Raw genomic sequence first — 288358 nt, 5'->3', positions numbered from 1 at the left:
ACACGAGCGAATTGTCCGGCGTACTTAGTCCGGCAAACAATCCGGTGGATAGTCCGGTGGACTTTCTACCGAACGGACTTGGCCACACATGGACACACAGAAAGTCTGGCGTTTGCTAGCGCGATGACGTACAGCACGTACGACGGGACTAGAAAAAGGAAGTTCAATAGCCAGTAGCCAATAGCTTCCTTTTCGTACTTGCTTCTGAGCATGCGTCATTCTTAGTCCGCCGGACTAGCATACCGACGAACGTATTGTCCGCTGAAACCCAAGTCCGGTGGAAAGATTGAACTGCAAAAATACTTTCTAAGTCCACTGGACTTTACGCTGGAAAAGGCCGCTGAAGCCCACACACGATCAAATTGTCCGGTGAAATGCGTTTTGGCGGACTAAGTACGCCGGACAATTTGATCGTGTTTATGTGGCATAAGGAAGACAAAGTAGAGTAGGAAGACAACATTTCGTCCAGGATTTTATTTCTGTCAGTGGCCCTACTGGGGAGATTTTCTCTAATTCTTTCTCCCTGTGACACCTTTGCATGACATGAGGCATACATTAACCACCAGGACAGGAAAGTACATGGAGCTATATAAAACACTGTCTGACGTTAAAAGCTGTCCAATTTCTAACCCTTCCTTGCTCCATTAAAAATTTGTTTTTTTATTTATGTCCCCATTGGAGAGATTTTCAATCACTTTTTCTCAGAACAACAGTGATCTTGAAATTGAATACAACTATGTTTACAATCTTTTCATGTAATTTTAATGTTGATTTTTTTTTTGTAATTATGGAAAAGCATTTAGGCATTAAACTGAGTCATTACTAGGGGGTCTATTTATACATTTTTTTGGATGTCTTAGCCCTTGTACATACGCTCGGAGATTCCATCGGAATGTTTCCTATCGGACCGTTTTGTCGGATATTCCGACTGTGTGTGGTCTGCATCGGACTGTTTCCGTCGGAATATCCGACGGACCAACTATTCCAACTTGCCGGTAAAATTTTCAGACAAAATGCTCCTATCGGACATACTCCGATCACGTGTAGCCTACTCCGATGGACAAAGTGCCACGCATGCTCAGATCAAATTCCTAGGCCAAAGCAATTGGCTACTAGCCTGAACGTAGTCCCGTCGTAACAAAATAACATCATCATGTTATGTACAATCGGATTTTCCGACAACTTAGTCTGACCGTGTGTATGCAACATCACTTCTGGACCTCTTCCGGAATTAATCCGTCCGAATAACTCAGACGGATTTGGTTGTTGGAATCTTCGACCGTGTGTAGAAGGGCTAAAGCATTTGCACAGGCACCAAGATTGTCTGTCATAATGTATACCTCTTATCTCCTGATATCGTAAGCTCCATCTAGTGGCCATAATGCAGTATTTATTTTATTGAGATATTTTAGATAATACTACATTATGGCCACTAGATGGAACTTATGATCATAGGAGATAATCATATTAATAATAATTTGTCAGACCTTTTGTGGTGCCCATGTGAATGCTTAAAATGGAAGTAAACCCTTCCAAACAACTTTGACCTACAGGTAAGCCTAGATTAAGGCTTACCTGTAGGTCCAAGTAATATCTCCTAAACCTATATGGTTTAGGAGATATTTGCCCGAAAATGGGCACCGCTGTCTACGGCGCATGCGCCGTAGACAGCGGCGCGCAGGCGCACTAAATGCGGCAAGTCCAAGAATGGATTTGCCTAATTTGTCGACTCCCGTGCGCATGCGCGGGAGTGACGTCATCGCAGCTCCGCCGAATGGCAGCGTCGGAGCTCCGAGACGCGACTCCCGTGCGCATGCGCGGGAGTGACGTCATCGCGGCTTCTCCGCTGTCATTCGTCGGAGCTGCGAGAGACGCCACAACCAAGATGGATGCGGCGGACTACAGGTGACAGCGGCGACTTCGCTGGCTCCTGTGTCAGGTAAGTGACACATAATGAGCTACTATGCGATGCATAGTAGTCCATTATGCTTTACCTTTGCAGGGAAAAAAAGAGGAAGTAAACCCATCAGGGTTTACTTCCTCTTTAAGACACCCATACAGTTTTATAAATGAACCCTTTAGAGTTAAAAAAAAATAGTGGCCTTGCATAATAAATTTTAATAAACCTTAGTTCTGCTACTTGTATAAAGCTTTATTGATAATACAAAGACATTGTTTTTTTTCGAAACTTTAATATATTTGTGACTATATTTATTTGAAAAAGGGAAGATTGGCAATGCTGCTTAAAGTGACTGTCACATAAAAAAATAAAACGCTTAAGGGGTATAAAGGAAGCCCCATAGGCTGAATGAGAAAAATCAGTCATAAACAGAAAAAACAACTTGGAAGAATTTAAGCTGCTAGCAATTATCATGAGACAGCTGCAACATTCGCGGCTACTCAAATAACAGAACAGTTACTACATTCGATTAGATGCAATCACTGGCTGATCATTTTCCACCTGTTCCACCAGGCTGCGCATGCGTCCACCGCTACCAGGTTGCCTAATCTGACAGAACACCCGCAGTGAAAAAAGGCGGCAGCTGACATCTTAGTACATCCAGCTATGTCTTTAATTTAAGAGTAATTTTAGCAATAAACTGGCTGTATATAAATAATTATAGTATCTTGACATCTGTGATGGTGATTTCATGTAAAAATTTGTAAAGAAACTGGCAGTAGGCAGATAGTGGAGGCCATGCTGCTACATCCCACACTGCTCAGCGCTAAACCTTTAGCCTTTACAAATTAAACATGCAATATATTATATTTATTTCTGTACGCTCACTTTATTGCCAAAATTACTGTTACATTAACCACTTTAGCCTCGGAAGATTTGGATGCTGAACAACCAGGCCATTTTTTGCCATTCCGCACTGCGTCGCTTTAACTGACAATTGCACGGTTGTGCAATGCTGCACCCGAATAAAATTGACGTCCTTTTTTCCCACCAATAGAGCTTTCTTTTGGTGGTATTTGATCATCTTTGTGGTTTTTATTTTTTGCGCTATAAACAAAAAAAGAATGTCAATTTTGAAAAAAAACACAATATTTTGTACTTTTTGCTATAATAAATAACCCCATTTTTTTTTTTTAAAAAGCAAAGTTTTTCTCAGTTTAGGCTGATATGTATTCTTCTACATATTTTTTTGCACAAAAGTTATAGCATCTACAAAATAAGGGATAGATTTATAGCATTGTTATTATTATTATTATTTGTTTTACAAGTAATGGCAGAGATCAATTTTTATCGGGACTGTGACATTATGGCGGACACATCGGACACTTTTGACACATTTTTGGGACCATTGGCATTAATACAGCGATCAGTGCTTTAAAAATGCACTGATTACTGTAAAAATGTCACTAGCAGGGAAGATGTTAACACTAGCAGGCAATCAAGGGGTTAACTGTGTTCACTGTGTGTGCTTCTAACTGTAGGGGGAGAGGACTGACCTACAGGAAATTACAGATTGTGATTCCTAGCTATTAGGAACTGAAGATCTGTCTCTCCTCACAAAACAGAACAGGGATTTGTGTGTTTACACACACACGTTGCTGTTCTGCCTCTCGTGCCCGAGATCGCTTGTGGCCATCGGTCATTGCGACCATCATTCCGCCAGGGGCGGACTGACAACTCATGGGACCCCCGGGCAATAGAAGATTAATTTCGATTAATTATAACGCACATACAGATCCAACTACTTTTAACTGATCTCCTTGCATTGCAACTCTGCATTAGTCAGTGGTAAATGTGGTATACACTATATACAATCACCCGACACTAGTTAGTTTCCACAATCCATGACTTAACTTCACAGTTCACACAAATACGTTTTAAATTCAAACTGTAGCACTGACGTTGAATTACATGAAGTAATTATTTTTATTAAACTTTAAGAAAAACGTAGAAAGTTAGTTTAACTTTAATTATAAAATGTATCTAGTATATTGACTGTCTGTCACGTTATAGTAGGCAAGTAGGCATCACTTTAGCCAATCACGCAGACATACCAAAGTGTTTACATTCTGTTGTTTTTTTTACAACAATGTTAAAAACAGAGGTTATCAAATTTGCCTACACTTAGCTCACTGAATGATCCCAGTTAACCACATCCATATTTACTATCACAGTCCAGGCTGTCCAGTGACGTCATGGACAACGACATCACCGGACTTCTCCCCCCTTTCCTTCGTTAGCAGACGGAAGCATTTGGGGAAAGGGGAGGAGTCTGGTGACGTTGATGTCCGTGACGTCACCGGATCTCCGACGGAACTCCCTGAAGACACGGAAGCCGGCGGAGAGGTGAGTAACGATCAAAATAATATTGATCGATCAAAAAAATGAATGATTAATCAAGGAATTAATCTTTAATTTTCCCAGCCCTATTGATCAGTAATGAAACTGTTTATGTAGGGGGAAACCAGTAATAAGGATATTCTTTGAACAAGTGTAGCGATACTCTTCCCGCATATACAGTACATTCTAAATGCTAAAATGTATGCATTGTAGTTCTTCCTAATAAGTCTATTCCCATCTCAATATATAAATGTGTGCCTCAAAATGGTTAAATCTATACAAGATAAAGGGGTACCATCATTTGTATAACCAGGGGTTACACCCACTAAAGCCCCAACAGAGGAAAAATTGACTAACACAAATTGTGTAATAAAGGTTTTTACATTTTATTTATATAAAAATTGGTTAAAAAAGGGGGATACAAATCCATACACATAAAAAAGAAACAACGCTTACAATAACATTTTTTGTTGCGTTGGTGTTGCTGGTAATATGGTTTCCTCAGGTGAATCCTAAGAACACAGGATGTAAATAATTCTTGATGTACAGCAAATCCTCTACATGTTTTGCAGTATCTACCGCTTATTCAGGAGGAATTAAAGTGTTTGTTAACCCCCAAAAAAGAACAGATCCTGGTCCCTTAAAGCAGATTAAACAGCACAGTACTTGTGCTGTGTAATCTGCCCCCTCTAAACTGTAAAAAAAACCTCCCTGAATCTGCCACTTCCTATATGCTCTCTCTATACTGACTACGAAAATCAGGGCTACTGAGCCCTGACCACAGTGGTCAGAGTATGTCCCTCCTTCATAAGCTGCTGTCCCCTCTGCTCTCCTCTCTCCCCATCACCCCCTCCTTCCTGCCTGTCCTCTCCCCCTCTTTGTCTGTCTCTGCCCCGCCCCCGCACCACCACTATTATTATAAAAAAAAAAAATTGCCCCTCTATTAGAGGCTGACATAGCACACTATGTAAGTCATTTTAAAAAACGAGCTTTGTAAATACCAACATTGAGCTGTCTTCAGGCCGGTCACGTGACTTGTGGCCGCTTTACAGCTCCAATGGATGGCTTCTGCGGGAGGAGCAGAGCGGCCACGTGATTTCCCCGCCTGACATCAGAGGGAGATCACGGCCCCTCCCACAGAAACTATCCATCGGAACTGTAAAGCGGCCACGAGTCATGTGACCGGCCTGAAGACAACTCAATATCGGTATTTACAACGCTTATTTTTAAAATGACTTACATAGTATGCTATGCCAGCCTCTAATAGAGGGGCTGGCATAGACTTATAAAAACACTTTAATTACTACCATCTGTGATGAAAACAATACAGCAAGGTAATAAGCTAATAAATACAATAAACAATGGTGGTACTGGTAGTGGAAGGGGAGGGCTTACTTTTGTTGCTTACCCACAGAGAACCAGCAGCCAAATGTAGCAGCAACAGTAGGGGAACACGAAAGTACCCCCCCCCCCCCCCCCCAGGCTGACACAGGGGACAATCACAAGCACATGTATCTATAGATCATTTAGAGTAAAAAGTTGTTATATTCCATGATCTATACATACCTGTTTAGAAAATCTATCTCTCTATTATGGGGCCAAAAAGGTAACACAGAATGTTTTTAAAAAATACAGGTCAAGTTTTTTTTTTTGGAGAATAATTTTAGTGCATAGAGGGACTCACAGAAGTCAATGGCAATGTATCAAAATGCATATTACAGGGAGGAAACGCCATTGCTGGCTATTTATTCAGACAGCCATGGTTGCCTGAATACAATGGCCCTGCTGAACAATGACTGATGTGATGCAGTCATTTTTCGGCTGACAATTTCCACCTGGCATTTGCAGGGCTACACATGGCTCGAATTTCAACCAGTTTTGCAGGAATCAGCCAAAATTCCAGCTATCTAGAGCTGGCCATATACTACTCATGTGAACATTTGTACGAATATTCACATCAGTACATTCAATGACATGACGAATGTCATCTAAAAAATGTTTGCTTTTAACATTTGATTTTGTAGTGAATGGACTTTCCTGAGCTAAAACCACGTTCACTTTTAAGCCTCGTGCACACGATCGGATTTTCGGAAGGGAAATGTGTGATGACCGTGTGTATGCTCCATCGGACAATTGTTGTCAGATTTTCCACGGACAAATGTTGGATAGCAGGTTTTAAAATTTTACGCAGACAAATGTCTGTTGTCAGATTTTCCGAGCGTGTGTACACAAGTCCGTCGGACAAAAGTCCAAAGTACAAACACACATGCTTGGAAGCAAGGATGAGCCAGAAGCGGTCGGTCTTGTAAACTAGCGTTCGTAATGCAGAATTAACATTTGTGACATGGCAAATTATGAAATCTCAAAATGCAGCGCACATTCTCTTCTTCTTTAATGGGATAATAATGACGCTGCTTTGCTGGTGATACTGATGGAGTTACTGCAAATTAATTTTCAAAGACTTTTTTTTTTCTAGTGATATCAAGAATAATATTACTATGCTTTTTTTTTTTTTTTTATTTGGGCAAGTTACCACAACACCATTATCTTGTAGTTTTTAAGATCAAATATACAACTATGTTGGTGTCCCTTGTCAATTTTACATTGTCTTTTTTTAAATGTAACTGCCTACTCCCAAACTGTCATTTGAAGTAAAACACATAGCCAAGTATTATTCTACACAATTTTTTTATTGTGCATTAGAAAAAGAAAACAAATAAAATTAGACATGCTATCTGCCAATACAACTTAACCAAAAAGTGCATTCTATGTTCTAATTATGTCCAAGCAATAACTCCAAGGCCAATAATAAATGACACATTATCTCCTCCAATTCTGCAACATGTCTGGTTGAGGAACGACCGTTCGAAAACGAACTGAAAATCACAAAATTAAAAGCGCGAACTGAAAAGCACGAATCAACACTCACCAAACTTCTACTAACACGAATTTAGAAGGAGCCCAAAGGGTGGCGCTAAAGAGCTGAAAAAATACGTAGTACTACACTACGTTTGTAATTGTTGACCAACAATTGTGTGCTGTGTGTATGCAAGACAAGTTTGGGCTAACGCTCTTCGGACAAAAGTCACGGTTTTGTTGGCCAACAATCCAATCCTGTGTACGAGGCTTATGAATTAGATTTGTTAAAATTTTCCATCCTGCTCCTACAAAATGTCTTGTCACTACGGTCAAAAACTTATTTGGAATTACTCCACTAATGATTAGAAAATCGAACAAACATTCTTAAAATGAAAAAATGAAAAACAAAAATACTAGTGTATACTCAGTTTAATGGCTTGCCGCCCGCCCACCGTCATGTGAGGAGTAGTGCAGCTCTTGTTCTGGGCCGCCATCATATGACGGCGGCCCAGAACAGCCACAGCCACCAGAACAGCAACAGAACAGAACAGCCACCGCCCGCAGGGGAGCACAGCGTGGCGATCGTCGTGCCGTGTTGTTAGGACACGGTGCGACCCTGATCTGTGGAAAGAACCGAGTCCTCGGCTCTTTAAACATGTGACCGGCTTTGTCCAATCACAGCCGGTCACATGTAAACAAGGAAGTGCCGTAATCGGCGCTCCTCGCCTCACACTGACAGAGTGTGTGGCAAGGAGAGCCGATCAGCGGCATCTCCTCACAGGGGAACTTTTAGGAATGTAATCAGGGCACTGATCATCAGTGCCCTGATTACAATAGTAAAAAAAAGTGTAAAAAACAGTGCCCACCAATTCCAACGATCAGTGCCCACCAGTGCCACCAATCAGTGCCCATTAGCGATGCCAGTCAATGCTGACAATCAATGCCACCTATCAGTGCTGCCCATCAGTGCCCATTACTGCAGTCAATCAATGCCTATCAGTGTTGCCCATCAGTGCTACCCATCAGTGCCTGTCAGTGTCCATAAGGACCACCTATCAGTGCTGTCTATCAGTGCTCATCAGTGCCACATATCAGTGCCAGTAAGTGCCGCCTCATCAGTGCCCATAAGTGCCACCTCATCAATGCCCACCAGTTCAGCCTATCAGTGCCCATCAGTGCCGCCTCATCAGCGTACATCAGTGAAGGCGAAAAATTACTTACAGTAATTACAATAATTTGTACAGTAATTTGTACATTTGTATTTACAGTAATTTGTAGTTACAAAATTTACTGACAGAAAAAAAGTGAAAAACATTTTTTTTCAACATTTGTGGTCTTTTTTTTGTAAAACATAAAAAACCCAACAGTTGTCCCCCACTGGTTCCAAGAACCGAGTGATCACACGACTGCTGATCACCCAGTTCTCTGTCTGCTTGGAGCAGAGAGCGGTGACTCTCATTCACTGCTCTCTGCTCTACCACTCCAGCACTCACTGGAGCGCCAGTCTGGTGAGCGACCGGTGCAGCTGGCATGGTCTGGAGGTGGAGCCAATGGTAAATTAGGCACCTGTGTGGAACCCAATAAATTTGCTAGGATCTTCCCAGAGCCAAGAGTGGCTCCTCCACATCTGCTTAAAGTGGACTATAGCGTGCTGTTGTCTGTTTATGAGTCATAGGATAGCAAAATTAAGTGCACGCCTGTAACCCATAGGAGATGTATAGGCAAATAAGCTTAGCCCATACTTCTCTCTTAAAATACGGACACATTCCAGTCAAGGAGTTCAGCACTGTCTTCACCAGAGCCAGTTCTTCACCAGCTTTTGGACCCCCAGCACCACCACCTTGGCTGTTGGGATCGGCTACGACTTCCTGCTGCTTCACAGCCAGCTCTCCACTGCACACATGCAAGATCCAGCTACAGAATTTCCCTGCAGCCTCCCGAGACGTGTAATATGTCTCAGGAGGTTGCGGGTGAAGGGCGGGCCAAACTTACATAACTCTTGCCTAGATGAGAAGGGTACCTGTCCAAAAAAGACACCCCTCCCAAAAAAAGACCCCAAAAAAACATTCAAATATGCTGGGAGGGGGGCAGATTAGCAGTACTTTAGTGAAGTCAGCAGGGGCTCTCAGGCCGCGTACACACGGGCGGACTGTTCGCCCAACTTTGTTCGTCAAACAGTACGACAAACAGTCCGTTCAAAATTAGCATGAACGGACTTGACCACACACGACGAACGAACAGTCCGCTGAAAACTTGTGCGATGACGTGAACGGCACGTACGACGGGACGAGAAATTCGACGTCCAATACACTGCAATGCAACCTTCGCCGTGTAAATTCTTTCTGAGCATGCGCGAGACTTAGTTTGTCGAACAAGCCTACACACGAGCGGACTGTCCGCTCAAACCAAGTTTCAGCGGACAGTCTTACGGAAATTCCGAAAAACTTTGTTCGTCAGACTGTCCGCTGAAACTGTCCGCTGAAGCCCACACACGAGCGGACTGTCCGCTGAAACACTGTTCAGCGGACAAAGTTGGACGAACAGTCCGCCCGTGTGTACGCGGCCTTAGATCAATGGAAATAAAACTACAGCAATTCCTTCATGAAGAATTGAAAGATTGAGCTGGTAGGCTGGGATCCTTGCATGCATTTCGGCATTTAATTTTCTGTTCAAACTGGAGTGTACTGTTAAAGCGAAACCCTAGTCAGGATGAAAAAACAGAACTTGCATAATAACCTAAGGGCCGCCAGTTTGAGAACCCTGCTTTAGAATATTTGGGGCACAAAACATACTTCAATGATTACACAAATGTGTAACTAAACCCAGATTATATTGACTGTGTGTTTTCATCCAGCAGCCCTGGGTGAAAGTCTTGGTATTTATGCTTATACTGTGTTGTTAGTGCTCCAATATTACATAGTTAATCAGGTTGAAAAAAGAAAAAAGTCAATTTCTTTCAACCAATAGAAAAAAACTCATAAATAGAATAAATAAATAAAAAAACTCCATATACAGAAGCCTGTAGTTGATCAAGAGGAAAGCAATAAAAAAAAAAAAAAAAAAGACCTCATGTAAAGAATTAACTAATTGCAGGGAAACAAAAAAATTCCTTCCTGATCTCTGAAGAAAATTGGATATACCCTGGATCAACAATGCCTGGTGTTATTAGCTAAAAATGTTAATATCCAGTTATATTTTGTGCATTTAGGAATGCATACAGCTCTATGAGTTGGCCAGAACTTTTTTCCTGAGGAAATCTATTGCACGTTTTCACAGCTTTTACTGTGAAGAAGCCTTTTTGTGTATGGAGGTTCTCTCCACCTCTAGACAAGGCTGGACTTACCATTGGGCTTGACTGGGCTCAAGCCAGTGTACTCCGCTCGGCTCCGCTCACAGTCATGCCCAGTCCCGCCCTATGATGGGCATAACACAGGGACTGGGCATGACTGTGAGCCGAGCCGACTACACTCGACTACTATAAATATTGATGATTGAACATTTCCAGAATAGACACTGTCCCCTGGTAATGCTAAAAGAGAGGGGGGAGAAAAGAGACAAGTCTCTTTAAAGAATAATGGGATTTTAATACACTCGGCTACTCTCGGCTCCACTTGGGACAGCGAGAGGACCTGAGAGCCCCCGAGAGGATATGAGAGCCCCCAAGAGGACCCAAGAGCCACTGAGATACACAGGACTCACAAGACTACACTGGACAAGGCTGCAAATGACACTGGAAAGGCTGCAGATGGATGAGCAAGGCTGCAGATGGACACTGATAAGGTTGCATTTAAATGTAAGTTTTTTCCTTAAACTTCCCTCCTAAAAGTTTTTTTCCTTAAAATTCCCTCCTAAACTTGGGGTGCGTGTTATGCGCCAATAAATACGGTAATGTATAGAAGGGAAGGTAGGGCCCGAAAGTGACTCAAGCCCAGGGGCCCCCACCACCCTAAGTCCTGACCTGCCTCCAGACATAATGAGTGCTCCCTCATCCTTTTAATATGAATAACTACATCAAGTTCATTATATGGACCACTTATGCATTTATATATGGAGAGCATATGCCTCAAGGCTTTCTCTAGCTAAACAGAGCGAGCTGTTTATTTTTATAGATCAGTTAAGTGATCAAAAGAGATTGATCACAGTGATCACATTTTTCTCATTTTGTCATGTAAGTCGGCCATAGATGGTTCGAATCTCGAGCAGTTCAGCAGGGACTGGCTGAGATTCAAACCCTCTATGGACATGCTGAATGAACCCAAGTCGATCCATCAATCGACTTGGGTACAACCAGCATGTTGGATTCTAAATAGCTAAACAGAGTGAGCTGTTTATTTTTAAAGATCAGTTAAGTAGTCAGAAGAGATTGATCACAGTAATCAAATTTTTCTCATTTTGTCATTCAAGCTGGCCATAGAGGGTTCGAATCTCTGGCAGTTCAGCAGGGACTGGCCGAGATTCAAACCATCTATAGGCTAAATGAACCCAAGTCGATCCATCAATCGAAGAGAGTAGAACCAGCATGTTGGATTCCAGATCATGGCAAAACGCGGAATGCGTTTGCAATGCCATTACTTCCTAAAGAAAATTGTAACACGTGAAGGTTGTTGCTTAAAAAGGAGCAGGAGCTTAATTTGGGCAACAGCATTGCGATTTAGCCGATGCCGTTGGTCGGATCCTTAACTGGCTCCCTGATGGGACGGGAGAGTCTGGGAAAGTCAACAGTGGTGGAGGGAGAGTGAGAGCCCCTTTGACCGCTTGTATAGCCACTCGGATCACTTTCACTCATAAGAGATTCGGCTGCTGGAAAAAAACAGTACCAGGATCATAGCTGTAGCTTCAACCATGATTCCACCTCAACCACCTCAATACGGGGCTGTATATATACGTAGTAATGAAGTGGTCAATAGAGATACCTCCAGATGAATGTTGCAACTAAGTTCACGACAATTCATCCAATATTATTCGACCGGACAAGCGCAAAAATTTGCCTTGTACAATTTCAGATTGTACAATTTTCATTTAGTCAGTACAGTTGTCACCCGAAAATTCAATACAAATACATTACAACTAGGGATGAGCCGAACACCCCCCGGTTCGGTTCGCACCAGAACTTTCGAACGGACCCCAAATTCGAACGAACTTTAGAACCCCATTGAAGTCTATGGGACTCGAACGTTCGAAATTAAAAGTGCTAATTTTAACGGCTAATATGCAAGATACTGTCCTAAAAAGGGTTTGGGGACCTGGCTCCTGCCCCAGGGGACATGGGTCAATGCCTAAAATGTTTTTAAAAATGGCCGTTTTGGCAGGAGCACTGATTTTAATGACGATTAAAGGGAAAAAAAAAAGTGAAATGTTCCTTTAAATATGGTGCCTGGGGGGTGTCTGTAGTATGCCTGTGAAGTGCCACATGTTTCCCGTGTTTAGAACAGTCCCTGCACAAAATGACATTAAACGGAAATAACACCATTTAAAACTGCTTGCGGTTTTAATGTTATATCTGGTTCCTGCAATATGGTTGAAAATCATTGAGAAAAATTGCATGGGTAGCCCTCCCTGCCCATTACTAGCCTATTTGGGTCTTGTACGCATATTAAGGGGAACCCTGTACCCATATTAAAAAAAGGAAATGCGTGTGGCCCCCAGGCCCTATATACTCAGAACAGCAGTATACAGGCGGTGCAAACAAGACAGAGACTGTGTAGGTTTGTTGTGTTAAGTTGAATCTTAAGTTTGTAATTTTCAACTGCCACATTTTTAAAGTGTAGCTCCAGTCAAAAAAACTATTTTTAAGCTTTTTGGAAAACATAGGGAAGGGTTATCACCCCTGTATAATTTGTTTTGTCGTCCATCTTTTTTCATCTCACTTGCTGTTGTCTCCTTCCGTTTGCAAGTAGGAGATGTTTGTAAATTGGATGTTTGAAAGTAGGGGCCTGCCCTATATGCTCTGCAGAAATGGCGGAACAAGGTGTTGGTTTTGCCACAACATTGTAAGCCCTCAAAGTGACTCTTGGTGGGCGCTGGAGCGCCCTGCTGTGAACGATTATATCAAAAATTGTAATTACATGCCATTGTTGAACAGTGGTAGAAAAATTGACCTTTGGTGGTTGTGGTGCTGGTGCCACAACACTATAAGTCCTCACCGTTACTCTGGGTGGGCACAGGAAGGGGCCCTCCTGTGAAATATTATATCAAGAATTGTAATTACATGTCCCTGTTAAACAGGGGCAGAAAAATTTGGCCTTAGGCACTGCTGCTGGTGCAACCACACTGCAACCTCTCCCATATACTCTAGTTTTATTGCAGGAATTAGCCCTGCTGCAAAGCATTGCATCAAAAATTGTACTTAAACGCCCCTGTTAAACAGGGGCAGAAAAATTGGGCCTTAGGCACTGGTGCTGGTGCCACCACACTGCAACCTCGTCCATATACTCTAGTTTTATTGCAGGAATTAGCCCTGCTGCAAAGCATTGCATCAAAAATTGTACTTAAACGCCCCTGTTAAACAGGGGCAGAAAAATTGGGCCTTAGGCACTGGTGCTGGTGCCACCACACTGCAACCTCTGCCATATACTCTAGTTTTATTGCAGGAATTAGCCCTGCTGCAAAGCATTGCATCAAAAATTGTAATTAAACGCCCCTGTTAAACAGGGGCATAAAAATTGGGCCTTAGGCACTGGTGCTGGTGCCACCACACTGCAACCTCTCCCATATACTCTTGTTTGATTGCAGGAATTAGCCCTGCTGCAAAGCATTGCATCAAAAATTGTACTTAAACGCCCCTGTTAAACAGGGGCAGAAAAATTGGGCTGATGGCATCAACCAGAACCAGAAATGTTCTTCCAACATATCAGCGGAGGAAGAAGAGGATAGACAATCAACATAACAGGACAGTCACTCAGCATCAGCATAGGCAGTCTTGAAGGGATGTGATATTTCAAAAAAAATTATTCTGTTACATCAGCTTCAGGTGCTTGGTAGCCCGGTGGACAGGCGCACCCTGTGATCGGTAACAAAGCCACCAGCAGCACTGAAGGTGCGTTCCGAAAGAACGCTGGATGCAGGACAGGCCAGTAGCTCAATTGCATACTGTGCAAGCTCTGGCCAGTGATCCATCCTCAAGACCCAGTAAGCCAGAGGATTTTCGGTGGGAAAGGTGTCCAAGTCTGACCTTGCCCCTAGGTATTCCTGCACCATGTAAATCAGACGCTGGCGATGGGTGCTGGAACCGATCATACCTTGGGGCTGCGGACTAAAAAATTGTCTGAAAGCATTAGTCAGACGGCCACCTTCTCCACCGCTCCTTCTGACCGATGCCTCAGCAACACGTTGTCCAGGACCAGGAGTTTGTAACCTCCCAGTCTCTGGGAACGCGTTGCACAGACCTTTCTGCAAGGCCTCCCGGAGATGTCTCATCCTCTGCTCCCTCTGCGATGGCAAGATAAGGTCGGCAACCTTACCCTTGTACCGTGGATCAAGGAGAGTGGCCAGCCAGTAATGGTCCCTCTCCTTGATCCGAAGAATACGAGGATCCTTCCGCAGGCTTTGCAGGATCAGGGAGGCCATGCAGCGTAGGTTAGCTGAGGCATTCGGTCCGGAGTCCTCTGGGTCACTAAGGACAACATGATCCGCAGCTACCTCCTCCCAGCCATGTACAAGTCCACGTGTTTCTTGGGACTGTAAATCATCCCTACAAGACTGCTGCTGCTGCTGCTGCTGCTGATGCTGAGTGCCAGCCTCCACCTCCATGCTGACACAATCATCCTCCTCCTCCTCTTCCTCATCCTCATCCTCTTCCTGTGTGATGGGTGGCACAGCAGGAACACTGTCTGGATAAAGGGGGCCTTGAGAGGCAAGGAAGTCCTCCTTTTCCTGCCTCTGTTCTGCCTCAAGTGCCCTGTCCATTATTCCACGCAGCGTATGCTCCAAGAGGTGGACAAGAGGTACAGTGTCACTGATGCATGCACTGTCACTGCTCACCATCCTTGTGGCCTCCTCAAACGGTGACAGGACAGTGCATGCATCCCTGATCATGCCCCACTGGCGTGGTGAGAAAAAACCGAGCTCCCCTGACCCTGTCCTGGTGCCGTAGTCGCACAGGTACTCATTGATGGCCCTCTGCTGCATGTGCAGCCTCTGCAGCATGGCTAACGTTGAGTTCCATCTGGTGGGCATGTCACATATAAGGCGGTTCTTGGGCAGGTTCAACTCCTTTTGGAGCTCAGCCAGCCGAGCACAGGCATTAAATGATCGGCGGAAATGCACACAGACTTTCCTGGCCTGCTTCAGGACATCCTGTAAGCCGGGGTACCTGCCCAAGAACCGCTGCACCACCAGGTTAAGGACGTGAGCTACACAGGGCACATGGGTCAATTGTCCCTGTCGGAGGGCGGAGAGGAGGTTGGTGCCATTGTCTCAAACCACCATTTCTGGCTTAAGCTGGCATGGCGTCAACCACCTCTCGGCCTGCCCCTGCAGAGCTGACAAAACATCCGCCCCAGTGTGGCTCCTGTCCCCCAAACAAACCAGCGCAAGCACGGCATGGCATCGTTTTGCCTGCGTACTTGCGTAGCCCCTGGAACGCCTACGAAGCACCGCTGGTTCTGAGGACAGAGCACTGGAAGAGGCCATTGAGGAAGAAGAAGAGGAGGGGGTGGAGGAGAGAGGTGTGTCACAACCAATAGTAGCATTTTGGAGGCGTGGTGGCGGAACAACCTTCAACACTACTGCACCTTGTCCTGCATCCTTCCCAGCTGCCAGAAGAGTGACCCAATGGGCCGTGAAAGACAGGTAACGACCCTGTCCATGCCTGCTGGACCATGAGTCAGCGGTAATATGCACCTTACCGCTGACCGCCCTGTCCAGCGAGGCAAGGACATTGCCTTCCACATGCCAGTAGAGAGCCGGAATCGCCTTCCGTGAGAAAAAGTGGCGTTTGGGGACCTGCCACTGAGGAACCGCACATTGTACAAACTCACGGAAGGGGGCCGAGTCTACCAACTGAAAAGGCAGCAGTTGAAGTGCTAGCAATTTAGCCAAGCTAGCATTCAACCGCTGGGCATGTGGATGGCTGGGAGTGAACTTCTTTCGCCGGTCCAGCAGCTGGGGCAGGGACATTTGCCTGCTATAATCGGACGTGGGTGTACCGCTAGCAGAGTTCCCGGAAGCACTTGGCTGTGACACACCTAATTCTACACCTTCATTCCTCTCAGAGCAGGTTTCAGAGAGGACTGAAGGTCTAGTGGGGTTGGAGATGCCAGCTGATGAGGAGCAAGGAGAGGTCTGCTTTGTTCTTTGGTGGGGGTCTTTGAGGTACGCTTGCCAACGAGCTGCATAGCAGGTCAACATATGTCGGGTCAAGCATGTGGTGCCCAAGCGGCTGATGTTTTGGCCACGCGAGATACGCTTGAGACATATGTTGCAAATAGCAGCGGTGCGATCTGATGCACTCGTCTCAAAAAAGGCCCACACCAAAGAACTTTTAGAATTACGCGCAGAGGCAGCGCCCTGCACAGGCGGAGCTCTGCGGTGTGATTCAGTCGGTGTGCTGCCCCTAAGCTGGCCCCCGTAGGGTATCCTGGCTCGTTGGACATGTGCCTCCTCCTCCTCCTCCTCCTCCTCTCTCCTTCCAGGCACCCACGTGGAGTCAGTGCCCTCATCATCCCCTCCCTCTTCATCGCTGTAGCAAACCTGGCAGTATGCTGCAGCTTGTGGAACATGACTGCCAGATTGCTGTCCTTCTTGAGCATCCCCTCTCTCTGCGCTCACGCTACTGCCTTCCTCTAGCTGAGTGTCATCATCAGAGCCCACAAAACACTGGTCATCCTCCTGGAGCATGTACCCAACACTGTGCTCAAAGAGTTCAGGAGACTCCTCAGGAGGACGTGGTGGGTCTAGGGAAGGAGTCACTGATGATGACATTGAGAGGAGGGAAGACGATGCGTTGGCAGCTGCTTTGCTAGTACCCTGAGACTGGGTGAGAGAGGATGAGGAGGATGAAGAGGGCTTGGTCATCCACTCTACCAAGTCATTGGCATGTTGCGGCTCAACATGTCCAGCTGCCGAAAAGAAGGACAAGCGTGTCCCATGGCCACGTGCTGATGACAATGCACCGCGTCCACGACCAGCACTGTTGTCTCTAGACACAGAGCCTGCTTGCCCTCTTTTATCGGCTCGCGTCTGTCTGCCTCTCCTTGCTGGCCTTCCAGACATGGTAATGGCCTGAAGGGAGTTGGGTAAAAAAGCAGTTGGGTAGTGTATATGGTGCTAGAGGCACACAACACCCACTAACTCCTGCAGATGCCTTTATTATAGAACACCAGAGATAAAGGGGTATATACAGATGTATACTGTGCTGTGCTGGAAGCACACACAACTTCCAATAACTCCTGCAGATGGCAAGTGGTCTCAAATAGAGAAGAGCTATGTAAGTGGATATAGCGGTATGTACTGGGTACAGAGCACACAGACACCACGCACAAGCTCCTAACACTACTGACTGCAAGCTCTATTATAAAAGATAGATCACTAGCTATATAGGTGAGGTGAATATAGCGGTGTATACTGCGGTCAGGGCACGCAGACAACAACCACTACACAACAGCAAGATCGAAAATCGTCCGAAAACGATCGGTGTGTACTGTGTTGAAGGTACACAGAACACCCACTAACTCCTGCAGATGCCTTTATTATAGAACACCAGAGATAAAGGGGTATATACAGATGTATACTGTGCTGTGCTGGAGGCACACACAACTTCCAATAACTCCTGCAGATGGCAAGTGGGCTCAAATAGAGAACAGCTATGTAGGTGGATATAGCGGTATGTACTGGGTACAGAGCACGCAGACAGCACGCACAAGCTCCTAACACTACTGACTGCAAGCTCTATTATAAAAGATAGATCACTAGCTATATAGGTGAGGTGAATATAGCGGTGTATACTGCGGTCAGGGCACGCAGACAACAACCACTACACAACAGCAAGATCGAAAATCGTCCGAAAACGATCGGTGTGTACTGTGTTGAAGGTACACAGAACACCCACTGCTTCAAACGCCAACACACTACACAAGGCCGCCGCGCTGGCGGCCTTATATAGTGTGGGGCGTGCACTACACAGCCTGAGCTATGATTGGCCACAGGCATCCTGCCTTTGGCCAATCATGGCTCTCCTCGCTGCTGGCGCTGTGATTGGCCAAGCATGCGGGGTCACAGTGCATGCTTGGCCAATCATGAGCCAGCAATGCACTGCGCCATCGCAGTGCATTGTGGGCCGTGAGCGCCACACGAATTTGGCGCGAACGGACCAAAATGTTCGGACTTCGCCGAACGGACGAACAGCCGATGTTCGAGTCGAACGTATGTTCGACTCGAACACGAAGCTCATCCCTAATTACAACACATGACATTACTTCCAATTTTTTTCTGTCGTAAGATCATTTTTTTTACTTTAGTAACCTATTCAATTTATACTTGTGACTATTAAGCGAAAAAAGTCATACGATATTCGGATCGTATTATTGAAGTGGTCAATAGAGATACCTCCAGATGCAGGGGCCCATGAGGATGATTGTGATGCAGTGTACATCTTTATGTCGCAGCCCTGAAGACAATATCAGTGCTAATGGGGAGATATAATCAGCCTGGAACGCAGCTGCTCACATGCAGAATCCATGGAATAGCACTGGAACTCCAATCTGACATGCATCCGGACCTCTACCTACCTCAAGTGGCCATCAGATGTCTAACCTGGCTCTAGCCTATGCTAATTATGGTGCGCTAAGCTAAAATCCCAGACCCAAAGGGACAGGGTTAACTAAAATAACAGGAGCTGCATATAACTCTATTGCAATAAACAGGTTCACCTACTATGATACGGCAAGCTGAACACTACACATGCACGCTGTATCACAGACCAAATTATTTGGTATAGTGCATGTGAGATAACAACTATGGGACAGATATATTTCTGTCCCCAGTCTTTAAATACATATAATACATATATACACCCAGAAGCTATGGGCAATAGTAAACTTTTAAACATAGAAACATTTGTCTAATAATCCCTGATTCTGGCCTGAGTTAGGAGCAGGTCCTCCATAGCAGGACGTGGTATTAGACTCTCTCTTTCTCCCTCTGGGGTTTCTAGCACAGACACACAGAGAAAGGAAGTGATGTTCATAAATAATTCTGTGACATTAAGCAGCACAGATACTTGCAAATGCAGACAGTAGAGGGCAGCAGTTACCCCTCCCTTAATCTCCATTCACAGCTGTGCATTCTGGGAATGTGAAAAGAATGAAAAAAGGGGACACATTATGGGTCCACTTTCTTGAGATTGTGAACTCCCCAAACCCCCCCCCCGTCAGCTATTATAGATTAGTGCAGCAAGCAGGACAGCAAAGATTAGATTATCTGGGTGAGGCCCCTTTAAGAAGGTGAAAGCAAGGGATTAGGGAAGGGCCAATCAGGTTTAACCACTTACAGACCGGACCATTTTGCTGGTCAAAGACCAGACCACTTTTTGCGATTCGGCACTGTGTTGCTTTAACTGACAATTGCGCGGTCGTGCGACGTGGCTCCCAAACAAAATTGACGTCCTTTTTTTCCCACAAATAGAGCTTTATTTTGGTGGTATTTGATCACCCCTGCGGTTTTTATTTTTTGCGCTATAAACAAAAATAGAGCGACAATTTTGAAAAAAAAACATTATTTTTTACTTTTTGTTATAATAAATATCCCCCAAAAATATATAAAAAAAACATTTTTTTCCCTCAGTTTAGGCCGATACGTATTCTTCTACATATTTTTGGTAAAAAAAAACGCAATAAGCGATTATTGATTGGTTTGCGCAAAAGTTATAGCATTTACAAAATAGGGATAGTTTTATAGCATTTTTATTAATAATTTTTTATTATTTTTTTTTTTACTAGTAATGGCGGCGATCAGCGATTTTTATTGTGACTGCGACATTGTGGGGGACCCACCGGACATTTTTGACACATTTTTGGGACCATTGTCATTTATACGGTAATCACTCCTATATGAATGCAGTGATTCCTGTGTAAATGACACTGGCAGTGAAGGGGTTAACCAGTGGGTGGCAGTGTAGGGGTTAAGTGTTCCTAGGGGTGTGTTACTAACTGTGGGGGGGTTGGGCTTTCATTTAGTGAACACTGATCTCTGCTCCAATCACATGGAGCAGAGATCAGCGTCACTAGTTGCTAGGCAGAATGGAGAAATGCTGTTTACACGGCATTTCCTCCATTCAGCCATCCCGTGAGACGATCGCGGGGATGCCCACGGCGATCGAGTCCGCGGGTCCCGCGACCGGACTCACGGGGGTCCCGCGGAAGAACGAGGAGAAGTGTTCCTCCCGAACGTTTTCAGCAGGCTGTGGAGGCAGACGAAGAGGAGAGCAGACCTCGTGAACGGTCGGAAGATTCGGTCAGTGTGTCAAGGGGCCGTCGTGGCTCGAAGAAACGGCGAACTTACTCCCAGTCACCAGCAGACAGAGGCGGTCGGCGGAGTCAAGTACAGCAGCCAGCAGCTGAACCAAAGGGGAGGAAGCCAGTGCAGCATATCTCAAGGCAGCCTGCAGCTGAAATGACACAGCAAGGCACTCGTGAGCTGAGGTGCCTAAGCAGTCCCAGGTTGGGTATTCCTTGCAACCCCCAGACCCAGCAGCGCTTCTGGAGGTGGAAAGTCAGCATTGTGCGGGACAACCTTCAGCAGCTGGTGAGTTAAATCAACTGCATATTCTGAATGGGCTAGTAGGATCTTTGTCTTCTCTGGTTCAATCTCTTTTTCAGGTGTCTGTGCCTCCCTCTTCTGCTGTGGCATCGCTGCCTGTTAACTCTTCTGTTGCTGTGCTCTCTCCTGCTCCTACTAATTTCACAGTTCACAATGGGAATGTTAATAAGGGATTACAGGATGACACTACAGGTTCTGAGTCATTACATACAGCTGCACCTGCTAATACACTGAATATACCTGAAACATGCATGAAAGGGGTTATGCCGTGTGAGATGTCACCATTAGGATGTCATTTAAACGTATCAGTAAAAGATAAAATATGGAGGGGGGAATTTATAGACATACTTTCGCTACTCCCTTCCTACAGGGAATTTATGATTAGATCAGATAAGAAAAGGGAGGAGAGAGGTGAGGAAGATAGGCGTAGGCCGGTCCCCAGGTCTTTTAACAATTGGCTACAGGCTTTCTGTATTTATGCGGGCATACTAGCGGAGAAGCACCCAGAGCTGTGTGGGGGTCTTTTCCAACATTTGGACCATATATTAGAGGCTTATAGGAGCTTTGGTGGCCTGGGATGGTTTTACTATGATGAGTCTTTTCGCCAGAAACTGTCCATACACCCAGCATTAAAATGGGGAATGAAGGACGTTGGCTTGTGGCTCAATTTGATACTCCCTCAGAAGTCGGTGTCACCCAGGGCAGCTACATTTACCGCTGCAAATCTGGCGTTTAGAAAAGGCTGTTGTTTTGCTTTCAATGAAAGTCAGTGTCGTTGGAATTTGGCTTGTAAATACAGACATGAATGTTCATTTTGCACCGGTACGCACCCAGCAGCGAAATGTTTTAAAAAGAATTTGAATGTCAGTCTTGGTCCAGCGCAGAGGGATATTTTTCTAAAAAGCCTGCACTCCAGTGAGGCTGGAAAAAATGCGCCCATGGCTGGACAGCTATCCAGACAGGGAAAAGGCACGTTTCCTCATTGAAGGTTTTTCTAAAGGCTTTCCTTTACCTTCTTTTTCTGGGGTTGGCTGTATATTAGTGGGGAATTTAAAGTCAGTAGATTTGTACCCTCAGATAGTTGGGGATAAGTTGTGTAAGGAATTGGCGGAAGGGCGTATAGAAGGGCTCTTTGAGCATCCGCCATTCCCTAATTTTCGGATATCCCCATTGGGAAGAGTTCCTAAGCGTGAGCCTAATGCTTTCCGCATTATCCATCATCTGTCGTTCCCGAAAGGAGATTCATTGAATGATGATATTGATGAAAACGTATGCGACATTTGAGGATGCAATCAATATAATTAAGAAGTGCGGCACTGGGGCTTTGTTGGCAAAGGCCGATATAAAATCGGCTTTTCGTCTCCTGCCTATTTCACCGGAGGCTTTCAATTCCCTAGGGTTTTTCTTTGAGAAGTAATATTTCTTTGACAAGTGTCTCCCTATGGGGTGTTCACTGTCATGCACCTATTTTGAGGTATTTTCCACATTTCTACATTGGGTGTTGGGTGTGAGATCTGGTTCGGATAGTGTAATACAATATTTGGATGATTTTTTGTTTTTAGGACCATCAGACTCTACGCGTTGTGCTGAATTGTTGGAGTTATTTAAAGCTGTTGCATGGGAATTCGGTGTTCCACTGGCTGAAGAAAAGACATGCTTGCCTGGTATGGTATTAGAGTTTTTAGGCATTGAAATTAATACATGCATGATGGAGTTTGGTTTACCCGAGGCGAAACTTAGCAAATTGAAAGGTTTGATTGCAAAAGCTCTGCAAAAGAAGAAAATCAAGTTGAAGGACATGCAATCTCTCCTTGGTATTTTGGCTTTTGCCTGCAGATGCCAGTGGGCAGAATTTTTTCACGTCGCCTTTACCTGGCTATTTCAGGTATGAAATCTCCTATGGCTCACATTCGCATGACTGTCCCTATTAAGGAGGATTTATTGGTGTGGTTTAGGTTTCTAGAGGGTTACAATGGCCGGTCTTTCTTTCAGTCTGAGTTTATTTTTGCCCCAGATTTCCGACTGTTCATGGATGCAGCGGGCGCAAAAGGATTCGGTGCTATCTGGCAGAATCATTGGTGCTGTGTGAACTGGCCTGAGTCATGGGTGCAGCGGGGCGTTACTAAGAACGTTACTAAGAATGTGGTTATGTTAGAATTATTTCCAATCTTGGTGGCTCTGGAACTGTGGGGTTCAAATTTTTCGAATAAGCATTTACTGGTGGAGACAGATAATAAAGGAGTACTGTATGCAGTGAACTGTTTGTCATCTAGTTCTGAATTAGTGATTAAAGTTCTTCGGCAGGTGGTTTTCAGGTGCCTTAAATTCAATATTTGGCTGGAGGCTAAGTATACCCCGGGGATTTTGAATAACATAGCCGATTCTTTATCTCGCTTTCAGATGGACCGTTTTCGGTTGTTGCTCCCAGAAGAGGACAGAGATGGCATACCATGCCCAGACTATCTGTGTGAAGTGGTATGAAGGAAGTATCTGAAGCCATTCAAAGGTCTTTAGCGCCCAAGACGTGGGCCGACTATTTAGCAGCCTGGAGAAGTTGGCTATCCTTTGCCAGTGTGGGAGGTTTTCCTTTTAACAAACCATCCGAAGACAGGCTTTTAGCCTTCGTGGATAGTTTAATGCAGCAAAGCTACTCGTATAGTTATATAACGAAAGTGTTGGCTGGTATTTCCTTTTTCTTTAAGCTGAGCTTTGAAACAGGCACTAAAGGGTTACAGGAGGTCAACAGTCTTGGCGGATTCTTGGCTATTAGACCACCTGGAATGGGGCATTTCCTGATTCACGCAAATTTGAGGCCTCTGACAAAATATCAATTTGATGGAGTACTTAAAAGATGTCTAGAACGGCTGGGTTTGAGTGACTTCAAGTTCTCATCATACTCATTTAGGATAGGTGCAGCTTCTGAAGCGGCCCGGTCAGGGTTCCCGGATGCTGACATTAAGGAAATGGGGAGGTGGAAGTCCCAATGTTTTCGGTTATATGTACGACCTAATCTCTTTGTTTAATTTCCAGGTGCACAACACACGGTGTGTATATTGGGACATTCGTTTATATACTGGGCGCAAAAAAGAGCGGCTCAGCGCAGTTATTCAACGAATCTGTCATTACAACCAGAATCTTTTCAGTTACTTTGGAAGGGCATTAGAGGACTTCAGTGGTATCAACTCTATTTTCAGTTAAATAGGTTATGTCAAATATGGCCCTCGCCCTCTATATTGGTAATTCATTTGGGCGGTAATGATTTGGGGAACATTAGAACTTTAGACTTGCTTTTTATGATCAAGCGGGACCTCCTTTGTTTTAGTACTATTTTCCCGGGCTCAATTTTAGTTTTCTCAGAGATAGTCCCTCATCTTTCCTGGCTCTCCTCTGATCAGAGGAGGGTTAAGGAAAAGATGAGGAAAAGAGTTAATAGGGCGATGGAGAAATTTATGCCCCAACTTGGGGGTATATCTTATCGACATGTGGACTTTATAAGGTGGCTATCCGGGACTGTATAGACTTGATGGGGTGCACTTATCAGAGGTGGGTTTAGATATATTCAATTTAGGCCTGCAATATAGTATAGAGGAGGCTGTGGCCGCGGCAGGTGGGGTGGGCCGTCCTTGAGGTCAAGGCCGGCTTGTGGGGACTGTTATTTATATTTAAAATTGTGCTACTGCTTGAGTTCTAAAAACTGAGCAGATAGAATTCTGTTTGGTTGAATTTATGGTTACGTGATTTAATAAATGGTGATGATAAATACACTGTTGAAAACCAATAAAGGTGCCGTGGTCTTATTTAGTTAAGGTATTATAGGTATGTTTGGGGAGAGGTGGGTCCTACAATCTCATGAAAAAAGGGGACACATTATGGGTCCACTTTCTTGAGATTGTGGACTCCCCAAACCCCCCCCCCCCTTGTCAGCTATTATAGATTAGTGCAGCTAGCAGGACAGCAAAGATTATATTATCTGGGTGAGGCCCCTTTAAGAAGGTGAAAGCAAGGGATTAGGGAAGGGCCAATCAGGTTTAAGGGAATTTGCTGGAAGCTTTCCCGAGGTTATATAAGGTTAACAGGTGAAGGGGTATTCCTCTTTGCCTGTGGACCACCAAGAAGATTGGAGCTCCCTCCCTCCCACCCCAGTCGCGAGCACCTATATGTGGTAGGGTCACCCCGGATTCTGGGGGGACTGTTATTTATATTTAAAATTGTACTACTGCTTGAGTTCTAAAAACTGGGCAGATAGAATTCTGTTTGGTTGAATTTATGGTTACGTGATTTAATAAATGGTGATGATAAATACACTGTTGAAAACCAATAAAGGTGCCGCAGCCAAGTTTTGCCAAAATTAAAAAATGGTCTCATGGACTTATTTAGTTAAGGTATTATAGGTAGGTTTGGGGAGAGGTGGGTCCTACAATCTCAAATGCATTTCCATGCAACACTCAAAAAATGCACGTCACACTTGTGGTGCCGTTAATTGTCAATGGTACCCCAAACACAGAAAACAAATGCGTGTTTTGCCACATGTAAAACTGTGCAACAAACACAGAAAAATGCATGGTGAAAAACAAAACCTTTTTTTGAGCTATTTTGCTGTGTTTGTCTCATGTAGGGCAGCCCATTGACAGCAATGGGCTTCTGTATGCGTGTTGCGCAGGAAATGCATGAAATAATGTACATTTCAAATTGCTAGGTGTAAATGGGGACTTATTCTATCAAAAATGGAAAAGAAAACTTTGGCTTTATATTTATTTTAATAGCATGAAATGCCAACAGTCTGTCTAGTTTAGCTCTGATAGGTGAGGTATACTATACAATAAAATAAATGCTCCTTGAAATGAAAGGAGAAAAAAAACTTGTTTTCCCCTCAATGAACATAAAAGGGCATCTGTCACCACAGATGGTTATTTTTCAGTTAGGCAATACAAAAAAATGTGTAATAACCATTTGTTTTAGAAATACTTTAGCTATTTATATTTTTCACTTGTCTCCCTTTTTCTGTAAGTAAAGCCCCTCCTTAATGCCAGAGGCAATAAGACATTCCAAGGATTTTACAGGAGACCCTGGGAAATGGAATGAAAAGGTAAAAACAAAACAAACTTGATTTCCATGAATAAGGGATTTCTTTTGGTAGCCCAGAAACATGGCACAGTCATGTCTATAGTTGGATTGGCCAGTAGCCATCCTCTACAGTTACTCCTGACCAATTGACCTAATGCCACATACACACAATCAGAAATTCGGCCAGCAAAAGACCGATGAGAGCTTTTGGACGGAAAATGCGATCGTGTGTATGCTCCATCGGACTTTTGCTGGCCGAACTTCAGCCAGCAAAAGATTGAGAGCATGTTCTCAATTTTTTGGTCGGAAAAAGTTCCTATCCGAAAATGTGACAGTGTATATGCAAGACAGCTTGAGCGAAATCCCGTTGGAAATTGCAAAAACCATCAGAGCTTTTTCTGACCAAAATTCCGATCGTGTGTACACGGAATTAGGGAATGGGTAGAGGCCACAATAGATTTTCTTTCTTTTTTTTTTTTAAAATAATGAACAATTTTTATTATTTTCTTACAAGTTAACAAAACAAAAGACATTTCGCAGGGCATTCAATTGTTCCAAAATTGCCATACAGAATACAGAATGCCCTACAGAATATTCCATAATATATTTTCACAGTCAGTTGACACTATCAGCTAGAGATGAGGCTTTTGCTGGGATATCCGCTCAGTACACAACTCGATATTCCAACTGCTATTTCACATCGCTTGCTGCTTAAAGTGACACTAAACTCCTCTTAAAAAAGTTTATTCAAGTATGTATTCTTAACCCGTACAGTACAGTACCTTCCCATCGCAAAGCTCTTTTGAGCTCAACCCTCTCTCACTCCATAGGCTTATGGAGGTTCCTTCCCTAGCCTCATATCCCGGTCACCCCTCTTTTTAACAACCCCTTGTTTCCACTGGGCCTTCAGTCCCGATGGTGGATGATAAGGGATAATATCGGATAGGCCAATTTTTTTTTGTATGCTCCTCATCATATTTTGTGCAGAAATGCCACCCTTTGAAAGTTTTTGTTTACAATAAATTCTACATTACTAATGGCCTGTACACACGATCCGAAAATCGGACAAAAAATACCGCTTTCGACTCGATCGTACGATAATCGGATCATTAGTACAGAGCTTTCAAGAGCTGATCACGACAATTCATCCGATTTTATCCGACCAGACACGAAAATTTTCCTTGTACGATACCAGATCGTATGATTTTCGTTTAGTCAGTACAGTTGTCGTCCGAAAATACAATATGTGACATAACTTCCTATTTTTTTTCTCTGTTGTACAAGAATTTTTCGTGACTGCAACCTATTCAATTTATATTTGCGATTATTAAGCGAAAAAAGTCATACGATCTGTCGTACGATAGTCGGATCGTGTGTACGGGCCATTAAGCTCTCTTCAAAACTGAGCGCTGATCTTGCCAAACAAATGGTAATTGAAAATAGATGTTTGCAAACTCCATTGCAACAGATGTATTTCAATGATGTACAGGGGCGGACTAACAACTCATGGGGCCCCGGGCAATCAGAGATTATGGGGCCACACAATATACACAAACACACACACACACACAGTATACAATCACACAGTATACACAGACATGTTTCTATTGGCTGAGAAGGTACTGGAGAGGTGGGGCAGCTATAATCTCGGGATTCTTAGACCAAAAGCATGTCGGTAAGGGACATTTCAGAGACAGATGTAAATAAAACACAGATTTTTACATACTGTCCCTGGTATTACTGAGGCTGGCAACCCTGATGGGGCCCCTAGTGGCCCGGGGTCCTCGGGCAGTGCCTGAGTGGCCGAATGGTCAGTCCGCCCCTGATAATGTATGAACTATTCCTTGCCCCATCTGTAAACTGCCCTATCAACTAGCATGGGAGCAGGACCCTTAAGTGGATGTACACCATCACATATACCCAGTGAATAGCCACCTCAGATGATACACAGAGCTGAAACAATTCTCCCTACATAAGTTTTACGTGTATATCTGCTGTCTTTCCCTTTCTACACTATTTAGAAAGTGCACATCATGTTAGAAATTGTTCTTCCTCTTTCAGCAGTACATAGGGGTGGGTGGGGAGTCTGGGCTTACACTGTGTGAGAGCTGATTGTGGAAAAGGCACACACCTCCACTTCACATAGGTAGAGGAACGAAGGAACATGCAGAGCTTTACTCTGAATAGGCCAGCTCTCTGCTTATCTACCTCTAAGCTCTCTCCCTGACACAAATTTTCAGCTGCTGTTATCTCCTGTGTGGGAGAGCTTGTCAGAAGTGACTCTGGTGATAACAGAGGAACAGAGCACCAGAAAAAACAGCATTTAGAGCTTTGGGGAGAGACAAGTAAACACTAAAGATATATGTGCTTAGGTCAAATTTCATGAATGGGGTTCACAACCACTTTAATTTAGACCCAGATGAGACAGACTAGCAACCCCGGAGCACTCATATTCATAAGGGTATTATGAATGTCGCACTGGTAGAGGTGAGCTTTAAGGTTTATTGTAGGTGGTATTTAGTACCAGAATGCCTCTCCAAAAGGTTGCCTGTTTTTTCTCTATTATGCTTTCAGGGTTGTGGACAGGTGGAGACACCCTTTCATATCTGGTGGACCCCAGGGGATGCCTTATTAGTACGAAATGTTGGGATGGGCTCTGCTGATGCCGCTGCGTTACTTGGTTTTACCCATATGCTTTTAATGTCTTCTCATGTGAGTGATCATTTTATCATTTTTTCAATAAATGTTTTACATTTAAAACAGAATCACACTATGTGGCTCCATTTTTCTCCATTTGCCATATGTCATATTGAGAGGAACCGCTTATGAATTTGGTTAATGTCACTACTTTAACAGATCCCTACCAGATTGGTCTATATTTGAAGTCAGGGTTGCTGTACCTTTCCTTGGGTGTGTTACACCAAAAGCTTGTTGACCCATCAGGCATATGCCTAGCTGGGTTCAACCTGTCTGGTAAGCCTCATTCCTTACGGTGGTGGATTATCTACAGACAACCATTTCACCCAGATTCACAGTCACATTATTCTTTCCCATATTATATGGACTATATGCACTTTATATGCACTAACACTGTTGGTTTGCTTACATTTTTCATTAATGTTGGGCAATCTTAATTTGTTGTGTATTTATCTGCACATTTATATATTGTATAAATTTTTTGGAAATAATCTCAATAATGTCATTGTTTATTTCATTTTTCATCATCGCTGCACTATCCTACTTTATTCATTCACGTATCTACAGATTATCTGATGTGCTGGCAGATATCACTATTTGTATAAGACAGATCGGTTTTTTCAACATATTTTTTATATACCGTATATACTCGAGTATAAGCCGAGATTTTCAGCCTCTTTTTTGAGGCTGAAAGTGCCCCCTCGGCTTATACTCGAGTCACCGCTGTCTGACTGCTCGATCAGCGTATCGAGCAGACAGACGGCGGACATTAAAATTCAAAAGCCGCGCCTCCTTCTCCGCCTCCGCCTGTGATAGGCGGAACACTGAATTTCCCAGCAGTCAGTGTTCCGCCTATCACGGACATCCGTTCATTCTCATACTACGGACGAGTATGAGAGGATGTCCGTGATAGGCGGAACACAGGCTGCTGGGAAATTGAGTGTTCCGCCTATCACAGGCGGAGGACGGAGGCGCGGCTTTTGAATTGTAGAATGGCCGCCGAGAAGAGCGGCGATCCATCGGCACGACACGGGACGGAGGAGGCACGGAACGGAGGAGGCACGGGACAGAGGAGGCACGGGACAGAGGAGGCACGGGACAGAGGAGGCACGGGACAGAGGAGGCTCGGGACGACGGCGGCTCGGGACGGAGGCTTGGGACACAGGTAGGCTGGACACACACACAAGGCTGCACGGACACACACACACACACACACACACACACACACACACACACACACACACACACACACACACACACACGGATGGATGGATACACACACACACACACACACACACACAGGGATGGATGGATGGATGGATACACACACACACACACACACACACAGGGATGGATGGATGGATGGATGGATACACACACACACACACACACACACACACACACACAGGGATGGATGGATGGATGAATACACACACACACACACACACACACACACACACACACACACAGGGATGGATGGATGGATGGATACACACACAGGGATGGATGGACGGACACACACACAGGGATGGATGGATGGATGGATGGATGGACACACACACAGGGATGGATGGACGGACACACACACAGGGATGGACGGACACACAGGGATGGACAGCCATGTCTCACCCTCGGCTTATACACGAGTCAATAAGTTTTCCAGTTTTTTGGGGGTAAATTGGGGGCCTCGGCTTATATTCGGGTCGGCCTATACTCGAGTATATACGGTACATATCTGGTGGACATGCCCTAAAGTTAGACGGTTCTGGAGATGTATCCACTCCTTGTGGTTCTGGACGGTTCTGGAGACGGTCACATCGGTTAATATTGTTAGGGATGCCAGTAGATGACATCCTGAGACAAATGCAAACCCTAATTTATATTATATTTTTAGCAGCCAAAATAGCTATTGCAATGGTTTGGAAGAGTCCTGTAGTACAGAGGTCCCCAATCACTGGGCCGTGTCCTCCCTGCAGCCGGGCCACGGGTGTTGCAGGTGGGCGAGCGAGCGGGCCAGCCAGCCTGTGGGCGAGTGAGAGCACACTTCCCGCCCTGCATCGCCGCAGTTCCGCCCTTACTCTGAAGCCACGGGTAGCAGAGAGATTACATCATCTTGCACTGCCCGCCCTCACTTGTACTGAAAAGCTGGGGCCTCTTTCTCTGCTGTCACTAGCAGAGATAGGACAATCCACATCTGGTGGCAAGTGACAGTCTGCATCTGGTGGCAAGTGACGTTGCAAGGGACATCTGGTGGCAGGCGACGTGACAAGTGACATCTGGTGGCAGGTGACGTGGCAAGAGACAATCTGCATCTGAGGCAGGTGATGTGGCAAGTGACAATCCACATCTGGTGGTATGTGATGTGGCCAGTGACTATCCGCATCTAGTGACAGGTGATGTGACAAGTGACATCTGGTGGCAGGTGATGTGGCAAGTGACTATCCGCATCTAGTGGCAGGTGACGTGACAAGTGACAATCTGCATCTGGTGGCAGGTGATGTGACAAGTGACAAGCTGCATCTGGTAGCAGGTGACGTGGCAAGTGACAATCTGCATCTGGTGATAGAAGACATGGCAAGTGACAATCTGCATCTGGTGACAGGTAACGTGGCAAGTGACAATGTGCATCTGGTGGCAGGTGACGTGGCAAGTGACAATCCGCATTTGGTGACAGGTGATGTGGCAAGTGAGAATCCCCATCTGGTGACAAATGATGTGGCAAGTGACAATCTGCATCTGGTGGCAGGTGACGTGGCAAGTGACAAGCTGCATCTGGTGGCAGGTGATGTGGCAAGTAACAAGCTGCATCTGGTGGCAGATGACGTGGCAAGTGACAAGCTCCATCTGGTTGTAGATGACGTGGCAAGTGACAAGCTGCATCTGGTGGCAGGTGATGTGGCAAGTGGCAAGCTGTATCTGGTGGCAGGCATTAAGGTGAGTTTAAATATTTCATTATGTATTTCAAAGTAATAATAGAAATAATGCGCTTCAATCATTCTGACACCATCTCAACCATGGTGCCATGATGATTGAAGCTCCAACACCAGCCATTGCCCCGACAAATTTTCAGCGAAAAAATGCATAACCCATCCCTACGCGGCCTTGGCATAATTTTCTATCGTGCAGCCGATCACCGGTGCCAAAAAGGTAGAGGACCGCTGCTGTAGTAGATTGGCCCTGCGGAAGTGCATGCTGACTTAAATTATGCTTGTCTTTTTAAGAGAAAAATTGTGAGTGTTTTACGGGATAAACAAACACTTTTTGATAAGGTATGGAATCCCTGGCTCACTTATTTACAAGTCCCGGATGCCTAATGGAAATAGAATATGCGATCAATGGGGAGATTGGACAGGATTCTTTATTTTTCTCTTTCGACTCTTTTTTCCTCTTCTTCTCCTTTTTTTTCCCCTCTTTTCTTTCCTCTCCTTTTCCCTTTTTTTTTTTTTTTTTTATATTTATATACAATGCTGCATATTGTGTGGTCCCACGTTCACACCCTTTTTGATGGATAATACCCCCACATAAATGATTTCTGTTCCAGTTCCTTAACATTATCCCAAAATGTGGTGGATGTGAACAGTGATGTTCTAGTTGTTTTTCTATTTTGTAATGCGCTATAACATTTCTTTCTCTCTGTTGAAAAGCCAATAAAAAAAATGATTGAGACAGAAAAAGTACCTTCTATTGCTCTCAGCCTCCTCAAAATCTTCAAATTCCTTTTTTATTTTTTGCTGCTGTGATTACGATTTCCTGTTAAAGGGTGACTACATTTGTTCTCCATGGTCCCACTTTATCCACTTACCGAATCACATGTGTGTGTATACATATATATATATATATATATATATATATATATATATATATATATATATATAAAATATATATATATATTGTGGCAGCAGGCAGGTAAAATCACCTGGTTGTATCCAGGATGGTAAATATGTGTGTCCTAGATTCAGGCTTTATGCAGACTTTTACAATTAGAGGGGAAGAGTTAATGAGCCCAGCTGAAGTAAGTGGGCTCATTAAGGCCTCTACAAAAAACCCCAGCATGCATAGGGAGATGCTCCATCCTGGAACCAGTTTTGTGTTGTATAGACTGGGGAGTGTGTCACCTGTACTGTGCGGTGAGTTAACGCCTGTGTGGCAAAACCTTTACAACAAAGGCAGGGACTGGTACAGCACAAGGCTGCACCCAGTTGTTAGACAGGGAGTCTACGTGTGTAGTTAGAGGTCAAGCTGACCAGGATTTATTTTCTTGTTTTATTTTGTTTGGCTGTTATATGTATCACTGCATGTAACCTAAATAAACCGGATCTTTTGTTTTTTTGCACCTACACCGCTGTCTGCTGTGCCTGACTTTGTGTTGTGAACCCATCCAGGGGGTCACACACACCCGCTACCGAGCTAACCCCCTCACAGTTGGTGGAGAATTTTGGCAGTTTTTTTTTTTGTTGTTAAGGCCAGCATGGAGGAGATACTGAGACAGCTGGCTCTGGCAAATGCAAACCAGCAGCAAACAAATGCAGGTTTACAAAAGAGCCTTGCAGCTCAACAACAGAGCCTTGCCGCCCAGCAGCAGGCAAATGCAAATCAGCAGCAGACAAATGCAACTTTGCAGCAGAGTTTGGAAGCTCAGCAACAAGCCCAGCAGCGATCTGAAGCCCGCTTCATAGACCTGTTGCAGAAGCAAGAGCAGAATTTTCAACAGCAAATAGAGACATTGATACAGCAACGTCCGCAGACCAATGAAGCAAGTGGGTACAATAATACCGCATCCTTTGGTGTGAGCCGTTTACTGACAAAAATGACTGGAGAGGATGATCCGGAGGTGTTTTTGACCACATTTGAAAGGACTGCTGAAAGGGAAAAGTGGCCTAAGGAGCAATGGGCTGGACTGGTGTCCCCTCTGTTAACTGGGGAATCGCATAAAGCTTATTATGACCTAGAGCCTGAACAAGCAAAAGACTATGTGGTGCTAAAAGCAGAAATATTGGCACGGCTGGGTGTCACCCTGGCAGTCCGGGCTCAGCGTGTGCATAACTGGACTTTCAGGTTGGAAAACCTCCCAGGTCTCAAATGTATGATCTCATTCACCTGAGCAGGAAGTGGCTGCAGCCAGAGATTTTGACCGCACCAAACATTGTGGAACGTGTGGTTATGGATCGTTTCCTGAGAGCTCTTCCTACTGCCATCCAAAAATGGGTAAGCCATGGAGACCCAGAAAATGCAGATAAACTTGTGGATCTGGTTGAGAGGTACTTGGCTACAGAGAACTTGACCACCTCTTCCAGGGACTCATGGACTTTCCCCCCTAAGACCAGATCATCCCCAGTGGTGGGTAAGATGACTCCAAGGGGTGAGGGTGGAGAGAGTGAGAGGGTGGGAGTTCTACCTAAGGTCTGGCGGGAGCAGCCCAGGAAGCCCATGCTGCAAGAGGCAGCGAAAAAGATTATTTGCTACCGCTGCCGCCAAGAGGGACATATTGCAGCCAATTGCCCAGTTGTGGATGAGCCTATGCAATGTGACTTTATAAGGGAGAGACGTCAGTCGCTGTTTGCGACAGTTGCATGCACTGCCATTCGGGGACCTGAGAAACATTTATGTAAAATGTGTATTAATGGTAGACATGTTGATGTGTTGCTAGATTCAGGTAGCCTGGTAACATTGATAAAAGCTGAATTAGTTACTACAGAGGTCTCTGGGAAGAACAGGGTGGCTGTTATTTGTGTGCATGGGGACACCCGAGAGTATCCTGTAACTTCAGTGTTTTTTGAGACCCCCAAAGGTAACCTCTCTCATCAGGTGGGGTTAGTGTCTCACTTACCACATGATGCTATTGTGGGAAGGGATTTTCCAAAATTCTGGGAACTCTGGGATTGTCCTGAGGCCCCCATTGGTGCCCCTATAAACCAGGAAGATGACCAGAATTCCTCTGGGAGTGGTGAGGACTCTCCTGAATTTCCCTTGTCGGTATTGGCGGGGGAAACTCGAGAAACTGGGGAGGAGCCAACATCCTCAGATGAAAACATGCCGTCTGTGGAGTTTTCGGATCTTGAGGTTCACAGGGAAAATTTTGCCACAGAACAGTTAAAAGACCCCACCCTAATAAAGGCACGGGAAAATGTGGTGAAAATAGATGGCGAGTTAGTGAACCCAGATAAGACTTGCCCTTATCCTTACTTCACTATGGAAAAGGACCTGCTATATCGAGTGGCTCAAAGGGCAGAAGAAACCATTGAGCAACTTGTAGTGCCCAAACCTTACAGGAAGTTGGTGTTAGAATTGGCTCATGGACACATTCTGGGAGGTCATCTGGGGACAGAGAAAACCAGAGAGAGGGTATTGCAGAGATTCTATTGGCCTGGGGTCATGAAGGAAATAGAAAAGTATTGTTCCTCCTGCCCTGTGTGTCAGAAGTCGGCACCTATGCCACATTTCCGTAACCCACTGGTACCTCTTCCTATCATTGAGGTCCCCTTTGAGAGGATCGCAATGGATTTGGTAGGTCCGATAATGAAGTCTGCTAGGGGGCATCAGTACATTTTGGTTATATTGGACTATGCCACCCGTTATCCGGAAGCAATTCCTCTCCGAAATACCTCGGCCAAAACCATAGCCAAAGAGCTATCCCTTGTTTTTAGCCGCGTGGGTATTTGTAAGGAACTGCTTACGGACCAAGGTACACCCTTTATGTCCCGGCTTATGAAAGAATTATGCAAGTTGTACAAAGTGAAGCAATTGCGTACATCTGTGTATCACCCCCAAACAGATGGGTTGGTTGAAAGATTCAACAAAACCCTAAAACAAATGTTAAAGAAGGTGGTGGATAGAGATGGAAAGAATTGGGATTGTCTAATACCCTATCTGATGTTTGCCATTAGGGAGGTACCCCAATCCTCTACGGGTTTCTCACCCTTCGAGTTGCTCTATGGGAGACACCCAAGAGGGCTGCTGGATATCGCCAAGGAAACTTGGGAAAATGAGAGTTCTCCTCACAGGAGTGTGATTGAGCATGTCGCCCTGATGCAAGATAGAATTGCACAGGTAATGCCAATTGTAAAGGAACATTTAACCCAAGCGCAGTTAGCACAGCAGAGAGTGTACAACCGTGGGGCCAAGACCCGTACTTTTTCCCCGGGGGATAGGGTCTTGGTACTAGTCCCTACGGTTGAAAGCAAATTTCTGGCCAAATGGCAAGGTCCATATGAAGTAATTGAAAAAATTAGTGAGGTGAACTACAGGGTTAGACAGCCAGGAAGGCGAAAGCCGGAGCAGATCTATCACGTCAATCTGCTGAAAGCCTGGAGGGATAGGGAATCCCTAGTCGCAGAGACTTTGTCACAAGTACAGCCTGATTGCTTAGTTCCTGAGGTTGGAATAGCAGACACCTTATCGAAACCCCAACAACAGGAGGTTAAAGAGTTTGTACTTCGTAACAAAGAGATTTTCTCTGAGCTTCCGGGACAAACATCTGGCGTAGAGCATGACATTATCACCCCGCCAGGAGAAAGGGTAAAACTAAAACCTTATAGAATACCAGAGGCCCGACGGGAGGCAATACGTTGGGAGGTTCAAAGGATGCTGGAATTGGGTGTGATAGAGGAGTCCCAGAGTGACTGGTCCAGTCCTATCGTACTAGTGCCCAAACCTGATGGGAGCTGGTGGTTTTGTAACGATTTTAGACAATTAAATAAAGTTACAAAATTTGACACCTACCCCATGCCACGTATAGATGAGTTGATTGACCGGCTGGGAACAGCCCGATATATGACAACTCTTGATCTCACCAAAGGGTATTGGCAAATTCCCCTGGCCGAGTCGGCCAAGGAGAAAACTGCGTTTGTAACCCCAGATGGGGCATTCCAATATAAGAGAATGCCGTTTGGGTTACAGAATGCACCGGCAACATTCCAGCGGAAAATGGATAAGATTCTGAGGCCCCATCAGAAATATGCTGCAGCTTACCTGGATGATGTGATTATCCATAGCACAGACTGGGTCTCACATTTGCCAAAAGTACAAGCAGTCCTAGACTCTATCCGGGAAGCTGGGTTTACGGCCAATCCAAAGAAGTGTACCATTGGACAGGAGGAGGCCAAATATCTTGGGTACACTATTGGGAGGGGGGTGATAAAACCCCAAGTCAATAAAGTCGAGGCCATACAGAGTTGGCCACGTCCCAACAGCAAGAAACAGGTACGAGCCTTTCTGGGAATCGCTGGCTATTATCGACGATTCATTCCCCATTTTGCTTCTCAGGCTGTGCCCCTCACCAACCTGACAAAAGGGAAAGAGTCGGTTATGGTTAAATGGTCCCCAGAGGCTGAGGAAGCATTTCAGTCCTTAAAAACAGCCTTATGTAGCCAGCCAGTGTTGTACTCACCAGACTTCTCTAAGGACTTTGTTGTACAAACTGATGCATCAGACGTTGGGTTAGGAGCAGTGTTATCCCAGGTCTGGAACGGGGAAGATCACCCAGTCATTTACCTCAGCAGGAAGTTAAAGTCCCATGAGGTAAATTACTCCACGATTGAGAAGGAATGTTTAGCAGTGAAGTGGGCTCTAGATTCCCTTCGGTACTATCTGCTAGGTAGGCACTTTGACCTGGTGACTGATCACGCTCCTTTAAAGTGGATGGCTCAGAACAAGGAGACCAATAGAAGGGTAAATAGGTGGTTCCTAGCCCTACAGGAATTTAACTTTACAGTTAAGCATCGCCCTGGTGTTAAAATGGGGAATGTGGATGCTTTGTCTCGGATACATGCGTGTCTGACTGCTGGTGTTACAACCCCAAGGTTGAAACAAGAGGGGGGGGTATGTGGCAGCAGGCAGGTAAAATCACCTGGTTGTATCCAGGATGGTAAATATGTGTGTCCTAGATTCAGGCTTTATGCAGACTTTTACAATTAGAGGGGAAGAGTTAATGAGCCCAGCTGAAGTAAGTGGGCTCATTAAGGCCTCTACAAAAAACCCCAGCATGCATAGGGAGATGCTCCATCCTGGAACCAGTTTTGTGTTGTATAGACTGGGGAGTGTGTCACCTGTACTGTGCGGTGAGTTAACGCCTGTGTGGCAAAACCTTTACAACAAAGGCAGGCATTGGTACAGCACAAGGCTGCATCCAGTTGTTAGACAGGGAGTCTACGTGTGTAGTTAGAGGTCAAGCTGACCAGGATTTATTTTCTTGTTTTATTTTGTTTGGCTGTTATATGTATCACTGCATGTAGCCTAAATAAACCGGATCTTTTGTTTTTTTGCACCTACACCGCTGTCTGCTGTGCCTGACTTTGTGTTGTGAACCCATCCAGGGGGTCACACACACCCGCTACCGAGCTAACCCCCTCACAATATGTGTGTGTGTGTGTGTGGGTGTGATCCTGCACTTTCGGGTATCGGGCACGAGTGTGCACCACAGCTGGCTGGCTACCCAATGTCCCCTGGCACCTGCTGATTCTTTGGTACAAAGGCAGAATGGTGATCTGCCTATGTAAACAAGGCAGATAGCTGTTTTGTCAGTAAACAAGACATGGATCCTGTGTTCCTGTAAAGTAATGCCACGGATTTATGCCTTTCTCTAGTAAAAGCACCTCCCTCGCTACAGCAAAACACCAGCTAGGTGATCAAAGAGTTAACTGTGTGTTAACTCTTTGATTGCCCCTGATGTTAATCCCTTCCCAGACAGTGTCATTAGTACAGTGACAGTGCACTGATCACTGTATTAGTGTCACTGGTTCCTAAAAAAAAAGGGTCAAAAGTGTCAGTTAGTGTCTGATTTGTCTGGCGCAATATTACAATCCTGTAAAAGTCGCTGATCGACACCATTACTAGTAAAAAAAAAAAATAATAATAATTAAAAATTCCAGTTTGTAGATGCTATAACTTTTGTGCAAACCAAACAATATACGAATGAGATTGGATGTAGCAAAATACATATTGGCCTCAATTGATTATTATTATTTTTTTTTTTTAATGGATATGTTTTATAATAGACAGTAAAAAGTGAAAACCGCAGAGATAATCAAATACCACCAAAGAAAGCTCTATTTGTTGGAAAAAAGGAAATTCAATTTGTTTTGGTACCGCATGGCATGACTGCGCTATTGCCAGTTAAAATAAGACAGTGCTGTATTTCACAAAATGGCATGGTCACGAAGCGGCGAAAATCTTCTGGAGGTGAAGTGGTTAAGTAGGAACATAGCCACCCTCTCTTGCTCCCAAGATGGACTAGGCACTATGGACTATGGGATGTGTGGTATACACAGAGTAGTACACATGACGGCAAGTAACATGCACTGCTTGTTCCAAACAAAGGAAATGAGGGGGAAAGAAGAGATATGGGAACTCACAGATGATGTTACAAGGACTCAGAAACATAGAGTAAGAACCAATTTCATGAAAAATAGATTACATGGTCATTAGGTAGTGGATGTGTAAAGATTATTTTTGGGGAATAAGGATATCGTTGAGTTTCACTTTACATATTATAATCTGACTGTACAATAAACTATAGATTTATTAACACGATGTAAAATGAGGATTGACCTGAACCCTTACACCACATTTACCAGTTGTTGGTATATCTAAAGGCAATTGTACAGCCAGATTGTAAAACTAAAACAATACACTTCTCTTAAATTTGTAAAATTGTGCAGCACTCCGGTGTGTTACATTAAGGCCGCGTACACACGGGCGGACTGTTCGCCCAACTTTGTCCGTCAAACAGTTTCGGCAAACAGTCCGCTCAAAATTAGCATGGACGGACATGGCCACACACGACGAACGAACAGTTTGCTGAAACCGTGCGCGATGACGTGAACGGCACGTACGACGGGACGAAAAATACGACGTCCTATACACTGCATTATAACTTTCGGCGTGTAAATCCTTTCTGAGCATGCGCGGAACTTAGTTTGACGAACAAGCCTACACACGGGCGGACTGTCCGCTCAAACAAAGTTTCAGCGGACAGTTTTTCGGAATTTCCGAAAAACCTTGTTCGTCAAACTGTCCGCTGAAACTGTCCGCTGAACGCCCACACACGAGCGGACTGTCCGCTGAAACACTGTTCAGCGGACAAAGTTGGGCGAACAGTCCCCGCGTGTGTACGGGGCCTAATACATAATCATCATATATGACCTGCACATTTAAAACGAAATTAATATTCAAAAAAAGAATAAAATGTGCATATAAATGTCCAGTGCATGAAAAATCCTCAGTGGTGCAAACAATTTGTTATCTTCCAAGTTTTCAATCTCCAGTGGTACACTCCACTGCAAATTCTTTGTGCATTCTATGGTCTAACTGCAAAGAACAGCGGACAGGACTGGCAGGGGACTATCAGGTATGAATAATACCTTTTTTATTTTAACCCCAAAAAAGTATCCTTTATTATCACTTGAAAGTGGTTTTAAAGCAGAAGTAAACCCATCCATAAAACAGTTTCATTTATGGCACGTGGTGGAAATGTAACACTCCCATTGGTTGTGCTCTCAACCAAACTGTCAAACCATCCAATGGCTGATGTCATAACTGATCACATATGCAGCATCATGCCAGATGTAGATTAAACAGAGGCAGAGATGGAAGCTTCCTTGGCTGAAAACCATAGGGGGGTTTACTTAACACTTTAATTTGTTTGCCAAAACCGTTACATTCAAGGCATGACGTAAATGCTAACGATCACAGTCACTTGTGCTTTCACCTGAACTGTCAAGCCTTCAAATGACTGCTGTCATAATTATTATTATTCAGGATTTATATAGCGCCAGCAATTTACGCAGTGCTTTACAATATAAAAAGGAGACAATACAGTTACATTACAATAAAATGCAAGAGGGTTAAGAGGGCCCTGCTCATAAGAGCTTACAATCTAATAATTTAATCACATGAACAGCACCATAGCAACTGCACTTCAACAGAGGCTAAAATTGCGGCTTCCTTGGCTGTACAGCAGTGGTCTTCAAACTGTGGCCCTTTGCTTGCCTTAATTTAGCCCTTGGTGTATAATTTCTCCCACTGATATGAGGTACATTTGCTCCCACTGACAACAAGGCTGGGGCATTACTCCTCCTAGTGACACCAATCATGAGGGACTACTCCTCCCACTGACACCAATCATGGGGCACTATTCCTCCCACTGACACCAATCATGAAGCACCATACCTCCCACTGACATCAATAATGGGGCACTATTCTTTCCACTGACACCAACCATGGGGCACTATTCCTTCCACTGACAACAATGATGGGGCCTATGAAGGAGGAAAAGAAGTCCCAAGATCCGCACATTACACAAAAGTCTCATGTAAAGAGTGGAAGCAATCTCAGCCTAGACTCTGTGCAGACCCCTCCTAGTCTGAACGGAGTCTAGGTTAAGTCTGTCTCCACTCTTTACATGAGGGTTTTGTGTGATGTGCGGCTCTTGGGACTTCTTTTCCTTCTTTGTTGACTTCATCTATGAAGCTGAGATGAGCTGTTGCCCTGCCTGCACTCTCAGCGGTTCTCAGCATAGAAGGACCTACTAGAGCCTGAAGCGGCACCCTCAATATCTTTGTATGGGGTAGCAGTGATGGCCACTATTCCTCCCACTGACACCATCAATGGGGCATCAATCCTCCCACTACTGGCAGCAAAGATGGGGGACTATTCCTCCCACTGACACCATCAATGGAGCACTATTCCCCCCACTGACAGCAATGATGGGGGACTATTTCTTCCACTGACACCAATCATGGGGCACCACTCCTCCGAATGATACTAACCATGGGTCACTATTCTTCCCACTGACCGCAATGATGGGGCACTATCCTTTCCACTAGCACCATCAATGGAGCATTATTCCTCCCACTGCCACCGTCAATGGGGTACTATTTCTCCCACTGACAGCAATGATGGGGGACAATTTCTTTCACTGACACAAACTATGAGGCACTACTCATAATATAACTGGATACTAACATTTATAGGTAAAGTTAATCTAGGGAATATCTGATTGCCTCTTGGTGGATCAGGAAGGATTTTTTTCCCCTGCTGTAACAAATTAGATCATGCTTTGCCGGGGTTTTTGCCTTCCTCTGGATCAACTGTGGGTATCTAACTATGTAACTAACTATGCATGTAACTATGTAACCAACTATGAGGCACTACTCCTGCCACTAACAGCAATGATGGGGCACCATTTCTTCCACAGACATCAACCAATGGACATTATTTTTCCCACTTATAACAATGACTTCTGACTGCAGGTGCTATGTAATTTTTTGTTCTACCACTGACCACCAAGACTGAGGCATTGTTTACTGTCACTGTCCAGCCCCACTAAAGTCTAAAGAACAGTAAATTGACCCCTTGTTTAGATAGTTTGGAGACCTTTGCTGTAATAGATTAAAGGGGATTATTTGTGCTTTAAGAGTGGAAAGAAATCTGGTGATCCGCTTTTGATGTGTTTAAATTAAAATGCAGGAAAATAAAGCCTATTAGCACATACCCTTAACCATAGGTGTGTACAGCCTATTACAATAGGGTGTGCACCTCAAAGATCAGACACACATTCGTGTGTTTATATATATAGGGCAGTAGAGTGGTGGACGATGTCAGTACAGCATAGGTTGGTGTCAGTAGAGCTGTTGATGGTGTCAGTAGTTCATTTTTATATTTTTTTTGTTATAACTTTTTTACAATTTTATTATTTTTTACAATTTTTTTTTTTTAATCTTTTTTTATTATTATTATTTTACAAGTTTTTAGGAGCCCCTTTGGGGGGCTTTGAGAAAATATCAGGGGTTTAAACAGACTCCTGATATCTCACTTTTGTGACAGAGAAAGGGACTGAGGACAGAGATTCCCCAGTCCCTTTCTCTGGAGCCAAGCAGCAGGGGGAATCTGCACAGCATGATTAGGGTGTGCCAAGGCACACAGGGCAAACCTTGTGCACACACCTATGCCCTTAACTTTAAACTTGTACTCCCCAATACTATTTGGCACCTGGGAAATACCTGGCAATAGGGCAAATACCTGGTATTTCTGGGTATGGGGAGCATGTGACTTATTCCCCCCCCCCCCCCATGTGACAGCACCGGCGATGGGTGATTGGCTACTCAGGTACCCACTGCCACATGAAGTTGAAAAGAGACTGTAGGCTCCTTATTAATACAAAAAGAACACAACATATTCATAGATCAAGTTTATATATGGATACCTAATTAAAGCAGCATGTCTGCTGTACACGATTACTAAAAACCTTTGATGCAGACTCCACCCTGGCAATTAGTTGTTTAAATAATAATATAGTGATGGCATGCAGAATACCTGTGTGCGGTTCAGAAGCACATCCTACAATTGGCTGTAAACATAGGGTGGTTTCATTGCCAGAGGGCTGCAGAAGTGATGCAATGGATAAGCAGCTGTGAGAAGGGCTGCATAGGGGGAATTCGAAATACATCCCATTCCATTGGCAGTCCTACGTGTATAAAAATACAATACACAGGACATAAAAGGGAGAGTGCATTCCACTTTTAATGTCACATATATAACATAAAGGTGGTATTATAGCTTTCTAGCAGATAGGGCTGTGTCCTAATTCTACCTAAGCCACCATGTGAGTGATTCAGACTTTGGGTGTGCCGGAGATTCTCCCTTTTCGGGTGGGAGTCATGTAAAACCCTTTTAACAGACTGAGTAAAAGTATTGTCTTGAATCAGCCTACCTGTTTAACCCATTCACTGCCAAAACGTGCAAAGTATAGAATAACCCTGATGTTCCCTATTTGTACCATTTAGGGCTACATTCACACAGGCAACGGGGGACAGAACATTTGCTGCATTTAGAGGCATCCAGTTTGTGTGTTCAGAGAAACTCTGCACAAATACCCTCCCTGGAGGCACACATGTCAGAATTCAAGGTCAGACGGAGGCTCCATTCACATGTAACCGCTCAAATGAGTACACGAAAATCTTCTGTTCTGTTTGAACACTGTGGGGTTGATTTACTAAAGGGAAAGAGGCTGTTCACTTTGCAATGGAAGTTGCGCTTTGCATGGACATTTTTCCTAGAGCTTAGTGAATGTGGTGAAGATTCACTTTGGAAAGAATACCCAATCACATTAAAAGAAAATTAACCACTTCCATACCAGGCCAATTCTGGCATCCCTCTCCTACATGTAAAAATCATATTTTTTTTGCTAGAAAATGTTTTCTTTGTTATTGTTTATGTACGGTAATTGTTTTATTTTTACACTTTCCCTTAAAATGTTTTTAAACACTTGTATTCCTATTACAAGGAATGTAAACTACCCTTGTAATAGGAATAGGGCATGACAGGTTCTCCTTACAGAGAGATTCTGGGTCTATAAGTTCCCAGATCTCTCCTGCTCCATGCTGGAAAGCCTGAGATTGCCAGCTTGTCAGCAAAAAAAATAAAAAAATGTCAGTGTTTACATCTGCTGGCATCGGAATGACATCGCTTCCAGCCTCCGAGGGTCATAGAGATGGCCAGGGATCATCTGGTCCACAGCTAGCTCTATGGTAAACCACCACAGACGATGTCCCCTCCTGCCACCAGTAAAATCAATCTAGTGGCTAAACAGCCACTATGATGGCTTTTATTTTGCAGGGAATCGCCAGCTGAAAAAATAGATATCTGAATGAAGCCTGCAGCTGCAGACATCATTCAGATATCTCCACTCAAAGTCCAGGACTTCATATGATGGCCTACAGGCAGCAAGTGGTTAAAAAAAATGTTTTTTTTTTTTACCATGATTGGATGATGGAAGACAGCAGAGCTTCACCTCATTCACTGAGCTCTGGGGTGACGTACCTTGAAAAGTGATCAGCCTATTTGCTTTTAGTAAATCAACCCCACTGTGTGCATGCAGTGTTTAGAATTGCTGGCAAGAATCTACTGATTCCCACCTATGGCTGCCCCTGGCCTCCCGTGTGAATGTAGAATTAGTGATCTTCATAACATTTGATTTACATGACATTATTTCCATTGCAAATAAAAAAAAAACAAGGGTTACATGAGCTAGTTGTCAGTAACCTCATCTGCAGCACACTTAACCACTTCCCGACTGCTCACTGTAGCTTTACTGCTACAGTGCGAACCCGTTGCACAGAATTACATATATATCACGATTCTGCTTTTCCAGGTAGGGGGAGCACTTGAACACCTCCTGTGCTACGGCTGTGTTGTGCTTCGTCATGCCATAGGCCGATCAGCGGGTGGCAACAAATGCATGACCGCTAGCACCCACTGATCAGCGAGGAGGAAGACAGGATAGACTCTGTCTATGTAAACAATGCAGAGCTCTGTCCTGTCAGCAGGGATGTGCCGGTTTTTGTTTCCCTGCAAAAACCATCACATCCCTTAAGGAAAGCACCTCAAAGTACACACATAAGCACTGGTTAGGCACACATTTAACTCTTTGATCAACCTAGATGTTTAACCCCTTCCCAGCCAGTGTTATTAGTACAGTGACAGTGCATATTTTTAGCTGAATTAGTGTCACTGGTTCCCAAAAAGTGTCAGTTAGTGTCAGATTGTCCGCTATACTATCGCAGTCCCACTATAATTCACTGATCACCGCCATTACTAGTATAAAAATAAATAAAAATTCCAGTATATATAACATAGTTAGTAGATGCTATAACTTTTGCGCAAACCAATCAATATACCCTCATGGGGATATTTTTTTTTTACCAAAAATATGTAGCAGAATACAGATTGGCCTAAATGTATGAAGAAATGTAATGTTTTTACATTTTTATTGGATATGTTTTATAGCAGAATGTAAAAAATATAGTTTTTGTTTTTCTAAATATTTGGTCTTTTTTTGTTTATAGTGCAAAAAATAAAAAACACAGCGATGATCAAATACCACCTAAAGAAAGCTCTAATTGTGGGGAAAAAAATTATATAAATTTAATTTGTGGTACAGCATTGCATGACCATGCAATTGTCAGTTAAAGTAACACAGTGCGATATAGCAAGAAATGGCCTGGTCATTAAAGGGAGTAAATCTTCTGGAGGTCAAGTGGATAAATCAATATGATGCTAATGAGATGATAGACAGCAATTAGTAAACATTTCTCAGTACAAACTATTGAAATTAGTTGAATGGTGCAAAGCCAGCAGAGCCACCCAGCGAGTGAATTTTAGCTGGTTCATCAGCTCTGGGCTAGCCATATATGAATAGATTAGATTCCTCTTGTTCAGCACTGTGGACTAAACGAGAGAAATAAGTAACTTTCCCCCATCCATGAATGGAGGAATCTCCCCTGATTACTATTGTATTCTGACAGGCAGCTGCTTCTCTTGCAGCTGTCAGAATACCCCAAAAATTGCTCTCTTATTTGCCAGTCATTTTTTTGTCTGAGAATTTTCTGCCCGGCTCCTATGATTTTCAAATAAAAGTTTGTTGAACCAGGTGGTGCAGACAGGGCCATCCATTGCTTGAAACTTAAGCCATGTATGGAAAGCATAAGCCTAAAAATTAGGGCTGTTACTGATTAAAATGTTTGTGTTCAATGAATCGATTTTTTAATCGATGAATCGACTAATTCGATTAATTATAATGCACATACAGATCTAACTACTGTATCTATCAGCGTATAACACGCACTTTTTCCCCCCTAAAATCAGGGGAAAATTGGGGGTGCGTGTTGTACGCCGATCCTCTGCCCTTCCTAACCTTTTCTGCCACTCTTGGCGGCTTTCAGGTATTTTTGGCAGTCCTCGGGTATATTCGGCCGTTCTCGGCTATTTTCGGGCACATTCGGCCGTTCTCAGCGGCTTTCAGCTTTTTGGCCGAAAATAGCCGAGAGCGGCCGAAAATACCCGAAAGCCGCCGGGAACGCCCGAGAACGAGCGCCACCGAGATACACAGGACATCCACTCTGTGTCTCGGTGGCGCCATTTTTAAAATGGCAAGGAGACAAGCCTGCAATGGAAGGCTGCAATGCAAGGCTGCAAATGACACTGACAAGGCTGCATTGATGTGCATTTAAATGTAAGTTTTTTTCCTTAAACTTCCCTCCTAAAAGTTTTTTTCTTTTAAATTCCCTCCTAAACTTGGAGTGTGTGTTATACGCCGGCGCGTGTTATACACCGATAAATACGGTACTTTTAGCTGATCTCCTTGCATTGAAACTCTGCATTAGTCAGTGGTAAATGTGGTATACACTATATACAATCACCCGACACTAGTTAGTTTCCACAATCCATGACTTAACTTCACTGTTCACACAAATACGTTTTTAAATTCAAACTGTAGCACTGACGTAAGTAATTTTTTTTTTTTTCACAGTAGCGTGACAATCCCTCCACCTCCGATCTAACTAAGCACTCTTACCTTATGTGCAAACAGGTGGTCATGCAAGCGGGTATCAAAAGGGTTAACACAGACCATAAACTTCTCTCACGTCTCCTTAGATCTCAGCAAGGATGCCAGGTCATGGATAGAAAGAAAAGATCTAAGTGCTCACCGCTTAAGTATAAGATTACATTTTTGTGTTCAAACACAAACTAATCACATAAAGATGATAAAAACAGAGCATGTAAAGCTGACAATCGTGTTAGTTCTGTAGGGTAGCAACGTGTGACGTCATGCGTAGCTCCTCCCCTGTACGTATTACGTTCAATCAGAATGTCAACATCACCGGACTCCTCCCCCCTTCCCTTCGTTAGCAGACGGAGGCACTCGGGAAGGGGGGAGGAGTCTGGTGACGTCGATGTCTGTGACGTCACCGGATCTCCGACGGAACTCCTTGAAGACCTGGAAGCCAGCGGAAAGGTGAGTATTTTGATTGATCAAAAAAAATGTAATCGATCAAAAAAATTAACGATTAATCAAGGAATGAATCTTTAATTTCTACAGCCCTACTAAAAATGGTTATAAACAATTTTCCAAGGTTTCCAAAGTTCTATAATACTTTAGGTACTACCTATGGAATCCAATCCGTTTGGCAGGATATCGCACCACCTAGTTGTGGGTGGATCTAAAGTAGGTATACATTCTGACTGGAATATCCCCATTGTACATTTAGAAGTGTTGGCGTATAGCACAGTAAAGCTGACTATAGATGGATAAAAAAATTTGGCTGGTTCAGCAGGAATTGGCCGAATTTTGATCCATCTATGGCTGTTAATGTTTGCGAGAAATCGATCTAGTTATCAACTCTTCTCGAACTGTTTGTTACACAGGCAAACTGGGTACAATAGCTCCTAACAATGTTGGTGGTATTTTAACACAGTGTCTTCACTTGATAGGACACTTTGATAGGCTTACGTTGCTGCCGCATCTGATGAAGGGGTAGCTGATAGGCAGAAGGAAGGTCCCAACTCCCTAGAGTTCAGAGATTTTTTATTTTTTTTCTATTGAAAAGCCTGTGGTGTGCAAAACACACCCAAAAACTTCCACCCGGTGCCAAAAAAAAGTGCACACACATAAAGAGAGTATCACAAAAACGTGCAACGGGTGTACCACTGTCCTCCACGAGGAAAGGACCCTACCCTGATCCCCCGGGGCGTTAGGCTCCAGACAGGGACTGAGGTATCATACTAGGTCCATCTGGCCGAAACCAGACAACCGCCTTTCTCTGGAACGTCTGCCGAAACAGACCCACCCAAGTACTTGGTTGGGGCTCCCCCGAAGGGAGACCCCCAGAGAGAGAGGGCAAACCAAGTCAGAAGGCCTATGTCCATCCCTTCCCAAGACTTTCAGGGTTGGCCCGAGGACCGACACCCTACTCATCACACAGTGACAAAACGTGACACACCAAACAAAAAAATACAAAAAAGTGACAAACGAGGGATAAATAAAAAGAAAGTGGGGAAAAGGAAGTGGGAGAGTGAGTGAAAGTGACCATTGTGAGATACAATGGCCGGCCCTCTGGCCAGGAATAAAAATTTCCCCTGGTCCTAGCCAAAAGGCCGGGCCCAAGAGGCAGGTGTGAAAAACGTGTGTTGTGGTGAAGTGACCTTGGTGCCAAACAGAGCCAAGTGTAGTATCCTTGCACTATACCTCCTCTAAACCTCTCCCTAGTGCTAGATACACTTGTAGCACCCTCTAATGTGCTACTAGTGTGAGTGCAGGAAAATGTATGTTTCGACTCATGCTTAAACCTGTGGGTCTTAATTGAGTCATGGGTTTATTTTGGGTCAGGGCTGGATGACTCATGCAGGCAGCTCTCTGGTGCCTTCCCCTGCTTCTAAAAAGAGGAAGAATGTCCTGGAAGCTGGAGGACAGAGGCTAGCAAGGGTTTTCTGCATATTCAGGGGAGTTTGGCCAATCCTCGCTGGTGGGCCTGACAGGGTGGTCAGGCCAGCCCTTAAGTATGGATAAGTCATGTTGGCAGGGGAGTCAGGTGTAAGATGGAGATGAAGTGCTGAGGGGACTGTCTGTGGGCCTTGAGGAAAATCCCCTAGTCTGGGGGGGGGGGGGGTGCTCTGCCTAGGGCTGGAGCTCAGGGCTGGCCTGGAAGGATCCTGACAACAGAAGCAGTTTGGAAGGAGTATTTCCTAAGAGGCAGCAGGAGCAAGGGGGCCAGTGTGAATACTACAGCGCGGACAGTAAATTACAATGGGAGAGACTACCACACATAGCAGGTTTCTCTGGGGGGTAACGCTGTGCTCAAGTCTTCCCTAACCTTGCCCTGGGAGATCTCTGGAGAGTCAGATAGATCAGTGAAGAGTCAGTCAGGTAGACTAGTGAAGAGGCAGCTGGGTAGACTGGTGAAGAAGCAGCCAGATGGGCTGGCATTCCCTACAGTTGGTAGCACTGGGACCAATGTCTACAAGAGAGTTAGAGATACTCCAGGATGCAGCTTTAAAACACTTGGTGCTACTAGTGCAACTAGTTCCTAGTCCTTAAGGGGCTGTTGCATCTTTTCACTTAGAGATTGTCAGGCAGTCAGGAGTGGAATCAATGAGTGCTACAAAGAGAAGAAGAATCAATAGGAGTTGTACATAGGGATGAAAGCTGAAAATGATACTTGCCTGGCTGTGTAGGAGCAGGGAACCCTGTCATCTGCAACCCTTACAGGGGTATTGCTACACACTGTTCCTAGCCAGCGGGAATCCTTTCCCTGCGCTATCCACTTCGCAAATGCGTGTCAACCACAGTGGGAGAGTGCTATTTATTAGCATTGCCCTCACTAATGATGGCTGCGGAGGTCAGCCTCTATCAACCTCCATTACCTCCTCCACCTACAGCAGAAAGGACAAACTGCACCTACCTACAAGCGCATGAAGCCAATCGGCTGCAGCAATGATCAGTGTATTCTGTCAGCAAAGGAGCCCGCTGTACCCAATAGCCTGAAAAGGTTAGTTTCATTTTATTATTGGTTTATGACTTTTCCTGACTTAAATCAACTACCATTCTACTGTCCAATGAGATTGGATTTACTGACCACTGAGGTAATTTTATTGGACAGTGGAATGGCTGTTGAATTGGAATTAAGGAGCATCCCTAGGTTAATTGCCACCTACCATACACAATCTTGTTTGGTAGATTGTGGGTGAGTTGCCATGATGTTGGGGACAATTGTCAGAGATCATCCTGGCTTTTGAATGTTTCTGATGATCTTGCTATACTGTTGTGGACATTTTTATTAATGTATTTTGTCAGGTGTCCCCCAGTGTCAGTATTGCTGCAATACGCTCATGGGAACGTATTCGCACATACAGACGTTAGTGGAAGACCATTGGCTGCGGAAACCTTCCCGTGGACATAGCAGATCTGTTTTCTCTTTTAGGGATGTTCGTTTATGCCTCATGAAGAGACTGGCCACCTCATAGCGACTGCATTAATGCTCCTAGCAACCAGATCTGCGTACATGGGAACCATAGCATAACCATACAAAAATGATGGCCCACTGAGCCATAATAGAGTATGGCTAGCGTCATTGGTAGCTGCAGGAATGTGCACACGAGCGTGTGCAGAGCCCTGTAAGTAGTGTTCAAATTGTGAGACACTTTGGGGTTGATTTACTAAAGGCAAATCCACTTTGCACTACAAATGCACTGAAAGTGCACTTGCTGTAGATTGCTGTAGATCTGAGGGGAAGCTCTGAGGTGAAGATTTGCTGATTTTACCATCCAATCATGTGCAAGCTAAAATAATGTTTTTTATTTTCCTTGCTTGTCCCCCTTGGATCTACAGTGACTTTACTTCCAAGTGCACTTTCAGAGCACTTGTAGTGCAAAGTGGATTTGCCTTTAGTAAATAACCCCCTTTATGTCTCAACAAGAAGCTGACCACATGGCTCTGCACACGACCATCTGCACACATCACTACTGGAATTTTATTTGAATATATACATGTTTGTGATTGGTTCTTTTGAAAGAATACAAGTGTCTGATTGGCTGATTCTGAAGCCACCACCTTCCTTTTTTATTCATGTTTACAGTATAAATAAAAGCAGCAGATCATGCTAGAGAGGATTTGGCTAAGCTCAACGTGATACCAGCATTTGTCTGTGTTACTTTGAAATATACAAGCGCACTTTCCCGGCATTATACAAGAGAGCTGTAAATTGTGCTTTTCAGCACAACTGATTTATTTGCTTATAAATAGAACTTTATAAAATTTCCATAACACTGTGTCCCATGGATACTCCAAATGCCACCCCATTTTTGCCACCCCATGCAGCTGCCTCCCCTCTTTAGTTGCTAGGACATATGACACTGTGTTGCTAGGATGCTGCCAACTGGGCCAGACAGCTTCCTTGGTTCTAGGACGCTGGCACTGTCTGCCCCAAAACAACTCAGCTGCCTGCATCATAGAACCGATGACGCTTGTGGCTTAGCTTCCAGCATCTTAGCAGCCCAGCATTTTAGGTTGTGAACAGCTCAGTAATGGCATCCTGTGTATACAAGCCAATGCTACTGTGCTGCAATGAGGATGGAGCACCCGGTATGGACACTCTGGCCTCAGTGACACCCCCCACTGAGTGCAGTCCCCTTGGGTTGCCTAATTGGCGGCAGATCCCTGTGAAGAATTGATATTTTAATATAATATTTTATGTGATTCATTTGTGTATTTATACTTCTCAGTAACATATATAGAAAAAAAAATCCACAAAATAAGAAAAAAAATACATAATAGCTTCTATATCTCTAAATAAACACAAAAATCAAATATTATGGCGAAATATCAATTTCACCTTGATATGTCTATTTAGTCAGGGTCTAATCTTTTCTGTATGGCTTGTGACTGATGTGTCTGTAGTTATCAGAAACACAAAACTGAAAAAAAAAATAAAACATTTCAAAGGTGAACAGGCTTAGGTGGGGCACTCTTTATGATGGTAAACTATGCAGACACTTTGACCACTGCGGAGCAATGAGCTAATCATTTTGTATTCCACAGGTTAAGATAACGGAAAACAAAAAAATTGTCTTAAAATATAAAGATAAATGTCAGTCGTTAGAATGTAAAATAATACAGGAGCCTGGGAGGGAAATGTAGGCCGTATGTGCACATGCAGTGTGTGAAAGAATGCAGGCATTGTACAAATGGCTTCACTATCACTAGGAAATCAGTTGTAGGGCCTAAGTAGAGAAAGGAGGATCCGTTAAGCACTCAGCCTCCAAAGGTCACTGTGGATGGGGAAAGCTATTGCTTTGCATGTTTTCTGGGCCTCTGGATGGTTTTGGCTGCTCACATTTCAGTAGCATGCAGGTGAGGTGTCAGGTTAGTGAGCGGTTACCACCCATTGCTGGAGGCATGTTCACATATAGGACAGAAGAGATAACTGTTAGAGGAAAACAACGTGGAGCCGGCTCCTTGGCTCTGCAGAATCCGCCAGCTGGAAATAGTAGTTCTACAAGAGCTATATATAGCAACATAGATTTACCTATTTCTAGTTATAGTAACAGATACTAAACTTCTTGAACAGAGACCAAGCACAGACACATTGGTAGGTAGTATATTTTTACATTTACTGGGGCTTAGTTATAATCATAAAATGGAAAGTGCTGCCCTTGCTGACCAATAAGAGTTCAATTTGTAATTTCCAATGCAGCTTAACTACTTCAATACAGGACACTTCTACCCCCTTCCTGCCCAGGCCAGTTTTCAGCGCTGTCGCATTTTAAATGACAATTCATGGAACACTGTACCCAAACAACATTTTTGTCATTTTTTTTCCTCACAAATAGAGCTTTCTTTTGGTAGTATTTGATCACCACTGTTTTTTTTTTTATTTCTTGCTAAACAAATCAAAAAAGACAGAACATTTTGAAAAAAAAAGTTTCTTTGTTTATGTTATAAATTTTTGTAAAAAAGTAAGTTTTCTCCTTCACTGATGGGCACTGATGGTGAGGCACTAATATGCAGTACTGATATGCAGCATTGATGGGCACTCATAGGTGCCATTGATAGGTGGCACTGATGGGCACTAATAGGCCACACTGATGGGCACTTAAAGGTGGCACTGATGGTAACTGATGGGTGTCACTGATTAGCATTAATATATGGCACTAGTTGGCAGCACTGAGGAGGCACTGATTGGCATCTCTAATGGACACTGATTTGCATCCCTGGTGGGAACAGGTGGGCATCCCTGTTGTGTCTGCACTGATAATCAATGCTCTAATTATCAGTGCAGACCCCCCCCTTGTTAGGAAAGCAGCCGATCGTCTCTCCTCTACTTGCGTCTTGTCAGTGCGAATAGAGGAGAAGCCAATAAATGGCACTTCCTGGTTATGATGTGACCAGCTGTGATTGGACACAGCTGTGATTGGACACAGCTGTGATTGGACACAGCTGATTGGACACAGCTGATTGGACACAGCTGATGCCTACGTCATAGGCTCTTTACCAAGATTGGACCTGCAGGGTGTCAGAGCGACACACCGCACTACCGATTGGCATGCAGAGCGTCCCTGCGCGTGATCGGCTTATCCTGCTGGACGTCATATGATGCCCAGTCAGGATAACTTAACTTAACTGTCTTAACTGATCCGACTTGTGTTGGTCCGACTTTGGAAAAGGTTCCTGCACTACTTTGGTACGATTTCATCCCATTGAATATCATTGGAGTTGTATCCAAGTCTGATCAGCATTTTAACTGATCTGACTGGGGGCATGCAACTTGTGCTCAGAGGGTTAGCAATGCAAAATGCATTTAAAAAAAAAAAAAAAAAAAACATATCAGACCCGAGTTGCACTCATCTGATCCTGTTCATTAAATCCTAACCGATGTCTGACCAACGTTGCAGGGCAAAATCGGATTGGAAGTTGTGGGACTTTAAAGCATTGTGAACCCTTCCAAAGTCTGCTGCTGGCATTTGTTTAAAGTGGGAGTAAAGCCTTTATTTTTTTAACTTGTACCTACAGGTAACCCTATAATAACACTTACCTGTAGGTACAGCGAATATCTCCTAAACCTGCACAGTTTAGGAGATATGCATACTGCATGCAGCCAGTGTGATGTCACCGAAGCATGCACTCTTATGCCGTGTACACACGAGCGGAATGTCCGACAGAAAAAGTCAGACGGAAGCTTTTCATTGTATATTTCAATCGTCTGTATGCCTCATCTGACTTTTTTTTAATGAAACTTCTGACGGACCTAGAAATAGAACATGTTTTAAATATTTACAACGGGAACAAATTCCTATCAGGAAAACCGCTCGTCTGTATGCTGTTCTGAAGGACCAAAAACAACAAATGCTCTGAAGCAAGTATGAGATGGAGGAGATTGGCTACTGGCTATTGAACTTTCTTTTTCTAGTACTGTACATGTTGTACGTCACCGCGTTCTTAATGATCAGACATTGGTGTGATCGTGTGTACGCAAGACAATTTTACCAGAACTCCGTTGGAAAAACCTTCAGAGTTTATCCCGCCGGGAAAACCGGTCACGTGTACATAGCATTAAGGGACGACATACCCGTGCCGACCCTTCAGAACTCCGTGCCGAGGTCCGTGACTCCCGTGTGCATGCGCAGGAATAACGTGATCACGGTCAATCAGATAGCCAGAGGACACAACCGGGAAGGAATACCAGGTGAAGATGAAAGCCATGTCAGCGGTGACAGCGCGCTGCTGCAAGGCTTCGTTCTAAGGTGAGTATTTCATAACATGCTAGTATGCAATGCATACTAGCACATTATGCAATTGTCTTGCAGGGTTTGAAAAAGAAAGTGTAGTTTACTACCGATTTATGGCCCTGTTAACCTATTGGAATTTGCTGGCAGAATTACGTGATTCTGCCCGCGATTCCAGAATTGCAGCAAAACGCGCGATGCATTTGCAGTGCCATTATTTCTAAATAGAACCCCGAGTGCGGTGTGATTTTGCTGCGATTGTCGTGGGACAAAGCACTCAAAAATTGCAGCAAAACACAAAATGCCAAATGGGCTTGGCCCAGTGCCAAGACGTAGTACATGAGCTTCTTTGGCACCTTTTTGGAGAGGAGAGAGGCCTGTTCAAAATGAATGGCGCTTCTCCAAAAACGCACCACAGAAATGCGAAAAAATCATGAAAAGGGCCTGTAAGGAATTGCAAGGAATTGTGCCCCATCATTGGTGTCATTAGGAGGAATTGTGCCCCATCATTGGGCCCCATTGTTAGTGTCATTGGAAGGAACTGTGCCCCATTGTTGATGTCATTGTTAGGAATTGTGCCCCTTTGTTGGTGTCAGTGAATGAATTAGGGCCTCAAGGGCATACAAACGTAAGCAAAGGGCCACATCTGGTGCAGTTTGAAGACCATGGATCTATGGGCTGATTTCATTTTCACATGTGGGTTGATCTCCATTGTGACTGTGCTGAGGTCCATGATTGAACTGTGAAAATTAAAATTCATTAACCTTTATAACCAGAAACAGGTGGTGACTATGGATAAGTGCTGGTGCATTGCCAAAAAAATTCAACACCTGCATTTTTACATATCCCGCTGCAACCCTCCCCAGGGCAGTGCTGAGTTGTTAACAGGCCACAATTTTTTTTTTTTTTGCTCCCTTGTGGTAACTGGCCTTGGCCAGATGCTGAAAAATACCAGTCGCTGAATAGAGTATGAACCAGGGACATATAGTGAGGGGAGGCAGGTGAGGTGAGTTTCGTAGCTTAGTGAGATCATAGAGACCACAAATTTTTTGGGGGGGGGGGTTTAGGTAGCCTAAGTCCTGTTTTTTTGAGCTCCTACGATCTATGGTTCCGGTGATACGGGGCTCCTTGCGCAGCCTGTCAGAAGCTACATACAGAGTGGCACTGATCTCAATGGACTGAGCTCAATGGGCAGCTTGGAGTCTTTGACCATTGGTAAAGTACCATTAGCCCCAGCTGTCCAATAAAAATACTGCAGTGGAGGCACGCCTCTCGCTGCTGTGTCAAAGAAGGGGCATGTGTCTAAAAGACAAATGCTCCCTTCCAGCCCAGCCCTCTTAATTACAAGAAAATGCATGGGTTTATGAGTATAAGATTTACCCACAATCCCATGTTTTTCTCACACAATTAAGAGGGCGAATGAGAATCTGCTGCTGTTGAAAAGGTACTGTTACAATCAAGTAAAATCATATGTTATTATGCTATATGTTATAACATAATTTATTATTTATCTATTTACTGTGAAATTACTGGTTTGAAGTTATAAACTTTGTAGCAGCCTGTAGTTTAGGCAGGGAGTTCCTCATCAATGTACTTGCCAGGAGTAGTTATCCTGGTTAATTACATAGTTACATAGTAGTTGAGGTTGAAAAAAAACACAAGTCCATCAAGTCCAACCTATGTGTGTGATTATATGTCAGTATTACATTGTATATCCCTGTATGTTGCGGTTGTTCAGGTGCTCATCTAATAGTTTCTTGAAACTATCGATGCTCCCTGCCAAGATCACCGCCTGTGGAAGGGAATTCCACATCCTTGTCGCTCTTACAGTAAAGAACCCTCTACGTAGTTTAAGGTTAAACCTCTTTTCTTCTAATTTTAATGAGTGGCCACAAATCTTGTTAAACTCCCTTTCCACGAAAAAGTTTTATCCCTATTGTGGGGTCACCAGCATGTATATTGAAATCATATCCCCTCTCAAGCGTCTCTTCTCCAGAATAAGTTCAGTGCTCGCAACCTTTCCTCATAACTAATATCCTCCAAGCCCTTTATTAGCTTTGTTGGCCTTCTCTGTACGCCCTCCATTTCCAGTACATCCTTCCTGAGGACTGGTGCCCAGAACTGGACAGCATACTTTAGGTGCAGCCGGACCAGAGTCTTGTAAAGCAGGACAATTATTTTTTATCCCCTTTTTAATGCATGCCAATATTCTGTTTGCTTTGTCCATTCTAGATTCCCCCAGAGGTTCTCAACCCCAGTGTGTAGATTGCATTCATATTTTTGCCACCTAAATGCATTATTTTTACAATTGATAGAGATCTATTGATTTCTCCCTAAGTTTGGCTTTGTTGCACTTTTCTCTTCTAACGCTAGGTGACCGGGTACTTGGTGATACTAGATATGAGAAGGGCAAACCAAGGTCAAGTTATGGGTATGTGGAGTGTCTCAGCCAATGGGCAGGGGTTTTCTTCAATCCCTTGGCCTGCTGGGAGAACCTATATATTCGGGTGAAGTCAGGTGATCTATGTTCTGTGCCACCTGGACAGCTGCTTGAGTGGAAGTGTGTCACGTGCCCTGGGCTGCTAGGCCAGAGAGTGAGCCTATCCCGGGGGCATCTGGCTGCTAGGCTGTGTGAGGGCCTATCCAGAAGTAAGAGAGGGCATGGTTGGGCTTGTGGCTTGCAGTCAAACCAAAAGTGACGGTTCTGTCAGCCCGAGAACCTGTCGTGGTCGGAGGTAGAAGGGAAGCTGTCGCCACAAAGGAACCAACCACCTTATTACCAGAGACCACAGTGAATAACTGAAGCAAGTACCAGTGCAGTATTCTCACCAAATGGGCACAGTGGAGAATCGGGAAACCTCAGGAGGTGATCAAGTCAGGGACCCAACCAGTGGAGGTGACGCTTGTAGAGCAGCCTTGTGTGTCAAGATAGGAACTGAGCTGGTCAGCAGGCATGAAGCTTGAGAAGTATCTGGAGTGTCAAGCTAGGGACTCAGCACGGAAGCATGGGTGACGCTTGAGGGAGATACCACTGCAAACATTGGAGGAGCTAAAAGGATTCAGAGTTAGTGAATCAGAGGGTCTAGTAAGAGACCAGGAGCTTAAGTGTTGAAGATCTACAAGAGACAGTTGTAGTGAAGCTGAAGGAACTGTTACATTTAAGTTAGGAAATGTTAAAGACTGTTGCTGAAGGAGACAGCATTCCTGCATGTCCAGATGTGGCTCCTTTCTAGGGCCTTTCCCTGCATGGCTGTCATCCTATTGAAGTCTCGGAGTCTGCCTATTCAATTTACAGCTGCTTAAGTTGGATATAAACCCACTTTCAACTACTGCAATATTGGTTATCTAGAAGGATATACATGCCTCCTACATGTATACTTATCTGTCAAATGTCTCCCCTCTGTCTGCTATGAGACCCGAAAAACTGCAGATTTTGTGGGTAAATCTGTTTTCCATGGCTCAGTGGGTGGAGTCGTGATGTCAGTAGACTCCTCGTCCACCTCTACACTCCCCTTATCAACATGCATTTTCTCCTGTGTATTTCTTACACTGAACTTCTTCTATGATCACTAACATCCAGTCAAAACCCAGAAAAGTCCCCACACGACTTCAGCATGCCAAATCATGCTGAGGTCTGGAACAGCCAATCCTTGCAGAGCAGCAGAAGAAAGGAGTGTCAGGGAATTAAAAAATAATGCATGTCTCTTAGGCTACTGCACGAGATATGTAAATCACCTGTCACTCACAGCAAGGGGGAGGATTTGACAACGTTTTTCTCTGTTTGTCAAGATTTATCTCACTGAACAATAAAAGAGGATTGCTCAGAGCTGGATTAACTCTTTGTGGCAAGATGGGGCTCAAATGATAAGAAATCTTATACTCTACATTATGACATTTAAAAAAAAAAAAAATTGGGGTTTACAGCAACTTTAAGAGTGTCTTGGCCCTAACCCTCTTTCCCCAAAAAATACAAAAGGGACTGTTAAAATTAATAAAACCTCTTTTACATCCAAGAAGTGTCTGGCGCCCAATAACTTTGTCCACCTTGCACCGACTATTCCTCACAACCCACCACATACAGAAGGATGTCAGCCATCTTTGGCCTGGAAAGTTCTCATTAGACTGGACATGGCCAGACCTTGCTACCACTTCAAACTTCAGTAATTTGTACGTTAAGCCACCTGCTTAAGTACAGTTTTTGAAAATATAGTAAATTACCTTAAAAACAATATATACGGTAATAATAATTTGTTTATTACTTATTGTAATTAACCCCTTGCCACCCAGGCCAATTCTGACACTTCTCTCCTACATGTAGTAATCGCCATTTTTTTTTTTGCTAGAAAATTACTCAGAACTCCCAAACTCCAAACATTATATATATTGTTTTAGCAGACACCCAAGGGAATAAAATTGAGATCATTGCAACTTTTTATGTTAAGCGGTATTTTCACTGCAATTTTTCAAATTGTTTTTTTTTTTTTTTAATGTTTCATAAATATGAAAAAAAAAAACATATAACCTGATTTTTTTGTATAATGTCAAAGATGATATTAAGCCAAGTAAATATCTACTTTACATGTCCGCTTTAAAATTGCGCACACTTGTGGAATGGCGCCAAACTTCAGTACTTAAAAATCTCCATAGGCAACGATTTACATTTTTTTTTTTGCAGATTACATATTTATAATTACAGAGGAGATCTAGTGATAGAATTATTGCTCTCACTCTAACGATCGTGGCGTATGCAACTTGTAGGTATCTGGCTCTGATACTAGCCAGTGCCTCACCAGCCATTGGCCTCACTGCACATCCTTGGTATGAACAAACCCTTAAATAGACCTGGGTTAGGGCCCATTTACATTTTGACCGTGCAATTGGCTGCAGATTAACATGTGTTGCGTAAGGCAGCCCATAGATGTGAATAGGCTGCCAATGCACCAATATGTCCCAAAAGTTGGACGTGCCACAAAAATCATAACACAATGCACTATGTGTTGAGGAAAACTGTAGAGTTTGTGCTTTGTCTTATGCCACGTACACATGATCGGAATTCCGGACAGAAAAAGACAGATGAGAGCTTTTCATCGGAAAATGCGACCATGTGTATGCTCCATCAGAATTTAGCTAATTTCCGCCAGCCAAAAATTTATAGCTTGTCTTCAATTTTCCTGACGGAAAAACTTTCTATCGGTAATTCCGATCATGTGTATGCAATTCAGACGCCAAAAATCACGCATGCTCAGATTCAACTACGAGACAGAAGCTATTGGCTACTGGCTATTGAACTTCCTTTTTTTAGTCCCGTCCTACGTGATGTACGTCACCGGGTTATAAACGATCGGAATTTGATGTGACCGTGTGTAGGCAAGACAGCTTGAGCCGAATTCCGTCGGAATACCGTTGGGAAAACCATCAGAGCTTTTTCCGACGAGAATTCCGATCGTGCATTAGAGTGCTGGAGTGCCATTCAAAATGAATGGTACCACAATTCATGTAACATGAGTTGCTGCTCATTGTGTTAATTTGTGCATTAATGGCGGTTATACACTGATAGAACATTCATACTGTACAAACTTTCTCTTCACTGTATTCCAAAAAATGACATTCAAAAGGTTTCCTTCAATTCCAGGAGAAAATGCACTTTCCTAAACAAAAAACACATTCACGTTCAGAAATGTGTTTGAAAAACAATTTCCATCCTTCTCCTTTAAATTTTATCATCGATGCGGTTTAAAACAGAACAACAATTTGACCCCACTAAGCATTAGTGTGCCCACTAGAGAGATTCCAATACATCCTGCCCAAACAGGAAGTTTGGCTAAATCTTCCCAATGGGGACATAGACATTAAAACAAAAACAACATTTCAGTCTTTAGATATTGTATACTCCAACGCCTTGCCCCTCCCAACTGTACGAACATGTTATGATGTATCATTTGTTGGCTGCCATTGTACAAGGTGTATCCACAGCTAGCTAACCTGTTTCTCTAACGCTAACATGGCATAAAGTAAATACATAGTACAACACTTGAAACACTCCAAGGAAAACAAGAAGAGCAATTATCCTTTCATAAAGTAGGTGTGAGATACAGAAGCAAATTAGCATATCAAATGAATCATTAGGAAAAAGATCAGAGGTCAGATCACCATGCGTATTTTTATTATCATTTCTCCTAATAAATATTCACTTCTTTCATTTTCTGTATTATATGGCTATTTAGGATTAAGTGTAAGCTAGCTATTAGGGAGTCATCCATTAAGGGAGTACAGGTGCCCACCCCCACCCCCCCATCCATAACCGCCTCCCCCTATCCATGCGGAAACATGTCGGTTTGGGTTTAGAGGCATGATTTATGGTACATATGATGACCATAAAATGTATATACAGATTCTGTATATGTAATGTTTTTTATATTTTTTTTTATGTTTTTTTTATCCTTTTAAATTATATTCACTTTGTTAATAAAACGTAGAAAAACATTTTTTTCAATGCTGCATTTAAATTCTTCCTTCCTACTCGCTGGTTTAGCAGCAACCACAACCAATTGCACAATCCCCGAGATGATCAAATTGTTTTAAACTCCGGTTTGCACAGCTCTGCAGATAACTGTTCAGCCCAGTCACTGTAATTTGCAGCGGCACACAAGACCTGTCTGCCCTACGGGGTCTTCTCTTCTACATGAAAGGCGTGGTATTTTTCAGAGCTCGCATTACTGCATTCTACTTATTTCCTCATGAGCCGCCTTGTAAGACTCTCTACATTCTGCCTTGTTACAAAATAGGTGATGGGAAGAGCTAAGGGGAGGATTTGCACCTTCTGTGGTGCATTACTACAGTGCACAAGCAACTTTTCCCTTGACCTTGAGATAAGGGCTCAGCTACTCTTCCCAACCAGCTGTTTGCCTGAATTATATTTAGTACAGTAGAAGCCTCCATTCACACTTATGCCCTGTACACACAATAGGATTTTACAACAACAAAATCCATGTTTTTTTTCCTGACAGATGTTGGCTCAAACTTGTCTTGCATACACGCGGTCACACAAATCTTGTCGGAAATTACAAAGGTCAAGATCACGGTGATGTACAACACATACGACGAGCCGAGAAAATTTAAGTTCAATAGCCAGTGCAGCTCTTCTGCTTGATTCCGAGCATGCGTGGAACTTTGTGTGTCGAAAGTGCGTACACACGATCGGAATTTCCGACAATGGATTTTGTTGTCAGAAAATTTGAGCTCCAGATCCCAAATTTTGTGTGTTGGAAATTCTGATGAAAAATGTCGGCTGGAGCCTACACACAGTCAGAATTTCCAGTTATAAGCTTCCATCGAACATTTTCCATCGGTACGGGGCATTAGAATGACCCTAGGCCAGTTATTCTCAACCAGGGTTCCGTGAAACCCTAGGGTTCCTCAAAAGGTTGCTAGGGGTTCCTTCAGCATTGAGCCATTTCTGCCTCTCATATAGGTTCCCACTGGCACCATTGATCTTTTTAGCTATCTGTAAGGAGGTAATTCTTCCCAATGACCACAAGTGTAAGGCCCATTCTTCCCACTGACCATTACACTAGTGTATCACGAGTTGTAGATTTCTCATTTTTAGCAGGCGTTCCCCCCGAGACCGGAGAACTATTTCAAGGGTTCCTCTGTGTTGAAAAGGTTGAGAAAGGCTGCCCTAGGCTGTGCCCAGGCCATTTAGAGACATTTATTTGCACATTTCTATGTGCAAGTTGTAGTACGGGAGAAGGATGGCACATTTTGGGCCCCATAAACTTTACATGGAAGCGTCTAAAAAAAGCACATGAATGTACATTTTTTTTAAGCCTATTTCAGGCTCTCCCATTAAAGTAAAACTGTGGACAAAATTTTTTTTTTTATTATTTTAGAGGGAACGGAGGGTTATAACCCCTGTCAAATTTTTTTCCGCCATCCATGTCCCATTGGAGAGATTTACCTTCACTTCCTGTCCCATAGCCAAACAGGAGGTGAGAGGAAATACCTGAAAATTAAAGGAATTCCTTGGGGCTACCAGAACTAGCATCCCCATTGGAAGATTTCCCCTATATTACTTTTCTGAAAACAACCTAAACTTTGGAGGTTTTTTTTTTTCTTTTCACTTTCAACATACCTCCCAACTTTTTGAGATGAGAACAAGGGACACCTATTAACAAAAGTATGTAGGCATAGGACACACCCCCTTCCCCGCCCCCTTAAAGGAGAATAATACCAAAAAAAAAAAATGATTAGTAAAACCCACAAGTGCTTTTTTTTACCACTACTATTCTTTTATATTGGCTTTTGAAATTTACAAATGTGGCAATTTAGAATTTGGATGAAAGGTTTAGCACTGGGAAACACTTTTTGAAAGATAAATAGTGCATTTTATATACAACTATATAGATCAGACCAAAATGAGGTACAAATAAGGAGGAAAGAGGGACAGAGGGACTTTGTTCCATATCAGGGACAGTCCCTTGAAATCAGGGACAGTTGGGAGCCATGCTTTCAATGATCATCCTACACAAGGCGAATGAGAGGATGAACCTCCTTAATGGTGGTACAGACAGCAATAAAAACTGACAGGTGTTCTAATCCCTCTCCATATCCAAAACTAAAAAAAAAGTTTTGCCTTTAGTTATGTTTTAATCATGGGTGGCAAAGTCTGCCTTAGATTACCACAGTAAGATTTATTACCAGTTACATAGTTACAATTGTTACCTGTTTGAACTTCTTATTTTATAAGAATGGAAAAATTGTTACATTTTATACAGTTTTATTAGAAGGTCTCATGCACACTGGACAAAGAACTCTCCTAGAAACCTTTCTCCTGGCAGCAGCGTTTTTGCAGAAAAAACACTTGATGCTTGTATAAAGTGTTTAATGCCGTGTACGCATGATCGGAATTTCGGCCAGCAAAAGACCGATGAGAGCTTTTCATCGGAAAATGCGACCGTGTGTAGGCTCCATCGGAATTTAGCTGGCCAAATTCCCGCCAGCAAAAATTTGAGAGCATGTTCTCAATTTTTCAGACGGAAAAAGTTTCTATCGGAAATTCCGATCGTCTGTAGCAATTTCGTCTTGCTAAATTCCTATGCATGCTCGGAAACAATTTGATGCATGCACGGAAGCATTGAACTTCATTTTTTCTCGGCTCATCGTAGTGATGTACGTCACCACGTTCTTGATGGTCGGAATTTGGTGTGACCGTGTGCAAGCAAGACAGCTTCAGCGGAATTCCTTCGGGAAAACCATCAGAGCTTTTTATGACCATAATTCTGATCGTGTGTAGGCTGCATAATACTCTTTTACGAGCATTTAGGAGCATTTACAGTCATCAAGTGCTTCGGCATTAATTCATTTCATTGGCCAGAATAATTATTTATTCTGGCCATTGAAATTAATTAACACTCAACCGCTAAACACGCCTAGCGGTAACGCGCGTTTACAAGCGTTTTTTCTGCCAAAACGCTGCTGCTCCTGGATGCACTGCCACTAAAAGCTTCTAAAAGCCTATGCTGTATGTGCATGGACACATAGAATAATATGGAGGCGTGTTCTGAAGCAGGAATTTAAAAAGTCTGATGTCTCTAAAAGTGGCAGCATAAATGTCCTGTGTGCATGGGGCCTTAAGAGAGGACAATGAAAGGAGGTTTGCAGGCATTCAGGAGGTGATACTGCCACATCCTGATGCCTTTTTTTCTTTACTGTCAAATAGCGATTTTACTTGTGGGACAGCGCTGAAATTGTTAGCCTAGCATTTGCCTTGTTGCAGTCCAGTCCTATTCACTTGCATGGCAGCGTTAGACAGGTGTTCCACCTGTCAAACTCACGATCTCACATTAACATTTCTGTACCGTGATGCCACAGCAATATGTACTCCCCCGAATGGCTCCATATCTGCTTGTAGGTGGGTGGTCACGGCAAATAAAATGTGGATCAACTACCTGTTTTTACCACCCCTTGGTTCCCTATGTGAAAGGAGCCTTGCTAACAACAATCCGGTCTATGCTCCTTTCATGAAATCTTAACCCATGCAGAATTTACATTCACATGTGCTTCTTGTTTTTTCTGTACAATTGAAATAGAGCTTTTAGTTCACTGAGAGCCTGTTAAGTCTATGATTGTGCGTAGAGGTGTGTTTGTAGCAGTGGGCCTCATGTATGAGGTCTTGCTTTGTGCACTGGTCCAAATCATTTGGCGAGGGGTTATTATAATATTGGGTTGTTTTTCAGTGGTTGGGCTTGGCCCCTTAGTTCCAGTGAAGGGAACTCTTAAGGCGTCAGCATGCCAAGAAATTTTGGACAATTTCATGCTCCCAACTTTGTGGGAACAGTTTGGGGATGGCCCCTTCCTGTTCCAACCAGTGCACAAAGCAAGGTCCATAAAGAGATGGATGTGCAAGTTTGGGGTGGAGGAACTTGACTGACCTGAACAGAGTCCTGACCTCAACCTGACAGAGCACCTTAGGAATGAATTAGAGTGTAGACTGCAAGCCAGGCCTTCTCGTCCACATCAGTGCTTAAGCTCACAAATGTGCTTCTGGAAGAATGATCAAACATTCCCATAAACACACTCCTAAACCTTGTGGACAGCCTTCCCAGAAGAGTCGAAGCTGTTATAGCTGCAAAGGATGGGCCAACTCAACATTGAAGCCTATGGACTAAGACTGGGATGGCATTAAAGCTCATGTGTGTGTAAAGGTAGGTAAACCAATACTTTTGACAATATAGTGTATAAAAGGATTACCTTAACATTATTCCATAATATATCAATAGTTTATCATAGTCATAGACAAAGATGAAGAGAGTCATTGCAGCATCATGGATGTGTTGTAAATAACAAGATCGAATGCATGTTCTACCTTAATTTAATTGTATGATATGTGCCTTTATAAATAATTGGAAAATTTGTATGTGATATAATGCAATCATGAGTAGAAATGTTTCTTCCTGAACTGTATCCTCTGCTTCTACAAATTAAGACGAGCCCTGGACGAAACGCGTTAGCATAGGTAGATCTAGGCAGGATTTGCCCCCTGTGACCATCTCAACTAATAGTCTCCTAAAGAGGCTGGTATTTTATGTGCGTTAGCAGTTCTTTGTTTCATCAGAACTGCACCCTGTATAAGCTCCCCAGTACAAGGCCAGGCTGGGGCTCCACTCTGATCCCTCGTCCTTTCCCTTCTCCTCCAGGTTGGTCACAGGTATAAAATGGCACCTCATATCTGAGCATTCATTTTGTCTTTGAAGAACACAAGCATGCAAGTTTACATACTGTACATACCTGTTTTTTTTTGTTTTGTTTTTGTAACTTATACATTTTTATTATTTTTGATCTTTTTAATTAACTGACAGTCCAATCATGTGTGTGTTTATTGAGTCAACACTCCAAGCACCAGTTTTATCTCAAGGAAACAATAGGGAAAGGCTGGGAAAACCCAGCTGAGGCTGACACATGGCTTTTCTTTTGAAGGCTCAAGGCTCAAATTTTGGCGGATTCCTGAATCGTCCCAAATACAAGTAGTGGGTGGCCCAGGCAGTTGGCAACACACAGCTCCACAAAAGTCAACTTTTAAATCATGTGACATGTGATTGCTGACAACGGCTACTAATAGAAAAACAAAATTCATGTTGGGTATGGTATAGCTAGAATATTATAATACCTATATATTCCAAAGTCAAATATAGTGAAATAAATTTATATAGTGAAATAAATGTAAACTAAATAAACTAGTGGTTGTGGAGCACAGAGGAACGCCAACCTGAGTTCTTAATCACTTCAGCCCCAGAAAAATGTACCCCCTTCCTGATCAGAGCACTTTTTACGATTCGGCACTGTGTCGCTTTAACTGACAATTGTGTGGTCGTGTGACGTTGCACCCAAATAAAATTCACGTCCTTTTTTCCCCACAAATAGAGCTTTCTTTTGGTGGTATTTGATCACCTCTGCTGTTTTTATTTTTTGCGCTATAAACAAAAAAAGAGTGCCAATTTTGAAAAAAAGCAATATTTTTTACTTTTTGCTATAATAAATATCCCCAAAAAATTAAAAGAAAGATCTTTTTCCTCAGTTTAGGCCGATATGTATTCTTCTACATATTTTGGTAAAAAAAAAAAAAAAACGCAAATAAGCGAATATTGATTGGTTAGTTATAGCGTCTACAAAATAGGGGATAGATTTATGTCATTTTTATTATTACATTTTTTTTAATTAATAATGGCGGCGATCTGTGATCTTTATTTTGATTGCGACATTATGGCGGACACATCAGACACTTTTGTCACTATTTTAGGACCATTGTCATTTATACAGCAATCAGTGCTATAAAAATGCACTGATTACTGTATAAATGACACTGGCAGGGAAGGGGTTAAAAACTAGGGGGGCTATCAAGGGGTTACGTGTGTCCTAGTGAGTGATTCTAACTGTGGAGGGGATGGGCTACCTAGGACATGACCACGATCACCGCTCCCGATGACAGGGAGCAGTAGATCTCTGTCTTGTCACTAGGCAGAAAGGGGAAATGCCTTGTTTACATAGGCCTCTCCCCGTTCTGCCGCTCTGTGACACAATCGTGGGCATGGTCACAAAGCACACGGAGGGCGTGCACACACCCAGAATGCCGCTTCTTAAAGGGGACTTACCTGTACGCCCATTTGTGCAGCTGTGCCATTGTGCCAACGTATATTGTCGTGCACTGGTCGGCAAGCGGTTAAAGTGACCGCACACTTGGTTACTGTAAAGCAGGTGTTTCCAAACACTGTAAACAAAGGGCCAGTTTAATGTCCTACAGGCTTTGAGGGGGCCGGACTGTGGCCAGCGGGAGTAGAAAATCTGGTGTCTATGGGAGTAAAGAATGCCCCATCATTGGTACTAGTGGGAGGAATATTGCCCCACTGTTGGTATTAGGGTAAAAAATAATACCCCATCACTGGTGTCATTGGGAGGAATAGGACCCTGCAGTTGGAGTCAGTGGAAGGAATAGTGTCCCATTGTTGCCGTCAGTGGGAAGAATAGTGCCTCATTGTTGGTGTCAGTGGTAGAAATAGTGCCCCATTGTTGGTGTCAATGGGAAGAATAGTGCCCTATTGTTGGTATCAGTGACAGGAATTATGCCCAATTGTTGGTGTAGAAAAATAGTACATTGTATCATTAGGAAGAATAGTGTACCATGGGCTTGATACAGGCAAGCAAAGGGCCACACCCGGCCCCAGGGCTGCAGTTTAGGGACCACTACTGTAAAGTGATCCATGATGAAGAGGCTCTGATTCTAGCAAGGGGAAGGCTGTGGATATTATCGAAGGCAATATTGGATTGATCCCCAGAGGATAAAAAACGCACTTGACCTAAATATCCTTTAGATCTATGGGCTGACATGAGTGCATATATAGAGTGGTGGTGGGAATCACTATAAAAAGAGTGAAAGCACAAGTAAAAAATATTGGATGGTGCAAGGAAGTCACTGAAGATTTATTTGCAGAAAATACCAACTATAGACTGCTATATATGTCACTGTCACAACACATAGATTTGGATTATATTGTGTATTTTATTTGATATTTGCACATGTATTTGCAGCATGTATATGTGCATTCATTTATTTATTTATGGTACTTTTATAGTGCCGTCAATTTACGCAGCGCTTTACATATACATTATACATTCATATCGGTCCCTACTCTCAAGGAGCTACAATCTAAGGTCCCTAACACACATTCATATACTAGGGCCAATTAACCTTCCTGCATGTGTTTGGAGTGTGGGAGGAAACCGGAGTACCCGGAGGAAAACCAACGCAGGCACAGGGAGAACATGCAAACTCCAGGCAGTTAGTGTTGTGGTTGGGATTCGAACCAGCGACCCTTTTTACTGCTAGGTGAGAGTGCTACCCACTACACTACTGTTACTGATTTTGATCTGTAACTGTGTTTCATTGTAGAATATTGTATAGCAATAATACCCTACAGAAAGGACTCTCTGAAACGCGTTGGTATCAATACTGAAGGAACTGCATTTACATATTCTGTTCTGCCTTTAAATCTTATGTACTCTATTCATGGTGATGTATGCACCACTTTTAATATTAATAAATATATTTCTATTTTCGGACATTTTGTTATTGTTTAGTTGCCCTTAAAGTCCCAAAATATTCTTTTGAGGGATACTCTCTTTATATGATACTACATATTGGGATATTGGCAACGCTCGGGTCTACTTGGGTGGATTTCTACAATTATTGCATTCAGAGATGGTATTCTACGTACCTTCGTTGTAACCTGTGGTTATTTAAGTTACTGGTACATTTCTATCATCTCTGCCTATTCTCCTCTGACATCAACAAGGCATTTTCGCCCACACAACTTACACTCAGTGGATATTTCCTCTATTTTGGACCATTCTCTGTAAACCCTAGAGATGGTTGTGCGTGAAGCAACCATGCTATGTTCAAAGTCATGTAAATCCCCTTTCTTCCCCATTCTTATGCTCGTTTTGAACTTCAAAAGTCATCTTCACCATGTCTAGATGCTGAAATGCATTGAGTTGCTGCCATGTCATTGGCTGCTTAGCAATTTGTGTTACCAAGCAGTTGAACATTTGTACCTAATAAAGTGAAAGGAAAGAAAATCAAATCATCTATGGGCTGATTTAGAATACAATAGTAGGCAGGGAGATTCCTCCATCCATGTTGTTTGTATATGAAGTATTGTTATTATACAGGATTTATATAGCGCCAACAGTTTACACAGCGCTTTACAATAATAAAGGGAGACAATACGGTTATAATACAATAAAATACTAGAGGATTAGGAGGGCCCTGCTCAGAAGAGCTTACAATCTAAATGTAAATCTGTATGTATATGGCTGTATCTGTTAACATTTCTAAACACATTCTGAATGAAAGAAATCCCAGCGTGGATGGAGGAATCTCCCCTGACGGCTGTTGTATTCAGACAACTGTAGCGCAGAGGGCTGTTAGAATATCCAAACAGTGACATCGGATTAGATGCAGCCACAGTTCAACTGACAATTTTACACCTGGCTTCTTTGATTTTTTAGTTCAGGTTTGTCTAGCTGGGTGATGCCAAAAGAGCCACCCACAACGTAAACTTCAGCAGGAATCAACTGAATTCCAAGCCGTGTGTGGTCAGCATTAAACTAGCCATTAACACCTTAATTTTGTCTCATTCATTTAAAGTGGTTGTTTGACATTTACCTATAGGTAGTGGAAATAGCTCCTAAACGTGCGCCATTTAGAAGATATTTCACTTGTAGTGCAACGGTGCGCATGCTCTGTGAAGAAACGGACCACTGTGCCGTTTCTTCCGCCAGTGTATGCCGTGTCTGATGGCTCCCACGCGGGAGCAACGTCACGCAGCCCCAGACAGTCACAGAGCGGGAGTCGGCGACCCCAGAAGGAAGAGGGGCGAAGATGGACGCGGCCTGCACAGGGGACAGTGCGGGCTTCGTTTGCAAGTAAGTGTCATATAATGCCCATTATGTTTTTAATTTGCAGGCCTTGCTGGAAGCAAAACCCATCAGGGTTTACTTCCTCTTTAATGGGCTGAATAGGGCAAAAATAAATGGATTCCCCCAATCCATGCTAAACAATGTGGATGGAGGATTCTCCACTGCCGGCTATTATATTCAGGTAGCTACAGCATCTGCGGCTGTCTGAATACCTGAACTGTAACTGCATCTGAAAGGACAGTCATTGTTCAGAGGATAATTTTCCACTAGTTCACTCTGTGGCCTAAAAAATACCTCCCTATGTTATGGAGATGATGAGAAGGAGAAGGGGGCTGTGGTCCTCCTGTCCTATAGTCACAGTGCCGCTCCATTATACATACATTAAAGTGAGTGCTGTCATCCTATGGAAGGAAGTGTATTACTGGCAGGATCACCAGGTAAAATAAAAGGAAAAACCTGAAAAATTAAGATTATTGCAGCTGCAAGTTCCAAGGACTGTTAAGTTGCAGTATGTTACATTTTTAGTAGATCCAGACACCGTGTAAGGCTTATGCACATGGACATTTATAGCTGTATAGAGTACATTCTGGAATTTTTCCCTACCACAGAGAGCCCACAGGTGCTGCATATAGTCACCCACTGATGTCAATGGCTGTATGTGGCTATATGTGTATATTCGTAAGTTCTTGTGTAACACACTTATGCATAGGTGTGTATAATTCTATAAACGCATATTTCTGCACCCAGAATTATACACACATATGCATATTTCTGCACCCAGAATTGTACACACATGCGCATATTTCTGCACCCAGAATTGTACACACATACGCATATTTCTGCACCCAGAATTGTACACACATACGCATATTTCTGCACCCAGAATTGTACACACATACGCATATTTCTGCACCCAGAATTGTACACACATGCGCATATTTCTGCACCCAGAATTGTACACACATACGCATATTTCTGCACCCAGAATTGTACACACATGCGCATATTTCTGCACCCATAATTGTACACACATGTGCATATTTCTGCACCCAGAATTGTACACACATGCGCATATTTCTGCACCCAGAATTGTACACACATGCGCATATTTCTGCACCCAGAATTGTACACACATACGCATATTTCTGCACCCAGAATTGTACACACATACGCATATTTCTGCACCCAGAATTGTACACACATGCGCATATTTCTGCACCCAGAATTGTACACACATACGCATATTTCTGCACCCAGAATTGTACACACATACGCATATTTCTGCACCCAGAATTGTACACACATACATATGTGGGTTTATGCCGATACTTGTGTACAGTGCCTGTACTGACCTTGCTGAAGGTCATTTGAGTAATATGGAGTTTGCCAATGCTGGCCTCCATGTGAAAAAAATAGTTTCCTATCTGTACTTGGCTTCAATACTTTCTAAACACTGAGCCAGTCTAAGCATTCAGTAAGTAAAAGTGGTAGTATAGTTAGAATTCCTTATATCTATACTTGTTCCAGATTACTGACCTGAACTAAAGTCAAAGCTTCAGCAAGATAACTGGGCAGTAGAGGTCAGCAATGGCAGCCTACATTCTTCATGATGAGTTTCGGCGAAGCTTGTAAAATGTCAGCAACAGTTATAGATAAACTTCAGAAGTTTGTGTTTCTGTCCATCCAGTCTTGAGGTTTACACATCTCTGCAACACAGCGCAGCCCTGTCTGGCAAGGCAGATTACATGAACTTACACTGCTGTAGTTAAAGCAGAGCTTCAGGCTCCTTCAGAATTTTTTTTTATATTTTTTAATATTTAATATTAAAGTGGAGTTTTGCTAAAAAAAAAAACTAAAGTTAGCAGCTACATATACTGCAGCTGCTGACTTTTAATAATCAGACACTTAGCTGTCCCAGGGTCCAGCAATGCAGGGGAGTGAAGCCCCGCTCCTCTCCCCCTCCTCTCTGCGGCCCCGGCATTGTAAGCACCCAGCTTTGACTTCACAGCCGCGCCGTGCACCATGATTGGCCGGGCAATCATCTGGGACCTGTGATGTGTCCCAGATGATTGCCAAGGGGGAGGGGAGAGAGGTGATCTCCTTTCTGGTGCCACGGTGCACCAGAAGTGGGAGCTGGGGCCCTCTGAAAAGAGGCTCCCCCCCAAAAAAAAAAATGACATGCCAAATGTAGCATGTCAGGGGGTCACCTCCCTTAAAGCGGAAGTTACATTTTTGGGTGGAACTCCACTTTAAGACACTTACCTGTCCATGAATCCAGTGGTGTCCTTGTCCAAGTCAATTTTTCAATTGTGCCTGGGTGCTGCTGCCACATTGTGAATGGCTGATAGGGAAATAAATAAGGAAGGAGGAGGGGGCCGAGCTTTCGGCTGAATTAGCTCACCTGGAAGTGGGAGTGGGTACCTGTCAAAACCAGGTACTCGCTCACCCCCACCCCCCAAAAGGTGCCAAATGTGGCAGTGGGAGGGGGAGGAGGCAGACAAGTGGAGCTTCCCCTTTTGGGTGGAGCTCCACTTTAGGTTACATTTACAGGTCCTATTCCTCCCCCAATCTGTGATTGGACAGTGAAAGGACTGGTCTAAGCATTGGCAGGCTGACCCCACCTCTTCAACCACCACAGCAGACTGATAAGTTCATCTCCCTGTCACTCTGCTCCTTGTTAGCATAGGAGTACTGCAGTATAATTGATTGGCTTCTTGTGCTGCTTCTCCCTCCCCCAGTCAAAACTATGCTGTACACAGCAATAGTGGATACCAAGTCAAATTTAGGTACTTAGACTGTTTGCATTTAAATAAAATGCATATATTGATGTAATAATGAATACAGAGCTTCAATATTTGTGTATTTTATATCTACCTGGAGTTCAGCTTTAAAGTGTTCCTCTATGCAAACATATGTTTTAGTTTGGGATTGTATGACTAATGTAAAGTATAGAGCCATAAGATATGAATATATCTAAATCTGAGCTCTGATCTGTTTTTTTGTCCCTGAGACCCTGACATACAAACAAGAACAAGCTGCAATTCGTTTTTTTAATTGTGTCTAAAGATTACAAGGTATCTGCATCTATACTCTATAATACCTTTTAAATTTAAAACATCATTCCAGCTGGGACAAAGTAGGCACCGAGGTTGTTATTATAGTAGGGGCAGACCTTTGTGTCTCTTGTGCCTGATAGCCAGCGAAAGAATTAAAGGTCCTGTCTACAGTTATGTCCCTTTGTCCCTAGATGCTTGGGGGTGGGTGGAGTAATAGAGTTATCTTACCCCAAACACTGAGCTGTCCTTAGACAATGGATCTCACTGTGAGCCCCCAGCATGGGGTCAGGAGAAGAGTACAGGTACAAGACAGGTGATCACATTATTACCAGCCCACTCCTCTACATGTGATTGCATTATCAGCAACAACATTGCACATACAAATACAAATTGTTTTTTTTTTTTTTTTGTGTTTTTTTATGTTTTTATTCCAGTGGATCTGTTCTGTCATCACTCAATGCACAGATTGAAGATAACCATTCATAAATATAACGATCCTGTCTATTCATACCTAACTAGACAGTGCAGTGTTAGAGATCATTGTGTAAGAGTATACCTATCTATTATATACCTGGAATATAAATAAATAAATAAATTATATATATATATATATATATATATATATATATATATATATATATACACATACATTAGATTTATACAGTTATATACAATAAGGATAACGGCCCTCTCTATTGATCTTAATTAACAGAGGACAGTGTCAGAGATCAGGGTGTAAGAATATATATATATATATATATATATATATATATATATATATATATATATATATATATATATATATATATATATAAAAGTCCACTATATTCATAATGAAACAGTGCATAGTGTCAAGAGTGTATCTGTCTATATACCTTAAATATACATATATACACATACTTTTATGTATACAGTTATATGTATAACGGTTCTGTCTCTATTGGTCCTAAAAACAGTGCACAGTGTCAGAAATTAGGGTGTAATATATATGTCTACAAACAGTGTGTCAGAAATCAGTGTATTTAAATCTTTTTATATTTCAAATATATGCTTGCCTAAAAAAAAAATTATATATATATATATTCTTTTTATACAGGTTTTTAGGCAGCACTTTACAATATGATAGATAGATAGATAGATAGATAGATAGATAGATAGATAGATAGATAGATAGATAGATAGATAGATAGATAGATAGATAGATAGAAGAGAGAAGAGGAAAAGAAAAATCAGTATTTACAAATGTCTAACTTTTTTAATAAATGTATGTATGTATATATATATTAGAATGTAAAGTGCTGCACAGCCTGTTCATGCTATATGATTCTTGTATTATTATAATAATAATAAGAAATCTCTCTCTCTCTCTCTCTCTCTCTCTCTCTCTCTCTCTCTCTCTATATATATATATATTTATTATTATTATACAGGATTTATATAGTGCCAACAGTTTGCGTAGCACTTTACAATATGAATACATTTTATATATAATTTTTATTTCTTTCAATCTAATAAAATGATGTATAATTACAGTGCACACCATGTTAAAAAAAAAAAAAATCTGTATTTACAAATGTCTAATTTATTTAATAAAATATATTTATCTGCAGTATAGAAACTAACATACATTAATGTATATTGTTTGTCAATATTTCTAAGTATATTTTGTGAAATGATACAATACAAACGCAGGAAATAGAAATCTGGGCTGACCATTTACTTTTTCTTTTAGAAATGTGTAGAACCGTGGGCAGAACTTTCCTCCTCTTTGCTATCTAAGTCTATTTTCTGTTTTTGTAGATGATTACAAAGAGGAAGTTGTAACACATAAAAATAAAACAGTTCAGAGGTGCCAGTGGCAGTTTCATAGTCTAAGCCCCTGCATGGTGCAGGTGAGGAGTAGTTCTGGGACCCCCACCCCCCCATCATCTGGGACTTGTCTTGGGGTGTCTGCTAGAGTCAGCCTTGCCCCAGGCCAGTGAATGGGCCATTGCTGGTGGCTCCTTTGTCTCAGCATTCTTCAGCAAACACTCAGATGAGGCAGGGCAGGACTGAGCTGCTCGAACCGGTCGGACAGGTAAGGAGGGCTTGTTGACACCGTTATATTTGCAGCACGCATGCTCCTAGCGCCAGTTCCTGCTCATGTCCACCTTTTCTCGGAAGGTTTAGCTGAGTCTCCCGGGTGGATCGGATTAGCGGAGGGGACATCGGATCGCCTCCTGTGTGCCCAGCTGTCCGTTAGAGACATTCCAGGACCGGGAAGGGAAGGGAAGAGCGCCAGCGGGGGTCTGCCAGGTGAGAAGTTCCAGGCAGCCAAGCGATCGTCATGCCCAGAGCTTTCCTGGTGAAGAGAAGGACCCCACCGCCTGTAGTCCGCAGCTGGGATGAGCTCCCGGACGAGGAGAGAGCGGACACCTACATACCAGGTAGGTACAAACCTCTGCAGGACTACAGATCGCAGCATGTCACCACGAGGCTTGTAGTGCCACCCAAAGCCAACATAGAATTCCTTATCCCAAATGTAGATCTGTGTGTCCCTATCCATGATCGGTATGTTGTGTGTTGGCATTTTCTGGATCTTCTACCTTAAATATAATGGCGGTATTCCTATAGATCAGGGTGTCTCCCTTGTATTACAGCACATGCCCCCCTGTACCCCCCTCCTGGGATTGCTCCCCTTCTTCCCAATGTATTTATTAACGGATCTCTGCATTTCTGTAGACCTGAGGCTCATTTCACAGCTAGAACACTCCAGAATAAAGACAGTTATTTAGAATAAAGTTACAGTTATTTTCAGCTGTGTCAAGATTTGAATATTACAGTTACATGGCCTTAATACTATTTGTACTAAAGTTTTGTGAATCAAGCCTGTGGTGTCCCTTGTTTTATAAAATAATGATTTATAATTACCTTTTAGTAAATAGAGGAATAATTAATCAGAAGCCCTTCTGGGGTACACCTGGCCCTGGTTGAACTATAGAGGAAGAATCAATCAGAAGCCCCTCTGGGGTACACCTGGCCCTGGTTGTACTATAGAAAACCATATAGGAAGAATCCATCAGAAGCCCCTCTGGGGTACACCTGGCCTTGGATTCTTCCTCTATGGTTCTCTATAGTACAGCCATCAGAAGCCCCTCTGGGGTACACCTGGCACTGGCTGTACTATAGAGAACCATAGAGGAAGAATCCATCAGAAGCCCCTCTTGAGTACAACTGGTCCTTGCTGTACTATAGAGAACTATTGTGGATGTCTACATCCCCTTACTGTTCTCTACTGACCATCAATCCGATTGTAGATCGACCAACAACTAGTAAATGAGCTTTACTAGTTGGATCCCGATTGAAGGAATGGTCTACAGGGCTGCAGGCCCTACTTTACATGGTTTTGGTCAACAGGATTTTACAGAGATTGTACAATCAGGTTGTAAGGTGTATGCTATGCTGAAGGTAGTGTGCAGAGGATACTGGTGGTTTGCCCTGGATTTCTTCAGTATAATCTGTAGAAAGTTGTACTATGGGGCAGGAAGAGTTATTGAGGAAAGGTTCGGATTGACTGGAAGGTCTAGTTCAGCTTTTCTAACATGGAAGAACCTTTGGAAAACCTATTTGGTCTCAGGGAACCCCTGCTAATAATGACTATATCTACTGCTCATGGTACATTAGTGTGATAAACTTAAGAAAGAATGCTCCTTGCATTTAGGGTCAGTAGGGGAAAAAAAACAAAGATCATGGGTGTCAGTAACTACTCATATGAAAGGCAGAAGTTTCTCATTGCTCAAATAACCCCTAGCAACCTCTGGAGGAACCTTGGTCGAAAGGCTGGTCTAAGTTCTTGCTTAGAGGATTTAAAGGTTGTATGAACTTTTGAAGGTAGCACATGCGGAAGATAATAGGCTGCCCTTGACTTCCTTAATATTCCTTAACGTTGTTTGCCTTCCTCTGGATCAACTGTGGGTTTAAACCTGACTAAGTAACTATGTAATATAAGACACGCTAGGGGTGGAATTTACCAAAACTGGTGAACAGAGTCTGGTGCAGCCATGCATATTTATTATTATTATTATTATTATGTAACCAATCAGCTTCTGACTTTAGCTTATTAAATAAAGCTTTAAAAATAAAACCTGGGAGCTGATTGGGTTCTAGTTTTAGTAAATCCTCAGAAGCTTTAGAAAATGTACCTTTTTATAATTGTATTTATTTCTGGGCAGAGGTTGAGTAGATGACAAATAAACTTTCTGGCACTTTTAGAAGTGTCCCAGGTGCCATGTTGGGTGCTCCTGTCCTGTGTTAGTCCTGGGAACTATGAGTCCCATTTAGCCCACAACCCTTGTATTGTGCCTTGACCTGAGTGCCTGCAGTGAGCCTGGGCAGGTGTGAGCGTCGCTCCGGCCCCAGGCAGCGCTATACTGGCACTGTGTGCTCACCAAGCTGCCTTCCCTCTTAATCTAACGGAAAACTCCACGCCATCACTTCCAAAGCACGTCCTATGTGTTTGCTTTATGCCATTGACTTGTTAATGAGAGCCTTGTACGGTGAGGTTACACCCTCAGTTCAAACACTGCAATGGGAGGAAAAGAGACTCACCTGCCTCCACCTCCCCCTCTCCCTCCACCTCTCCCTCCTTCTCTCTGCTGATTGTTGCTCTTGGGGGAAAAGGGATCAGCTTTACATATTTGCCTTTCATTTGAGAAGAAGGAAAAAAAAAAAAAAAAGGCTTTGAGTAACTGTTCCCTGCAGGTGATGCTAACCCCTTTTGTGTGTTATCTGCAGACAGTATAGACTGCATCTTCAAGTATGTGACTGAGGACAGCTTGAGTAACAGCAGCAGTGGAGGGGACCCAGGAGCTGACAGTCCAGAGAGGGCCAGCAGTGACTCCAGCCTCTGCAATGGGAGTCTCACCACCCCCAGTAGCCTTGACCAGTGTGGAGATGCCTTGTCCCCTGAAGCAGAAGGAAGCAGCCAAGAGAATGCTGAAGAACAGGCTTTGGACCTTAAGAGATCACCTGTCAGACCCAAAATAAAGGTATTTCTAAATAGGTTTTTATGTGTTTAGACAAATTTCCAAACTCTTCACTGCAATTCTAAAGAGACAAGAATCTCTGGAGCCTATCAGAAGCAAGACATGTTGTCATTGTCAATCCATAGATCTAATGGTGGCCATACACACCATAAATGATCACTGTGAATTTTGATCAATAGATGGAAAATATGATTATACATTATCAATTGCATTTCTGTTTTCACCATGCAGCCTCATAATCTAATCCAGGGGTCTCCAAACTTTTTTTTTATTTTTATCAAAAGGCCAATTTACTGTCCTTCCGACTTTAGGAGGGCTGGATGTTGGTGATAGTGAGAGGAATAATACCCAACCATTGGTGTCTGTATGAAGAACAGTGCCCCATTATTTGTGTGGGCGGGAAGAGCAGTGCCCCATTATTTGTGTGGGCGGGAAGAGCAGTGCCCCATTATTTGTGTGGGCGGGAAGAGCAGTGCCCCATTATTTGTGTGGGCGGGAAGAGCAGTGCCCCATTATTTGTGTGGGCGGGAAGAATAGTGCCCCATTATTGGTGTCGGTGGGAAGAACAGCGCCCCATCATTGGCGTCCATAGAAGAATAGTGCCCCATCATTGGCTTCCTTAGGAAGAATAGTGCTCCATAGTTGGTGTCTGTTGTAGGAATAGTGGCATGTATCAGGTAAAGGAAGAGTGCCCCAAGCGCAGAAAAAGGCAAGCAAAGGGCCACATCTGGCCCCGCACAATGGGTTGGAGACCACTGATCTAATTGATCAAAACACTGTTGAAGCATCTCAGTTCTGCTCATCAATACAATGTGATTGATTAATTGTTCGCCCTTGTTGATTGACTCCTTTTGATCGACCATCAATCTAAATTGAGTCTAAATCAATTGGAAGGCAAGTTATCCATACTTTATGGTTTGCAAATTAAAATTGATTTGAACGAATCACACAATAATCGGGCAATAAAATCAAAGTGTGTATGCCACATAAGACAACTATTCCCACCTACAGTTACAATGTGCCTTTTATTACAGTGATTTTATTTTCATTATTTTTAATGTTCCCATATTACTATTATTTGAATGCTATATTTCCTATTAGGGTAACATTATTTTCATGTTCCTTGTTTTATTTGTATTTAGATATGTCTGTTTCACACACAGGAATAGTTAGACTTTGAGATCATACTATAGTGTTTATGTTAATACATCATACTTTTCCTATAGGTTTAGCTTTGCAATTCTCTTTTCCTTTTTTTTTTTTTTTTTAATATGAGTTTATGTTGTATTGACCTTAAGCCCAGGTGAAGGATTTGTGAGCCTCGAAATGCATTGGCAATAGCCTTAGGCTGGCCATAAACTCGTAGATTTTCGTACCGATATTCGTATCGTCAATCTTGTTAGTACATTGGATAATGCCATCAAAGACTTGGTGAATGTGGTTTTGAAAGTGCTTTAAAATACCATTTGCATTTAACATTCGATTTTTGGAATGAATGGAATTTTTCAAACAAAAACCACATACACGCTTAGGCAGGCCAAACATTATGCAGTTTTCTTTTCTTCAGCCATGGGTTGAAGAGATAAAAACTGCTTGATTACCTCCATCAACACCGTCAGTGTTGTACGTTGTACGTGTTGTTGTACGTCACCGCGTTCTTGACGGTCGGAATTTGGTGTGACCATGTGTATGCAAGACAGCTTGAGCGAAATCCCCTCTGGAAAACCATCAGAGTTTTTTTTCTGACCAAAATTCCGATCGTGTGTACACTGCATAAGAGCTTCAATTTAAAAGCAATCAGGCAGGCCCTTGCACTGCATGGTTTTGGTAAATCGGAAGACAAAAATCTGCAGAAAATCTAATAGTGTGTATGGTGTCTTAGGCTGATTTCACACAGGCGATCTGATCAGGTCCACCTGTTAGTTTTCCAGGCGGACCATCGACTGTTCTCTATGGAGCAGTGAATGTCAACTTACATCCAATCGGATCCGATCCTGTCTGCCAAAAAACGGATGAATGGGGAATCCGTTCCCCATTCATTTGGAGGATCAGATTGGATGACAGTTGGATGGGAATGGACCGGCAGTCTGTTTCCATCTCACAGTCCCATAGAGAACAGTGGGACCATGTCCGTGTCCACTCTGCATAACGGAGCGGACACGGACCTCTCCTCCTCCTGCTTGGTGGGGATCAGGGGAGAGATCCCCCCCCCGCTGAGCAGGTACATGCGCTTTCTGGAGTCCGCACCTTGTGAAAGGGGCATTATGCTGATGATACAAACTGTTGGCTCTGTCATCCTTTTTATATACTATTTTGATGACCCAACCAACCTCTCACCTATCAGGGGGTCCAGCATTCCACCAATACAGTTTTTGATTTGCTATTACTGAAAAACATCTACAGCATACACTAAGGGGTGATTTATTAGAGTGAATTGAAGCTTGTTCCTAACATCCACTCATGTGAAGAAATTCCTGTTTTTCAAATTCTCCTGCATACAATTAGTAGTTTTGAGGCTAATGCAGGTTTACTTTCATGAATAACAACCTAAACCCTCTTGCACTTTTTAACTAAGGGAGTCAAATATCTGTTATGTCTAGTATGTAAAGGAATATAATTCTGCATAAAGTAGGGACTGGGAACAATGAAACAAATTGAATAAAGAAAAAAATGTTTTTAGATCTCAGGTAAAAAATATTGAATTAAAAATATTTATTGGCAATCAAATCATTGTTGCAAATTTATACCTAATTACAATTATATTGGAAACTGCGCTCATAAGAGCCTGAAAGGTTGTGTTGTACTGTATTTGAACAGTGAAAATTTTATTTTTTGCTGGAATTTGTCAATGGAATAGCCTGCCATGGCGTGACTGCTGACTTTTAAATAGATTATTATGATTATTATTATCATATATATATATATATATATATATATATATATATATATATATATATATATATATATATATTTTGTGCAGTTGTAAATAAAATTATTGAGGCTTTCTGATACTTGAAGGGTTATTAATAATTCCATTTTGAGTCAATTTTGTGTTTTTTGTTTTTATAGAAATTCTCTTTTTCGCCTTAAGATTCTATGATGTGGTCAAACAATTATTGACTGTCTTATTTGTAATGGTATCTATAACACATTGATAAAAAAATATATATATATATATATATACGGTATATATATATATATATATACACACACACACTTGGTGTCTTGTTTAGCAGCTGCTACGTGGAGTGATTTTTATTAATAGTTGCTTTTGTAGTTTTTACAGTGTCAGGAAATTGTTATTGCTTAGATGTTAGGGCCACCAAAAGTGTTATTTTATATAGTTAAAACAGTTTTGTAGAAGAGGTAAAAAATGGATAGCTTCTAGTTAATTATTCATCTATTTGTGATCAGGAGAATCCCTGTGAAACTGCTACATGTATAATTATATTCTGGTTGTTTTTGAAAAGTTGAGTGTCATTTAGATACATAGTTTGTAAAATGTTATGTATACAGAAACCTTTTCTTTTCCATTTATTACAAAGTATCCAGCACTTCCCTGCAGGGGATTGGTGTTGGTGGAGGAACACTAGAGCCTTTGATCACTGTGACAGATTTGTTTTCCTTTTACAATTCAATGATCAGTTAAAAAGGAACTGGTTTGCAAGTAGTTTTCAGAAGGCCCCATACAATTTCAAAACAGTCTGCTTGTACAAATACAATAAAGAAATAAATAAAAAGTACAAACGAAATACAACGTGCATGTTGTTTAGTTTACAAATGAAAGACATTACTATTTATTTAGCCTTTTATCAATAAAATATATACAACTGTAGGAGAACATGGCTGTGTATTGAAAAAATAGTCAAATTAAATAAAATTATTTTTAGGTAGTCGATACATTGATATATCATTGCCTCTTCCTTATTTTTTATTTTTTGCCAAGTGCTTTCCAAAATACTTAATGTAGAACTATAGGCAAAACCTTTTTTTTTTTCTTTTTTTTTTTTTTTTCCTTCATTTTGTATAGAGTGAGAGAGTGTTATAACCCCTGTCAGATTTTTTTTTTCCGCCATCTGATTCCCATTGCAGAGATTTCCCTTCACTTCCTGTTCAATAACCAAACTGGAAGTGAGTGGAAATCCCTGCAAATTGAATTCCTTGGGGACCCCCAGCTCACCCTAGTGTCTCCATTGGAATATTTCCCCTCTATTAGTTTTTTAGAGACAACCCAAAATTTGGGACTTTCTTTCACTTTGAATAATAATGGTAAACAGGACAAATGAAGAGGGTGAATCTCCTTTAAAGGAGAAGTCCAGCCTGAACTTGTTTGGCTATACTTCGTTTTGCACTCCTGCAAACCCATTTTCAGCAGAGAGTTGACTGAAGTCCGCTCTCTGTTGACGTCACAGAAATCAGCCCAGGCACCATGTCATCCCGACAATGGAAGTCTGGATCTGCCAGGTGGACTGATGCCCGTCTCAGCGAGCCCCTGAGAGCCTGAGATGGCCGTTCCCCCACCCCTCCACAGCTCAGCACTCCAGTGAGCATGGAGGAGCAGAGCGGAGAGCTGCTGATTGACAGAGAGCAGCTCTCTGCTCGGGAGAACCGAGCCATCTGCGATGTCTGATCGCTCGGTTCTCAGTGTAGAGTAGGGATGAGCTTCATGTTCGAGTCGAATATACGTTCGACTCGAACATCGGCTGTTTGCCCGTTCCGCGAATTCCGAACGTTATGGACCGTTCGCGCCAAATTCGTGTGGCACTCACGGCCCACAATGCACTGCGATGGCGCAGTGCATTGCTGGCTCATGATTGGCCAAGCATGCACTGTGACCCCGCATGCTTGGCCAATCACAGCGCCGGCAGGATGCCTGTGGCCAATCATAGCTCAGGCTGTGTAGTACACGCCCCACACTATATAAGGCCGCCAGCGTGGCGGCCTTGTGTAGTGTGTTGGCATCTGTAGCAGTTAGTGGGTGTTCTGTGTACCTTCAACACAGTATACACCGATCGTTATCGGCCGATTTTTTTTTTTTGTTCTTGTTCTTCTGTAGTGGTTGTTGTCTGCGTGCCCTGACTGCAGTATACACCGCTATATTCACCTCTATATCTAGCGATATATCTATCTTTTATAATAGAGCTGTCAGTCAGTGTTAGGAGATTGTGCGTGCTCTGAATGCAGTATACACCGATATATCCACCTATATAGCTAAATATCTTGCTCGTTTTAAATAGAGCTTGCAGTCAGCGGTAGGAGATTGTGCGTGCTCTGAAAAAGATGGACGGCAAAATAAATTATACAGGGGTGATAACCCTTCCCTATGTTTTCCAAAAAGCTTAAAAATAGTTTTTTTGACTGGAGCTACACTTTAAAAATGTACCAGTTGAAAATTACAAACAGATTCAACTTAACAGAACAAACCTACACAGTCCCTATCTTGTTTGCACCACCTGTATACTGCTGTTCTGAGTATATAGGGCCTGGGGGCCACACGCATTTCCTTTTTTTAATTTGGGTACAGGGTTTCCCTTAATATGCGTACAAGACCCAAAGGGGCTGGTAATGGGCAGGGAGGGCTACCCATGCCATGTTTCTCAATGATTTTCAACCATATTGCAGGAACCAGATATAACATTAAAACCGCAAGCAGTTTTAAATGACGTTATTTCCGTTTAATGTCATTTTGTGCAGGGACTGTTCTAAACACGGGAAACACGTGGCACTTCACAGGCATACTACAGACACCCCCCCAGGCACGATATTTAAAGGAATATTTCCCTTTTTTTTTTCACTTTAATCGTCATTAAAATCAGTGCTCCCGAAAAAACGGCAGTTTTTAAAAGTTTTTTTTGCATTGACCCATGTCCCCTGGGGCAGGAGCCAGGTCCACAAACCCTTTTTAGGACAGTATCTTGCATATTAGCCGTTAAAATTAGCACTTTTAATTTCGAACGTTCGAGTCCCATAGACTTCAATGGGGTTCTAAAGTTCGTACGAATTTGGGGTCCGTTCGAAAGTTCTGGTGCGAACCGAACCGGGGGGTGTTCGGCTCATCCCTAGTGTAGAGGTATCGGAATGATGCTGCATCCATCTAGGTAAGGATGATGGGGGAGAGGAGGGACACCCATACTTCTCTTTTAATGGGGGCACAGACAGCAAAACAAAAAAAAAACTGACAAGCGTCCTAATCCCTCTATCCAAAACAAAAAGAAAATACAGCAAGGTGCTAAAACATTTTTTACTTTAATGCATTAAGCTAAAAATTATTTAACTTTAAAATCACTTTAAGATAGAACTATGGCCTCCTATTCAGGAAAAATCTGTGCTGCAATACTTGAAGGGTTGTAAACCCTTCAGGTTTTTCACCTTAATGCACTGAGGTGAAAAACCTTCTGTAGTGCAGCAGTCCCCCTTTTACTTGCCTGAACACGATCGTTCCATCGATGGGGATGAGCACAGCAGCTCCAGCCGCTGTGTCGGGTCCTCATTGGATAGATTCATACCAGCGGGAGCCATTGGCTCCAGCTGCTGTCAATGAAATCCAGTGCCACGGGGGGTGGGGCTGAGTCCTGCTGTCTTTGTCAATGGACGCAGCGTCCGCACGAGTTCCCCCATTGAATGCGGCTCTCCATGGGGGCACTCGAGAACAGGAGGAGCCAGGAGCGCTGCTGGTAGACCCCAGAAGAGGAGGATTGGGGCTGATCTGTGCAAAACCCTTGCACAGAGCAGGTAAGTATGACATTTGTTATTTTAAAAAAATTAGCATTTTTACACAGTGGATAAATGCCAGTCACCGCTAGAGCACATAGAAAACCATTGATTTTGATGTGCCCTGTTCACACTACAGCCCTGGTATGATGTGTGGCGTAAAACGCAGCATGTCTGCATTTTTCTGCACTGCATTGGATGTCACTGCATGTAGTTTTAACCCGCTAGCGGCTGGTTTTTAACCCTTTCTCAGCCACTAGTGGGGGTAAAAGCGCCCCACTAGCGGCCGACTAGCACCGCAAAATTGGCGGTAAAGCGCCGCTAAAAACGTCACTTTACCACTGATGCAACCACTGCCCCAGTGTGAAAGGGGTCTTAATGTAGGGTGGCGGAGTGGATTCCCAATCATGTGACTGCTGTGCTTGGATCTCGCAGTGGTCACATAATCAGGAGGTTGTCTCACTGGCTGCGACTGAGAGCTGTTGGCGTCAGCTCGGTCGAGGTGCTGTGAACGCGTTCTCAGCACACAACCAGTGCCGGACTTGTAAGAGGGCAAAAGGGACAATTACCCCAGGGCCCCTGCCAGAGGGGACCACAGACTTCCCTTTTTTTATATAAAAATAAAAATATAAAAAATAAGATTCTTTTCCCTTGAGGCTACAGTAGTGTGTGCATAGCAAATTGTACAGCTTTAACCAAGCTTAGGTCATGTCTCTCTCCATCTCAACAGACAGTTTTACATGATGAAGTGCTTCATTACATTCCAGTTGTTAATGTAGCTCCTTTTTTAGAGTATATTTTAGCATGATGGTCACTTTTTGTTTTGGAAAAAGACTGTTCGGCACATTAACAAATTATCTTTGCTTTGTGCACTGGTCCAGATCATTTGGTGGAGGGGGGATTATGGTCTGTGGTTGTTTTAAAGGGGTTGGACAGCGTACCAAGACAATTTCATGCTCCCAACTTTGTGGGAACAGTTTTGGGATGGCCCCTTCCTGTTCCAACATGACTGCACACCAGTGCACAAAGCAAGGTCCATAAAGACATGGATGAGCGAGTTTGGTGTGGAAGAACTTGGCTGGCCTGCACAAAGTCCTGACCTCAACCCAATAGAACACCTTTGCGATGAATTGGAGTGGAGAATGTGAGCCAGGCCTTCTCGTCTAACGTCGGTGCCACTGGAAGAATGGCCAAACATTCCCATAGACACACTCTTAAACCTTGTGGACAGCTTTCCCAGAAGAGTTGAAGCTGTTATAGCTGCAAAACGTGGGCCAACTCAATATTGATTACTATGGACTAAGACTGGGATGCCATTAAAGGTTGTGTGTGTAAAGACAGGAGTCCCAGTACTTTTAGTAATATAGTGTATCACTTCCTTGTTGTTTGTCAAAGACCTTTTGAAAAGTGATCCACCACAAATCATTATTCAGGGAGGCAGCAAGGGCTGCCACACATAACAAACCCTAACTGACACATGGTCTATGCGTCAATGTCTTATGGTCAGGAAGGGGTTACGGTAAATATTTGTCAAAAGGGGTACATATATATTTAAAAAAAAAAATCAATCAAACATCCAACAGGACTGTGTTTATAATAATGGAAATCAAGGAATAACTCAGATCTGTAATCTATGCTGCCTTGTACAGGACGCCATTGTGTTTTTCAACCCAGTACTATTTACTTGTCCATTGTTTTAGGTCACCAGCGGAACACTCAGCGAGGATATTTATAGCTGTGACATCTGTGGTAAAGGTTTCCGCTTGCAGCGCATGCTTAACCGTCATCTCAAGTGCCATAACCAGGTTAAAAGACACCTCTGCACCTTCTGTGGCAAAGGGTTCAATGACACCTTCGATCTCAAGAGACATGTAAGGACTCACACAGGTAAGCAGCACTTTCTAGCACTGGACTTTTCTTTCTGCTGCCCTCTGCAGGTCACACAGGAAATAACACACGCTGTTCTCCATTAACCCTCTGCACGCTCCTAGAGCAGGTGTACACTATGCTGCATTCTTTAATTTATACAGATCTGAATGTAACAGTATTGTATGTTATGGGCTCATTAACATATCACTATTTCAGTGTTTAGCTGCGTAAACCAAAACAGTAAAATTCAGCCCCCCCCCCCCAATCTGATTCTGACCATATTTTACCCACACACCTGGGTGGGCTTGTAGCACAAAGCTCTGCGCCCCGAGCCCACCCTATTTTTAAGCCTATTAGAGCCTCTGACTCTAATCAGGTGCTTCAAAAAAACACCCAGCATGGAAAGGGGGGAGGGGTGCCCCAAATGGAGGGGCCACCCCAGCTTTAGATGTTTTTATTTCTGCAGCCAATAAACTCCCAGCATGTTATCCTATGTATCCATGCACACATGATCTGTTATTAGAAGTTTTTGGCAGGGGTGTTTTCTAGCTGGAAAAACCCCCCAGAACTAGTGTGTTTTGAGAGGAGTTTTTCAGTTGTAAAAACGCTCTAACTCTGAAAAAAAGCTGAAATCAGCTTAAAAATGCTGAAAAACCTGGCTATTCAATGTTCATCAGTGTTTTTGAGCCATAAGCTTTTATGGGAGTATAGTTTTGCTAAAAAAAAGTTAATGTTACAGCTACAAAAAATGCCAACAAAAACGATGTACAGCTTTCTACAGCTAACGTTACTGGCTTTTTTATAATGTCCAGTGTGCATGAGGCCTAAGTTACAATTTTATTTATATTTTAAATAAAGTTGGGGAAGTCTAGAACCCCTGTCAGATTTTATTACAGAGATACTTTAGAGCAGTAAGATTGTGTTTTTATATCCCTCTACAGTCTATAGCTGTTCCTGCCTAAAAGGAATACCCAGATTTGTTTTCAAATTAAAGCGTTTTTTCCACTTTGTCAGTTAAATTTGAGAAATCTCCCATAGCTGTGTTCCCATTCACACAAAATACCTATAAAATTATGTTTAACCCTTATTATTTCTTCAAAATGGCTTGAAATGTGCAATTAGGAGACAGATGATATTAACATACAATGTACCACCCAAGCCTTAAAGCGTTTGTTACCCTAACGTTTTTGTCCCTGATATGTGCCTGCTGTACCATGTACTTCTATGAGAAAGTATCAGGTTCTCTTTGCTCACTTTGTGTGCAATCTCTGGAATTCCTGCCAGTCCCATTGCTTTCTTGTTAAAACTGACCACTCTAAGCAGGAGAGCACAACCTGGTTAGTTCTCTAGCTATGCTGCGCTCTCTTCCAATGATCAGACTTGTCCTGGCACGGCACCGCTGCACAGCCATTCACTGGAAAGCTCAGTGTGCCTCTGCTTCTCCTCCCCCAGCTCTTATGCAGCTGAGAACAGAGGGAAGGTACTCGCTTATTAAAAAGAGAAAAAAAAAAGTATTTATAATGTTTTTTTATATTTATACAAAACGTTTTGCCTTTTCATTTCTATTTTAAACTTGGTTGTTTTACAAGGTGATCGTTTACAATCACTTTCAAGATCTTTAACCATTTGTTAGGACAGTGCCAGTGATCAGTTTACAACTGATAGAGATCTGTCAGGTACTAATGGTAAACAAAACTCCTCAGCCCCCTCCTTAAAGCGGTTCTGCACCAAAAAAAAAAAAAATTAAAAGCCAGCAGCTTCTAATATTGCAGCTGCTGACTTTTAATAAATGGACACTTACCTGTCCCAGGGTCCAGCGATGTCGGCGGCAGATGACGAGCGACCGCTCGTCTCTCTGCTGCCCCCGCCGCCATCCTCTGTCAGGGAATCGGGAAGTGAAGCGTTGCGGCTTCACTGCCCGGTTCCTTACTGCGCATGCGCGAGTCACGCTGCTCATCTCTTCTGGTCCCCGCTGTGTCCTGGGAACTGTGTGTTTCCCAGAACACAACGGGGGGGGGGGGGGGGGGGGCAGGTAACTGCACCCCCCCCCTCCCCCCTGAAAGGTGCCGATTGTGGCACCGGAGGGGGGAGGGATCAGATTAGCGGAACTTCCTCTTTAGGTTGGAGAACCGCTTTAAAGGATAAAGCCTATTACACACCTAGTTTAAAAAAAATAAATAATAATAAAAAATAAAAACAACAACCTACCAGCTCTGGACAGAGCCGCTTTACTAACTATCTGATGTTAGTACAGTGGTATCTCCTGCTGTTCTATTGTGCTCTGACAGGGGGATGGCCACCCTGCCAGAACACTCCGGTCAGCGCTTTCGGGAGTTGGCAGAGAGTCGGGAGTGTGTCGGCTGCTGGTTTTCCTTGATGGCCAGCTTCTGTAGGACTGGCTGTCAAACACACAGACTGGAAAGCATTGTACCCAAGATGGTGCCATACAGGACTCCTACAGACTGTCGGTGTAAGCTGTCTGTCCATACATTGTATGAACTGACAGTTTTGCAAAGACATGAAGAATCAGTGAACTACCTAGAGAGCTCGACAGTGCCCTGGTAGTTCACTGAGAACTACAAGCTCAAGTTTGGAGGGTCATAGTTGAGTTCCTGCCCCTATTTACTGAGAAAAAAAGCCCTGGGTTTCTTCTATATTGGACTGCAAAAGTGGAAATACGGTTGCTATAAAGCCGTATTAAACACAAAACCACAAATGTGTATAATGCACTGCTCAAAAAAAATTCAAGGAACCCTTTTTAATCAGAGTATAGCATCAAGTCAATTAAACTCCTAGGATTTTGATCTGGTCAGTTAAGTAGCAGAGGGGGTTGTTAATCAGTTTCAGCTGCTTTGGTGTTATTGAAAATAACAGGTGCACTAGATGGGCAACAATAAGATGACCTCCAAAACAGGAATGGTTTTGCAGGTGGAGGCCACTGACATTTTTTCCCTACTCCTTTTTTGACTGCTTTTCACTAGTTTTGCATATGGCTAGGGTCATTGTCACTACTGTTAGCATGAGGCGATGTCTGGACCCTATAGAGGTTGCACAGGCAGTCCAACTCCTCCAGGATGGCACATCAACGTGTGCCATTGCCAGAAGGTTTGCTCTCTCCCAGCACAGTCTCAAGAACATGGAGGAGAATCCAGGAATGGCATCCAGGATGCCGTTACTCTAGGAGAGCTGGACAGGGCCGTAGAAGGTCCTTAACCTATCAGCAGGACCGGCATCTGCTGCTTTGTGCAAGGAGGAACAGGATGAGCACTGCCAGTCCTACAAAATGACATCCAGCAGGCCACTGGTATGAATGTCTCTGACCAAACAATCAGAAACAGATTTCATAAGTTCTCTAGTGGGCCCTGTGCTCACTGCCTGGCACCGTGGAACTTGTTTGGCATTTGCCATCGAATACCAGAATTAACAGGTCTGCCACTGGCACCCAGTGCTTTTCACAGATGAGAGCAGGTTCACCCTGAGCACATGTAACAGACGTGAAAGGGTCTGGAGAATCCACGGAGAACATTATGCTGCCTGTAACATCGTTCAGCATGACCAGTTTGGTGGTGGGTCAGTGATGGTCCGGGGAGGCATATCCATGGAGGGACATATAGACCCCTACAGGCTAGACAATGGCTTCCATTAGGTATCGGGATGAAATCCTTGGACCCATTGTCAGACCCTACGCTGGTGCAGTGGGTTCCTCCTGATGCACGATAATGCCCGGTCTCATATGGTGAGAGTATGCAGCCAGTTCTGGAGGAAGGAATTGATAGCATTGGCTGGCCGCCACACTCGCCTGTCTCCAATAGAACACATCTGGAACATTGTTTCAGTCCATCTGATGCCGTCTGTACCTCTGTCTGTTCAGGAGCTCAGTGATGCCCTGGTCCAGATCTGGGAGGAAATACCCCAGCACACCATCCATTGTCTCATTAGGAGCATGCCCCGACGTTGTCATCAGGCATGCACACAAGCACGTGGGGGCCATACAAAGTACAATTTTGAGTTGCTGCAATTACATTTCAGCAAAATAGACTAGCCTGCTGCATCATTTTTTCACTTTGCTTTTCAGGGTGTCTTTGGATTCAGCCCTCTACAGGTTGATCATTTTTATTTCCATCAAAAGATGTGGCATCCTTTCATTCCTAACACATTACCCAGTCCATATCAGTATAGATATCCAACATGAGATTTTTCCCCATTGAGATCTTTTATGTTTTCAAAATGTTCCTTTAAATTTTTAATTTAAATTTTTTTTTTTTTTTTTTTTTTTTTTTTTTTTTTAGCAGTGTACTTTTAGCTTTCCAATCATTACATGTGGTGGCTGCATTAATTTTTCTTTTAGGCTTTTTTCCCTTTTTTGTTTTCCCCTGGTGGTCTGGCCAGTAACACACCTCCAGTATTTCAGTGGTTCTACTCTAAATTAAGGAGCACAGGGGCACCCTTTGGTCAGCAGCACTGTCAGTCTGGAGGGCAGTGGAACGTTAGATCTAGCAGATTTAGATTCGCCAACGAATTTAACCAAACTCCAGCCAATGCTTTATAATCAGTTACAGAAAACCGTTTTTGCCTTTTGGGATAAATGTTTGACATAAATTTAAAAAAAAGCTGATCGTTTTAGGCATCCTTGCTCGTGTTAAATGATTTCCCTCGTCCCCCTACCTGCAAGAGAGGTTTTCTGTTGAAAAACAGACTTGCTGGCTGGATTACCAGATGAAAATATAAGAAAGAAAGCCACCACATCTAAGTATTGGTAGGCTGCAATATATTAAATGTTTGCTCTTGGGTTTCATACCGCTTTAAGACGGGAATATATCCGTCTTCTTTGTTCTATTGTTTGTAAATCACTCCCACTGTGACATTCCTTGCATGTGACAGATTTGTTTTAGAGATTTACACACAGACACTGGCAGTAAAAAAAAAAGAAAAGAAACATAAAGCCAGCCAATTAGATGAACTTCCTTGAAAACTGAGGAAAGGCAACCCTTGCTCTCTTTTTATCTTGTAGCTCAAGGTGTATTAAATGCTAAATGCCTGCACTCAAGTAAACTATGCCATCCTGGTCATAATACTGATAGCACAGTGTATTGCCAGGCACAGCATTGCAAAGGTTACTTCTGGTACATTTCCCAATAAATTCCAATGTGGTCCTAAAGTATATGTAACCCCTCACCTTGTGACCCAATCAGTTTAAAATGGAAATGAAAGGCAAAACATTTGTGTATAGATATAAGAAACATCATAAATACGCCCCCCCCCCCCTTTTTTTTTATTAGAAGTTATCAAATACCCTCTGTTTTCAGCTGCAAAAGGCGCTCAGGGAGCTGGAGAATGAGAAACAGCAGTACACTGCTCTTCCCAGTGGATGGCTATGCAGGAGAAGGGGGAGGGGCATGTCAGCACAAGTCTGATGATTGGAGGAGAGCAGGCTGAGTTTCTAGCATGGGATAGATTTAAGCAGTAGGTGTGGCTGTTCTTAAAAAAAAAAAACAATCCAAGTGCTCCACTAGCGCACTCCAACCAGTGACTTGTATGTGACCAAATAAAATAATCCTTAGTGCAAATAAATTATAAACCGGCTGGTGCTTTAAATACAGCTAGTGTTCTAGCAGAGGAATATCCAAACTATGGCTCTCCAATTGTTCAGGAACTACAATTACCATCATGCCTGGTCATGTCTCCGGCTGTTAGTTCTACAATGCCCCATGGGATGTGTAGTTCCACAACAGCTTGAGGGCTGTAGTTTGGAAATCCCTGTTCTAGCAGATTGATTAATATGCATACATATACATATTGTGACATAAGTGCAACTATAAAAAGGTGACTAGTGCTTAAGTGAACAAATTGATATACACAGTCCTTTTTTATATGAACTTTTTTTTTTTTTGTAAAAAGTGACAGGTGCTCTTCAATTGTGTATGCTGGTACTTCTTGCAGTGCTCCCCTATAGGTGTTGCACTCACCAAAATATTCACCCCTCGAAGGGGTCTTTCACATTCACAGTGTTTGCATCTGTGTGGCAGTTTTCAGATCCACGCCTATTAGAGACCTCTCCTTGCCTTGCTCTTTTAAATAATCCTCCGTTTAATCTACATGCAGAGAAAAAATTTACCCATAACTTAATACTGTTTTCCAAAAGTTTGCATATGTGAACATATTTTCTAAACTAAAAAACAAAAAAGTCCCAAACTGCAAAAGTCAAAGGAAAAAAATAAAAAACTTTAATATCTTCAAATGTGTGTGTGCCACCAAACAAAATCCAAATTTCAATTTTCATGGAAATAAACCGTGATACAAAAATTCAGGTGTTCAAATATCTAATGTGCTCCTTCATTAATAAAGACCTAAAATGACTCACCAGAGACTGTGGCTGGTCAGATTATAACGCGGTGTCTGTATAATTAGGAAGATCCACTTTCCACTCTGCCTATATCCACCATATCCACCCGTCAGTTTCTCTCCCGTGTTGAACAGCAGATAATTGTGGGGAAGAAAAAGCGCAATCCTTGTTTTATTGTTTAAAACTCCGTTAAAATACATTCACATTCCTTGAGTGTCGGCCCAACACTAGGGAACAATCATGTGTTGTTACAATATATCTCTCTGCTCCTGGCTGTAATCCAAAGCTACGAGCCTTATCTTTACAAGAGCTTGATGGTGTCAGCATCCTTAGCCCCACAAGGCCCAAAAAGACATGGATGAGTGAGTTTGGGGTGGAGGAACTTGACTGACCTGCACAGAATCCTGATCTCAACCTGATTAGAACACCTTTTGGTATGAATTACATAGTTACATAGAAGGTGAGGTTGAAAAGTCCATCAAGTGTGGAGATTGCGAGGTAGGACTTCTCATTCAATATCAGTGCTCACAATTGCGCTTCTGAAATGGTCAAACATTCCCATAGACACACTCCTTAAACCTTATGGGCAGCCTTCCCAGAAGAGTTGAAGCTGTTATAGCTGCAAAGTGTGGGCCAAATCAATACTGAACCCTACGGACTAAGACTGGGATGCCATTAAAGTTTGTGTGTGTGTGTGTGTGTGTGTGTGTGTGTGTGTATGTGTATGTGTGTATGTGTGTATGTATATATATATATATATATATAAAAAGGCATGTGTCCCAATACTTTTGGTCATATAGTGTATATGACCATAAGATCTTGTAATCTTTTTTTTTTCCCCCACTAAAAAGTATTGTATTTGGGTTTATGTACAGCTGCAAAGTTGTGATAAATGTTAACAAATAGTACTTTGGAGCCAAATACAAGAAGGTGATTTATCATTAGACTGGTCATAGGGTTTTTTGATTTGTATGGGTTTTTTTTTTTTTGGTCACCAAGACAGAAAGTGATGAGAAAACCACATTTATTATGATCCATAGAGCAAGAAGTGGGGGGTAAATATTTCCAATTTTCCATTTTAGAGATTTTCTCTCGCTTCTGTTGCATCTGGTGAAGTGAAGGAAGATTTCACCCATGGCGCACCAACCAAAAATAAAAACAGTATAGTAGTTTTGATCCCATACAAATGTCTCAAAATCATATTTCTATTTTTTTATAAGTCCTTCAAAATGTCTTTGAATAACATTACACATATTTTACCGTGGTTGTATTTTTATTTTTTACAGGAATTCGTCCTTACAAATGTGAGATCTGTAACAAAGCCTTTACACAGCGTTGTTCTCTGGAATCTCATCTTAAAAAAATTCACGGGGTGCAGCAAGGCTTTGCGTACAAGCAGAGGAGGGACAAGTTATTTGTTTGTGAGGAGTGCGGCTACACCGGACCCTCCCAGGAGGATTTATACCTCCACGTTTATAACGGCCACCCTGGCAGCGCCTTTCTTAAGAAAACCACCAAAAAACTGGCAGCCCTTTTGCAACACAAAATTACAACGGTGCTGCAGGTCAGTCCCACAAATGAAGAAGAGGAGGAAGAAGAAGAAGAAAATCAGTGAAAACGAAATAGACCTTGTGTACATAAATGTTTACATGGCGTGTGAACTTTTCTAAATTTGTATATTGCTTATTTTATTACTTTGACAAAGGCAGAGGGATTTCTATTGTACAATATAATGGATTACTGGACACATTAAACTACTGATTGTTATACCAATGAGGGCTACAGAATTCCTGAGAAGATGAATCCAGAGACTCTATACTGTACACACATGAGATAAAAAAAAATCTATGCTGTAAGACTAAGTGCCTCTGTAACTGCTGTTGTAAAAATGAGATTTATATTTACTTTGTAAACTACTAAGGTTTTTTTTATTGCATTCTTTTATATATAGAACAGGTGCTGGTGCCTTTTAATAAATGAAAAGTTTAAATTTTTTTTTGTCTTTTTTTTTTTTTTTTCTCTCGATCATCAGAAAAAAAAAAATAGACTTCCTTATCCACAAAAGTGAAGTGGATGGAGAAATCCTCCCGGCTGTGCTATTGTAGTCAGACAGTAGGGACTCTTCCACTGTCAGAATAAACTGATCAGCGCTGCAGATGCTAATCAAATGAATATTTTCCAACATTCCCATTTAACGTATTGATAGATCAACTTCTGTTGCGTGGGAACGGCCATAGATGATTTGAAATTTGTTCGGGCCCTGCTGAACTTGCTTAATCGTATCCAAAATAGGGGGGGGGTGGGGTGGTTTACTATCCCTTTCTGGTCTTGTGATAGAAGTAGGAAATTAGGGGAATGAGTGTGACTGGGACAGGGAAACAAGGACCACAAAAACAACCTAAACAAGAAAAAAAAAATAAAAAAAAATTCCAGCACTTCAACTGAACTTCCAAGATGACTGTTTTACTGAAGTCCCATATTAGCAAAAACCCTTCCAATATAGGACTTTAGTAACTATCTACTCTGAAGTTCTGTTGAGTGTTTTTGTTCTCTGTATATGCACAGGGTCACCTTTCAGCCAACCACTTAACCCCATAGATGGGCTATATAATGTTTGTGCAGGATGGATTGATGTAGTCCAAGTAATGAAAGCATGGCAAGGTTCTAAAATAGTACCACTCCACTTTTTTCTGGAAGCCCATTAAAATGAATGGAACAAACTGGTGGAAAACTGGCGCAAAGTAAGAGCCAAAGTCTCACAGGAATGCGGTAGGTATAATAAACGAATCCAAATGACTTAATAGCCAATTTAAAAAAAAAAAAATGAATTGTCAAAAAAATCTGTTGGCTGATCACTCTGTAGCAGCTCAGTGAGCAAGAAATAAGCAACTTGAAGTGGACTAAGGAGAGAACACAAGTGCCAATCTGAGTAGCGTTTTCATAATTTAATGAAACCATAACAAAATGTTACTCACAAAGGTGAAGTATTAAACAGCGTGTAGCACTGAAAGGTTCCCCATCAGTGGAGTGGCGTGTCCAGAGAGTCCTAAGCGGCTGTGGGCTCAGAGGGACACAGCCAGTGGATTCCAGCGCTTCCTGGGGCCATGAAATGCAAGGGCAATTGATCCTCATGTCACTTCCCGGATGTGAGTTGATTACCAAGGCCTTAGTAATCCCCCCTCACATCCAGGAAGTAATGTCAGGACCAGTTGCCCTTGCGTTCCACAGCCCCAGGAAGCTCTGGCCACAAGGCCTTGGTAATCCCCTCACATCCGGGAAGTGACATCAGGACCAGTTGTCCTTGAGTTCCATGGCCCCAGAAAGTGCTGGCATCCTCTGGCTGCATCCTTCAGAGCCCACAGCCGCTAACGACTCTCTGGACACGCCGCTCCATGGATGGGGAACCTTTCAGTGAATGGGCCCCTAAAGGTTTTGTTGTGGTCTCTGTCCCTGTTGCCTTTCTCAACTAGAGTTCCTCCAGAGCTTGCTATGGTAGATTAGTAACCACTGAAACCAATGATTTATTTTAGCTATCTGTACAGAGCACTATTCCCAATGACCACCACAGTAATATACTGTGAGCTGTGGATATAGTAATTATTAGCAGGAGTTCTCTGAGAACCAAAAGGTATTTCACATGTTTCTCCATGTTAAAAAGGTTGAGAAGTTTGTTCTACATAATGGTCCTCATACATTCATCTTTGATCTCTGTCTGTCAAGAAGCTGCACTCCCAGCCCGACCACAATGTGGATATGGAACAGCCTTAGGCAGCACTCCTTGGTAAGCCACGCCTACTGATGTGTTTCGCCCCAACCACAGGGGCTTAGTCATACAAGACCTCTATCACTTAGCCCCGGTGGATGAGGGTAAAACATGTCAGGGGTGTGGCCTTCCAAGGAATGCTAAGGCCTGCCATATCCACACTGTGGTCAGACTGGGTGTGCGGCTTCTTAAGACAATACTTTTTATTGATGCTAAATAATCAGATACTGTCATTAAGCCCCGGCTCACACATGCAATTTGGCAGTTTAAAATTATGACAAGTCGCACCCTATTTGCGTCTATGGAACTGTTCAGATCAGTGTGACTCCAACTTTCACCGATTTGGAAAAGGTTCTGGCATTATTTTTGGCGATTTCATGCGCAACGGTGCATGCATGATGTTGCCAAGCCGCACATAAAATCGCACTGACGGGCAGCTTTGAAGGACTGTGATTTCAAAGCTGCAATCGATTTCAACCGGAGCTTAAGTATATCTTATTAGAGTATGGAATGGTTAGAACCTCTGCCAGTTTTTAATGCTCTTTGTGGCCCAATGTGGAGATTCCCCCACACTTCTCCTGTTGACCTGTTCACAGTGTTTCAGGAACAGGGAGGACATGAAATGAAGTAAAATCACCAAGAGGAGCAAAGACCATAAAATACTTTTTTTGTTTTTGTACAGTAGGGGAACACTAAAAGCTTTTTAATTTTTTCTTGCAAAAACAGCTGAGTCTCGGGGTTTCCAGAGGCACTCCTTCATCAAGCTGATGAGACATTATCCCAAGGGCCATGTAAGGGCTCATCGCGTGCTTGGTAGCTGCCTCAAGAGGTCTTATATCAGACTGGAGTACTGCCCCCACCAGGTGTCCGGTGCTCTGCTATTTCACTTCTTCAGCAATAAAAACCTAACAGGGGTTATAACCCTTCCTTACTCTATATGAAAACAAAAAAAAAAACAGTCCTTAACACTCATGTACAGGTTCAGTTTTCTTCACAGAATTATAGTTAGTTATCATTGCGTGCCATATAATATAATTCTAATATTAATGAACTGAGCTAATCAGATTCCTAGGAGTATAGAACATGACTTAGAAGCAGAGGTGGAAAGCACTGTGCATCATATCAGATAACATAAAGGCAAATTATATGTAAATGTTTATGTCCTGCTGTCAGCATGTTTCTTCTAGAATCCGAGACGAGATTTATGATCCGCATTGACATGAAATAAGCCAAAATGGAAATGACCATGTGTTTTGCTTTTAATGAGTAGGAAGTACCAATGTAGAGGAAATTGGGGTTAACTACAGTCCCCGACATTCAGGTTTACCAAGACAATGTATTTACTTCACACGATCAATTAACCAAGAAGAGGCTGCGCTGTAATCAATCCTTTACTGCCTTCCCTTGATCAAGACCCAGGAGGAAATTACCAGATATAGTTCATTGGTTTGCAGCTACATTTACTCTTGCCTTAACCTAAAAGCCCACTTATAATAGAGATCCCTTTCTGGATGAATAATGTTAAAGAAAAATTTAGTATAAAATAATTACCTTTATGTTTCCACTTCAATCAAAGCTTATATTTTTGGGTCATGGATTTTTCATTAATTTGTTTTCAATAATCATTAATTTGGTTGCTAGAGATGTTACATTGCAATAAGTAATAGGTCTGCTCGGAACATCATTTCCATTCCTGGACTTTTTGTATAATCTGATTTTATTGACTTGTACAAGGTAGATTTAAGTGTTTTGCACAGATTAGTGTTGCTGTCATTTGTGGAGAACAGCATGTGAATCATCCATAAACTGATTGATATCTTTTCGATTGGAAAAAAACACAGTAAATAACATATTATAAAACTGTTGAAAGGAAATGAAAGGGTATGTGTCTTTGCAATCAAGGGGGGGATTGAGCATGTATGGTCTAAGTTGAAGTTCACATCTATGCGTTTGATGCGTTTTTCAGGCACATTTTGTGATGCACTTTTAAACCCGTGTTTTTGCATAAAGTTTTCATGCATTTTGTGTTTTTTTTCCCCTTTTAAAAACACTGCATATAACTGGTTGCTAAGGAGCGGGCCGGGAAGCCGACCGCCACATTCTTAACAACTTATGTAAAAAAAAAAGCAAGAAATTTGGTAAAAAAAAATCAGAATCTGGAAGCCCTTTTAACAAGGGGGTCCCCAGATCTTGCCCCTCCCATATGAATGAGTAGGGGTACATTGTACCCCTACTTATTCATCAAAAAAAGTGTCACAAAGAAAGAAAAACAAACAATTTTTGACAATTTCTTTATTAAAAACCAAAAAAAAAGCTCTGCACTCGTTGAAGACTTACCATCGACTGCCTGCTCCTCCATCTGACAGTTCTTAAATAGGTAAGGGGCAGGGTCACCTGGGTAACATCACCTGGTAACCCCGCCCCCTTGACACATCACTACCCTTTTACCTATTTAACTGTTAGATGGAGGAGTGGGCAGTCGGTAGTTAGCCTTCAACGAGTGTGGAGCTTTTTTTTGGGGGGGGTCTGGCGGATGGCGTGATTCAGGGGGGGGGGTGCATGCTCGTCCCCTCACTTTCCTGACCTGCAGGGCTTGGTGTGGATCTGGGGGGAGACCCCACTCCGTTTTCATCTGATGACTCATTGGTTGTTAAGGATGTGGTAGGCGGCTTCCTGGCAGCTCCTTATCAACCAGCTATATGCAGTGTTTTTAAATGGGGAAAAAAAAACACAAAATGCATAAAAAACGCAACACTTGCATTTCTGTTGCGACTCCATTTAAGTCAATTACACGCAAAACACAATCTGCTGCAGGAAAAAAATTCCCCCAACCCTTTCCAGAAACGGCTGAAAAATGCAAAAATGTTAATAGGTACCATAGGAAACCATGTTAAATGGCGATAGGTAAAAGTTTTTTTTAGGTAGAGAAGGAAAAAAATGGGGGAAAGCTCTGGATAGGGGAAGAACACTAAGGCCATATATCACAGGTAGCCTGTGGTTTATACAGAGAGAAGATTGCAAAATTCCTGAGAGGTTCTGAAGACTGTCCAAGCTGCCCAAGTAATTCATTCCATCATTTTTTTTTATGGCATCCTTAATCAGACATCAAATCACAGCAACAGTATATTATTGTTTAGAACACCATTTTGTAGTTCTGGATTTTTCACACCGTCTTTCTTGATGGGTAGAGACATTAAACCGCAGCAGTAAACAATATATCTGCTTAGAACACATCCAGGCTGATGTTTTTTGGTTTGGTGAGTTTATCCAGCATGCCTTGTCCCAGTTTGGAGGCAAAGAGTGAGGAGATCTGTTCATTTCCACTCTTTAAAGCTAAATCATATGCAGTCATCCCTTTATTGTTTTTCTTTTTTATGCTTGCATTGCATCTAAAACAAGAAAAGCAGATTTAACACAATTAGATGTTGAATTATGAGTACATAGTAAGTTTCACAGTATTTTTCCCTGATGCCAAGACAGCATACATTTGGTTGGTCCAACCCACAGGACCAGTGGTCCTATAAATCTGCCTTTTTTGCTTTTTTTTCCCTTTTTTTTCCCCTTTCTGTTATGCTTTCTTTTTATTAGGCTTGTTTCTCCCAACTATGCTAACATTTACATACTATTGAATGTCTCACTACTCACTTGTCATTAGTAAAACATTTATAACCCAATTTACTTGTGCAAGAACACTGCTTGCCAGTCAGGGGCATTGCTAGGGGGTGTCTCTCTGAGACGGTCGTGGCCTCTCTGCAGCCAGGCCGCGAGTGCGGCGGGCAGCACCAGACAGCAAGCAGGCAGCACAGGAGAGCACCCGCCCTGCATCACCGATGTTCGGCTCTCACTGTGCAGCCGCGGGCAGCAGAGAAATTACATAATCTCTCACTGCCTGCCCTGTCTCTGGTAAGCCTGATGTAAGGAGTGGCTCTCTGTGGACTCTGAGATAAGGAGGGGCTCTCTGGGAACCCTGATGTAAGGAAGGGGTTCTCTAGGGACCCTGATGTAAAAGGGGGGATCTCTGGGGACCCTGATGTCAAAGGGAGGCTCTCTGGGGACCCTGATGTCAAAGGGAGGCTCTCTGGGGACCGTGATGTAAGGAGGAGGCTCTCTGGGGACCATGATCTAAGGAGGAGGCTCTCTGGGGACCATGATCTAAGGAGGAGGCTCTCTGGGGACCCTGATGTAAGGATAATATGTAATATACAGTATATATATATATATATATATATATATATATATATATATATATATATATATATATATATATATATATATATATATATATATATATATATATATATATATATATATATATATATATATATATATATATATACACACGCACACACGCACACATATTATATACATGTGTATGCCCGCCCATGCGTATGACTTTCTTTACTTCGCTGCTGTGGGCTCTAGCCCCAGATCTTTTGTAGACCTAGCAGCGCCCCTGTTGCCAGGTCATTACATCAATCTCACTAGGAAATCCCTGCACCAACTGTAGTGTAATAACATTTTTACAGTTCAGTGATTGGCTTATATCTCCGGGCATCGTCAGTGTTTTTTTCATACTATACTAGCCTTGATTTAACAGAGACTATTGTTTCATTTATCTACTGATCCCCTACAGCAGCAGTGTCCAACCCAAGGCCCCTGTGATGGATGCAGCCCATTGCTTGCCTTTATCTGGCCCTTTGTGCTCTATTCCTCCCACTGACACCAGTCAGAGAGGCATAATCCCTCCGAATGATATAAACAATGGAACATAATTCTTTCCATTGACAGCAACAATGGGGCATAAATCCTTCCACTGATGGAACATTGTTTCTCCCACTGACACCAATAATGAAGCATTATTTCATCATTCCTCCACTGACATTAAAGCGGAAGTTAACAAAAAAAATAGAAAATCTTCTCCCTGAAAGATAAAGTCATAATGTGCAAGTATGCATTGCATACTAGCACATTATGAAAGATTTACCTTAAAACAAAACTCTCCAGCAACGTGCTGTCACCGCTGACAGGGCTTCCATCTTCACCCAGTCTTCCTTCTGGGGTTCACAGGCTCAGGCCACTTGAATGGACCAGTTGCAATGACGTCACTCCCACAGATGCACACGGGAGTCTCGGCCACGGCACAGAGCTCTGAAGGAATGGCACAAGTATGCCCATGTACAAGTGTCCAATGGGACTTTACTACCATTTTATTTATGGGGCACTATTCCTCCCAGGGACACGAGTCAGTGGGGCATAATCTCTCCCATGAACATGGTTTCTCCCATTTTCACCAACAATGGGGCATTATTCCTCCAACTAACATCAATGATGGAGCACCATTTCTCCACTGACACTACAGCGGAAATAAAGTTAACTTAAAAAAAAGCTCCCTGCAAGATAAAGTCATAATGTGCTAGTATGCATCGCATACTAAGACATTATGAAAGATTTACCTTGAAACAAAGCTCTCCAGCGGCGCGATGTCACCGCTGACAGGGCCCTTTCATCTTCACCTGGTCTTCCTTCTGGGTTCACAGGCTCTGGCCACTTGAATGGCCAAATTGCAATGACGTCAGTCCTGCAGATGCAGGCGGGAGTTTTGGCCATGGCACAGAGCTTTGAAGGAACGGCATGAGTGTGTCCATGTACAAGTATTCAATAGGACTTTACTACCATTTTAACGATAGGGCACTATTCCTCCCACTGACACCAACGACGAGGCACTATTACTCCCACGAATTCCTTTGAATGATTTCAAAGATGAGGCACCATTCCATCCGTTGACAGCAGCAGTGGGCATAATTCCTTCAACTGACAACAATAGAGCACTATTCTTCCCACTGACACCAAGGATGAAGTATTATACCTCCCACTGACACTAAAGATGGGGCACTGTTCTTCCACTGACACCAACAAAACTGACACCAACATCATTTTTCACTAATATAACCAATGGAACGCTACACATTCCACCGACACTAATGGTGGGGCACTATTTCTTCCACTGACACCAATGATGAGGCAACGTTCTTCCACTAACCCCAATAATGGGGCATTATTTCTGCCACTAATAATAACAATGCGGCTTTATTCCTCCCACTAATACCAACGGTGGGGCATAATTCCTCCAACTGATATAAATGATGAAACACTGGGGAACTATTTCTTCCACTGACACCAACGATGGGGCAATATTTCTCCCACTAACACAAATAATGGAAAAAATTATTCTGCCACTAATACTAACAATGAGGCAAAATTCCTGCCACTAATACCACTACACTACACTACACTACTCCTCCCGCTGACACCAACGGTGGGGCATTATTCCTCCCACTAACACCAATGATGGGGTGATTATTCCTCGCACTAACATCCATCATGGGGCGCTATTCCTCCTCCTACTGCCCACAGGTGCTATGCAATTTTTTTGCTCCCGTTGACCACCAAGCCTGAGGCATTTTCTACTTCGATTGGCCACAGCCCCCATGAAGTCTGAAGCACAGTAAACTGGCCCTATGTTTAGAAAGTTTGGAGACCTCTGCCCTACAGAATCTCCTATTTAATGAACTCTAGACCTCTATTACAGATATTATAAGTACACATTTTAAATATTCCAATGCTTGTATTCCAGATTATCTTTTGATTTGCCAAAATAAAAAAAAATTCTTACCCTAGCAAGACTTCAATACTCATCTTCCCTTCCATGCCAAGCTGGACGGCCTCATGGAGAGCAGTGTTATTCTGCCTGTGGGACAAAACCAGGGAAGACCACTTTGACATACAGCTGATAAGGAGCTAAACAGAGCAACTGACTTCAAAAGCAACATTTGAATCAAAAACTTAATGAGTTAAAGTGTCTGTGTGCTTTTAGCAAGCAATCCAACTCCCTTTTAGGTTTAGAGCAGGTGGGACAATTAAAGGGAGAAACTAACTGTCTGCTATGAGTATATATATATATATATATATATATATATATATATATATATATTCAGATGAGGCAAGTATGGAATCACTGTTTCAGTGAACAGAACTAAGAATGTACTAAATTAGTTTAATATTAATATTATCCTGTTACAGATAATGTATTAACTTATAGGTACATACGGTCCAGACTGCTGGTCAATATCAGCTCCTTTCTGTACTAGGACAGGTATGACTTTGTAATGTCCATTGAGAACTGCCAGTGTCAGCGCTGGACGATCTTCATTGCTGCTACAGTTAGGATCTGCTCCCTATAGGGTTAAAAAACAGTATACAAAGAATATTTTAATATTATCTACACTTTTGCTAAGTACAGCCACAGAAAAATTAGACAGTTTTAATCTCTGCCAAAACAAAATAGGCATTTAAATCATTATTACTGAAACAAAATATATGTAACATATACTCAGTAACAGCAACTCCATCTACATTCTCCATTTTCGGAAGCACTATGTCAGATATTGATTATCTGTTAAGCCTTAACTGCCGCCTTGTGCCCTCTAATGTATTCTCTATAAGGTAAAACACAAGCCTGTGACAACAGTAGCCTGGCTTCCAGCTTTCATTAATAAGCTATAACTCCTTGATGTTCCCCTAGGCAGCATAAAGACCCAGTGAGGCATGAACCACTTGACTTCCGAAAGATTTACCCCCCCCCCCCCCCTCGTGACCATGCCATTTTTTGCGATACGGCACTGCGTTACTTTAACTGACAATTGCCCAATCATGCAACGCTGTACCCAAATTAAATTTATTTATTTATTGCCCACAAATGGAGATTACTTTTGGTGGTATTTGATCACCACTGGGTTTTTATTGTTTGCGCTAAACCAAAAAAAAAAGACATTTGAAAAAAATATATATTTTACTTTCTGCTATAAAACATATCCAATAAAAAAATTGAAAAGATCAAATTTCTTCAAAAGTTTAGGGAAATATGTATTCTGCTACATATTTTTGGTAAAAAAATCCCAATAAGTGTATATTGATTGGTATGCGCAAAAATTATAGCATCTACAAACTATGGGATATATACTGAAATTTTATATTATTAGTAATTAGTAATATTAGCGGCGATCAGTGATTTATAGTGGGACTGCAATATTAATGCCACTGAAACTATGCGGGAACCAGTGACACTAATACTGTGATCAGTGCTAAAAATATGAACTGTCCCTGTACTAGCAACATTGGCTGGGAGGGGGTTAAGCATCCAGGGCAGGGGTCTCAAACTGGCAGCCCTCCAGCTGTTTCAAAACTACAAGTCTCATGAGGCCTTGAAAGGCTGACAGTTACAAGCATGTCTCCATCAGGCAGAGGCACGATGGGATTTGTAGTTCCGCAACAGCTGGAGGGCCGCCAGTTTGAGACCCCTGATCTAGGGCGATCAAAGGGTTAAATGTGTGCCTAACCAGTGTTTATGTGTGTACCGTGAGGTGCTTTCAATAAGGGATGTGACGGTTTTTACTCTTTGTTCTGCAGGGGGATTTGTGCTGTCCTGTCATGACCCCACTTACAAGACAGAGCTCTGCATTGTTTACATAGACATAGCTATGTCCTTTCCTCCTCGTCACCAATCAGTGGGTGCCGGTTGTCATCCATTGGCTGGCACCCACTGATCAGCTTGTGGTCTTACTAATCACAACACAGCCAGCGTGCACGCCCCCTACATGGAGAAGCAGAATCACGTACATATATACGTGATTCTGCGCAGCCGGCCCCTACTGTAGTAGTAAAGCTACAGTACGAAGCCGGCAAGTGGTTAAGCGTTCCTCTTTCCACCCAAGACAAAATAAATACATTTTGACAAGGGGGACACGTTGGAAGAGGGGGGGAGTATAAAACATTTTTATTACAATGATCCTATGCTTATCCATTTCAGTGTGTATCTTTGTAATTGGTTCATTATGGAAGGTACACATTTATACTTCTCTTCTTTCAAAATACCTCATCCAAGAGTTCCTCAACAGTAGCAATCTTGCCTTCACCTTTGGGTCCAACTTCCTTGAGAAGCTTCCGATCTTCAGGCTGCAAATCAAGAAAAGATTGTTTTAGAACAGATTCAGTAAAACCGATTTCCCATGCAGCATATTTAAACACTAGCTACAGTCATAAAGAGGATATCTGTTTTGTCTACAGAGAATGGATATCCCTTTAAAAGGGCTGACTGAAATTAGATTTTTGCTAAAGAGCTCACTGCATAGGCTTACAATTTGATTTGGTACTAAAAGTTTCTATGTGTAAGTTAAAAAAAGACTTTCATTCTCAGCAGATAAAATCAGAGCTCTGAGATATACAGTATACTGTAAAGTAGTGTCAAACTACCAGAACACACCTGCAGATGGCGCTGAAAGCTAAACTTTAAATTATGCCTGCTAAATTATATGATGCAGGATTTGTACATACATACTGTACCATCTGCACCCTGCCTTATTTGAAGATCATTGGGAGTGATTTACACCTTTGCAGAAGAATTCCCTTTAATCTAATTCTACAGCCCTAAACCTTAGGCTGGATTCACACCTATGCAGTTTTAGTGCTTTTTGCATTTTGCAGATTTGCACTACAGTCCATTTAACATTGTTTCCTATGGAAAACATTCTGTAGTGCAAATCTGCAAAATGAAAAAAGCATTAAAAAGGCGTAGGTGTGAATCCAGCCTTAAATGTCGACTCCTAGGTAAATTTACAAGCAGTGTTTATTTTGACATCAAAGTTCAATTTAGTTTTAGTCTTTTGACTAAAATGCCATTTTAGTTTTAGTTGTATTTTAGTCATCTGAATCGTTTTAGTTTTAGTTGTATATTAATCTCCAGTACATTTTAGATGACTAAAATCAAATGGGTTTAGTTAAATTGTAATGCATTATTTAAGCATTTTTCTAGAATTTCCAAACTCATTATATACTCCTGTACAGTGGTAGCCGCTCATTAAGGAAGCAGGGGCAACGCCCCCCTAATCAATGCGCACGGCCCCTAATCCTAATCTACATGCAGGATACTGGACTCATGGATTCCAATGAGGTTTCTATTTCTTTTTTTTAAGCACATGATTAGAGCCAGAGGCTCTAACTGGCTTTAAAAAAGGGTGGAGTCGGGGGGCAGAGCACCACGCCCTGAGCCCACCCTGTTGTGTGGCATTATCAAATTAATATTCGCCAATCAGGAAGTGGGTCCTGGGACCCATTGGCCGAGAGTCATAAAACCCCATTGGCCGGGATTCCAAAGTCCCCATTGGCCAGGATTCCAAAGACTCCGTTGGCCGGGAGTCCAAAGACCCCCTTGGCCGGGAGTCAGAAGACCCCGTTGGCCAGGAGTCAGAAGACCCCGTTGGCCAGGAGTCAGAAGACCCCGTTGGCCAGGAGTCAGAAGACCCCGTTGGCCAGGAGTCAGAAGACCCCGTTGGCCAGGAGTCAGAAGACCCCGTTGGCCAGGAGTCAGAAGACCCCGTTGGCCAGGAGTCAGAAGACCCCGTTGGCCAGGAGTCAGAAGACCCCATTGGTCGGGAGTCTGAAGACCTCATTGGCTGGGAGAAGAAGTGACGGCCGGTACACGGAGGAGAAGGAGGGTGGAAGCTGCTGCCAGGGGTAGCCTCCGCCACAGCCGTGACCTACATGGGTAAATGGTGGGGGGGGTAGTGTGGGCTGGAGCAATGGGGGGGGTGCCTGTGATCAGGTCTGCCTGCCGCCCCCCCAACCACCAATGGAGCACCAGCCACCACTGCGCCACTGCTCCTGGAGTAAAAAAATCGAATAATATGTTCATATTTAGGCTAGGTTCACACCTGTACAGACTGTAGCTTGCACAGGCAGGAGAGCCCATTCATTTGAATGGTCTGCCATGCCCGTTACACGCAGGAAAGAAGTCCCTGCACTATTTTTTAAATTGCAGCCTGCATGGGTACAGAGGTTCCAAGTACGGGTGCAGTTTCCATAAGGATTAATGGCGACCCGCCCGCAGGTCCCACATTTCTCTGTGTGGGTGGTTACGACTGCCAGTATTTGTGCGGGTCCCACAGCGGCACCACCTGCACAGATGTTAACCTAGCCCTATGGTATTAAGGTTTGAACATGCACTACAGACACAGATGTAGCCGTTGTGATATAGAACGTCTTTATAAATAACACCAAGTTTTATAAACAAACAAAAATATTTCTTTTTTGACGTGCAACTTTAAAATAAAAAAAACACCAAAAAACTGTAAATTCTATTGGCTGTAATGCCATTGCACATATTACTTGAATATATTACCAACATTAAAGTGAGATTAAATGCAATTTCTTTTCTTTAACCACTTGCTTACTGGGCACTTAAACCCACCTACCGTCCAGACCAATTTTCAGCTTTCAGCGCTGTCGCACTTTGATTGCAATTACGCGGTCATGCTACACTGTACCCAAATTACATTTTTACTATTTTTTTCCCACAAATAGAGTTTTCTTTTGGTGGTATTTGATCACCTCTGCCATTTTTATTTTTTGTTAAAAAAATTTAAAAAGACAGAATAAAAAAAAAAAATTATATATTTTTATATTTTGATATAAAAATTTGCAAACAGGCAGTTTTTCTCCTTAATTGATGTACGCTGATGAGGCGGCACTGATAGGCACTGATAGGTGGCAGTGATGGGCACTGATGGGTGGCAGTGATGGGCACTGATGGGTTACACTGATAGGCAGCACTGCTAGGTGGCACTGATTGGCACCACTGGTGGGCATTGATAGGTGGCACTCATGTGCATTAATAGGTGGCACTGGTGGGCACTGGCAGGTGGTAATGGCAGGAAACAATGGCAGGGGGTACTGGTGGGCACAGATGAGGCAGAATTGCCTCTTCCTCTTTGCGACTGATGTAGCTTGAACATAAGCAGGGGATCAACAATTACCAAGCTTTTGTTTGCATCATGTGATCAGCTGTCATTGGCTGACAGCTGATCCTGTGATAAGGGTCCGGGATCGTCCCCTTACTCGGATCTGTGATCACCCGAGTCTCAGTGACCCTGTGATCACAGCGTGCGCAGGGAGCGTGCAAAGGGGAAGCCATCATATGACGGCCTCCTGGGAATCGACATCTGCTCTGTGGCTGTCATTCGGCTATAGCGTGGACGGCAAGTGGTTAAATAACAAACATGCCATGCTTACCTGCTCTGTGCAATGGTTTTGCACAGAGCAGCCCCGTTCCTCCTCTTCTTGGGTCCCCCACCCTCCCCAATTGCTCCCGCTGCTGTCAATGAGGAGGGAGAGCTCCCAGAGAGCCGATGATCTCATGCATATCGCTGATTCAAGGGGGAGCTAAGGGAAGTATTGGGGGGGGGGGGGGCTACTGCACACAGAAGGTTTTTTTACCTTCATGCACAGAAGGTAAAAAAAAACTTCAGCCTTTAGAACCACTTTAAAGGTGAAGTACAGCCAAACCAAATCCTCTCCCCCAAATCCCCCCTCCCAGGTTAAATCATCTCCCTCCAAATCCCCCACCTAGTACAAATCTTCCCTCTCCAAATCCTCCCTCCTAGCACAAGTCCCCTCAAATCTGTTCTCTCAGCACAACCTCTTCCAAATTACCCATCTCAGCACAAATCCCTGCCTCCGCTCCCAATTCTCCCCTCCTAGCACAAATCTTTACCAATTCCGCCCCCTTATGCCGCGTACACACGACCAGACTTTCCGGCAGACTAGGTCCGATGGTCTTCCCGAGGGACTTTTCAGCAGAGTTCCGACGGACTTCCGAACGATCGGACTTGGCCACACTAAGTCCATTCGAAAGTCTGTTTGTTTTGAACGTGATGACGTAAGATGGGACTAAAAAAGGAAGTTCAATAGCCAGTAGCCAATAGCTGCCCTTTCGTCGTATTTGGTCTGTTGGACCAGCATACAGACGAACGTTTTTTCTGATAGGAATTGAGTCTGTCGGACAGATTTGAAACATGTTCTATTTCTAGGTCCGTCTGATTTTTATAACGAAAAACTATCGGATTAGCTCACACACGATCGGATTGTCTGACAGATCCCGTCGGACTTAGTCTGCCGGAAAGTCTGGTCGTGTGTACGCGGCATAACACATACGCGCCCCCCCCCCCCCAATTCCTCCTCCTAGCACAAATCTCCTTCCTGCATTACCCTTCCCTTACAAGCACAAAAAGCCACCCCCCTCCAATCTTACAGGTGTAGTGGAGTAGGTGCGGGGTCTATGTGCCCACCCAGGCTGGTCTTCCCATGAACATTATATCCACACCCGTTGCAACCCCGGACAGGAGAACTTTCAGTGAGGAGATCCATATGGCAGATAACACAGGATCTTCTTAGATCGGACGACACATGGCTTGATTACCCATTCCCTACCTCTTCCAAGGACTGTCTATCGCCCAGAAATGTGGGTATGGGGCGGGTAATTAAGTCCGATCTAAGAGGATCCAGTGTAATCCGCTGTATGGAGGAGCGCTCCACTGACAGGAGTGGGACGAGCACAGAAAGCCCACACCTGCTCCCAGCTCTCTAACTGCTGACTATTCTCTTGTCTTTCTCTTGCAGTGGGCGTGGGTACAATGTTCATGGGGGGGCCAAGCCTGGGGGGGGCACATCTAAAATCTGACAAGGCGCAGCCAACCCCAGCACCCCCCTCGATCCAACCATGTACAGACAGGTGCCCCACTAGGAAGGGCACCTGTAGGCAAATGCCTACAGTGCCTAATGGGAAATCCGGCCCTGCTGGGGGGGGGCTATACCACCTCTGGCCCAGCATCTCAGGCCAGAAAATAGATGCGGTCCCTGCATGAATCCTGAACAATGAAGGATCTATCCTTGTGGAGAGAAATGCACATGAAGGCATTATCAGGGAGGGCTGTGATCAGTACTTTTAAACGGTATACAACATACCTGCACTTAACATGCAAAAGTATACCGGATATGTTCTTCTTCATCTAACACTTATTAGGGCATAAAAGCAAATTGTACTACCACCCCATGCTGAGATCAGGGGCCTAAGCCTCTGAAAATAATGTGTAATGCACTACAGATCAGCTGTGATATTAAATACATACAGGAAGTCGGTCTTCTTTCTGTATCGGCTTCCTATTTTTCTTCTTGGATCGTTTGTTTTTTGAGTTGTTGCTTCTGGCGCTCAGCCCATCTTCACTTGCTGCGGGGGTAAATAAGAGTTATGTAAAGAGGAATACTAATACAGTGCAGTAAGTTTTACAAGGTCATCCAAATACTATTTGTTAATAGGAATGTTCTGGATTATACATTCACGGTATTATCTAATGTGTGGTATTTTTCCATTGAACTTACTGCTGTACACCAATAAACACCAAACACTGTACATTTGCACTCTGTACTCAATAGTATTCAAATAATAAAACTAGTACACAAGTGAGTATTTCGATTTTTCTGGATTACTTTTGAGATGCTTTATTTGGCCTGATGCATTCATGCTCAACTCAGTTTCTTACATTAAAAAAAATGTATCATACTCCCGCTCATGCACACAGCCTATTAATATAGGCTTTAGAAAAAAATTACAAAATTCTGTGCCTGTTGTGAATGTTGAGAATAATTTTCTCCACGAAGCTTATAGCTACAGAAGTGAAAACATAGCTAGTTTTAACTTCTTTTAAAGAATAAGTCCACTTTAGGACAACCTGTACTTATCCTTTTTGCGTCTTTGCCATTATCTAACCCATCTCATCTTACGGTGTCTATTTACATCCACATCTGACCACACCTGCATGCCCACACCACATCCAGCAATGCAATGCGGCACCTCTAATAAATAGTCGGCATTACATTGTGGGATATAGAGGGATCACCTTTGCTGAAAATGAACAAACTGCATGAAAGTGTCTGAATCATATTGAGCGCAATGAGGGACGTCTTCTAGGCATTTTTTATCATGGATATTCTGTGTATGAGATTAAGCTCCACCATTACAGGCAGGTTAATTCCAGGATCACCAGATTACAGATAAGGGGGAGTGCGGAGAACAGGTACAGAGCAGCAATGTCTCTATGAAACACTGAACTACTCAGCATGTAGCCTATGCTCTCTGTATGCATTTCAAGATTTATTTTCAATTTTGACCGGGGTGTACCTTTAAAGGTACCATGTGGTTTCTGCTATTAGATCATCGGGTTAATTTTTGCAAGATTTTCGAAAAGCGGTGCACCAATACACTGATAAGCATTTTCAAAAGTACTCATGCAAATGCTCCAATACTAAAGCCGATACCTTCAAGTCTGCAGACTGTAAGACCTGGTTCACATATATGTGAATTGGATGCATCCGATTGGCATGACACCTTAACCTGCAGCCTTTTCAATGGAGTCAGTTCACATATGTGCAGGCTGGCCGCAGCACGTTTAAAAAAAGACTTTGGTGCGATTTCCATTGACGTACACTTTGACATTTCGCACCTGAATCGCACTTGAACCGCTGAAATCCTGCTGTCAAAACCGGATCGCACATATGTGAACTTAGCGAAAGACACAAGAAGATGTCATGTGAAGGTGCTGCAGTGTGAGATGTGACATTTGGACAGCAGAAACGCTGGCAAGTGCTCTACTGCTACACCACCAGGGCAGAGGCAGGTGAGCTGGGTGTTATGTGTAAAAAATAAATGCATCCAAGGGCAAAATAGGTATTGGTAATTGGTATCGGTAAGTACTTGAGAAAAAGTATTATTACACGTACACAGTCTTAAAAAACTGGTATCAGTGCATGCCTAATTTAAAGTCTAATGCCCCGTACACACGATCGGACTTTCTGCCAACAAAACCATGGATTTTTGTTCAAAGGTTGTTGGCTCAAACTTGTATACACACGGTCACACAAAAGTTGGCCAACAATTCCGAACGCGGGAACGCGATGCGGCTCCTTCTGCTTCATTCCGAGCATATGTGAACTTTTGTGCGACGGACTTGTGTACACACGATCGGACTTTACGACAACAAAGTTTTGTTGACGGAAAATTTGAGAACCTGCTAAGAAACATTTGTTGGTGGAAAGTCTGATAGCAAATGTTCGATGGAGCATACATACAGTCGGACTTTCCGACAACAAGCTCAACATTTCCCGTCGGAAAATCCCACCGCGTGTACATGGCATAACAGGAGGATCAGAGCGGAGAGCCAGTGACTGAAAGTGACCGCACTCCAGTCCGAGGAGACTAAGAACTGAGTGTGGTATATCTGTGGTCATGTGATCTCTCAGTTCTCAGTCTTGGAGCCCATGTGGAACAGCTGTAACATCACACCAATGCTGCAGCATGGAGGTGAGTGTGTTGATTTATTTTCTTTCATAAGCCCATACTTCTCCTTTAGAGCCGGTTCACACAGCGGGCGATGCGAGGCGACACGACTCGCCTCGCCTCGCTCTCGCAAGTCGCCCCCGTTCTGTACAATGGAACCGTTCTGAGAGGAGCGACTCGAGTCGCTCCGACTCAGAAAAAAGGTTCCTGTACTACTTTTGGGCGACCTCGGGGCGACTTGCATTGACTTCTATACAGAAGTCATCTGCAAGTCGCCGCTGAGGTCGCGGCGAGGCAAGTCGGAGTCGCCTCGCCTCGCCTGCAGTGTGAACCGGCCCTTAGCCTCAATGACTACATTATTATTATAATACAAGATTTATATAGCACCAACAATTTGTACAGCGCTTTACAAACTGGAGCGAGGCAGTACAGTTATAATACAATTCAATACAAAAAGGATCACGTAAGGATGCGCGGATTGTTGTTTGGACTGAATTCCTAAGTCTACAAATCACAGCAACATTAAAACACCCATTAAAGAGTGTTCTTATTTCACTCTAACATTTACTCCTAATCATATACTGAACCTCTGTTCCTAGGAAAACAACCCAATTATTTCATGGATCCGTTACTATAGAAGGAAAAAGAAGAAGGCTTTATGCTTTCAATGTGTAGGACATACAAGCTCGAATATAGGTATAGATGTAAAACTTACCCACACTGGATTGTGTCTCATCCATATCATCTCTGCCTTCTGTCACATTGCTCAGGAAGTTATTGCTGGACAGATTCATTGGCTTTCCAGTCACAACATTCTAGAAAATGATCATAGCTAATGTTTAAGGTTTACACACTGTATAGTAATACAATAAAAATAAATAATACATAGGTACATTTTTTATCATTGCTATTGGCAATACTGAATAATCCATACGAAAAAAAATGTATAATAATATCATGCATAAATTTATACTCTGTTTTTTTTATATTGTATGTTTTCATATATGTTCTTTTTCCCTTTTTTATGTTTCCTTACATACAAAAACCGCTGCATGCATATAGTGGGATTCTTCATATGCAAAGAGTCCATGAACAATTATGCCACGTACACACGATCGGACATTCTGACAACAAAATCCTGGATTTTTTTCCGATGGACGTTGGCTCAAACTTGTCTTGCATACACACGGTCACACAAATGTTGTCGGAAATTCCAAACTTCAAGAACGCAGTGATGTACGACGAGCCAAGAAAATTGAAGTTCAATTAGCCAGTGCGGTTCTTGTGCTTGATTCCAAGCATGCGTGGAATTTTGTGCGTCAGAATTGTCTACACACACTCGGAATTTACGACAACGGATTTTGTTGTCGGAAAATTTGAGATCCAGCTCTCAAATTTTTGTTACTGACGAAAGTAGACTCTGGACTACCGCACATCAATACCCATAAAACACAGCAGACAAAAAAACTGATGTTTCGCACGAGCAGTAGTGCTTAATCATAGCATCTTTTTTTTACATTCAGCTGTCAGTGGGAAAGTTTGCTGACAGCTGATAACGTATACATTTCTAAAGACACGGCAGCGGGCTTTCAGACCCACTCCTTAGCAACCAGCTAGACACAGTGAATGTAAAAAAAAGACACAAATCACAAAAAAAATCACGGTAAAAACACAGTACTTGCATTTTGGATGCGGGTCCATTGAAGTCTATTACAGTAAAATGCTGCATTTTACGGGGAAAAAAGTCCCCGACCCTTTCCAAAAACACAGAATTACAAAAATGCATTGATGTGAACGTGTTTCATGGGAACCCATGTTAAAAAAATTCCCTGCATTTCTGCAAAATGCAGAACACATCAATAAACGCATTAGCATGAATCAAGCTTTAAGTGTAATTCCACTTTTGCAGATAAATTAGGATAATATAATGTATATTATACTTCATACATGTTCCCATTCACATAGGATTACAGTACATACAAAATATTTAAAATAGCTGCTTACCTTGTTGTTTGTCCTTTTCTGAAAACTACACAACTGAAGTTTTACTCTGCCATACAGTATAATTTAAATGAGGGGGGGGGGTGAGAAATTAATGTTTACCATAATTAAACTTGTCTATAAATGATTTTTAAGTTTTTTGTGTGAATGTGAACACATAATTAACATATACAGTAGTAAGGTTTTCTCGATTCTGACATAAGAGGAACTATACTTTAAGCTTGACTTGGGAAGAAGTAAAGAATTCTTAAAAGAGAAGTATAGGTTTTGCATTTTATGAATCATACTTACCAAGCCGGGTGCAGCATCGGTCTGACGCTGCATCTGTTCCCCGCCAATTGCTCAGTTACGACTCTCTGCTCTGCCCCCCGCCCCCCACACACTCACTGGAGCGCTGGGCTGTGGAGAAGGCACTCATTGGCTCCCTGAGAGCCTGAGCCAGGTACCGATCCAGGCATGTGGGTGGATCCTGACCATATAGTCGTGATCCTTCCCCAGCCTGGACCGGCTCCGTGACATCAGCCGACAGCGGGCTTCAAAACAAACTGCACTCCTGTGATCCACAGAAGAAGTAGAGCCAAACGAGCTTTGGCTATACTTTTTTTTAAAGCTACCCATAGATAGATCAAAATTCGGCCGGTTCAGAGACCGGCCTAATTTGAAAGATGTAAGGGTATTGTAGTTGTATAGAAGTCGATCAACTGATCGACTTCTGTACAACTGCTCTGTTGCAGGTCACAGCCTGCAGCACTGATCAGTGTATATTGATGCCTGGGAAGATTCCCCACTGTTAGTCCCTGTACACACGGTCGGAGATTCTGCCAACCAAATCTGTCGGATTTTGTCCGTCGGATTTAGTCCGACGGATTGTGTCCGAAACTGTTGCATACACACGGTCGGACTAAGTTGTCGAAAAATCCGATCTTTCAGAACGTGATGACGTAATTTCGTTACGATGGGACTACATTCAGGCTAGTAGCCAATAGCTTTGATGTAGGAATTTGATCTGAGCATGCGTGGCACTTGGTCCGATCAAAATTCGCTACACATGATCGGAGTATGTCCGATCAAACCAGTTGGTCGGGAAATATTTCCAACATGTTGGAAAATTGGGTCCGACGGATATTCGGACGGAATCAGTCCGATGCATACCACACACAGATTATCCGACGACACGGTCCGATAGGACACATTCCGACGGATTCTCCGACCGTGTGTACAAGGGCTTAGAATACCATAAGTCAGTGGGAGGCTTCCCTCATCCACGCTAAATGCCAGTTTTTTTGCTCAATCTTAAGCCTAGCTTAAAGCCCCATACATACTATCAGATTTACCAAAACCATATAATATGATGTCAAACCTTAGGGGTTTTAATTTGTATGCAAATCAGGAAGGCCCTTGCACTACATGGTTTTGGTAAATCTGAAGACAAAAATCATCAGAAAATCTGATAGGGTGTATGGGGCTAAAGCCTAGGATACCAAAGGCTCATTAGAGACAACTGGATTCATTTTGAGACAGGTACTTTCAGGTGCTACAAGGTCCTCTCATTGCAGCAATGATAAAATGTTGTAGGCTGGAATGATTCCCTCTAATAAAGTAAAAAATAAAGAATGATGAGTTCAAATTCAAGGTGGTCTGGTCACTAAAGTTTTTTTCTAGCCAAGGTCTGAAGCTCATATGTGTGCTATGACTCAGATAGGATGTAGTCATTGTATGTCTTTTAAAAAATGAGAAATGCACAATTTCCATAGCATTTCAGCAATATTTATTGTCACTTTTCAGTTACTACTTTAAACATGTAGAGAGTTTGAACATGGATGGCTTCAAATTTCTTCTTCTATTTGTATGTAATGCAAACAACTATCTTTAACAGAAAAATGTAAGACAAATAAAAACATAAAAGTAGACCATTCCCATCCACAGTACATCAGGTGTCTGAATCATGGTAGCCTTTACATAAGGTGTTGTTAAAGTAGCTCCTAAATTTAGGTGTCAACATCAGAATACTATCTTACATAAAGGTGTTCCTGTCAAAGTAGCCCCCTATGCTTGGTTCACACTAGTGCATGCAGCGGCTCACAGCAAGAGATGTGTCAACCGGCTCTATAGTGGGCCAGTCATAATATACTGCTATGCGAATTGGATGCAGACAAATCCACATCCAATTCGCAATAGTGTGAACCCAGCCTTACTTTAGGTGTCCTCATCAAAGTGCCCCCTTACATCAGGTGTCCCCATCAGCATTCCACCTTACACAGGTGTCCAAATCAGAGTACCCCCTTACATGAGGTGTTCCCATCAGAGTGCCCCCCTTTATCAGATGCCCTCATCAGTGCCCCCTACAGAAGGTGTTCCCATTAGAGCTCCCTCAAGTTCCCTCATCAGAGTACCCCCTTACATTAGCTTCCCCAATCAGAGTCCTCCTTACTGATATACCCTCAGGTATATCAGTAACCAGCATCAGAGTATCCCCATAGATCAGTTGCCCCCATCAGAGGACTCCCATAGATCAGATGCCCGGTCAGAGTCTCTATATATATCAGTAGAGCCCAGTGCACCTTACTGATATGTCCATGGAGGCGGGCAAGCAGGTGACAGGAGCAGGGAGCAGAAGCATACTGCATGGGATGGGGCACACATGTTATATCAGCACTGGAGACTGGCAAGCTGATGGTCTGGGTTGGGCTGTCGGTTGGTCTGGATCCAGACCGCAGTCCGCCATTTAGTGAAGGCAGTACTATATGAATGATACTGACCTTATCTGTCACTAGGACATAGTTTAACCTCAGACTGACTTCATATCCATCTTCATGCATTGTGGCTGATATGATCTGAAACAGAAAATAAGGCAGAATAAATGTAACAATGGTGGCACTTGGTGATTGGCCCTGTGCTTCAAGGAAAGGTAGATATAGGCTACTGAATGACAATAAAATGATCCTGTTGCTTTCCCCCATGAAAAGTATAGGCTTAAACTGGCCATAGGTGGATCGAAATTCGGCCAATTCAGCAGGGGCCACCCAAGTTTTGATCTACTTGTGGCTGCTCCACTGAAGTCAATCGGGCTTGTTGGAAAAATTATTTTGATCTCCACTATCAGAATACAGTGGGGGATGATTTACTAAGACTGGAGAGTGCCAAATCTGGTGTAGTTCTGCACAGAATCCAATCAGCTTCCTTTTTGGTCAAAGCTTAATTAAACAAACTGACCTTAGAGGCTGATTGGTTACCATGAACAGCGGCACCAGAGTTTGCACTTTCCAGTTTTAGTAAATCAACCCCTATGTCTCAAGCAAGGAGGATTCCTCCATCCATCTTGATTGTGTTGTTGGATGACGTTCGTTTTTTTGTTCAGCCCACTTTGGCTGGCCAGCCTCACTTTAAAGAAACCTACTAAGTCCTTTTCCATCTAAACTGGCCAAACCACAAATCTCCAATGCAATTTCAGAAAAATAACCCCCCTTCTGTGAAGAAAACAAGTGTTAATGAGATTTTAAAATCAAAGAGGTAAATAATATCAATTTTATTCCGGTCAAATAAAACAACAAATACCTCTTCTTACAATAAAAATAAATATAAAAAAAGAATATTTACTCAGCTGACCATCACCAAATATCAAAAAGCTACAAATATACACAAATATGCACAATTGCTAGAAAATAACAGTAGTGATTAGAGTGTTAAAAGAAACACCGTCACCAAGTACATAAATAAAGCTAGATGTAAAAGAAAAAATATATCATGAAAATGTATAATTAAAATTATATTTGAAGAAAAAACTGAACTTTGATATGTGAAGGAAACCAGAAAGGGTAACAGTGATGAAACCAATCAAGAAAGACAACTAAAGTAATTGCCTAATGCATAGCACAGATCTGAGATCTGCAAGCATCATCCCGGTAACAATTTATACAGTCGGAGGTTGGCTCTCTTATAAAAGCAATCCTAGCAGCTAACTAGCAGCAGGAGGGGACATCCCCCTCCCGCTGCTTTCTTGGGCTATCTTGTGCCTCCGGGAGACCCAAGTAAACAGCCAGTGCGTCTGCCTATGGATAGTAAAATTTCCGTCATTTGTCGCTGTTGCGCTTTTTCTAGCAAAAATACTGATTGTTACATGTAAACAAAAGGTGTCAGAAAAGGGCTGGTCTGGAAGTGGTACAATATAATGCAATTATTAAAACATTGTTATCATTTTTGTGCCATATCTAATTTTCTAACCACCGAGCATCATTCCATCTACCCATCATACTTACTCTTCCCATCCGAGGTTTTCCAATCAGTGCCTTAAATTCAGAGTCATTCTGTGTGTAGCAGCGCAAATGTGCACAAATATGATCCAACTGCTGCCTCCAATAGCCTACAGAAATAAATTCACATTTGTAAACAATCAGAAATCTAACACACTATCAGACAAGTATTCACAGGCTACATGTATCAATTCTACTTCATACATATTGCTGAAGCAGAGGCTAACTGTCTTAAACAGTAAAGCTTCAAAGCCATTTACACGAGTCACGGATTTGGCAATAACTGTGTAATTACTTGGGACAGAAGAGATACTGTACATATATGTTTTTTTTAACAATCAATTATTTCTTTTGTGGCATTGTCATCCAAAAAGTACACTATATTACCAAAAGTAGTGGGATGCCTGCCTTTACACACACATGAACTTTAATGGCATCCCAGTCTTATGCCCCGTACACACGCTCGGACATTGATCGGACATTCCGACAACAAAATCCATGGGATTTTTTCTGACGGATGTTGGCTCAAACTTGTCTTGTCTACACAAGGTCACACTATGTTGTCGGAAATTCCGAAATGTCAAGAACATGGTGACGTACGACGAGCTGAAAAATTGAAGGTCAATAGCCAGTGCGGCTCTTCTGCTTGATTCCGAGCATGCGTAAAATTTTGTGCTTCGGAATTGTGTACACATGATCGAAAATCCGTTGTTGGAAAATTTGAGAACCAGAGCTCAAATTTTGTGCGATGGAAATTCCAATGGAAACTGTCCGATGGAGCCTACACATGGTCGGAATTTCCGACAAAAAGCTCCCATGAAAATCCGACCGTGTGTATGAGGCATAAATCAGTAGGATTCAATATTGAGCTGGCCCACCCTTTGCCACTATAACAGCTTCAACTCTTCTGTCCACAAGGTTTAGGAGTGTATCTATGGGAATGTTTAACAATTCTTCCAGAAGTACCTTGGTGAGGTCAGGGACTGGTGGACAAAAAGAGAAAACTGCGCTATCCTATGTATAAAAATGAAGCTGCAACTCCCAAATGTTATACAACATTAACAAAATAGAAACCAAAAAGAAAGGGCTGCGCTAAAGATTGACTGATGAATAATTCTTTTTGGTTTCACTGATGTGGACAAGAAAGTCTGGCTCACAGTCTCTGCTTTAGTTCATCCCAAAAGTGTTCTGTCAGGTTGAGGTCAGGACTGTTTTAGACCTTTTATGGAGCTTGCTTTGTGCACTGGTCCAAATCATTTGATGGAGGGGGGATTATAGTGTTTTTCAGGGGTTGGGCTTGTCCCCATAGTTCCAGTGAACGGAACTCTTAAGGCGTCAGCATACCAAGATATTTTGGACAATTTCATGCTCCCAAGTTTGTGGGAACAGTTTGGGGATGGTCCCTCCCTGTTCCAACATTACTGGGCACCAGTGCACAAAGCAAGGTCCATAAAGTCATGGACACCAAACTCGCTGGTCAATCAAGGACAAAAGAACTATGGTCACTGGTTCTGCTACACAGAATGCAACCTTGAATGGTCCTGCCCCAGCAAGATTGTAGCAGCTACAAAGTACATCCTAAAGCTTTCAGTGGGTAAAATCTGAATGTCAAATGATGTCAAATGATTTGTGCAACTGAAACTGTTTCGGGTCATGTGACAAATTTTCTTCTCCTGCTGGGTAAACTTTTTTTACCCATCCATTCCCATTTATAAAATGAAATAAGCTTCTCTTGCTTTGGGATTCTGAAGTATTCAAACACCTGGTTATTCTTGATAGTGGGACAATAAATATGCCGTGTAAACCACACTTACAAAGCACACAACCGTGCTTCATAATGTGCTAAAGGATGCTTTTTTTTTTCTTTTAGCAGTGTAGTTAGGTCATACCACTGCTTTATAAATGGACTCCGTTTTTGAAATAGTATAATAGCTCACAATTTTGGTGCTTCTGAGCTCAATTTTAAAGACAGCACCATCAGTATAAATGTACTTAGCCGTCATCCCGTGTTACATAAGATATCTAACCTCGGCCTGGACTGACTGCCGTGATAAGCGGTTTGCGGTCACTCATCTTTTCCTTCTTCTCTTTATCTGATAACAGCTCCAGCTCCTTCTTCTCCATTAGTTTGCTGGATGGGTAAAACAATCCTACAGTCTGGGTCCCCATGTCCACCTTCTCAGTACCTAGTCTAGGGTCCGGCAATGAGACCGATAATGGTTGCCAGGAAGCACGACCATCTAAATCCTAAAACAGAAGGTTAGATAACGTATTTTATATACTTCAATCATATTTTACGTCAGCAGGAAAAGGTGTCATAATATAGAAGCAGATGTTTAGTTTACACATTCTAACATTTAATGGAGCAAGGTTCTTATTATGTAACAATACTATTAAAATAGGTTAGATTTACTAAGGGTGAAGTGCCCCTAAACCTGGTGATCCTAAACCTCTGAAAGGGTATTTTTTGCTATTCGGCACTGTGCTACTTTAACTGGCAATTGCTCGGTCATGCAACACTATACGCAAATGAAATTTAAAAAAAATGAATTCACACACATAGAGCTTTCTTTTGGTGGTATTTGATCACCACTGGGTCTTTTATTTTTTATTATATAAAAGAAATTAGACCAACATTTTAAAAAATAAAATAACAATATTTTCCTCTGGTTATAAAACATATCCAATAAAATTAAAAAAAACAAACATATTCATAAATTTAGGCCAAATGTGTTCTGCTACATGTCTTTGGTTAAAAAAAATCCCAATAAATGTATATTAATTGTTTTTTGCGAAAATTATACAATCTACAAACTATGGGAAATTTACTGCAATTTAGGCAGCTTTAGTTGCTATGCTATAATGGTGGTGATCAGTGACTTATAGTGGGACTTTGGTGGGGTGGTGGGTAATTTATTTTCAATAGTGACAGGCCCCACCCACATTTCCATTAGTGACAGGCCCCATCAACATTTCCAATAGTGACAGGCCCCAACCACATTTCCAATAGTGGCAAGCCCCGCCCACATTTCCATTAGTGACAAGCCCCATCAACATTTCCAATAGCGACAGGCCCCAACCACATATCCAATATTGGCAAGCCCCGCCCACATTCCCATTAGTGACAAGCCTCATCAACATTTCCAATAGTGACAGACCCCACCCACATTTACATTAATGACAAGCCTGATCAAAATTTCCAATAGTGACAGGCCCCACCCACATTTCCATTAGTGACAGACCCCACCAACACTTCCAATAGTGGCAAGCCCCACCCACATTCTCAATATTGGCAAGCCCCACCCACATTTTAATAGGGACAAGCCTCTACCACATTTGCAATAGTGACAAGCCCCACCAAAATTTTCAATAGCGACATACCCCACCCACTTTTCACTTTTTTATGTTCCTTGTGTGTAGAGTCTAAAATCAAAGATTAAAAATTTGTATTGTAAGCATACATAATTCATATAACAGAAAGTAAAGTGATGTTAACCAATGTGCTTTAAATATCTAATTATGTGTAAATGAATTAGAAAAAAAGCAGATGAATCTCTTGTTTGAAATTCATATGATCCTATTTCCTTCAATGGCACATCACACTTTAACAAAGCAGACCCTTTGTGGCATCAGAAAGAGTGATAGCTTACAGAATGATATATTTAAGTCAAGACTGCCTGATCACTCAACCTGCACTTTGTATATTTGGGGCAAAGGGACCATTAATAGCCAAGCCCCTTCACTGCTAATACTTACAGTCCTGCCCTCCCCACTGCCCTGGTCACCTGATGGAACCCCTTGGAATATATAGTTCTTCTAGGTGTTGGGAACGTGTGAATCTCCCTCTTCCCCCCACTATGCAGCACTTGCTGACTGTGCAGCCAATCACCAAGTCGGATCCCTGTCACAAGGGGGTGCCCAGTGCGAGTTCAAACCCAGACTGAATTGTGCTTACATGTGGCATTTTCTCCGGGCTTCATCTGGTGAACCTCAGAGAGGCATGGTTGGTAACTGCCATGGAAGAACTCATCTATCTAGTGGACCTGTACCTTTGCTATGAATAAGCCAAGTGCAGTCTTGGGTACAGTGCCCATTCTTTACCTCTGGAAAACTCCTTTATCAGATTTGCAGGGTGATTACAATGGCACTGCATTGGCAATTATCTGTCCCAGCATTGCTTTAAAATGGCACCCTGTCCCAGTAGCATTGGCCAGTACAGATGGGGTTCATTGCTGAAACCACTGGCTTCCAATTCAGCTTCTAGCTTTTCAATCCTGCTATGGAGAGTTTAATAATAAGAGCATGCTGTATCAACACAGTGCAATACAAGGCTTTAGCATTGTGTTACGGGGATGTAATTGGCACTTCATGGCTGCCAGGCACCCATATTTAAAGTGTTACGAAACCCAGGACCGTGCATTCTCTATATCTGGCCTCCCACAGTACATAGAACATGGAAATGTAATTATTTTAGTAATTATAAACTGCTAAATATTTTTTTCTCATCAGCAGTATATACCAGTCTTGTGACTTCTATGAGTGTCTGGTTAAAGTTTGTAGGAGGAGTTTTCATTCAACCTGATTGTCCTATGAGGATGCAGGACTCATGACCCTCTATCTGGACAGTGCTTATTGGCCCTGTGATGATCACATGCACCCTCCCTCCAACCTCTCTAACAATACACACCAAGCTGAGCATGTGCAGCTTGTCCCCTGGCATCTGTTCTATAGGGAGAAATACTGGGTATGGTGGAAGGGGAGGATCCGAAAAGACAGGATCAAACAGCCTTTTTACACAATGCAAAGGAGTAACCCCTTAGGTTCCACATGGAGTATAACAAGCATACTTTACTTCATATACAGACTGATTTTACTGTTGTGGGTTTAGTAACACTTTAACCAGAGTAGATCCAGCTCTGGGATTCTGGTGGTTAGGAAGCAATTAAATACAAAAGGCATGCAAATCATCCTCAACTAACAGTAATTCTACACACAAAAATGTTGTTTCTGCTTTGTATAGCCAGCAAAATGATTATAGATAAGAATAGATAAAAAGGATGAAAATTGTAAATATACAGGTTAGCTTACTGCAGATCGGGTCATGCGGTCTGTACTGGTTACCGTCCTGCTCTGCTGGGCTGAGAATCGTCCTGGAGGCTCCAGGTAAACTCCACAAGTTGCACAGAAGTGGGCATAAGGATGGTTGCTGGCCGCGCACTTAGAGCAAGTCAGATAACTCACAGAGAGGCCTGGCTACAAAAGAAAAAAATTGCTGGAATTTTCACTTGAAGTTTATAAAACAAAATAAAAATGGGCATTGGTTATTATGAAAGTGTGGTATTACCTTTGCCCCGCACCAGTCACAGAAACGAGCATCAGCCAAGTTCACACGGCCACACTTGGAACAAGCCTGCATTTTTCCCATCTGGTTAGGTAAAGGAGGTGCAGAATCTCCGCTGTATATTGGCTGCCATAAAAAAATAAAACATAGTGGCCATAGTTGTACTGATAGCTCATCACAAAAGCCACAGCTAGACAGAGCAAAATATAAGATTTTAAAATTAACAGAGAATGTAATAGACAAATAAACTATTGTACTTTAAGCTAATTTTTCTATAAACATTCTACCACCTCAAAAGGGACCCAATACCCATGAACTGGTGCCAATTATTCTAACACGCTTCAATGACAGTGTATAAGGTACAAAAGGCATCCCTGGTGTCAAAAGGAAGCAACGTTGGCTAGAGATATCTTAATATTTTCCATTTCTGATACTGTCAGTGAAGGCAACAAATGTGCCATGAGTGACAGTACACTTGTAATGTTTGCCTTGCTTTATAATAAATGTTCTCGATACACCAACACTGGCAAGACTACTGTGGGTGCAATGGGCGCAATCTACTATGACCATCATGATAGTAGAACAAGAGGCCTCTCCATTGAACATAGCAGCAACCAATACATGCCTCATTGAGCAGAATAATGTGTCTAGAGTTGTGCATTTCCAGGCTCAGAAATGTATCAGGAGTTTTCAGTGCTGGGATAGTGGAATCAACGTATTTTGGCTTTGTATATTGGCTGGTTTACTGACAGTTTTGTATCATATGAACAATGGATCATCAGTATAGACCCTGATTGTGTGATCACTATGCCCCCTATACTGTGGATCACATGCAAATTAAGGCTTTATTCATTAATTCATTTATTAGTCATTCATAGATGTCAGCTTGCAGAGGCCCCTACATCTTGCACACTGAAACATTCATCTGATTAATATTGTAATTGTCTGATACAAATACAGTATTAATAATAAATAAATCTATTTTAACGTCACATATGTATTTATTAATGTATTACATTTTCTTTCACTTGTCATCCTATAATAATATCAGGAACAGTTTTAATTAGAAATATACTAAATTAAATCTTTGAAACACTGAAACTTAAAAAGTGTAAAAATTATTCACAGGTATAGTCAAGTTAATTGACGCATATTGAAGCTGCGAATATTGAAGCAGTGAGTATAACAAGCATGCTTTACTGCATATACAGACTGATACAGACAGATTTGGCAGTTGTGGTGTTTAGTAACACTTTAAGGTAAAAAACCTTTTGTGTTGCAGGATCAAGCCCAGGGTTGGCACCCCCCCCAATACTTATCTGTGTCAGATTTCGATCCGGCACTGTGCATGAGAGCAGCGTCTCTTTCCGCTCTCTCCCACCTCACAGGGCAGACTGATAGCAGTGGGAACCATTGGCTCTTGCTGCTGTCAGTCATATTCTGTGAGAAGAGAAGATGGGACGAGCTGCGCTGTCTGTGTGCCACCTCACTAAATATTTACTTTAGAATCATCATACCAGCCATCATAGCATTCTGATTGCATGCACATACAGAAAACACAGAACAATTTGTACCGTTTGGGTTTCCGGTAGTTTGGCTTCACAAGTCACACAGTGTTTTAGATTTATGGGATTTCCAGTTCCACAGAAGCGACACAAGGTTTTATCCTACGAATCAATATTGTTATTTATTATTCTTTTTACCATAGAAAATGATTGATGATACTTTAAACAATGAAGAAATAAAGCTGCGTGGTTTAGTTAAAGGGTTATTGTAAAAAGTTCTTTAACCTGATAACTGTATGTTAAAGAGGAACTGCAGTCTGCTCACATAATCTGTAATAAAAACATCTTTGCCATTCTGAAGCTTCCCGCCAACCACTTTGCATTTTATTTTTATATGCTGCGATTCTGTACTTGCCAAATATACTGCACAAATCTCCATCCACTAAGTCTGGCTGCAGCCATTTTTACTGTGGGCAGCTGAAGCCTGTTACCTTCCTGGATTTTCACAGACACACAGAGGCACACCTCCAGCTCTGTGGCTCTTATTGGCCCTCTTATGACTCATCCCAACTCCCTTCCTGGCACACTCTCACATGAGTGAGATAGAGCGAGGGCTGTGCATGATGTCATAAGTCTAGGCTTTTTACCAGACAAGAATCAGGAGGTGGGCTGTATAAGGTATTTACAAGGATGGCTGCAAATGCTCCAGTAGCCCTAGCAGTGTATAATTTGTCCAAATGTGACTTTTTCTGGACAGCTTGGTTTGCATGAAAAAGTGGAGAAAAACACTGTATAAATAAAGATGTGAAAAAAAAAGAACTGATATACTGGATATTATATTACACAACCATATATCAGATTACAATACTATACAATACTAACGCAGCAAACATTGTTTAATTCTTATGCCGCGTACACACGATCGGACTTTCCGGCAGACTTGGTCCGGCGGACCAGAGTCCGTTGGACAATTCGATCGTGTGTGGGCTCCAGTGGACTTTTTCTTCCCCAAATTCTGGTGGACGTAGAAATAAAACATGTTTTAAATCTTCCCGCCGAAAGTCTGCCGGACCCAGTTCCAGTCGGGAAGCCCGCTCGTGTGTATGCTGGTCCGACGGACCAACTACGACGCAACAGCAACTATAGCACCTGCCCGTGAGAATGTTTCCAGCGTGATCATATCGCGCTGGTTCTCGGCTACAGGCTACTGTACACCAGACCCTTAGGTCTGGTAAACATTTTAAGTGTAACCCCCTACGCCGAAAAAACGGCATGGGGTCCCCCCAAAATCCATTCCAGACCCTTATCCGAGCATGCAGCCGGCCGGTCAGGAAAGGGGGTGGGGACAAGCGAGTGCCCCCCCCCCTCCTGAACCATACCAGGCTGCATGACCTCAACATGGGGGCCCCCAGATCCCGGCCCACCACCCTATGTGTATGAGTTTTGGGTCCATCGTACCCCTACTCATTCACCTGGGGGTAAAAGTGTCAATAAAAAAAAACAGACACACTACACAGGTTTTTAAAAGTAGTTTATTAGGCAGCTCCAGGGTCTTCTTCCAGTTCTTCTTGCCGAGCTCCTCCGCTATCTTCTGCTCTTTTGCCGCTCTTTTGCTAGTGGTGGCCTGGCTTCCGAAGTCAGAAGAAGACCTCCGGAGCTGCCTAATAAACTACTTTAAAAACCTGTGTAGTATGTTTTTTTACTGACACTTTTTCCCAGAAGAAGGTGGGGGGCCGGGATCCGGGATCTGACAACCAACGGCCAGGGTTGTCGGGAAAAGGCCCTTGTCCTCATCAACATGGGGACAAGGTGCTTTGGGGTGGGGGGGGCCACAGGGCGCCTCCCTTTCCCAAAGCACCCATCCCCCATGTTGAGGGTATGCGGCCTGGTACCTTTCCTGACCAGCCGGGCTGCGTGCTCGGATAAGGGTCTGGTATGAATTTTGGGGGGACCCCATGCTGTTTTTTCGGGGTAGGGGGCTACCCTTAAAATCCATACTAGGTGACGGGGCTCATAAGGTGTCAATCTCGCTGATGAAAGCTGCGAGATTGACTTCTCTAGTCCTGTCGTACCTGGAGTCACGTTCAAAATTAACAGACTTTAGTCCGTGTGTGGGCAAATGCGTTAATTAAGTCCGTCGGACCTCCGCCAAATGTCCATCGGGAAGTCCGTTGGACCTAGTCCGCCGGAAAGTCCGTTCGTGTGTGAGCGCAAGTCTGCTCGTTCAAAAAGTCAGGCGGATTGTCCGCCAGACCAAGTCTGCCGGAAGGTCCGATCGTGTGTACTCGGCATTAGTAATGTGGTTTCCAAGTTTTAACAAGCAGTTGACTTGATTCACTCCCTTTGTACACCTTTTATCTGCTACAAAATTATAATAGAAAGAAGAGGGTTGTACACAGAAATAGATCATTCTCCAAAAAGTTTAAAGCTGAAGTTTGATCTGCTTTTATTTTTAATTCCCCACCATCCACATGCTAATGATTTTCTTCCATTTCATTTCATATCTGTTTTAGACCCAGCAGGATGCTTTATATAGCTTCTGGAAAACATCCCATCACCCTACCTCAGCACTCCTCTTATGTGCCTTCAGCCCTGATTCAGCCAGTGGGCTGGCTCTTGTGGGGATCTATGCAATATCAATATGCTTGTATGTGTTTGGGGATCGGTTTGTAAGAGTATTGCCCCGTAAACATAATCGGACTTTCCGACAACAAAACCGTATATTTTTGTTCGAAGGTTGTTGGCTCCAACTTGTCTTGCATACACACGGTCAGACGAATGATGGCCAATTATGAACGTGAGAACGTGGTGACGTACAAGATGTATGACGAACCGATAAAAAAGAAGAAGTTCAATAGCCAGTGCGGCTCCTTCTGCTTGATTCCGAGCATGCGTTAAGTTTTGATCGGAAATTCCAACAACAAAGTTTTGTTGGCGGAAAATTTGAGAACCTGCTAGCCAACATTTGTTGGCGGAAAGTCCGACAACAAATGTTCGATGGAGCATACACACGGTCGGACTTTCAGCCAACAATCTCACATCCAACATTTGTTGTCGGAAAATCCTATCGTGTGTACGGGGCATTAGGCTCCTTCCACATAGGGTGGAGTCTGTTGGAGTCCACCTGCCCAGTGGGGAACCTGTCCGCTGATCCCCGTTGAGCAGACAGATGGCTGGTCCGTGTCCTCACCTCTTATGCAGAGTAGACACAAACACAGCCCGTTCTCCTCTATGAGCGGTAGGATGTAAGCAGACTGCCTGTCCGTTTACACCTGACTGCAATCCCAACCGCTCTGCCAGACGGAAGGGCGACAGAACCGTTAACTCCATAGAGAACAATGGGTGGTCTGATCGGGTCCACCTAAAAAACTGACAGGTGGGCCCGATCAATCCTCTAGTGTGAAAGGGGCCCAAACATTCCTAGGCAAACTGCATTTATATAGGCTGCTCCAGATAAAGCTCACATGTGATGCTAAGCCTCCACATTTGAAAGAACCAAAATCCTTGAAAGGGGCAGGTCAGGGGCAGTAGGGTTGAAAAGGGGATGGCTAAATGATGATGGATGTCCTCCAGCCAGGCTCTGTCTGGCTTGCTGCATCTTCTAATGCACACTGTGTAAAGCAGGGAAATCAGAATAAGCAATTTCAGTACAGATGGGGAGCTTGTACAACTGTGTAGTCTGTACGATTCCCCTGCTCATATACGAATGTCTGTATTCAGATAACATACTGCTCTAACTTTGTGTCATGTACAGTACATGACTACAATTTTATACACAGTGTGTGTGTTTATATATGTATATATATATATATATATATATATATATATATATATATATATATAAAATGTTATTTAATGTTCTTATGGAATTAATATGAAATCTGTTTTATTTTCAGAATTACTTTCCCCCTACCCTACAGTCCTGCTGCAGAAGAAGGAGACAAAATGAGAAAATAAAAGCACTTTTTGAGGTTCGGTGCTGCCCCTATCCTCCTTCCCTAGGCACTGGCCAATGAGTGTCTTCTACTAAATGCAGCCCTGTATAGGTGTACGCAAGGGGTGTGCCAGGTGTACCTGGGCACACCCTAATCACTATGTGCGGTGCCGTATCCCCATACTGTCTGGGCTTCCCCCATGCTGGCCCCCCTGCCCTGCAGTTTTGCTGGCTTCCCTTCTGTCCCTGAGAGTGGATGGAAATTAGGTGAAGGGGCAAGTAAATATGTCATTTACCAGCACCTTCCTCTTCTAAAGTGAACACACTCATTGTGTTCATTCATAACTGTAGCATACTAAAAACTGTGTTTACTATGCTTCAGTTTGTGAATGAACAGCAAGCTGGTCAACACAGAGGAGCTCCCATTAATGAGGTGGAGCAACACTGAGATTGCAGAGAAAGGCACGAGTGTTTTTGAGCTTTGGGGTGCACACTGTAATACAATAGGCTGTGCACACCTATGATGCAACCCTGCATATATAGTATACAATATATAAAAGAGGAAATATTAGCTATAAACTAGAAACGATTCACACTGACATTTGAATAAATATAGACAAGCCTACATAAACACAGTAAAGAAAAAAAATCAGTGTAAAGGGTAACTGGAGTTTCCAATAGCAACCAATCAGAACCGTATTTAATGACATAGTCTATAAGTGGTTGATATGGACATACATCAAAAATTCATATTTACATCAGCTGTATGAGAGAAATACACATGGCATTTGAGGTTCACTGACCTTCAGATGGATACTAGCTTGTGGCTGCATCTGTGCAAACAAAGGAGCTTCACACACAATACAGGAGGGAGTGTTCATAGGGACCATCGTTCTGCACTCTACACACAACCCCATCTGTGGAATGACAGATACCCCCGAAAAAAAGAGAATTAACATAGTCCCTGGAATTCATAAAGACAGGTGCAGACAGATTTTACATAAGTGTCTCTAAAAGTGGTGCCAAATTCATGGACCTGTCTAGAACTTGTACTTGAATTTGACGCACACTAGAGTCTCTCTCTGTACGCCAAAAAGAGAGTTGGTCTTAATTAGAGTGAGATATGAACAGTCAGTATTTTAATTGGCACATTTAAGAACTACCCGAATTTGGTGCACGACTCGCTGTAAGAACCAAAAATGTCGCAGATGCTATATTAATTTGGCGCAATGCATTAACAAAAGAGATTAACGACAAAAAAAAGTGGCACAGCAGCTCTATTGAATTGACCCCAATATGTCTTATAAAGCAATGGTCCAAGTGCAGAAAAGTAAATAGTGCACAGAAAATTGCTGCAACAGGTCAATAACGTGTTTTACTAAAACAACAGTCACCAGTTATCAAACAGCAGAACACAGACAAGTAAAAAATGGCGGTGATCATAAGCCTTTTGTTTTGCTGTGTTTGAAGAAAGAAAAGTACTTGTTACCAACAATAAAAACTGTTCTTACTTTTCTGATGAATTTGACTTACATATATATACTCAACATAACGCACCTTTTTCAGATGGTCTGATCACGATTTATAATCAGGGCCGGAGCTACCACTAGGCAAACTAGGCAGCCACCTAGGGCACCCGGCCACTGGTGTTATTACTCTCTTCTCTCTGAAGCAAGCAACTAAGTCTCAGCATTAGCCGGCCTGCCACTCCATTCACAAATATTGTCAGAGGCGCAGCGGCGGCGGAGGACTGTGTCTGTGTCCCGACTCCTGAATGAATGTGAACAAGGAAACATTCATTGATGGGCGCTGGTGAGGCTGCATTTGATGGGCGCTAGTGAGGCTGCATTTGATGGGCGCTGGTGAGGCTGCATTTGATGGGCGCTGGTGAGGCTGCATTTGATGGGCGCTGGTGAGGCTGCATTTGATGGGCGCTGGTGAGGCTGCATTTGATGGGTGCTAGTGAAGCTGCATTTGATGGGTGCTAGTGAAGCTGCATTTGATGAGATGGGTAGGGAAAAGAGGGTGGAGCCAGGGCGGCAAAATTAGGTTTCGCTAGGGTGTTAAAAATCCATGCACCTGCCCTGTTTATAATAATCATCTGTTAGCATGTTGGTACTATTTATATGCCCAGCCTTGATCAGTGTAGAGGTCTTCCAGCATTAGTGTTATGAGGGCCAACTTGACTGGCCTGCACAAAGTCCTGACCTCATGTGTACTGTATACATTTACTTGGGTTTAAGATAATGCTAGCCATACAGGGGAAAAATAAATCAATCAATTTTCCCATCGACACTAACAGCAGGGAGCAGACTCAACAGGGAGGGCAGGACCTATACACAGAGACCACTGATTTGACACAGAGAGCAAGGGTCTTATTCTACAGCAGTGGGGTGCCAAGGCAAATCTTGGCACCCCAGATGTTTTGGAACTACATTTCCCATGATGCTCATGCATTCTGCAGTGTAGTTGGGCATCATGGGAAATGTAGTTCCAAAACATCTGGGGGTGCCAAGGTTTGCCATCACTGTTCTACAGCATGCTAGTGAGGACAGGGTTTTCTACTAGGACTATGGCTGCTTTAGAGAGAAAGACATTTGTAAGACATTTAATGCCTTTTTTTATGCGCCAAGAAAGTTTTTAGCGGAATTGATGTTTGAATTGGTCTTTCAACTAATGCTAATAAGCACCTTTCACATTATGTATTTTAAAATGCAATGAATAAATTAGCAGAACACTAGTGCCCTGTGGGCCTTATTTCTTGCAACAATAAAAGTATGTAAATTCTAACCTGAGCGCCCTCTGGTGGTGGCAAGCGACGTCCAGGCACTGGTGGAACAGGGCGGCCACATTCCTGGCAGAAGCGTGCAAATGGATCAGATGGTCGAGGGGCTAAGCAGTGGGCACACCTGTCATTTAAAAGCAAAGTCATAATATAATATGAGGGCAATTCAGAGCTTAAAAGGTGCAGGAAGCTAACAAGGTAATATACAAACCAATAGTGTAAATCATAAAGGTGCTGCACCGTTTGTTTCATAAAGTCATAATATAGTATACAAGGCTGAATAAAGTTAAAAATTATCATATTATGTGATCAGTTTTTTTATTTGATTTATGTAGACTTATAATGAAAGCAACTTCTATACATTCAGATTATTTGCAGGAAAGGGTGACTTTAGATCTTTTCTGTTAATAACGATCTTGTGAGCTGTCATCATTTATCAAAACGACCCACTCACATACACTATATTGCCAAAAGTATTGTGACACCCGCCTTTATACGCACATGAACTTTAATGGCATCCCAGTATTAGTCCATAGGGTTCAATATTGAGTTGGCCCACCCTTTGCAGATATAACAGCTTCAACTCTTCTAGGAAGGCTGTTCACAAGGTTTAGGAGTGTGTCTATGGGAATGTTGGACCATTCTTCCAGAAGTGCATTTGTGAGGTCAGGCACTGATGTTGGATGAGAAGGCCTGGCTTGCAGTCTCCACTCTAATTCATCCGATAGGTGTTCTATTGGATTAAGGTCAGGACTCTGTGCAGGCCAGTCAAGTCTTTGTGGACCTTGCTTTGTGCACAGTCATGTTGGAACAGGAAGGGGACATCCCCAAACTGTTCCCACAAAGTTGGGGGCATGAAATTGTCCAAAATGTCTTGGTATGCTGAAGCCTTAAGAGTCCCCATCACTGGAACTAAAGAGCTGAGCCCAACCCCTGAAAAACAATCCCACACTATAATCCCCCCTCCACCTGATTTAGACCAGTGCACAAGGCAAGGTCCATAAAGACATGCATGAGCGAGTTTGGGGTGGAGGAACTTGACTGGCCTGCACAGAGTCCTGACCTCAACTTGATAGAACACCTGTGGGATGAATTAGAGCAGATACTGCAAGGCAGGCTTTCTCTTCCAACATCAGTGTCCAATCTCACAAATGCGCTTCTGATGATGATCAAACATTCCCATAGACACACTCCTAAACCTTGTGGACAGCCTTCCCAGAAGAGTTGAAGCTGCTATAGCTGCAAAGTGTGGGCTAACTCAATATTGAATCCTACGGACTAAGACCATTGCCCATTAAAGTTCATGTGCGTGTAAAGGCAGGCGTCCCAATACTTTTGTTAATATAGTGTATAAAATGGTTTGAAGGTTTGAACACTGATAGCTGTATATATACACAGGTCTTGTACTTTTGTTTCTGCCCTTTTAAAACCCTTCTACTGTCAAGTGTGTCAACATCTTCTGTTCTCCATGCTTCTGGTTTCAGAATCCAGAGGTTCCCCGGGCCATTCTCAATCTGAGCAACACCTCCGATGGTAGCAATACATGTCAGATTTATACTGTTTGTTGCAGTATCAAGAGGCACAATTCGCACTCGTATGAGCAGATTAAAGGGTTCATCCACAGATTTTATAGTTATAGGGAGAGATCTCCCTGTTCTAATTCCAGGCTATGTTCCAGAGTTTTGGATGTTCTTATCCACCTCTGTGTGTTCCAGCACCTCTTGCTGCATTCTCCATAACATAAAATACATCAAGATCTTGTAGAAAGAGAGGGAGTCAAATGGGCACAACACATATACAGACTCAGGAACTCAAATGGAAAAATCTCTGCCAATACCTTAGCTCTCCAAATATTAGTTGCATCAAAGAGGGTGGGTTTTAATGCCCACAGGCTGCACATGGATGGGCAAGATTTCTGTGCCAAGAGCATGTTCACACTAACCCAAGCTGTCTTAGACCTTGATCATGTTCTAAATGACCACTGTGACACCCAAGCAGAGTGGTAGGTCCATCCTGCCCCCCCGCCGGGCATATAGACCCACCTAAAGGGATGCCAGGGCTTGGCAAGAAGGGACCATAGGCTTGTTACATTAATTAATTTTTTTTCAGGCATACATATAAGCTTACAACAAACATGTAGAAGCCATGAAATCCATTATACATCTGAATGCATTCCCACAGGCATGTATTTTATATAGCCGTTCAAAACCCTCATGACATTCAATGCGTATTCCTAAAATGTATTCACCAATAAGGTTCATCTGCATATTCGCCCTACTTACAGCATGGTCAATGTGACATTCCCCGCACCTTAAGGCTCGATTCACATCTATGCATGTTGCTTTTGAGCGTTTCTGCAGTGCTTTTTGCGGTGCTTGCCGCATTTTTGGACATGCGTGTTTACTGCGTTTTTGCCGCGCTTTGCGTTTTTATATTTTACAGTGTGGTTGCTTAGCAACCAGCTATATACAGTGTAAAGAAATGGAAAAAAAAAATGAAAAAAAAATAAAAACACAAAAACGCAAATTGCGGCAGAAACGCGGTACTTGCGTTTTGGATGCGGGTCCATTGACTTCCATTACATGCAAAAACGCTGCATTTTGCATGAAAAAAAGTCCCCGACCTTTCCAAAAACGTAGAGGCACAAAAATGCATTGATGTGAACATGTTCCATAGGAACCCATGTTGAAAAATTTCCCTGTATTTCTGTAAAATGCATCAAAAAATGCATAAGTGTGAATCAAGCCTTACAGAAAATAGATATTAAATGGTGCTAAAGATACGCTGCTCTGATGTGCCAAATCCATGTTTTCAAAACTGTTTTAAAGGTCTGGAAATGCACAAAGTGTGAAAAACTGCTCATTTGGACCCCTATGGTATTGTCCTTTTAGTAACCCATACCTTCTTCATGAAATGCAATAAGCCGAATTTAATTGATACATAGTTCTAATTTAGAGCACTTTTACACTGCTCTGTAGCAAAATATCTCTGTTTTAGATGCATTTCCTGTATGTTTCTAGGTTGACTGCACCTGTGAAAAATATATTTGACTCAAAAACGCCCCAAAAATGCAAATCACAGTGCTTTATTACTGCGATTTTCATTCATTTCAGTGGGAACTGCATTTTTCATGCAGCTTTCAAAACTGCACCAAAGATGCAGCATGCAGGACTTTTCAAAATGCACTGCACCCACAGCGCAGAGGTGTGAACAGTCCCATAGGATTTACAGGGAAACATTTTCCTTGCAAGGTAAAAATGCAGGAAAAATATACCAGTGTGAAAGGAGCCTTATATCCTAAAATATTTTTATAATAAAAAAATAAAATAAAATAAAATTAAATTAATATATAATATATACATAATTATTATTATTAATAATAATAATAATAATAATAATAATAATAATAATAATAATAATAATAATAATAGATAAATTGAATAAATGTAAATAACAGTTGAAAAAATATAAAAACATAAAAAAGATGGTATGCAAAATAGGAAAAGAAAACTGCTCTGCAGCTCAGTGTATATTCTTGGAATGCCAAGATATAACTATATCTATGCAATTGCAATTACAAGAAGATATGAATACTGACGCAATTGGATTGCCACTAAAATGAATTAGAGTTCTGTATACACAATACTTCAATATTAGGGGTAAATGCACATATAGGGAAATTATTATTGTGGGATATGCATTCCCTTATAGTAATGCAGTAAAAAAAAAAATCAACTGTCAGAAAAATGAAACGCTATCAGGCCAGTTACTAAAGAACAGACATAATGAGTTGCTTCCATACCTTCTATTAATGAGCCGATTACTCACTATGGGCTACACAAACATGGAGGTGTCACAGTGGACTTACTTGAGGAAATCTGTCTCCCTCTGGATCCTCATGCTCTGTGTACTTGTTAGACTCTTCTTTACTATTGGTTCAACTGTGTCATTCACCTACATAGCAGAAAAGCTGTTGTCATAACAGTCAGTTTTTTTCATACACGTAAAGCAATACATTGTTCAGAGAAAATGGATTGCTTTGGAAAACACATATAGAATTAAAGCCCAGACCTATGGAATGTTGTAACCCATATTATTCATTTTAAGATCTTTTTTTGTTTGCATATAAACTTGCGGCATATACAGTAGGTGCTATAGGTCACAGTAAATCATTGCTGTATGCACTATAATGTTAAATAATTCCCTTTTTGTTTATGGATTTATTTAAAGGTGGTGATATATATGTAGCACCCTGGTGTTTAGGCAGGATTGCTAATAAATGTAGTTTGCCAGGTGGTAATTTTCCTGGCTAATTGTTAGATCAATTGATTCCCCTCCAATTATGGAATTGCTGCACCTTTTCTCTTCTGTCACTAGGTGGCACTGTGGCTGGTGACATTAGAATGACAGGGGGCTTCGTAAGGTCAGAATATGAATGGATGGGGTGTCTCAGCCAATTGGCAGGGGTTTCTTTAGTCCCTTGTCCTGCTGGGAGAGCCTATTTGTGTGAAGTCAGGTGACCAGGGTTTCATGCCACCTGGACGGCTGTCTAGGTGGACGTGTGTTATGTCGCCCCAGGCTGCTAGGCCATAAGCCCGAGGCCTGTCCCGGGAAAACCTGGCTGCTAGGCTGCTTGAGGCCTATCTAGGAGCAGGAGAAGCAGCGTAGGGTTGGGACTGCAGGATTGAAGTCCAACCAAGTTGAGAAAGTTCAGCCAGACGGGAAACCAGTTGTGGTTGGAGGTAGCAGGGAAGCTGTCGCCCCTAAGGGACCATCTTTTTTCCTACCGGAGACTACAGCGAGTAAGCTTCAGCTAGTGCTAGAGCAGTCTTCTCCCCAGCCGGGGATGGTGAAGAAGTGGGAAAGTTTCAGCAAGTGCCAAGCCAGGGACCCAGCAGGATAACGGGGGTGACGCTTGAGTAGTATATCGGGATAGCATTGGAAGAGCTCAGGGGGATCCAGTGATGACTGGGATCTGGAAGTCTAGTGAGAGACTGGGAGCTCAGTGAGTGAGATACTGTGAGATAAGAAACGGACTGTTCTGTGTTACCACGTGTTACATACAACTACCTTTCATTGACTGTTGCAAGATTAGTTTCCATGGGAGACAGCGGTCCTACCTATACAGAAGTGTTATCCGGCTGGAGGTCTTCCGTTGTATAGCTGTCTACCTATAGAAGTCTCAGAGTCTGCCAATTTGCATTGCATCCACTCAAGGATGTCCTGGCCCTAACCTTCTCTCCCACAGTTCTGTTAAAAGACATTAAATCTCTTGTTTGCATTCATAAAATGACTGGCGCCCAGCATTTCTTCTTGCACTTCACCCACCATGCCTGGTAACCCACTCTATAAAGAAGGATGTCAGCTCTCCCTGACTCTGGAGGTCACCATTAGGTCTCTAGGGGTCGGGACCCTTGCTACATACATAATAAAAGTGACAACTAGTGAAAACTAGTCAACCAACTAGTTGTATCAGATTCAGCATATTTCCTTTCTCTCTCTTGAAATAAATGCTCTATTATACATTGATTCTGCCAGGGAGCTACAGAACACCTCTGCATAATAAAAGAGGGATGAGAAATTATATCTTAGGGCCTGTTCACATGCAGTGCTTGCCATTCCTCCGTGTTGGATCACTTTTCAGAGGCATCTGACAGGAAGCAGGAAAGCAATATGTCGCCTCCTTACCGATAGGGCTCAAAGTGCCAACCCACCACACATTATACGCTGTTGCAGGACAGTTGCAGCACGACCCCATTAATTGGTGAATGCAACATGCTGTTTAATTTTTACCCAGAAATGGCTACAGCCCTGTGTGTCTGCATTGTTATGCTTAGGGGCAGCCTGGGGGGAGCAATACAACTGTGACTCAACCGCTTGCTTTACCCCCTCCCACCCCGCGGCTATTCATATGAATGAATCCAAAACATCTGGGGTGCCAAGGTTCGCCATCACTGCCCTAAACCTTTAAATCATTTAATCTATTCCTGCCACTGCTCTGACATCAGTTACGGTAGAATTCCAGTCAAATACTAAACTAGGACTTTTTGACCGCAGATCTCATATTTAAAAGGGATTGTAAAGTAAAAATTTTAATTTTTTTAAAATAACAAACATGTTATACTTACCTCCACTGTGCAGCTCGTTTTGCAGAGTGGCCCCAAACCTGCTCTTCTGGGGTCCCTCGGCGGCTGTCTCTGCTTCCTCCTGCAGGTACTTCTCACGTTCATGCGAGCTCCCTCGCATGGTGAGAAGCACCTGCGGGCACGCTCCCGTGATACAGCTGATGGCTATAGCCACTCGCTATATCACACGGCCCCGCCCCCCGAGGCGCTGCATCATTGGATATGATTGACAGCAGCGTGAGCCAATGGCTGCGCTGCTTTCAATCCATCCACTCCAGCCAATCAGTGGCCAGGCTGAGCGGCGAAGAGGACGGCGGGGCGAGCGCGGGATTTTCGAGGGGTCAGGTAAGTAAAACGGGGGGACTGGGGGCGCCGGCAGTGTGAGATATTTTTTCATCTTAATGCATAGAATGTATTAAGGTGAAAAAACATTTACCATTACAACCCCTTTAAGGGGACCTGTCATGCTTTTTTTATATTACAAGGGATGTTTACATTCCTTGTAATAGGAATAAAAGGGAGCCTTTTTAAAAAAAAAAAAAGCAGTGTAAAAATAAATAAAATCAAGTAAAATAAATAAGATTTTTTTTTTTTTAAAGCGCCCTGTCCCGACGAGCTCTGCGCGCAGAAGCGAATGCATACGTGAGTAGCACTTGCATATGAAAACGGTGGTCAAACCACACGCGAGGTATCGCCGCAATAATTCTAGCCCTAGGTCTCCTCTGCAACTCAAAACATGCAACCTGAAGAATTTTTTAAATATTGCCCATGGAGATTTTTAAGGGTAAAAGTTTGACGCCATTCCACGAGCGGGTGCAATTTTGAAGCGTGACATGTTTGGTATCAATTTACTCGGCATAACATTATCTTTCACAATTTAAAAAAAAATGGGCTACTTTTACTTTTGTCTTATTTTTTTATTTAAAAAAGTGAATTTTTTCCAAAAAAAGTGCACTTGTAAGACCGCTGCACAAATACGGTGTGACAAAAAGTATTGCAATGACCACCATTTTATTCTCTAGGGTGTTAGAAAAAAAAATGTATAATGTTTGGGGGTTCTAAGTAATTTTCTAACAAAAAACCAAACTTGTTTTTAACTTGTAAACACTGAGTGTGAAAAAGAGGCCCGGTTTTTAAGTGGTTAAACAATATGCTTGATACATCTGTATGACATGAAGATGCATATACAAGACAACAGAGCACTTGCTGCACTTTACCTGTGACCTCTGGGTCTGCAGTACCGACAACGCCTCCTCTGCTTGGCTGCTCTTTCCTAGACGGCTATTCAGAAATCTTGGACCAGTCAAAGACCTGTGGCTGATTCTCCCATCTGGATCAAGATCTAAAAAAACACAACCAAGGAAAACAAATGAAACTTTCTGCAAAAGCTGACAAGGTGCATCTGTGTATAAGCTGCCATGCTGCTTGCTTGTGTTTGTTAAAAATGCTGTGACCGTGAACGTATCATCCATAGCCACGCTTTATATAAATTAGAAAGACAATTTGAGCTCCATTTGTGTAATTTCCAACTTTTACATAAATGACATAGACTAGCTATAAAGTACATTATGGATGTTTAACAGTTTAGCGACTGCAGAGTCTATTTTTTTTTTATTGGAAAGACCTTATTGATGGGAGAAGAGGATAAAAAAACAAAGCCTGGTTTTGTAATAAGAAAAAAGGACACAAAAAACTAGTCGTATATCTAAAAAACCTAAAAAATAAAAACAAAAGTCAACAGATCTCTCCTGGGTGGAGTTTGCATGTTCTCCCTGGGCCGGTTTCCTCTGGGTACTCCAGTTTCCTCCCACACTCAAAAGACATGCTGGAAAATTAATTGGTTAAACTGGGTGCTCCAAGATGGCCGCTTTTCACTTTGAGTCCCTAGAAAATAAAGTGCTATGGAAATACAAATTTAAAAAAAGATAATTCTACGTTTTTGCTATGAAAAAAAAAAAAACTGATGACATTTTTTGCCTTCGTTCTCTCTCTGAAGTCTACTCTTAAGCTGGCCATACACAGTTTTGTTTGAACAAAGCGGTCGGATTTCTAAAGATCTGACAAATGTCCATCGTTGGATCAATATACTGTATGTCACCTAACTATCATCATATTATCGAGCGTCATCATAAATAGTACATTTTTCGCTGACCCGGGCATACATTTTAACACACAAATGAGCTGTAGATTTTTTGGAACCGTTTTGGATCAATTCCACTACTAATGTTTAGAGAATAAATAGTTTAGGCTCTAAAAATCCGACAAGACAGTTTGTTTTTTCGCCATAAAACTTTTGCATTTTGATAATCGAAATAAGCCTGATTCTCTTTTTCATATTCTCAGCACAAGCTGGAAAATGGAGAAGCCATCAAAGGGATTCAAAAAAAAATATGTATATATTGCAGCTCACATTCCTTAAAGTGATTGTAAAGCCATTATTTTTTTTATTTTTTTAAATAACAAACATATTTACCTGCACTGTGCAATGATTTTGCGCAGATCAGCTCAGATCCTCCTCTTCTTAGGTCCCTCGCCAAGTGCCAACCATAACAAGCCACTTGTTATAGTGGCACTGGTACAGGTTCGCTCCTGAGCCAGCTCTATTTGTTCATAGCCACACAGAATGCGGCTCGGACCCGCTGCTGTCTCTGAAACTCAAGAGCCAGAGAGCAGAGAATGGAATTGCTCTTGTGCACAGCACTGGATCGAGATCAGGCTCAGTTAAGTATGGGGGGGGGGGGGGCTGGGGGTTGAACAAAGAAGGATTTTTACCTTACTGCAGAGAAAGCACTAAGCTTCAGCCTTTAGAACCACTTTAAACCAGAATAGAAGTCCACAATACTTACCCCTCCTTCAAGGATTCGAGGTCCCTCGCCAGCATCTACTACCCAGTTTCTTCTGGGTGCCGGGATGCTGCTGTCCTTATTGGCCAAAGTGGGATAAAATCACTCCTGTGCATGTACAGGAGTTCAGTGATTTTGGCACACAGACTCTGTGCCGGTGTGCTATTGATTTGTGTCCTCCTTCGAAAAGTGCCCACACATGCGCAGAATGGGAGGGCACTCCAGCTGATGTGACTTCACCTTAGCGCACATCGTAGGAGCCTTTTTTAGATGGGAGATACCATTTGACGGGCACAATTGAATGCTATGCAAACAGCAGAGGGACACTGTATTTGTCATATTGCGTCTAGCTGTTGCGCCTCGGGTTTACAAACTCCTCAAGGTCCGGTTTTGTTTGTTTTGCAGGGCGGGTTTGGTGTGTTGAATGGCGGGTTTTGCCTGTGTCTAAGGGTGGGTTGCAACACAGACAAACCTGCCCTTCAACACGCCCACAACCTGCCCTGCAACAGCAAGGCTCAATCTGACACCTTCGGTGTCCCTCCGCTCTTTACATAGCTTTCAATTGTGCCCTGTGAAATGTTATCTCCAGTCAAAAATCCTACGATGTGTGCATGCGCTATGGTGACGTCACTCCAGCTGATCAGAAAATCAGCTGGAGTCCCCTTCCTTTCTGGCCATGCGTGGGCACTTTTCGACGCAGGGCACAAATCGATAGAACACCGGAAAGGAAAATAAGATGCACATTCCAAAGAAGACTAAGTAGGCAGGTAGATTCTTTTATTGCAGAAGAGAAATTTAATGCGTATAGTCTAAATCGAATCTAATCGAAATCTGCTATCACATCAAATATTATCATCACACCCGCCACCCAGATTGCCAATTCTGCTGCCCAAGGGTGACTCTGTTACTGCTCTATAGAGTGAAGACAGCAGTTCTTTCACACACTAATGCCGAGTGCACACGATCGGAAATCCCACCAGCAAACGTCCGATGTGAGGTTTCGGTCAGAAAAGGTGACCGTGTGTATGCTCCATCGGACTTTTGCTGGTGGAATTCCCGCCAGCAAAATATTGAGAGCAGGTTCTCAATTTTTTGGTCGGAAAAAGTTCAGATTGGAAATTCCGATCGTCTGTATCAATTCCGACGCATAAAATTCCTACGCATGCTCGGAAACAATTAGACTCATTCGGAAGCATTGAACGTCATTTTCTCAGCTCGTCGTAGTGTCGTACGTCACCGCGTTCTTGACGATCAAAAGTTCAGAGAACATTTGTGTGACCGTGTGTATGCAAGCCAAGCTTGAGTGGAATTCCATCGGAAAAACTATCCAAGATTACATCTACATTATGATCAATGTATTTTAAAGCCAGCAGTGAACAAGCGAATGCAGAAATCTTTTACCTTTATAACTGTGTGCTGTGTCATCCCAGGCTGAAGTTCTTTGTGACATACCATCTTTCTTTTTAGTCTTCAAAGGAGACAAAGTATTGGTAGTGTTCTAAACAGAGAAATGTTTGCATTAGAGGTCATTATATGGTACAGGATAAGAACAGTCATGTACATTTGGAGTTTAATTTAGGAGTCAAAAAGCTTCTAAAAAATCAATGCAGCAACAAATTAGTATACAGTGATGGTTACAGCGTGGGTGTCATTCCATCTCCAGGAGTGGGTATGCTCTCTACACCCATTGTTGCTCTATCACTGGCATAGGATGGGAATCTTTTTTTCTTTTCTTTTTTATATTATATCATATTTATTAATTTTTCAACAATTCCATACATCAAAACAAGACACTGTATAAAACAGATGGCATCTTCCATCATTAACAATTGTTGGTTAACAACCCTGCTCTCCCCCACCCTGACCTCCATCAACATACCCTTTTACTTTTTAACCTCTTCGTTCTTACTTGTTCAATCTAGACCTCATCCTCCCCCAGCCAGCATCTCTGTATACTTCTTCTTTTTAAACTGTATACAGCGTCCCCATAATTCCCCAATTAATCCACTCTTATCCCAGTCACTTATTCGCAGCACTTCCATTTTGCATCCAACTTTGACTTCCATCAACCATTCTGCTATTCTTGGACTTTCAAGATCCTGCCAGTGGAGTGGAATTAAGCTTTTAGCAGGACTTCAGATGTGGTATTAGGGAATTTTTATAATGTTTTATTGATGTCTCCATCAGGGATTTCTATCTTTGTAATCTCCTTAATCAGGGCAAGGTCCTCCTTCCAAATATTTTTTTATTTTGGGACAATCCCACCATATATGCTCCCAATTGAATAACAACCCCGCCAACAGTTAGGAGATTTTTCTATTTGAAACTTATGGACTATGTCTGGGGTTATATACCATCTAGATATACATTTATAGTTCATTTCTATAGTATTTGTAGCTACCACTTAACAGACGACTAATTTTATATTTATTTTCATTTGCACATCACTCACCCGTGTTCCTAATTCCCTTTAGCATTTTTCGATGAATGGCGGTCTAGCCTCTCCGGTTATCTCCAGTAGTATTTTGTATACTTGGGATATCCCACTTTTATCATTCCCCATTAAACACAATTGTTCTAACGGTACCAGGTTTTCTCTAGATCTTATTGGTTGCGATAGTGATGATAGAAAGTGCCTCAAATGAAGATACTGCCATTCATCGAGGATGGGAATCTCATCTTAAATAGGATTATAACAGTAATGGAAGAGAGTTAGTTGTCTTATTCAGTTTCCAGGATACTGTGTTCCCTGGTCTTTTTTGATAAATGTCTAGGTGTTTTTAAAAAGCCTTGCTGGAGGTAAATGTTAGTTTTGCATGTGTGCGCTGTAATATTTTTGTTCTGTTGCATGGTCTTATGGCAGCACCATCTTTATGCATTTTTTTAGGGTGTGCCCCCCAAATATCTTGTTTGTCTATTGTATGGATTCTGACCAAATCCTTTTGGGTGGAGCACCCCACTCCCTCAGTAAGTACCTCTCATTAGTGACCACCTGTGTCATAGTAGAGACCTCATGTTCTCCCATATAGAGGAGTATAGCTCCCATGGTTCAGAGAAGCAGGATCTCCCAATCTATGGATAATGTAGGACCCACTAATCATGGGGTACTTTGTCGCAGTAAGTGGGCTTAAGCACCATATAGCAATATGGTGTGACCAAATCCCCATATTTTTTGATAATGTTTTTTGAAAATGTCTAGGTGTTTTTAAAAAGCCTTGCTGGAGGTAAATGTTAGTTTGCATGTGTGTGCTGTAATATTTTTGTTCTGTTTCTCCAATGGGAACCCCAGCTTTATAAAGCCAAGGAAGTTGCCATCTGTTGGATCTGCAGTTGCAATGGTGCTGCACATGTAATCAGTTACGACACGAGTCATTTGATTGCTTGACAGTTTTGTCGAGAGTAGAAGCTGCTGTTATAGTTATTAATAGTGGCATTGCTTGAAGGTAACAGTTTTAGGAAACAGTCAAATCAATTAGTTTAGAACTGCTTTAAAGGGGATTATCAATTATCACAGTGTTGGAAGAGGTGAGGCTTTTTCATTCAGTCTCCAGTAGTGGTTGTGTTTCTTGCACCCATTAATGCTCTATCACTGCCATGCATCTCCAATGGGAATCTCATCTTAAAGGGGATTAAAGATGAAAGTGGTGGAAAAGATGAGGTTGTCATGCACCTAACACCTACCTCCTCGGAATTCTTTATGCTTCCTGATAAATAGCACTAACTCTAACTGGTGGACAATGTGCTATACTTGTAAATGAGGGTAAAGACCTTCTCCACTGTTGTACACCAGCAACTGCTGAGCCGACTATGTGGCAGGACCACAAGGTTTGCCACATGTAAAGATAGTCTGGCCAGGGATGGCAGTAAAAGTCACTAAATCCTGAATGCATGATATGAGAACAAGCACAATTTTCCATTAGAATTATATAAAAATGTACTTGTTCTTCTTTATGTGAGAAAGCCACCCATACCAGAGTGCTAGAGGGGTGCCACTGCATGGTCCATTAGTGATCTTTTAAGTTCCATATTGAGACTGATTTAAGACTTTGATTTCTTCCATATTGATGTGGCAATTTGAAATATTACAGTTCGTTCTCAGCAGATCTAACAATTATGGAGTCTCACTGGGATGTCTTGTATAGACAAATTTGGACAATTACTGTGCATGGCAATTCTGCTCAATTGGACAACTGCACTACAAAAAAAAAAAAAAAACATATGAATGTGACAATTACCAATAAAGTCACCACATCAAATTAGGGCCATCCAGTCATTGTTCAATCCTGGCAGGCTTTGGACCTCTCCTTTTTTAATCACCTTTTGTATTATTAGGCTTGGATGCTTTACTTGTCTGACATACAGTCCAGAGAATGTACACACTTTCCACAGTTCCTGATGAAGCATACTGGTAGATCAGAGAAATGCGTTGAGCACCACCCTGGCCCCATCACTGTAACCATCTTGAGATAATTGAATCATTTATCTATTTATACTGAAACATAAAGTGCTGAAGGATAAGTTATGGAGGGTACTACGTGTAAAAAATTAATTACAACTTGTTAGTGCTAAGCTATCAGTAGCAATTGTGAGTGACATGTTAAGCGCTTTTCCCCCTTTTTAAAATGTTTTGGATATGCATGTATGCAGTAATAAAAAGCCATTTCTTTACAAAGTAATATGTGTACTGTATGTTTGTTTTCACCTGAAAAGTCCCAGTAAATACCATGCAAATACCCCATAGTCACTGGTCGGCATCACTTCATTTTGCACACCCAACATGAAGCAAGCAGCATATCTTCTGTTACCTGTTTGGAGAGTTCTTTCAGGAAGTTTTCATCGTTATCTTCATCTGATGACTCTATCTCTGGAGGAACATACTCCACAATGAATACTTTGGTCACAATGCCACTTTCTCTGTTGTCTCTGCAGATTAAATAAATCACAAATAGCACATTGGTACAAATAACAGCTGCAAAGTATACCAATAAATACACTAAATCCAGCCATAGATGAAGTGCAGGATGCAGGAAAGAAAGTTGTGGGTTCCCCCATCAACAGTCAGTGTTGATGGGGGAAACCCTCCCACGAACGTATTGCATTCTCCTTGTCTCCTGGGGGGGGGGGGGGGGGGGACATAATTTGTACCTGTTTATCTGCAGCATTTCTTCTCTACAGACGTTCAAAGTTCAGAAATTAAACAGCTTGTCTGAGCTTTCAGAAAGCAGGGGGCTGAATATGTACTTTTCAGAGCTCAGTGAAGAGAGTTTTAATGCTGCGTACACATGATCGGACTTTCCGGCAGACTTGGTCCGGCGGACCGGAATCCGTGGGACAATTAGATCGTGTGTGGGCTCCAGCGGACTTTTTTTCCCCAAAAGTCAGACGGACCTAGAAATAAAACATGTTTCAATTCTATCCGACAGACTCAAGTCCGACGGACTAAAAATCTGGAAAATCGCTTGTCTGTGTGCTAGTCCGACAGACCAAATATGACGCAAGGGCAGCTATTGGCTACTGGCTATTGAACTTCCTTATTTAGTCCCGTTTACATCATCACATTCAAAATGAACAGACTTTCAAACTGACTTAGTCTGGTTGTGTGTGGCAAAGTCCGTTTCGTTCAGAAAGTCCGTCGGACCTCTGCCGAAAATCCGTCGGGAAGACCGTTGGACCTAGTCTGTCGAAAAGTCTGGTCCTGTGTACGTGGCATAAGAGCTTATTCACATAGCACACAGGAACAGCGTTGCATCAATCACAGGCTGTATGCTGGAAGGCCTTCCCCAGTCACCTTTATTCTCTTGAGTGTCAGAAAAACTTGTCAGAAGTGATTTATGCAGATAGCAGAGGAAATTGCATTTTATGATAATATAATATACAGTAAACAGAAGTTTTTTTTTAAATCATTAAAACATATTGGTAAGATTATTTTCATTAAAGTGTATCTAAACACAAAACCAGTATTTTTTTTAAATTATCAAACATACAGTATAAAATGAAATGCTTTCAATGGTATATTTAACATTAAATTTAATATTAAAGTTTTGGTTATGGCATGGCCAAGATGTAAACAAACATCGGAGGCTGCAGCCTTCATATCAATGTAAGTATGCATCTGTGGTGGGTTAAGATAGGTCAAGTCGAATGAATAGGTTGCATTCAACAGGCAGGACTGACCACCGAACAATACAACCACATGTTTTTACCCCCCCCCCCCCCCCCCCCAGCTGCAAGTGTAAACTAGGCCTTTCTCTCTCTCAATGGATGTCTATTAGATATTGAAAACAGTACAATTTTGTGGTTTTATTATTGGTTGGTTTTTTTTTTTTTTTTTCAAAAACATTTTATTGAAGATGCAAATCACAATACAGAAAGTACAAACAGTGTACAATCAAAAAAAAAAAAATGAATCAATGGCATTTGTTACAACTTATAGGCGAACACAGGCGCCTTGAATGAAAGACAAGATATAATAGTAGACAACAATATGCTATGCGTGACTATAAAGGGGTGCACTAGCAAATGAAAATATATCGTGTGACATTTATAAGGTATCTAACTTGCTACCTGTGGATCATAGGTGTTTAATCGAGTCTCTGAAGATGTTTTGTTTGATTTGGGCATCCCTTTCAAGGCACATTAATCGTTAAGAGTATAGACAGAGGAATAAAGCGATTTTTGTGAATAACTATTGGAAAGTGTGTGTATAATCTATCAACATGAGAATTTAGCAAAATATATAAGGGGTTTTGTAGACTTCTGAATCCTGGGAGTCTAAGAGGTTATATGCTGTGATACAATAAATGAGTTCATTTCAAGGGGTTAAATTCCTATGAAAGAGGTCCATGCCTCATCCCTGGCTCTCAGGTCTGCATAAGACTTTTGTACTTATCAGAGGTCTGAAAATGAATCCAACAGGCCCATGTAGTTGTGAACTTTGCAGGGGTATCATTGGCCTGGTGTATTAGGTCCTCCATAGTCATTACATTGTTAATGCATTGAAGCCAATCCTTGAGTAGGGGGGTGTCATGGGAGCGCCACTTCCGTGGAATGCAAGCTCTGGCAGCATTGACCATGTGCATGGCTAGAGACTTAAGGTAGGAACCATGTGAGTGGTCTGAGTGATGTAGCAAGAATTGGGCCGGAGTGTACTCTAAATGGTAAGTCGTGACTTCTTCTATTGTTTTATGTATTTCCGACCAATATGTTTGTATGGCCGGGCATGACCACCAAATATGCAAAAAAGTTCCAGTATCCGTGTTGCATCTCCAACACTTCTGGGAGATGGAGGGGTTGATTATGTGAAGTTTGTGTGGCGTAAGGTACCACCTGGAAGCTATTTTAAAGGCAGTCTCTTGCGTGTTGGCATTAACCGAACCCTTATGGACACATCTATATATACGGTCCCAATCACTTTCAGAAACTTCCATTTGAAGGTCAGTAGACCATTTTTGCTGTATATGGAGATTGTGCTTAGCGCTGTCCTGAAACAGCAGTGAATATGTGTGCGAGATTAAGTGGCGTTGGGGTTCTTCCTTATTGCATAATTCTTCAAAAGTAGTCAAAGCTCTGGACCATTGTGGTCTGATTGTATGATTAAATAGAAAGTGGTGGATCTGTAGGTATGTCCATAATGGAAAGGTTTCTTGTTCTACGAGAGATGCCAAATCCTCCCTTGAGAGGATAACATTATCGCGGAAGAAATGTGTTGCTCTGACCGTCTTATATGGCCACCTTAGTGTAGGGAAGGATGGGAGGTTACCAGGTGGGAAATCTGGATTGCCGCGAAGGGGGGTCATTGGACCTTTTGTGGAAGAGATGTGGTGGTGAGTGTTCGCCCAATGGAAAGAGTGTAGTGTTGGAGCTATCAGAGGGTGGGACTTATATGTTCGCTTTTGATAGGTATGATCTAGCCACGGGAGAGAGGTTAATGGGTTAGGGGACATATCCTGTTCGAGACGAACCCAATCCTTGAACGGGGCATGTATATGCCAATCGATAATCCTGGTAAGGTGGCAAGCTACCTGGTATTTGTAGATATCTGGGAGGCCTGTACCCCCCTTCAATTTAGGTAAAGTAAGTTTGGAGAAATTTAGGCGTGAACGACGTTTGTTCCAGACAAATTGTGTACATATTTTGCGATATGTGGAGAAGAATGTAGGAGGAAGTTTTATAGGGATAGTCTGCAGTAGGTATAAAATTCGTGGGAGAATGTTCATTTTGATTATTGCTATTCTACCGAACCAAGAAAATTTTTCCGGGGACCACTTCTGAAGATCGGCCCCAATCTTTTGTATCAACGGGGCATAATTTAAGGAGTATAAGTTTGATAGAGAGGCTGGGAGTTGGATTCCCAAGTAAGTAATTGCAGTTTCTTTCCATTTGAATGAAAAGTTAGTACGGCATACCGAACACAACGAGTCAGGCAATGATATATTCAAGGCGCTAGATTTGTCAAAGTTGATCTGTAAGTTAGAAAGCATCTTAAAGTCCGAGAAGTCTTGTAACAAGTTGGGGATGGACGTCAGTGGGGCGGAGAGGAAGAGGAGAATATCGTCCGCAAACGCTGCGATCTTGTATGTGTGATTTTTAATGTCGATTCCTCTAATGTCTGGGTTAGCCCTGAGCCGTCTTAATAGGGGTTCTAGCGTTAAAACAAACATCAAGGGGGATAGAGGGCATCCCTGACGTGTACCATTCGATATGGAGAAGGCGTCCGACAGATGGCCATTTACCCTAACCTTTGCTGTGGGGACAGAGTAAAGAGCTAGAATTGAATTCAACAAGCGAGGCGGGATATGTATGGCTTTCAGTACCTCAGACATATAGTCCCAGGCCACTCTGTCGAACGCCTTCTCCGCATCTAGTGATAGCATGAACCCAGGTGTCTTTGAAATTGATAGCCAGTGGCCTACATTTATGGCTTTAAGGGTGTTATCCCTAGCTTCTCTTCCTGGAATAAATCCGACTTGATCTGGACTAATGATTTGGGGTAGAAGTGGTAAAAGTCTATTAGCTAAGGCTTTGGCGTACCATTTAAGGTCTACATTCAGTAGAGAGATTGGTCTATAGTTCGTTACTGTCAGGGGATCCTTTCCCGGTTTCGGTATAACCGCTATATGTGCTTGTAAAAATTCAGCAGGGGGATGGGTAGGCTCAGCAAGTGAGCGGAAAGCCTTCAGAAAATGAGGTAAAAGGATGTCTGTAAACGTTTTATAATAGGCTACTGTTAGCCCGTCAGGGCCTGGGCTCTTCCCTGGTTTAAGCTGCTTGAGAGCTACAATGATTTCTTCTGACGTTAATGGGGAGTCTAAATCTCTAGCTGTGTCATCTGAGACGGGATCGGGACTGTAGCGAAGCAAAAATTCTTTAATTTTTTCTTGTCGTATTGCCGATTGCTCTACCGTCTGTGTCGAGGGGGTTAGATTATAAAGTTTTGTATAGTACTTAACGAACTGATTAGCTATTTCTTCAGATTTGTTTATTTTTCTGCCAGTGACATCGGTCAGAGAGTGAATGGTAGTGGCGGCTCTTCTAATTTGAAGTGCTCTGGCCAATAACTTGCTAGTTTTGTTACCATATTCGTAAAAAGATTTCTTGTAAAGAATATATTTGCGTTTGGTTTGTGTATCTAATAATTCTAGGAGTTTTGCTCGAGCTTCCGTAAGTTCCGTAAGTGTAGCTACTGCTTGGGAATGTTTGTGGGCCGCTTCTAGTCACTTAATTTGAGTGGTAAGATCTAAATATAGCTTCTTTCTTTCGCGGTTGCGTTTGGCCTTAAGAGCAATCATTATTCCCCTAATTACACTCTTGTGTGCCGCCCAATTATTTAAAGGGGAAGTGTCTTCAGCTTTATTTTCAGTAAAGAAATGTTTCAAATGGGTATTGAGTTCTGCCTGAATGGAAGTGTCGGTGAGTAGGGATGAGTCAAGTCTCCAAATTGGAGTCAGCGATTTGGCTATCGGGAATTGTAGGGTGATCGAAATTGGGTGGTGGTCAGATATGATCATTGGGTCTATGGAAGCTTTTCGTAATAGCGGTAAGTCTTTTTGTGTTAGGAATAGAAAGTCAATACGTGAGTATCTGTCGTGGGGGGCTGAATAATAGGTATAGTCTCTACAGTCGGGGTTTAAAGTACGCCAAGTATCATGGAGCAACATCGTAGTTAGGGATGAGTTAATAGCCTTCAAGGCTCTATATGGAAGAGAGGACGTGCCGGTGGATGTGTCAAGGATGGGTACGAGGGGGGCGTTAAAGTCTCCTCCCAGGATCACAATTCCTTCCTGGAAGGAGATTAGTAAGTTCGTTATCTGTTTGAAAAAAGCCACCTGTTGAGTGTTTGGGGCATATATGTTGACAAGGGTAACTGTTGTGCCAGCATATTGACCTTTAAGGAAGATAAACCTGCCGTTTTCATCTATCAATTGATCAGTGAGTTGAAAGGGGCTATTTTTGTGAAAAAATATTGAGACTCCTTTCGACTTTGTGAGAGGGGAAGTAGCATGAAAGGCTGTAGGGTATCTATCATCCCGAAGTTTTGGGGTTGCGTTCGTCTTGAAATGTGTTTCTTGCAGAAAAATGATGTCTGCTTTATCCCTGTGCATCGTGAGGAGGAGTTTGGACCTTTTCTCCGGGATGTTCAGACCTTTAACATTAAGTGAAATTATTTTAGCTGTGAGGGGGACTGTTGGATTCAGGGTAGAAGACATTTTGAGATATTCCTCTGTCTATGTCGAGAGAGAGGGTGCAGTTAGATTCGAGTCGACTCGAGGTGAGGGAAGAAGTTGAGTAACTGGAGTCTACCCAACTAATGTATAACTGGCGTGGTAAAGTCCCTGGAAATCCTCAAAGGGACACCCGGACTGTGTATGTATAGTCGCCAGATAGGGTCAGTGGTGTTGTAGGGTAAGTGTTATTGTATACCTGAAAGGTACCACTGTAGTGGGGTTGACTCGACCTAGGACGAAGATGGAGTGTCTATAGAGTTGAAATTCTATCAAAGTTGGTATTGTGACAAAAGGTCAACTTTCTCCGTTGTCCTGTACCAAAGAACTGAGATTTATACCTAAATCGGTACGGTATCCAAATCAATTGTAATCCGTCCAGCCTGCGGCTGGGATCACAACTGATAAAAGAAATTACCATCAACAAGTGTGGGGGATGTCATGTAAACCTCTGTTAGCCTTGCTATTTATGTCTAAGATCGTTATAGGATATAATCCTATACTTGAAACAGTAATGGGCTATCAGTGAAATAGATTACCTCCGCTCATTTTGTTTGATTCTTGTGCATGTCGCTATGAGCGATTTTAGTGACATAGGTTATCTAGGCCATAGATCACAGCAATGTGTGGAAGACCTGGCCCATGGGCTTGTTATCAGTTACCTAGTGAAGCAAAAGCTTGAAAATTGGGGTGTAAAACAGAAACCAGAACCAATGTCTAACTAAAATATTAACAAACAATACCAAAATCCCAAAAGGACTGTTTCACTCTCGTGCGTTAATATCATCGTATAATCTTTCTCGCCTTTGAAGTAATAACTCGGTTTAAAGAAAGACATAAATATGAAAACATGGAAGAGCAGACGTCAAGTATCACAGTGAAAAGGACAGCTCTATCGTTATGATAAATATTGTCGCCTCAGGGAAGGCCCTCTTGTAGCTGCATGGAGGAGCCCGGAGATGTCATTGGGTGGCATTGAGCCTTTCACCCTTGTTGCTCCTGTGCAACTACTAAGCTCAGGCTTACGTGAGGTCTGTTGTGTCCAACCCCCTGGGATAGAATAAAAATATCATTACCTCGTACTTTTCTAGCGTGGCTAATAGAGGATGGACACAGCAGAGCCCGCAGGCAGCATTACATATGCTGTCCGAGTTATTAGTCTCAATAAAGCAGGATGAAGCCCCATTTAAAAAGCGTTACCGTAATTCTGGAAATGAGCCCTTCAGTGCGAGGACATGAGTGTATTCTTATCCCTTGCGGTAGATCTTCTAGCTTAGATGCAGTCTACGTTGCCGGATATGGATCCTGCTATTTCCACGGATACTGAAGTCGGTCGCGCTGAAAGGGTGCGGACGTCCGTGTAAGGTATGGAGAGCAAAAGTTCGGATTAATGTTCAGGTCGTAACGACATCCTTCGATCGGAGGTGTAAAGTTCCGTGCATACATCCGTACGTGAGTACGTTCGCAGGTTAAGGTTCCTAAAATGTACCCTTTCGATCAAGTCGGTGAAAAGCTGTCCGAATGCAGCACCGACGGTGTATGACTTTCGTAGCGTCCGATCGAGTTTTCAAAATGAGAGGGACGTGCTCGAGCTTGATCCGAGGGAACTCAGTCTACAGTTGAGAAACGAGGTTCAAGGCGACTTGCTTGCGTCTTTCAGTGGGAGTATCGTGGCGGAATAAACTGGTTGGTAACATTGAGATAGGATCAAAGACAGCCATGTACATAGAAATTAGCGTATAACTGAGGGTATATACGAGAGTTTTAAATTGGAACTTTCGTGGTTTAATGACAGTCCGTAACTGGGGAATCAACAATGTTAGACATGGGTTGCTCCAGAGTATGACATGTAGACCAACTTAACGATCTCTTCGTGCCCTTCTCGGTAGCGGTGCTGCGGAGGGGCTCGTTGGTGGGTGTCTGAAACTGGAACCTCCTCCTGCCCTGCTTAGAGAAGGGGATCTGCGCCTCCGTGGATTCGGGGTTTGAAAGTCCATGCGTTCATGGTCTGGGTAGCTACGTACCGGGATTTGGAAATCCGCATACCAATTCGGGAGGTCTATGTATGGGATGTCCAGCACACGGCAGAACGAGTCCAGCTCCTCCGGGACCCTCAGGGTGGCGGTGCGGCCAAGGTATGTGGCTTGTAGAGCGAACGGGAACCGCCAACGGTATCGTATGTCCCTGTTCTTCAAGACATCTAACAACGGGCGTAAATCTCGTCTGTGCCTCAATGTAATCGCCGATAAGTCTTGAAAGATATGAATAGGGTTGTCCTCATATGTTAATCCTGGTCGGTCTCGGGCCTTTTTGAGGATCTCTTCTTTGATTGCAAACTCATCGATGTGACAGATTACATCCCTTGGTGGGTCTGCTTCTTTGCCTTTGGGCCTCAGTGCCCTGTGTATACGCTCCATAGCGATAGCAGTCTGTTGCGGCCTGTCCAAGAGTTGATTAAAGACAGAAGTCACAGCCGGAATCAACTGCTCTTGGTCGATGGATTCAGGTAGGCCGCGCACCCTGAGGTTATGCCTGCGGCCTCTATTATCAATGTCCTCGACGTGGCGTTGAAGGTCACGGAGCTACATGGTATGGGTATCAACGCGACGGTCGGTTCTGTGTATGGCCTGTTGGTGTTGTGAGGCCTGAGTTTCCACCGCATGTACGCGGCCTGATATATCATGGAGTTCTCGGCGGAGGTCGGAAATCGCTGCTGTAAGTGTGTCTTTTATGTCTGCCGCTACCGCTCTCAGGTCTTGTAGGCTGGGGTGTTGATGGAGCGGAGGGTGAGCGGGTCCTGGCGCTGGCGGTGCGTCCATTGGAGTAAGTGTGATGCCGACATGGCCACTGGCGGGTGAGTTCAGCGCCATGTTTGTTCCTTGGGTCCGGAAAAGTTCCGGGATAGTAGGAGCTGAGCGAGTGCTAAGGTCTCTCGGAGAGCGGGAGCGGGATGTCGAACGGCTCCGGGAAGAGGTGCCCATGTTTTGAGCGGAGTGCGCTGGTTCAATCCCCCGTTAGTCAAATTACAGGCCGCAGGCTAGACGGAGCTAAGGAGTCAAGCAGCCATCTTCATCCCAAGGCAAGCCACGCCCCCCGGTTTTTATCTCAACAGTCACTCAGCAAGAGTGAAAGCTGACATAGAAAGCTGCTGACGTTATACTATAAAGCAGGGGTCTTAAAACTCTCTAAAGAAAGGGCCAATTTACTTTCTTTCAGACTTTAGGGGGACTGGACCGTGTACAGCGGGAGTAGATAAAGCCTTAGGCTTGGTGGTCATTGGGAAAAAAATGACTTACTACCCTTGTGGTCAGTAAAGAAGGAATATTTCCCCATCACTGGTAATAGTGGAAGGAATACTGAGCCAATCATTGGTGTCAGTGGGAAGAACACTGCTCCAGTGATGGTGTCAGTGGGAGAATGTTGTTCCATTGTTGGTGTCAGTGGAAAGAATACTGCCACATTGTTGGTGTCAGTGGGAGGAATAGTTCCCCATTGTTGGTGTCAATGGGAGGAATAGTGCCCCATCCTTGGCATCAGTGGAATAAATAGTGCTCTGTTGTTGGTGTCAGTAGGAGGAATAGTTCCCCATCATTGGTGTCCGTGGGGGAAATAGTTCCCCATCATTGGTGTCAGTGGAGGGAATAGTTCCCCATCATTGGTGTCAGTGGAGGGAATAGTTCCCCATCATTGGTGTCAGTGGAGGGAATAGTTCCCCATCATTGGTGTCCATGGGGGGAATAGTTCCCCATCATTGGTGTCAGTGGGGGGAATAGATCCCCATCATTGGTATCAGTGGGGGGAATAGTTCCCCATCATTGGTGTCAGTAGGGGGAATAGTTCCCCATCATTGGTGTCAATGGGGGGGAATAGTCCCCCATCATTGGTGTCAATGGGGGGGAATAGTTCCCCATATTGGTGTCAATGGGGGGGAATAGTTCCTCATCACTGGTGTCCATGGGGGGGAATAGTTCCCCATCATTGGTGTCCGTGGGGGGGAATAGTTCCCCATCATTGGTGTCTGTGGGGGGGAATAGCGCTGCATCGCGGTGTCAGAGGAAGAAGTTATGCCTCATCATTGGTGTCAGTGGGAGAAATAATACCCCATTGTTGAGGCTCAAAGGAGGAATTATGTCCCATTGTTGGTGTCAATGAGAGGGATAGTGTCCCAAGGGCCACCTGAAGGTAAGTAAAGGGCCACTGCAATAAATCTTGTGCCTGTACTTATGCAGGAATTTTAATTACATTTCCTGGCTCAGATTACCACTAGAAAAAGCATTAATAAATCTGTGTAAGTACTACAGTAATAAAATATGGAACATGAAGCACGCAAAAATATTGTATTTTGTCACACCAAAATGCTACTTTCTCTAGCAGACACAACCAATACTTGCTACTATGACACATCACGTGGCTATTTTCTAGAAATACATTCTTACCAATAAAGCTCATATTCAAGTTTAGACCTTTTGAACTCCTCCTGGCTGCCTTGAAAACATAAGACAGTAACTGATGTGTGAAAAATGGGGGAAGTAAAACCGGAGTTGCATAAAGAAATCAGTTGGATGTTTTGGCTGGAGTTCTATTAATGTGCCCAATGAACATGTATGTACAAAGTGTATTTTCCATCGGCTCCAATGAGAATCCTAGACTTAGATAAATGGCAGCTACAGACTAACCCTACAAAAGCATTATGGGGAACAAGAGCTAGTCATCCTTATTATAACAAGAATCATACACACGGCTCCCTTACCTACTCACAGCCACGGCCTTAACAGTGATTTTACCATCCGGCAATGTAAACGGACCTCGATATCTTAAAGTTGTGTTTTCTATGTGGCCAACCTTTTTAAGCAAATCTGGCTTGCTTCCGTCCAGTGTATAGAATATGGAGACATCTGGGGAATCTGCAAATGGAAAAGTCATATATCATCATGGTGATATGCCATTTTATTAACCATTAACATAAATCAACCACAATTCATTTCAAATTATGGATATCTATAGTGCAGGCTCTTTGTACATCCAATGGGGCTCTAGTTTGAAGAATACAGGGGCCAGATTTGTAGACTAATGGATACTGTTCTTGTTTTAAAGCAGAACTAGACTAATATAAAAGACGCATGTTAATGCAGCTGTGTAATCATTAATATGAGGTACCAGGGCTCAGATGAATTGCATTTCGTTAATTCGGAGGATACGTTTACATTTGTTATTACTGTGACCCAGAATTTGAATACATCTACATTTCCGAATTTCGTTTCAGAACTAAACAAATCGCATATGTCTACCTGTGAATACATGGATTAAAAATTGAACACAGTGTGATTGATTTACTAAAACTGGAAAAAATGCTAAATCTGGTGCAGCTCTACATAGAAACCAATCAGCTTCCAGGATTTTCTGTTAAAGCTTAATTGAATAAGCTGAAAATAAAATCTGATTGGCTGCCATGCACAGCTTCACCAGGTTTTGCACTCTCCAGTTTATGGCTAGGTTCACACTATGTGCAGCTGTGGGGCTTAAACTACGTAGAGGGTTCTTTACTGTTAGAACGGTAAGGATGTGGAATTCACTTCCGCAGCCGGTGGTCTCAGCGGGGGGCATTGATAGTTTCAAAAAACTATTAGATAAGCACCTGAACGACCACAACATACAGGGATATACAATGTAATGCTGACATATAGGTTGGACTTGATGGACTTGTGTCTTTCTTCAACCTCACCTACTATGTAACTATGTAACAAGGCAGACCGCCGTTCTGTGAGAGGGATGGAGATCTTGTGTTTCTGCTAAGCAGGAACACAGATCTCTGTCTTCCTCCAGTCAAAGCATCCCCACACAGTTAGAAAGCACTCAGGGACACATTTAACGCTTTGATCGGCCCCCGGTGTTAACCCCTTCCCTGCCAGTGTCATTAGTACAATGACAGTGCTTTTTTAGTACTAATCAATGTATTAGTGTCACTGGTCCCCAAAAAGTGTCACTTAGTGTCAGGTTTGTGCACCGTAATGTCGCAGTCCCGCTAATAAACACTGATTGCCACCATTACTAGTAAAAACAATAATTTAAAAAAAATTCCATAAATATATGCCATACATTGTAGACGCTATAACTTTTGCACAAACTAATCAACATAACCTTTTTGTGATTTTTTTTACCAAAAACATGCAGCACAATACATATTGGCCTAAATGAATGAATACATTTGATTTTTTTTTATTTATTGGGAATGTTTTATAACATAAAGTAAAAAATATTGTTGTTTTTTTTTCAAAATTGTTGCTATTTTTTTTATAGCGCACAAAAAAACAAAAAAACGCAGAGGTGATCAAATACCACCAAAAGAAAGCTCTATTTGTGGGGGAAATGTTTTTTTTCTTAAAATTTGGGTACAGCGTCGCATGACCACGCAATTTTTAGTTAAAATAAGGCAGTGCCCTATTGGAAAAAATGGCCTGGCCATGAAGGGGGGTAAAGAGGTTAAGCACTTTTCAGGTGAGGTTCGAACATTTTACAAAGCTAAATGTGACACAATTTTTTTAAGATTTAAAGTAGGTAGGCTTATAACCCCCGTTGGTTTATTTTTTGCCATCTGTGCCCCATTGGGGAGATCTAACTTTACTTTCTGTCCTGTAGCCAAAACAGGAAGTGACAGGAAATCCCTGCAAACTAAGGGAATCCTTTGGGGGCCACCAGAACTAGGGTCACCTTTGGAAGATTTCCCCTCTATTACTTTTCCTGGGAACAACCCAAAGTTTAGGATTTTCTTTAACCAGTTGCCGACCGCCGCACGACGATGTACGTCGATAGCATGGCACGGGCAGGCATATTGGCGTACATGTACGTCCCTTGCCTCCCGCGGGTCGGGGGCCCGATCGGGCCCCCGCCCGGTGCCTGCGGCGGTCGGTATTCGTGCGGGAGCGATCCCGGACGAGGGGACGGCCATTCGTTCATGGCCACCCCCTCGCGATCGCTCCCGACGAATAGGAATCCCCCGTGACATCACTTCCTCTCCTGTAATGTAAACACAGGAGAGGAAGTGATGTATTCTCTCCTCCGTGTCGGTATTTTCCGTTCCGACACGGAGGAGAGCGGATCGGTGAGTTGCACCAACACTCTACACACACAGTAGAACATGCCAGGCACACTCACACCCCCCCTTTACCCCCCGATCACCCCCCCAATTACCCCTGCCCCCCAGTCACAGTGACACCAATGTCATTTTTTTTTTTTTTTTTTTTTTTTTTGCATTGGTGTCATTTGTGACTGTAATAACTGTTAGGGCAGTTAGAGTTAGCCCCCTTTAGTTCTAATGTACCCCCCTAACCCCCCCAATAAAGGTTTAACCCCGTGATCACCCCCCGTCGCCAGTGTCACTAAGGCTGGGTTCACATTGCAGCGGTTTATGAGAACGAATGTGATTCGCACCGCACTGCAGTGCAAATCACATCCGATCTCTGTGCGATTCGAGTTCAGCCATTCGCCGCACCCGCCGCACCCGCCACACCCGCCGCACCCACCGCAAATTCGCACGGGACCCTTTTTTTGGCCCGCAGCAGAATCGGATCGCATGGGTGTTCACACCATGCGATCCGAGTTTGCAGATCGCACTGCGATATGCGAACTGATCTGGGGGTGTCAGTAACATTTCACTGACACTCCCAGCAGTTCGCATAGGGCAGTGTGAACTGCCGCCGGGAGGCATGCGATGCGGGAACCCGCCGCGGATTTGCGGCGTTTCCGCATCGCTCCAGTGTGAACCCAGCCTAATAAGCGATCATTTTTCTGATCGCCGTATTAGTGTCACAGGTGACGCTAGTTAGGCAGGTAGGTATTTAGGTTCGCCGCAGCTTTTTATAGCGCCAGGGACCCCCATATACTACCGCATAAAGCCCCCTGATTGCCCCCTAGTTAACCCTTTCACCAGTGATCACCATATAACTGTTACAGGTGACGCTGGTTGGTTAGTTATTTTTTATAGTTTCAGGGCACCCGCCATTTATTACCTAATAAAGGTTTAACCCCCTGATCACCCGGCGGGTGTCATTTGTGACTAATAACTGTTAGGGCAGTTAGGGTTAGCCCCCTTTAGTTCTAAGGTACCCCCCTAACCCCCCCAATAAAGGTTTAACCCCGTGATCACCCCCCGTCGCCAGTGTCACTAAGGCTGGGTTCACATTGCAGCGGTTTATGAGAACGGATGTGATTCGCACCGCACTGCAGTGCAAATCACATCCGATCTCTGTGCGATTCGAGTTCAGCCATTCGCCGCACCCGCCGCACCCGCCGCAAATTCGCACGGGACCCTTTTTTTGGCCCGCAGCAGAATCGGATCGCATGGGTGTTCACACCATGCGATCCGAGTTTGCAGATCGCACTGCGATATGCGAACTGATCTGGGGGTGTCAGTAACATTTCACTGACACTCCCAGCAGTTCGCATAGGGCAGTGTGAACTGCCGCCGGGAGGCATGCGATGCGGGAACCCGCCGCGCATTCGTGGCGTTCCCGCATCGCTCCAGTGTGAACCCAGCCTAATAAGCGATCGTTTTTCTGATCGCTGTATTAGTGTCACAGGTGACGCTAGTTAGGCAGGTAGGTATTTAGGTTCGCCGCAGCTTTTTATAGCGCCAGGGACCCCCATATACTACCGCATAAAGCCCCCTGATTGCCCCCTAGTTAACCCTTTCACCAGTGATCACCATATAACTGTTACAGGTGACGCTGGTTGGTTAGTTATTTTTTTATAGTTTCAGGGCACCCGCCATTTATTACCTAGTCTCACTAGTGTACCCCTAAATTTAGGGGTGTCTACTTTCCAAAATGGGGTCATTTGGGGGGGGTTTGTGCCATCTTGGCATTTTATGGCCTTCAAAACTGTAACGCCCTTAGAAAGCCTGAAGGCGGTGCTTGGTTTTCGGGGCCCCGTACGCGGCTAGGCTCCCAAAAAGTCCCACATATGTGGTATCCCCGTACTCAGGAGAAGCAGCAGAATTTATTTTGGGGTGTCATTTCACATATGCCCATGGCATGCGTGAGCAATATATCATTTAGTGACAACTTTGTGAAAAAAAAAAAAAAAAAAAAAAAAGTTTGTAATTTTCCCGCAACTTGTGGCAAAATATAAAATATTCCATGGACTCAACATGCCTCTCAGCAAATAGCTTGGGGTGTCTACTTTCTAAAATGGGGTCATTTGTGGGGGTTTTGTGCCATCTTGGCATTTTATGGCCTTCAAAACTGTAATAGGTAGTGAGAAGTGAACTCAAAAATTTACGCCCTTAGAAAGCCTGAAGGCGGTGCTTGGTTTTCGGGGCCCCGTACGCGGCTAGGCTCCCAAAAAGTCCCACATATGTGGTATCCCCGTACTCAGGAGAAGCAGCAGAATTTATTTTGGGGTGTCATTTCACATATGCCCATGGCATGTGTGAGCAATATATCATTTAGTGACAACTTTGTGAAAAAAAAAAAAAAAAAAAAAAAGTTTGTAATTTTCCCGCAACTTGTGGCAAAATATAAAATATTCCATGAACTCAACATGCCTCTCAGCAAATAGCTTGGGGTGTCTACTTTCTAAAATGGGGTCATTTGTGGGGGTTTTGTGCCATCTTGGCATTTTATGGCCTTCAAAACTGTAATAGGTAGTGAGAAGTGAACTCAAAAATGTACGCCCTTAGAAAGCCTGAAGGCGGTGCTTGGTTTTCGGGGCCCCGTACGCGGCTAGGCTCCCAAAAAGTCCCACATATGTGGTATCCCCGTACTCAGGAGAAGCAGCAGAATTTATTTTGGGGTGTTATTTCACATACGCCCATAGCATGTGTGAGCAATATATCATTTAGTGACAACTTTGTGTAAAAAAAAAAAAAAATTTTTTTTTTTGTCATTATTCAATCGCTTGAGGCAAAAAAATAAAATATTCAATGGGCTCAACATGCCTCTTATCAATTTCCTTAGGGGGTCTACTTTCCAAAATGGGGTCATTTGGGGGGGTTTTGTACTGCCCTGCCATTTTAGCACCTCAAGAAATGAGATAGGCAGTCGTAAACTAAAAGCTGCGTAAATTGCAGAAAACGTACCTTAGTTTGTAGATGTGACAACTTTTGCGCAAACCAATAAATATACAATTATTGACTTTTTTTTTACCAAAGACATGTGGCTGAATACATTTTGGCCTAAATGTATGACTAAAATTGAGTTTATTGGATTTTTCTAATAACAAAAAGTAGAAAATATCATTTTTTTTCAAAATTTGCGGTCTTTTTACGTTTATATCGCAAAAAATAAAAATCGCAGAGGCAATCAAATACCATCAAAAGAAAGCTCTATTTGTGGGAAGAAAAGGACGCAAATTTTGTTTGGGTACAACATTGCATGACCGCGCAATTACCAGTTAAAGCAGCGCAGTGCCAAAGTGTAAAAAGACCTCTGGTCATTTACCAGCAAAATGGTCCGGTCTGAAAGTGGTTAACTTTCACTTTTAATGATAATGGTAAACAGGACAAATAGAGAGGGCCAATCTCCCTAATGGGGACACAGACAGCAATAAAAACTGACAGGGGTTCTAATCCATCTCCACTCTATCCGAAACTAAAGAAAAGGTTTTGCCTTTAGTTATACTTTAAGACCAATGATCATTTTTCATATGAAATTAAGGTATTAAGGTCTTTTCTTTGCCATACCTGACTTGATATCAATTGGTGTGTTGGTGTCTACTTCATATTTTCCTTTACCAGGAATAGGAACACGAAGTGGTATAATCTGCGGTACGCAGATGGAGCCGGCGGTCATCCTTTCTATGTCAGGAGAGAACAACTTTAGTATGCCATGTGTAACAAACCAACAGAAATAATACAAAAAGGGCAATGGCTGCAGGCTGTAAATATATTACTTCTTTCAATTCAGACGAGGAATTCTTAAAGAATGTCATCATTTCTCTGTAGACATCTGTCTCTCGGGAATGTGCACCAGATTTGTATACGTCATCCTAAAGACTGCAAGGAAAGGATTTGGTCGGCCGCATGACTAAAGTCCATTCACACTTGTGCGATTTGTCATGCGACTTTGGACATCAAAGTCGCATGACAAATCACACACCATTCTTTTCAATGGCACCCGTTCAAATTTAAGTCGCAGTGACTTTGAAAACGTGCCCACACTACTTTGGCGAGACTTTTGATGTGATTTTGATCCATAGAATGTTAAGTCGAATCAAAATCACACCAAAAGTTGCATCAAAGTCACACTCCAAAGTTGCACTGGAAGTTGTGCAGCTTTGGAGACACGCTAATGTGAAAGGAGGCCTAGGGCCCATTTATACCACATACAGTGCAGTGCATGGGAAGTAGGTTATATGGGTTCTAATGGCATAGATCACACCAATGCAGTGCGTTCCAGTGCTTTTCAGTTCCAGAAAAAAAAAATGCTGTTTTTTTTCCTGCACAGATCTGTACTGAAACACAATAAAATGCATCAAAAAAAAAAACTGGACCCAGTACAGAAAAAAAAAGCCACTTATTACAGATCTTCAATAAAACCACAATATCAAATACACAGCAGAGGGACACAGAGAACAACAGCTTTTCAACAACGCGTTTCACTCTTGAATTAATGCTGGATAAGTGCTGAGCAAGAGCAAAACGAGTTAGTAGTTCTCTGTTTCCCTGTTTCCTGACCAAATCCTTTCCAGTGAAGACAGCTACAAGCTGGGCCAGCACCTAATTAGTGTGGTAGCAACTGTGTAATTAGCGGACCTGCCTGGAGCAATGCTATCTCTTCTGGTTTGCTCATCATAAAGCTATTCCCATTACACAAAAGATTGGTATACACCAAGGTGCATGGTGCTGAAACAGCTGGTGGACGGTGCCACAGCAATCAGAGAAGAAAATAGTTTGCAAGTACATCTTAAAGTGGTTGTAAACCTCAGACATGAAATATGAACAAATAATATCCCTATATAGTATGTACTTGTCTCAATCCAGGGCACTAAGTGTCATTTCTATCTCCTGCCTCCTTCCTCTGCTATCAGCATGAATCACTTCTGACAGGTTTTCTTGACACCAAGAGAAAAATGGTGACAGGGGAGGGACATCCAGCAGATTGACAGCCTCAGCTCTGTTCCTGTGTGCGGTTTGAAAGGGGTGTGTCCCTGCCCTCCAATCAGCTCTCAGAGCTTTTGTCATTGATGTAACTTCAACTCTCCGCCCCCTACTTTTCATAGCTGAGAGATCCTGTGTATATTCTGCACTTTGAAATGATATGGAGAAAGACGGCAACTTATGTAGGAGGATTTTTTTTAAATCTCTGTGTATCATCTGAGGCTAGTCACTTCACTGGGTATATGGAAGGGTTTACAACCCCTTTAAAGTGGTAGTAAACTCTGTTTTACAACTTGTAACTACAGGCAAGCCTATAATAAGGCTTACCTGTAGTTACAGTAAATATCTCCTAAGCTTGCACAGCGTAGGAGTTAGTCACACTGCATGCAGCCAGTGATGTCCCGGTGCATGCGCTCTGAAGGTCTGGCACAGTGCCTGTGCCATAGCCAAGGGCTTCCCACTTGCATGTGCTGGAATGATGTCATCTCATGTAGCCAGAGGGAGCGAACCCAGAAGGAAGACCGATGGGAAGATGGAAGCCCTGTCAGCTGTGACAGCGCACTGCTGTAGGGCTTCGTTTTCAGGTAGGTCTCTCATAATGTGCTAATATGTGATGCGTACTAGCACATTATCTTGCAGGGGAAGTTTGTTTTTGTTTTTCAAGTGTGGTTTACTACTGCATTAATAAAGGTGGTTCTTACCTTTCAATCTGCCTCTTAGACAATTCCCCCCTTAGCCCCTGTACACACAGTCGGAGATTTCGACAACCAAATCCGTCGGATTTTGTCAGTCGGATCTTGTCCGAAACTGTTGCATACACACGGTCGGACTAAGTTGTTGAAAAATCCGATCATTCAGAACGTGATGACATAATTTTGTTACGATGGGACTACGTTCAGGCTAGTAGCCAATAGCTTTGATGTAGGAATTTGATCTGAGCATGCGTGGCACTTGGTCCGATCAAAATTCTCTACACATGATCGGAGTATGTCTGATCAAACCAGTTGGTCGGAAAATATTTCCAACAAATTGGAAAATTGGGTCCGACTGATATTCCGACGGAATCAGTCCGATGCATACCACACACAGTCAGATTATCCGACAACTCGGTCCGACAGGACACATTCCGATGGATTCTCCGACCGTGTGTACAAGGGCTTAGACATTTCCAACCAGAACAGTTCCCATTGGAATATTCCGCCTCATATTCTGTTGATAACTGTAAAATTTGGGATTTGCCATCAGTCCCATCACGACATTAAACAAGTATTTATTTTCTAAGATCATTGGCTCTACCTAGTGGCCATTATGCAGTATTTTCCTGATCCACTCTATTCTCTAAGAACATTCAACCTGGAGAAAAAATAGCTTGGTAATTGATTTTTTTTACATTTGCATAGATCAAATGTACATGCAGTTTCGCAGGATGAATAGCTTTGTGAAATCTTTCAAAAGTTTACTAGTGCCTTGAAACTTGGAAAGAGAATGTGGGTGAGGTCAAAGATGGCAGCATGTTGGAGAGATTTACCCCCCATCCTATTGTGTCTATAGGACAGGAAGGGAAATCTCTCCAGTGGGACATCTGCTGGGGATTTTTGACTATGAATCTCAAAGCTGAAGAGTAAATTTAAATAAAAGGCACAAACTAATACAAAGCATATAGAATTATAATAATTGGGGGGGGGGGGGGGGGGTCACTGACGCATAACACGATCGTTCCTATTTTTGCAAAACATTTTTTTAAGCAATTTTGATTTTGTTAAAATATGGTGGATATGAAAACTGTATCAACGCATCAGAACAGGATTTAAAGTGTCCATATGTTACTATTAACAATGAGAGGGAAGCATCAATCATACTGAAAAGTCATTTTGTGCCAGTTTTTCCTCTGCCGTACGTTTATTTTAATCATCTTGTCTCCTCTGGATAAATTAATAAAAATGGGTACACAAAGTATTAAGTGCAGAGAATGGATGACATTTAGAGCTTAATGAGAATGCACTGTGTAAATGTTTGCACACCACCGCGCCCATAGAAATAGCTGTAGACTTATGCAGTAGTTATGGAAGTATTGGAGCATTATCCATTGTGTAAAGTATTCGCTCGCTGTCAAGGGGTTAGCTTAATGCAGCCAAGCAACCAGCATCATGCTCTTCAAAAGGAAAAATAAACAAGAAATGTATTCTGATTGATCTGATTAACATGTAAAAATGTAGGAAGGGTTAAGGCCTCTGTCAGGTTTTTATTGCAGCCTGTGTCTCAATGTGGGAGATTTGCTCTCATTCCATGTAATGCTTACTTCAGTAAGTGCATAGACGGCAATGGAAATGTCACAGCAGTTCTAACCATTCCCTACTGTGCTAACTAACATTTTTTTTAATGCTGTCTGCTATCAAATGCTGTGTCCTTACCGGGGAGCTTATGATCACTTCCTGTTCTAGTGGTCACACAGGAAGAGAGAAGAAATCTCCTCTGCAGAGACATACAGTATTGAGAAATAAAAAGCAGACAAAGATCCAACCTTTACATGCTCTGTGCCAAACTAAAGGATGCTTTGGGCTCAAGGACAGGTTTGGGGGTCATTTACACTTGCAGTTGGGGGGGTGGCAAAGTACATGCTGAACCCTCCCAAACATCCCCCCTTAAGCTGCAAAGGCAGGGGATGGGTGTACACATGCCCTGGCTGTGATGTTTTGCAGCAGGAATCACACCCCCTTGTCGCATTCATTGGGCACTAGCAGCAGCCAAGTGTACAAGGCAATGCTGCAACCCCCCCACAACTGCGTGCACTGCAATAATGCTACATTTAGAGGGTTAAAACAGGTAGTGAGGAGGTGACATATTGCCTCCTCACTGCCTATCAAACAAAAAAGCAATCCAAGTGTGGGTCACTTTTCAGAGGAGCAGCAGTCTTTGCTGCGAGTGTAAACAAGTCCTTAAAAGAGAAGCATGGACTTTTTTTTATTTTACAATCATACTTACCTAGGTGGATGCAGCATTGGTCTGATGCTGCATCTGTCCCCTGCCGGCTCCAACACTAAGAACTGAGCGATCTAACACCATTGATCACTCATTCCTTAGGACTCTGTAAGCAGAGAGCTGGTGACTGTCAGTCACTGCTGTCTGCCCCCCCCCCCCACTCACTGGAGCACTGGGCTGTGAAGGGGGTGGGAGCGACCGGCTCAGGTTCTCAGTGGCTTGCTTAGAGGCTGAACCGGGTGCTGATCCAGGCATGTGAGTGGATCCTGAGTTCATTGTCAGGATCTTACTCGAGCCTGCACGGGTTCTGTGATGTCAGCCCGATGTCAGCTGAAAGCGGCTCACAGGAGTACAGAACGAACTGCATGCTTGTGATCCATAGAAGTACATCCAAACAAGCTTTGGCTGTCCTTCTCTTTAAATTGATAATAAAGGAAGTTTAAAAAAATAACAAACATTTCTATACTTACCTGCTATGTGCAATGGAATTGCACAGAGCAGCCCCAAATCTCCTCTTCTTGGGTCCCCCACCGGCACTCCTGGTTCCTCCTGTCTGTCCAGTGCCCCCACAGGAAATCGCTTCCCATGGGGCATTCATGCGTGTTCACTCCTGAGCCCCGCTGCTGTGTCCATTGACACCCCCTGCTCTCTCGTCATTGGAGTTGATTGACAGGAGTAGGAGCCAATGGCTACAGCTGCTATCAATCTTCCCAATAAAGTGGGAGACAGTGGCGAGAGCAGCTGCTCTTGTGCATGTCACTGGATCAGATCGGGCTCAGGTAACAATAAGGGGGGGCTGGGGGGATCCTGCAGCAGAGAAGATTTTTTTACCTTAATGCATAGAACACATCAAGGTAAAAAACTTTGAGGCTTTAGAACCACTTTAAGCCAGCCATAGATGTATCGAATCTTGGCTGGTTCAGCAAGGACCAGCAGAGATTTGATACATCTATGGGCAGGCTGGTTGATTCATCGATTAACATGGGTAAAACCAGCCTGTTGGATTTTTTTTACATGCGATTACTGCCAGCAGCTATAGCCGGGAAAACACAATAGCGCTGTGGGAAGGATTTCCCCATCAACACTGAATGTGTTGGTGGTGGAAGGAAAGAAAATGTAATCATCTATGGCTTGCCTTACAAGCCCAGACCCTCTAGTTCTAGGCCAAATGTCTTGTGCTGCCCCCCTCTGACACCAGATGGTTGGCTAGCTTAAGGCCAGGTTTACACTGGTGCAGTGTGATAACACACACACCTTAAGTCACACATTGAATGAATGAATAACTTATATAGCGCTACATATGCAAACTAAATTGCTTCAAGGGGCTTTTGCCACCAGTGTCCTACTGGGCTTTCAGAAGAGATGGGGCTTGAGCTTCTTCCTGAAGGCCAAATGGTTTTCTTCCGAGCGGATGACTGCAGATAGAGCGTTCCATAGTCGTTCTCCTTTTATTTTATAACGGGTCTTGGGGATGTGGAGGAGGATCTGGTTAGCTGACCGGAGGGGGCGACCTGGGGTGTAGTGCTTTGTTTTGTCATATTAACCACTTGAGGACCGCCGTATTGCCAATGTACGTCAACACAATGGCACAGGCAGGCACAATCACGTAAATGTACGTGAATGCCTTCTAGCGGGTGGGGGGTCCGATCGGACCCCCTCCCGCTAGATACGGCGGTCCCTTTCGGTGCCGGAGCGATCGGCGATGAGGGGATGGCCGTTGGTTTCCGCCCATCCCCTCTCGATCGCTCCTGGCCAGTGACAAACTTCCTCCCCTGTGAAAATGTAAACACAGGAGGAGGAAGTGATGTCACACTCCTCGTGGCGGTCTTTTTGAACCGGACAGCGAGGAGTGAAGACACAAGTAAGTGCACCAACAGTCCACTGACACATAGGTACACACAGGCACACATTTCACCCCAGTCACCCCCCCGATCGGCCCCCCGCCCCCCCCCAGTCACAGTGTCACTAATGCAGTGTTCATTTATTTATTGATCACTACATTTAGTGTCAGTTGTGACTGTAAAAAGTGTCAGGGCAGCTAGTGTTAGGCCCCTTTAGGTCCAGGGTAGCCCCCTACCCCCCCCTAATAAAGGTTTAACCCCTTGATTGCCCTCCCAGTTAACCCTTTCACCCTCTTTTACCAGTGTCACTAAGCGATCGTTTTTCTGATCGCTGCAATAGTGTCACTGGTCCCGCTAGGAAGCTAGTTTTTTTTTTTAGGTTCAACGCCAGGTTTTTATACCGTTAGGTACCCCGATATATAACCTAATAAAGGTTTTAACCCTTTGATTGCCCCTAGAGTTAACCCTTTCACCAGCGATCGCTGCATAAGTGTCACTGGTGACGCTGGTTAGCCAGTTAGTTATTTAGTTATTTAGGTTCCCCGTCAGCTTTTTATAAAGCTTCAGGTACCCCCATATAAATACCCAATAAAGGTTTTAACCCCTGATTGCCCTTAGTTAACCCTTTCACCAGTGATCACCGTATAAGTGTTACGGGTGACGCTGGTTAGGTAGTTCGCTTTTTATAGCATCAGGGCACCCGCCATTTATTACCTAATAAAGGTTTAACCCCCTGATCACCCGGCGGGTGATATAAATTTGGTTTTAGGGTCAGAAAGGGTCTGCGTCGCCCCAGGCAGTGCTAGGTTAGTGCCAGCACCGCTAACACACACGCGCAAAGCATACACCTCCCTTAGTGGTATAGTATCCGAACAGATCAATATCTGATCTGATCAGATCTATACTAGCGTGCCCAGCAATTTAGGGTTCTAAAAAAACGCATTGTTAGCGGGATCAGCCCAGATACCTGCTAGCACCTGCGTTTTGCCCCTCTGCCCAGCCCAGCCCAGCCCACCCAAGTGCAGTATCGATCGATCACTGTCACTTACAAAACACAACACACATAACTGCAGCGTTCGCAGAGTCAGGCCTGATCCCTGCGATCGCTAACAGTTTTTTTTGATAGCGTTTTATACAGTCGCTGACAGGCTAGGTGCTTTTTTACCTGTGAGTCTCACTACTGTACCCCTAAATTTAGAGCCCAAAATGGCAAAGCGAAGGTACACTAGTGAAGAGGCCTACACGTTTCTGAGCATGACAGATAGTGAAGAGGAAGACACTGATCTGTCAGATTCAGGCTCAGAATACGAACCTGTAGAGGACAGCGCCTCCATGTCAGATAGCTCTGACGACGAAGAAGAGGTCCCTGCTATTGTCAGGCGTACCCGACCCCGATTTTCTGATGTTGTTGAGGTGCAGGAACCGCAAGTCCCTCGTATGGAGTATAGAGCCAGTACTAGCGCCGCTCATTCTTTTGGTGAACTGGCAAGCACCAGCGGCCTAGTACACCCTGGACGTACATCCAGCACTGCAGTATCACGTGGTGACATGGCGAGTCCCATAAGTGCAGTTCAAGCTGGCGAGGTGGCAAGCACAAGTAGTGTCCCGCTGCCACCAAGAAGAAGACAAAGACAGGCCCGTCGTACCCATAGTGCCCTTCCTGCAGAATTCGCCAATCCTGATTGGGTGCCCACCACTTCTGCAGAACCCGTACTTCCCCCATTCACTGCCCAACCCGGTATTCAGGTGGATACAGATGATTTTACGCCACTCGATTTTTATTCTCTGTATCTCACGGAAGATCTCTATAGATCTATTGTGGACCAAACCAATTTATATGCTGGTCAACGCATCGCCGCTAATCCCCAGTTGCCGTCTCTTGCCAGAGATTGGAAACCAGTTACGGTTTCCGAATTTAAGACGTTTTTGGGCCTTTCCCTCAACATGGGCACACATAAATTTATGCGGATGCGGGCTTATTGGTCCACGCATCCGGCTGACCACATGCCCGTGTTCTCTAACTCCATGTCCAGGAAACGATACGAGCAGATCTTGCGGTTCTTGCACTTCAGTGACAATGAACTTTGTCGTCCACGTGGAGACCCTGAATACGATCGGCTCTACAAAATTCAGCCCCTCATAAACCACTTCAACCAATGTTTTGCAGACTTGTTTACTCCCCAAAAAGTTGTCTGCGTTGATGAGTCCCTGGTTAAGTTTACTGGTCGCTTGTCATTCAAACAGTACATTCCCAACAAGCGTACCAGATACGGGGTCAAGCTCTATAAGTGCTGTGACAGGGCCACAGGCTATGCATGGAGCTTTATGGTTTATGAGGGTAAAGATAGTGACGTAGAGCCGGAGAACTGCCCTGATTACATAGGAAGCGCTGGCAAGATAGTGTGGAAATTGGTGTCACCCTTATTCGGAAAGGGGTACCACTTGTACGTGGACAACTATTACACCAGCGTGCCACTGTTTAGTCATTTATTTGATAATCAGATTGGAGCATGTGGCACCGTGCGACCTAATCGCCGGGGCTTTCCCCAGCGGCTTGTAGATTCCCGTCTTAGGCTGGGGGAGAGAGCCTGCTATCGGTGTAATAATTTGCTCGCTATGAAGTGGAGGGATAATAAGAATGTTTTCGTTCTTACCTCCCTTCATGCAGACACGACGGTCCAAATTTCTACGGCGACTGGTATTGTGGAGAAACCCCTCTGTGTCCACGAATATAACAAAAATATGGGAGGGGTGGACCTCAATGACCAGATGTTGGCGCCGTATCTAACTTCCCGTAAGACCAGACGCTGGTACAAAAAAGTGTCTGCTTACTTATTTCAATTGGCTTTGCTGAATGCTTTTGTGCTATACAAAACTTCAGGCGGAACATTAACCTTTCTTTTCTTCCAAAGAGAGGTTGTCACAGAGCTTCTGTTTCCAGACGGTTCTGTACCTCACCATTCCCAACCAAATGCAGTAAGCCGGCTGCATGAGAGGCATTATTCTTATGTCCTCCCGAGTACCCCTACCCAACGAGCCCCCCAAAAAAGATGTCGTGTCTGTAGCAAGCGCGGATATAGGCGTGACACCCGTTCTTATTGTCCACGCTGTCCTGGCAATCCTGGTCTTTGTCAGGGTGAGTGTTTTGAACGCTACCACACACTAGTGAAGTATTAGCGTAGGGTACAGCATTTCACAGGCTAGGCACACTTACACAGGGTCTCCCAAGATGCCATCGCATTTTGAGAGACCCGAACCGTTACAGTTACAGTTTACAGTTAAAAAAAAAGTGTATAAAAAAAAAAAAGTAAAATAAAAAAACCAAAAAAATATAAAATATAAAAACCAAAAATAGTTGTCGTTTTATTGTTCTCTCTCTCTCTCTCTCTTCTCTCAAATACATAAAGCCGCGACTCCAGTGCTGTAGGAGGTGATTTCACCACCACAGTTAAAAAAGAGCATATATGCCGAAGCATGGGGGCATAAGGGGTGGAGGAGCGATTTTGCTCCTAATGCCGCGTACATACGGTCAAAATTCCGACGGAGGGCTTGCCCGTGGAAAAGTTTGAACGTATGTACGCAGCATAACTTTTTTGCGGGAGGATGCCCCCATGCTTCGGCATATATATATTTTAGGCACAGGTTGTGTTAAAAAATGTTTTATTTTTTACTGTTTTTTTTGGCAATTGCTTTGCAGGTATGGTATGGTAAGGTTTTACTGGGATGTTACTTTGTTTTAACGTTAACCATAATTTGCTTAGCAGGTACGCCATTCAGCTGCAGCGCGGATTTATTTATCTTGACAGCAACAGCGTTTTCTCCCACGATACATAAAGCCGTGACTCCAGTGCTGTAGGCGGTGATTTCACCACCACAGTTAAAAAAGAGCATATATGCCGAAGCATGGGGGCATAAGGGGTGGAGGAGTGATTTTGCTCCTAATGCCGCGTACATACGGTCAAAATTCCGACGGAGGGCTTGCCCGTGGAAAAGTTTGAACGTATGTACGCAGCATAACTTTTTTGCGGGAGGATGCCCCCATGCTTCGGCATATATAAATGGTGCATGTATGTCCATCATTAGAAGTGGGTGGATGAAGGGAGGTATCTAATGGTGGGCATACCCACCGATCAATCTCTTTTTTTTCGTTCAGACAACATGACTCTCAGTAAATAGCTTGGGGTGTCTACTTTCCAAAATGGGGTAATTTGGGGGGGGTTTTGTGCTATTTTGGCATTTTATGGCCTTTGCACCCTTAGAAATCCTGAAGGTGGTGATTGGTTTTCGGGGTGCCGTACGCGACTAGACTCCCAAAAAGTCCCACACATGTGGTATCCCCATACTCGGGAGAAGTAGCTGAATATATTTTGGGGTGCAATTCCACATATAACCATGGCATGTGTGAGCAATATATCATTTAGTGACAACTTTTTGTACATTTTTTTTTGTTTTTTTTTTTTAGTCATTATTCAATCCCTTAGGACAAAAAAAATAAATATTCAATGGGCTCAACATACCCATCAGCAGTTTCCTTGGGGTGTCTACTTTCCAAAATGGGGTCATTTGGGGGGGTTTTGTGCCATCTTGGCATTTTATGGCCGTCAAAACTGTGATAGGTAGTGAGGAGTAAAATAAAAAAATTATGCCCTTAGAAATCCTGAAGGCGGTGCTTGGATTTCGGGGTCCCGTACGCGGCTAGGCTCCCAAAAAGTCCCACACATGTGGTATCCCCATACTCAGGAGAAGCAGCAGAATGTATTTTGGGGTGTCATTTCACATATGCCCATAGCATGTGTGAGCAATATATCATTTAGTGACAACTTTGTGCAAAAAAAAAAAGTTTGTAATATTCCCGCAACTTGTGGCAAAATATAAAATATTCCATGGACTCAACATGCCTCTCAGTAAATAGCTTGGGGTGTCTACTTTCCAAAATGGGGTCATTTTGGGGGGTTTTGTGCTATTTTGGCTTTTTATGGCCTTCGAAACTGTGATAGGTAGTGAGGGGTGAAATCAAAAATTTGCACCCTTAGAAATCCTGAAGGTGGTGATTGGTTTTCGGGATGCCGTGCGCGACTAGACTCCCAAAAAGTCCCACACATGTGGTATCCCCGTACTCGGGAGAAGTAGCGGAATATATTTTGGGGTGCAATTCCACATATAACCATGGCATGTGTGAGCAATATATCATTTAGTGACAACTTTTTGTACATTTTTTTTTGTTTTTTTTTTTTAGTCATTATTCAATCCCTTAGGACAAAAAAATAAATATTCAATGGGCTCAACATAGCCATCAGCAGTTTCCTTGGGGTGTCTACTTTCCAAAATGGGGTCATTTGGGGGGGTTTTGTGCCATCTTGGCATTTTATGGCCGTCAAAACTGTGATAGGTAGTGAGGAGTAAAATAAAAAAATTATGCCCTTAGAAATCCTGAAGGCGGTGCTTGGATTTCGGGGTCCCGTACGCGGCTAGGCTCCCAAAAAGTCCCACACATGTGGTATCCCTGTACTCAGGAGAAGCAGCAGAATGTATTTTGGGGTGTCATTTCACATATGCCCATAGCATGTGTGAGCAATATATCATTTAGTGACAACTTTGTGCAAAAAAAAAAAAAGTTTGTAATATTCCCGCAACTTGTGGCAAAATATAAAATATTCCATGGACTCAACATGCCTCTCAGTAAATAGCTTGGGGTGTCTACTTTCCAAAATGGGGTCATTTTGGGAGGTTTTGTGCTATTTTGGCTTTTTATGGCCTTCGAAACTGTGATAGGTAGTGAGGGGTGAAATCAAAAATTTGCACCCTTAGAAATCCTGAAGGTGGTGATTGGTTTTCGGGATGCCGTGCGCGACTAGACTCCCAAAAAGTCCCACACATGTGGTATCCCCGTACTCGGGAGAAGTAGCGGAATATATTTTGGGGTGCAATTCCACATATAACCATGGCATGTGTGAGCAATATATCATTTAGTGACAACTTTTTGTACTTTTTTTTTTTTTGTCATTATTCAATCCCTTAGGACAAAAAAAATAAATATTCAATGGGCTCAACATACCCATCAGCAGTTTCCTTGGGGTGTCTACTTTCCAAAATGGGGTCATTTGGGGGGGGTTTGTACTGCCCTGCCATTTTAGCACCTCAAGAAATGAGATAGCAGTCATAAATTAAAAGCTGTGTAAATTCCAGAAAATGTACTCTAGTTTGTAGACGCTATAACTTTTGCGCAAACCAAAAAATATACGCTTATTGACATTTTTTTTACTAAAGACATGTGGCTGAATAAATTTTGCCCTCAATGTATGACTAAAATTTAGTTTATTCGATTTTTCTTATAACAAAAAGAAGAAAAAGTACCAGTTACTTACCGGTAACTGTCTTTCTGGGAAATCTTCCAGGACGGCACACCTGAGAGATGAGAGGCTCCTCCCTACAGGAAACACAATCAATCGACAGCTGTTTTAAGTCCCCACCCTTCCCCTTGATCCTCAGTTTGTAGAGAAGTAACTCCTGAACCAGGTTCACAAGGGAAATCATTCCTCATAGGTACTCACCTTCTAGTGTTCTAGAATTTTCCCTCCTCCAACGGGCGGGAAGTAGGCCTGCCGTCCTGGAAGATTTCCCAGAAAGACAGTTACCGGTAAGTAACTGGTACTTTTCTCAAGTCATCTTCCAGGACGGCACACCTGAGAGGATAAACAAGTACCTCAGGCCTACCTTAGGGTGGGGCCACTGCAAAACCCTCTTGGCGAACCTTGGCTCTGCAGTGAGCTTTACCTCCACTCCATACGCTCATATGCTTGAAGAAGGCATGTTAGCTGGATCATGCGGCTGATCTGCAGGTCTGCTCCACAGATGTTCCTGCCTTTTCCGCTTCAGATGCAGTATCTAGGTGAAATGGGCTCTTAAAAATGGAATCAGAAAACATGTTAAACTTGTAGGTTAGCAATGTTGCCTATCTCACACATCTAACAACCATGGCCTATTATGCCTGTAGGTGCTACTTAGAACCACTAAAAAGATAAAATAAGAGACCTGTGTAAGACAAGGACACTACATTAATCAATAAGAGGGCCTGTCTTAACACTATCCTGTTGAGGGAAATAAAACTGCTTCCCTTTTATCTTTATGTCAGCAAAAGACCAAAGGGAAGCCTACTTAAGGGAAATAGATTAACAGAAGCTTGAACCCTGGGTTTAAGGCATGCCCAATCTATGTCCTTACTTACGCCTGAGAGCCTTCTTCAGGAGATTAAAGTCCCTAGCAGGAGTAGACTACCCATATTGCTATGTCTAGTTTTGCTAAAAGGGCAAAATGAAGGCCATGCACCGAGCCGAAACCTATTCGATCGGGTATACATCTTTATACTTCATCCTCAGGCCCTAATACTCCTCTGAACAGAACTCTCCAAGTTCTTACTAAACAGGGCGATTCATTATCCCCTTCCTCCAGTGTCCCATAACCCTACAGGGCTTCAACCCTAGGAAATGGTTCTGGCATCCCTGAATGCAAGTGGTCAAGGTTTTCTGACATGTGGCAGCTGCAGCCCGAACTCCTGGCCCCTCCATGGAAAAGAAGGCTGAAATACAAAAGGTGATACATGCATTATTAATATCACAAATAAAATGATCATAGATTGTGGGCACGGCACAATAGATTTAGACAGAAAGGACACAAGCATAGACAACAATGTTGTGTGCCTGAGTGTGACTAGCTAAACCAATATATCAAATATGGGAAGAGACCCAAATCTGAACCTCAACGTAGACAAACAGTCCTCATAGTCTGGTTTTCTGATGTGCTGCCAAGACGTAAAAACATTAAGACTCAAGCAAACCCTAAATGCTGCGTATTTCTTTAGTGCAGCTAGCTAGGTCATAACTGATATATAAATACGGAAAGGACAGGAACCCCCTTTACTGTTGTGCTTTACCTATGTACAGCAAAACAAGGCTATAAAGACAGAAAGACCCAAACTTCTATGTTGTGTATTTCTGACAAACCACCAAATACAGTTATAAGATTAATATGAACACCAACTCCCGTGTTGTGCATTTCTGCTATGCCACAGGGAAAAATATGGAACACAAGACAATCCTTTCTGTCATGCACTTCTGTAGTGTAGTTCAGATAGAACCAACACTGAGAAAGGACACGAGCAACCTGCAGCATTGTGTTTTTCTGAAACAGAAAGCACCAACAAGCTTCAATCTTGAGTATTTCTGCTGTGCAACAACATAAAAGCAGACACTGAGGAAAAAGACAGACAGCCTTTACAGCTGCAATCTTTCTGGTCCGCTGCAAAATAAAACAATAACGCCATGATGAGTATTCCTGCTGTGTAGCAAAACCTCAATCAGAAGGGACAGATAAGTTTAGGGTTCCCACACCCGTGCGACCCAACCTGCGACTTGGGACTGCAAGACGCATGAGAAGTCATATACTATGGCTTCCAATGGGTACCATTTGTGTCTGTGCGACACCAGCAGTCCCTGATTCCTGGATCCACAGACCTCAAGATTACACAGGTCGCAGGGAAAAAAAAAACAAATAGCAATTTTCAGGTCGAACAAGTAAGGGGTCCCCAATGCTGTGACTCCCTGGAAGATTGCAGCCAACAAACCCCTGCTGTGTATCCCTAAGATGCAGAAAGGTAGATCCATGAGAAACACTGCTTAGCCTGATATACAAACGATAAGGCAGTAAATATAGGACATACAGGACACAAACATTCAATCTTTGTGTATGTCTGATGTGTAGTAATATACCAATACTGAGCAGAGAGGCCACCATCCTCAATGTGTCTCTCAGCTGAGCAGCAAAAACAAAATCAGAAAAAGACAAGCAACCTTCACTGCTGTGTCCTTTCTGATATGCAGCCAATAAGGCAGTATATGCAAGACATAAAAGGACAGACAACCTTCAATCTTGTATATGTCTGATGTGCAACAATATAACAATTCTGAATAGAGATAGCACATCCATATTGAAGCGATTTGGCCTTGCGACTCAACATGTCAAATCGCATGGCTAAAATCAGCACAACACCACTTTGTGGTGCTACACGGATTACCAAAGGCAGTATATGTACTACACCTGGCAGGGGTTCAATTTGTATTTCTGCTATGTAGCCCAACAAATTTGAACCATCAATTTTCACTGCTGCCTTTCTGATAAGGCAGTAATACAGGACACAAAAACCTCACAGACCTTAATGCTGTATAAATCTGATGTGCAACAATAAAACACTATGAATAGAGATAGCACATCCATCTTGAAATGATTTGTCATGCGACTCAACATGTCAAATCGCATGTTTAAACTCGGCAGCCATTGCTGTTAATAGCACTGTCTGAATCAACACAGCGCCACGCAAATCAGGACCATCAGACTTCACTGCTGCCTTTCTGATAAGTAACCAACAAGGCAGTAAAACAGGACACAAAGCCCCACAGACAGACCTCAATCTTGTGTATGTCTGATGTGCAACAATATAACCATTATGAGCAGAGATGTCACCAGACACAATGATGTGCATTTCTGCTGTGCAACACAAAACCAGAAAGTACAGACCACCTTCACTGTTGTATTTTTCTGATCTGTAGCCAAACAAAGCAGTACCTTTAGTATATAAAGGACAGCAAACAAGCTTCAGTGCAGTGCATTTCTGATGTACAGCAATATAGTCCTTATTAAGCAGAGATGTCACAAATCTCAATGTGTATTTCTGCTGTGCCACAAAAACATCCCAGCAAGCACAAACCTTCACTACTGAGGTCTACTGGTGTGCAGCCAATGAGGAGTCATGGTCTATCCCTTTATGAAATAACCAACAGGCAATTTATTTCATAGGCATAGCCTGGGCTGTAGATACTAAACCTTCACCACCAGAGAAGGAACAGATCCTAAAATGGTTGGACACCCTACTATTAGTAGTAGTTGTTGTCCTACCTTACCTCCATAGACTGAGCAATCGTTAGCCAGCACATATCCAGGTGGTGCTGATTAGCAACTAAAGTCTCAATGAGCCCAGCCCTAGAGACCAATTTAAGACCTCTCTAGAAGAAGTGGTTACCAGTTTAGCCTGGGAGGTAAATAGCTATCTGCAGGCTTCAAACAATCAATTATGTAGCTCTTGCATAGGTTTGCACAGAAAATCCTCAATTAAAAGGATGTAGGGAGCGATCTATGGTGAATCGCCTTTAGATCTGCCACTGAGTGGATTGTAGCCCAAACCAATAAAAAAAAAAGTTTCTTCTTACCTCCTACACTATAATATAAACACAGTGTAAAGGTGGAGTGGGAGGTTGGAGCTTATGAAAGTTAACTATAGCAGGCAACCCCCAAAAGGAGGATCTGTGACAAGGGAACCCCTACTGTGCCACACAGTAGCTTGGTCTCTGCCCCTCCTTGAATGTTAGGTCAGCTTTTAAACATTGTGAAGCAACTTCAGATTCCTAGCAGCTGGGCTAATAGGGCCGGTAACCTAGTGCACCTGCTGACCAGGGGAGCTTCTGAATCCACCAACCACTGCCCAATTAATAACCTGTTCAGTGGTATACCTGGCCTGTAAGTAACTTTGTATCTACCAGGTCCCCTCTGTACGCTATATTCATCCCTACTAAATGTACCACAACTGGGCATGTAGGGAGAGGCTGGCAACCTACTGCTGCGATAACCACAGTGTCTCTGCTGTAAGAGGGAGCTGTGGCTGGTGGTTTTAGCAGTGGCGTCTGCGCTATTTGTATCCCGACCCCAAGTTCTGCACTGCACCAGTCAGTATATACACGGGGAAGGGGGAGCAATGGCCTACCTACCTCTTTCTCATCTGAAGTGGTTTAGGCACACTCGTTCCTCTGCACCACCTGTCCACCATACAGCTTCTCTGATGTAAGAGGGGCTGCAGCTGGTGTTTTTAGCAGAAGCTTAAGGGCTATTTGAATCCAGACCCCAGGTGAGATCTCAAATGCCCAGGAACCCTCTGGCTGGAATTGGGGATTTTGCAGCTAAATTCCCACGGCAAAAGGAAAGTAAAGCACTCACCGTTGTCGTCTTCCTCTTTTTGCCACAGCCAGCGGGCTTGCTTTTCCATCCTTATGGTCCACACGCAAGGAGGATAGCCGCCAAAGTGCTTCCCCCCCCCAACTGCTGTCCCCATAGGGAGGTGCCAGGTTAGGCTGTGTCCTGCACTGTACCAGTCAGTCTATATACATGGGGGGGGGGGGGGGGGGGTGGGCAATGCCTTCCATTCCTCATTCCCATCTTCATATCTGAGGTGGTTAAGGCAGACATCCACCGTAGTAAACTGGTGCCTCCTCGCTCTAGAGAAAGGAGGATGTGGGCGCCTGCTCCTACTGACTCACAGCCTTCCCTCCTGGGTAAGAACGCCGCTGCCATTTTCCCGAAGTTTGAAAATGACGCGGTGCTTGTTGCCACGCCCTCTCCGGCAGCCCACGCGAGCTACCGGGGACCCAGGAGTCGGGGACAAGATCCCCCTGGAAAGAACCGATGGCCAGCACCCCCGTCTGAACAGCCACCTGTACAGGTAAGGAGGGGGAGACAGGATAATGGCCCCTGAAGTTCTGGGTACACCACTGTACCCAGGGTCCTTCAGCTCTCAGGGGGGCTCTTCCAATTTCTGCTGCCCGACCTGAGGAAAAGATAGGGGAACCCCCCAGGAAGGACAAGAATATCCTACCAGACCCAGAGGCTTCCCAGGCTTGTGGTCCGGCTCCCAGGGGGAGACCACCAGCCCCAGGCTTCGGGTCATTTGGAAAAAAACAAACAGTTTCGCTGTGTAGGGAGAAACACAATCAAAAACTGAGGATCAAGGGGAAGGGTGGGGACTTAAAACAGCTGTCGATTGATTGTGTTTCCTGTAGGGAGGAGCCTCTCATCTCTCAGGTGTGCCGTCCTGGAAGATGACTTGAGAAATATCATTTTTTTTCAAAATTTTCGCTCTTTTTCCATTTATATCGCAAAAAATAAAAATCGCAGAGGCAATCAAATACCATCAAAAGAAAGCTCTATTTGTGGGAAGAAAAGGACGCAAATTTCGTTTGGGTGCAATATTGCATGACCGCGCAATTACCAGTTAAAGCAGCGCAGTGTGAAATTGGAAAAAGACCTCTGGTCCTTAAGGTATTTATTGGTCCGGGGCTGAAGTGGTTAACATGTATTGGGTTAAGGGAGCCCATTCATTTTCAGTGGGCTGCCATTGCTGCATAAACTGCACCTAACCCTCCTTTGGAAACACAGCGCATGGCAGTGCCATGTAGCAGATGCATTGTCTTAGTGTGTAGGGGTGCTATTCATAATAACATGTGCCATGCAACATGAATGGCACCACAGCAGAATAACGCATGCAATATGCAATGTCTGCTACCGCGTGTTACCGCAATGCAACAGTATGAACCTGGGCTTAATATCACACTAACAAGGTTAGGCTCTATAACCACACAAGGCGCACTGAGGTTGGGGATGGATGAAGAGACAAGGTAGCATTGCAGGGAGACAAGAAGTGGTATGAGCCACCCGACAATAATTCAGCCAAAAATTTGAGCTGAAACCGGACCTGACACGGTGAACGGGACACACCGGACCCCTGCTGTGAGCTGCATGCGACGATAGCGTGAACCCAGCCTCAAAGGAGAAGGTGGGTACTGATTAGACATGTGCACTGACAAAAAATGTGTTCATTTTCGTTTCATTTGTTTTTTTGCTTTTTTTTGAAAATTCAAAAATTTGGAATTTGGAAAATGCGGAAATCTGAAAAAATTAGAATTTTCACATTTCCGAATTTTGAATTTGCGAATTTTCAAATTCTGAATTTTCTAATTTCCAAATTTCTGAATTTTGAATTTTGAATTTCCCAATTTCGAATTTCCAAATTTCCGAAAATTTGGAAATGTGAAAATATAAAAATGTGGAAATTCGGAAATTCTAAATTTCGGAAATTAACAAATTTGTAAAAATTTCTTAAAAAACTAATTCGGAACTAAACGAATTGCACATGTCTAGTACTGATACCACAAAACAAGAGGAAAGAAAAAAATAAGGACTGCTGCCTTCTAATCAGGACACACTACAAAGACCAAATAAGGGAGAAAAAAAAACAGAATAAAAGATGCAAAGGCCGCAGAACTGCACTGGTGCTTGGATCATTTTCTGCTCAGGCACCCAGCGCTGTCACATGGGGGAGGGGAGACAATCTTCATCCCTAAGGGCTCATTCACACAGGTTGAGCCACCTAAAGAGGGACATGCAGACGCTTGGGGCCGTGGCAACAATTAAACCACATATCGCATTTGGCGCCAAACATGGCCAAGTATATAGGGTTGCGATGCAACTGCGCTCAGTGTATGTGGTTGCTGCACAGTGGTTAAGGCTTTTTAGGGTTAAAACAGGTGGTGGGGAGGTGACAAATTGCCTCCTCACTACCCGTCAAATACCAGGGCTGCCACGTGTCAGAGCAAGTCCTCAGAAAGCTCCAAGTCAAAGCTTGCTTACACAAGGCTTCTTCTCCTTACCTGGAAAAGAGCGCCGGGAGAGTAAAAGGAAGATGAGAATGTGCTGCTGGTGGTGACGCCGCCGTTTAAAGCTGAACTCCAGGAAACCTAAAAATCATCCCTTAGTGTGAGGCTGGGCCTGCAATGTAAGGGTTAAAGGTAATTCACCTTAACCACTTAAGGAATAAAATTACTTAGAACCCCCAAACATTATACATTTTTTTTCTAACTAGAGAATAAAATGGCGGTCATTGCAATACTTTCTGTCACACCGTATTTGCGCAGCGGTCTTACTTTATTTGGAAAAAATACACTTTTTTTAATTAAAAAATAAAACAGTAAAGTTAGCACATTTTTTTCTATATTGTGAAAGATAATGTATTATACAGGTTTCTGCACCCCCTCCCCCCTGAAAGGTGCCAATTGTGGCACCGAAGGGGGGGGAGGGTTCCAATGAGCGGAACTTCCACTTGAGGGTGGAACTCCACTTTAAATGCTCATTCCTCTACTCCTGCAGACTTTCCTGCATTGTTAGACCTGTTCCCGTTTTGCTATAGCCACAGTTTTGCTTTGAAGTGCTTGTAAACTCTTACTTTTACCCAGTGACGTGATGGGCCTAAGTACCTGCTTTTCTGCAGTTTTTCTTCACCTGCTTTTCTGCTTTTCTTCACTTCTCTACAGCTGTTTTTATAAAGCTTGTCTGAGCTGTCAGAAAAAAAGGGGTGGAGATCTGACGTTACACTTTGCAGACCTCAGTGAGGAGAGCTCTGAATGGTGATTGGAGGGAATGGACACAGCCCCTTCCACATGGGATGTTAATCTGCTGAAGGTTCCTCCCCGTCACCTTTTTTCTCTTGGTGTCAGGAAAACTTGTCAGAAGTGATCCATGCTGATAGGAACTAAGCAACAGACAGAAATGACACTTAGTGCTTTAAATTGAGACAAATACACACTATAGAGGGCTTTGTTCATATTTCATGTCTGAGGTTTAAAATCACTTTAATTATCCTACTTGTACAGGCGGCATAGAGTTCTTCTCCCAATTCTCTGAATCCCTTCTGACTCCCCTCTGTCAGCCTGGCTGCCTTGGTAGAGGAGGGAGCGCCAACAAGGGATGGGCCATGGGAACCTTTGAGTGATGTCACCAATCAGGCATTACCAGCCATTGTCAGAGTGCTTTCTGCGATGCATACTAGCCCATTATGCTTTTACTTTGCAGGGGAAAAAAGAGAAAGTAAAATCCATCAGGGTTTACTTCTTCTTAAAGAGTAATTTGATTTTGCTGGAATTCTACTTAAAGCTCACCATACACAATACAGTCTGATTGTACAACCTCCTTTAGATCTACCATTAATCATGCAGCCTAATTGGAGCCAGACTGACCTGATGGATTAGGTGTGTCCAGCTTTTGTATAGTTTTGATAAATCTAAAAGAGATTGTACCATTAGATTATATAGTGTATGGCCACCATTACAATAAAGGTTTAACATCCACATCAGAAATGACCCAACAAAATCATATCATCTGATCTTCAATCAATTTACTTTGTTGTAGGAGAAAACTAGAGAAGGAGTCTGCTCTACACACAGATATGCCCTCTGTGTTGAGCAGTTTCCTGTTCATTCACAAATGGAAGCATAGTAAACATGGTTTACTATGCTTCGGTTATGAATGAACGCAGTGAGTGAGTGTGTTCATTGCAGGGGCGGACTGACCATTGGGCTACTCGGGCACTGCCCGAGGGCCCCGTGCCACTAGCGGGCCCCATCAAAGTTGCCAGCCTCAGTAAAACCATGGAAAGTATGTAAAAATCTGTGTTTTTTTTTACATCTGTCTCTGAAATGTCCCTTACCGACATCCCTTTGGTCTAAAAATCCCGAGATTATAGCTGCCCCACCTCTCCAGTACCTTCTCAGCCAATAGAAACATGTCTGTGTATACTGTGTGATTGTATACTGTGTGTGTGTGTGTTTGTGTATACTGTGTGGCCCCATAATGTCTGATTGCCTGGGGGCCCCATAATCTCCTATTGCCTGGGGCCCCATGAGTTGTCAGTCCGCCCCTGGTTCATTGTGTTCATTTAGAAAAGGAAGGGGCTGGTAAATGACATGTTTACTAGACCCTTCCCCCACTCTCCATCCCTAAACATCCCTGCAGCAGCTGGGGGAAGAGAAGTGGAGGGAAGCCAGCAGCGCTGCAAGGCAGGGATCCAACACAGGAAGCCCGGGCACAAGGGGGAATCGGCACCGCACACAGTAATTAGAGTGTGCCCAGGCACAGCTGGCACACCTGGCACAGCCCCTACGCACACGTATGGTGCCCGCTGGGATCTGAAGATGCAGAGGGGACAATAGAACACAACCTCTGACCTGTGCTCTATGACAGCCCATGTTCTGTGCACTGTGTGCTCACTGCAGCCATACACACTGTGTGACTAATACACAGGAGACCCCCTCCCTACATATACCTTGATGTAATGTCACACAGCCTCCACAGGACCCTCAGTGCTCAGCAGATCCCCTGTCACTCCCGGATCCCGTTACTACAGACGCTTCTCCCGGTGGAATCTTCGAAGCAACCAGAACCGTAATTGGCAACCTCCCATCGCCTAGCAACCAAAGATGCGAGCTCATATCTCCACCCACATCCCTCCCTACCAATCAGCTTGCAACATTCCACCCGGAAGTACCTTTCACGGGACAGCCTGAACTCAGGGGCCATGTTTGCTAAGGGCAAATGAACTCAACTTGTAATGAAAATCAAATTATGTCAGGTTTAAACCATAACCGCTTCACTTTGTGCAAAAAATAATGATAATAATCATACAACATAAGTGCTTTATTAGTCTTTCATATGTTAGACCATGTGCTTTTAATGAAGGGTATACTTTTGCCCTAACACAAGATGGCTGCCAGAGAATCCTGAGCACCGATGCACAGGCGCAGTTGATCCTGCTCGGTGGAGTGTATGGAGTGTGTGTAGAGGAGTGATCGGCGTGCACCAGGCAGAGTGGGAGAGAAGAGCTGGGAGATGGCGGATGGGAAGGTGAAGCAGGAGAGCGGAGACGCTACTGACACAGAGAACAGGTGAGGCGTTGTCACCCATGTCACTGTCCTGCTTCTCTTCCTTCCAAGCTGGCTTTCTGATGGACATGACTGTGTGACTCCCGGCCTACTATACTGGAGTGTGCAGGACCCTCACACTGTGCTTGTATGGGTCAGGAGGGATCGTTCTGCTGTGACCCCCCCCCCCCCCCCCATGTGATTAGTCCTGCATTCTTGTGACCCATATATATCACTTCCAGGTTCTGAAGGGATCCTGACTTAAATGTCAGGATCCACCCAGATGTCAGAACCTGCAGGCCCTCCACAGACCAGCACTCCAGTGAGCGATGGAAGGGCAGAGCAGAGAGCCGGTGTAATGTCCAAAAATGTCCCCCCATCAGATAGTGTCCGCTGTGTGCTGCACAGGCGCAGCACGGAGCAGAAGGAGATTTGGAAAATCTCCGAAGATAAACAGCGCCTGCGCCGTGAGTCCAGGTGCAAGCGTCACCATCCAAGTGGACATAGGGCTGCACATATTAGAGGGCCCCTTGTGGGCTTGCTTCGCTCGCCACGCTTCGAGCACGGCCTCGCCTTCGGCTCTTTTTATTCTAACTCTATGTCCACTTAGATGGTGGGGCTAGAACCTGGACTCACGGCACAGGCGCTGTTCATCTTCAGATATTTTCGGAACCTGCTTGTCCTGTGTACTGCGCATGCGCAATACACAATGGAAACTATCTGACGGGGGACACTATTTGACAAGACACCGGTGATCACTAGGACCAGTTCACACTCATCCTAACCACGACACTACCTGCCTGGAGTTTGCCTGTTCTCCCTGTGCCTGCGAGGGATTTCTCCGGGTACTCCGGTTTCCTCCCACACTCCAAATGCTGGTAGGTTAATTGGATTCGGTCTAAATTGGCCCTAGTCTGTGTATGTATGAATGTGAGTTAGGGACCTTAGATTGTAGCTCCATGAGGGCTCAGGGCAGAGACTGATGTGAATGTAAAGCGCTGTGTAAATTGACAATTGTAATCTGATGCGGGAAACGCACAGGCATCACTGCATTTCCTGCACCACATAGCAATCACACTGTGTTAATGCAATCTGCTGCCGGCGTCAATTAAAAGTTAATGATTGTAAACGATCACCTTGTAAAACCCATTCAGTTTATAATAGAAATTAAATGCACAAATTTTTGTGTGTGTATATATGTGTGTGTGTGTGTGTGTGTGTGTGTGTGTGTGTGTGTGTATATATATATATATATATATATATATACATACATACATACATACATACATACATACACACACAGTGCCTTGCGAAAGTATTCGGCCCCCTTGAACTTTTCAACCTTTTGCCACATTTCAGGCTTCAAACATAAAGATATAAAATTTTAATATTTTGTTTAGAATCACCAACAAGTGGGACACAATTGTGAAGTGGAACGAAATCTATTGGATTTTTGAAACTTTTTTAACTAATAAAAAAATGAAAAGTGGGGCGTGCAAAATTATTCGGCCCCCCTTGCGTTAATACTTTGTAGAGCCACCTTTTGCTGTGATTACAGCTGCAAGTCGCTTGGGGTATGTCTCTATCAGTTTTGCACATCGAGAGACTGAAATTCTTGCCCATTCTTCCTTGCAAAACAGCTGGAGCTCAGTGAGGTTGGATGGAGAGCGTTTGTGAACAGCAGTTTTCAGCTCTTTCCACAGATTCTCGATTGGATTCAGGTCTGGACTTTGACTTGGCCATTCTAACACCTGGATACGTTTATTTGTGAACCATTCCTTTGTAGATTTTGCTGTATGTTTGGGATCATTGTCTTGTTGGAAGATAAATCTCCGTCCCAGTTTCAGGTCTTTTGCAGACTCCAACAGGTTTTCATCCAGAATGGTCCTGTATTTGGCTGCATCCATCTTCCCCTCAATTTTAACCATCTTCCCTGTCCCTGCTGAAGAAAAGCAGGCCCAAACCATGATGCTGCCACCACCATGTTTGACAGTGGGGATGGTGTGTTGAGGGTGATGAGCTGTGTTGCTTTTACGCCAAACATATCGTTTTGCATTGTGGGCAAAAAGTTTGATTTTGGTTTCATCTGACCAGAGCACCTTCTTCCACATGTTTGGTGTGTCTCCCAGGTGGCTTGTGGCAAACTTTAGACGAGACTTTTTATGGATATCTTTGAGAAATGGCTTTCTTCTTGCCACTCTTCCATAAAGGCCAGATTTGTGCAGTGTACGACTGATTGTTGTCCTATGGACAGACTCTCCCACCTCAGCTGTAGTTCTCTGCAGTTCATCCAGAGTGATCATGGGCCTCTTGGCTGCATCTCTGATCAGTCTTCTCCTTGTCTGAGCTGAAAGTTTAGAGGGACGGCCAGGTCTTGGTAGATTTGCAGTGGTGTGATACTCCTTCCATTTCAAAATGATCGCTTGCACAGTGCTCCTTGGGATGTTTAAAGCTTGGGAAATCATTTTGTATCCAAATCCAGCTTTAAACTTCTCCACAACAGTATTATGGACCTGCCTGGTGTGTTCCTTGGTCTTCATGATGCTCTCTGCGCTTTCAACAGAACCCTGAGACTATCACAGAGCAGATGCATTTATACAGAGACTTGATTACACACAGGTGGATTCTATTTATCACCATCAGTCATTTAGGAGAACATTGGATCATTCAGAGATCCTCGCTGAACTTCTGGAGTGAGTTTGCTGCACTGAAAGTAAAGGGGCCGAATAATTTTGCACGCACCACTTTTCAGTTTTTTATTTGCTAAAAAAGTTTAAAATATCCAATAGATTTCGTTCCACTTCACAATTGTGTCCCACTTGTTGGTGATTCTTTACAAAAAATTCAAATTTTATATCTTTATGTTTGAAGCCTGAAATGTGGCAAAAGGTTGAAAAGTTCATGGGGGCCGAATACTTTCGCAAGGCACTATATATATATATATATATATATATATATATATATATATATATATATATATATATATATATATATATATATATATATATATATATATATATATATATAATATACACTTTTTTATTTATGTTTTACTTTTTTTTATAAGTGATCACATTCCCTCTGTTCTCAGCTGCATAATAGCTGGCGGGAGGAGAAGCAACAGCACACTGAGCTTCCCAGTGAATGGCTTTGCAGGGTAGTGTCAGCCTGCTCTTGGAGGAGAGCATGCTGAGTTCCCATCATAGTGTGGTCACATTTTTTTCGGAAAAGTTTTATTTATTGCTTTTAAACATAAAAAGTATACACAAGATCCAATGGGCCACACACAGAACTATTTACATTTCTAAAGCATTGACTCTCCTCCTCCTTCCCGACCCTCACTCAGTGAAAGGATCTAAATAATGATAATAAGGCCCCCTTTTCCTAATGACAGTCAATAGTACATTTCAATATGTCAAATAGTTACATGCATGTTAAATCTCACAAGAGGTGCATTCCAATAGGTGCCCATCAATCCATCACCCTTTAGTGTGGTCACTTTTTAATAGGGAAGCAGGGGGACTGGCATAGCTGAGGGTTTTCACACAAAGGAAGCAATACAAAGAGAACAGGAGACTTTCTCATACAAGTACATGGTACACAAGGCACATATCAGGAATATGAAGTGTTTGGGTAACAAACGCATTAACGACACCCCAAAAGCAGGGCACAGAACGCAGTGTGTTTGCCTAAATTGGATCTCATTCAGTATGAACACCTATGTGATCTGATTCCAGTGCGGCAAAAAAAAAGTGCCTGCACCTTTTTGTTGTGTTTGAGGTGCTTTTGGAGCCACACAAAATGATGAGCTCAAATTACACTGCACAGAATCGCATGTGTTTCGCACAGGAATGCAGTGTTATTCCTGTGCAAATCAAATGCGATATGACGCATCACATCACTGTGAACCCAGCCATCGGCACTGACTCTCTTCTCACTGAAGATTGAGAACTGAGCGGTCAGCAGTCTTTGGTCGCTCTGTTCTTGGCCTTGGAGACAACGGTGGACAGATGCAGCATCAGCCTTGGTGAGTAGGATTGTGTTTTTTTTTTTTTTTTTTTTTTTATATTCCCAAGCTTCTTTTAGGCTGGGTTCACGCTACTTTGAATTGGATGCGGGTTGTCTCTATGCAGCTGGTTCACACATCTCCGGAGCAGCTCCGATGCGAATAGTATAGGAGCCCTGTGCATCTTCTGGTCTGTTTCAGCTCCAAATTCAGGCAAAAACTGAGACTGAAATCATATCTGAAATGGTAAACAAGGACCCACTGGACCCCTGCTGTGAGCCGCTCCGCGCTCTAGTGTGAACTCAGCCTTAAAGAGGAAGTAAACCCATCATTTTAACCGTTTTAAAAAAACAGTTACATTGTTTGTGCTCTCATCCAAACTGTCACACCATTCAATGGCCGATGTCATAACTGATCAAATGTGCAGCACTATGGCAGTTGAAGATTAAACAGAGGCCAAGATAATGGCTTCCTTGGCTAAAACTGATAGGAGGGTTTACTTCCACTTTATCCACTTACGACCGCCGCACGACGATGTATGTCCCTTTTTTGAAGAGGGATATCTCGTTAACGGCAGCAGCTGGTGCCACAACCGGGTTATCCATCTCTTCAGGAAGCGGTTCGGTAAACGATAATGGTGGTCTCTGCGACAGTTACGCTGTGAGATCACCGTCATCAGCGGCGGGAGAGGTGCTATCCCCCCCTTCCGTGTCCTCCGCCGCTTACCGGAGCTGAGGCGATTGGGTCCTGGCACTTCCTTGGTATGGAGATGAGTGAGAGGAAGATGGCCCCCACCCATCTCCATACCATGACAGGGCGGAAGCGTAGTCAAAACATCACTTCCGCCCATACCTCTTAAAGGCACATTTTTTTTAAAATGACACTTTTTTTTTATATTGCATTTAAGTCCAAATATGAGATCTGAGGTCTTTTTGACCCCAGATCTCATATTTAAGAGTATCTGTCATGCTTTATTCTATTACAAGGGATGTTTACATTCCTTGTAATAGGAATAAAAGTGACCCAAATTCTTTTTTTTTTTTTTTTTTTAAACAGTGTAAAAATAAATAAAATAAGAAAAAAAAAAAAGCGCCGTCCCGATGAGCTTGCGCGCAGAAGCAAACGCATACATGAGCAGCGCCCACATATGAAAACAGTGGTCAAACCACACATGTGAGGTATCACCTCGATCGTTAGAGTGAGAGAAAAAAATTCTAGCCCTAGACCTCTTCTGTAACTCAAAACATGCAACCTGTAGAATTTTTTTAAATGTCGCCCATGGATATTTTTAAGTGTAAAGGTTTGACGCCATTCCACGAGCGGGCGCAGTTTGAAGCGTGACATGTTGGGTATCAATTTACTCGGCGTAATATCATCTTTCACAATATAAAAAAAAAATGGGGCTACCTTTACTGTTGTCTTATTTTTTTTATTCAAAAAAAAGTGAATTTTTTCCAAAAAAAAGTGCGCAGCAGTAGCTGTTTCTCACCAGCAGCCCACTGACATTTTTACTTGGTGCCCAACTCCAGGAAACTTGAAAATTCTCCTCTGCAGTGTATTTTATTTTTTATTTTTCGTTTTTTTTGCAAGCACTGCAAGGGTTAACTGTATGGGGGCATGGAAAAGTAGATTTACTTACCCAATCCTCCACTCTCCAGGTCCTGCACCTGCTCCGCTACACACTGACCACAGGGGGGCGCTTGCAGTTCAGTGTTGCCATTTACACTATACTTTGCAATTTTGTAAATGGATGCAAGGTGTTCTCTGATTGGGCCAGGTGGAGAGGAGGGGTGGTGATGTCACAATGCCTTATATTCATTTAAAAAAAATACAAAGCATTCTGTGCATGGAGACAGTACCAAGTAAGCAACCCCTGGTGGTCAGTGTGCAGAATGAAAGGTGCTCAGAACAGGGCCTAGATGGTTGTAGCTATTACTGTAGTAGCAAAGACTACTACAGTGACTGTTGGCGGCCCATAAGGTATGAGATATTCATATTTTTATTGTGCCAATCTAAATATGATGTAAAAATCATAGCTGGCTAGCTGTGGGCTCAGCTTTAACTGGCCGCACACACTGTTGTATTATTCATACTTTCTGGAAAAGATCAAATGTATAACATCTAGGAATGCACCGAAATTTCAGCCGCCGAAACATATCGGCCGAAAATACCCTTTTCGACAATTTTCCGAAAGAGAAAAACGGCCGATAATGGAGCCGAAAATGGGGCGTGGCCTGGGTGGGGGGGTGCGGGGCTCCGCCCCCCGCCTCTGGTGACGCCCATCATGGGGGTATACTATAGCGCAGGAGAGCCACCGCCTGTTTGATCACAGCGCCGGGAACATCACAGCTTTCATTTCAATAGCTGTGTGTTCCCGGCCGTGCCGTCACACACAGTCCCTCCCCCTTGTCCGGGCACTTTGATAGACAGATCACCCGCAGGATTGGATGGATGATCTGTCTATCAAAGTGCCCGGACAAGGGGGAGGGTCTGTGTGTGACGGCGCGGCCAGGAACACACAGCTATTGAAATGAAAGCTGTGATGTTCCCAACGCTGTGATTAAACAGGCGGCGGAGGCGGCTCTCTTCCCTGCACAGGCTGGCTGCAAAATGGGGCATGCTGGCTGCAAAATGGGGCACGCTGGCTGCAAAATGGGGCACGCTGGCTGCAATGGGGGACGCTGGCCTGCAATGGGGGACACTGGCTACAGGACATGTCCTGTACCACATCCTCTGTCTCTGACCATCTCCTGTACCACGTCCTCTGTCTCTGACCATCTCCTGTACCACGTCCCCGGTCTCTGACCATCTCCTGTGCCGTGTCCCCGGTCTCTGACCATCTCCTGTGCCGTGTCCCCGGTCTCTGACCATCTCCTGTGCCGTGTCCACAGTCTCTGACCATCTCCTGTGCCGTGTCCACAGTCTCTGACCATCTCCTGTGCCGTGTCCACAGTCTCTGACCATCTCCTGTGCCGTGTCCCCAGTCTCTGACCATCTCTTGTGCCATGTCCCCAGTCTCTGACCATCTCTTGTGCCATGTCCCCAGTCTCTGACCATCTCTTGTGCCGTGTCCCCAGTCTCTGACCATCTCCTGTATAAAAATATTTTTTTTAAATATGTTTTGTTATTGGTGCTGTTTCGGTATCGGTTTCGGTTTTCGGCCTAGTGTATTTCATTTTCGGTATCGGTTTCGGCACCAAAAAACCCATTCGGTGCACCACTAATAACATCTGTATTGCATTATCAAATCATGTATTTTATTTATTTCTGAAGCTGAAATCTCTCGATAAAATACACACTTTAATGGCATTATTATTATTATTATTTTTTGCATTTAAGGATTATAGAGCTGTGCCAGCAGTTTCCTCATGGAATTACAGATCAAGTTATCCAGAATGAGATGCCACACATTGAAGCAAAGCAGAGAGCAATGGCTATCAACCGCTTACTATCAGTTGTAAGTTTTAGAGGATGGGAGATAAGCGTGTTATAAGATGCCATTAAAGGCATGTTAAAGCTGAACTTCGTGTTTCATTTAATTTTAAATAGTTCATTTAGACCCTGGTGGTACAAAAGAACTATTTAATTCACTAAGGCTCCGTTCACAAATGGGCGATTTGAATTGCGGCGGAACTGCGGCAAAACACCGGATGCATTTGCGATGCCATTATATTTTATTGGCACCCCAAACGCGGTGTAATTCTGCCGCAATTGTGCAAACTTAACCGTGCAACACGTCGCCCAAAAGGAGTTCCCCTTTTGGACGACACGCGTATAATGTGTGTGTGTAATATATAATGTATGTCTTTTTTATATATGTATACTAAACAGTTTCATATTTTATTCAAATTTTAGGGTCAGCTGGATCTCCTTAGAAGTGGAACCGGCCTTTTGTACAGGCTGAAAGATACACAGACCGCTGGGTGAGCAATAATGACTAAACATTGGAATGACCCAAAAAACGAATTCCATTACATAACTATGCGGCCGATGTGTGTATGCTGTCATGTATTATAGTAGCATTAGCTACGTATGGTTAGCAGTGCCGTTTTACGACTGCAGTACATGCGACTTCCTGTCGGCTGCTAGAATTTGTTGTTATTGAAAGATTTTTTACGTTTAAAAATAAAAAAACACTTTTTTTGCCCCCAGAAATAGAGCCCCAGCCCCCCCCCCCCCCCACCACCCCACCACCACAAAATCCCCCACAGTACAAACCGTTACTAGACTAAAACAATACAGTATGCTTGTAGTAATTAAGGATGGAACAAACGTGTTAAAAAAATAAAAAATTAAATTAAAAAATAAAAGCAAGATGTGTATAATAGTATAATAAAGAGAAATGGTGATAACAATCAAGAGTTTTTATTTCCCACATCTCTTGGAATCAGTTCACCTACATGGAGTGTTGTCTCCGCTTCCATGAAAGAGCATTTACTTCATACGTGAAGACGATGAGAGGCCTCAAGTATCACAAGATCATCATGGGATTAGGACAACCAGTTAAGTAAAAATACAAGACGGAAGTTCTGTATTAAGGGCCGTACACACGGCTGTTCAGTTGGCTTCTGTTGAAGGGCCAATGCCTGAAAGCTCTGACCGGAGTGTTCTGGAGGGGGAGCCGCCCCCCTGTCAAAAAACAATAGCTCAGCAAGGGAAATCGCTGTACTAACATCAGATTGTTAGAACAGTGTCTCCTCCCGGGGTCTTTGTATTTATTATTCAGCCCGCTGGGTTGAACGAACAAATGAAAAAAAAAAAGCGGATAGTGTGAACCAAGATGTAGACTAGTAACCTATTCAAAATCAGAGCCGTAGGGGCTACACCTGAGGTATTTAGTCAGTCACCCTATTTTAAAGGGCTTCTGTCCGACTGGCTGCCATTCACATGGGCCGAATATCAGACGTTCGGCCTGTGTGTACAGCAGCTGGTCTGATAGAAGCCGGATGTTTGGTCAGCTTCTGTTGTACCGGCTGCCATAGACACAGGCAGAATGTCTGATATTTGGCCCATGTGAATTTAGTGGGGCAGCAACATTTAGCATAAGTGAATTTTTTAAGTTTTGCATTTCTCTTTAAACGTTATGTAGATTGTAAGGTATTTAAATCAGTCCATCACTTGTGTTTGGCACAAACAGGAGCAGGGTTAACTTGTCCTTATCCTGAGAGGGATCCGAAGCTCATTATCGGGGACATATTTGAGGGCAAGGAGTTCTGGTTATTGCCCAAAAACAACTGCTTCTTCTGCTAGAATTAAAGAAAGTCGGGCTGAGCGCACTTCTGCCGTTCAGGAGAACCGTTGTATTTTTATCAATGAACACAACGCTTCCTCTGATTGGCTGAGGTGCAAATCATGACGTCATTTGCCCGGCTCTCCACCTCAGCAATTTAGAGGAAGCTTTGTATTCTGAGATGAAAACAAAATACTTCTCTTGGATTGGGGGGAAGAGCTAAGCCTGAATCCCTTTGATTCTGGTAGCAGACAGGATGTCATCTGTACTCCTGCCAGTACACAGCACCACACCTCTGTATGTTCCAATTCTATTTCAGTATATTACAGTGCACAGAGCAGCTGAAGAGTTTATTAATGTACATCGTTTGTTTGAGCTAGCTTGGCCCAAACCATCTATTTAAAGTGATTTGAAAAGTCTTTGTTACTAAAAAAAAAAAAAACATCTACTTACCAGCTCTGTGCACAGACCGACCCCCCCCCCCCCCCCTCCCCCAAACCGCCTCTTCTTGGGAACCACCGACTGTGCTCTTGGCTCCCTCCTACTTTTGGTGTGCCACCATAGGAAGCTGCTTGTGTGTGCTTGATGTGTGCTAGATCCTGAGCTGCGCTGCCTGAATCCACAGACGCAGACAGTGCGACCTGGCCCTGCTCCTGTTCAGAGGATTTGACTGACATCAGCAGTAGCCAATGGCTCCCCCTGCCTCAGCAAAGCTTGTGAGAATGGGGAGAGCTGCTACAGACGGGCACAGCTCTAGATCAAGTGAGGACTTGCGTAACTATGACAGTGGGTGAGGGGGCAATACTAAAACCTAAATATTTAAATGCAGGGAATGCATTAAGTTAAAATATATATTTAGGCTTTATAATCACATTAAAGTGAAATGAAACCCGGGTTTCTACTTTAACTGTTCAGATGTTTAAATTAAATTAATGTCAAGCAAAGCACCTGTGTGATTAGGTTTAGAAGGAAGATACATTTTCCCCAAATATGCTGTTACTACATGGAGCGCGTTATCATAGGACTTTTTATATACAGTATACAGCCTCCTAATATTGTATAGGAAACAAAGCACAATTTCCCTAAGCAAACAATAATTTTGGGGAGACTTACTCTTCTTTTCTTTATTTGCAGTAAAATGAAGGGTTCCGACAATCAGGAAAAGTTAGTGTATCAGATTATTGAGGATGCTGGAAATAAAGGTATTCTTTTGTGAATTCGGTGTTATTTATTAACTTTTTTTTTTTTTTTTATTGAAATACCAAAAAGATTGAATTTTCCTAGAACCAGAATAAAAATCTACAGTAATGATCACAAATTGTAAATATTGCAGCACATTTAAAAATATATAGTACACAAAAGTCCCTGTCCCTCCACCTAATTAATACCGCAAAATTATGCATCCCCATGCATTAGCAGAAAAAAAACTCCATCTACTACCGCTGAATGGCTTCAGCACATTAAGAAAATTGCGGAAATGGAGGAACTAATCCATTAGGCTAGAGAGACCCCCACCTCTTCCTGTAAAATATGGGCCTAATTACCATTTTTTTTTATTTTTTATGCTGGATAATATATTTACCTTTTTGTTAGGTACATCGACTGTAACAACTGGAGTGCCTACCTCGTTGCTGTTATTTCATGATTTGCTTTTCTTTGTCTTCCCTTGACCATCTGTAACTGTTAGGGTCGGTTCACACTGGGACGACTTGTCAGGCGACTTAGACAAGTTGCGTCCCGTTCTGTACAATGGAACCGTTCTAATCGGAGCGAAACAAGTCGCTCAAAAGGTTCCTGTACGACTTTGGGGCCGACATCAGGTGACTTGCATTGACTTCTATAGAGAAGTCATTTTGCAAGTCGCCGCAGCGGTCATATCCAGGTCGCCTGAGGCAGTCGCTCTGCAAGTCGTGCTGCCTCAGTGTGAACAACTTTGCTTTCAACAAGCCATCGGGCAATATGTGGAAGCTGTGCCGCTGCAACTACTATACATACATTTTATTTGTTCGTGTTTTTCTTAGGTATATGGAGCAGAGACATTCGATACAAAAGTAATCTCCCTCTCACTGAAATCAATAAAATCCTAAAGAACATGGAAAGCAAGAAGCTAATTAAAGCGGTCAAGTCAGTAGCGGTAAACTAATTATGAATTTATTTACAGTGTACATACCTGCACCATATGTAAGATTGCTTATGTATGTGGAATTTATCATTGACTGCATTACATGGCATATTTGAGATTAACCTAATTGTGTGTGTCTGTGTGTATTATATCTATACCTAGATATACCGCGTTTCCCCAAAAATAAGACCTACCATGATTTTCCAGGCGGGCTGCAATATAAGCCCTACCCCGAAAATCAGCCCTAGATTTAAAGTGCTTGTAAAATCTTATAATCCACTCTATTGCAGTACTGTACAATGTGAGTGTTTCTGTAATATAATTATGCCAAATACCCTCTTCTCCCAGCTGTCAGCGGGGGATCTGGACCCATGCAGTGCTCGAAGCGGGGAAGAGAGCTCTGGCGGGTCACAGAAGCACCCAGCAGCTCTGCAACTAAGGTATTTGGCACAATTATATTACAGAACCACTCGCATTGTACATTATATAGTACTGTGATAGAGTGGATTATAGGATTTTACAAGCATTTTAACTCACTATGCTAAAGGCTAATAACTCCTGAGCTGACAGGCAGGGAGGGAGAGGGAAAGAAAACAGAGGGCACAGGAACGAGAAAAACACATTACATGATAAGACCTATCCTGAAAATAAGCCCTACTGTGTCTGTCTTTTGTTGCTAAAATTAATATAAGACCCGGTCTTATTTTCTGGGAAACGCGGTATATATATCAGGATTTTAAATAAAAAATAAGCAGAAAGTGCAGGGCTTCATCACATTCAGTTGTTTGAAAAAAAAAAAAAAATATATATATATATATATATATATATATATATATATATATATATATATATATATCATTTTCACACACAGCTTATTTTTTTTATTATAACATCTGCTGTGTGTGTGTGTGTGTGTGTGTGTGTGTGTGTTTTTTTTTTTTTTTTTTTTTTTTTTCCATTATTAAACTTTTATTTGTTTTTTTTCATTATTAAAATTATTATTATTTTTTTTTCCAATTGTTTTAAGCTTGTGTGTTTTTTCATATCAGGCTTCAAAAAAGAAAGTGTACATGCTATATAATGTACAGCCTGACCGCTCGGTGACAGGAGGAGCATGGTACAGTGATCAGGACTTTGAGTCTGAATTTGTCGAAGTATTAAACCAACAGTGTTTTAAGTTCTTGCAAACTAAGGTGATTCATTTTGAATTTTATGTCTGTTTGGTTATGATGGTATACCGCACATCCATATTTGTTTGGATGTATTACAGATTTGCCATTTTTTATATTTGGAAAATGAAGTTGCTCAAACAATATCATTTTCACTAGGGGTGCATAACGTAAACCCAGTCTAGCTAAAACGGTGTTAACTTTTGACAGAATAGGAAATAATCGAATGGGTTACCCTTATTTCTGTCAAGTTTATTGGGGAGATCTGCCCTCATTATTATGTGGCGATCACTGCCACTAGTACAGAAAAAAAAGGGGATAAATAAATATTGACCTATGTGGCCAGAATAGGAGAGTATGGAATACCTTCAAAATGAGCCAAAATGCACAATTTAACAGGTGTCTCCGGTTGGAGAGATGTCCATCCACTTTGGGCCATGCCTTTGCCATCAAAATGACAGCTGGCAGGCAAGGGGATTCCTTAACAGGTAGACACGTGTACATAAATCTTCAGTATTAATTTAAACATCATCTCATCACTTGTTTTCCTGAAATGTTGTTAAATGAAATAAAATAAATTTGGTAATCTCATTTAGAACCAAGAGTGGATATCGCTCATTCATGTGGGCCATGGGGTGTATCTTATGTTGCCCTTTGGGGTTCCCTCTGCTTAAAGCTGTAGAGAGCTCAGTGATTGGAGTAGAGCTGACAAGTCAAGTAAATGGTCTCTCTTAGCTTTTTGTTCTACAACCCTATTTATTTCTATTGTACATATGTGTCATTTGTTCAAGTGTCTCCTAAATTTAAAAATAGAACCTCTTTTACCCAAATAAATTGCAGACCATTAACATCACTGTTTAAAGGAAGGCTTACTTTTTTCTTTCTCCAAATTTAACAGGCAGAAGCAGCCAGGGACAGTAAGCAAAATCCAATGATCCAAAGAAACAGTTCTTTTGCATCCTCCCATGAAGTCTGGAAATATATCTGTGAGCTTGGCATTAGCAAGGTACAAAATACAAGACTAAAGTTACGTAGGTGCTGTAGTATCCACAACTTGTGCCTGTAAGATGATCGATCTGTACAGATTTGCTATTGGTTGGATATTTGGAACTTTTATGTACAGTTATGCTCAAAAGTTTGCATACCCTGGCAGAAATTGTGAAATTTTGGCATTAATATTGAAAATATGACTGATCCTGCCAAAACACTGTCTTTTATTTAGCAATCACACAAAGCCATTTATTATCACAGTTTTTTTTTTTGATCCTTTTTAAATCATAATGATAACAGAAATCGCCAAAATGGCCCTGATAAAAAAGTTTACATACCCTGGAATGTTTGGTCTTGGTACAGACACAGAAGGTGGCACACACTGGTTAAAATGGCAATTAAAGGTTAATTTCCCACATTTCTGGCTTTTTAAATAACAATTAGTGTCTGTGTATACATAGTCAATGAGTTTGTTAACTCTCACATGGATGCACTAAGCAGGCTAAACACTGAGCCATGAGGAGGTAGAAAAGAACAGTCAAAAGAGGTGCGTAACAAGGTAATGAAACTTTACAAAGATGGAAGAGGATATAAAAAGATATCCAAAGCCTTGAATATGCCGGTCAGTACTGTTATTAAGAAGTGGATTAGGGGCTCTTTTGATACCAAGCCAAGGTCAGGTAGACCAAGAAAGATTGCTGCCAGGGTATGCAAACCTTTGAGCACAACTGTATATGTACCAGAAAGGGGTTACCATCTTCTGCATTATTTATACCTGGTTAGATTCATTTCAAAGTATCAAAGAATTTTCTCGGCCTATTTAGATCTGTGCATGTGTGTAGAGGTGCATTTTATTTTGTTGTATTTAGTGGTAGGCAGAGGCTTTGCCATGCATAAATGTGTGTTTTGACACGCATTAACAATGTGTTTTAAATTGGTATTTGGAATGGATAAAGGTAACCATTGACTTGCCAAGGCTTTTTATTACTTGTCAGTGCATCAAAAACACATTACCTGCCACTGACTTCTGTGGGCCTCCCAACGTATTAAAGCGGATTTCCGCCCAAAAAAAAAAAAATTTAAAGTCAGCAGCTACAAAAAGTGTAGCTGCTGACTTTTAATAAACAGACACTTATTTGCCTGTCCCACAGTCCAACTATGTGGGTGTACGAAACCTCGCTACTCTCCCCCTCCTCTTCACAGCACCGGCATTCTTACTGTGGGCACCCGGCTGTGGCTTTACAGCTGGGCATGCACTGTGCGTGCGCGAACAGCGCTGTGTGCTGTGAATGGCAGGGAGGGAGGGGGGAGAGGTGAACTTCCTCCTGGCGCCACGGAGCCCCGGGAGGAAGTGGGAACTTGATGCCTCTAAAAAGAGGCATAAAAACATTTTTATAAAAAACATGCTGCAGTGCTTAGATGGGAACAGACGCAATCTTTTTTATGGCGCACCACAACACATGCAATTTACGGTAGTACATCGTAATGCATGCACTAAAATGCAGCAGCGTTAAGGCTGGATTCACACCTATGCAGTTTAGTGCTTCTTGCATTTTTCAGATTTGCACTACAGAACGTATTCCATAGGAAATCCTGTTAAATGGACTGTAGTGCAAATCTGCAAAAAGCACTAAAACAGCATAGGAGTGAATCCAGCCTTAAGTACCGTTTAATCTAGTTTTTATATCAGTAAAAGAAATGTAAGCAGATAATGAAGCACACTGAATATAACCAATTAACCTCTAACTTGCAATGAGCATGAAGTCCAGAATTTGACATCCTCATTTCCCTTGTGTCTCTGTGCACCTACTCTCATTAAATACTGATTGACAGGGCAGCTTACATAGCAGAAAAAGGAAATTGCTAAACATCATGGAAGCAGACCTTTTCCTGGTTCAGGCCAGTTTTCTACCCAAAAGGGAAGGTTCCAATTGTTTTCATCATCCTTCCTCCACTACCACATTTGGCACTTTTTTTGGGTGGGTGTGGGGCCATGGCGATCTGAGCCAGATACTCTCCTTCCCCTGCAGTCTTCTGAAACACATCACATGTTCCAGAGGACTATTCACAAGGCGCAGTCTCGCACATGCGCTGCAGTAAACCTTGTGGCTTCACTGCCCTTTTCAGTTACTTGAGACGGCAGCGCCTGACCCCGAAGCAGATTAAATAATCGCTAGATCCCTGAAGAGGTACGTTTATTAAAAGTCAGCAGCTACAGTATTTGTAGCTACCGACATTAAAAAAATTTTTGGGGAGCCTGGAGCTCCTTTTTCAGAAGGATTAAAGTGGAGTTACACCTAAAAGTGGAACTTCTGCTTTAAGGACTGCTTGCCCCTTCTATGCCACATTTGGCATGTAATTTTTGGGAAGGTGGGGTAATGATTACCTAGTTTTGACAGGTATTCAGCTCTCACTTTTGCTCGCATTCTGCTTGTATTCAGCTCCCACTAGGCGCCTCGAGCAGAAGTTCCCCTCTTCCCCCTCTCTCCCTGCAATCTTCTGGGACAGGTCCCAGAAGATTGCCCGGCCATTGAGGAGACCCAACGCAACTCACGCATGCGCAGTGCGCACTCAGCTGTGAAGCCGCAAGCTGTCACAGCCGGATGCCCACACTTGGGATGCCAGTGCCGTAAAGAACCGTGGGAGAGAAGCGAGAGTTCGGGCGGCTGAATTTCTGGACCGTGGGACAGGTGAATGTGTGTTTATTAAAAGTCACCAGCTACACTTTTTTTAGCTGCTGACTTTTAATACACCCAAAAACTAGTTTAACTCTGCTTTAACATACATGTTTCTGGCTATTATACTTTTTTTTTTTTTTTTTTTTTTTCCAAGTAAGAAAGGAATAATTAAGAACGGTTAAACAGTGTTAAAGCAGAAGTAAACCCATTGATTTAACGGTTTTAAAAAAACAGTTACATTCCTGGCACGGGCTGGGAATGTAACTCATTGTTTGTTCTCTTAGCCAAACTGTCCAACCATCCAATGGCTGGTGTCATAACTGATCACATGTGCAGCATCATGGCAGTTGAAGATAAAGAGGCCAAGATGGCAGCTTCCTTGGCTGAAAATAAGAGGGTTTACTTCCACTTTAAGGAGAGTTTTTCCTACATCCATCTGCAAAGTGAAATTGGTTCTTAGGGTTCATACACACTTCGGCATTCTGATGCAATAAATAACATGCATTGTGATAAGACAACTCATTCATTTTGTGCCAAGAAAGGAAATGACCCATCCTTTTCAACAGGGTGCATCATAAAAGTTAGAAGGTGAAAAGTATGGAAACTTGGAGGTATGTGCACTCCCTGGACTTTCTGATAGGCAAAGCTTTGGCACTTCCTAATGGTGACTAAGCCTACCTGCCCTTCCTCCTGCACAATTTTGTTGGCAAGTGAGGTGACCCATTATAGTGATTTATCTGTCAGAATGCATGGTGGGGAAGGAAGTAGTGGCAGGCTCCAAGATTACCAGACAGGGTTGCCTGTCAGAATAGCTGCAACAGTTGGAATCGCATGCTTCCGAGGATAGTATTGTGTAAAAACCTTTATTTTCCATTCAAAAGTTTATTAAAGGTAACACATGGTACATGTAATCATAGTTAACATGAATATAAGTGAAATGGTGTCAAGTCAATGCTGTACAGATTATCAAAGGCCAAGTGTAAAAGAAAAAAAGTTTTCCTCTTCCCCTTTATAAACAAAACATCTTGTATATAAACCACTTGGAGTTGTTCACCTTGTCAAACAGTGAACACTTTTATGGTTACCTCATTATTATGACCTTGGGTTTAGTATTATTATAGATGTGTATAAAGGAAAGAAATGTAGAATTAAAGACTAGCTATAGGTGTAGAGGGGGGAAATAGCAGTAAGAGGTAGAGTGGGAGGAAAGGGAAGGAGGAAGTTTGAGCATAAAGGAGTGAAAAGGAGTAGCGTATGTATTTTACCAAGAGCATATCCATTCCTCAAAAAAACTGTATTTTCATGCTTTACTACATGCTATATTTCAGGTTAGGATCTCTTTAGGTTACGTTCACACTAGTGCGATTTAAGATGTGAGTAGAATCGCATGACAGCGGAAATCACATTGTTTTCAGTGGTGCACATTCACATAAATGCAACTCGGCATGGCTTAATTGATAAAAAGGTTCTTGTGCTACTTTGGTGCAATTCTTGTGTGTGTTGACCCCATAGAATATGCAAACGACATAATCGCACTGAAAATCAGATCACAGCAGTGTGAACCTAGCCTTAAGCAAACACAATAATGTGCATCTGTGATTTTAGACATAATATTTAATTCCTCTTTATCAATTTCTTTTTCTAAAAGGTTGAATTATCAATGGAAGACATAGAAACTATTCTAAACACACTGATTTATGACGGAAAGGTAGAAATGACCATAATTGCAGCTAAAGAAGGGACAGTGGGTAGTGTGGATGGACAATTGAAACTTTACAGAGGAGTGAACCCAATCATACAGCCAGCAGGATTAGTGCGTACACCTTGTGGTCTGTGCCCGGTAAGTTGGTCTATGTGGCCTGTGAAATCTCAGTTTTTACTTTTCACCTTTTGTGTACTTGCTCATGTCTGTATGAGCTTGTGGTATGGCCCTCTTACAGTTTTAGTAAAAAGCCATAAACATTTAGATTTTCTTTCATTCTCTGTCCACTGAAACGGTTGTCAGTGGGTGAGATTGTGACATCCTTTGCCCGCCACTCTACCTTGGCCAATCAGAGGACGCTTTGTATTCATTCAGGAAGTAGAGTGAAGCCTAACGGAGGCCCAGATAGCAGTAAAACCTGACAGGGGTTCTAACCCTTAACCACTATATTAAAAACTAACAAAAAATAAGTTGCTGTCTGGACATACACACACATAAAGCTGATCTGCCACTTTTTAGCAAAGTTTAAATAGTTAGTTTGGCCCAAGCTAGTCCAAAGGAACTATTTACTTCACTAAGAGATGCAGCAGCTCCCAGTGTTGTATAACCTGTATGCAGCCTCAGCTACATACAGTATACAGCGCTGTGTTCCATCAGAACTTCTTGTCCCACTCCTGGAGGCCTTGTATTCAATAAATCAAAACAAAACGTCCTCCGATTGGGTGAGATTGTGACATTGTTTGCCCACCTCTCTACCTTGGCCAATCAGAGGACGCTTTGTATTAATTTGGGGAATACAAAGCTCCCTGTGAGAGGCTGATCGGCACTTGTTTTTTATTTTTGGGAGTGGGCTAAGAGCTACTGCATCTTAGTGAAGTACCGTAAATCGTTTGGACCAGCTTGGTCTAATCCAGGGAATTGTCAAACTATGGCCCTTCAGCTGTTGCAGAACTACACGTCCCATGAGGGATTGTAAAACTGACATTCACAGACGTGACTAGGCATGATGGGAATTGTAGTTCCTGAACAACTGGAGGGCCTTAGTTTGGAGACCTTTGCTAACTGCTGAACCACTTTCCATCCAGTGTACATATTTTCTTTTTTTTTTTTTTACTTCCCTCATCCTAAAATATTTGTTTGTCGTTCAACGGAGTTGTACATTTTATAGATCACATTAAAAGGTGGAAAAAGTTCTGAAATGATTCATCTTTGTCTCATTGTTTTACATCATGTAAACCTGATATTTTAACAGGGGTCCGTATACTTTTTATATCCACTGTATATGCAGCCATGATCCTGATGTAATTTTTTTATTTTTAGGTCCAGCAACTGTTCTTTTGGTCAAAGTGATGCCAGCAGTTTTACAGCCACCTAATCACTTTTTCAGGCCCCCCTGGAGCTACCCATTCCACCAGGTAGCCTAGGACTGCTGCAGGTGGGCAGAATGGCTGCCCAAAGAGGATAAATATGTTTCTTCCTCTGACGTAGCGATGAGGATCTTGTCAGTTTGGTTTCGGTACAGAATTTTACCTGACCAATACAGGCCAGGGAAGCATTGAATTTTTAAACTGATCTTGGTTTGATCACTTGCCTTGGAAGGGTCTAATAGTAACACTAAAGGTTCATTTTTTATTTTTTTTTTAAAATAACAAACATATCATACTTACCTCCACCGTGTAGCTCGTTTTGCACAGTGTGAACCCAAACCTGCTCTTTTGGGGTCCCTCAGCGACTCTCTCGGCTTACCCACATCAGATAACCCCCCCCGTGAGAAGTGCTGTGCGGGGGGTTACCTTGCGGGCGTGCTCCCATGTCCAGCATTCGGCGTCCATAGATGGCGAATGCAGGACTCGGCCCCGCGTCATTGGATTTGATTAACGGCAGTGGGAGCCAATGGCTGTGCTGCTATCAATCTATCCAATCAACAGCCGAGAGCCCCCTAGCAGAGAGACAAGTTTGAGGGTTGGGGTAAGTAAAACGGGGGGGGTTGGCTGGGGGGCCGGTCACTGACAGGTGTTTTTTCACCTTAATGCATAGGATGCACTAAGGTGAAAAAAAACACAACCCTTTTAATCACTCAATAAAGAGTACCTGTCACAAATTATGATGATCATCAAATTTGAATAAAATAAATGTAAAAAAATTGAAAATGCCTCCCACCCCCATGCTCACACTTAAATGCAAACAATCACGTAGGTCCCGCATGCATATATAAACAGTGTGCACTAAAATGTAAAGTGCATTTTTCATGTAAATTTGCATTTGATAAACAGCTGCGCAAATTGGAACAGCCACCATTTTATTTTCCAGGGCATCTGCTTTCAGAAAATATATAATGTTTGGGATTCTGAGTCATTTTCTAGCAAAAAATGTTGATAACATATATATGTGGAAATTGGCCAGAGCAGCAAGTGGTTAAACTGCACTAAAAGCTGGAAATTAGCTTTAATGCTGCTGCCTACTGTAAAACCTACTTCATTATGATTATTGATATTCATCAATTGTTTGTACCTACACTTAACTTTCATTTGTCTTTTTGTTTTCCTGAACAGGTTTTTGATGACTGCCAAGAAGGTGGCGATATTTCTCCATCTAACTGTATATATATGTCTGAGTGGCTGGAGTTCTGATGGAGGCCTATTGCAAAGTAACACAGGGCAAGATCTCTACATATACACGTGACGCACTTTGGTGTATCCAACTGTACAAACTGTACTAAATTATTTATTTTAGATGTTTACAATTTTTATTGTTATTCAGATTCCTTTTTTGATATTACTTCAGTTAAAATCGTGGCCAAACCAGAGAGCGATGTAGTTTTATTTAACGCAATATTCCGCTATCAAGTTGTAAATGTGGTAATAAACATCTCGGAAAGAACCACGAATACTATGAAAAAGCACTTATTTTTAGTGAGATGCTAAATAAATGATAGTAAGGTATAAACATTTGCACGTCTTTTTAAAAAAAAAAAGAAAAAAAAGGTACTTGGAAGGCAGTACAAACATATTTTGAAATTGCATATGTAGATAGAAGTAAATCTTTGAGTATTTTATCCGAGATACATGCACATTTTGTATTTTTTCAGTGCTCACACTTTGAATGAGAGTTGTACAGTCATACAACACTGTACCCGTATGACATTTTTATCTTTGGTGGTGATAGCCAAGCTGGCCGTACATCTGGCTTCTGTCAAATGAGCATGACCGTAAAAAGTCTAATTAGTGCTCTCCCCCAATGGCTGAGAATTCTGATTGTTTTGTTCTGGTTCGGGGGGGGGGGCACGATAGCTCAGTGGGGAGATTGATGCACTAACATTAGTTTGTTAGTACATGATCTTCTCCCAAGCTCAAGTTTTTTTTGTTTTGTTTTGTCTTTTTGTTCAGCTCGCTGGGTTAAAAGGAAAAAAAAAAAACATTGATGGTGTGTACTAGGCTCAACAGCATGATTAGAGGAATCTTCTGTGCAACTAATGAGATTCAGGCAGCCACGGCTGCCCGCATACCCAGATAGTGTTTTGATAAGATGCAGTGATTTGGTTTGCTGATCGTTTTCCACCTGGTTCAATCAATTTTTAAATGGACTTTTGTGTGCCAGGACCACCCACAGCTGTTTCTGGCTGAAATTTGACATGTGTCAGATACGTACACACGATCGGACTTTCCGATGGTAAACGTTAGATGGGAGCCTGTGTATTCTCCATCGGACAAATGTTGGCTAGCAGGTTCTCAAGCTTTCCACCATCAAATTTCTGTTGTCGGACTTTCCGATCATGGGTGCACAAAAGTCCATGCATGCTTGGAATCAAGGACGAGCCGGAAGTGCTCTGTCTTGTAAAACTAGCATTCGTAATGGAGATATCACATACATCACTGTGTTTGTAATTGTTGGCCAACATTTGTGTGACTGTGTGTATGCAAGACAAGTTAGAGCCAACACCCTTCAAACAAAAATCCACAGTTTTGTTGTCGGAAAGTCCGATCGTGACATTAGACTGAACGGAGATGACATCCCCTTTATTCAGCCTCTGTCTCTTGTGAGTTTAACCACAACAGATCTGTGTGCAGGGCTGGGGAGGAGAAGGGTCTATGACATAACACAGTCATGGTATAGAAGGTTTTCAGGATTATTTTTTTGCCAGTGCTAAGAGGAATCACAGGATGCAGTGGATGGGACAGACCCTACTCCATTAGAAGTATAACACAAGCAATGTTTCTACGAATTTATAAAGCGGATCACACCATTAAAATAACAAACTTCTCATTCAAGCTCCACTTCAACCAAATTGAAATGGCTTTTTATTATAAATAAGAACGGTGAAAGGAATCTGTGTTTATGTAGAATTTGGGATCAGTTTCTTCACTGCATTCAGCAGATCATGGAATTCTGTGTTCTGGAAATGGCCACGGTCATCGTATTTGTGCAGCTCTGCATCTAGATTATCAGCCACTTGTTGCTGCTCACTCCATGGCAGGAATGGATCATCTGTGGAACCAAACTGAATTATATGGCGACAATTGGCTTTTATCTTCTCCCACTGCCAGGGACGATTAAAGTATCCTAGATGTTTGAAAGGTTAAAGAAAAAAAAAAAAAAGCAGAGAGTTAAAAAGTCTATTGCCTTGAACATCACATTGCACTGCTTTATTAGAGAAAATGATCACTTTGCTTGGCCCTCAACCCTCACATCTCCTTGATTCGATCCATATTATCCACTTTTATTTAAAGAGATTTCACAAATGTTGGTGTTGGCACTCATATCCACTTTCCTGGTTTGGTAGGATATGTGCCATCAAGATGTCTTACCTTCCCAAAATGCTCTACTTTTTCAGGGCCCTCCCAATCCTGACTCACATTCCCAGATTTTAACAATGGAACATACTAAAATGTATCTGGGGTAATAGACCAAGCCTGGAGGCTCATTTATTGTATTGCCATAAACCACTAGAAGGCCTTAGTGTTCCTAATCTAGCCAAATATTGCATAGCTGCACAAATAACACCATTAGCAGCGCTCCAGGGTACCGTGGTCAATCTTCTGCTAGTGTCTATTTAAACATCATGTATTGCTCTCCAACCCCATATTTACAACCTATTGTGGATCCCCCCTGAATCATAAAATACTAGAATGACAGGAAGCCTACCTTTCTTTTGACTTAGCACTACTGGACCTCTGGTCTAAGCATTCTAAACTTCTTCCTGTGCCATTTAACCTCCTTATTGGACATCTGCTAACAATTTTAGTTTTAAAGTGGATGTAAACCCCTACAAATATCCGGTGAAGTGACTGGCCTCAGGTGATATGCGGAGATGAAATAAATCCTCCATAAATTGTAACTGTTTATCTGCAATATTCTTTTCACTACATCTGTTCAAAGTGCTGCACTTTAAAGCCTGCCTGACAGTTCAGAAAAAAAGGGGGTGGAGAGCTGAATCTACATTTTGCAGAGCTCAGTGAGGAGAGCTCTGAGAGCTGATTGGAGGGAAGGGACAGACAGGAACAGAGCTGAGGCTGTCAATCTGCTAGAAGTCCTTCCCCATGTCACCTTTTTACTCTTGTTGTCAGGAAAACTTATCAGAAGTGATTCATGCTGATAGCAGAGGAATCAAGCAGCAGACAGAAATCACAGTTGGCGCTCTTAAATTAAGACAAGACACACTATAGAGGGATATGCTTTGTTTATATTTCATGTCTGAGGTTTACAACCACTTCATTTATCCTACTCAAACAGGCAGCGTTCAGTTCTTCTTCTGGCCTTTTTCTCCCAACCCCCTCGCCTCTACCTCTTGGACTTGCTTTAAGCTCCCATTCTCATATATGCGTTGCAGGAAACGCATTGAAATCACACTCCGTTCATGCAATCTGCATGTCAATGTTAAATTAATGACTGACCAAAATGGGTTTCAAAACAGTGCGATTGCAAGAATTGGATCGAATGGGTGTGAACTCCTGTCAAAATCACATGTGATGTCCAGCACCGCACAAATGTTCAACCTAGGCTAAATCATAGTGATAGTGATCTTGTCACCAATATACAAACACTACCTTTCTTAGCCCACGTACACACGGTCAGAGATTTTGGCAACCAAATCCGTCGGATTTAGTCAGACGGATTGTGTCCGAAACTGTTGCATACACACGTTCGGGCCAAGTTGGCGAAAAATCCAATCTTTCAGAACGTGATGACGTAATTTCGTTACGATGGGACTACATTCAGGCTAGTAGCCAATAGCTTTGATGTAGGAATTTGATCTGAGCATGCGTGGCACTTGGTCGGATGAAAATGCTCTACACATGATTGGATTAGGTCCGTCCGGCCCAGTTGGTCGGGAAATCTTTTCAACATGTTGGAAAATTGGGTCGGACGGAATCAGTCCGATGCATACCACACACAGTCGGATTATCTGACGACACGGTCCGATAAGACTCATTCCGACAGATTCTCCGACCGTGTGTACGTGGGCTTAGGGTTGCAGCCTTTACTGAATTCAGCTACTATGTTGTCATCCTTTCCTGTCTGCTTCCATGGTGTGCTACAAGCAGCAGTGCCAACGCTGGCATGTTCTGCAGTGTTCACCACAGCAACAATTTGACAATCAACTATCACATAGGTTGGAAATGTCCACAGAGTGTTCATCCACAGATAATAAAAAATAATAATGGCATTTTGTTTCACATACAGTGCTCTACAAATATTCTTTAGTAGGAAGGTTCTACTGTAAATTATTTAAAAAAAGGATAATTGTGAAGCATTAGCGCCAAGGATAACAGGAAATACTGCATTCTACTGGACAGGAACTGCAATCTCCAACTTTTTAAATTATTCATATTAGAAAAATTGTAGACGTCTTTAATGTGTACCCAGCATATTAAAAACTTACCACTCTCACGTTCATTATTATCTCCCAAATCAGAGGTGTAAGCTGACACAAGGATGATTGCATAAACCGGATGTTTTTCAGCAAACCTGTTGAAAATTCACAATGATAATCCATATACTGTAACAGAAAATTGTATTAAATACTTGCTATTTTCCTTTACTAGTGCCAATCCATGGCAACATGCATGTGGTAGTATGCTGCCATGTTGGTGCCAAGAAAAAGGAAAATTGCATCAACTACACTTACTGTAATTTTCCTTTACTGGTGCTAATCCATGGTAACATGCATGTGGTAGTATGCCGCCATGTTGGTGCCAAGAAAACGGAAAATTCCATCAAATATTTACTGTAATTTTCCTTTTCTGGCTTCAGGCCATGGCAGCATACTACCACATGTATCCTGCCATGTTGGTGCCAGGAGATCCTTTCATCTGCTCAAGTACTAGGGGTGCGAGTACCTACTCAATATAGAGCCTTGAAATGGAACGGGTGAGAAAAAACAGCTAAATGCTCAGTTCAAATACAAATATGCTGAATGTATTCTACCTGCCATACAATTTGTTAGCCAGTTATTCATTTGTAATGCACACCGCTGCTATCAATGAAGATAAACTTGCTATTTTACTGCATCAGCTCCTTGCTCACTGGACAGAACTAATGAAGCTAATTAAATTGACAGGGAGCCTGCCTCACTGGCAGAATACAATGAAAACTGCCAGCAGCTTTAGTAATCAGCAGTGATTGGGCAAAAAAAAACAAAAAAAAAAAAAACACATGCTGGTTGTACTAAAGTTGATCGATGGATTGACTTCAGTACACAACCAGCCTGCCCATAGATTCATTGAAATGCAGATGATTTGGAAAGAATTCCGATCTGTCTATGGCTGGCTTAAGTGCTCAATGAGGAAATAATCATACAGGCTACTTTTTTGTGCATTAAAGTAGGTTGACAGCTTATTCATTTTTAATGGGCTGGCTAATGCAAAGTGCCGCAATACACAAAAACGCATGCAAACTCATGCAATTCTCCATACCTCATGGCTGCAGCTGCTCCAGAGCTGTGTCCAATAATTATTGTACTTTTATCACACTGTAGTTCTGATTCCATGAATGGAAGCCATATTGATTCTCGTGCTGTAACTGGGTTGAGAAAAAAAATATATACACACACATCATGCTAAAAATTTTAACAGAGACCAGGAAACGGTATCACAGTTTTCTTCCTTATACCATATACACAGACATATTTTTTTTTATATATATATGTCCAAAAACTTATGTCCTCCTCCAGTTTAATCAGTAAAACCAGGCATTCCAGCACTTGCCTATTCAGGCTGTCATTGATTGACAGGTTATTGGCAGTAAGACCGCCTTGTAGGTGCTATAGTGCTAAAAATAGCGCCTGCAAAGCGGCCTAAAAGAGCTGCTGCTGTGTCTTCAGTGTGAAAGCCGGTGCGCTGGCAGGACAGTAAAAAAAAAGTCCTGCTAGCAGCATCTTTGGAGTGGTGAAGGAGCGGTGTATACACTGAAATCAATGGGGCAGCGCGGCTATACCGCCAGCATAGCGCTGCTGCAACAGTGCTTTGCGATGGTTTTAACCTTTTCTCGGCTGCTAGTGGGGGGGTAAAAGCGCCTAGCTAGCGGCCAAATAGTGCTGCAAAATGGTGCGGAAAAGAGCCACTAAAAATATCGCCGTTTTACCGCCGACGCCACCCTAGTGTGAAAAGGGTCTTACGGTTGGTCGCTGCACCTTTACCTCACGAAAACGTTGGTATTTGATGCACATGGGCTAAACAAACAGTGTGCATGAAGTCTAATGGTTTTAAATAATGTTACTGTAGATAGGTCTGGCAAGAGAAACAAAAAACAAAAAGCTTGCATGTAAACAGTTAAAAAAAAATAAAAAATAAAAAAGACAACAAAGGAGAGAAGAGGGGTAAGAGAAGGTTAGTTTATAATTTAAGTTTATCAGGTCAGATTTACATGCAACAGCACCTTGTCTATATGCAATGTTATATGACATTCCAATATGTTAAATTCCAAGGGGCGGGCTAGGGTAGTATACGGACAGTGGTATCAGCGGCAATGCTGGTGGGATAGGATTCAGTGGCAGTGCTGGGGGGGGGGGGGGGAGAATCAGTGACAGTGCTGGGGAGGGATGGGATCAGTGGCAGTATTGGGGGGGGGGGGGTCTCACATCTGGAAGTTCCCTTTCCTTCTTCCTATGGGGACACTGGTTCTGATGACCTGGGAGTCCCCAAGGAATTCCTTTAATTTTCAAGGATTTCTGCTCACAAACCTCTGACAGGGGTTATAACATTCCCCTACGCTATCAAAAATGAAAAAAAAAAAAAAAAAGTTTTGCATATAGTTCTACTTTAAAGTGGGGTTCCACCCTAAAGTGGAACTTCCGCTGATCGGAACCCTCCCCCCCTCCAGTGTCACAATTGGCACCTTTCAGGGGGAGGGGGGTGGAGATACCTGTCAAAGACAGGTATTTACACCCACTTCCGAGCATAGACTCCCGTGGGAGTCTACACCATTTCCTGTCCTGCCGCGCTGTCTGCTGGGACACACACGGGTCTCAGAGACAGCGCAGAGAATTCCTATTGCGCTGCGCAACTCGCGCATGCGCAGTAGGGAACCGGGAAGTGAAGCCGATTCGCTTCACTTCCTGATTCCCTCACCTAGAATGGTGGCGGCAGCAGCCGAGAGCCGAGCGATCGATCGGCCTCGGCATCGCTGGAACCCGGGACAGGTGAGTGTCCATTTATTAAAAGTCAGCAGCTGTAGTATTTATAGCTGCTGGCTTTTAATATTTTTTTTGTAGGTGGAATCCCTCTTTAAGATACAATTTCACTTTGCAGCTAAAATGATACATTCCATCAGATGACAGCTTTTCATCTCATGTGTAGCTGCAACTAAGTACAATGTTATGAAATGGTAACATTTATGGATCAGGGATGACTGTCCAAAATGCTATAATGATCCTGGGAAAAAGTTGATGGGTGGCTCATGTAGAGACTAGGTCCCCAGCTATCAGACTGATAGCTCACAGAAGAAGCGAGAGTGCACAGGATGGGGTGCAGGGGTAGGTTGTGCACCCTCTGAACCTAAAGTTATTCTAAAGGCTGAAGTTTTTTTTATCTTCATGCATTCTATGCATGCAGGTAAAAAACCTTCAGTGTGCAGCTCCCCTTATACTCACACGAGCCCGATCTCAAACCAGCGATGTGCACAAGAGCAGCGCCTCCCTCCAGGTCTCTTTCTCCTCATAGGTAGAGATGCAGCAGTAGGCACATTGGCTCCTGCTGCTATCAATCACAGCAAGCGAAGAGGGGGCAGGGCTGAGCCGCGTTCTGAGGTTGATTTACTGAAACTGGAGAGTGCAAAATCTGGTGCAGATGTGCATGGTAGCCAATCAGCTTCTAACTTTAGTTTGTTCAATTAAGCGTCGACAAAAAAACTGGAAGCTGATTGGTTTGTATGCAGATCTGCACCAGATTTTGCACTCTCCATTTCAAGATGTGTAAATCAACCCCACTGTGTGTCTTATGGACACAGAGAGCCAGCTTGGGAGTGAGCATGCACAAGTGGGGGGCACTCAGCTAGGGGGAGGGGCTGGCAGGGGATCGGAGAAGAGGAGGATCGGGGCTGCTCTTGCACAGAACAGATAAGTATAACTTTTTTTTTTATTTCCTTTACTAAAAGTTTAAAGCTGAACTCCAGGCACAAAAACTTTAATATATTCCTCAGTCACCACTAATTATATAAATCCACTGTGTGCACCTTTGCATATATACTTTTTTTCTGATTACATTATTTTTAAAAAGGCAGTATAAAGAATACATATTGAAGAAAAAAAAAAAAAAAATCACTTTTGGATTTACCAAATCCTTTTTTGCATCTCAATCCTTCATTGGTCATGTAACTAGAGGCACAGCAAGCGGGATTGTCCTTTATCTACACTGTTAGCACTAAAGGGCGTCACTCTTTACCATTTCAGAAAGTTGTGCAGTATGAGCCGGGGGCGTTGCTAGATCTACAAAAGATCTGGGGCTAGAGCTAGAGCGCAGCAAAGTAAAGAAAGTCATACGCTTGAGCGGGTACACACATGTATATAATACAGTGGTGGTGCGTCCATAAGGGTGCACAGGCGGCGCTGCCCCCCTCTATGCCCGATGGATAGATCCATGGCTGCCGCTGACACCCCCCCCCCATTCAGGCATCCGCCCCCCCCCCCCATTACAGCGGCGGGGTATTTTTTTTTAAGCACCTGATTAGAGCCACAGGCTCTAAAAAAATAAAATAAAAAAAAGTAAACCGTGAGCGCCATGCTTAGCACTCGCAGTTCACACAGCTGTGTTAGAAAAGGGAACGAATATTCGCTTTCCTAACACTGAACCGCCTCTCCACCAATCAGGTGCTTGGGTCTGTTACCTGTCACCCGATTGGCTGAAATGACAGGCGCCGCTATTGGACATCTATCAGGAGGAGAAGACGGCAGGAGACGCATGAAGGACCCCGCTTGTCGCCATCATCCACTGCCCTACCAAGACAGGGTAAGTGCCGGGCAGACGGCGAGCGGGCAGGGGTCACACCGGTGGCATTCAAAGGCACAGTGGCAGCGTTTGATAGGCACAGTGTCTGCAATTGATAGGCACAGTGGCAGCGTTTCATATTTTTATTTTTTTTATGTTTGCGTCCCCCCATAAATTTTGAGCACCAGCTGCCACTGATATAATATAGGTGTGTGTGTGTGTGTGTGTGTACAATATTGTTACATATCTGAGTGCAGATCCCCCCTTATGTCAGGGTCCCCAGAGAACCCCCCACTTACATCAGGGTCCCCAGAAAGCCCCTTGCTTACATTAGGGTCTCCAGAGAGCCCCCTATTTCCATTAATGTCCCCAGAGAGCCCCCTTCTTCCATCAGGGTCCCCAAAGAGCCCCTTCCTCACATCAGGGTCCCCAGAGGGCCCTTTCCTTACATCAGGGTCCCCAGAGGGCCCCCCCAACATCGGAGTCTCCAGAGGGCCTCTTCCTTACAACAGGGTCCCCAGAGAAAGCCCCCCCCTCCTTACATCAGGCTCCCCAGAGAGACTCCCCTTACAGAGGTTCTCTGTGTACCTGGCCAGTCTCCGCTCTGCTATGTGTATGTGTGAGGCTTACACAGGAATGAGGATTGCACACTGCAATCTTCCAATGCAGGACTCGGGGGAGGGGTGCGGCATCAAGGCTCATGCACAGCAGGTGGAAGATCTCCCCCCTGCACACATGATAGGGCCGGATATAGGCACAAGGTGGCTCGGGTAGGATCGGAGCCCGCATGGGGACATGGCTATGATATGGTGGGCTGCGGGGGAGCCTGTTCTTATTGGGCACCTGGTCTTAAAATAAGATAGGGGCCTGGAGCTGCAGCTCCAATAGCCCCTACGTTAATCTGACCCTGCTGCACTCAGTAAGAGAATCAGAGTTATGGGCCCCAGGTTCGGGGCTATAGCCCCAGAAGCCACCCCCTAGCAACGCCACTGGTATAAGCACATTTGAATCACAAATGTAGATAAACAAAGTGTAAAATATGTAGCGTAGTGCATGTTACACACACACACACACACACACACACACACACACACACACATACATACATATAGCTATATATATATATATATATATATATATCATTTCTATTTAGTGCCCGTTCACACGGGCATATGCATACTTTCTACACACAATACAGCAGAGTGTGCTAGCAGAAGATCCTGCATAAAGTATGTGCCCAAAGTCCGAACATTTATATGTGTAAAATTCTTGCAAATACTATGAGCCTAGGTTCACACTGATGCGATGCGGGAACCAGTGTGATTACATCGCTGGTTCCCACATCGCATCTCTCCTGCAGGCAGTTCACACTGCCTTCTGTGAACAGCTGCGGTCTCATTACATTGTTAATGACACCCCCAGAAAGGTTTACAGATCGCAGTGCAAACTGTGAACTCGCACAGGAAATCGGATCGCATAGGTGAAAACAGCCATGCGATCCGATTCTTGTGCAGGGGAAAAACAAGTCCCTGCACTTTATTCTGTGCAGATCTAATGCGAGTTCAGCCATACAATTGTATGGCTGAACTCGCATCTCACAGGCACCACAAGTGTGGGTCACATGCGATGGCTGTGGTCGCAGTAGTATGAACCTGGGCTAAACGGGTATGCATATATACAAAATCATGCATAAAATCTACAAATATATACAGCCCCAGATGCAGCTGTGTTCTACTGTTTTGCATGCCGCTAAACGTGGTGCACATTTTTATTAGTAGATACAACTGTGTATGGACCCATTGATTCCTATAATGACATTTTTTTATAAAAGCTAACATGACCCCATAGGGGCAGGCATGAAAATGTTTTTTTATTCCATGATGCAACATGTGCACCTCTCTTTGTTTACGGTCAAGGTGCTCACACTGCACCGTGGGATACGGTATGGGGAGTTGCATGCCAGAATTCTGACTTGAAACTGAAGATAAGGCTTGTACATACACTATATTACCAAAAGTATTGGGACACCTGCCTTTACATGCACATTAACTTTAATGGCATACCAGACTTAGTCGGTAGGGTTTAGTATTGAGTTGGCCCACCCTATAATAACATCAACTCTTCTGGGAAGGCTGTCCACAAGGTTTAGGAGTGTATCTATGGGAATGTCTGACCATTCTTCCAGAAGAATCGCATTTGTGAGGCCAGGGACTGATGTGGACAAGAAGGCCTGGCTTGCAATCTCCACTCTAATTCATTCCAAAGGTGTTCTATCAGGTTGTGGTCAGGACTCTGTGCAGGCCAGTTAAGTTCCTACACCCCAAACTTGCTCATCCATGTATTTATGGACCTTGCTTTGTGCACTGGTGTGCAGTCATGTTGGAACAGGAAGGGGCCATCCCCAAACTGTTCCCACAAAATTGGGAGCATGAAATTATTCAAAATGTCTTGGTATGCTGACACCTTAAGTGTTCCCTTTACTGGAAATAAGGGGCCAAGCCCAACCCCTGGAAAACAACCCCACACCATAATCCTCCCTCCACCAATTGATTTGGACCAGTGCACAAAGCAAGGTCATGGATGAAAGAGTTTGGGGTTGAGGAACTTGACTGGCCTACACAGAATCCTGACCTCAAGCCAATAGAACATCTTTGGGATGAATTAGAGTGGGGACTGTGAGCCAGGCCTTCTCCTCCACATCAGTGCCTGACCTTACAAATGTACTTCTGGAAGAATGGTCAGACATTCCCATAGATACACTCCTAAATCTTGTGGACAGCCTTCCCAGAAAAGTTGAAGCTGTTATAGCTGCAAAGGGCGGGCCAACTCAATATTGAACCTTACGGACTAAGTCCCCATACAACTTTTGTTGTCTGATTTGCTTTAGATTTACCAAAACCATATAGTGCAAGGGCATGACTGATTGCATACAAATTGAAAGTGTTCAGGTCTGACCTCATATTATATGGTTTTAGTAAAATCGAAAGCAGAAAATTGTATATTGTATATCCAGCGTAAAAACCCGTACACGCGGCACAATTGTTGGCAAGGGGTTTTCTGTTGACAATCTTACTGTTAGTACGCTCTGACCCCCGAAGGAGCTGCTGTTTTTTATTGGGCTTACCGTTACCTCACCTGCTCGCCTCTCCGTCTCAGGGGTCCCGTTGGAAAGTAACCCAAAAGAATGTTAGCTCCGACACTTAGTCCTTTTTCCAAGATTTATTTGCTATAGACAAAAAGTTTTGTAATAGAGGAAGAGAGGGTTAAGGGGAGTTCAGGTACCTGGTAATTGCGGGTTAGAGGTATTCTTCTGATCCAGAGGACAAACAGCTTCTATTGACTGGATCCAGCAATCACCGGATAGGCCTCTCTCACTGACCTAGCAGCTGGTGGGATGCTCAAAGTCTCTGCCACAGACTTGTCAATTGAAATGAAACTTCTTGAGAAATTAAAGAACTGCCATACAGTACCAGTTTCCTTTGAGCCGACCCAGTGATACTGTATGGTTGTTGACCCGGGTTGCATCCTCCAACTGGGTTTCCAGGCTCCTCCAGAGATACCAGCCTTGTGCTCGGTCCTCTCCTGGAAAAGTCCTCCCCTGGATCCTCCAGTTGCTTGGCTTCTCCCGGCAGACAAGACAGCACAGGACCACCCCTGGATCAGTAGGCCCCAAGACTTTTGGGCCTTCTCTCTCAGTTGCAAAGCCTCAGGCCAGCCGACCCCGAAGCACAGGAACATGAAGCACACACCCCAGGCCAGGAGGACCATGAGGTCGGGATAGCGAACCCCGGAAAAGAGACCCCACAAAATGGCGACGGTACATTAAATACCCTCTGCCAGAATGCACAGCGGGGGAACCACTCCCACTGGGCTATTTCCGAGCAAAAGGTGGTATTCAATGCATCCAGCCTGTTGCATTTCTAACTTTCCGGTGGTGACAGCGTCACCTACGGCCAAGTGGCAATTAGCGCAACCCAGCTGAATTGGTACAGAAACCAGAACTTTTGGAATAATTAGCCTGAGCCAAACTGCAGCTCAGACAACTTAAATTTGAGAAAAAAAAACAATAGCATCTGCTCATTAGGAGCAGGGCGCTACACTCATTTTGAAAATTGTTGTCCAACTTTCGGCCAACAAATGTTGGATGACAGGCTAGTAAATTTTCAGCGGACAATGGTTTGACGTCAGATTTTTGTATGGTCAGTACACAAATCCGTCACACAAAAGTCAAAAGTACAAAACACGCATGCTCAGAATCAATGCTCACCAAACACGACATTAGCAGAAGGGGCCCAAAGGGTGGCGCTCATGAAGCTGAAATTCCTCATAGTACGTTACTACGTTTGTGTTTGTGGTACAACAATTGTGTAACTTTAGTATGCAAGACAAGATCCTGGCAGACGCCCTTTTGACAAAAATCAGATGCTCGGTTGGCCAACAATCATACTTTAGACTGGGATGCCATTAAAGTTCATATGCGTGTAGACAGGTGTCCCAATACTTTTGGTAATACAGTGTACTGTGCACCCAGGATCGGGGCTCCTCAGGCACACAGAAGATACATTTTTGATAGCTTACATATGTAGACCTCTTGGATCTGGTAACTCAGCTCTGTTCACTATACAGTACATTAAAAAAAACAATATGTTTACAATATTTTGTATTTCTTAAAAACAGCACCATGTGATAGAATTTGCTTTGAAAATGAAATAATAATAATATACTTACATGGATCAGGCATGTTTTGAAGCAAGCACTTGAAATTTGGAATCTGCAAGATACAAGAATGACCAATAAGCCTCCCCTGTGTTTTAGCTCACACCCCACACTGTATAATTCATTTTACCTTTTCTAATCTCTTTTGTGTCCATCCATACCAGATGCAGGATGCTACATTCCCTCCTCCGTTTCCTGGGACTATCACAGCTTTTACGGGACAATCCATAGACAGGTCTCCAGACATTGTCACATCACACACTACAGCTTGTGTTCAGGAAATGCATGGCTTAAGAGAGATGCATCATGGGTAATGTAGTTTTTTCCTGCAGATATTCAACTGAATGTTTAGACCCCTTTCACACTGAGGAGTTTTTCATGCACTTTTGAGCAAAAGTAGCACCCGAAAAGCTCACAAAAACTGCTTCTTATTAAAATCAATGGATGCTTTCATACTGGAGCGGTGCGCTGGCGGGGAGGTGAAAAAACTCCATCTTTGGAGGATGTTTGGAGAGCTAAAAACTGCCTCAAAAACGCCCCTCTCTGTTGAAATGAAGGGAAGCGCCTGAAATATCTATATAGATAGATAGATATTTCAGGCGCTTCCCTTCATTTCAACAGAGAGGGGCGTTTTTGAAGCAGTTAAAGTTATATATGTATGTATATATATATATATATATATATATATATATATATACACTACATGTATCATAATGCTAGGAAAGTAGGCTCGTGCATGAGCACATGGTTGGAGCAATGTACTAAGCTTAGGGCTACATAGGGGATTTTCAATCTCGAAGATAAAAAAAATCTGCAAGTGCAAAAATTGTTCTTTGGAGATTCTACACATGATTGCTAGGGAATCTGTCCCCTTTCATGCTTTACTTTGAGTATAACCAGGCAAATGTTTAATGCATTTTTATATGTGACTTGTAGTACAGGAAGCATAACCAATTAGGAGCTCTCATTTGGGCTCGGTTCACACTGGAAGCGGCTATGGATCGTGCAGGAGCGCTGTCCGAACCTGTTCTCCGTTTCAGGGATGAATCGGGGCAGAAATAGGCTCTGAAACAGAGCCAAAGACGCACCGCAGCCGCAACGCAGATATGTGAATCGGCTCCATTGGGAGCCAGTCACATGCTCCTGCTATGTGAATTGGATGCGGCTTTCCCCGCACGGAGAACGAATTGGATGCGGAGAAAGGAACACAGATCTTTGTGTTCATTCAGTCAGTCCATCCCCAACACAGTAAAGCCTCATACACACGGTCGGACTTTGTACAAACTTTTCCGTGGACTTTTGTACAAAGGGCGTGGTCCACAAGTTTGTATTGCATACACACGGTCGGGCTTTTTGACAACAAACACAACGTACTGACGACACTTCAAAAGAGGACGTTCAATTACTCCAGCGCCACCTTTGGTCAACTTCTGTATTGTAGTCTGATCTTTTGCATTGGTTCTGAGCATGCGTGTTTGTACCTTGTACAAAAGTCCGATGCTTTTGCGTACACACGGTCGGACTTTGCTCCATCGGACTTTTGTTGCCAGAAAGTTTGTCCGTTCGCACAGCCAACAAAAGTCAGATGAAAACAGAAAAAGTTTGTCCGATGGAGCGTACACACAGTCGGATGTTGCTCCAAAACAGCTAATTTGCATGTTTGTTGTCAAAAAGTCCGACCGTGTGTATGGGCCTTTAGAAATCATCCCCTAGGGACACACTTAACCCTTTGCCTGCCCCCCCCCCACGTTAACCCCTTCCCTGCCAGTGTAATTAGTACAGTAACAGTGCATATTTTTAGCACTGATCACTGTAATATGTCACTGGTTCCCAAAAAAATGTCAGGTGTCCGATTTGTCCTCCACAATGTCCCATTAAAAATTGCTGATCACCACCATTACTATTAAAAAAAAAAAAAAAAAAATATGCCATAAAAATATCCCATTGTTTGTAGATGTTATAAATTTTGCACAAACCAATCAATATATGCTCATTGAGATTTTTTTAACCAAAAATGTGTAGCAGAATACACAGTGGCCTAAATTGATGAAGAAATTAGATTTTTGTTTTTTTTACATTTTATTAGATATGTTTCATGGCAGAAAGTGAAAAATATAGTTTTTTTTTCAACATTGTTGATATTATTTTGTGTATAGCGAAAAAAAACTGCAGAGGTGATCAAATACCACCAAAAGAAACTATTATTTGTAGGGGAAAAAAAGGGCATCAATTTTATTTGGGTACAGCATTGCATGACTGCGCAATTGTCAGTTAGAGTAAAGCAGGGCCGGATCGCAAAAAATTGCCTGGTCATAAAAACCTTCCGGTGCTGAAGTGGTTAAATTTTTTGGCACCTGGCTGAAGCTCCTCTTTAAAGTCTATGGGGCCAAAATGCAAGATTCTGCCCCAAAAAAGCTCACCAAGATATGTCAAGCAACACAATACTCTGGTATTAATACGATTCTTCATTCTGAGCTTTACCCAGTGACTTGTGGTGCCAAGCCAAGTGCATGTGGCTTAAAAAGCTTCTGCAATTGTAGAAGATAGGTGCTACCCATTCTGTCTCTCATTATTCTCCTATCCCCTTACTGACTTGTTTCTTGTGATATGACAGCTAACGCACAGATTTGCTAAATCATATAGTCTATTTGAATATGGGGCGCACATTTGCGTTGGCCCCGGTGGCACTGCCACCTATATTACAGGTCCTAACCTTAGAAACTGGACTAAAAAAGATGACTGCTTTTCCTGATTTTAAAAACAATTATGTGGCTGATAATTATAAAGGGAGAAACTGCCTCTTCACCTCTGCCACATATCTACACAGGCCGCCTCTACCAAATGATAACCCCTGCCCTGGTCAGAGGTCACTCCGTCTTACATTTCCAACTGCCTAACCTCACACATCGAAGAGTCATTCACGTTTGCATGGTGGTAACACACAGCAATACATTTTACCAGTTTTTTTTTGCATTCTCAATGCTACCTTAAGAGCCCTTTCACACTGAGCCGCACCAGGCGTCAGCGGTAAATACCCCTCCGGATTTTGTAGGCAGACTAAGTAGTGTAGTAAAAAGAGTATTTTATTATAAACATACAATAAAAATGCAAAGAGGAGATGCATACAATTACATGAAAACGTTTGTAACAGATATACTTTGGTGAACATAAGTATGAAACTCAGCTGTCCTGTAGACAAGGTTGGGCTAGCCAGATTACATACTGCAAATGACGCCTAACATGCTTCGGACCTTGTAGTTCTTCTTCGGAGGCTTATGTCATTTTTGTATTGAGAATCATGAGTAGAGATGAGCTTGGTGTTCGCCTGTTCGGCGTTTGCAGTTTGCACCACAATGCACTGCAACATCGCAGTGCATTGTTGGCTGATGACTGGCCAAGCATGCACTGCGACCCGCATGCTTGGCCAATCACAGTGCCGGCAGCGAGGAGAGCCATAATTGGCCACAGGCATCATTATAGCTCAGGGGGTTTAGTACACGCCCCACACTATATAAGGCCGCCTGTGTGGCGGCCTTGTGTAGTGTGTTGTGGCGTTCATAGAGAGACAGATAGGCAGGGACAGTGTCTTGATTTCTTGTGAACCTAGCGCAATTACAGTCGGTGTATTGTACCCCCTGCACAGTGTACACCTGAAGCTACCCCCAATTGCTGGTGTTGTTCTGGTCCTATACTACAGTCGGTGTATTATGCCCCTGCACAGTGTACACCTGAAGCTACCCCAATTGCTGGTGTTGTTATGGTCCTATACCACAGGCAGGCAGCTGCAGCAGTTACAGTCGGTGTATTGTGCCACCTGCACAGTATACACCTGAAGCTACCCGCAATTGCTTGTGTTGTTCTGGTCCTATACCACAGGCAGCTTCAGCAGTTACATTCAGTGTATTGTGCCACCTGCACAGTATACACCTGAAGCTACCCCCAATTGCTCCTGTTGTTCTGGTCCTATACCACAGGCAGCTGCAGCAGTTACATTCGGTGTATTGTGCCACCTACACAGTATACACCGGAAGCTACCCCCAATTGCTGGTGTTGTTATGGTCCTATACCACAGGCAGCTGCAGGGGTTACAGTCGGTGTATTGTGCCACCTGCACAGTATACACCTGAAGCTACCCCCAATTACTGGTGTTGTTCTGGTCTTATACCACAGGCAGCTGCAGCAGTTACAGTCGGTGTATTGTATCACCTGCACAGTATACACATGAAGCTACCCCCAATTGCTGGTGTTGTTCTGGTCCTATACCACAGGCAGCTGCAGCAGTTACAGTCGGTGTATTGTGCCGTCTGCACAGTATACACCTAAAGCTACCCCCAATTGCTTGTGTTGTTCTGGTCTTATACCACAGGCAGCTGCAGCAGTTACAGTCAGTGTATTGTGCCACCTGCACAGTATACACCTGAAGCTACCCCCAACTGCTGGTGTTGTTCTGGTCCTATACCATAGGCAGCTGCAGCAGTTACAGTCGACGTATTGTGCCACCTGCACAGTATACACCTGAAGCTACCCCCAATTGCTGGTGTTGTTCTGGTCCTATACCACAGGCAGGCAGCTGCAGTAATTACAGTCAGTGTACTGTGTCATCTGCTCAGTGTGCACCTAAATCTACCCCAATTGCTGGTGTTCTCATTTCCCTGCAGGCCATTAGTATGTCTGGAAGGCCAACAAGGAGAGACAGACAGTCACGAGCCAATAAAAGAGGGCAAGCAGGCTTTGCGTCTAGAGGCAACAGTGCTGGTCGTGGACGCGGTGCATAATCATCAACACGTGGCCATGGGACATGCTTGTCCTTATTTTCGGCAGCTGGCCGTGTTGAGCCGCAACATGCCGAAGACTTGGTAGAGTGGATGACGAAGCCCTCCTCATCCTCCTCATCCTCTCTCACCCAGGCTCAGGGTACTGGCAAAGCAGCTGCCAACGCGGCCTCTTCCCTCGTCTCAATGGCATCAGTCACTCCTTCCCTACACCCACCATGTCCTCCTGAGGAGTCCCCCAAACTGTTTGAGCACAGTGTTGGGTACATGCTCCAGGAGGATGCCCAGCGTTTTGAAGATTCTGATGATGATACCCAGCTAGAGGAAGGCAGTAGCGTGAGCCCAGAGAGAGGGGATGCTCAAGAAGGACAGCAATCTGGCAGTCATGTTCCACCAGCTGCAGCATACTGCCAGGTTTGCTCCAGTGATGAAGAGGGAGGGGATGATGAGGCCACTGACTCCACGTGGGTGCCTGATAGGAGAGAGGAGGAGGAGGAGGCACATCTCCAACGAGGCAGGATGCCCTCCAGGGGCCAGCTTAAGGCCAGCAAACCGACTGAATCACATTGCAGAGCTCCGCCTGTGGAGGGCGCTGCCTCTGTGCGTTATTCCAAAAGTTCTTTGGTGTGGGCCTTTTTTGAGACGAGTGCATCAGATCCCACCGCTGCTATTTGCAACATATGTCTCAAGCGTATCTTGCGTGTCCAAAACTTTAGCCGCTTGGGCACCACATGCTTGACCAGACATATGTTGACCTGCCATGCAGTCAGTTGGCAAGCGTACCTTAAAGACCCACACCAAAGAACAAAGCGGACCTCTCCTTGCACCTCATCAGCTGGGATGTTCAACCCCACTATACCTTTAGTCCTCTCTGAAACCTGCACTGAGTGGAATGAAGGTGTAGAATTAGGTGTGTCACAGCGAGGTACTTGCGGGCACTCTGCCAGCAGTACACCGACGTCTGATTGTACCAGGCAAATTTCCCTGCCCCAGCTGCTGGACCGTCTAAAGAAGTTCACTCCCAGCCATCCACATGCCCAGCTGTTGAATGCTAGCTTGGCTAAATTGCTAGCACTTCAACTGCTGCCTTTTTAGTTGGTAGACTCGGCCCCCTTCCGTGAGTTCATGCAATGTGCGGTTCCTCAGTGGCAGGTCCCCAAACGCCACTTTTTCTCACGGAAGGCGATTCCAGCTCTCTACCGGCATGTGGAAGGCAATGTCCATGCCTGGCTGGACAGGGCAGTCAGCAGTAAGGTGCATATTATGCAGCAAGCATGGACAGGGACGTTACCCATCTTTCACAGCGCATTGGGTCACTCTTCTGGCAGCTGGGAAGGATGCAAGACAAGATGCAGTAGTGTTGGAGGTTGTTCCGCCACCACGCCTCCAAAATGCTACTACTGGTTGTGACACACCTCTCTCCTCCATCCCCTCCTCTTCTTCTTCCTAAAATGGCCTCTTCTTGTGCTTTGTCCTCGGAACCAGCGGTGCTCCGTAGGCATTCAAGGGGCTACGCAAGTACGCAGGCAAAAAGATGCCATGCCGTACTTGCGCTGGTGTGTTTGGGAGACAGGAGCCACACTGGGGCAGATATTCTATCAGCTCTGCAGGGGCAGGCTGAGAGGTGGTTGACGCCATGCCAGCTTAAGCCAGAAATGGTGGTTTGCGACAATGGCACCAACCTCCTCTCCACCCTCTGACAGGGACAACTGACCCATGTGCCCTGTGTGGCTCACGTGCTTAACTTGGTGGTGCAACGGTTCTTGGGCAGGTACCTGGGCTTACAGGATGTCCTGAGGCAGACCAGAAAGTCTGTGTTCTTTTCCGCCGGTCATATAATGCCAGTGCTTGGCTGGCTGAGCTCCAAAAGGAGTTGAACCTGCCCAAGAACCGCCTTATCTGTGACATGCCCACCAGGTGGAACTCAACGTTGGCCATGCTGAAGCGGCTGCACATGCAGCAGAGGGCCATCAATGAGTACCTGTGCGACTACGGCACCAGGACAGGGTCAGGGGAGCTCGTTTTTTTCCCCTCACCAGTGGGCCATGATCATGGATGCATGCACTGTCCTGTCACCATTTGAGGAGGCCACAAGGATGGTGAGCAGTGACAGTGCATGCATCAGTGACACTGTACCTCTTGTCCACCTGTTGGAGCACACGCTGCGTGGAATAATGGACAGGGCACTTGAGACAGAACAGAGACAGGAAGAGGTGGACTTCCTTGCCCCTCAAGGCTCCCTTTATCCAGACAGTGTTCCTGCTGTCCCGCAGATCACACAGGAAGAGGAGGAGGAGGATTGTGTCAGCATGGAGGTGGAGCCTGGCACTCAGTATCAGCAGCAGCAGTCTTTTAGGGGTGATTTACAGTCCCAAGAAACCTGTGAACTTGTATATGGCTGGGAAGAGGTGGGTGTGGATCATGTCATCCTTAGTGACCCCGAGGACTCTGGAAAAAATGCCTCAGCTAACCTACGCTGCATGGCCTCCTTGATCCTGCAAAGCCTGCGGTAGGATCCTCGTATTCAGCAGATCAAGGAAAGGGATCATTACTGGCTGGCAACTCCTTGATCCACGGTACAAGGGTAAGGTTGCGGACCTTATCTTGCCCTCGCAGAGGGAGCAGAGGATGAGACATCTCCGGGAGGCCTTGCAGAAAGTTCTGTGCAACGCGTTCCCAGAGACTGGGAGGCTACAAATTCCTGGTCCTGGACAACGTGTTGCTGAGGCTTTGGTCAGTCACAGAAGGAGCGGTGGAGAAGGTGGCCGTTTGAGTGATGCGTTCAGACAATTTTTTTAGTCCACAGCCCCAAGGTATGATTGGTTCCAGCAACCATCGCCAGCGTCTGATTTACATGGTGCAGGAATATCTAGGGACAAGGTCAGACTTGGACACCTTTCCCACCGAAAATCCTCTGGGTTACTGGGTCTTGAGGATGGGTCACTGGCCAGAGCTTGCACAGTATGCAATTGAGCTACTGGCCTGTCCTGCATCCAGCGTTCTTTCGGGACTGCTGGAGGCTTTGTAACTAATCACAGGGTCCACCTGTCCACCGACTCGGTTGATTGACTGACCTTCATAAAGATGAATCCGTTTTTGATCACCACCAGCTACCAAGCACCTGAAGCTGATGTAACTGAATATTTATTTTTGAAATTCAAGACTGCCTATGCTGATGCTGAGTGACTATCCTGTTATGTTGACTGACTATCCTCTTCCTCCTTAATGATCCTGCTGATAGCTTGGAAGAACATTTTTGGTTCTGGGCGCTGCCACCAGTGGCTAAGGCCCAATTTTTCATTTCCTGTTTAACAGGGGCAAGTAATTACAATTTTTGATGCAATATTTTGCAGCAGGGCTCATTCCTGCACTCCAACTAGAGTATCTGTGAGGGGTTGCAGTGTCGTGGCACCAGTACTAGTGCCTAAGGCCCAATTTTTCAGCCCCTGTTTAACAGGGGCGTATAATTAAAATTTTTGGTGCAATACTTTGCAGCAGGGCTCATTCCTGCACTCCAACTAGAGTATCTGTGAGAGGTTGCAGTGTTGTGGCACCAGTGCCCAAGGCCCAATTTTACAGCCCCTGTTTAACAGGGGCATGTAATTACAATTTTTGATGCAATATTTTGCAGCAGGGCTCATTCCTGCACTCCAAGTAGAGTATCTGTGAGGGGTTGCAGTGTTGTGGCACCAGCACCAGTGCCTAAGGTCCAATTTTTCAGCCTCTGTTTAACAGGGGAATGTAAATACAATTTTTGATGCAATACTTTGCAGCAGGGCTCATTCCTGCTCTCCAACTAGAGTTTCTGTGAGGTATTGCAGTGTTATGGCACCAGTGCCTAAGGACCTATTTTTCAGCCCCTGTTTAGCAGGTACATGTAATTACAATTCTTGATATAATATTTCACAGCAGGGCCTGTTCCAGCGCCCACGAGAGTAACTGTAAGGACTTACAGTGTTGTGGCACCACCACCACCAAAGGCCCAATTTTTCTACCACTGTTCAACAATGGCATGTAATTACATGAAACATCTCCTTAACCTACATGGTTAAGGAGATATTTTACAACAATAGGGCACCGCTGTCTACGACGCATGCGCAGGCACACTGGTGAAGGCTGTCACAAGTGAAGGCAAACATGCTATGACCTATGGCTCCCGTGCACATGCGCCGGAGTGACGTCATCGCTGCTCTGGCCACTCACAGAGCAGGAGGAGCGATACCCGGAAGAAGATGGATGCTTTGCTACAGGGGACAGCGGTGACATGTGTCAGGTAAGTGACACATAATGGGCTACTATGTGATGCATAGTAGTCCATTATGCTTTACCTTTGCAGGGAGACAAAGAGGAAGTAAAGCCATCAGGGTTTACTTCCTCTTTAATGAAGGTACAATATTTAGCAACCCACATGGTTGATGTTTAAAAGAGGCCCATCTAAGTATGCGGGAATCCAGGGTAAAGCTGTCCACATAGACCGTTGTCCTCACCGCTGTCAGTCTGTAATCGTGACCAGGAAGACTACTCTGCAGTAGAGCAATCTGAAAGCGTGGCTTGGTGCGCTCGTTGAAGACATGCCGTTGATGGTGGTGCAGAGGATTGTCTATGTCAGTGATGGCAAACCATGGCACCCCAGATGTTTTGGAACTACATTTCCCATGATGCTCAACTACACTGCAGAGCGGGAAATGTAGTTCCAAAACATCTGGGGTGCCAAGGTTCCCCATCACTGGTCTATGTGGACAGCTTTACCCGGATGCCTGCATACTTAGAGGTGCCTCTTTTACCCACATGCCAACCATCGTACGACAATATACATAATCACAATGGCACGGCTGGGAAAATGGGCTTACAGGTACGTCCCTTTAAGAAGTGGCATTGTGGGCGAGCGTGCCCGCCGCTTGCTCCATGACCACGGGTCCCACTGACTTGATGTCTGCCAGGTGCCTGCAATCGTGTCAAGGAGCGGAAGAACGGGAGATACCTTTGTAAACAAGGCATTTGCCCGTTTTGCATTGTGATATGACAGAGATCACTGCTCTGTCATCGGGAGCGGTGATCACTGTCATGTGAGTAGTAGCCCACCCCCCCACAGTTAGAATCATTCCCTAGGACACACTTAACCCCTTGATCGACCTCTAGGGTTTATCCCCTTTCCTGCCAGTGTCATTTACACTGTAATCAGTACATTTTTATAGCACTGATCGCTGTATAAATGTCAATGGTCCCAAAATAGTGTCAAAAGTGTCCGATGTGTCCGCCATAATGTCGCAGTCGCGATAAAAAGATCGCCGCCATTACTAATAAAAAAAGAATAATAAAAATGCCATAAAACTATGCCCTATTTTGTAGACGTTATAACTTTTGCACAAACTAATCGCTTATTGTGATTTTTTTAATCAAAAATATGGAGATAAATACATATTGGCCTAAACTGAGGAAAAAATGAGGTTTTTTTTATATATTTTTGGGGATATTTATTATAGCAAAAAGTAAAAAATATTAATTTTTTTCCAAAATTTTTGCTCTTTTTTTGTTTATAGCGCCAAAAATAAAAACCGAAAAAGTGATTAAATACCACCAAAAGAAAGCTCTATTTGTGGGGAAAAAAAGGATGTCAAATTTGTTTGGGTGCAGCATCGCACGACCGCGCAATTGTCAGTTAAAGCGACGCAGTGCCAAATCACAAAAAGTGCTCTGGTCAGGAAGGGGGTAAAATCTTTCCGGGGCCAAAGTGGTTAATTATCAACCATGTGCGTTTCTAAATATTGTACCTTCCTTAAATGTAACCATATTGCTACACTTAGAGGCGCATCTCTTCTCTTTTAGGCTTCATTCTCATGAGGCGGATAGGCTGCCTCGGAGTCCGCCAGCTCAGCGGGAGATCTCTCCGTTGATGACAGGTCCCTCTCTGCTCACCGAGCGGGGAGGGGCTTGTCAATCGCTGCTGGTTGCTATGGAGAGATTGGACAAAAACGGACAGCATGTCCGTTTTCATCAGATCTCACCCGATCCGCCAAGACGGATGCGAACGTAGGGGCATCCGTCTGCTCTTAGTAGATCGGATGTCAGCAGACATGTCTCCGCTGGCATCCATTGCTCCATAGACTAGCATGGAACGCCCGTTCAGGTCCGCCGTCAAAACTGAGAGGCGGACCTGAACGGTCCAACAGTGTGAAAGGGGCCTAATACTCTGTAGCTCCTGATGGATTCTGCTTTATGCATTCCCTGTTGACACTTTTGTTTTTGTGGTTGTGGAACGAATCATCTGAGTTTCCATTATTTCTTCTGGTGAAATTAGCTTTGATATATGAGTGCTTTGGATTACAATCACCTTTCCAATTGAATTATGCTCACAATCCAAGGTTTTACTGTGTATGAATATTTACAAATGTATTTGGATGGCACAAAAAATGTTAATTGTTTTTGGAATGAGCACATATACATAGTCCTTTTATATGTATGAATGGTAAGAGCAAGCGCTGCCTAGCACTTATATTGTTTCAATTAAATATATAAATCCTATTTATAAAGAACTGACAATATTAGTATAGTCATACCTCACAACTTTTTGAGATGGGAACTAGGGACACCTATCAGCAAAAGTATGCAGGCATAGGACACACCCCCTGCCACACCCCTTAAAGGAGAATTGTATAAAAAAATCAAGGTTGGTTAGACCCACAAGCGTTTTTTTTTTGTTTTTTTTTATACCACTATCATCCTTTTATTTTGGCTACTGGAATTTACAAATGCAGCAATTTAAAAATCAGATGAAAGGTTTATCGCTGGAAACACTTTTTGATAGATAAAAAGTGCATTTTATATACATGTATATAGAGCAGACCAAAATGAGGGACAAATCAGGGCCAGTTGTGAGCTATGGTATAGTGATATTGTAGAGAAATTAACATATAACACATATTTATAGAGCAGGGGCTTTATTTCCTATTGTGCCCCGTGCTCCCCCAGTCTGGGACCTGAGGCGTCATAGAAAGTCAGGGCAAAAGGTCTCCTAGGTTTGCAGTGCGGATATAACATGACTAGGAACTGGCTGGACCGGTGTTGAGGGGCGGAAACTATCAGAGCGCGTCAGACGTGGAAAGTGACGTGGGCAATCATGGCCGGCGTTCGATTTCATTGGCTGGAGGGAACGACGTGGCTGGGTGGGAAGGCCGGCCTCTTTTCGCTGACGTAACGTGGTGTAGCCGGCCTATTGCTGAGCTGTACTTGTCTGGACCGGAATTTACACCCGGATACCGAGAGCCGGGCACCGAGAGAGAGAGGTGAGGGGAAGAGCCTGTGTACAGTGTGTGTGTATGTATGTGTATAATATATATATAAACAAACTGTAGGGGGGAGGCTGTGTAGTGTGTGTATATAACACACACTGTAGGGGGAGAGGCAGTCGGTGTGTGTGTATATAGTTCTATGGGGGGGGCTGTGTACTATGTATATAGTTCTATGGGGGGGGGCTGTGTACTATGTATATAGTACTATGGGAGGGGCTGTGTACTATGTATATAGTACTATGGGGGGGGGGGGAGGAGGCTGTGTACCATGTATATAGTACTATGGGGGGGAGGAGGCTGTGTACCATGTATATAGTACTATGGGGGGGGCTGTGTACTATATATATATATATATATATATATATTACTATGAGGGGGAGGCTGTGTACCATATATATATATATATATAGTACTATGAGGGGGAGGCTGTGTACCATATATATATATATATATATAGTACTATGAGGGGGAGGCTGTGTACCATATATATATAGTACTATGAGGGGGAGGCTGTGTACCATATATATATAGTACTATGATGGGGAGGCTGTGTACCATGTATATAGTACTATGAGGGGGAGGCTGTGTACCATGTATATAGTACTATGAGGGGGAGAGGCTGTGTACCATGTATATAGTACTATGAGGGGGAGAGGCTGTGTACCATGTATATAGTACTATGAGGGGGAGAGGCTGTGTACCATGTATATAGTACTATGAGGGGGAGAGGCTGTGTACCATGTATATAGTACTATGAGGGGGAGAGGCTGTGTACCATGTATATAGTACTATGAGGGGGAGAGGCTGTGTACCATGTATATAGTACTATGAGGGGGAGAGGCTGTGTACCATGTATATAGTACTATGAGGGGGAGAGGCTGTGTACCATGTATATAGTACTATGAGGGGGAGAGGCTGTGTACCATGTATATAGTACTATGAGGGGGAGAGGCTGTGTACCATGTATATAGTACTATGAGGGGGAGAGGCTGTGTACCATGTATATAGTACTATGAGGGGGAGAGGCTGTGTACCATGTATATAGTACTATGAGGGGGAGAGGCTGTGTACCATGTATATAGTACTATGAGGGGGAGAGGCTGTGTACCATGTATATAGTACTATGAGGGGGAGAGGCTGTGTACCATGTATATAGTACTATGAGGGGGAGAGGCTGTGTACCATGTATATAGTACTATGAGGGGGAGAGGCTGTGTACCATGTATATAGTACTATGAGGGGGAGAGGCTGTGTACCATGTATATAGTACTATGAGGGGGAGAGGCTGTGTACCATGTATATAGTACTATGAGGGGGAGAGGCTGTGTACCATGTATATAGTACTATGAGGGGGAGAGGCTGTGTACCATGTATATAGTACTATGAGGGGGAGAGGCTGTGTACCATGTATATAGTACTATGAGGGGGAGAGGCTGTGTACCATGTATATAGTACTATGAGGGGGAGAGGCTGTGTACCATGTATATAGTACTATGAGGGGGAGAGGCTGTGTACCATGTATATAGTACTATGAGGGGGAGAGGCTGTGTACCATGTATATAGTACTATGAGGGGGAGAGGCTGTGTACCATGTATATAGTACTATGAGGGGGAGAGGCTGTGTACCATGTATATAGTACTATGAGGGGGAGAGGCTGTGTACCATGTATATAGTACTATGAGGGGGAGAGGCTGTGTACCATGTATATAGTACTATGAGGGGGAGAGGCTGTGTACCATGTATATAGTACTATGAGGGGGAGAGGCTGTGTACCATGTATATAGTACTATGAGGGGGAGAGGCTGTGTACCATGTATATAGTACTATGAGGGGGAGAGGCTGTGTACCATGTATATAGTACTATGAGGGGGAGAGGCTGTGTACCATGTATATAGTACTATGAGGGGGAGAGGCTGTGTACCATGTATATAGTACTATGAGGGGGAGAGGCTGTGTACCATGTATATAGTACTATGAGGGGGAGAGGCTGTGTACCATGTATATAGTACTATGAGGGGGAGAGGCTGTGTACCATGTATATAGTACTATGAGGGGGAGAGGCTGTGTACCATGTATATAGTACTATGAGGGGGAGAGGCTGTGTACCATGTATATAGTACTATGAGGGGGAGAGGCTGTGTACCATGTATATAGTACTATGAGGGGGAGAGGCTGTGTACCATGTATATAGTACTATGAGGGGGAGAGGCTGTGTACCATGTATATAGTACTATGAGGGGGAGAGGCTGTGTACCATGTATATAGTACTATGAGGGGGAGAGGCTGTGTACCATGTATATAGTACTATGAGGGGGAGAGGCTGTGTACCATGTATATAGTACTATGAGGGGGAGAGGCTGTGTACCATGTATATAGTACTATGAGGGGGAGAGGCTGTGTACCATGTATATAGTACTATGAGGGGGAGAGGCTGTGTACCATGTATATAGTACTATGAGGGGGAGAGGCTGTGTACCATGTATATAGTACTATGAGGGGGAGAGGCTGTGTACCATGTATATAGTACTATGAGGGGGAGAGGCTGTGTACCATGTATATAGTACTATGAGGGGGAGAGGCTGTGTACCATGTATATAGTACTATGAGGGGGAGAGGCTGTGTACCATGTATATAGTACTATGAGGGGGAGAGGCTGTGTACCATGTATATAGTACTATGAGGGGGAGAGGCTGTGTACCATGTATATAGTACTATGAGGGGGAGAGGCTGTGTACCATGTATATAGTACTATGAGGGGGAGAGGCTGTGTACCATGTATATAGTACTATGAGGGGGAGAGGCTGTGTACCATGTATATAGTACTATGAGGGGGAGAGGCTGTGTACCATGTATATAGTACTATGAGGGGGAGAGGCTGTGTACCATGTATATAGTACTATGAGGGGAGAGGCTGTGTACCATGTATATAGTACTATGAGGGGGAGAGGCTGTGTACCATGTATATAGTACTATGAGGGGGAGAGGCTGTGTACCATGTATATAGTACTATGAGGGGGAGAGGCTGTGTACCATGTATATAGTACTATGAGGGGGAGAGGCTTTGTACCATGTATATAGTACTATGAGGGGGAGAGGCTTTGTACCATGTATATAGTACTATGAGGGGGAGAGGCTGTGTACCATGTATATAGTACTATGAGGGGGAGAGGCTGTGTACCATGTATATAGTACTATGAGGGGGAGAGGCTGTGTACCATGTATATAGTACTATGAGGGGGAGAGGCGGTGTTCTGTGTATAGATTACTCTGGGGGGGTTGAATGCGAGAGATGTATACAGATCTGTACACACCATTAAGCTGTGTGGGGCTTCCTGATAGGATTTCCATGGAATAGATTGTACTCTTCACACTGCTGATTGATTGGTGGATCTATTAGGAGATTGAAGAGGGATAGTAAGATCAGGGTGTAATGTGTGTTCAGCTTTATGCTGACTAATACAATGGTAGAAATGTTTTCTTCAATATTCAAATCCATTCTATGCCTTGATGAGTGTTTGCTCAGCTCCCCTGAACACCAGAACTCCCGGCTGGGAAAAAGCTGCCTAAATGGCGCACGTAAAGCCGCGTATCGCACACACGTTTAGTGGCATTAAACGTTTATGGATTTCCATTGGCCAAAATAATTCTGGTCGTTCGATTGGTCCTAGGTTCACATATGTGCGATGTGGGAACCAGTGTGATTTCAGTGTTTCCCCCATGTTGCATCTCCCCCGCAGGTGGTTCACACTGCCTTCTGCAAACCGCTGCGGGTGTCTATACATTTAATGATTCCCCCCCCCCCCCCCGATCGAGTCACAGATTGCAGTGCGATCAGCCATCCATGCGATCCAATTTTAGTGTGGGGGGAAAAAAAAAGACCTGCCCTATTTTCATGTGAATCCAGTGCGAGTTCAGTTGTACAATTGTATGGCTGAACTCGCACTGCACAGACATTGCATGTGATCGGCTCCTGCGGTGTGAGTGTGAATTGCATGCGATGTGTGAGATCGCACATATGTGAACCTAAGCAGAATGAATGCTAAAGGCACCCCAGTTTTTTTTTTAAGCTGCTTAAGTCCTGGTTCACACTGATGCAATGCAAACCTAAAGCTGTACATGGTGCAAATTTGCTTCACGGTTATTTATTTTTTGACGTTGCAATGCAAATTTTGCTTGCCAAATTTGTAAAAAGAAAATCAAAGGCCTGTAAATGTGGCTTTATTTTATTTATTTTTTTAAGTGTGGTTAAATCCATGTTCAGTTTTGACCACACAGATGAGAAGATTGTAAAGAAGCATAGTATAATTTTTTTTTTCTCAAACTAATTTCGTAACAATGTATGTGATATCGGTTTGGGAAAGTCCATTTTATTCAGAAATTAAATGTTCAAAGCAAACAATTTTGAAGTTCTTCTTGAACGAAATTTGTCTAGTCTCCAAATGTACTTAGAATTTTTGTACAAACCTGTTGAAAAGTCTACTAGTATATGGTCGGCTTTAGTAGAACAGCAGTGGACAGGGTATACAGAGATGGAAAATTACCTGATATTTGTTTTTAATGAAATGTGTACTGGTATATTTTGTCGAGCCAGAGTTCAATGGAAAAAAAATGGACTTCCTTAATCCTGACACCCCCCAACTACCCAAACATGACTGCTAGGTATTCATCTGATTACTTCTAAAGATAATTGTGTACAATATACACTGATCAGCCATAACATTATGACCCATAACAGCTATACTGTGGTATCTGGCACCAAGTTGTCAGTAGCAGATCCTTTTAAGTCCTGTAAGTTGTGAGGTGGAGCCTCCATGGATCAGACTTGTTTTTGAAGCACATCCCAGAGGAGCTCAACTAGATAGAGGTCTGAAGAATTTGGAGGTAAATCCAAAGTAAGGCCGAGTTCACACTAGCTGCAGCCACGGCTCGCTGCTGGGGTTCCGGTATGTCCCCGTTCTCCATTTTCTCAGGATTGATTTTTTTTTTTTTCCTGAATTTGAACCTGAAATGGAGCCAAAGCTGCACAGGACCCTTTGCCAGTGCGGACCGTGGCTGCCCCAGAGCTGCGGCCCAGTTCTGATGCTCATGTGCCCATTGTAAGGTGCCTTTGGCTGTGGATATGGGCCAGCATGAGCACCCTGACCGGTCTGAGGCTACACAGCCCCATAAACCAAAAACTGCAATATGCTTTGTCTTCTGACACCTTTCTGTTGGAACCAGCTTTAACCTTTTCAGCAGTTTAAGCTGCAGTAGCTCTTCTATTAGATTGGACTACAATTTGCTCTTCACATGTATTTGTGAGCCTTGGCCACCTGTGACCCTGTCGTCAGTTCACCAGCTTTCCTTCCTTGAACCACTTTTGGTGGGTCCTGACCACTGAAGACCGAGAACATCCCAGAAAAGCTGCAGTTTTGGAGCTGCTTGGACCCAGCTGTCTAGCCATTACAATTTGGCCCTTGTCAAAGTACTCAAATCTTTACACTTTCCCATTTTCCTGCTTTCAACAAATAAACTAAAAGGACATGTTCACATGGTGCCCAATGTATCCCACCCAGTTTCAGGTGCCATTGTAATGAGCTAATCAATGGCATTTCCCATGTTTACCTCATGCCCGGAAGGTGGGTTATAGATAAAAGAATATGTGCCCCACTGGCATCAACTGAATAGTCTGAGTATCAATTGGCGGACTTTTGTGTCTGGTTTATGTTTGCTCAGTATTATCTTTATCTTGCTCGTTATTTATGTGTCTCCTGTGTAGGAATGTTACTCAAAGCTGTACACAACTACATTGTTATTGTATTGGGCTAATTTCAAAAGTTGTGGAAGTGTAAATAAGAGTATTTTGGATGATTTAATTAGCCCTATGGGTGTAATGTGTACAGAAACTCAAATCCTGATTGTGTTTGTAACAAAGGGCTACAAGACAACAAAGACTGTATGTAAATTAGACTTGAATAGAAATCAGCAGTACACAGATGGCATGGGGGGGGCGCTGTTATCTTTTTTTTAATTAAAAAGAATACAGTGATCTGGAATGAGCATACAGTGCAGAAAAGTCAGTCAAGTTAAGCCAGAAATAGACAGTTCGAAGTTCAGCAGGGATCGCCGAGCTTCGAACCATTTTATGCGCAGGCTCGATCATCAATCAATTTGTACTACCACCATGTTGGATTTTTACTTGCGATAATTGCTAGCAGCTATAACCACTAGCAGTAATCACTGTTCTCCTGGCAAGGATGACTTTTGAGAACACAATAGCTGTGTGGGAGGTATTCCCTTATAAACGCTTAATGTTTTGATAGGGGAATCAAGTGATTTTTCTTTCCTGCAATTCATGGTTGCAGGAAAGAAAATCGTTTAATATATAGCCTGCCTTAGTTGCTCCTAATCTTTATGCGCGCCACTACTTGGTACAGAATCATTGGAATCTCCCAGAAAGTAAAGCTGCCAATACACTAGTAGACTTTTTTCAAGGAATGCTTGTACAACAAGTTCTGTAAATGTTGAATTGGGGGGGGGGGGGGTTGATTTTCTTGAATGGAAACAACATATGCTACTCCCTCGCCTGAAAACAAGCATTAAAATGATACTAAAGGATAGTTTTTATTATTAAAAAAAAAAAAAAAAAAAAAATGTCATGTCATACTTGCCTCTCACTGTGAAGCTCATTTTGCACAGTGGCCCCGAACATCCAATTCTGGGGTCCCTCTGTGGCTCTCAAGATTATTAGCTAACCCCCTTGGAGAAGGACTCTTTAGAGGGGGGTAACCTTGTGGCCGTGCTCCCAAGTCCAGCATTCGGTGTCCATAGAGGCTGAACGCAGGAGTCTGCCCTGACCCTGGTGCGCTGCTATCAATCTATCAAATCAAACGCTGGGGACCCACGGAGAACCCTTTTAAGTTGACCTCACCATTGATTAGAGAAACAAAAAAAATACTCTTTAATTGAACATTTTCAAGCAAAATTCTGATAGTGTATGGACAGCTTCAGTATTTCTCAGATGAAGAGTTCAGGGCATCCTCCATACTTTCCCACTTCTGCTTTCCTTCCAGGTGTCAGAATACTTCTAGTGCAGGGATATGCAATTAGCGGACCCCCAGCTGTTGCAGAACTACAATTCCCATGAGGCATAGCAAGACTCTGACAGCTACAAGCATGACACCCAGAGGCAGAGGCATGATGGGACTTGTAGTTTTGCAACAGATGGAGGTTCGCTAATTGCATATCCCTGTTCTAGTGGAACATTTCTTACCTTAATGCAGAGAATGCATTAAAGTGGCGTTCCGCCAAAAAAAAAAAAAATACTGCTGCTGCCGACTTTTTTTAATATTAGGACACTTGCCTATCCAGGGTGCCTGCTATGTCCTCAGCCAAAGCCGATCTGTCCCTCGGCTCCCAGGTGCAGGCAATGGCATCTTCATTAAGGGAATCAGGAAGTGAAGCTTTGCGGCTCCTCACTGGTCCCTGCTGTCTTCTGGGACGTGTGTCTCCCAGAAGACAGCGGGGGGGAGGGGTGGATGGAGGAGGGGCTGGACATGGTGTAGATCTATCGCCGGAAGTGGGAGCAAATACCTGTATTTTTGGGTGGAACTCCGCTTTAAGGCTAAAAATGTTTTAGGCTTTAAACCACTTAATCTTTTGCACAAGCGTAATCTTTGGCCTTTTGATACTCTCTTGTACACGTTTTAGTGACTTCATTATCAGTCCGTGTTCTGCCACAGAAGCAGTTTTGTGAAGATACAAAGTACATCTTTGTCATTACAGTTGTACACCTAAGTGTGGACTACATAGCTATTTTAGATACTTTCTTTATATCTGTAACAGGCCAGCTTTGCCTAACAGTTCAATTTGAAAATGTATGTTTGTTTACGAGCATTGTACAACACCTCCATACATCTTCCGGTTTACACTTTTAGGAGAAAGGAATTGATCGGCCAGGTTAGAGTTTTCAAACTGATTGCTGTTGTTTTTGCCATAGATATACCAATAACAGGTGTCTTATCCTGGCCATAGATCAAAATATGGCTTGTTCAGCGGAGTGTCTGAATTTTGACCAGTGTGGCCATCCCTGTTTGACAGAAGTCGATCAATAGATCCGCCTTTATCAAAAGGACAATCTGAAATTCTCTTGTCAATCAGTGGCTGCAGCTGCTAATCAGTGTATTCTGATGGCACCGGGCCCTGCTGTCAGAAAATATATGTCCAGGCAGGGAGATTGCACCATCTATCTAGTATGTGTGCAGATGAAGGAATCTGATTTTGGCCAGCTTATCGGTGCTCCTCTATGGACATTTTTCACAGGCAGTCTAAGCTAATGTTTTTGGAAAGCTCTTTAGTACAGAAATCACTTTGTACTTGTCAGCACCCTAAAGATACTGAATAAACTCTAGCACTACAATGCCGTAAGCTTAGTACACAAGGGCTGAATGTCAGACAACATCAGCCGGTTTAATAGAAACTGGCAGACATTCGGTCCATGTGTACTTCATTCAGTTCAAAGCTAGCCGAAAAAAGGTCTGCCAACCATCTCCTGTTCAGTGCTCTTGGCTGGCCAGACCAGATTGTTTTGAATGTTGGATTATTAGTACAGTGGTGCTGATCCAAGTGCGATGGGTAGTGTGTACTAGGCTTTAGCAGGGCCTGCACATACCTATAGATTTCAGCTGCTCATGCCCTGAATTACTTGCTCATTTTGACACTCCCTGGGTAAATAAATAGGTATTATGCTACTGGTTAGGCGGTTATAAAATACATGTGCAAAGCATGCATTCTTAAAGCTTTTTGTCTGTAATCAGTCATGTCACTAGGGTACAAAATACTCCTAGTATACAGGGGATTAAACTGCTTGCTAATTTTGTCTTTGTTTTGCAGCACCCCTGAGTTCCTATGGCGACCTATCTGGAATTTATTCAGCAGAATGAAGAGCGAGATGGAGTACGGTTCAGCTGGAATGTATGGCCCTCTAGTCGGTTGGAAGGTACAAGGATGGTTGTACCTTTAGGATGCCTGTTTACCCCACTTAAAGAGCGTCCCGACTTGCCCCCTGTTCAATATGAACCAGTTCTCTGCACAAGACCTACCTGCAAGGCAGTTCTCAATCCACTTTGGTAAGAAATCTCCCATAAATAGCAACATGAGTGTTATGAAGAAGTGGCCTCTGCATTGTGTACTATCAAACATACCAATAAATAATTTTGTATATTTTTGCAAGTTCTATTTATGCACAAACTGTGAGTGGTCACAGTAGCTACATTTTATTACAGACCTAGTGTCTATGGCCCCTTTCACACAGGCTGTCTGATCAGGTCCATCGGTCAGTTTTTCAGGCGGACTTGATCGGGCCATCCATTCACCTCTACAGAGCGGCTGATGTCAGCGGTAATCTATCCGCTGACACCCGCTGCTATCTGATCCGATCCTGTCAGCCAAATCCAGACAGATGGTGGTCCTATTTTTTTCCATCTATCTGTCGGAATGGATGAAAACAGACAGGCGGTCGGTTTTCATCCAATGTCCCCATAGAGGAGAGTGGGACTCTGTCCATCTCTGCTGTGCACAGTGAGCGGAGGCGTCATCCACCTGCTCTGATCCCCGCTGAGCTTGCGAAGTCCGTCACACGGATCCTCCCTTTGTAAAAGGAGCCTGATAGAAAATCCTAGATTTGTGCCAAAACCTCTATTTGCTGCTTTAATGCTGTGTTGCACTCTTGGATTGGGGCAGGTTGTGCAAGAGTTTCTAAATTAATGTTTCCTCCCACACGCCAATGACCTGTTGGTAGGTTAATTTGGTTTGTGTCTAAATTGACCCTAGTATTTGTATGTATGTGAGTTAGGGACCTTAGAGGGCAGGGACTGGTGTGAATGCTGCGTAAATTGATAGCAATATACAAGTACCTGTAATGAATAAAGTAAACTTGGAGGTGTATTTAGAGACATTTTGTAGAGCTATTCATCCTCTGAAACTGCATGTACAATTATTCTTTTTAAATTAAAGTGAATGTAAACCCGATTCTTGACATTTGAGCTGGGCATATATCTGCAGTGTTTTCTTATCTCTCTTCAAAGCACTAAGTCCCCTAGCTTTCTCCTGCTCAGTTCCTCTGTTATCAGCCTGATAACTTTTGACAAGTTCTTGGAAACTGCAGCCTGACCTGTGTGTGGGGGAGGTTGCTATAGATTAGCAGTCAGCTTGCTGTGTCAGAGCAGAGCTGTGCACATTTCCTTTACCGATGTGGATTGGGGGTGTGTGCACCTTTCCTCCAATCAGGTGTCTTGGCTGTTTGCCAATAATCCACTCCCAGTGATGACCAGGAAGAGAACATCTCTAACAGGAAGAGCATTTCCAAAAGTGAGCACACACTTCACATTTCTGTAAATATCTTTTCAAGCTTTTTTATTTAATCAAAAAGACAAGACCTTTTTCATGTGACCACACTGAAGAAATTACACTTTGCTACAATGTAAAGTAGTGAGTGTACAACTTGTATAACAGTGTAAATTTGCTTCCCCCTCTAATTCCACACAGCCATTAACCACTTGCTTACTGGGCACTTAAACCCCCCTCCTGCCCAGACCAATTCTCAGCTTTCAGCGCTGATGCACTTTGAATGACAATTATGCGGTCATACAACACCGTACCCAAATTAAATTTTTATCATTTTTTTCCCCCACAAATAGAGCTTTCTTTTGGCGGTATTTAATTACAGCTGGGAGTTTTATTTTTTGCTAAACAAACAAAAAAAATGCAAAAAAAAATAAAAAATCATGTTTGTTATAAAATTTTGCAAACAGGTCATTTTTCTCCTTCATTGAAATGCACTGATGAGGCAGCGCTGGTGGGCACTGATAGGCTGCACTGGTAGATGACACTGATGGGCACAGATATGTGGCACTGAGGTGCAGCACTATTGAGGCAGATTGTGGGCACTGATGGGTGTTACTTTTAGCCAGTCTTTAGGTGGCACTGGCAGGGGGCAGGTGGACACTGATGCGCTGGCCCCAGCTCGTCGCGATCGGGACTGAAGTCCCTCTCACGGCTGCCGGTGATCGGCTTTTTTTTTTCTCCTTGCGCTATCGGCGCAAGGAGGAAAAATAGCCGATTACCGGCTCTGTTGTGTCACATGATCAACTGTCATTGGCTGACAGCTGATCACATGGTAAGGGGTCGGGATCGACCCCTTGCTCCGATCTGTGATCAGGCGAGTCTCATAGACTCGCTGATCACAGAGCACGCCACGCGCCCCTCAGGGGGGCGTGCAGGCCGCTTGTGCACGGGATGACATCAATAGACGTCGTCCCGTCAAAGCAGGTCCGCGCTGTAGCCGTCATTCGGCTATAGCGCGGATCTCAAGCGGTTAATGTCTAAACCACTGGCAACAAAAGTGAGTACTACCGTAAGTGTCCAAAATTGTCCAAATTGCACCCAATTAGACCATTTCTCTCCCTGGTGTCATGTGACTCGTTAGTGTTACAAGGTCTCAGGTGTGAATGAGGAGCAGGTGTGTTAAATTTGGTGTTATCGTTCTCACTCTTTCATACTGGTCACTGGAAGTTCAACATGACACCTCATGGCAAAGAACTCTCTGAGGATTTGAAAAAAAGAATTGTCGCTCTACATAAAGATGGCCTAGGCCAGTGATGGCGAACCTTGGCACCCCAGATGTTTTGGAACTACATTTCCCATGATTCTCATGTACTCTGCAGTGTATTTGAGCATCATGGGGAAATGTAGTTCCAAAACATCTGGGGTGCCAAGGTTCGCCATCACTGGCCTAGGCTATACGAAGATTACCAAGACCCTGAAACTGAGCTGCAGCACGGTGGCCAAGACCATACAGCAGTTTAACAGAACAGGTTCCACTCAGAACAGGCCTCACCATGGCCGCCCAAAGAAATTGATTGCACATGCTCAGCGTCATATCAAGAGGTTTTCTTTGGGAAATAGAGGTATGAGTGCTGCCAGCATTGCTGCAGAGGTTGGAGGGTTGGTCAGCCTGTCAGTGCTCAGACCATACACTGCATCAAATTGGTCTGCATGGCTGTCATTACAGAAGGAAGACTCTTCTAAAGATGATGCACAAGAAAGCCTGCAAACGGTTTGCTGAAGACTAAGGCTGGATTCACACCTATACATTTTTAGTGCTTTTTGCATTTTGCAGATTTGCACTACAGAACAGTGTTCCATAGAAAACCATGTTCAATGGACTGTAGTGCAAATCTGTAAAATTCAAAAAGCACTAAAACTGCATAGGTGTGAATCCAGCCTGAGGACATGGATTACTGGAACCATGTCCTGTGGTCTGATGAGACCAAGATAAATTTATTTGGTTCAGATGGTGTCAAGCGTGTGTGGCGGCAACCAGGTGAGGAGTACAAAGACAAGTGTGTGTGTGTTGCATACAGTCAAGCATGGTGGTGGGAGTGTCATGGTCTGGAGCTGCATGAGTGCTGCCAGCACTGCGGCGCTACAGTTCACTGAAGGAACCATGAATGCCAACATGTACTGTGACATACTGAAGCAGAGCATGATCCCCTCCCTTTGGAGACTGGGCCGCAGTGAAGTTTTCCAACATAACGACCTCAAACACACCTCCAAGGCGACCACTGCCTTGCTAAAGAAGCTTGAGGGTAAAGGCGATGGACTGGCGAAGCATGTCTCCAGACCTAAACCCTATTGAGCATCTGTAGGGCATCATCGAATGGAAGGTGGGGGGAGTGCAAGGTCTCTAACAGCCACCATAAAATAAAAATTGAATGATGTTGCGCTTTACGTTTTTTATTTATTTTTTTATTTTTTTCCCCCCTCTCTCCTAGATGAAATGTTATTCATTTATACAGGATAATGTGAATCGGGAAAATACCACATTAGCCACTAGCTAATGATCATAGAAAACACTTATTTACTTTGACTCTTTCTAGTGGCCAAAATGCATTTTTTTTTTTTTTTGTTTTGTTTTACTAAACCACTTTTTTTATGAATGAATATTCTATTTCGACCTGCAGAGTAAATGGCCTGATATTTTAATTTTGCCCCTATTCCCACAGAACAAATGTACATGCAGTTTTGCAGAAAAAAAATGTACACCTTGTACACCATTAGTAAATGGAAAGCTTATTGGGTAGGTCCAAGAAATTTTGGACAAATGTAAAAGTAGCCTGTATTGTTCTTGATTATTTTAGATATTCAACAAAGCTCTACTTTGTTGTTCAGTATTAGATGTTGGTTATGTGTTACAGTAGATAAAGACCTAATTACATAATGTAATTTTACCTGTTTTAAATGACATTAAAATTATGTGTCTGGTACAAAGTGTTACAAATTTATTTACAGATGAAACAAAAGAAATCGATTATGGTAAGCCAAGGGTCAATAAGGGGTCAAATGTAATTTTATTTAAAAAAAAAAAAAAAAAAATCATTAGGTTGCATTAACGGACATCGTACTATATGCAGATCAAAGCTCACACCTTTTACACTGGGTTCACCCTTGTGCAATCAGACATTGCATGTGATTTGTACCGCATTGCTGTGGAGAAATTGCATCACATTTGCCCCAAAATGGTGCAGGACCTTTTTTTTTTTTTTTTTTTTTTTTTTTATTATTTGGTCTGCACTGGAATCGGATGGCTTGGGTGTTCACACCTATGTGATCTGATTCCTGCACCATTTGACAGTTCACACCATGCAAACAAATCTGGGGGGGTGTCATTAACTTTGCATTGACTTACGCAGATGTCAGTGTGAACCCGTGTGTGTGATTCAGGTGTGATGCAGAAACCTTGCACTGAATCGCAAGGTATCACACCTGTGTGAACCGGTACTACGTTAGCAGATGAATGAATCGGAATAAATACAAAAGTTACTTTGTTTCTCTATTCTGAGTCTGAGCATTGTTAATATACATAGCATCAGTTTGTCCATTTTTTTTCTTTGATAGCAGCAGCTGTCATTTTTGCTAGGTGGGAATTTCTGGCAAGTGTGGGGGAAACGGCAGTTGGGGCAAAATGACAGCATATTACACACAGCCTGACGTTTTTTGGAATTGTTTAGCTCAGTGGTTATAACTGCTTAACAGCTGTTATCATGAACGTGTGTGTGTGTGTGTGTGTGTGTGTGTGTGTGTGTTTTTATTTATTTATTTATTTTATTTTTTTCTGTAAATAAAGCACATTTTTTATTTGTTATTTTAAAACAAAACAAGTTATACTTGCCTGCCCCGTGCAATGGTTTTGCGCAGCAGCCCTGATCCTCCTCTTCTCGGGTTCGCCGCTGGTGCTCTAGGCCCCCCCCCCCCCCCCGAGTGCCTAGTGGCCCGCTATGGTGGCATTCGTGCGTGCTCACCCCCTGAGCCATGCTCCTGTGTCCATAAGACAGAGCACATCTCAGCCCCACCCCCTGCTCCCTCCTTACTGGCTGTGATTGACAGCAGTGGGAGCCAATGGCCAATTTATCCCCTTTTTAATAAGGAGTGAGAGGCTTGGAAGAGCCTCAGCTCTTGTGCACATCGCTGGATTGAGATCTGGCTTAAAGGGGTTGTAAACCCTTAAGGTTTTTCACCTTAATGCATAAAAAGCATTAAGGTGAAAAACCTTCTGTAGTGCAGCTGCCCCCCTTTTACTTACCTCAACCAGATTGTTCCAGCGACAGGGACAAACACAGCAGCTCCAGCCGCTGTTTTGGGTCCTGCTTGGATAGATTGGTAGCAGCAGGAGCCATTGGCTCCCACTGCTGTCAATCAAATCCAGTCACATTGGAGTCGGGGATCGGGGCTGAGTCCTGGTGTGTCAATGGACGCAGCAGCAGGACTTGGGAGCGTGTCCGCATGAGTGCCCCCATGAAAGTGTCTCCATGAGGGCACTCAAAGAGGAGCCAATAGTGCCGCTGAGGGACCCCAGAAGAGGAGGATCAGGGGCACTCTGTGCAAAACCCTTGCACAGAGGAGACGAGTATGACATGTTTGTTATTGAAAAAATGGTAAAAACTAACCTTTACAACCCTTTTTAATCAAGTAACCTCTGATTCCTTCTGTATTGTATTGTAACTGTACTGTCTGCCCTCATGTTGTAAAGCGCTGCGCAAACTGTTGGCGCTATATCAATTCTGTATAATAATATTGGGGGGGCTTGAATGAAAGAATGGCTGAAGGTTAAAACCTTCAGACTTTACAACCACTTTAACACTGCCCCTCCCTGCAAAAGCTTATACTTCACCTTCACTCCTTCAGCCTGTTTTCCAATGGAAGCAAGCAGAAAAAGCAACCTTGTGACTCCAGCCATACCTTAGTGACTAGTTGTCAAAGGGGACTATACACTTCTGCTCCAGGGGCTGACGTTTAAGCAAACCTATTGCTTTTTCCTGTATGGACAAAGGGCTACACTTTAAACAGAGAAATAAATGTCATGTACAGAGCCACCTTTTTAATGGTTGATCAACAAATCTCTTTATTAATATTTAATATAGTAATAATATTATGGTTGAATCAATTATTTGAGGAGTGAAACTCGCAATAAAAAATTACTTTAGGGTCAACACTGAATTGGCCACTGTTCACACTTCATTCAGTGCAATGGAACCCTTTGTAATGGGAGCAACTCAGAAAAAGGTTCCAGCACTACTTGGGGGTGACTTTGCTGAAGTTGCGCTATGCGGGCGTCTTCAGAGTTAGATGACTTTAAAGCTGCCCCAGTGTGAACTGAGACTCAAAGTTCAAAATATATAATATATTTGTAATATAGTAAACCTTTTAAATGACTGTTTTTTGTTTTATTTTTTAGTCAAATTGATTACAGAGCCAAGCTGTGGGCTTGTAACTTCTGCTTTCAGAGAAATCAGGTAAGTGTCTTTAGGATTCTTTACTATTACATTCTACATGTTAAGGAGGATTGGTCATTGTATGTAGTTGCACAATTTTTTTCATTTCCAAATAGTTACAAATATTATTATTTTAAAAATTTGAGTAATGCGTATTTTTTTTTTTTTTGTTCTTGCTAATGGATTCCTGTCTTCAGACTGCTGCGGTGCTGGGTGGCAGTCCAGATACCATAGACTTGGGTAGTCCGACCCCCCCCCCCCCCAAGCACTGCCATTGAGCACATGCACAGCTACGCAGAATGGCCAGTAGGACACTACCTACCGCTTGGAGGACGTGTATGGTGTTTGGACTGGGTTGTTTTGTCGCAGCACCGAGTGTCAGCTGGCGTCACCCAGATCAAAGGTTTTTTTTTTTTTTTTTTCCCCCCGCCCCCATGGATATTCTTTTAGAGAACTACAACACCTAAACCTGAATTTTTATTTTTAACAACATATCATCAACAACATTATTATTATTATTATTATTATCCTCCGTTTTTGCCTCTGACCCTTTCACGAGCAGTGTTGATTAAAGCCTAGATGCCCAGATCTAATTTATAAATGGTAGTATGCATTGGTTAAAGAAGTCTAGCCTGTGCTTTTTAGGCTGGGCTTCTCTTCTGGGTCACAGGAGTGCAATTTGTTTTGCACTCCTGTGACCTGTTTTCAGTAGAGAGCGGTCTGAAGTCCGCTCTCCGTGATGTCGCTGCCATAAGTCAAGGCAAAACGTCATTCCAACTTCAAAAAGTCTGGATTCGCCAGCTGCCTTGATTGATGGCAGTCTCGGCGAGATGCTGAGACTGCCGCTCCCCGCCCCTCCACAGCTCATCGATCCAATGAGCGTGCAGGAGAGATGCTGACTGACAGGCAGCATCTCCCCGCTCTGGGAGGGGAGAGAACTGAGCCATCGGCGGTGTTCAGTGGCTCGGTTCTCGGTGCATAGACATGGGGGGGACAGCAGCATCAGTCTGATGCTCCCGCCACCTAGGTAAGTATGAAACAAAACAAAAAAAAATACATACTTCACTTTTAACTATGACCAATTTGCCCACCTTAATACATTTTACATTATTTTTATGCACATTTTGGACCATTTAAACAATTTGGCTTAAAAATATATCCTCAACATCTTTGTTTATATTCTCTTTTCAGTTTCCTCCCACATATGCTGGAATATCAGAAGTGAATCAGCCTGCAGAACTTATGGCTCAATTCTCCACCATTGAGTACATCGTTCAGGTATATTTCTGCTCAAACAAAATCTTAACTTTTTTATTTTTTCTGGACTGCTTTTGCCGATCTTTTCCTGTAAATGCTGATTGCCAGGCTGTTATAATTCAACCACTTCAAAGCTTTCAGTCACTTACTGAGAAAAAATATGTAGATCAGTTATTTGCACTTCACTTGCTTAATGTCAGTGGCTCAAAGCATTGACCAGCTTAAAAACGTGCATTTGCAAGTTCAGCAGTGGCAGTCTACTTATTTTCTCTTATGACTAATTTCCATTTATAAATTACTTAAGTGGTTAAGGTGGAAGTCCAACCAAAACCCTTTTATGTTAGTTTTGGGTAGAATGCAGTTCTAGGTCCTGGACATTCCTCTGTTCTTAAAGTGATTTAAGCAGTCAGATCACTTTTCCGAGACAGACTTATTACTTATTATTATTATTATTATTAGACTTATTAGGCTAAATATGCATGACAAATGACAAGATTGGAGCAATACAAATGTTTGAAGATGTGTACTATTGCTTAGAAATATCTTCTAGTATGCTTGCTGGAAAAAAGTGTAAACTGTAAGCACTGGCTGGAAGTCCATGTTTGTTTTGAGCCAACTGAATAAAAGAGTGAACAAATACTGCATAATTTTTGTCTTCAAAACATCCTGCCCTATGTAACATCCATAAAATACTAGATTTTTCAATCAACTATCCTACATGTTTATTTTTCTTGTTGAAATAGTATTTGGACTTTTCTTTGTAATTACAGAGAGGCCCCCAGACCCCCTTAATATTCCTGTATGTTGTGGATACTTGTTTGGAGGAAGAGGACTTACAAGCCCTCAAGGAGTCACTACAGATGTCCCTCAGTCTGTTGCCACCAGACGCTTTGGTCGGACTAATCACTTTTGGCAGAATGGTCCAAGTACATGAACTGAACTGTGATGGGATCTCCAAAAGCTATGTCTTCCGAGGGACCAAAGATCTCACTGCAAAGCAAATACAGGTAGGAGCTGTTGTTATTGTAAAGCAGGTTCTAAATTTAAAAGTCATTAAGTTACCCAGAAGGGATAAGGGTGAAATAAGTGTTCCCCTGGGCTTTCTGATTATCGCTGCCAATGCCACTTTGATACTTGTTGTCTTTTATGCACTTGGATTTCAGCTTATGTAGGTAACACGTCAAAGAAAACTATTGTGTAGAGAATTGTAGCCTTCAGTCAGATATCAATTTTCATAAGTTTGTAATTGTCAGAACACTGAAACATGATTGTTGATTGGATGCTGTGTGTTGTTGTGTTTTTTTTTTTTTTTTTTTTTTTTTTTTTTTTTTTTTTTTTTGCAGTACTCTTTGACTTGTTAAAAAGGTTTGTGAGATAACCAGATGTACATTTTAAAGATACCACCACATTCTGCATTTTAACATCAATCTCCCCTAAGATTATATGTGCATTTAGAGTATTTTATGCATTTCCTTTTTAACTTTGTTTATTGATCTAAAAAAAATTGTACAAATGTAAAAGTACTTGACTATAAAAAATGGTAACAATGATTACACGGAGTCCTTTGAATACAGATATGCAGCATTAAAAGAATAATTATTTAAAGAACTCAGGGGAATTTTTCCCACACTGAACGGATATACTTACCCGATACTTCAATCCTCCAGAGAACAGCACTCTCCCATGTCCAGCGGTGGAGTGTTCCTGCCGTCCTCACGTTCAGAGCCAGTCTATGGGCGTGATGACATCTGGAACAGTTCATGCACAAGACCGCTAATGGGCAGGAGCAGCAGGGATTGGCGGATTAGATAAGTATAGCTCCACTCTCCTTGACCATAGACAAAAACGAGCAGTAAACCCATGGCAAATAAAAATTCCCAGAGTTCTTTAACTAAACACGTTGATAGTCACTTGTGAGTCCTTATTGCATTCATTTTGTTTGTTTTTATTATATGGCAATACAAAGTTAGGGTTGGACACAATTGCACCAAATTTTGTGAACGTCGAGGGGATAGTTTTCTTTTCTTGTACATCATTTTTCATAGGGGATGAATTGAGCTTGTGGTAGAAGATGATGGGTTCATTAATTTAATAATTATGGCTTTAATGTATAAACATAAGGTGACTGGCTTTATGTGCCTATATAAGCCTCCCTTGTTTAGGAAGACTACTGCTGAATACCGCCATCCTGGATGTGATGTCCTCAATCTCAAAAGATACAGAGCTGTCACTTAAACAGGCTATATAGAGAGGGGGGGGGGGGGGGGTTGTCAGAGGATCTGGACCAGCACAGACCGTAATTAGTCACTCTCAGAAGAGGAGAGGGCTGTGATAAGGAATTTACTCTTTCTGGAATGGGCAAAATGTTGTAAGCGGGCATTTAAAATGCTTGATTTTTCTCTGTGCATTTGCCTGATCGCTTTTCACATTGGTGCCAGGCTCTTTTCAGGCTATGTTAAATGGAAATTTTTCTGTGTATAGCATAAATTATTACATTGAGAGGCTGTATTCTATGTCATTTGATCAAAGGGGATGACATTTTTGGTATGTTTTCTGTTCATTTTTGCAGATAAAACTGTGTGCGACTTCCTCTTGCTAGTAATAAGGAACCTTACTCAGTATTCAGTGAATGCGGATAGCGGCTTAATTAATAATTGTTGAGGTTCGAACAATCTGATCCTTGAAGTTTTGCAACCTCGGGCTTGTTCTTTTTAGTCTGGCCATAGACGGTGCTAATCTGTTTTCTGCAACACACAGTGCTGATGGGGGAGGAATACATCCTGCCGAGCCATTACCTGCTCCCGGTGGCTGTCGCTGCTGGGAGAAGACCTGTGATCATTGCTAGTGGCTATAGTAGCTGCTATCGATTAATCGCAAGTGAATCCAGCAGGCTGGTTCAACCCAAGTTGAACGGTCAACTTGGTACATTCAGCCTGCCCACACAGGGTTTGGATCTCAGCTGGTTCCTGTTGAACCAACCAAGATTCGAGAAGTCTATGCTGGCCTAAGTCTACTTTTTCCTGTCATCAGAACTTGTTTGGAGGATGTTTGGCTGTTGATATACAAATATCATACGAATATGTCAAAAACAGCTTATGTTAAACTGGTACAATTTGAATTTGGTACCTCATGTGAAGTCCCTATAAATATGTGTGTGTGTATGAATATATATGACTGACTGTTTTTGCATTGAAATTAATACCATACCTGGGTTTTTATGAAATTTAGGATATGCTGGGACTTTCAAAGCCAACTGCTCCAGCACAGCAAGGAAGACCAATGCAGCCTCAGGAACAGCCCTTTATGTCCAGCAGGTAAGTTTCCACTATTGTACACTTCTTTTCTACTATTTATTGAGCTTCAAACACAAAAACAGCCTGTTTTAGTGTATTTATGTGTAAAATATATGCAATCAGACAGTCGTGTTGCAGCTTGCTAGTTCTTAGATGTGATGGCTGTATTAGTTTTCTTTTCTTTCTTCTATTTTCCTATGGAGATCCAACCAATAAGTTAGTCGTTTTTCAGTTTAATACTGCTTTAAGTCCAAGTAGATCTATAGTCCCAGCAAATCCTTTCATTTAACAACATCAGCATTGAAACGGCAACATAAATGACAGATATATTTGGCAATCCAATATAGGTTTCCTTGGAAAATCCCCTTTCATGTTGTGATTCTGTCTGCTGACCATATATTTGCACAATTTCCTGGATTCCCTGCAAACTTTGCAGCTTCTCCTCTGCTCATTCTTTTGGTTTACTTTTTCATTTCTATGGACTATACATCAAATGGTGCCTGACACTCCCGTCTCTCAGCACCTGTGTCGTTCATAGGTAAGGCTGTGTGAAATATGTGACGCCATTCTGCATATTTAGGGCATTGTAAATGTGTTGCACAACTCAAAGTAAATATGTGGAATTCTTCAAAAAAAAAAAATATTTTTTTTTTTCTTTTCAAACGTGAAGATTGATCAGAATAATAGGAAAATCTTAGAAATATTTTAAACAGCTTGTGAAAAGGAATATACAATTTTAAATGTTGGTCATGGATATATTTTTAAGACGACATTTATTAAATATAGTAAAACCCATCTGAAAACCTGTATAGAAAAAACATATTTGTGCCTGGTAAGGAGCAACCCTCTTTCAGTTTTTGTACAAATTTGGACCCTAGACCTTTTTCCAAGGTTATACCTTACTAATCCACTTTAAAACCAATGTTACTTTAAAACCAATGCCATATACTGTCCTGCTTATGTCCTTTTTTATTGGGTATCGGCAGCTCATGGTTATATAAAGCTTCCAGATCCTGAAAAGCCTGTATATGGAGTGTTGTAAAGCTTGATCTCAGTCAGCTGTGAACAGAAATGCCAATATCCATGTAAAGTAGAAAATAATGTGTTTAAAGTAAAATACTTTGTCCTAAATGACAGATTCCTTTTATGAACCATGTTCTCCAAACTGCAGGCCAGGTGACACCAATGGGGCACCATTCCTTCCACTGAAACCAATAATGGGACATTGTTTACTCCCACTAAGGCCAGGGCATGTTCTACTCCCACTAGCCAGTCTGCCCCTCCAAAGCCTGAATGAAAGTTAACTGGCCCTTTTTGTTTAGAAAGTTTGGAAACCCCTGATTTAAGCTAATGGTTCATCTGAGAAGCCTTTGATGGTATAGCCATTCCCAGGCAGTCAAGCACTTGCTTGTAATTGCTCTGGGTAAGGCTCCATTCACACTTGTGCTACTGCAAAGTCGTACGCTTTCCATTGCAATTTTGATGCAACTTTGGATGGGTCCGCCTTTGGCTTTGAACTGTTACATTAATGACATTAAGATGCAACTTTCATGGGACTTTTGAATGTTTACATTGCAGTCTATGGCACTAAAGTTGCAAGAAAGTCGCATCAGAGTAGTCCAGGATTTGGACAACTTTCATTGAAATACATGGGTTGCTATTTTTCATGTGACTGTGTCCAAAGTCACGTTTACAAGTTGAAAGAAGTGTGAATGGAGCCTTACATTACCACCTCTGAATTAATGTGCAGCCTGGTAGCTGAACAATGTCGGCTTCAATCAACGGCTTCTCAGGCAATACATTAATCTACCGGTACCTAGAAATATTGTCTAAAATATACAATATAGTTTTGGGAATGTTTTTGTGTGTCTGTGTGTCATGTCTACATAGGGTCTTGTAGGGTTATGTAACTATAGCCTTTTAGTGAGTCCTCTGCTGACTGTATGCTTCATGGCCCTATTATGCTGATTTGTTTTTCCTGCGTTTTTACCTTACAAGAAAAATGCAGGAAAATTTTTCACTTTAAATCCTATGGGACTTTTCATACCACTGTGCTGTGGGTGCAGTGCTTTTTGAAAAGTGCTGCATCTTTTGTGTGGCTTTAAAAACAACACCAAAAAGCAGCTTCCCATTGAAATGAATGGAAATTGTGGTTAAAAAAAGCACCCGTGAATTGCGTTGAGTCGCATGCCAATTTTTCACAGGTGCAGGCAGCCCAAAAATGCACCAGAAACCGCATCTGAAACTCTGCAGATTTGCTACACAACAGTGTGAAAGGGACCAAAAAAAAGCAACATTTTACATGACTGTTTATAAAATTCAAATGATGCCATTGTGTGCCTGATGGTGTTTGGCCTGTGGATTGCGTCACTAAAGACAATTGTGACACCTGCTTGTGTGGGAGAAAGCTAAAGTGGTTAAACATGGTTTTCTTACTTGTCCAATTGCTTCTCCCCTGATTAAGCTTCAGCTGGTGGTGTCTTATGGTGCTTATAGATTTTAGAGCCAGTCAGTAGACTGTCACTTGTTATAGAATGTATCAAAAGAAAACCCATTTAAAAATCATAACAAATGTTATTTTCAATCACTCATCTAGGTTTTTACAGCCAGTTCACAAAATTGACATGAACCTCACAGATCTGCTTGGAGAACTGCAGCGTGACCCATGGCCCGTACCACAGGGGAAAAGACCACTGAGATCTACTGGTGTAGCTTTGTCTATTGCAGTTGGTTTGTTGGAGGTAACTGTCTTTTTGGGTTGTGGAGTTTAACTCTCTAATTACCTGTTTGTGATCATGACCCGTAAAGCAAAACTGTAATAAAGGAGCCTTTTTATTATTTAGCATGTTCTAGTTTAAAGGCATTAACATTTAGTTTGCAGTAAACTCTGTTACAGATATGTTTAAAGTCAAGTGTAGAGCATATTATGTGGCATTTAGACTCCAGTTAACATTTTAATGCAGTTATGAGTTTTGTATTGAAAGTGTTTTTATTTCTTAGATTGTAGTTTACTTTATTTTATTTTTTTATCTTTTTAGGGAACTCTCCCAAACACTGGAGCCAGAATAATGCTGTTTACAGGGGGTCCACCAACCCAAGGACCAGGCATGGTGGTTGGAGATGAGCTGAAAACGCCAATTCGTTCCTGGCACGACATAGAGAAGGATAATGCTCGTTTTATGAAAAAGGCTATCAAGGCATGAAAAGATTTGTTTTTTGGAAACAATTGTGGGTGGGGAAGGTCATTATGCAGTTGTACAATAGTTGATTTTGTGCCTTCACAAAAGGGCTTGTAACACAATATGCATCTTTTGTTTCGGGAAGATGCTTCAGATCAAAGGTCATTGGTCGAGAAGAGACGTGCATTTATTGTTCGCTGTCAATATCTGACTTGGACAACAAAGCGTGTAATTCTTCCAAGCAGTGCAGTAGATACCAGTATTGCTTGTAAACAGAGCCTTATTTAAATGCGCACACATCAGAAACAGTCCTAAAATCTTTCCAGAAAATGTCTCCTGCTCCAGAGTGAGGTTAGGTTCACACCTATGCGGTTTCCCGGTGTGTTTTTCAGGTTTTTGTTTTACATTAGGTTTTGACACATTATATGGATTTCTTTACATGTTTTCTGTTTGTGAGTTATCTGTTCTCATACAGAAAAAAAAACGGCTGAAACGCATCCAAAACGCAAACGGCACTGTGTTTCTATGGAACCAATAATGCAACCTGCTGCGGGCAAAAAAATCGGACCCTTTCCAGAAAACTCAGATGTGAACATGACCTATAGGAAATCGTGGTAAATGGATTGTAGTGCATTTCTGCAAAACTGAAAGTGCACTGCAAAATGTATAGGTGTGAACCTAGCCTGAAATATAATATTTTAGAACTTAGGGGTAAATTCATTAAAAGTTATCGCATGCGATGTGAAGGTCACGTGAGTAATTTCACGAAAATTTTGCATAAGATGATTCATCATAATAAAATATTAAATGTTGTGTAATTACCGCACGCACATTTTGTCTAAATGGTGAGATAAATACTGCGAACAAATTAGATAAATCATTAAAGTCCATTCACTAAAAAACACGTTATTTATCACCTGACGTTTGCTGGCGGTATTTTAGAAATATACAAAATGCTAATAAGAGGAACACTGCACTGACTAGGACAGGGATAGGCAACCCTGGCACAGCGGTCTTTGAAAGATCGTTGCGCAAATACAGTATAATTTAAAATATTACAACAACCACCACACTGGAGCCAGAATAATGCTATTTACAGGGGGTCCACCAACCCGTGTGTGTGTGTGTGTGTGTGTGTGTGTATGTGTATGTATGTATGTACACACACATCTCATATCTGTCAGCGCGAGGAGGAATAATAGCCAATTACCGGCTCCGTTATATCACATGATCAGCTGTCATTGGCTGACAGCTGATCACGTGATAAGGGGTCGGGATCGACCCCTTGCTCGGATCGGTGATCAGGCGAGTCTCAGACTGGCCGATCACAGAGCGCGCCGCGCGCGCTCCTCAAAGGGCTCGCAGGCCGCTCGTGCACGGGACGACGTCAATAGACGTAGTCCCGGAAAAGGAGATCCACGCTGTAGCCGTCATTCGGCTATAGCGCGGGTCTCAAGTGGTTAAGTTAAAAAAAAAAAAAACTGTACTGAGCTTTTTCAGGCTGCAATTTGCAAGAGGCCTAATTCGGTTTTAAGGCTGTCAGCAGATCGGCCTCTACAAAATGCCTAAAAATCGAGAGCCGTTGAGCATTTGCAGAGCAGGTTGATACAGTGTATTACTGGATTTTACACATTATAGGCCCTTATTTGTAATGTTTTACATGACTATACCTGCAAAATGGGCCAGCCTAAAGTGATTTACCAGGAAGTTCTGGATACTATGAGACCAAAAGGAGGGCAAATAGATTCTTTCAATATATTGCAAAGCGGGACAAATAACTAACATTCTTGCACCGTATTCCTTGATTTGCTACAGATATTATTTTCGACCATTGCATGAAGCAATCAGGGGCAGATTAGGTTTAAGAGCATCTGCAGGCATGAGATGACCTTCATCTGATCCAGCCTTATTTGGGTGCCCTGAGCTGGCTAGCTGTACATAGTCAGGGAAGAGTCTACAGGGCATGTTAGAAAAGATGTCCCTATAGCTATTGTTGCCTCTCTTCTGCCCCATCCCCTTTGATGGAATCCTGTGCAGGTCTCTTGTTGTAGTTGGCCATGAAGTTTGACAGATTGTGCCTGCATGTGTATAAAGAAACTTTATTTACTCCTTTTTTTTTTTTTTTTTTTTTCCCTGGACAGCACTATGAAGGGTTGGCAAACCGGTGCGCAGCTAATGGTCACTGCATCGATATCTATGCCTGTGCCTTGGACCAGACTGGTCTTTTAGAGATGAAATGCTGTTCGAACCTCACAGGGTATGTTCGAAGAATAGTATTATAACATGCTGTGCAGCTGCAAGTCTTGGTATAATATCAGTTTTTTTTTTTTCTTTGTATTTTTCAGAGGTGAGATTGTCATAGGAGATTCTTTCAATACATCCTTATTTAAACAAACATTCCAAAGAGTTTTTAGCAAAGATTTAAATGGAGAGTTCAAAATGGCCTTTGGCGCCAACCTTGAAGTAAAGGTAATAATTTATCCTGTAAAAATGTGTCCTACTTTTTATCCTATTGCCTATTTCTTAAACTTTGATACTTAAGATTACTATTATATTTTATAAAACACTGTATTTCATAGAAGTAGAGAAGCATTAGGGCTCGTTGCAAAATCTATTTGCTTGCTTAACATATTTTTCAATAAAAAAAAAGTGTTTTTTTTTTTTTTTTTTTTTTTTATGTTTAAATAACATGGTACAGGCAAACGTAAAATTTTCTAAGTTTTTATGTATTCCTCCATAGACTTCAAGAGAATTGAAAATATCTGGTGCTATCGGCCCTTGTGTTTCCCTAAATGTGAAGAGCCCATGCATTTCAGAAAATGTAAGTTGCAAGAGTTCACTTTCTTTATTTATTTTTTTATTTTTTTTCTGGCTGCCTAAAATTTTCAGTATAGTAAGAGGATGATTCATTTTTTCATTGTAACAGGTTCTATCCACCTAAAATCTATATAAGTTCTGATGTTTTAACCACTTGCCACTCAAGCCAATTCTGGCGTTTTTCTCCTACATGTAAAAATCATAATGTTTTTTGCTATAAAATTTCTCAGCCTCCCAAACTTATATATTATTATTATTATATATTTTTTTTTTTTTTTAGCAGAGACCCTAGGGAATAAAATGACTGTTGTTGCAATTACATGCAGTTACACGGTATTTGCACAGCTATTTTTCAAACCCAGTTTTTTTGGAAAAGAATACATTTTAATGCAAGATAACACAATAGATAACCGAATGTTTTGGTAACGGTATAAAACGGAGATATGCAATTAGCGGACCTCCAGCTGTTGCAGAACTACAAGTTCCATGAGGCATAGCAAGACTCTGACAGCCACAAGCATGACACCCAGAGGCAGAGGCATGATGGGACTTGTAGTTTTGAACAGCTGGAGGTCTGCTAATTGCATATCCCTGGTATAAAAGATGTTATGCCGAATAAATATCCAATATGTCACTCTTTAAAATTTGTGCACACTCATGGAATGGCTCCAAACAGTACTTTAACCACCTGAGGATCGGAAGATTTTTTTTTTTTTTAATGGGGCACAATCTGTCCAATAACGACCCCCCCAACACTTGCATGCCATCTGTCAAAGTGCTTAGTGGCAGGGGGAATTCGGTATTCTGAAGTGGATTTCATCATATGATTTGATTTTGTTGTCCTTTCCGAATAAGGCTGGCACTGTGGGCATCTATTTAGAAAATATATGAGCAGCTGAGGATTGGTGATATTTATACAGTATAGTGCCAACACTTTGTGTAGCACTTTACATTAAGGGAGAAAATACAATACAAAAAGGATCAGTGTGCCCTACCTGTTAGAGCTTACAATCTAAGAGTATGTTTATGCCACAGTCAACTTGCAGAATAATAATGTTCCGATATCTATGGCAAGCCTGACACGCCATATTTCTTTTTATGCAAGAGCTGATTTTTATACATTTCCTTGAACATTGATCTGCTGTACACCAAACACAATACATTTACACCAATGCATGCCCTTCTCTTAAGCACAAATGGTTAATTCCTCAAATGTTTTTATGATATTTTGTTATGAATTTGGCTTTTTTTGAAGGAGGCATTGCTAAGTAATCTTTAAGGAATAAAAATGTGTTTTGTGTTCTAGGAATTGGGAGTTGGTGGAACATGCCAGTGGAAAATCTGCAGCCTAGATCCAACAACAACACTTGGCATTTATTTTGAAGTTGTAAATCAGGTATGTGTTTCTATATGATAATTGTGGGAACAACCCAAGATGGGGCTTAACCCTGAAAACCTCAGGATGGGCAAGAACAGAGCCCAGAAATGGGGAATGGAGATGTCACTGATGTTTCCGAACAATTAAAAAGCCACTGGGTTAGTCAGCTTACTAGACTGTTGAACAGAATTAGCCTTAACACTTACCCCCTTCCTGCCAAGGCCAGTTTTCAGCTTTCAGCTCTGTCAAACTTTGACAATTGTGCGGTCATGCAACACTGTACCCATATGAAATTGTATCTTTTTTTTTTTTCCCCACATAAATAGAGCTTTCTTTTTGATGCCATTTAACCACCACTGGGTTTTTTATTTTTTGCTAATCAAAACCAAAAATTTAGAAAACAAAACATTTTTCATAGCTTGTAAAATTTTGCAAACGGGTAATTTTTAATTTTTTAAAATAAAATTTTTTTTTCTTCCTCACTGTTGTGCGGCACTGTTGATCAGTGCCCTGAATATCGGTGCTGATTTCTCTTTAACACAAGCTGGTTATCCACTCCCTTCTTCTCTCCTCATGCTGTCAGCATGAGGAAAGAAAAGCTGATAACCGGCTTGTGTTTACAAGCGTGATTGGACACAGCTGATCACGAGGTAAAGGGTTGCTGTGATTGACACTTTACCCCGATCTGGGATCAGCTGAGTCTGAAGTACGACCACGGGAAAGGGCATCCATGTACGGGTTAACGTGGACCTGAACTCTAACAGTGGAGGTTTTCTATGTTATATGAAACATCTAGAAATGTTAAGCTAATCAGCTAACAGACCTAGTCGCACCAACCCACTCTGTTCCTCTGCACTTCAATCCTGCTTGAGGATGCTTCTGATTTCTGTTTTCATACAGCACTGGGGTGGGAGGGCACAGATGGATAAAAATGCATAATGTATGCTAATGACAAGGCTATGGGGGGGGGGGGGAATTTATTTGGCATTGAATCAGTCAGTTTACCTGCCCCGACTTGGCTGTCTGAGGCAGACTTCAGATTTGTTGACCTGGCATTGAAAGGCTTAAAGGGAATTTTGATATGTTTGATCTAGTACAGTTAAAGTTATTTGGTAATGATATTGAATCAAACTTTTCTTTTTAGCATAATGCACCAATTCCTCAAGGGGGTCGTGGAGCTATCCAGTTTGTCACACAATATCAGCATTCCAGCACACAGAAACGCATTAGAGTCACTACTATCGCCAGGAAGTAAGTGTCCTTTTTGTCCTGTTGTGTTTTTTATTTTATTTTTCCCTTGCTGTTTGCTTTACTAAGTGCGCAAAATACAGAGTAATTTACACCTTTTTATGTTTGTCTTTAGCTGGGCAGATGCTCAAACACAACTCCAGCATATAGAGGCAGCCTTCGATCAAGAAGCTGCTGCAGTTCTAATGGCTCGCTTGGGAGTATACAGAGCAGAAACGGAGGAAGGGCCAGATGTGCTTCGATGGTTGGACAGACAACTCATCAGACTTGTAAGTTCCCTGATGTTTTAAGGATAACTCCACTTTCATGGGAAAAAAAATATAGCATATTCTATTGTTGCATGCATGAAGTTGCATAAATGGCATTAAAAACGACCTTTCCATTTCAATCTGCAGCTGTTGTATTTTACTGAAAAGTTTTCTACTCCTGGCAACCTGGAGTCTCTATACACTGTTGGTGTACGGGAACACTCCAAAAGATGTCATATGACGCTTGTGTGATTGACTGACTGAATTTTTCCCAGACGTCTGCACTAAGATGAAAGTCAAATTTTAGACACCCCCTGCAATAGGAATTTCAGTTTTGGTGGGATACTGCCTAAGAGTTAAAGCGCTTGTAAACACCGCTTGGTGACTTGTACCTACAGTTACGTTTATAATAGTTTACCTGTAGGTACAACGAATCGCTCCAAAAACGTGCACTGTTTAGGAGATGTTAAGTATTTCTGCAGCTGGTGACACCACCATTGCATGCTCACGGTGCTCTGAAGGGACAGAATACTGAGTATGCTTTCCCTTCAGAGTTTGTGCCATGATCTTGGCTCCCATGCATAAGCGTGGAAGTGATGTCATCACAGCTCGGGCATTCAAACAGCTGGAGCTCGTGAAGATGGAAGCCCCTTCAGCAGTGAAAGCCAGCCACTGGGGGCTTTATTTTATGGTAAGTCTTTCATAGTGTGCTAGAATGTGATGCATACTAGCACATTGTGCCCTTAACTTGCGTGGGGGGGGGGGGGGGGGGGGTTCTTTAGACTTTACTACCATTTTAAATATTTCTTCTAAACACATGTGGACATTGCAACTTTTCTCTTCTTCTTCTTCTTTTTTTTTTTTTTATTTATTTTATTTTGCTCAAGTAAATTGACTTCCTTTTTAAGGACTAATGTAATACTTAGTGTAGTAATTTAAAAGAAATGCCATATGCCACTGAATATTTTTTTGAAATAAATTAACCTGCTTCTGAATACGTAATGCACATGTGCATCAGCAGGGCAAATAGGCCTTAAAGTGGTTGTAACCTTACTATATGATGTCACTGTCAGCCCCTCTTCTTTATCCAGCAATAATTCACAGAATCGATGCTGATGTCAGCTGGGGAGGTCACGTGACCACTGTGCTGGCCGCTCAGCCCCTCCCACTGTAGCCCTCGATCAAAGTGGCTGGGAGTCAAATGACCGGACTGAAGATCTCTGAAAAATTATTTAGACTGTTTAACCACGTCAATACTGGGCTCTTAAACACCTTCCTGCCCAGACCAATTTTGAGCTTTCAGCGCTGTCGCAGTTTGAATGACAATTGCGCGGTCATGCTACACTGTACCCAAATGAAATTTTTATCATTTTTTTCCCCCACAAATAGAGCTTTCTTTTGATTGGTATTTGATCACCTCTACGGTTTTTATTTTTTGCTAAACAAATAAAAAAAGACCGAAAATTTTGAAAAAAAAAAAGTTTTTTTTGTTTCAGTTTCAAAATGTTGTAAATAAGTGTGTTCTCCACTGATAAGGTGGCACCAATGAAGTGGCACTGATGAGGTGGCATAGATGGGCAACATGGATGGGCACTGATAGCTGGCACGGATGTGCATGGCTAGGCGGCACTGATAGTTGGCACGGATGGGCACTGATAGGCGGCATTGTACTGATGGATGCCAATCAGTGCCAAACAATGCATGCCAATCATTGATGCCCATTGTGGGCACTGGCATCCCTGGTGGTTTAGGGTGGCATACCTGGTGCTGGGCATCCCCGGTGGTCTGGTGGTGTCTTTGGTGGTCCATTGTGGGCGTCCTTGGGGAGGGGCTGTGCTGATCAATCAGCACAGACCCCCCCCTGTCAGAGGAGCAGCTGATCGGCTCTCCTCACATCTGACAGACGCGAGTGAGGAAAAGCCGATCATCGGCTCTTCCTGTTTACACTGTGATCAACCGTGATTGGACACCGCTGATCACATGGTAAAGAGTCTGCGTCGGAGACTCTTTACCGAGATCATAGTTGCAGGGTGTCAGACTGACACCCCGCAACAACGATCGCCGCAATGCGTGCCCCCGGGGGCGCAGCAGCTCAAAATCCTGAGGACGGTCTATGACGTCCAGTCAGGATTTTGAAACCACTTTGCCATCGTCATTTGACAATGGGCGGGCGGCAAGTGGTTAAAAAAAAACATACACTGTGCATTATGGCTGAATAAAGGAGAGGGGCTGGCAGTGACATTTTTCTTTTAGTACTAATAATGGCAGGAGGAGGGAGAGTTGAGACAGATACAGGAGCTGACAGGCACAGAGGTGGGGGGAGAGGGAGAAAGGAGACACGGTGGATGAGAGGCATGTAAACTGACCAGTGTCAGGGCTCAGCAGCCATAAGATGTGCTCAGTTTACAGAAGGCAAGGCAGAATCAGCCAGGTATTTTACACCTTGGAGGGACGGGTTAGACAGCACAAGCACTGCGCTGTTTAACCGGCTATGAGGGATCTCCTCCCTTTCTAATTCCATTATTTATTTATTTTTTATGACCACTTTTAAGCTCATCCGCTGTGCATATGCCTTAATAGGGGCCAAACCTTCTGTTCTGAGAGCTGCATGCTCCCAGAACAGTGACAAAGCTGCTAGGCAGCTTCTGGTCTCTTTCTGAACAGGATTAGGTGGAGCTGGATCCTGATCACGTGAAAACTAATCAGTGATCAGATGATCAGGAAGGAAGTCTATCTTTCTGGCATTAAGACCCACTTAAAGGAAGGCATTGGGGAAGGGGGAACAATTAAAAGTACAGTGTAGATACACAAACAGAATTGGAATTTTCAGAATTCAGTTCAGGACTGTACAGGGTTTTGATTACTGCCTCCACCCACAATTTCTGCTGCTGGGACATGAGTAGCCTAGAGGGGGGGATAGGGGGCAGTAATCAAATCCTGTACAGTCTGTTCATGAAAGGGTTCTTCTGGTACCTTCTATGTACGGAGAGGACGGACGAAGCACATCATCCCGCACCTCCTCCTCTATACTGTTATCTGTACTATTGCTTGCAAAATTGAAAGCTGTATGGCTGCCTGACCTGTCCTTAGCGGCTGATGACATCATTGGTTAGTAGGACACGGGTGGGAGGCTTTCTATGGAATAGCCAGAGAGGCAGCACTGAAGATGGAGATTGCTTTTGAGGCTTTGTTTAAATTTTGACTAGGCCCATAGATGTGTCATGCCGAGATCACATTGAGTAAACACAGGTGAAAGCAATGCATTGCTTCACATGTGAAAAGAAGCATGGAGCGCCACCTTCTCGCTAGGGCTGCAACTAACGATTATTTTCATAATCGATTAGTTGGGCGATTTATTATTTCGATTAATCGGTTACTAACCTTTTAAAAAATTAAAATGAGAATTTTTACGGGCCAATTTGTTGTTGGGCAGATTAAAAAACACAAATTGCCACAAAGACGCATAAACCATGTAAATGAAGTGTAGTGCGTTTCTGCAAAAAGCACCAAAAAACAGAGGTGTGACCCAGGCCTGAGATGTTTACTAACATAATGGGGTTAAAAAAAAACAAAAATTAGTACAAAGAACAAATCACTACTGTAAGGGGTTCATTTTTTTTTATTTTTTTTTTCAAATATAAATTTTATTAATTTACAAACAATGCCCAACATGGGCATGGACATGTAATACAATATAGAAGTGGGATACAAAAAGGGGAGGGAGGAAAAGGGAAACATATATCAAACATATTGCCGAGTTCACGGGAGAGATAGGATCATAGAAAACATTGTGCATGGCCCACCCATAACACCTCCATGTCAGAAGCGTATTCGGGAGCCTAGATCCCTTCAGTTCCCCCTATCTCCGGCTCTCGTCAGAACCTCGATACCCCGGTAAAAACCCTGTACCAAGGGCAGAGACTATTAAGGGTAGGGGAAGGGACACTGACAGGGGAGACTGAGGGGGGAAGGAGAGGGGAGTGAGGGGGGGGGGAGGAGAGGGGGGTGAGGTGAGGGATTTCTGGTTGATTCAGGACTGCCCTACCCCATATGCAGTATATATCACCGATCAAATTACAAGGTCCTCAGAGATACCCCTTCGGGCGAGAAGATAAATTGGTGCCAGAGTGCCCATGTTTTCCTAAATCTTTCCTGCTGTTGCCTCCCCGTAAGCACCAGGTCCTCCAGTCTACTAATTTCCTCCACCCTACGAACCCAGGACGCCACCGATGGAGGGGCCTGGCTTTTCCAGTGGAGCGGTATACATGCTCTTGCGGCATTTACCAGATGACATAGAATGGATTTTTTTGTACTTTTTAGTGGACATGGCGTTTACGTGCAGGAGGAAGAAGGCCGGGTCATTGGGGACATTATACTCCGTAAATTTTTGAATAACTGTCCTAACAGTGGACCAAAAGTGAGACAACTTCGAACATGACCAAAACACATGCAACAAAGTGCCCTGTTCCAGTCCGCATCTCCAACAAAGCGCAGAGGTGGTCGGGTAGAAAGAATGCAAAGCCTGAGGAGTTAAGTACCATCTCTTCAGAATTTTATAGTTTGTTTCCTGTATGGTCGTACAGATGGTAGATTTCAGGGCCAATGTTACAATGTTTTGAGTCTGGCTCGGAGTAAACGTACAGTTCAAGTCCCTCTCCCATTTTGTCAGGAAGGTCAAATGAGCATCATCCCCGGGTGTGATAAGGAGATTGTACATTGTGGACAGCGTTCTTGGAAGCACCCCGTTACTAGAGCAACTTTCCTCAAAGGCAGTCAACGGTCCGTCAAAACGGAGGGGGGATGGGAGGGCTCGAAAAAAGTGTCTAAGTTGGACAGCAGTCCAAAAGGCTAGTTTATAGGGTCCCGATGAATTACAGAGCGCCTCTATAGACGGCCAGTCCCCACCTGTCCGGAAACATCGTGCTTGTGTGCACCTGCTACTGGACATGGCCTGCAGAAGATGGGGGTCCATACCAGGGGAGAATTGTGGGTTCCCCATAATAGGAAATAGCGGGGAGTTAGGCGTGGATAGCGACCCCTTTGAGCAAATCTGTGACCCCACCCGTAGCGTCGTCCCTATCGGGGGATGCCTCTTCATGCGGGCCGGGAGGTGTCTATAACGCCAGGCAGCCCCTGATAACGGCACCCGGACCTGGGCCTGCTCCAACTGGATCCACAGCTTCAGATCCCGGTGTCGGCACCAGTCTACAATTCTACCGAGGTGTACCGCCTGATAGTATTTCTTTACATCCGGAACGGCAAGGCTGCCGAAGAGTTTGGGCATGGAGAGCAAATTCCGGGCCAATCTCGGCTTCCTACATGCCCAAATAAAGTAAATAAACCGTGAACCTGTCGAAAATATGACGTGGGTACCGAAATAGGGAGTGCTTGCAGCAGATATAAAAATTTGGGCAGGATGCACATCTTAAGCAGGTTACACCTGCCAAACCATGAATGAAGGCCTTTATTCCAGGATTCCAGAAGAGTCCTGGTTCTGGCCAGCAGGGGAGGGAAATTGAGTTTAAAGACGTGATTTAGATTTGCCGGGATAAAAGTCCCCAGGTACGACAGCGCCGTGGACGTCCATTTAAAATTAAAGCTGGACCGAAGCCCCTGCATGGTCGCTTGCGACAGTGCCACTTCCATGGCTTCCGATTTAGTGTAGTTAATCTTTAGATTAGAGACTTGCCCGTATTCCTCGAATTCCCGGAGGAGATTCGGGAGGGATATCACTGGATTGGAGAGGGAGAACAGCAAGTCATCCGCATACGCAGAGACCTTGAAGTGAGCATCACCCGCAACTATGCCTTGGATATCGGGGTTATTCCTAACTCTACATAGAAAGGGCTCTAAGGAAAGGGCAAAAAGAAGGGGTGACAACGGGCAGCCCTGCCTGGTTCCATTTTTAATCAGCAGGGGCTCCGACAGTATCCCATTCACTTTAATTTGTGCCGTCGGGGTAGCGTATAATTGGGCTATCCACCTAAGCATTTTCTCACCTAAGCCTATGTGGTGGAGGACAGTGAACATATACTCCCAATTAACCCTGTCAAAGGCTTTTTCAGCGTCTGTATTTAGGAAAATGGAAGGAGTGGGGCCCTGGTTCACAACGTGGATCAGATTCAATACCTTGGTTGTGCTGTCTCTGGCTTCCCTCGTGGGGATGAAGCCCACCTGATCCTGATGGACTAGAGACTGTATATGTCTGGCCAATCGGGTCGCTAATATCTTGGTGAATAATTTAAGATCCGTATTTAACAATGAGATTGGTCTGTAGCTACTACAGGCCAAGGGGTCTTTGCCTTCTTTGGGGATGACCGTGATATGGGCCCGAGTGGTATCAGGGACGAAGGTGGCCGTGTTCCCTACGTCATTAAAAAAGGTCACCATATGAGGGCTAAGGATGGGGAATAACGTCTTATAATACGGGAGGGTGAAGCCATCCGGTCCAGGCGCCCTCCCAGGTTTAGCCGCGTTAAGCGCCGACTCCAACTCCTCAGGAGTTATCGGGGCCTCCAATTCAGCTACACTGTCAGGTGATAATGTAGGGATCTGACTAGAACTCACATACGCCTCCATCAGAGGTCGCCCTCCCGGAGGGGGTGGTAGATTGTAGAGGGTATTGTAAAAGTTTTTGAATGCAGCCGCTATCTGATGCGGGAGGCCGACATCCACGTTCGCTTCCGACGTAATTCGAGGGACATATGTCTGTGTCTTAATGTCTCGGACCGCCCGCGCCAGAATATGCCCGCACTTATTACCCGATTCATAGGCCACGAGTCTGTATTTTTGTAACGCTGCCTTGGCTTTGTAGCCAAGGAGGTCATTGACCTGGCATCGAAGAGAGGAAAGTTCAGCCTCCACGGATGGATCCAGGGAGGCCTTGTGTTTCGACTCCAAAACCTGGAGTTTGGCTAGAAGCGAGTCCAATTGTTTCCCAGTCTCTTTTTTGATGCGCGAGCCGTGTTTAATCAGGACACCCCGAATAACCGTTTTGTGTGCTTCCCACACCGCCCCCGGGGAGGAGTCAGCTGTTGTGTTCGTCTGAAAGTCAAGAGTAAGCTCCCTAGTCACCTCTTCCAGTATCTCAGGTCGCTGTAGCAAGCTGTCATTGAGACGCCAGAAACGTGTCCGCCGGGAAGGAGTGGCAGATAGCTTGTAAGTCAGCATAATGGGGGCACGATCCGACCATGTCTTTTGACCTATAGAGGAGTCCCGGACCGCATGTAATTGGCTATGGGGTATAAGAAAGTAATCAATTCTTGTGTAAATTTTGTGGAGGAGAGTAGAAGGTATAGTCTGTCACCCGGGTGCTGTAAGCGCCAGATATCAACTAGTTGTGACTCATGGAGACACGCGACGATACGCTTACGGGCACTAATAGGTAAGGACGAGCCCGCCGAAGTATCCACGTGGGGGGCCAGAGGTACATTCCAGTCTCCGCCAAGAATCAGTTGGCCCTCCTGAAAGGCAGTCAACTTGGTCAAAAGACGCCGCACAAACGCGTCCTGGCCTTCGTTAGTGGCGTAGACATTCGCTAGTGTCAACCGTACACCTCCCACCAGTCCTTTGAGAAAGACATAACGTCCTTCCGGGTCTATCTTGGAATCCGTGAGAGTCCAAGGTACATTACAGGAGATGAGGATGGAGGCACCTCGAGATTTAGTTTTATTAGTGGAGTGGTACGTCAGAGGAAAGAATCTGTTCTTAAGGACTGGCAACCTATTCTCTTTAAAGTGAGTTTCCTGGATATAGGCTATATCAATTTTCGCCCGTTTTAGGTCATGCAGCAACATACGGCGTTTCTCCGGGGGGGTTAAGCCCTTTCGCGTTTAAGAAGTACAGTGACATGCTGTCCATCCTCAACCAGAAGGGGAGAGAGACAGAAAAAAAAAAAAGGGGGGGGGGAAGGGGGGGAAAAGGGAAGAGAAGGGTACAATAGAAGAGGGTTGGGACTTTAAATGAAGCACCCTAGGGTGCCTCCATCCCGGTAGTGAATAAAAAAGGAAGAAGGAGATTGGGACTTTGAATGAAGCAATTGAATAGTGGAGGTGAGTTACAATGTAATGTATTTTATTTATAAATACTCTCAAAGCATTAAATCATTATTCATATCATATATATATATATATATATATATATACATGTAGTGTGCACAAAAACTGAACATGGTAACCAAAATACATACATGCAACATATGATCGGAGTAATAAATGTTACAGATTTGATACAAAAGGGCATGTATATGCCAATAGCACCATGCCCAATGCTGGCATGTACACCTACATGGTAAATGTACATCTGTCAAAAAGTATAGAAACATCATAGAGTCTAATAGTAATGAATAAATATCGGTTCATATGGGGTGTAACTGCAGCATCAAGTAAAGCTCTACGCGTTTCATGGGTATTCCCAATCGTCAGGAGCAGATGCGGCGGACATTCCTATGGAATATATATAAAAAAGGATATAAAGAACTGTATTCTAAGTAAAAAATAATTATACAAGTATAAATGGTTAACCAGCAACACTCACCAAACCTATCCACAACCGCAGCTAGGAGTGGCCAGCCAAGGGAAGAGAAGGGGGGGGTTAAGAGTGGGAGAGGGAAAGACTAAGACACGACGGGGAAAAGGGAAGGGGGGAAGGGAGTGGGAAGGGGTCAAGGGAAGCCACCAACGGGGCTCTCACTATCCTCACAGCAGGGTGTCCCTTAAGTCCAAAAACAAAAAGAAATGCTGCCAGGAGAGGTATAGGAAGGTAGGGACGGGACAATAGGGGACAAGGGGAGGGTAAAAAACTAAGGACAAGCAAAATGCTTGCGTGGCACGTCTCTGCCAAAAGTGGCCGAGAGCGTGCCGGCCTATATGGGGAAGCGACCCGGAACAGCCAAAGAGTGGGAGCCCCCGACTCCCCCCGACCTCATGGAACCCAAGGAGCTGTACGAGCATGGGTCGTCAACAGCTGCACGCTCCCCCCGACCCCAAGAGGGGTCGACGGGGGGGAGGGGAGGGCACACACCAGGAGCCGCCTCGAAGTCCACGCCCCAGAAACAACCAACCCCGTCCCCTAAAAAAGGGGGGGGCACGTGGCCCCGGGGCTAATCGCATCAGGGCCAACCGAGGTAACGTCCCCGGGCAAATAAAGGATCTCAGCAGGTCCCCCACCACCCGCTCCCCTAATAAAATATCCCACCCCAGCAACCGAGAGGTCCCCTCTCGGTCCCCTAGCGGGTAGGGGAGACAGGCAGCTTGTAGCAGCGTGGCGGGTATCAGGCGCAAAGCACCCTTATGTACACCCGCCACTCCGCCCAATGGGGCATATGGCCCGGCGACAATTCCCCCCAATCATATAAATCGCAGCATACAGCATGCCCCAGGTGTGTATACATATGTAACCAGAGCCCAGCAGAAACTCATGCAAGTAGAATTAAAACAGAAAGAACAAACCGAACATAATAACATTAGGAATGCATCCCTAACAGCCAGGCGACCAGAGTAGCATCAGCAGCAAAATATCTGCGACCCCCACCAGCCGGGGGGGGGCCACTACCCCAGCCAGAACAAGGGGAGGAGAGCATAGGTGACCCACTCCCCACCACCCCAGGAGGGCAGCATCCCCACCCCGGGTACCCCACACAAACAGAGAAAGAGTCAAGGCGACCCCTCAGTGGAACCGCAAATCCAGCATCCGGAGCAGCACCGCAGTCACATGTAGTCCGGCAGACCCCCGAAGCGCCGGAGGCGGGGGGCAGCATCCCACAGTCAGGGGGGGCCCGTAGTGTAATCCCCGGGGTCGAAAGAAAAACACAGTAAAATAACATGAAGGGGGGGGGGTGGGGAGGAAGGGAAACCAACCCACCCTCCCGGGAAGCCGCTCCAAGTCAGCAGGCTCCATATATCGGAGCATTTATAAACCCCCCATCAGATTCCCCAGGGCTCCCCGGGCAAGCAAACCAAAAACAAAAATACATTAGCCCACCCCACCACCCCATAGCGGTCCGCCGCCATTACCAGTCTAGGGAGCAGTCAAGGAGGGTCTCCTCTCTGGACATCAACGTGCGGGGCCCAGAGGGGTAGAACAAAACAGGGTAGAAAGCAGCAGGAGCATACCAGAATTCAGGATGAGAAAGTGCTGGAGGCCCATCTCACAACTCACACGCCCCCTCCGGCGTGAGTGCTCGGGATCCTCGGCGACGTCTGAGGCCTCGGCGGGGCCGACCTCCATGAGGACTGCAGCCCGGATCTCCCCCCCCCATTGGAGGGAGAAACATCAGCCAGTTCTGGAGAGTAACAAGGTCAGCGTCCAGGAAGGTAAATAGAGCCGGGAGATCGCCTGGGGAACGGAGGTGGAATGACCGCTGATCTCTCCTGAAGATCACCGCTAGGGGGTACCCCCAGCGGTAAGTGACCCCCCTCCGGCGGGCAGCCTCCAACACAGGGCGGAGCATGGCTCTTCTCTGTAGGGTAGCTCTGGAGACATCAGGTAGAATCTTAACGGACGCCCCATCAAAATCCACATCTCCCGCTTCCCACGCTCTACGTAAGATCAGTTCCTTGTGGGAGTAATGGTGGAGGCGGCAGATAACATCTCGCGGTCTATTAATGTCCTGCGACCTTGGCCCCAGGGCCCTATGGATCCTGTCAAATTCCAGGGTCTGCGGCAGCGGAGAGCCAGGCAGCAAGCGGAAGATGGCGGTGGCCGTAACGGCCAGGTCCTCTGATCCGGTCGCCTCCGGGAGACCTTGCAGACGGAGATTATTTCGCCTACACCTGTCTTCAATTTCGTCCTGGTGGAGCTGAAGCAGGGTAGCGGCATCAATGTGGGCATCCTGTAATCTCTCCAGCGCACTAACTCCACTGGATTCCAAGTCCGCCGCCGCTGAGTTTTCCCCCACCACCAGGCGCTCCGTGATGGAGCTCAGTTCACCTCTCACCTCCTGCAGCTCCTTGCGGTGCTGTGTCTCCAGGCGGCCGATAAGAGCTTCGATGTCCGTCCGGGTAGGAAGTGCTCTAAGAAGCGCCCACAACTCCGCATTTCCCTCGGTACCCGCCGCAGATACTAGCGGGGGTGTAGAACACGACCGCAGGGCAGGCGGGACGTCAGAGAGTGAGTCCGCACCGAGCGAGGCAGCCGGCGATGACGGGCCACTCTCCAGGGCTTCCTCTCCCTCCGCACGTGTGGCCGCCATCTTAGGGGTAGCGTGAGGCAGCCGGGGCTGTGTCAGGAATTGAGTGATCGGCCCGCCGGACTCCTGCGGTCTAGCCTGGCTGGACTTCCCCTTCGTCTTCTGCTTTCTTGCCGACATACCACGGTCAGGCGATGGGCGAGGAGATCAACGTAGGCTCCGATAGCCGGGAGGAGAACGGGAGCTCGGATAATACACAACCTCACTCCGCCATGTCCAGGCCACGCCCCCGGGGTTCATTTTTTTACTATGGGACAGTGAAAGTAATATTTACAGTAGCAATTTGCTCTTTTTGTATATTAGTGGGCGATTAATCGATTATGAAAATAGTAATCGATTAATTTCATAATCGATTAGTTGTTTCGGCCCTACTTCTCGCTTTTTGTAGCATTGAGTGTTCTAGGCATTTCCTAAGGCATAGTTTCACATACATTTTAACAGCCACAGCATTTTAAAATCCTGCATTATTTTTATCTGCATACTTGTGTTCTTTTTATAGTGCCAGAAATTCGGACAGTATAACAAGGATGACCCCACCTCCTTCAGACTGTCAGACTCCTTTTCTCTTTATCCACAGGTAAGAATAATTTAGCATATCGCATCTGACTGATCGTGTGTGTACCCTCTCCCTCTCCCTCTCCCTCTCCCTCTCCCTCTCCCTCTCCCTCTCCCTCTCCCTCTCCCTCTCCCTCTCCCTCTCCCTCTCCCTCTCCCTCTCCCTCTCCCTCTCCCTCTCCCTCTCCCTCTCCCTCTCCCTCTCCCTCTCCATTCTAATTATGTTCATTTTTGTTAAATGACAGTTCATGTTCCACTTGAGAAGATCACCCTTCCTGCAAGTGTTTAATAACAGTCCGGATGAGTCCTCTTACTACAGACATCACTTTGCTAGACAAGACTTGACCCAGTCTCTTATAATGATCCAGCCTATCCTCTACTCTTACTCTTTCTATGGACCACCAGAGGTAAGAAAGTACCCTTAAAGCTGTATTAAACCCAAAACTAAAAATGGATCCTCTTGCAGCTTACCAATCATTTCATGTGATGGCTGCATTAGTTTGCTTTTTAAAGCGCCCCCCCCCCCCCCCCCGTTTTCACCTGGTGATCTGGCAAGTAACACACCTCCTGTATTAGTGTTCCCCCCACTCGATCAAGGAGCACAGGAAGCACCTTTTTGGCAGTAGCATTTGTCAGTCTGAGCGGGTGGAGAGAGTGTTAAATGTGCTAGCAGATTTAAATACAATATGCAATAAATATTAGAGGTTTGCGCCTCCTTGTGTGGTTCCCTCCTATATGGCTAATTTGATGCTTACTCACTTATAAATAATCACTCTGTGCTCTCAATGAAAAATCATCACATGAAATGACATCCTAATGAGTCAAAATAATCCTACATATTGTGAATCTTTAACATTAAATTATAGTCCTTGTAATGCACCAATAATTTCAATCAATTCCCGTGTCTCTTCTGGTATATCCTTCACACGTGTCGCCAAATAAAAACCAATTCGTGCCATCACCACCACCATAAAGAATGGCCACTCACCAGACTTTACCATATAATGGGTCTTCGGTTCATTGAACGGATAACCAATCCTCAATCAACTCTCCTGTTAGCAATTCCTCAATTTCCGTAAGATCATACAAAGGCAAATGAAACCGACATAGTGTAAAACCGTTTCACTTTTAATTAAGAAAATCTTTTAAAATTTGCACTCACATTTCAGTGTGTGTGTGTGTGTGTGTATATGCCGACACCAAGCTTATCCAGCAATAAAAACAGCATGAAATTGGGCAAGCCAAAGATCTTCCACACGTGGTACTCTCCTCCCTTCACTCGGCCAACCTGTTTCTGGCTATTCCTTTCCGGAAAAAATGTCTCCATATTTATTGCATATTGATTTCTAGCCCACAGGGTGGGGAGGTTCATTTGGGTTTGCAGCGCACCTAATAAATAAAACCGGGGGTAAAAAAGTTAAGACATAAGTCTGAGCGCCGGTACATTTGTAGCAAATTCAGATTTAAATACAGTAACAATGTTAACCTGAACTCCGGGGAATACTTTATAGTCTGTTACTGCAAATTTTTTTTTTTTTTTTTTTTTTTTTTCCTTTTGACATAAAGGATTTACATAAATAGAAACTGCTCATTTTAAGCAACCTTGTCAGTGTTAAATAGTCTACTTTATCCCTGCAACTGCAAGAGAGCTTTTGTTGAAAAAAAATAAACCACTTGCTGGCTGGGTCACCAGATGACAATGGAAGAAAGCAAACCTAAAAATGGGAACTAATGCAGCCTTCACACCTAATATAATATTTATTTTAGGTTTTAAAAGATGATCTGATTGTGTCTAGTACTGTATGTTATATCCAAAATGCCTTTTTTTTTTTTTTTTTATCAGCTGGTTGTGGATTGACTGGGCATTGAATGGTTTTGCAAGAGGTGCAGCATCAAATGCATATACATATTTACACCTGTTCGTTCTTTTTTGTTTTTCAGCCTGTTCTGTTGGACAGCAGTAGTATTTTACAAGACAGGATTTTGCTTATGGACACCTTTTTCCAGATTGTTATCTACCTTGGAGAGGTAAGTGGGTAGAATGAAGTAACTAGATACAGAACCGCTATTTATAGGCCCCCTAAACTGATATTTCACTTTTAGCAGACGGCTGTAAGAAACGGTCAGATCCTTGTGTGTCTCAGGCCTGTCATATCTAAATCTTGCACATCTCTATTGCTTGCCCATGTTGACTTTGCAAGTATACTATATATCTTTACTGGGATCTTCTGTTAAGCATTTCTTTTTCAATTACATCAGCTTGTGGAGTTGTATTCTGATATAAGATATAAACTGAGAACATAAAATGTTGGCTTCATTGATACTAATGTATGTGTTCCTAAATACAGCTATAAAAACGTACATTACACTCACTGGGTAGGTTGCATGGTTTTGGTGCTTCTAAAATACATTCTTATACCAATTATTTTATCATGGTATTTCCACAGACTATTGCACAGTGGCGTAAAGCTGGTTACCAGGACATGCCAGAGTATGAAAACTTCAAACACCTTCTCCAGGCACCATTAGATGATGCCCAGGAAATCTTACAAAGCAGATTTCCAATGCCTCGTTACATCAATACAGAGCATGGAGGCAGCCAGGTAAGTTTCTGATTGTCTTGTTGGCATTGAGTTGCAAAGGGTTTTCTATACCAATATAGCAAGCAAAAAATTTGCTACATGAGTGAAAGGTTTGCAACGCAGCCTATTCAGAATAGCCATTGCTAGAAGTGCCATATGCACAAAGATGGTTAATAATTTGAATCGTTGCCTATCCTGACTTCAGCTTGGCTGCATGCTACAATCATGTTGTCAGACTGTTGCAACCCCTTTTAGCCAGCTTGAACTGTAATATAAAAAAAAAAAGTTCTCCCTGAGTAAAAAATTCTTACTTATTGTGAAACTACAAATCTTCATGTTTAACCACTTGCTGTCTGCCATATAGCAAAATGGCGGCAAAGTGGTGCGATGTGTCTGTCTGACACACCACAACTACGATCTTGGTAAAGAGTCTGACGGAGACTCTTTACCATGTGATCAGCCGTGTCCAACCAGGACTGATCACAGTGTAAATAGGAAGAACCCGGTGATCGGCTGCTCTTCTGACGGGGACGGGGGGGGTCTGTGCTGAACGATTATCAGTGCAGCCCCCCCTTACCCCCTACCTCCGAGGATGCCCACACTGGACAACCAGGGACACCACCAGGGATGCCAGTCAGTGCCCACAATGGATGCCAATCAGTGCCCACAGTGGGCATCACTGATTGCCATGCATTGTTTGGCACTGATTGGCCTCCAGCCCTACAATACTGTACATTACAATGCCGTCTATCAGTGCCCACCCGTGCTACCTATCCATGCCTATCTGTTTCGCATATCAGTGCCGCATCATCGGTGCTTATCAGTGCCCATCACTGCAACCCCGCCAGTGAAGGAGAAAACTTACTTATTTACAAAATTTTGTAACTGAAACAAAAAAAAATTCAAAATTTTCGGTCTTTTTTTATTTGTTTAGCAGAAAATAAAAACCCCAAGGGCGATCAAATGCCACCAAAAGAAAGCTCTATTTGTGGGAAATTTAGTTTGGGTACAGTGTAGCATGACCGCGTAATTTTCATTGAAAGTGCGACAGCGCTGAAAGCTCAAAATTCGTCTGGGCAGGAAGGTTTATAAGTGCCTGGTATTGAAGTGATTAAAAAAAAGTTCCTTTTTTTTTCTTCTTTTTTCTAGGCAAGATTCCTTCTTTCCAAAGTGAATCCATCACAGACTCACAACAATCTGTACAACTGGGGGCAGGTAAGCTAGAGCATAGGTCACAAAAGTTCATATGTTGTGAAAGAATAATGCTTTTAACCAAATAGCCGTGTTAGTTGAAAACTGACGTGTATGCATGTGGTGAGTATTTCAGGTACTCAAGAGGATGCCACTATCTAAATGTAAGCTGTTTTATTAAATATAAATACAAAGAATGCACTCACTGCATGATAAATTAGGTCAGCATATCATAAGTGTACGATGACATCACATGTGAAGTTGTTATAATATGCAGAGATCAGCAGGCAAGCTGTTGGATGCAGAGTTTCGCCAGAAAGCTGCCGGTTCAGAGAGCTTTATAGGCTGGAATGCAAGCTCTCACAGTCAGCTTGGCAGCTTCCAGGTAGCTGCAGCTAGCTTGCCTGGGATTAGCTTCACTTGGAGATGTTGATGGTGAGGACTTCATTGACATCTCTGAATGAAGCTGAGCTGGCTGCAGCTACTGTAGCCACCGACTGTGAGAACGTGTGTTCCAGCCTATGGCTTGACTGCAGCCCTTTCCTTCTAACTAGCAGCTTTCTGGCACAACTCTGCATTCACCTGCTGCATATAGAACTGCTTCACAGATGACTTCATCCTACAGTTATGATATGCCGACCTAATTCATTTGGCAGGGAGTGATAGATAGATATCTATCTATCTATCTATCTATCTCTGTCTGCTTACATTTAGAGTTTTGCCCCCTCTTGCTTTAGTATGCAAGTATGGTTTGTGTACGTTTTGCACTTCTTTAAGCGAAAGCAGTATTTTATAAGCTGATGGAACAAAAGGAGGTAGCTGTTTTAACCCCTTCCCGCCGAGCGTACGCAGATCTGCGTACTCGGCTTCCAGGGGGTATACTGGGATGATGCCCGCACCTGCAGGCATCATCCCGGTCCCGTTTTGTTCAGCGGGCGATTGGCTATCCAGCCATAACAACCGATGCGGCTAAAAGCCGCTCGGCTGTTATGCCGGAGGAGCGGGAGGGGACGTCCCCCCCCTCCCGCCGCTGTTACCGGTGCTCCCGTTCGATCGGGAGCACCGATTCAACTTGCGCTGCCTCCGGCCGCTGGGGAGGAACTGGAACGAAGCCGTAATGGGCTTCGTTCCAGTCTCCTCATAGTAAACACGGAAGCGACGTCATGACGTCACTTCCCGTTTACTCGGCTGCCAATGGCGCCGGTTTTAAAAAAAATATCCGGTATTCAGAATCGCCGTTTTCGGCGATCTGAATACACTGAAGTGTAAAGGAGGGGTGGGGGTCTTTTAGACCCCCGATCCCTCCATAAAGAGTACCTGTCACCGCCTATTACTGTCACAAGGGATGTTTACATTCCTTGTGACAGCAATAAAAGTGATCAAATTTTTTTTTTTATTATTTTAAACAATTTAGTCATTTTAAAATAAGTAAAATAAAAAAAAAAAAAAAAAAATTTTTTAAAGCGCCCGCCGTCCCCCGCGAGCTCGCAAAGCAAAGAAAACGCATACGGAAGTCGCGCCCGCGTATGTAAACGGTGTTCAAATCACACATGTGAGGTATCGCCGCGATCGTCAGAGCGAGAGCAATAATTCTAGCACTAGACCTCCTCTGTAACGCTAACCTGGTAACCGTAAAAAATGTTTAAAGCGTCGCCTATTGAGATTTTTAGGTACCGTACTTTGTCGTCAATCCACAAGTGCGCGCAATTATAAAGTGTGACATGTTTGGTATCTATTTACTCGGCGTAACATTATCTTTCACATTATGCAAAAAAAAAATGGGATCATTTTACTGTTTTGTTTTTTTTTAATTCATAAAAGTGTCCCTTTTCCCAAAAGTTGCATTTAAAACACCGCTGCGCAAATACCGTGTGACATAAAATATTGCAACAATCGCCGTTTTATTCTCTAGAGTCCCTGTTAAAAAAATATATATAATGTTTGGGGGTTCCAAGTAATTTTCTAGTAGAAAATATGGATTTTAACTTGTAAACACCAAATTCCAAAAATAGGCTTAGTCATGAAAGGGTTAATCACTTTTATTTTTGATTCTTGAACTTTTACACCTACTCTAGATAAGCGGCAGCAACAATTTTATTGGTTTATCTCACATATCCAGATATTTTCTTTTTTTTTCTATTTGGAGTTTAGTACTGTCTGGTCCCTACTATCCCATATGGCATGTAATACCCAACTATGGAGAAGAGACCAGAATATAACATATACCCTACTCTACTAAATTAAACAATTAGGCCTCATGCACACTTGATGTTTTTACAGCTGCTGTCTTTGGCTTCAGGCATTTATTTTTCTGCAGCTAGTAAAATCCCCAGCATGGTAACATGTGTCCATGCACACATAGGCTTTTATCAGTGTTTTCTGGCTGGAAAAAACCCAGAACTAGTGGGTTTTCAAATTTTAGTTTTTCAGCTGTAAAAATTTTCTAACTCTGATGAAAGTTTTTGAGCCATAAGCGTTTGTGGGAATATAATTTTGCTAAAATAAAATTGAAAAAATGCTACTACAAAAACACTGCCAAACTCATTCTACAGCTTAAACGTTAATGCTACTGGCTTTTTTTTTTGTAACGGAAGTGTGCATGAGGCCTTAAGCAATTTTTGTAGACAAAGCATGCATGTTTACAGCAGTTATTGAATTGTAAAATGGTGTGTGTGTGTGTGTGTGTGTGTGTGTGTGTGTGTGTGTGTGTGTTTTTGTTTTTTTTAGTTTTTCCTGGCTCATTGGGAATTAATGAAAGGCAGGAATGAGTGGAAAGCTTGGATGCTACAGAAATTGTAGCCACTTGCCTAATCATTAAAACCCGGTTTGGGTAGAGTACAGGTAATGAGCAGCCTTCTTTTTTAATCCATGGTCAGTATAGGGATATGTAGAAGAAAATTGCACAAAAAGTTTCATACAGTTATTTACATTCTCTACCTGTTTTTTTTTCACTTCAGTCTGAACAGACTGCTCAGTGTACCTTATGTGCTGCTTGTTTCTAGATCTTTCTATTTAGAGACTTCCTTTCTTTTTCTTGCCTAGGAATCTGGAGCACCAATCCTTACCGATGATGTCAGTCTGCAAGTTTTTATGGATCACTTGAAAAAGTTAGCAGTTTCTACCGCGTCCTAATTTCCTTCAAGACAGAAGTGTTTTATCAATATCTGTACAATGTACCACCATTTTTAGAAAAGAAGAAAGACATTCCCCTCTGTAGTTCAGACAACTAATCAAAGTTTTACCTAAAGCTAAAGAAGGCGGCATAATTTATCATTGTAGCATTCTTGGGTTTTAATTTATTTGTGTCATTTACAACATAATTACAGTTTATAATGTTTAACAATGATTTGTACATATTCAGAATGCTTTGATAATGACATTTTCCATATTTGTTTTCCTCTGCATAAGCTGTACATCTAAACTCATAGTAAATTCTAATGTGAAAGAGCTTTTTTATTTTATTTCGATTTTGTATAAACTATTGATTTGAGCACAGGTATATCTTATTTCTATTGCAATGAAGGTCCGTGACCAGACCTATGGTGATGCTGTACTACTTAAAATCTTCAATTTCTGGAAAATGAAAATTCTGGTGCTGAAACAAACCAAAAATTCAGGATGCACTTGACCAAAACCAAAATGTACAGTTTAACCATTTCCCTACCGGCGCACGGCGATCTACGTCGGCAGAATGGCACGGGCAGGCATATTGGCGTACAGGTACGTCCATTTCTATATGCCACCCTGTCACGTTGCCGGTCGGGACCCCCGTGAGTCCGGTCGCAGGTCCTGCGGAGTCTATCGCTGCAGGGATACCCGCAATTGTCTCACGGGGAGGCGCCGTTGTAAACAGCCTCTCCCCGTTCTGTCTAGCAACCAGTGACGCTGATCTCTGCTCCATGTGATTGGAGCAGAGATCAGTGTTCACGAACACAAAGCCCAGCCCCCCAGTTAGTAACACGCCCCTAGGAACACTTAACCCCTACACTGCCACCCCCTGGTTAACCCCTTCACTGCCAGTGTCATTTACACAGGAATAAGTGCATTTGTATAGCACTGATTGCTGTATAAATGACTGGTCCCAAAAATGTCCGATGTGTCCGCCATAATGTCGCAGTCACAAAAATCGCTGATCGCCGCCATTACTAGTAAAAAAAATTTAATAAAAATGCCATAAAACTATCCCCTAGTTTGTAAACGCTATAACTTTTGCGCAAACCAATCAATATCAATCTCTTATTGCGATTTTTACCAAAAATATGTAAAAGAATACGTATCGGCCTAAACTGAGGGAAAAAGTTTTTTTTGGTGATATTTATTATAACAAAGTAAAAAATGCGTTTTTTTTTTTCAAAATTGTTGCTCTATTTTTTGTTTAACGCAATTATAACAATAAAAAAAAGCCACGTCGCACGACCGCGCAATTGTTAAAGCAACGCAGTGAAGAATCGCAAAAAGTGGTCTAGTCTTAAGCAAAATGGTCCGGTCTGAAAGTGGTTAAAAAAAAATAAAATAATTTGCAGACCACCTAACTGTAAGGCCTCATGTACATTGCAGCTGGTAAACTGCCATTTAGGAGCATTTGTTTTTTTCTTTTTAGCAGCACCAGACCTCTGCTCAATGTTATGGGTACATTTACGTTCTCTACTCGGGTGTTTTATAATACTTAAGCATTTTTTTTCCGTAAAGCAAAAATTTGCATGTAGAACGGTAGTTCAGGGGCATTTCAAACGCCAAATGGTTGTAACAGCGTGTAAATGTGGTTATAGACATTTTCAATGGGGAATAATTTCTAACGATTTGCACTGTTGAAGGGTAAGTTCACCTTTCCAGAAAAAATCTGTAAGGTGACCTTACACAGGACCCCCTTCTTAAACCCCCCCCCCCCCCAGGTCCTGACGAGGTACTTTTTTGGAGATTAAGCTGTGGGGATTTCTAAGCCCCGGACCCGTGACGTGGCTATAGCAGGGCTCAGATCGAGAGATTGCCAAGCTGCAGGTCAATAGAATTGGCGAGGGTGTGAAGAGGGGTTCCTGTGTAAATTCACCTTGCAGATTTTTCTGTGAAGGTAAACTTGCCCTTTTTAAACAGACAAGAGAGACCTCTCTCCAACGATGGGATTCTGCCATTTAAAAAAATCCAAATCTAAATTGATAAGCATGCAGAAATAAATATTTCTTTCGTTCACTGACTGACACAGCTCCATTATTCTTGACCATTGGGTTGTTACGACACCTCCAGGAGAAGACTAGGCAGAACATGTTATACATGTAAAAAAACAGAACTTTCTAGTTCCGCCCAGGGAGCAGTCGCTTCAGTAACAAACCCCCAGCCTGCTTCCCACAGCTTCAGTTTTTTTTTTCTGCCTAGTGAAGAAGATGGCCCTGTGGGACTATCGGTCCTGGAATTATTATATATGTATATATATATATATTTTTTTGCTGAATGTTTGCCTTTTGCACAAGATTTTAAGATCCTGTGCTCTATCAACAGCCGGCTGGATGACAGGCTGGATACCCTCATCCTTGTAGTCTCCTCAGCCTGGCCACCAAGCATGTGCAGACCATAGCTATGCCACGGCATGCCCTTCAAGCTCCAGGGGCGGCTGGTGAGCGCAACGCTCCGGAGCACACATGACCGGGCTACTGATGTCTGCGTCACAGTGTGCGACGCCAGCAGCCACCCTGTACTCTTAGGGAGTGGGTTTGTGATGGGATGTCCCTAATTCGTCTGGATGGTAAGTACAGCTCTCCCTGCCTCGGCAGGGTTAAGCAGCTGGGCATTCCCTGGGAGGTCAATTCGGGGGTCCCTCTCTTCTCTCCCTGTCCCCCCCCCCCCCCCCCCCCGTAGGTATACTGCAGATGGGCTGCTGAGGGGGTATGTGTCTCTATAGCAAGGCGTTCCCTGAGGGGCTCTCACCTGGATGGGGGGCTGCACCGGGTGTCTGTGGTCTGCACATGCTGATTGCCATAGCACTGTTCTGCCACCATTTTCACTGTCCTTCTCTGGGTACAGTTTGTCAACCATGTTTGGTGTGCCTCAGTGGGAAGCATGGTCAGGAACCATTTTACTGTAGTTTGGCGACCATTTTCCCTGTGATTGTGTCCCTTATACTGGACACCCCGGCACTAGTACAAACCAAATTTATATACGCGCTGTTCAAATGTTAGCAGCCAGCACTAAAGATGTAATAGAAAAACGTATTGGTGAGGCAAAGTGCAGCACTAAAATAAGTGTCATAAATATAATAAAATGGAGTGTAAGTATGTATGTATGTATGTGTATATGTGTCTTTTTTCAACCTGACTAACTATGTAACTGTGTATGTGTGTGTATATATATATATGTGTGTATATATATATATGTGTATATATGTGTATATATATATATATATATATATATATATATATATATATATATATATATATATATATATATATATATATATTACACACCAGAAGGCGTGGACACACTTGGGTATACACCTAATGTATCAAACAGGCTTAATACAATGGCCCTGATGGTCCAGGTTCTAATATGGATCTAGCTTCCACGTAGTCACTCTCATTGGCGTTGAATATTATAAATTAGGGATGCATTGAAGAATGAACCCCACCAGGAAGATATGGAAGAAGGAGAAAGGGGTACATAGTGTAATTCCATAAGGAATATTTTATTAAAAAATGTTCTAAGAATTTCACTTACATACTCCACATGGATAAGAGCGCTTCAAAATGCACATCAGCGGTAATAAGGGAATCTGCATTCAGTGCTGACGCGTTTTTCTTCAGAAAGCATCATCTGGGGTGCTGTCCAACGCTTATTACCACCTTTAAATAAAAAAAAAAAAAAGAGGGTTCCCCATAATGTGTTACAGCTGTGACACTGATCGCTGGTCTTGAATACACTTCCGGTAAGATTGCGCCGCCGCGTGCGTCTCAAGCCTTGTTTTGGAAGGCAGGAAGTGAAACCAAGTATCTGCATAGGTCACTTCCTGTCTAACCAGTTCTATGTGACCAAGCCTCAGTTTAGAAAGTCAATATAGGAAGTGCCTAGATCGTCATCACAACACCCTATTTATAATGAAATGAGCAAAAAATACACAGATATGAATGTTAAATTAAATAACAAAATCTACATTTGGCAGTGAATATAGTAAAATAGACAACAGTCCAAGTGAATTATATACTCTAAAGAATATTTACTTTTTTTTTTTTTATTCTTTATTTAAATTTTTCATTTAAGTTGCGTACAAAACATAATCAAGTATTAAAAGAAAACCATAGGACCAAAATACATTCATGCCCTTCAATTTTTCACATTATCCTGGTTTTCTTTCTTTACTTCTCGAGTTCTTCTAAAATATCTCCCTCCCACCCCTCTCCCCACCCCTACCGACCCAGTACCTTCCTCCATTCCCAGCCCTTCAATACTATACATTTCCTCAACTTTTCCTAACCATTCCTTTACTTTGGGTGCTTCTATTTCTTTCCATTTTTTCGGAATCAGACTTTTTGCCACGTTTATTAATGAGCTTGTAAGGGAATTCCTATACTCCTTAATTGGGGTATCTACTGCATGAAATAGGCATAACCATGGGTTCTCAGGTAACTGTATTTTAGCTATTATTTCTATATATCTTATTATTTCTCTCCAATATTCTTTAATCTTGGGACAGTCCCACCATATATGGGCCAAACTTCCTGTTTGTCCACAATTCCTCCAACATTTCCCAGATTGTCCCTCCTGGTACTTTGCCATTATATCTGGGGTCCTATACCATCTTACTAAAATTTTATAATTTGTTTCTATCATCTTACTATTTTCCGTGGATCTGTGCACCATCTTCAATATTTTTTCTATATTTTGGTTTTCACCCCGTGCTCCTATCTCTTCTTCCCATTTTTTAATGAAAGTTGGTACCTCCGCTTCACATTCCCGTCTCAAGACCTTATAAAACTGGGCAATACCTGCCCTTGGGGATTTCCTCTCACATATCCGCTCCAAGGCAGTCAAATTTTCTCCATCTCTAAGCGGTTGTGGTAGTCTTGAGACGAAATGTCTAAGCTGCAGGTATCGCCACTCATTCAAATCCATCCAATCGTTTTCTTTCTGTAATATTGCTAGTGTTTTCAATTTCCCCTCTTTAATTATGTGTCGTAATTGCATATTATCTTGTTTTATCCATTTCCCTCCTATTGTACTTTTACCAGGTGCAAAAAAATCATTATCTTTTAAATAAATTAAAGGGGAATTATATTTCCACTTGTTATGTTTGTGTATTCCCTCCCATACTCTAAACACATTTTTTGTGACCAAAGGTGTTGTCTTCCCTAGTGATCTATATTTTAAAGGAGTCCAGATTTCTCTACCTAGATTTGTGCCTGATAAACTGTTCTATTTTTCCCTATCTTTTTTTACTTTCTAATTTTGCCCATTCCACCACCCGTGTTAACACTGCTGCTTCGTAATATTTTCTAAAGTCTGGGACATTCAGACCCCCCTCATCTTTTTCCCTTTTGCAAAGTCTTCAGTGGGGTTCTAGGTTTCTTGTTGTTCCAGATAAATTTAGAAATGAAAGAATTTATCATTTTAACCACCTTCAGACCGGACCATTTTGCTGGTAAATGACCAGAGGTCTTTTTACACTTTGGCACTGCGCTGCTTTAACTGGTAATTGCGCGGTCATGCAATGTTGTACCCAAACAAAATTTGCGTCCTTTTCTTCCCACAAATAGAGCTTTCTTTTGATGGTATTTGATTGCCTCTGCGATTTTTATTTTTTGCGATATAAATGTAAAAAGACCGCAAATTTTGAAAAAAAATGATATTTTCTACTTTTTGTTATTAGAAAAATCCAATAAACTCAATTTTAGTCATACATTTAGGCCAAAATGTATTCAGCCACATGTCTTTGGTAAAAAAAAAAGTCAATAATTGTATATTTATTGGTTTGCGCAAAAGTTGTCACATCTACAAACTAAGGTACGTTTTCTGGAATTTACGCAGCTTTTAGTTTACGACTGCCTATCTCATTTCTTGAGGTGCTAAAATGGCAGGGCAGTACAAAACCCCCCCAAATGACCCCATTTTGGAAAGTAGACCCCCTAAGGAAATTGATAAGAGGCATGTTGAGCCCATTGAATATTTTATTTTTTTGCCTCAAGCGATTGAATAATGACAAAAAAAAAAATATATATATATTTTTTTTTTACACAAAGTTGTCACTAAATGATATATTGCTCACACATGCTATGGGCGTATGTGAAATGACACCCCAAAATAAATTCTGCTGCTTCTCCTGAGTACGGGGATACCACATATGTGGGACTTTTTGGGAGCCTAGCCGCGTACGGGGCCCCGAAAACCAAGCACCGCCTTCAGGCTTTCTAAGGGCGTAAATTTTTGAGTTCACTTCTCACTACCTATTACAGTTTTGAAGGCCATAAAATGCCAAGATGGCACAAAACCCCCACAAATGACCCCATTTTAGAAAGTAGACACCCCAAGCTATTTGCTGAGAGGCATGTTGAGTTCATGGAATATTTTATATTTTGCCACAAGTTGCGGGAAAATTACAAACTTTTTTTTTTTTTTTTTTCACAAAGTTGTCACTAAATGATATATTGCTCATGCATGCCATGGGCATATGTGAAATGACACCCCAAAATAAATTCTGCTGCTTCTCCTGAGTACGGGGATACCACATATGTGGGACTTTTTGGGAGCCTAGCCGCGTACGGGGCCCCGAAAACCAAGCACCGCCTTCAGGCTTTCTAAGGGCGTTACAGTTTTGAAGGCCATAAAATGCCAAGATGGCACAAACCCCCCCCAAATGACCCCATTTTGGAAAGTAGACACCCCTAAATTTAGGGGTACACTAGTGAGACTAGGTAATAAATGGCGGGTGCCCTGAAACTATAAAAAAAATAACTAACCAACCAGCGTCACCTGTAACAGTTATATGGTGATCACTGGTGAAAGGGTTAACTAGGGGGCAATCAGGGGGCTTTATGCGGTAGTATATGGGGGTCCCTGGCGCTATAAAAAGCTGCGGCGAACCTAAATACCTACCTGCCTAACTAGCGTCACCTGTGACACTAATACAGCGATCAGAAAAACGATCGCTTATTAGGCTGGGTTCACACTGGAGCGATGCGGGAACGCCACAAATGCGCGGCGGGTTCCCGCATCGCATGCCTCCCGGCGGCAGTTCACACTGCCCTATGCGAACTGCTGGGAGTGTCAGTGAAATGTTAATGACACCCCCAGATCAGTTCGCATATCGCAGTGCGATCTGCAAACTTGGATCGCATGGTGTGAACACCCATGCGATCCGATTCTGCTGCGGACCAAAAAAAGGGTCCCGTGCGAGTTTGCGGCGGGTGCGACACGAATTCAGCCATACTATCTGTATAGCTGAACTCAAATCGCACAGAGATCGGATGTGATTTGCACTGCAGTGCGGTGCGAATCACATCCGTTCTCATAAACCGCTGCAATGTGAACCCAGCCTTAGTGACACTGGCGACGGGGGGTGATCACGGGGTTAAACCTTTATTGGGGGGGTTAGGGGGGCACATTAGAACTAATGGGGGCTAACCCTAACTGCCCTAACAGTTATTACAGTCACAAATGACACCAATGCAAAAAAAAAAATGACATTGGTGTCACTGTGACTGGGGGGCAGGGGTAATTGGGGGGGTGATCGGGGGGGTGTGAGTGTGCCTGGCATGTTCTACTGTGTGTGTAGAGTGTTGGTGCAACTCACCGATCCGCTCTCCTCCGTGTCGGAACGAAAAATACCGACACGGAGGAGAGAATACATCACTTCCTCTCCTGTGTTTACATTACAGGAGAGGAAGTGATGTCACGGGGGATTTCTATTCGTCGGGAGCGATCGCGAGGGGGTGGCCATGAATGAATGGCCGCCCCCCTCGTCCCGGATCGCTCCCGGACGAAAACCGACCGCCGCAGGCACCGGGCGGGGGCCCGATCGGGCCCCTGACCCGCGGGAGGCAAGGGACGTACATGTAAGCCCTTATGCCTGCCCGTGCCATTCTGCCGACGTACATCGGCGTGCGGCGGTCGGCAACTGGTTAAAATATAGGGGGGGGATATATATTGGTAATAGCTGAAATTTATAAAGGATTTTAGGTTGAATAATTATTTTTAAGGCATTAATTCTTCCTAACCATGACAGGGGCTTTCTCATTCTCCTTATTTCTTCTCTCAATTCTTCTAGAAGGGGGATATAGTTTATTTGGTATATTTTTTCTATTGATGCAGTCAGTTTAATCCCTAAATATTTAATTTCTTTTTGCCATAGAAATGGGAATTCTCTC

General features: G+C 43.2%; 5 protein-coding genes across 7 annotated transcripts; 3 read left to right on the top strand and 2 right to left on the bottom strand.

The window, feature by feature from the left end:
- The first annotated feature begins 75132 nt into the window (after nt 1–75132).
- On the top strand, nt 75133–95195 carry OVOL2 (ovo like zinc finger 2). Of its 2 annotated transcripts, XM_077486002.1 has the most exons (5): nt 75133–75331; nt 75418–75680; nt 78028–78281; nt 86690–86876; nt 94488–95195. In XM_077486002.1, exons 2-5 carry the CDS (start codon nt 75581–75583, stop codon nt 94814–94816), a joined length of 870 nt encoding a protein of 289 aa, XP_077342128.1. In that variant the 5' UTR covers nt 75133–75331; nt 75418–75580; the 3' UTR covers nt 94817–95195. The 2 variants fall into 2 exon arrangements, with proteins under 2 accessions (XP_077342128.1, XP_077342127.1); XM_077486001.1 differs by lacking the exon at nt 75133–75331 and having other exon boundaries at nt 75368–75680.
- A 4259-nt stretch (nt 95196–99454) lies between these two features.
- Nucleotides 99455–185739, bottom strand: DZANK1 (double zinc ribbon and ankyrin repeat domains 1). Of its 2 annotated transcripts, none has more exons than XM_077485999.1 (21): nt 185579–185739; nt 163370–163483; nt 157442–157595; nt 146776–146893; nt 143372–143468; nt 140345–140469; nt 136871–136956; nt 133009–133126; nt 131021–131134; nt 126353–126445; nt 124782–124904; nt 124526–124690; nt 121465–121684; nt 119444–119547; nt 117947–118021; nt 113902–114001; nt 110983–111080; nt 105896–105976; nt 104072–104199; nt 103638–103712; nt 99455–100353 (listed from the first exon to the last, which is right to left on the bottom strand). In XM_077485999.1, the coding sequence occupies exons 2-21, from the start codon at nt 163476–163478 to the stop codon at nt 100188–100190; spliced, it is 2349 nt and encodes a 782-aa protein (XP_077342125.1). In that variant the 5' UTR covers nt 163479–163483; nt 185579–185739; the 3' UTR covers nt 99455–100187. The 2 variants fall into 2 exon arrangements, with proteins under 2 accessions (XP_077342125.1, XP_077342126.1); XM_077486000.1 differs by having other exon boundaries at nt 163370–163479.
- A 296-nt stretch (nt 185740–186035) lies between these two features.
- On the top strand, nt 186036–207016 carry POLR3F (RNA polymerase III subunit F). The gene is made up of 9 exons (XM_077485997.1): nt 186036–186197; nt 193519–193636; nt 194035–194102; nt 196544–196611; nt 197431–197543; nt 198581–198724; nt 199599–199706; nt 204017–204208; nt 206623–207016. The coding sequence occupies exons 1-9, from the start codon at nt 186142–186144 to the stop codon at nt 206698–206700; spliced, it is 945 nt and encodes a 314-aa protein (XP_077342123.1). The 5' UTR covers nt 186036–186141; the 3' UTR covers nt 206701–207016.
- A 1311-nt stretch (nt 207017–208327) lies between these two features.
- Nucleotides 208328–220510, bottom strand: RBBP9 (RB binding protein 9, serine hydrolase). Its single transcript, XM_077485998.1, has 5 exons — nt 220337–220510; nt 220219–220261; nt 211984–212089; nt 210951–211036; nt 208328–208630 (listed from the first exon to the last, which is right to left on the bottom strand). The coding sequence occupies exons 1-5, from the start codon at nt 220451–220453 to the stop codon at nt 208404–208406; spliced, it is 579 nt and encodes a 192-aa protein (XP_077342124.1). The 5' UTR covers nt 220454–220510; the 3' UTR covers nt 208328–208403.
- Nucleotides 220511–232107: 11597 nt separating this feature from the next.
- On the top strand, nt 232108–280461 carry SEC23B (SEC23 homolog B, COPII component). The gene is made up of 20 exons (XM_077485996.1): nt 232108–232261; nt 241140–241375; nt 248041–248098; nt 249269–249355; nt 250105–250341; nt 252563–252648; nt 255224–255368; nt 255666–255824; nt 257948–258063; nt 258152–258275; nt 258547–258627; nt 259930–260019; nt 261146–261252; nt 261365–261518; nt 273185–273262; nt 273486–273647; nt 275182–275268; nt 275688–275843; nt 276972–277037; nt 280056–280461. The coding sequence occupies exons 2-20, from the start codon at nt 241155–241157 to the stop codon at nt 280143–280145; spliced, it is 2304 nt and encodes a 767-aa protein (XP_077342122.1). The 5' UTR covers nt 232108–232261; nt 241140–241154; the 3' UTR covers nt 280146–280461.
- Nucleotides 280462–288358: the final 7897 nt, after the last annotated feature.

Source organism: Lithobates pipiens, unplaced genomic scaffold, assembly GCF_037356315.1.
Source record: "Lithobates pipiens isolate NorthernLeopardFrog02 unplaced genomic scaffold, aLitPip1_a1.2 Scaffold_18, whole genome shotgun sequence".
In the NCBI taxonomy this organism is placed as follows: Eukaryota; Metazoa; Chordata; class Amphibia; order Anura; family Ranidae; genus Lithobates; species Lithobates pipiens.
The sequence above is the reverse complement of the archived record's forward strand: the minus strand, read 5'-3'. Positions and strand labels throughout refer to the sequence as shown.

Bases quoted from the DNA above. Each gene is read 5' to 3' on its own strand.
- OVOL2 (XM_077486002.1), top strand. From the start codon at position 75,581: ATGCCCAGAGCTTTCCTGGTGAAGAGAAGGACCCCACCGCCTGTAGTC. The intron at 78,282-86,689 runs GTATTTCTAAAT...CCATTGTTTTAG, and splicing joins CTGTCAGACCCAAAATAAAG to GTCACCAGCGGAACACTCAG. The intron at 86,877-94,487 runs GTAAGCAGCACT...TATTTTTTACAG, and splicing joins ACATGTAAGGACTCACACAG to GAATTCGTCCTTACAAATGT.
- DZANK1 (XM_077485999.1), bottom strand. From the start codon at position 163,478: ATGACCGCCGGCTCCATCTGCGTACCGCAGATTATACCACTTCGTGTT. The intron at 105,977-110,982 runs GTATGTATTTAA...CTTGATTTGCAG, and splicing joins AGAAAGAAGACCGACTTCCT to CCTGAAGATCGGAAGCTTCT. The intron at 100,354-103,637 runs GTAAGAATTTTT...TTCTTGTTTTAG, and splicing joins AGTATTGAAGTCTTGCTAGG to ATGCAATGCAAGCATAAAAA.
- POLR3F (XM_077485997.1), top strand. From the start codon at position 186,142: ATGGCGGATGGGAAGGTGAAGCAGGAGAGCGGAGACGCTACTGACACA. The intron at 186,198-193,518 runs GTGAGGCGTTGT...TTTGCATTTAAG, and splicing joins GCTACTGACACAGAGAACAG to GATTATAGAGCTGTGCCAGC. The intron at 194,103-196,543 runs GTGAGCAATAAT...CTTTATTTGCAG, and splicing joins AAAGATACACAGACCGCTGG to TAAAATGAAGGGTTCCGACA.
- RBBP9 (XM_077485998.1), bottom strand. From the start codon at position 220,453: ATGTCTGGAGACCTGTCTATGGATTGTCCCGTAAAAGCTGTGATAGTC. The intron at 220,262-220,336 runs GTAAAATGAATT...TGTATCTTGCAG, and splicing joins CACAAAAGAGATTAGAAAAG to ATTCCAAATTTCAAGTGCTT. The intron at 211,037-211,983 runs GTATGGAGAATT...AATTTTCAACAG, and splicing joins GGAGCAGCTGCAGCCATGAG to GTTTGCTGAAAAACATCCGG.
- SEC23B (XM_077485996.1), top strand. From the start codon at position 241,155: ATGGCGACCTATCTGGAATTTATTCAGCAGAATGAAGAGCGAGATGGA. The intron at 250,342-252,562 runs GTAGGAGCTGTT...TATGAAATTTAG, and splicing joins TCACTGCAAAGCAAATACAG to GATATGCTGGGACTTTCAAA. The intron at 275,844-276,971 runs GTAAGTTTCTGA...TCTTTTTTCTAG, and splicing joins CAGAGCATGGAGGCAGCCAG to GCAAGATTCCTTCTTTCCAA.